The sequence below is a fragment of the Homo sapiens genome, chromosome 9 (assembly GCF_000001405.40).
Source record: "Homo sapiens chromosome 9, GRCh38.p14 Primary Assembly".
Lineage (NCBI taxonomy): Eukaryota > Metazoa > Chordata > Mammalia > Primates > Hominidae > Homo > Homo sapiens.
This window is the reverse complement of record NC_000009.12, coordinates 19,208,087-19,496,444: the sequence shown is the minus strand read 5'-3', so window position 1 is coordinate 19,496,444 and position 288,358 is coordinate 19,208,087. Positions and strand designations below refer to the sequence as shown.

Here is a 288,358-nt window from a genome sequence, read left to right as displayed (position 1 = left end):
AGCCCTCCACTCAGGAAGTGGTCCATAACCCACAGCAGTGTTGGATGGAAAAAAATATTAAGAATCCGATTTAGCCTAACACCCTGATCTCTCTGGAAATTGTAACTGGCACAAGGAGTTCATCTCGAGTTTCTCCAAGTGATCGTGCAGAATGCCCTGTGTTCATTCACGCATTCAACAACAGGGATTCAACACGTGTGATGTGCCAGATACAGGGCTTAACACTGTGGCACCAGGGAACATAAGTCTCAGTCCCTGTTCTCAACCACTTCACTGTCCACAGAGGAAGACAAAATAGTGTTAGCTTGATGCAAAAGTAATTGCTGTTTTTGCCATTGAAAGTAAGGGCAAGACCAGGCCAAGCACGGTGGCTCACACCTGTAATCTCAGCATTTTGGGAGGCTGAGGCAGGTGGATTACCTGAGGTCAGGAGTTCTAAGTGGTGGATTTTTTAAATGTGATGTTTGGGAGAACAACATTGAGCATAGCTGAAAATGTAGGGACTCCTGGGAAGTGGAGAGATGTCAGCACCAGATTGCAGAGGACCTGTTCTAATCCAGGGAGTAGCATGGACCCTATCCTGCCACCAGATGTCATTCACCAGCTTGTGGCATGGTCACATTGGGACTTAAGAGAGCCTTCTGCACATACTGAAAAGAAATGGCTTGGATTTGCTTCCAAGTAATCTAGGTGTATGGAAGAAACCAGGTGGGCTGTAAGTTAATCGTTGAGGCTGGATGATGGCTACTCAGGAGTCGATTATGCTATTCTGTTTCTACATGATTGACATTTTCTATTATAAACAATTATCTTAAAACGGTAGTACAGAGAAAGCTCTCAGGAACTGTCACTCTCAACTGTTATCAACCATTTGCACCTCAGTGTGAAAGGAGGAAAGTTCTGATGGGAAAGAAAGACTTAGGGGATGCCTGGCGTGAGAGACCAGAGAAGTAGAACCCAGGAGGGAAAAGGCAGTCAACAGAGAGGCACAGGCATTCCAACACCAGTCAGCCTCCCTCCCTCCTGCCCGCTGCCACAGCGCCCCCACCAGTTGCTCTCCCACCTGGACACTTGTGGCTGATACAGGCTGCATGATACATGCTGCGTGGAGGGTAAACACACCTGATAGCAATAACATAAGCAGACCCTGAGGATGACCCTGTATGGCAGACACATCTGAATGTGTGTTTCAAGCTAAGGAATCCGGCATGGCCAACCTGGAGATTCATACCTTATCAGTGATGAACATCCGAGCCCCCCACCCATCCCATGGAATGCGGGCCATACAAGGGATTGAGGCCCTGAGTTTTGGGCTAAACAAAGGTTGCCAGGTGGAGGTCATTAAGGGGAGGGTGTTAGGTGAAAACGCTATTTAAACTGCACACTGTTTGCAAGCAGTTACGGTTTTCCTGCCCAGCCTGCTGCCACTGGACTGTTTGTAAGGTGGCTATCTTGTCCAGCACACCACCACTGGACTCTCTCCCCTGTATGTGAGCCCCTAATAAAACCCCCACATTGGCCGGGCATGGTGGCTCATGCCTGTAATCTCAGTACTTTGAGAGGCCAAGGCAGGAGGGATCACCGGAGGTCAGGAGTTCAAGACCAGCCTGGCCAGCATGGTAAAACCCTGTCTCTACTAAAAATACAAAAATTAGCTGGGTGTGGTGGCACGTGCCTGTAATCCCAGCTACTTGGGAGACTGAGGCAGGAGAATCGCTTGAACCCAGGAGGCGGAGGTTGCAGTGAGCCAAGACCACACCACTGCACTCCAGCCTGGGTGACAGAGAAAGACTCCATCTCCAAAAAAAACACCATGTCTCCTTTGCTGGCTCTGAGTCTCTTCTTCAGCCTCCTGAACCTAGTGCCTTCCCTATTGAGGTTAATAGGGGTTTGGCACAACACAAGGCCAGGCCACTTCTGCCCTGACCCCCTGGATTTGATCTAGTTTTTTTTCCTGGGGCCACTGCTGACTTCTTCCCCACAAAGGATGCCCAGGTGGCTGCAGGACTTCCTGAGCCCACTTTACCATCCTGATGACTTGAGTCTTTTCTGAACTGAGCCATTTTGTCTGGGGTCTTGGATCTAAGATGTGTCTAAGATCTTGTGCCATCTCCTTAAGGAGAAAGGGTTCACTCCGGGACAAGAGTAGGGTTACACTAGGAGGGTTCCAAACCAAATGAACTCCTGAGACCACTGCAGAGTGGCTCCTCAACCAGGAGGTTCAGAGAACTTCCTTCCCTGTGAGCCTCAGGAGAAGAAATTGTCAGGAGTTATCGCTCACTTGTGACAGAACAGGTGCTGTCTGACAGGAAGAAGATAAATTGAAACCCGTGTGTGCAACTGAGAGAGTATGAGTGAGTTCATGCAGGAAAGACAGCACTAGACCAGGAAAAATACTCCTCAGAAAATCCATTACATCCACAAGCATGTGGGCCAAGTCAAGGGGTGTCTATTGAAAGAAAGGAAACTGTTCTTGTTTTAAGGCAACATTAAATCCAAAGATCCTGGGCTGTTCAGACAGGGAGTTAAGGGGGACTCCTTCCTGCATCTCCATGTTGAATGGGGCAGAGGGAATGGGAATATGGTTACTGAGCTGCCAAAATAGAACCATCTTCCCTCCTCATCGGAACTTTGCCTGACAACCTTCTCCGCTCGGGTTCTTTACTCCGCTTTTTCTGTTGGGGTTGCGAAAGGGAGAATCATAATCTTCCTATCAGCTGCTTTGACATCTGCCGTAGTTTGGCAGGAACTAATCTAATGACGAGAGACTGACTCAGATTCTTTCTGGGAAGAGGCATTTTGGGGACAAGAAAGCAAAAGAGGATATGTGCGAGCAAAGCCCCAGAAGTCGGCAGCGAGAACAGGCTTCCCAGACAGCCACCTCCCACAGTCACTGGGCATTGCCAGGTGGCCAGGCTGTGGGGTGGGGGCAGTCCCCTCAGCCACGCTGAAAGCAGGTGGGCGTCCAGCCAACACCGCTGCTACACCCCAGGCCGCCTTCCTGAGCACCAGTTGCCGAGGCAACCGGGGTACTTTGCAAATATCTTTTTTAGATGTGACTTCCAGAAAAAAAGGGCAAGGTGACAAGAGGGATGGAAGGAACAGAGAGATACCAGGCTGACGCTTGACACTGAAAATGCAGCCAGAAGTTCTTGGTGCTGCTGCCCTCTACAGGCAAAATCGTAGATTACGACGCTCACCCACCAAAAATGCCCTGAAAATGAAATGTCTCACTTTCCCACCAAGTAGCCTGGGAGTAACAAAACAGGAGCAGGGATAGGGAAGGCCCAGGGGTCCAGCTACAGCCATGGTATCACCAGAAAGGGAAGAGACAATTTGAGAAACACTAGGTCAAAAGTCAAATGTTGCCAGTTCTGGAAATTGCTTGGTAATAATGTGATTGTACATACAAATGCAAAAGCAGGCACTGAAATCTACATGCTGCAGTTGGCTTGGAGACCGTCATCTATGCCATTCATGCACTGCCAGTTTTGTGGGGAACCTGGTGGTAAACCACTGGTAGACCACCTGCTTCTGGCTGGGAATTTTGTATGTAGCAGAGCAGCTCCCTCGCCGTCCTCTATTGTAAGTCAGCACTTCTTGATACAAGGGTTTGTAAAAAGAAAAAAAAAAATGAAGGAAACAAAGATAATCTATAATCCACAATCGGGGTGAATCTTTTCTATTTTGACAATGAAATCACAATTATAACAATGTTATAAGGAATTCTCATGCCCTCAAGAACGTGCTGGGTATCCTCTGTGTAAAGCAAGGATACAATTTAATCTTTGCTTATAAAAATGCTCCAGCTTCCATGACTCAGGTACACTGCAGACCGCCACCAGGAGTAGCAGCACCTGGGAATGCATACACAAATTCCCAGGCCCCACATCAGACCTGCAGACCCTGAAACTCTGGGGGTGGAGCCCAGAAATCCGTGCTTTGACAAGCCCTCCAGGTGATTCTGATGTCCACTAAAATTTGAGAACTAATGATTTATGTAACAATTATTCATTTGAAACTCCAAATATTACTCATTTCAACACACTCATTCATTTCAGGCAGTGACTGAGAGAAGAAATGAGTTGAGATAAAGGCAAGGTGTGCAGAAGAAGCAAAGCCTATCCCCTCCCTGCCTGGGCAGGTATCACAATCTTAGAATCTCAGGATATCACAAATTCCCCTCTCTACCATTGAGGGAAAGGTGATTCCCTCTGCTCCTGGCCAGACCTTCAAGCTCAAAATGAGCTTCTAGTAATACAGGTGATCTAGGGATTAAGAGAAATAGGTTGTTTGGCAGGAGGTGCAGGACAAAGGAGGTTATTGCCAATTGAGCACTGATGCCAGAACTCTCAGAAGGACCCTGTTATGCAAGTAGAAGTACCCCATTAACAGACGCAGGAACTGAGCCCTTAGGGAAGTCAAATGACTTGCCCAAAGTCATCTCACTACTTAGAAGAAATGAGATTAGGACTAAGGCCCATGTGACAAAGAAGACCATGTCTTTCTTCTAAATTCTACTGGGCCACTCTTAGCACTGTCTAAAAGAACTGTGATAGAAATGTCCTTTGTCTGTAGCCACTAGCCACTCGTGACTATTGAACACTTGAAATGTTGCAGGTGACCAGGTGCTGTGGCTCACACCTGTAATTCCAACAGTTTGGGAGACTGAGGTGAGAGAATTGCTTGAGGCCAGGGATTTGAGACCAGCCTGGGCAACACTGTGAAAACTTGAAACAAAAAAAAAAAAAAAAAATTGGCCAGGTGTGGTGTCTCATGCTTATAATCCCAGCACTTTGGGAGGCCAAGATGGGCGGATCTCTTGAGCTCAGTTGTTCAAGACCAGCCTGGGCAACATGGTGAAAACCTATCTCTACAAGATACCAAAAAAAAAAAAAATTACATTAGCTGGGCATGGTGGTGCATGCCCATAGTCCAACTACTGGAGAGGCTGAGGTGGGAGGATCGCTTGAGCCTGGGAGACGGAGGTTATAGTGAGCCGAAATCACAACACTGCACTCCAGACTGGTTGACAGAGTGACAGTGAGACCCTATCTAAAAAAAAAAAAAAAAAAAAAAAAAAAAATTTAAATTCACCAGGTATGGTGGTGCCTACCTGTAGTCCCGATTACTCAGGAGGCTGAGGCAGGAGGATCACCTGAGCATAGGAGTTTGAAGCTGCACTGAGCTATGATACCACTGTACTCCAGCCTGAGTGACAGAGCAAGATCCTGTCTCAAAAAAAAAACAAAAAACAAAAAAACCACACACACACAAAGGAGAAGAAAGGAATAAAGGAAGGTTGCAGATGTGGTGTAACTGAGAAACTAAATCTTTCATTTATTTTAAATTACTTTAAAGTAGTCACATGGGGTTAGTGACTATTCTATTGCAGAGTGGAGGATCATATAGTTTTGTGTAACAATGCCTCAAGAGTGGAAATCTTCACCCAAAATAATCCTCAGGGGGAAAAAAACACAAAAGAGCATTGACAGAGCTAGCAATTTGTCATCTTATTAATCTTTTCTTAATGGAAATGCTGACAGATTCTTAACAGTGTCTAAGAAAATGCAATTAATCCACAGACTCAGATTTAAAGAAGCCTGCCTTCCTGAATGTTGGCAGTTGGCAGAAGCCAGGGATGGCAGTGTGAGGTGCCCCATACCACAAGCTAATGGCCTGAAAGAGGACAGAGAAGGCAAATGGAACCCACTTCAGCAGCCATCTTTTACCCACTTGACAGACTTTAGAGACACCCTGTCTTGCTTCTCCTAATCGCTGTTCTGTATGTTGAGAGGACATATCAGACAGTTACACCATTGAAACTGACCCATAGCAATGAACGTAGTAGGAATAACTGATCTTGCATTACTTGGTGCTGGGCAGTGCAGTGCAGTCTCCCGAGATGGTAGTCTAGAGTGGCAAACCTGCCGAAGATGGAGAAGACAGATAATAGTGTATGTCATCTAGTGAATGTAGTTGGCATCTGTGCCTTGGCCATTCAGCACGCTCATAGACGGGAAACCCAGCCCAAGGAGCTGTTTAATAGATCTCAGAACAGGTGAAGGACCCCCGCCCCGCCAATTAAGGATCTATTGAATAAGACTGTCTCTTCTTATCAGTAAGCAGGTTCCACTCTGCAATTCCACTCCAAGCCTTATGAATTGCCTAAGATTCTGAGCCGTTTTCAATAGAATAAGCAAATCAGCAATAGCTGAGGTGGAAAAATGCCCTATCAGTGTGCTCTGCAAAAGCAAGGCCTTGGTCCAAACCTGGGGCCCGCAGAAAGGTGGTGGAGAAACAGATGGTGAGGATGAGGAGTGAAAGGACTGAGACAAGCCTCCAAAGCCACCAAGAGAATTGAGAGAAATTCTGAAAGTTGGGTATTAGGGCCTATGCAATGCAGGGCAACATAAGAGTTAAAGGAATTTTTTTGTCATCACTATAAGGATAAAATAATTAACAGCAGAGGAAAAAGGAAAATAAAAAGCAGCACAAAAACAGGGTTCTCTTTCCAGTCTGTGCTCTGCATGGTGCCTTTACACTCACCAAGCTACTTTCAGAGACAGAGCCTGTCACATACTTCACTGGTATCTACCAAAGTCCAGCACATTTCTGGGCACATAGTAGACCCTTAAAATTCTAATCAGTTTGAAGTTACTGTGCTACATGGTGACTTTTCTAAGCCAGTACTTCTCAAACTTTCATGTGCATATTAATCACCTGCATGGTTTGTTAAAATGATTTCAATTTTGAATCTCTTTTTTAAGAGACAGGATCTCGCTCCGTCACCCAGGTTGGAGTACAGCAGTGCAATCAGAGCTCACTGCAGCCTCAATCTCTTAGGCTCAAGCGATCCTCCCACCTCAGCTTCCCCAGCAGCTAAGACTACAGACATGCACCGCTGTATTAGTCCGTTTTCATACCGCTATGAAGAACTGCCCAAGACTGAGTAATTTATAAAGGAAAGAGGTTTAATTGACTCACTGTTCAGCGTGGCTGGGAAGGCCTCAGGAAACTTACAATCGTGGTGGAAGGCAAAGAGGAAAGCAAAGCACCCACCTTCACAAGGTGGCAGGAAGGAGAAACGCCAAGCAAAGGGGGAAGAGCCCCTTATAAAACCATCAGATCTTGTGAGCACTCACTCACTAGCACGAGAACAGCATGGGGGAAACTGCCTTCATGATTCAATTACCTCCACCTGCTCTCTCCCTTGACATGTGGGGATTATGGGGATTATAATTCAAGATGAGATTTAGGTGGGGACATAAAGCCTAACCATATCAACCACCATGCCTGGCTATTTTTTTTTAAGAGATGGGATCTTGAAATGTTGCCCAGGCTGGTCTCATTTTCCTGCCCTCAAGCAATCCTCCTACCTCAGCCTCCCAAAGTGCTGGAATTACAGGTGTGAGCCACCGCACCTGGCCTCTAAATCACTGTTTCAGTAGCTCTGGAATGAGGCTTGAAATTCTGCATTTCTAACACATTCCCAAGGGAGGCCAACAAGCTGGCCACGGACCACACTTTGAACAATGAGCCCTTATTTTTCTCTGCTGGTCACAAGCTAGCTTAGCTGGTTGAAAACCACACTAGGGCAATCAAGGACATCAGTTTGATCTCCATCAGGGGGATCCCTCTTGCTCCATGGTTGCAGGCTGAACCCACAGCTCCAGCCAGTTATCTTGGGTCTTGGATACACAGTCACACACACACACACACACACACACACACACACACAGTGGGGAAATACAATGGGAAGAGATCACCAGGCCTATCTGAAGGCTGGCATATTATACCTGGGCTGCCATGGGGCAGCCCCACCTAAGTAATAGCTATGTTCTCCAGTAGCCCTGACTCTGCCCTTCCCCTCCCCAATGTCCTCTTAACCCTATTCTCTGGACATTGATTTTAGAATTGCTTTTAGACAAATTCACTCAGAAGCAGGACTGCAAACAAGTCTCCTCTCTCATGCTGACTGGATGATCCAAAGTGGCTGCCTACAGAGCTATCTTGAAAAAGACTCTGAAACCAGATTCTGGCTCTGCTGGAATAGCTATCATCATGGATTAATGTTGTCTAGTGTGGGGGAAAGATGGGCAAAGTGGCAGCATAGCCAGCATGGGGCAGACTCTAAGCAGGTGTGAGGATTTTACAGGGAGGCTTATCTTGCCTCCTCTCAGATCCCAGAACAAGGGGAAGCTGGTGGGCAATCACAGGGTAATTCCTCTAGCACTCCTCGGAGCTCATTCAGCATGAAACTCTTCTGATGAGGGCACAAGTGCTTCTCTGTGTCCTGCTCACTGGCTCGGGCTGAAGAATCAGGCCCCAGGTCTCTTAACTTTCATCCAAGGCACTTCTGTCTGAAAGGGGCACTAAGAAGAAATGAACACTTTAATGTGACTAGTCAATGATTAGCCTTTGAGTTCATCCTTCTTCAGTGTACCATAGGAAAATACATTTTTCCTTGAGCTATAACAGTGGGAATATTCCAGAACTCTGCCTTTTTCACAACAGCAGTATCTGCGTTATTAAGAAACAGATGGGAGACTGGGTACTTCCTGCTTTGAAGTCTGAGGCACATGCCTATACTTCTATAAAGAACTCAAACCATTAAGTAATTACTTTTATGAAACTGCATTATCTGGAACTCTACCCTTGTAACCTATCCGCTGAACAGCCCTAAGTGCAGGATCCTCATATCACAGAAATGGGCCTCCTGCTGTTTGTTCCCTTCTGCAGAATTATTGGCTTCATCTACTCAGGGACATAAGTGAGGGCTGTGAGAAACAGAGTGAGGTATCTGGGTGTGCTTGCATGCCACCTCCAGATTCTGATGTCACCAACCTGCTGTTCATAATAGAGCTAAGTCCATACATAACCTGGTATGTAAAATTCAGAGCTCCAGTGGCACCCAGGCAGATAGCATGTAGGCATCAGATCCATGAAGAACTGCAAAAATAATATTAAAGATTTAAAAATATGTTTTTGTTGTTGTTTCTGAGACAGGGTCTGTCACCTAGGCTGGAGTGCAGTGGCATGATCATGGCTCATCGCAGCTGACGTCTCAGACTCAACCGATTCTCCCACCTCAGCCCACCAAGTAGCTGGAACCACAGGCATGCACGACCAAGCCTGGCTAATTCTTTTTTTATAGAGATGGGGTCTCCCTATGTCGCCCAGGCTGGTCTGAAACTCCTGGGCTCAAGGAATCCTTCCGCCTAGGCCTCCCAAAATGCTGGGATTACAGGCATGAGCTACCATGCCTGGACAAAAAAAATAATAATAATACAGTTGTAAGAAATTTCTTCACTGCATATTTGCTACTGTACTTAATGTTCATGAACTGTTAAAGTTGCTGTGTACAAAGATGGAATTCATGTAATAGAATTCCTCAATGTGACAATAGGCCTATACTATTATTTGCTGTGTGATGATTCATTTAATTCTCCTATGCTTATCTCTATTTGCACAGCTTATGAAATCCTTGCTCATTTATACATTAGGGCTTCACTTGGATGCAACCCATCGTCTGTATGTTAATATTTGTTACTAGGATTCTTTTCTCATTGGCCCGTAATAAAGTAGTACGTATCTCAAAAAAATATTCATAAAGCAAGAAGTAGAAAAGACAACTAATCTGGATCTTCTTGGAAGGGTTTAATAATGCATGGCTCTAGACTCCCAAACCTGCCCAAGAAGGAAGAGGTCTGGAGAGATCATACGCATGTGTCACATGTGTGCATATAGGCACAGTGGTCCATGGCTATGTTGAATTTTCTAACGTAGCTTCCAGGAGCCAGGCACAGTGGCTTGCATCTGTAATATCAGCTACTTGGGAGGCTGAGGCAGGAGGATTGCTTGATCTTGGAAGTTCAAGACTAGCCTGGGAAACATAGCCATCTCGAAAAAAAAAATTTTTTTGGCCGGGCACGGTGGCTCACACCTGTAATCCCAGCGCTTTGGGAGGCCGAGGCGGGTGGATCACCTGAGGTCAGGAGTTCAAGATCAGCCTGGCCAACATGGTGAAACCCCGTCTCTACTAAAAATTAAAAAATTAGCCAGGTGTGGTGGCGGATACCTGTAATCCCAGCTACTTGGGGTGCTGAGGCAGTAGAATCGCTTGAACCCAGGAGGCGGAGGTTGCAGTGAGCTGAGATCGTGCCACTGCACTCCAGCCTGGGTGACAAGAGCAAGACTCTGTCTGAAAAAAAATAAATAAATAAGAAGAAAAAGCTAGACAAACACTTGTTAACCAGAGACCCCTCTTGGAAAGAGCATACGCTCTGAGAACGGATCAGATCAAGGATTGAATATGATGTTGGACCTAGAAATTCCACTTCTAGTAATCTAATCTACAAGTATACAGAGAACATTAGAGGTTGTTCACTCTGGCATTGTTTGTCACAACAAAAACTGGAAACAACCTATGTGTCCACCAGTAGGGAAAGTAGTTGCATAAAACATGGTACCTTTATTCAGTCGACTGCTATATAGATATTTAAAGGAATGGAGTAATTCTGTTTGTGCTGCTATGGAAAGAGCTCTTAGCTATATTGTTAAGTGAAAATAGTGAGCTATAGCATCGTGGATATATTGGACCCCCATTTATGTATATGTACAAAATAATTGTATCAAAATACACACAAAACCCTTAATGGTGTTTACATGTGGAGAGTAGGACTTAGAATGTGTTTTCCTATCCCAAGAGTAAAAATGAGACTTTCTCATCCTCATTTTCCCTTTTGTGTACCATTTGAATTTTTCTCATGTGTATATGCTATTTTCATCATTGAAAAATAAAATCCTACTTCTGCCACTTAACAACTGTGGTTGATTGCAAAAGTAGACCCAATTCTCACCCCTATCTCTCCGTGCTCCCCTTTGCAATATGACTTTGCAGGTCTTTCCATCTAGTGGTGGAGTCTATTTCACCTACCCTTGCATCTGGGCAGGCCTCATGACTTGCTTTGGCCAACAGATTATGGTAGACGTGGTGCAGTGCCAGTTCCAAGCCTAGGCATCAGGAGGCCTTGCACCTGTCCACTCTTCCTCTTGGAATCCTACCAATCTGCCATGTGAACAAGCCCAGGCTAGCCTGTAGGAGCATGAGAGCAATCATGTGGCCAGTTGTGCCCTACTCCTAACAATCCAGCTGACAGCCAGACAATCTCTAAAACTGTGAGCTAAATAACTGGTTGTTGTTTTAAGCCACTAATTTGGGGACTGTTTGCAACACAGCAAGATCTAACTGGTCTTCCAACCATGTCATCTTGGGAAGCATCTCTTTCCTTTTTTGAAAGACGGGGCTAATTATCCACTACATTTTTTTTCAAAAGTTTAAGTGAGATAACATGTAACAATTCAAATAGTAGTTCCTTTCCCCTTCCCCAATGCCAATGATAGAATATGAATCTTGAAGGATGGATGCCCTCACCAAGCCAGAAGGAAGGCATCACCCTGTGCCTGCCTGAAAAGTTGATGACTTCACCCAGTGGCACAGGCCTGGGGTTGGAAGTGCCAGAATTACGGGTGGGTGGAATTGTGGGTGTGTACTGGGAACATTGAGTAAGATCTTCCTAGCCAGCCCCTACAGAAAGAGCTCTGAAGGTTCAGTAAGAGGACATGCAAATCTATACACTGGGGGCACCTCCTGACAGAGCTGGAGATGGAGAGAAAGGACTAGAACTTTCTCAGCAGGGCCACTCTGGAGGTCAGCTCAAAGCCAGGAAGGGGTGAGAAGATTCCTAATGGAAGTCTTTACTTCAGCAGAATTTGCCACAGCTGTGGCAGCCATCACAGCCCCTCACCCATTAGGTGGCTGCAGTGCAGAGCTGTTGGAGGTCTTTCTCCTCTGGAGATAGCAGAACAGTCTTCAGGGATTATCCATGGTCATAAAGTCATGTTATTCCCCCAAGGCTGCCAACCTCATGGGATTTCATGTGGTGGCCACAGGAGATCCAGCCTCCAGCTTCTCCGGCTGTTCCAAGTAATGGCTCTGAGCTGCCCTGCTCCTGTGAATGGTTCAAGAGGAAGGGTTCTCTCCCTTTGAGGGGCCCTGGGGAATAGCTCCACAGGATCCTGGAACACTAGAGCCTGGTAAGCAAGATAAAGGAAAGGAAGCCTGCCTGAGCATGAGCAGTCTTCCACCAGAGTGAGGCCTGACAGAAAACAGAAAGAGAGAGTTGCCCAGCCCTTCTACAGAAAGAAGACCCTGAGAACTAATCATGCACCCACTGCAGGATGCTCAAAGAATCTTGAGACTGATAGGACAGTGGCCAGCTCATTCATCTGAGAGGATGGGTGGAGACTGCCAGGCAGTGCTGGGCATCTGTCTTAGTTCATTTTCTGTTGCTAGAACAAAATACCACAGACTGGGTAATTTATAAAGAAAAGAAATGTATTTCTTACAGTTCTGGAGGCTGGGAAGTCCAAGGTCAAGGGGCTGCATCTGGTGAAGGTCTTCTTACTGCATTATAATGTGGCAGAGGCCATCACATGGCGAGAGGGCAAGAAGGTGCCAGCTCAGGTCTCTCTTCATCTTCTTATAAAGCCAACAGTCCCATCATGGGAGTCCCACCCTGATGACCTTCTCTAACCCTAATTACCCCCCAAACGCCCCATCTCCAAATGCCATTGACATATGACTTTGGAAATTAAGTTTCCAACACATGAAACTTGGGGGATACATTCAAATCATAGTGGCACCCATCTTTTCTTCAGGTTCCATATCAGGAATTCTATCCTATGAGAGAGGCCAGGTGGAAAGGCAGGGGAGATGTGTTGGAAGGACATCTTACACACAGGGAAGAGCATGAGGACAGGCACAGGGACAGGAGGGCCTGAAATGACCCTGTAGTTTAGAGCGGCTGGAACTTACCAGCATGTGGGCCATAGCACTGACAGCCAATAGGGTGTGAAGGGATGGGGAGGACAGGTCATCCTAAAGAACCTGAGTTTCATCTTGAAGGCAATATGATATTTTTACTATCAACTGGAGAGGGGGAGTCTGGCACAGATCCTAGCACATAGTAAATGCTCAGTCATTGTTGGATAGATGAATTTAAGAAAAAATGAATCTGGGTCCCTGTAAGCCCTCAATTTCAGCAGTCTATTAAATTTGGGAAACTCTCACTCAATTTTTAATTATATTAATAAAAGCTGCAATTACTCATTGAGTGCTTATTATTAGTATCATCTCACTGTCTCTCATATATAGCTGAACATTGGAACTATCTACAGAGATTTCAAAAATATTAATGGCTGGCTCCCACACCCAGAAATTTTGCTTTAACTGGTCTGGGTGCTCCCTGGCAGTTGGACTTTCGAGACTCCTATGGTGATTCTAATGTACAGCCAAGTTTGAGACCCATTGTCCTATCTCATTTAATCTTCACAACATTCCCATGAGATAGACATTATCTTTATCCCAGTTTGCAAGTGAAGAAAGGGAATCTTAAAAAACATTAAATAACTTGCCCAAGATCACATACTTCAGGCTGGGTGTGGTGGCTCATGCCTATAATCCCAGCACTTTGGGAGGCTGAGGCAGGAGGATCACTTAAGCTTGAGATGTTGAGGCTGCCGTGAGCCACGATCGTACCATTGCACTCCAGCCTGGGTGACAAAGCAAGACCCTGTCTCAAAAAAAAAAATCACACAATTTAGTAACTAGCAAATTCAGCATACAAAGCTGCCATGGATTTTCCCAGAGATACAGGAAAATAACCAGAAACTTTCATACTCACCTTTCTTCTTTTCTCCGGAAGTTCTCAGTGATTAAAACAAAAGACTTCTTTTTACATGAATCTTGGAACATTGAGTGATCTGTATGTTTGTTAAAGAGAGAGATTGACAGGATGATTATGAGTCAAGGTGAAGTTTATCAACTGTCAGACTTGCTTAAAGTATTAGAGTTGAGACTTATGCAGGTTTAACCAGAGAAAGAGAGATTAGACTGTTCTGTTTTCCCAGAGTTGGAGGCAAAAGGGTAGGGTGATGGCCTCTATGCTCCTGGACCAGGCAAAGAGAGAGCAAAATGAGGTAAAGAGGAAGACGGTGGTGATTCAGCTGAGGAAGGGTAGAAGAGTGAGTGCTGACAAGCTCTTCTCATTCTCTTGCCAGTACAAGCAGCTGTCTGCTCTTTTAATAATTCTTTGTCTTCTCCAAAAGGGCAAAACACATTCTACATAAAGACGCTTCTGTTAGCAGCTGTGGTGGTGATTTCAAAGGCGGGGGTTCGGGGGAGTGGAAAAGACAAAATTTTCATGATTCTTTTTCCTCAAATGTGTTGGGCTACTGTGGTAAGGAAAGGAAATGCATTACTAAATCGAGTGGTAGCTGGGTCCCTCTGCTGATGGGCACAGCATTAAACGGCGTGGCCACTCAGCACAGTGGATGCAGCCTCCAGGGGAGAAAGGGGGTGTGCTGGGGAAGCCGCTGTGCAGTTCCAGCGCTTCATAAGATCTAACTCTACCCAACAGTTTTTCTTAGAGATTACTCCTGTGTGCATTAGGCCTCTTTTGGTTTTAAGTAACAGAATACAGTTTGATCTAGCATCTTCAGAAATGTATTCAAATGGTGCAGGAGTATCTCTCCACACAGGACCCAAAATATAATTATAGAGCTGGACTTCAGGAAGGAACTGGAAAGTTGTCAAGACTCCCTGCTCCTCCGACAGCTGTTCGTTTTTTCTCACTCTACAGATCCCACATACCCTCCACTGCTCCAGTCCACAGGACAAGAAACACGGCCACTGACGCAGGCTGCCACGCTGACCCAGGCCAGCTGTCTCAGTCCAGACTCCTGGGGCAGGGTTGCCGAGAGGCCTAACTTGGGTCAGGGTAAATTCCTGGTCCAACTAGTTGGAGACATGGGGGAGGTACACGAAAGGCTGCTGAGGTTGAGAGCTGCTGTGTGTGCAGGAAACAGTTAAGAGAAAGGGGTCATTTTAAGTTTCAAAAGAGACTCCAGAAAGTGCTGAGAATAGGTGTCAAAGCAGTTCCTGACTTTCACATCTCCATAAGCACCACTCAATCCCTCCACCCCACCTCCATGTGCACAGATGAGGAAGACCTCCTCATCAGCCAGCATGCTTGAAGTCACTTTCCTGCAAATCCAAGGAGTTTCTCAGCTTGGCAGCCAGACAGACTCATGTAGCTGTATTAGAAGTGATGCTAACCAGGCACAATCAAGACTCTTTAAAATACAGTGTGGGCTGGGCGCAGTGGCTCATACCTGTAATCCCAGAATTTTGGGAGGGTAAAGCAGGAGGATCACTTGAGCGCAGGAGTTCAAGACCAGCCTGGGCAACATAGCGAGATGCTCGTCTCTAAAAAAAAAAAAAAAAAAAAATAGCCAGGCATGGTGCTATGTAACTGTAGTCCCAGCCAGTTGGGAGGCGGAGGTGGGAGGATGTCTTGAGCCCAAGAGTTTGAAGCTGCAGTGAGGTTTGATTATGCCACTGCACTCCAGCCTGGGTGACAGAGTGAGACCCTGTCTCTACCAAAAAATGTAAAAACATAAAAGTAATTGGCCTGGTGTGGTGGCACACTCCTATAGTCCCAGCTACTGGGGAGGCTAAGGCAGGAGGATTGCTTGAGCCCAGGAGTTCAAGGCCACGTGAACCATGATCAAACCACTGCACTCTAGCCTGAGTGACAGAGCAAGATCTTGTCTCAAAAAAATAATAATAAAACAAAATAAAGATTGTGGCTGACTCTGCCCCTCAGTGAGCCATGAGAGTCACCTGAGATGCAGCTATCCTGGGTGGTTTCAAAGAGAAGGAATCCAGAGAAGGGCAACCTAAGTGCTGAAGACACAGGCCCTGGAGCAAATAGCAGACTTCTGGTCACTGCTCATTACTGGCACCGGCTCAGTGGTGCCTGACTGGGGAACAGCCTCAGAGGAAGCTGCCCCAGCCTCGCCAGAGTGGGAGAGGACAAGGAACGCTCTCCTGGACCAAAAGCAGAGAAATTATCTCAACCCACACACCCGAAGAAAACAACATGGACATCATCCCTGAAAACATCTCCCCACGCAGGCAGGACGTCCCATCTTTTTGCCTTTTTCTTTTTAATGCCTCCTTCGGGCAGAGAGAATGGTCTGGTTAGGTCCAAGTTTTGACATTAGAGTGTTGACAGGATAAGTAGTCCATAAACTGAATACCCTGCAATCTGAGCTGGGCCACCAAAAATCCCATTCTTGGGGCCCCAAATATCTGTCCTTTTCTTAAAAAACACTTTCTAATGTCTATTTGTAGGTGGAAGGATGATGATGACCTGTAGAATGGTAGGTCATGGTCAGTTCTCCATCCACCAGGTGGGACAAGGAGACAATGTAGAACAGTGGCTCCCAAACTTGGCATGCATCCAAATCACTGCAGGGATGTTGAAGCAGATTGCAGGGTCTTCTTTTCAGAGTTCCCAATTCAGTAGGCTGTTGGTGGGGCCAAGTAATTTTCATTTTAATGAGTCTACAGATGATGTGGATGCTGCTGAGAACCACTGGAGCAGAAGATAATGTTAGTTGGTTTTATTTCTTAAAGCATAAAATATTAGCCATCTGCAGATAAAGAAGACTGAAGGGACTGTGTAACAAGCATTTTCATTCTGTCTTTTGATATGTCCATCCCTTAAATAGGTGTAGTCCTTTGGATTTTCATCCCTTCAGACTGATTCTGAAAGCCAATTTAACCTGATTTTACCTTGATAAAAACAAAAAATAGTGGGCCCACAAATCTGTAAGAAAAAGACAACTGGCCCAATAGAAAAATGAGCAAACAATGCAGGCAGGCCTTTCACAGAAGAGGAAACAGAAATTGCCAATCGACCTCTGAAAAGAGGTTCAATCTCACTGGTAATCAGTAAGATGTAAATTAAACCCACAATGAAATACCATTTCATAGCAACCACAATGGCTAAAGTTTCAAAGTCAGACACTGCTTCATGAGGGTGTGGAAAACAGCTATTTTCATGCATTGCTAGTGGATGGAAATAGGCACAACTTCTTTAGAAAACAATTTGGCACTTCTGATGAGGTTATGTAAGTCCTCTAGCAATTTAACACTTAGGAAAATAACCTAGAGAAACTCTTGGACCTTTGCTCCAGGAGACAGATAAGACTGTTCAGAGCTGTGCAGCTCACAGCAACAAAAGCTGCAATGTTTATTGACAGAAGATGGAGAAACGGTGATGTATTCATCAAATGGATGGCAGTCAGCAGAAAAACTATATGAACTGCGGCTATAGATATCAATAGGATGAAGCTCAAAAACAATGCTGGCTGGAAGCAACTCACAAAAGGAACATATCATGTGATTCCATTTATGTAGTAAAAACCTCAGAGTACATTATTTAGAAGTCCATACAGGATACCCTTGGAGGAGGGAGGAGGTAGATTTGGAGAGAAGCACATAGGGGTACGGTGATCAGCTGTCCAGGCTGAGACTAAATGGTTAACTAGGACCTGCGACGTTCAGTGCTAAAACCAGGACAGTTCTGGACAAACCAGAAGGAGGCAGTCACCCCTTGGACAGGTTCAAAGATATTGGTAATGTTTTAGTTCATTACAGCTGAGATATGAGAACACAGTGGTTTTTTATTTTTGTTTAGTCTTTTAAAATGTATGTATATGTCACATAAACTTTTGTATGTGTGATATATTTTACAATTTGTAAAAATGTGCAAAATGTTGAAAAAATACACAAAGAAAGATATACCATGACAGAGGATAAAACTGTAAATCAGTACAACTTTTCTGGAGGGCAATTTGGCAACAATATATTTCAAAAGCCGTAACAATACACATAATCTTTAATCCAGAAAGTTAACTTCCACGATTCAACACACTGGAAAAAAATCAGATATGTGAGTACAAATGTGTACATAGAGGTGTTCATTATTACAGTAATTATAATATCAAAAAATTAGAAATGTTAAATGTTCAGCAAAAGGAAATTTTAAAATTAAGGTACATTCATATGGTTTATAATTCTGCACCCATTTATTTATTTATTTATTTATTTATTTTATCCTTTTTTTCTATACTTTAGGAATACCAGGGTACTAATGTTTTTTTGTTACATGATGAATTGTGTAGAATTCATCTACATGTTGGGTACAACGTACACTCCTCAAGTGACTGGTGCACTGAAACCTGAGACTTCAGCACTCCTCACCCGAGTAGTGTACGTTGTACCCAGTATGTACTTTTTAACCCACAGCCCTCTCCCGGTTCCTTCCCCTGAGTCTCCAGTGTCCAATATAACACTCTGTTTGCCCTTGTGTCCACATAGCTTAGCTCCCCCTTGTAAGTGAGAACATATGGTATTTGGTTTTTCCATTCCTGAGTTATTTCACTTAGAGTAATGGCTTCCAGCTCCATTCATGTTGCTGCAAAAGACATTATATTGTTCTTTTAATGGCTGAGTAGTATTCCATGGTGTATATATACCACATTTTCTTTACCCACTCCTCAGTTGATGGGCACTTAGGTTGGTTTGATATCTTTGTAATTGTGAATTGTCTGCACCTATATAAATTACGTTAATTTCTAAAATTAAAAGCATACAAAAAAAGGACTGTGGTTATTGTCATAAAACATCTTCAGAGGCCGGGCACGGTGGCTGACGCTTGTAATCCCAGCACTGTGGGAGGCCGAGGCGGGCGGATCACCTGAGGTCAGGAGTTTGAGACCAGCCTGACCATCATGGAGAAACCCCATCTCTACTAAAAATACAAAATTAGCCTGGCGTGGTGGCACATGCCTGTAATCCCAGCTACTCAGGAGGCTGAGGCAGGAGAATCGCTTGCACCCAGGAGGCAGAGCTTATGGTGAGCCAAGATCCTGCCATTGCACTCCAGCCTGGGCAACAAGAGTGAGACTCCATCTCAAAAAAAAAAAAAAAAAAATCATCAGAGACAAGAAGAAGACTTCTCTTTAGTTTAGGAAAATACTTCGATGGGCCATTTTCTGTATGAAAGGTGGAGATGCCCTGGAAATGGTGGGGAAGGAAAACACTGCAAGCAAATAAACTATCTCTGAATGAGAACGTGATAGTAATTTGTCTGCCAACTGAGAGTGGCCAACAGAACTTGGAACAAGAACAAAGGAAAGCGCGGAGAAGGGTCTCACCTAAGGGGAAAGATGGACTGTGAGGAATTCCCGTAGTGGGGAAAAGAGATGTCTAATATTCTGGGGTAAACCCTAACCACCCTTCACCACTCCCAAACATTGAGGGGAGTGCTCACGCTCACGACCGCCTTGCACCACTGTCACTTAGGAATGAAGGAAGAAGTGCCCAGCCAATTCAGTCAGAATCTCCTAGGGTAGGGACTAAGCATCACTATTTTCTTTGAAAACCTCCCCAGGTATTTCTAATATGCAGCTAGAATGGAGCACTATTGGGCTAGAGTAAAAATAAAAACTCAGGCCAGGCGCGGTGGCTCACGCATGTAATTACAAGCGCGGCGGCTCATGCCTGTAATCCCAGCACTTCGGGAGGCTGAAGCAGGTGGATCACCTGAGGTCGGGAGATCGAGACCAGCCTAGCCAACACGGTAAAACCCCATCTCTACTAATAATAAAAAATTACCTGGACGTGGTGGCACACACCTACAGTTCCAGCTACTTGGGAGGCTGAGGCAGGAGAATCGCTGGAACCCGGGAGGCAGAAGTTGCAGTGAGCTGAGATCACGCCACTGCACTCCAGCCTGGGTGACAGAGCAAGACTCTACCTCAAAAAAAAATAAAATAAAATAAAAAATAAAAGCTAAAATTGATGAGGCCTGTCTGGGCTAAGCCTTATACTAGGTAGTTACTCATTTAAGTTTCCAGCTTGATGAGGTGGGTACGATTCCTTCCATTTCACAGATTTGGGAACTGAGACACATGAAGGCCTAAGTAATCCAAGAAGACTGAGATGGACTGTGGCTCTTGCAGGCTGTGGGAACTGGAGAGGAGCTGGGGGAGCACTGAAGGGGAGGGGGAACAGCGTGGCAGGGCCAGAGTAGGCAGCACACAGTGGGCCAGGGGTACATGAACAGGTGATAAACAGACTCGGGGGCATTCGAGCTGTCACCAGGGACAACTTCACCCCCTGAAAATGGGAGACAGCCTCTACTTGAGCCCTGTGTGGCAGCCATGTGGCCACGGGGAGCAGAGGTGAAGAAATTGTGCTATTTGTAACGAAAGCTTCAATGGGAGGATTTAGGTCAGTAGAACATTGTCAACTCAACCAGAGTTTGGCTCAGACAGCAAAGCTGACACCCTTTCCTGTGGAGAACAATTCTGGGAAACTATTTTTTATTTTTTATTTTTTACTTTTTAGACAGGGTCTCGCTCTGTCACTCAGGCTGGAGTACAGTGGTGCAATCTCAGCTCACTGCAACCTCCCCCTCCCAGATTCAAGTGATCCTCCTGCCTCAGCCTCCTAAATAGCTGGGATTACAGGCACCCACCACCATACCCGGCTAATTTTTGGGATTTTTAGTAGAGAGGGTGTTTCGCCATATTGGCCAGCCTGGTCTCGACCTCCTGACCTCAGGTGATCCACTCATCTCAGCCTCCCAAAGTGCTGGGATTACAGGCATCAGCCATCATGCCCCGCCAATTCTGGGAAATTTTTAAGGTCAGCAAGGGCTAACGAACTTTGTGTATTAAGAACCATTTACAGAGAGAAACTCTTAGCCCCTCACATGACTTTCAAACCTGTCCACTGAAAAGAGCTAGAAACAAGAGCCAACCTGGTAGCAGTGAGCAACCCTAGAGCCCAGATTATGGTCTTGAAATACAATTTCTCACCAAACTATAAAAATAAACACAAACAGGGCTTCTTGGAGGAATGGCTGAGTCCAGGTCTGGGCAAGAAGAGCCTGGAACAGAAATGTGCAAGATGAGCCTGGAACCCATTGTTTTACCTAATAACAATAAAGCTACTGAAGATAACTAGGATTATGTCAGAAAGATTCAAGAACTAACCACTTGAAGAGAATTCTAAAATAGCACCTGTTAGGGGTTGCATTGGGTTCCTTACAACTTATATGCTACGTCCTAACCCCCTGTACTTCAGAATGTGACTTTATTTGGAAATAGGATCATTACAGATGTAATTAGTTAACCTGTGGTCATACCACAATAGGATGAACCCCTAATCCAATATGACTGGTGTCCTTTCAAAAGGGGGAAATTTGGATACAGATACGCACCCAAGAAGAACACCATATGAAAATAAAGGCAGAGATCAGGGTAATGTTTCTATGGCCCAAGGAACACCAATGATTGCCAGGAAACCACCTGCTGTCAGGAAGGAGGCATAGAACAGATTCTTCCTCACAGCCCTCAGAAGGAACCAAGCCTGCTGACACCTTGATCTTGAACTTCTGTCCTCCAGAACTTCAAGACAATGCATTTCTGTTAAAAAAAAAAAAAGTGTACTAGGAGAAAGAAAGGTTTCAGATATGCTAAAAATAATTCTACTGATTGCCATCAATTGGTAAGAAGCACTCAGTTGAAAAGAGGTCTTATGTGTCTGAAGAAGCATAATGAACCCACCCTCTCACCTTTCAGATACCACATCTATGTGTGGCTTAATGGAGACTATTGATAAGGAGGAGGAGGAGGGAATTATCTTCTTCTTCCCACTCTTACCCACCCAGAAGCAATTAGTGAACAGGGAACAAAGAAAGGCACATGCCTTCTTGTTCTGAGACCTAGGAGACTAGAGCCAGGTGAGGGAGAGAGGCACCCTGGGAAATGTTTGCATCACAAAATGGGACAGAGCCCGGCGGTCCACTGAAAGTGACAAACATTGGCAGACTAGCCGACGGATTTCCAGGTCTAGGGGAAGTATTCTTCCTGTCCTGAGGAATCTATTTAATAATTGACCAAGAAAACTGGGAAGCTGGGTTGCAAAGTAGCTCTTATTGGGCATCTACTAGATACTTTGGTACTGGTTGGATACTGTACCAGATGCTTTTACACTATAATTTTAGTTAATCCCCATAGCCATCGGCATTAGGGTTTTCCAGAGAAACAGAACCAACAGAACGTGAGACTATATAGAAAGAGATTTACTGGCCGGGCACAGTGGCTCATGCCTGTCATCGCAGCTCTTTGGGAGGCCAAGGCAGGTGGATCACCTGAGGTCAGGAGTTCAAGACCAGCCTGGCAAACATGGTGAAGCCCTGTCTCTACCAAAAATACAAAAAAAAATTGGCTGGGCATGGTGGTGAGCACCCGTAATCCCAGCTACTCAGGAGGCTGAGGCAGGAGAATCACTTGAACCCAGGAGGCAGAGGTTGCAGTGAGATGAGATCATGCCATTGCACTCCAGCCTGGGCAACAAGAGCAAAACAGACAGGAAGGGAAGGGAGGAAGGGAGAAAGGGAGGAAGGAAGGGAGGGAGGAAAGAAAGAAAAGAAAAGAAAAGAAAAGAAAAGAAAAGAAAAGAAAAGAAAAGAAAAGAAAAGAAAAGAAAAGAAAAGAAAAGAAAAGAAAAGAAAAGAAAAGAATAGATGAGATTCATTAGAAGGAATTGGCTCACACAATTATGGAGAATGGGCAAGTCCAAAATCTGTGGAGTGGGCTGGCAGCCTAGAGACCCAGAAGAGTCTATGCTGCAGTTCCAGTCAAGGCCAGTAGACTGGAGACCCAGCCAGTCACTGATATTCCAGTTTGAGCCTGAAGGCCATCTGCTGTAGAACCAGGAAGAGGTGATGTTGCAGATGTAGTCTGAAGCCATCTGCTAGAGAAGTAGGAGAAAGTTTCTTTTGTTCTATTTTGGCCTTCCACTGATTGGATGAGACCTACCCACATTATGGAGGGAGCCTACTTTACTTAAAGTCTACCAATTTGGGCATGGTAGCCCACACCTGTAATCCCAGCACTTTGGGAGGTCAAGGCAGGAGGATCACTTGGGGTCAGGAGCTCAAGACCAGCCTGGGAAACATAGCAAGACCCCAACTCTAAAAAAAAAACAAAATAAAAAAGTTAGCCAGGCACGGTGGCATGCACCTGTAATCTCCACTACTTGGGAGGCCGAGGTGGGAGGATTGCTTGAGCCCAGGAGTTCAAGGCTGCAGCAAGCTATGATCACCATATTGCACTCCAGCCTGGGCAATAGATTGAGACCCTGTCTCAAAAAAAAAAAAAAATCCATGGCCAGGTACAGTGGCTAACCCCTATATCCCCAGCACTTTCGGAGGCTGAGGCAGGTGGATCACCTGAGGTCAGGAGTTCAAGACCAGCCTGGCCAACATGGTGAAACCCTGTCTCTACTAAAAATACAAAAATTGGCTGGGCATGATGGCAGGCGCCTATAATCCCAGCTACTCAGGGGGATGAGAATGGCTGGAACCTGGGAGGCAGAGATTGCAGTGAGCCGAGATCATGCCATTGCACTCCAGCCTGGGCAAAAACAGTGAAACTCCATCTCAAAAAATATATATATTAACTAATTTAAACCTTAATCTCATCCAGAAATGCTCTTACCTCACAGAAACATCAGAATAATGTTTGACCAAATATCTGGAAACCCCATCATCCAGCCAATTTGACACATAAAACTAACCATCACCCCATCTGAAAGTTAGATTTCGCCCTAATTTTGTATATGAGGAGACTGAGGCTCAGAAGGATTAAGTGACATACCCAATTACACAGCTGATTGGAGGCCAGGCTATAATGAAACCATACTCTTTCCGACTCCAGGAAGTTGGGGGCAAGATACGTATTATTGAATCTCACTTGGAAAGAAAGTGCAGTTCTCCCCTACCTACATTAATAACCCTCTAACTAGTATTCAGTCAGCTAGCAAGTATTTAAGCCCCTACTATACTCTGAGCTGTCAGGAAAGTAAAATCTTATTTTACTGTCAAGAGCAAAAAGTTACCAAAATGTGTAGCAGGTCTTATTTTCTCTCTGGTACAGGTGCTGGGCGGGAGTTGGGGGTGGGAATGGAAGGTTGAGTCACACCAGAAGTGGTCAGCAGTGTGGGGACCAGGAGCCAGGTCTGTCACCACTCCTGCTTTGAAGCCACTTTCCCTCAAAAGTGGGTGACCACGGGGAATATTAAGCACTCAGGCTCTGGGATGAGCACTGACATCAAACAATTCCCTTTCATAAGGGGGCTGCCTGCTGGGGTCCATTGAGAAAGAGGGCAGGCATTCCAAAAGCCACTTCTTTCAGCAGGATGTAGGCAGAAACTATTCCCTTAGACGACCAAAACGGGTCACACGGGTCACAGTCACACGGCAAATGTCCCAGAACCCTATCGCCCACGTTCCCCCACACCACGACACTTGATCTGGTGCATCTAGTACGGTTGTGAGTGTCAGTTTCACCCCCTCAGGAAGCCAACTTCTCCCTCCACCGCAGCCTCCAGGTTTGTCCCCAGACCTGCCAACTGGTGTGGCCGCCTTCCTTTTGGTGGGCTGCAGGACCACTGGTGACACCTAGTGACCAAGGCGGCAGTAGCAGCCGAGAACGAGAATTCCTGATTTTCTCTCCTGGTGATGAGAGTAATGACACTGCCCGCCCCAGGACCAAGGAAGTCCCCAGGGAGGGAGTGTGTGAGATTTTTCCAGGAGGGAGATCCCCCTCGGTGAGAGAAGAAAGTGAGGCATGATCAGGGCTCATGACGCCCTTATCATAAGTCATGTGGTTTGAACATTAAAAGGAATGTGACCTCATTTCTTATTCTAAGCTGATCAAGGGGCACCTATGTTAAAAAGCACTGAGAGGCTCTTGGCCTTTTCTTGATTCCAGTCCCCCAGAAAGGGCCAAGAGAAGACTTCCAGGGTCAGACCCCTATCTGAGACCCCCTTTGCAGCCCTCTCCGCTCAGCCACACATCACTGTCCCGTCCACCCAGCTCCGTAGCCGTTAATCATATGTGGCTATCTAAATTAAATTAATTAAAATTACATTGAAAACTCAGCTCTTCAGGCACACCAGCCTGAAGTGCTCAACAGCCACAAGTAACTAGTGGCAGCACACATTACAGAGCATTTTCGTCATCACAGAAAGTTATCATAGACAATGCTGGTCTGTAGGCTAGAAATTTCTTTCCAGGCATCTTAAGATTCTTTTTAATCAAAGTTCTCTTTGGAAAGAAGAAAAAGCAGAAAGCTGGGTGGAACTGTCATCTTGGTATACCGTGCTTGGAAGCACAGGCTGACAGAGAAGGGATTGACACAAATTTGGCTTGAACTGGGTTTTTTTTCCAGATGCCACTTTACCGTGCCTCTCTCCCAAGAACAGGAGCTGTGTGGGCGTGTGTGTTTCAGGCTGCGTTTGGCACTGGAGGTTAAAACAGGGCGTTCTCTTCCTTCTTGCTTTCTCTTCAAGAGAAATAACTTTTTCCTCAAACTTATGATAAAGAAGACAGTTGGTAAAAATGTTTGGGAACCTCTGGTTTGGGCTAAATGAAGGCTCTTTGGAGACACACACTAGCCAGATTATAAGGCATAAAAGAAGTCTTGGACGCCAGGGGACACTGGACTGGCCATCAAGATTAATCATCCCATGGGGTCTCTTGGTACCTCATTCATTCACTCATTCAACCAGCATTTACCAACTGCCCGTTATGTTCCAGGCACTATTCTAAGCTACAGAGATACAGCTGTAAGCTGAACAAAGACCTTCCCTCATGGAACTTACCCACAAGAATGGAGGAATCTGACCCACAATATAAATAATGGTGTCACATCAGTATCATGGATCCAGGCCAGCCATACACTGATGACAACAACAGCTGCCTCGTTTTGAATTCCATAATCCTACCACTATTCTGTACCAAGCACGGTTCACTCCGCTCTCAGTGGATTCTCATAGTCCTCACAGCTACCATATTAAGTCTCAGTTATCATTAGTCTCATCTTCCATTTATGCAAACACAGAGAGGCCAAGCAAGTAGCTTAAATCATACCACTGTACAGGCACGCACCATTGTTCCAACCCTGGTCTCACTCATGCCATATGGTAGAGGGAAAGCATACGTTGTCAAATATTCAGGGATTCTAGAACGTTGCAAATAGAAGAATAAACAAGACGTATCCAGTGGTAAAGACAGATACAGTGTGATGTGCCTCATGGTAAGTAGAAAATAGAAGTCACTATGGAAACAGAGGAAGGGCATATAAACCAGCCTCCAGGGATGTGGCCAGGGTGTTATCAGGGAATGCTTCCTGGAGGAGGTGATACACGAATGAAGTCCTAAGGGAAAAATAGAAGTACAAGTGTTGAAAATGTGGGGAGGGACAAAGGTATGCTGGGCAAAGGGAACAGAAGTGCCCAGGCCTAGAGGGAAGCAGGTATTCAGTGTGGGTTGTGTACAGTTTGGAAGAAGAAAAGTGGCCCAATGATGGATTTTACAGCCTGCTCAGAAGTATTCACTTGACTTGGAGGGTTTGGGGCAGTCATCAAACAATGCTGCAGATGAAAGCATGGTAAAAAAGAAAAAAAAATGCTCCTCAGTATCTACATCAGGAAGGTGGTCACTTGTCACCAGTCTGATATTCATGGCACCTTAGGCTTTTACACACAGCCCTTTGTAGTTTACAAAGCAATTTCATGTGCCCAAACTCACAAAGCTGTTACATGGCAGGACCAGTCCTCTGCAAGCTCAAATCAGGGCTCCAGCCTCTATTCCACAGCACAACCTGCCAGACCCAGTGGTTGGTTGGCTGACTGTCCTGGGAAAAACTAAAAGCAAGAGAGTTTCCATTGCAGGTGACTTTGAAAGGACTTGGGGGTGCCATCCTGGTCTCCAGGCTGAGGCAGTGAGAATCTGGAATCAAGAAATGCTCTGGTTAATACTTCTTTCCTATTTTTCTTCCAGACTAGGTAGGCCTCAGAACTTATCTGTTTTTTCTGGCCATGGGGTATAAGAAAGTAAAAGAACTTATCTGTGGTTCTCAGAATGTCACACCCTGTTTGGCTTACCAGAAGTCCCTGCAAGGCTGTTTCAAACTTTACAGAGGCTAGCACTGAGATTCTGTGTCCCCACCTCGCCCCAAGGCCTGTCCCCGTTTGCATGTTCATTTGCTGCCTCTCCTTAAAGGATATTGGTATCTTTCAGCCTCTGTGACCAATGGGCATGTGGCATCGGGGGATGTGCTAGGTGGGGAATGTACCCAGGGCCACTGCCTTGATCATAAAATGGGCACAGTGGTAGTACCTACCTCGGCTTGTTATGAGGACTCAATAAGCCAATGCTTGAAAAGGACTTCAGAGGCATTCATGCCTGGATGGCTGGCACACACCTGGATAATTGCTGTTCTTAAGGAAAAGGTCAACAGTTTTGACTACTTAAAACTTTCAACATCTGTGTGTTAAATACCAATAATAATAACAACCAGAATTTAAAAACAAGAAACTGGGAAAATTTTGCAGTAAATACTGTATTCAAAAGGCTCACTTCCTTACCAAAAGTTCTTGCAACTTAGTAAGAAAAATACTAAAACCCAACTCTTGGTCTTTAAAGAAGAAACAGTCAATAACCTGTCACTGAATGTTCATGTATTACCTCATCCCGTCCTCACATAACCCAGTGATTACACTATTATTGACCTCAACGATGAACAGTGACCATGACAATGGGACAGAGATGTTTGCATTTTACAGCAATGCTTATATTTCACAGCAAAGTCTGTAATGCACAATTTTCAAATGATGAGCTAAGGTTTTCATCCCCATCTCTTGAGCCATGGCATAATTCCTTCACCAGGTAGCCAGAGAGAGCTGACATTTTCAATCCTGCAGCACCAGCAAAATGAAATTTCCCATGTTCCTGTTGTTTTTGATGATGTCTACTGACCTCTGGCTAATGCAATGTGATATATAGCCTAGATCTACAAAAAAGAAGACTCCTGAGGCCACCTGACTATGAATTAATGTGCTTTTCTTCACTGTGCGATGAAGCCACAGGTTTGTCAGCACACTTAGAGCCAGAGGCCTCATGGGAACCCAGGACCTCGAAGCAGCTTGACACCACCCTTACCCCAGATTATGGCCATTCTAGAAAACCTGACCATGTTTTCCGGCTCAGCTCAGCCCCTTAAAGTCATAGACTGTTGCTCCTGGAAAGAATTTGGAGAATCAGTCTGTTCTGTGTTTTTCAAATTATGCTCCTTTTAAAGCCTTGAGGATCACCCCAAGGCAGTCTGGGGGATGGAACCAAAAGGATTAGATAGATCCAAAGTTCTACTTAAATCTTTTTTATATATTGGTTTCCATTTGAAGAACAATTCCTACTGCCATAAAAAGTTGGAAAACTCCTGAGCTATTCTAGCCCCTTTCAATTAAAGAAAATAAAATGGAGGCTGGACATGGTGGCTTACATCTGTAATCCCAGCACTTTGGGAAGCCGAGGCAGGAGGATGGCTTGAACCCAGGAGTTTGAGATCAACCTGGACAACACGATGAGACCCTGTTTTTACAAAAAAATTTTAAAAATTGCTGGGTGTGGTAGCCTATGCCTACAGTCCCAGCTATTCAGGAGGCTGAGGCTGGAATATCACCTGAGTCTGGGAGGTTAAGGCTATAGTGAGTCATAATTGCACCACTGCACTCCAACCTGGGTGACAGAGTGTGACTCTATCTCAAAAATAAATAAATAAATAAAATTAAAATTAAATTGAGGTGGAGAGAGGAGAGCTGCAACTGTGACCCAGGTCTCCTGACCCCAGAGCTCTTTCTCCACTGTCCTGGCTGTCCCCTTTACTCTCCCCACATCCAGGTTATGAGATTTGGTTGGCTGGTTTGACCCCAGCTTTGAAATCAAAATGTTTACCAGGGTACTGAGCACCTCCTGACTACCAGGCATTTGCTAACAGTGTAAGCATATAGGATGTTCAGTTCAGTTGCATGAACCAGAAAGCACAAAATACCTGTTTGGCCAAGATAAAAGTTTATTTCTCTTGGATAGCAGAATGTTTGAGGGCGATTTTTTAAAACACAAGAGGGGAATTTTTTTTTTTTTTTTTTTTTGAGATGGTGGCTTGCTCTGTCTCCCAGGCTGGAGTGCAGCTCACTGCAGCCTCCACCTCCTGGGTTCAAGTGATTCTCCCGCCTCAGCCTCCGAAGTAGCTGGGATTAAAGGCGTGTGTTACTACACCCGGCTAATATTTCTGTATTTTTAGTAGAGATGGGGTTTTGCCATGTTAGCCAGGCTGGCCTCCAACTCCTGACCTCCAGTGATCCACCCACCTCGGCCTCCCAAAGTGCTGGGATTACAGGCACGAGACACTGCGCCCGGCCGAAAAAAACAAGTTTAATTTTATTTCTCTATCACCTAGGCAGTGCAAGATTGGTATGACAATTGCACAGAACTTTCTGGAACCCAAACTCCTTCCTGTCCATCACTCCATCATCCCAGGGGTATGATGCTCATCCTTGTGTCCCAAGTTGGCAACCAGAGCTCCAGCCATCACATCCACGTTCCAGGAAGCAGAGTAGAGGAGGGCAACAAATAAAAGGAGCAAATGGAGATACTGTTTTTTAAAGAAAGTTCCCTGAAAGGTGCCATATACCACTTCTATACATGTCTTCAGACAGAACTGGTTGGAAAAACAAAAAAAGATGAAAAATGGAGACTTTTATTCCAGGCAGCCAACTTTCCAGCTAAATATTGGAGCTTCTATTACAAAGGAAGAAAGAGGAAGTGATATTAGAGTAAGAAATTGAAAATCTCTGCCACAAAAGAATTATTTTTTTAATCCTCATAACAGCCTATGAAATAACTTCTGTTATTATCTCCATTTTACAGATGAGAAAATTGAGGCTTAGAGAAGATTTTTGTGGAAGATTTTTGTGGGTTTTTGTTTTGTTTTGAGACAGGGTCTCACTCTGTCACCCAAGCTGAAGTTGCAGTGGTGCCATCATGGCTCACTACAGCCTTGGCCTCCTGGGCTCAAGCAATCCTCCCACCCAAGTCTTCCAAGTACCTGGGACCACAGGCACATGCCACCCCACTCGGCTTATTTTTGTACTTTTTGTAGAGACAGGGTCTCACCAAGTTGCCCAGGCTAGCCTCAAATTCCTGGCCTCAAGTGATCCTCCTACCATGGCCTCCCAAAGTGCTGGGATTACAGGTGTGAACCATAGTGCCCGGCCAAGAGAAGATTCTTGACCAAAGTCTATACTCAAAAGCCCTGACCAACATCTCACTGAAAGTTATGAGAGACTCTGAGGCAGAACTGCCCAGCCAAGCTGCTCCCAAATTCCTGACCCAGAGAAACTGAGAGACTATTTATTTTTGTTTCAAGCCACTAAGTTTCAGGGTCATTTATTAGGCAGCCACTCATCTAGTTTATGGTGTGTGCCCTCCAGGGGGACTGCATTTTAATAGGGGACTCAGAGAGGCTGCCCATGGAGCAGTAAAAGCTCTAGGCTGGAAGTCAGGACACCTGGGCCTGGTCTTCTACCTCATAAAAGCTACGCAGCCCTGGAAGACACGCTTCAGGGCTCTGAATGTCAGTGTTCTCATCGTAAACACTTCTTTAAGGGAAGGGGCAGGTGTTGAACTAGACACCCTCTAGGATCGCTTCCAGCTTTCATGTTCTAACTGTTGGAAGAGAGAAACTGGGAGCAGAGCGCAGCACCCCCGGCCAGGCCAGCAGCTACTTTCTCCCCAGCTCGCAGGCTGCAGCCGAGGCCACAGGAGGAAAGGAGGCCCCTGGCCCTTTCCTCGGTTGAACCCAGGCTCTTCACCCCCGGAGTCGGCCTGTGACCCTTTCAATTTGGTGGGTAGAAATCTCCGGGAAGAGGCTGTACAAGTCACAATACAACCCCTCTGGAAAAGACGTGAGGCTTAACCCATAAGCAGCAATGGAAAAGGAAAGCTACAATCTCTAAATCAGTGGTTCTCAACCAGGAACAACTCCCGGCTCTCCTCGCCAGATATATGACATTTGACAATGTTTGGGACACTTTAGGTTGTCACAACTGGAAGGGTAGGTGCTACTGGCATCTATACTGCTGAACTCCTTCGCTCGCTCACTCTCTCATCCACACCCATATACCCACACATACCCCAAGTCGCTTGTCTCTGTGGAGGCTTGCCCCAGTTTCTCAGTAGCTCTGGTGGATCTGGGGGTTAGGGATCTAGACCGTCAAGGGGCCAACCAAACTGAAACCTGGAGTGGAGTCACCAAGAGGCAGAGCCCAGTGGGCCTGAAACATACACACTTTCAGGGAATCTCGTATAGATATATGCATGAACACGGCCTTGGGGTGGCAGAAGCGTTAGCGTTATCAGCTTTGGGGTAAATCCATTCTCTGGAACCTTGGCTTTAAAGAGCTCCCGCAAAGCGCAGAGCTTTCCTCTGGGGGCGCATTTCTGCAGCCCAGAGTCAGCACGGTCCGCTCACCTGGAAACATGCCCGGCGGCGAGTATAGGCAGGCACGCAAGAACTCTCTCCTGCCTGCGTGGGAGGCAAAAGCCGCCCTGGCCGCCCCCGCCGCAGCCCTGCGCCCCGCGCCCCGCGCCCGCCAGCCCCTAGTCCCACAGCCACGCGCCTTCTAGTCCCACACCCCCGAGCCCCGCAGCCCCGCGCCCTTCAGCCCACCGCGCTCTCGCCCGGCAGCACTGCCCCCTGGTGGGCGCCCGGAGCAGCGCCCGCCCGCTCCTCGGACACCCAGGCCGAGCTGCTCCCAGTCCGCTCCAGACACTACACTCATCGGGCTCCGCTCCCCACGCCCGCATCTCCCAACTGCCAGCCGTAGGACCAAGCAGAAGTGCATCCCTGACCTTCCTGTGGTCCCAGCGGACAATGGCCAAGACACCACACTCACAATGTGTCTTGCAGGTCATAGCTCCCCTTTCTGATATTTTCAACTCATGGGTATGGCTCCTGTTGGCTTCTTTCACGCTTGCTCTGCACAAAAATACGCACACACTCACACTCACACGCACACACACACACTCCTCAGTACTCCTGACATCCAACCAGGTGCCGTGGACAGAAGAGCCATCATCTGCCCAGCGGTCTGGCAGCCTGGAGACCTTTCCCCTGGCCTAGTGCTCGCTGCCCGTCAGGTATCAGTTTGGACGCCGCATTCCAATCCAGGAAGCCTTCCTCACCCGGGCAAGGTATTCTCACCACACCCCAAAACTCTTTTGCTCTAAGGCAGGGGTCTCCACACCCCAGGCCGCAGACCAGTACCCCTTTGTGGCCTGTTAGGAACCGGGCTGCACAGACGGAGGTGAGCCCCGGGGCGAAGGCAAGCATGACCGCCTGAGCTCCACCTCCTGTCAGATCAGCAGTGGCATTCGATTCTCATAGGAGTGTGAACCCTGTTGTAAACTGCGTATGGGAGGGATCTAGGTTGCATGTTCCTTATGAGAATCTAATGCCTGATGATCTGTCACTGTCTCCCATCATCCCCAGATGAGACCACCTAGTTGCAGGAAAACAAGCTAAGGGCTCCCACTGATTCTACATTATGGTGAGTTGTAATTATTTCATTACATATTACAATGTAATAATAATTATTATTCTTATATTACAATAATTATTTCATTATACGTTACAATGTAATAATAATAGAAATAAAGTGCACAATAAATGTAATGAGCTTGAACCATCTGAAACCATTCTCCACCTCACACTCCCAGCCCTTTCCAGTCTGTGGAAAAAAGTGTCTTCCATGAAACCGGTCCCTGGTGTCAAAAAGGTTGGAGACCGCTGCTCTACGGATTGATTGGTTGGTAAATTGATGTTTGGATTCAGTCTCCCAGGCCCTGGGTTTGTCTCTGGGAATACAAAGATGAGGAGGCCAGGCGGTGCGGGTAGGGAGAGGCCAGACTGGATGGCTTTATCCCACCAGACATCCTAAGATTTGGGAAGAGAACAGGTTTTCTTCCAAGTGAACCCCCAGGCCAGCTTCCTAAAACCTCCTCTTTCCTAGCTCAGCCCACACCCCTCTCCTCCTTAGTGCTGCCTCCCTTCACTGCTTCTCGGGGTATTTTCCACAGCTGGTTGTAGATAGCGGTACCCCTCCCCGCCTCGGAGGGAGGGCATGAAAAGGTATTACAGGAAATTTCACCAGGGACCATGGGAGAGAAAGAGGAAGCCCTGGGCATGTGTGTGCCAGCACTTGTCAGTGTGCACCTATGTGTGCATACAAGGTGCGTGCACACACGGGAGGAGTCTAGAGGTTCCACAACGCTAAATCCATTCTGGCGGTTTTAGCTAAAAGTGGGGAGGGGATTCCACATTCCTGGCACATGACAGTGTAGTGAGTGGTTCAAATAACGTTTGCCCAAAATTCACCTTCACCCAGAATCTCAGTATGTGACCTTATTTGGCAATGGGGTCTTTGCAGATGTCATTAGTTAAGATGAGGTCATACTGGATTAGGGTGGGCCCTAAGTTCAATGACTGATGTCTTTGTAAGATAAAGGAGAAACTTAGACACAAGGCCACAGGGACACAAGGAAGAAGCCCCATGACAGTGGAAGGAGAGACATGGAGCAGATTCTTGCTCAGAGCCTCCAAAAGGAGCCAACCCTGCCCACACCTTGATTTTGGACTTCTGGCCTCCTGAACTGTGACAGAATAAATTTCTGATGTTTCAAGCCACTAAGTTTTGAGGTGATCTGTTACACAGCCATGGAGACAGGCCCAAAGGCCATGTGAAAGACCAGGAAGAACACACAAAGCTCTGAGAGACTCGAGTGAAGGGGACAAGGGGGAGATGCTCAAAACCAGAAAGACTGGAAAGGAAGGCAGGGACCAGATCGTGGAGGAGACTTCAGATCACACTCAGGGTCTCCAATCAGGTTTGTTTTGTTCTAAGAGCAATGGGGAGGAACTGGTGGGGCCTGAGCAGGAAGGACACTGTCAGATTTCTCTCTAGAAAGACAGCTGTGGCTCCAGCAGGACAGATGGGCAATAGAAGGTGGCACCTTCTCCAGGATACGGAAAAATGGATGGATTTGAGACATTGGAGAAGTGGAATTAAAAGGATTTATTTACTATTAGATTGGATATGGGTTGGACACAGTGGCTACCACCTATAATTCCAGCACTTTGGGAGGCCAAGGCAGGAGGATCACTTGAGCCAAGGAGTTTGAGACCAGCTTGGGCAACATAAAGAGACAAAATTTAAAAATTAGCCAGGCATGGTGACACATGACTGTGGTCTCAGTGACTCAGGAGGCTGAGGCAGGAGGGATCCCCTGAGCCCAGGAGAGTGAGGCTGCCTTGAACTATGATTACACCACTGCACCCAGCCTGAGTGACAGAGCAAGACCCTGTCTCAAAATAGATTGGATATAGACAACTGAGGGAGGTGGGGACTGCCTCTGCCAACTGAATGGAAAGTGACACCACTCACTGAGAAAGTGGACAAGGCCCAGATTTAAGAGAGGTATAAGTAAAGGCAAATGTGAGTTGTCTATGGGCATCCAATAGAGATGGCCAGGAAATAATGAGACTTGCAGACCTGTCACTGAGCAAAGAGAGATAGCTTGTGACTCCTCACTATGGCCACAGGCAGTACCAGCATCCAGGACTGTTAAGCAGCAGATGGTTTTGATTACTAGCTGCCGTTTACAAAAACCTGAGGATGCTCAAGTCCAGGACATAAAATCATGCAGTATTTGTATATAACCTATACACATTCTCCCCCCGCCCCCTTTTTTTTTTTTTTTTTTTTTTTTTTTTTTTTTTTTTTCCTGAGACAGAGCCTTGCTCTGTCACCCAGGCTGGAGTGCAGTGGCACGATCTCGGTTCATTGCAACCTCCACCTTCTGAGTTCAAGCGATTATCCTGCCTCAGCCTCCCGAGTAGCTGGAACTACAGGCATGCACCACCACGCCAGGCTAATTTTTGTGTTTTTAGTAGAGACGGGGTTTCACCATGTTGGCCAAGCTGGTCTCCAACTCTTGACCTCAAGTGATCCGCCCACCTCAGCCTTCCAAAGTGCTGAGATTACAGGCGCCAGCCACCGCTCCCAGCCCTCCCCTATACTTTAAATCATCTCTACATTAGTTATACGTAAAAGCTATGTAAATAGTTGTTACATTGTACTGCTTCCAGAATGACAAGAAAAAATACTTTCTACCGCCCGCGCCGCCCCCAGGAGCCGCGGGGACCCTCGCGCCGTCGCCGCCGCCGCCTGGATCCCCGCACCAGGCCAGCGGAGAAGACCTTCAAGCAGCGCCGCACCTTCCAACAAAGAGTAGATGTCCGACTTATTCAAGAGCAGCATCCAGCCAAAAGCCCGGTGATAACAGAACGATACCAAGGTGAGAAGCAGCTTCCTGTCCTGGATAAAACGAAGTTCCTTGTACCTGACGTTCGAGACGTCAACATGAGTGAGCTCATCAAGATAATTAGAAGGCGCTTACAGCTCAATGCTAATCAAGCCTTCCTCCTGGTGGTGAACGGACATAGCATGGTGAGCGTCTCCACACCAGTCTCAGAGGTGTATGAGAGTGAGAAGGATGAAGATGGATTCCTATACATGGTCTATGCCTCCCAGGAGACGTATGGGATGAAATTGTCAGTGTAAAACTAGAAAAATGCATCTATTCTAGAATTTTTTAAACCCTTACCAAGGGAAAAAAGGGGTGTTGCCAACTGAGATCGATCAGTTCATCTAATCATAGATCATCAAACAGTAGTGTTCCCACCTAGGAGCGTTAGAAGTTGTGTTTGTATTTCAAGCGGCAGAACTGAGCTCCAAGTGAGAACGTTCAGCTTTGGAAACTATATGATTTAATGTAGGCTAGTTTGTTTTCAAATTTTAAAAGTTTAAAAATAAAATACTTTGCATTCTAAGTTGCCAATAAAATAGACCTTCAAGTTATTTTAATGCTCTTTTCTCACTAATAGGAACTTCCAATTCCAGCAGTAATTTAAAGGCTTTCAGAGAGACCCTGAGTCTTCTCTTCAGGTTCACAGAACCCAGCGCCTTTTCGGATAGAAGTTTTCTACTCAGCTAGAGAAATCTCCCTAAGAGGATCTGTAGGCCTCAGCTGTGAAGCATAATCCCTGCAAAACGCATTTGCCGTAATAGTTGGCACAAACGCAGGGTAAATGGGGTGTGTGTAAGAAAACAGCCCTGACTGTAAACTGCTGCTCGAGGTTCCTGACTCCTAACAGAACTACACCCAAAGTCCACACTCTTGCAGGGGTAGACATTTCTTATTTGGTTTGTTCTCTAGTTACACACATAAAGATACCACTGAAAAGGAAACTTGAGTAATTTATAATTTTGATCCAGTTTCTCAAAAGACCCTGGAGAAAGAGTGGCACTTCTTCTGTTTCAGCTTTTGTCTGAGTTCAAACTAGTGCCTGTGTTGGTATGGAAAGAAGCAGTGTACCAGTGTCATTCTTTAGGACAGCGGTAGAAACCACAGAATAGTATAACTAAAAGCATTAAAATTCAGACACACTCCCTTCTACCTTCTGGCTTAAAGCCATGGATGATCCATGTTTTTGTTTTTGTTTTTTTTAATGTTAAATGTGTAATTCAATATTATTGAAAAGGTTCCCACATTTTTAATAGTAGTTCAGTTATCACTGATAGGTCAAATAGCCATCAGAATTCCCCCACACTGAATGCATGTCAGTTGTGGAGAAAACATAGAAAAAGGAGTCATACACTCTTTACAAATACTAATGTCAGGAGTTAAACCTCCTCAGGTTCAACCTGTGATAAAAGACCAGTGCTTCCCACTACCTGCATGGGGTCCACTATTTAGTTTTCTTGGGAGTATCACAGGAAGATCACAGTTACACCACTTTAGACTGTACATGTAGCAAGTCACAACTTACCCTCGTGTGTTTAGATGTGTATGGAATTCCTGTATACATTAGTGAAAGCTATTTACTATAATAGGGGAAACCCAGATTCCTTGCATCTGGGCCCTGTACTGATCATTAAAGCAGTTCCTGTCACCTGCTCTCCCCACTGCATGCATCTGTCCACTTGGCTAACTTTTAATATGTATATTTTTACATTATGTAAATTCTTAACCAGCCTGTCTCATTTAGAATGTATACATCACATCTGACATTATTGTAACTACTGTGTGATCAGTAAGATTCCTATAAGACATACTGCTTTTTAAAAAAAAATAAATAACATGCTGAGGGGTGACCTATAGCCCACATTAGTGAGTGGTCACTTTATTTGCAGGATCTTTAAAACAAGTACATTTTTAATGAACTAAGTTGAATAAAGGTACAATTAAAAGCTGTAAAAAAAATACTTTCTACATATTCAACACTGAATTTTTTAAGTATTTTTAATCTAAGGCTGGTTGAATTCACAGATACACAACCCATGCATATGAAAGGCCAACTGTATTTTACCCAATTATTTGTACTAATAGGACAGTTTTGAAACTGACAATTCCAATTTGGTGCCCACCTATATGAAAACCTTTAACTCATTTGCCATAAATCCTCTGTGGAAAGAGAATTAAACCTAAGAGTCAAAAGTCCTGGGTTCACATCCTTGCAATAGCAGTGGTCAAAATACATTTCCAGTCGTACCCAAAACAGGAATAATGGTAATGCCAGCCTCGCAAAATAGCTGAGAGGAGTAAATGAGACCATTTATGTGAAAGATAACTTATGTGATGGGCTGTCAAATAAGGTTTGCTTGTAAGAAAATTCCTAGGGAGTCTACCAATAATATTCCTAGGGAGTCGACCAATTATTTCACTGGACTGAAATTCCGTATTATATGTGGCTCATGGTTTATCAGTTAAAGCTTAGAATTCTCGCTCCTCCCTGGTGAAAACTCACCACTCTCTCCTTCCTGCCTCCCTAGCACTGTTGATTCCTCTCCACTACGGGGATTTGGCAGAGTCAGTGGCCTTCTCCCCTCCCCAGATCTGAGCTGCTCCATCCGTCCCCATAACCCTCTGCAGGCAGCATAATAGGTAATACCACACAGACACTTGCTGAGTGTTGATTTAAATTAGATTCATCTTTAAAAAGATCTGAGTTATAATGACATTTGACTTGTGTAAATTGAGCTATTAATCCCAAAAGTTAAATTTCACTCCAGTGGATTAAAAACTTCCTCCAGACTGGTCGGTGGCTAGTGCCTTTTGGCCCAGCTACTAAGGAGGCTGAGGCAGGAGGATCGCTTGAGGCCAGGAGGTCAATGCTGTAGTGTGCCATTATGGAGCCTGTAAATAGCCCCTACCTTCCAGCCTGGGCAACACAGCAAGACCCCATATCTAATAAACAAACAAAAACACAAAACTTCCTTTAAATCACATCTACCTTAAATTGGTTTTAAATACAGCCCCTTTGTAACCTCAGGTTCCACATCCACCTATTCAACATGGATCGAAAATATTCAGGGAAAAAGAAACAGTAAAAAATCATAACACAACAATAAATAATAATACAAATAAAAAGCAACGCAGTTTAACAACTGTTTACACAGCATATACATTGTATTAGGTATTATAAGTAATCCAGAGATGATTTAAAGCACACAAGACGTGCATAGGTAATATGTAAATACAATGCTATTTTATGTATGAGACTGGAGCCTCTGGGATTTTGGTATGGGGGTTGGGGGGTCCTGGAACCACGAATACCGAGAGCCAACAACAGTATTTGCTTTCACATTGGGCAACCTCTAAAACACCCGGGGTGGGGGGTGAAAACTGAATTTCTAAGGGAAGAGAGGAGAGGAAAAGGAAGGGAGAGAGATGCTTGGAAAAATGCAGGGAAACATACCTGGGCCCAGAAAGAGATTACATAACTTGGCGTTTTGAGACAATTGGTGATCTCTGGGATGATTAGGAACTGGGAAGGGCTTCGCTTGCGCCACATAGCAATGCCTCAAAAACCCACAAGATGGCAGTATTACTCCAGGAGCGTCTCCGTCCCTCCCACCCAGTAGCTAATGGCTTTCTTTGTTCACAGGAAACCCTCTCTCCCAAATATCATCAGCGCCACTGTATGTTTTCCATTACTTCATGCTCCTGGCCTTACCTTCAGCCAGTTTCCTATCACTAGCCCGAATATAAAAATAAACTACTGTTATTTGTTACATCTTAAAAATAGCACTTTGGTCTCTGCTCTCAATTGCCAAAGCAGCTGAATCAAATGTTTTGTTTTAATGAGAAGCATAAAATAAATAAAAACCCAGGTGAGGGTGATCTCTTCCTTTTTGTGAGTTAACACCCAAAGAGAAGACTTCCCAGGTAAACTAGGTGTCGCCAGGCTGGAGACAGTTAGAGACAGAAGTGCCACTTGAGACAAGATAAGTTCTGGGAGAGAGGGGCTGCCAGCCCTCTTAAAACGGGGCCGGAAAGGAGGCTGAGAACCGGCTCTGGAGACAGTGGAGAACAAAATCTCAAATACCGTATCTTTTAAGTTCTTATTATGAAAAAATCCAACTATACAAAAGTAGACAGAACGGTATGACAAACCCAAACACCATCTTAAGAACTGTGAAACTGTAAACCAGGAAAGAGGCTGCAAGGAAAAAATCTAAGTTCCCAGTTTGTTGAGGAGCCCTAAGATGTCACTTGCCAGAACCCTGGGTCTGCCCACTCCAGCCCTTTGTAGTATAGTTCTTTAACACAGTCTTTCAATGTAATGTCTTTTAATGAAAAGTCCTTTAAAGAAAAGAGTGGGAGAGGCTAGCCCCTGAGCTCTGGTCTTCAAAGGGCAATCTGGAAAAGGGAGCAGGTGTGGCTGCATCAACTCCCAGCCAGACTCAGAAAAAGAGGTCACCCAAGAGGAGAAACAAATAATCCAGACTGTCGGGGAGAGAGGCACACACACCCGTGCCAGTGCCCCAAAAGCAGAGCTCTCAACTTCCTCAGCCACTGTCCCTGACCACAGCCTCAAAAAAGTTCAGTCCCGAAGACTGAGTAACCAATTTCAGCACCAAAAGGATTTGAGTGCTTGCTTAGTCTCCTGTTGGGCAGAGGCTGTTTACCTGGATGGGCTACTAGAGATGTCTGAACCCCCAGAAAATTATATACTGATTGAATGTCCCTTATCCAAAGTGCCTGGAACCAGAAATGCTTGGATTTCAGATATCAGACTTTGGAATATTTGCATTATACAGCATCCCTATTCCAAAAATCAGAAGTCTAAAATGCTCCAAGGAATATTCCCTTTGATTTTTATATAGGTGCTCAAAAAGTTTCAGGTTTTGGAGAATTTCTGATTTTTTATTTTTGGATTAGAGATACTCAACCTCTACATGGACGTTTTCCTACAGCTTTTATATTGCCAAACAACTATGGGGCCACTCCTTGTCCCCTCACCTCTGCCAGAAAAAAAAAAAAAAGTCTAAAAACCCACTGTAATGATACAGATAATGCTTATCCAGTCTTTCTTCTCTTACGATTTTTCTTTTTTTTTTTTCTTTTTGATAAATGGTCTCACTGTTTGGCCCAGGCTGGAGCACAGTGGCACGATCTCTGCTCACTGCAACCTCTGCCTCCTAGGCTCAAGCAATCCTCCCACCTCAGCCTCCTGCGTAGCTGGGACTACAGGTGTGTATCACCACACCTGGCTAATTTTTGTAATTTTGGTAGAGACAGGGTTTTACCATGTTGCCCAGGCTGGTTTTGAACTCCTGAGCTCAAGCGATACACCCACTTCAGCATCCCAAAGTGCCAGGATTACAGGCATGAGCCACTGTGCCCAGACTATTCTTCTAAATCTGATGATCTGTGAGTCCTTTCAGTTTAAAAAACTGCCACAGAAAATTAAAAGAAGTAGGTAAAAATTTTCCTGCTAAATTTATGATTTTAAAATGTCACGATCTTCCTTCTAGTGATTTGATGAAATCCAGCATAAATGAACTGTATTCTATATTTGAGATTTTTGGGTTTTTTTTTTTTTTTTGAGACAGAGTCTCGCTCTGTCACCCAGGCTGGAGGGCATTGGTGCAACCTTGACTCACTGCAACCATCGCCTCCCAGGTGAAAGTGATTCTCCTGCCTCAGCCTCCTGACTAGCTGGGACTGCAGGTGCGAGTTACCATGCCCAGCTGATTTTTGTATTTTTTTTAGTAGAGACGGGGTTTCGCCATGTTGGCCAGGTTGGTCTCGAACTCCTGACCTCAGGTGATCCACCCACCTTCCCCTCCCAAAGTGCTGGGATTACAGGCACGAGCCACCGCACCAGGCCTATATTTGAGATTTATATCTATATGACATGACTATAGAAGTTTTAGTAAAAATAAACTGTTCTTAGGTATTTTATGCTGGAAATATTTTCATGTGTTAATTTCACAGCTCTGAGAAGAAACCAACAAGGAACAACAATTACTTTACGCATTTTTAATAACAATGGTACCCAATTCATTAACAAATGAATTTAGGCAATGTGCTTTGCTCTACAATCCATCAGATACATTTTCACTGCAGATAGTTCAGAAATCATTTTGGAAATAGACACAAACATGTACATATTCATTTGCTGAAAATGCCACTTACAGCTTTAATATCAAATATAGTTATCATAGTTCACAGAAAAAGTATAAAGTGCAAAAGCTCCACTTCAAAAGGCCTTAAGTCACTCCCAAAGCAATGAGGATTAAATTTTACCACAGCCAGTGGGCATGCCACCCTTATGTAGGACACCTACATAAGGTATAAAACAAGGTATATATCTGAAAACACTATATTGCTCTGATTACATATTGTGGTTATAAAATAGTTTTAAATCTGGTTTAACATACAGAGAAAGATACAATTCAAACAATTAGTCCTATAAAGTAGGGGTTATTTATTTTTTTAAGTTTGCAGGGGAATTATGTCTATAAAATCCATTGAGAATCCCAATCTGGCCCAAGACTTCTCTTTGGCCAGCTGGAATAATAGCACCTAGGCAAAGCCTTGGCTATGAAAGCTTTCAGATTAATTTCAGTGTAAAAGGAGCTAGGAGAGGGGCCCTGACTGGGTGAGCTTCAGCATCCACCTGGTCCCTCAGAGATGGTTCCATGTCTGCCCCAAGGGATAAAGAGCCAGGAAGGCTCAAATCCCAGTCCTGAGGGCTCATGGAAGCATGATGAACTGGCGAGAGAAGTTTTACACACCTGACAGATCCAGTAAGTGGAATAGGTGGTCGTATTTTTACAAAGCCTTGTGTTTGATGACCATCAAGCTTTGTCCCTCAACAGAACATCTTTGATCTATAATTAATGTTTTAGGCACTCTTCACTGGACAGGCATAGAGTTCCCCAAAAATGCAGCCCATCCCCAAATGGATTCAGAGATCTCATCTCCACACACCTTAAATGTGTTCATGGAAGGACTTGATTTATAATGATGTAATCATAAAGGGAAGAAAATATTACTTTTTCTAATAATCAACAACTAAACACTGTAAAACATGAATCGCTGACTGAAATGATCACTCGGAAACATGAATGGTTTTTTATAGCCTAACTCCAGTTTCTGCTGGGTATTGATCTTGGGCAAATTCTGACCAGAACAAAATCTGATTAGCCATGCCAAGTAACCACAACCATGACCTAACTCCTAAGTGTCAGCCCTACTGAAGGGAGGGAGATTCTTGACTGCCCATCAATTAATGAAATAAACTATTCATTTTTTACAATCTGAACATATCAAAATCTGTAAAGTCACATATTTAACAGCTATTTATGATGACTCACCAAGCCAAGTGCAGAGGCACATCAAAAAGTACAATTACATTCATTACTTTTTGGAGCCCATTCATGTTAGGCTTGATTAAAAAGGTAGACTCAGTAGTCAGTCTCAGAATCCAGTGATCAGCATTCAAGCATATAGCTAACTCTAGTGTATTCCAAACCTACACTTCATGAAAAAATATACAACTGGCATTTACATGCCATTCAAGCTACAGGATAAATGTCAACTCTGAAAGACATCATTTATTTACAACTATATTGGGGGAAAAAAGAGGAGACCAAACCAAAATATTAACAAGGATTATACCTGGGCAATAGAAATATGGGTTACTTTTTTTTTTCTTTGACTTCTCTGTAGTTTCCCAATTTTCTTTAAAGAGTTTGTAGTGCTTTTACATATATGAGCGATGCCATAAACCCAACTTAAAATAAGATGGGTATATTTCTACTCTCTTGGTTTACATCCCATGCTGGCAAGCTAGAGTGATTTCTGTTCAAAAGTGAAGTTATGTTTTGTCCTCCTCAAATATACTCCATTCCACATTTCTTTCTCAGCTCATCTCTTTAAAACCAGTTTCTAGAAGCACATTCTGCTTCTCACATTAAAAAAAAAAAAAAAAAAAAAAAAAAAAAAGCCGGGCTTAAAATATATACCAAACCCCCTACCTTGGAGCATTTATACCATAAAGTAGATGAGACCAGAATCCATGCCTGATAAGGTCAATCTAAAATAAGAATGAGCTGATATTTGCCTTTAAAAAATTCTAGACTTGAAACCCAAAGGACTTAACAGCAGTTCTGTTCCATCAACCTCCTAGGTCTCAAAGAGATACATTAGAAATTCTACGAATATTTAATTCAAAGATCATTTTAAAAATATTTTTTAGGCCAGGCGTGACGGCTCATGCCTATTCCCAGCACTTTGGGAGGCCGAGGCGGGCGAATCTCTTGAGCCCAGAAGTTTGAGACCAGCCTGGGCAAAATGGTGAAACCCCATCTCTATGAAAAAATACAAAAATTAGCTGGGAGTGGAGGCACGCACCAGTACTCCCAGCTCCTGGGGAGGCTGAGGTGAGAGGATCACTTGAGCCTGGGAGACAGAGGCTACAGTGAGTCATGACTGCACCACTGCACTCCAGCCTGGGTAATAGAGCAAGACCCTGACTCAAAAACAAAACACTCTCTCTATATATATATAAAACTATAATAAACCAACATATACATTCATTCAACACCTAATTTTTCTACCTTGGAAATTACCAATTTGTTAATTTGCATTTTCACCACCTCATATATTATTAAGTAAATGCCATAAATTTAACCTTAAATAAATTTAATAACATACAATTTACTTCACACACTGGGGTTCCACAAAGATTTCTTACTACAAACAGCGTTCTGCTTCTCAACAACCTATATAATTTGATAACCACAGATGTAGCATAAAGTCATTCATTTTTAAACTCTAAATTCAGTTGCTTATTGGGGTTTTCACCTTGGATCTGGTACAAATTCTAACTAGAGTAAGAGTTCCTGGATGTGTCAAAAATCGTCACCTTCCCAACTCTTACATATGTAGGACAGTGACATGACTCCTGCCCACAGAAGAACACACCTGTCCTGCCCTCTCCCAACAATGGAATGTTACAAAGCAGGACACGCCTGAGTTAAAATGAGTATCCCTGAGGTTGATAATTCCCACCATGCACCTTGAAGATGGTTCTTGAATCTTTCATTCAGCCCGATGAAGAGAAGATTCATTGTAGCCAGTGTCACATTAGGTGAGAAAAATTCAGAAGGCAACAGATTTGCGCTGCTGCACCAGCGACCCAAACCAGCCCGTGAGTGCATAGCTACTGCCAGCACTTGAGAAAGGTGAGCCGTTGGATACTCTGGGAAACCGAGAAAGCACCTTCTACTGCAAGCGTGAAGAACATGATGCCCACAGAAAACACAACAGAAACAAGAAGTGAGACTCTTGAAGGTAATTTCCAGAATAGTACAGCATACTGGAGGCTTCAAATGAGAAAACGTTTCCAAAAACTTCATGTTTGCTCCAAATTTTGAACCAGAACCCCCACCACAATTGTGAGGAGCCCTTTGGTAAACTTACAGAGGTCAAGTCTTAAAGATGGTGGGTCTGTGGGAATGTTCATGCCATAATTCTTCTTCTCTGTAGATTTGAGGCTGCTGAGCTGGGGTGGGAGGGGGAAGAGGAAGTGATGTCAGTATTTAAAAATTGTGCTCAGTATTTAAAAATTGTGCTCATCTTCAAGAAGGGCCTAAAGTGGAGTGTAGGTTTTGGCAGAGAGGGTTTTACTCATTAGCTTCACGTTTATCTGAAGTCTCTCCATCTCTCCACAGAGGTAGTAGTAAAAGGATTCACAGATGCATGTAAAACCTGGGTTAGTTGAGAAATGCAAGTGAAAAACTAGCCTTTTTAGCCACAAGTCCTGTGTGTGTTTCATCTGTTTGGTTTTGTTTAAGGACAATTACCCCAAAGGAAAATCTCTGGCATCTTCCATCACAGAGTCAGAGGGTCTTGTCTCTCAGAGGGTCTGTCTGTCATCAGTAGAGTCCACTCCAAGGGCGCCTGGGAATGGTGGGGTCTGGAGCAGGCCAGCTTTCTCCAGGAAGAGATGCATTGTACAGGGCTGGATCCCCCAAGGGACTGCTCTGCCATGGCCATTAAGGACGCAGCCCAACAAGTCACTGCATCTGGAAGTGATGCTGAGAAAGATGCATCTAGTGTCCCTAAGCCCTCCATTTTCCATCTTTGGGAAAGGAATAGACACTTTTCCCCTTGTACAGTGGAATCCAGGTGGTCCACAGACACATTAGGGAGGAGGAGGGGACCTTTTTAAAAATTACACAAAATCCAGAAATCCTAAAGAAAAGATTAACAGATGTGACAACATGAAAGTTTAAAACCAGTATGGCACAAAAATATTAACATACTGAAAGACAAATGGGAAACTGCAGGGGGGCAGGGAATATTTGTACCATATGACAAAGTTTAAATCCCTACATACAAAGAACACTAAAGAAATTAAGAGCCCCAGCAAATAGATTTTTGAAAAGATAGCCCACACCCCAACTATTCGAACTCCCTTGGCTGTCTTCCTAGCAAAGGAAGCCCACTGCATGAGGGGCGATAAGCAGAGAAGCCAGCCACCATCTTGCCATCACGTGATCTTGACTGATGATTTCTTGTTGGCACACAGGAGGGACACATAGGGGACACCAATGAAGGCCCATTTCTCATTGGGCCAGAACTTGATGACAGGGCCTTGCTCAGGAATCTCTGAGGCAGCATCAAAGTAGGCAAAGCATACACAGCCCAGGTAGGCAGCAAGGCAGATGAGGATGTGCCTGCAGAGGGAGACAAGAGGTGAGAACCTGATGAGCATGAAGACTCCGCTGCCCTGAGTTTAGCCTGCTCCTTCTTCCGGTCTAACCCACGCACCTTGCTGACTGTAGTTGCAGCCCAGGGGCCTCTTCTAATTAGGAAAGGATGAAGATTACCAACAATCCCTGGAATAGCAGGATGATAAATCTTCAGCAATTTGGGACCCGTTTTAGAATGTTCTTAAATAGTCCTGCTGGATAATAGGAACAAATGTGCAAATAAATGCCTTTGGGCCTCAAACAAGAAGACTGAGGCCCAAGGATTTACAACAGAGATGCTAAGATGGAAGTAACTGAGCACATCTGATTAGAACCCACCTTCTCACTTTAACAACTGGTTACAGATATTTTATGTCCTTCATCAGGAATAATTTTATGTTGGTTAAACCACTTTTGCAGTTTAGTGGAAATTTTAAAAAATTTATCCTCACTGTACCTGTACAAAGTTTTAAATTTATATTAAACTTTATCGAACAATAGACCATTTAAAAGCATGTAATCCTTTTTTTTTTTTTTTTTTTTTAAATGAAGTCTCACCCTGTCATCCAGGCTGGAGTGCAATGGTGCAATCTCGGCTCACTGCAACCTCTGCCTCCTGGGTTCAAGCAATTCTCCTGCCTCAGCCTCCCAAGTAGCTGGGATTACAGGCACCCACCACCAGGCCCACCTAGCTAATTTTTGTATTTTTAGTAGAGAGGGAGGGGGTTTCACCATGTTGGCCAGGCTGGTCTTGAACTCCTGACCTCAGGTAATCCACCTGCCTCGGCCTCCCAAAGTGCTGGGATTACAGTCGTAAGCCACTGCGCCCAGCCCAAAGACAATATTTTTATAAACTTTGATGTTGGGGAGGAGGGGATCTTTTTAAAAATTACACAAAATCCAGAAATCCTATAGAAAAGATTAACAGATGTGACAATATGAAAGTTTAAAACCAGTATGGCACAAAAATATTAATATACTGAAAGACAAATGAGAAACTGCAGGGGGGCAGGGAATATTTGTACCATATGACAAAGTTTAAATCCCTACATACAAAGAACACTAAAGAAATTAATCAGGGTCAGGGTGGGAAGTAGGTGAGAATGGTATGAACCAGATTGGCCTCGTGTTGATAGTTATGGAATCTGGGTGTTGCCTATATGGGGGTTCAATGTATTATTCTCTGTACTTGTGAAAATGTTGCAAATATGCATAAGTGGCACATAGTTACGTAGCTAGTAATGACTGTCTACTATGTGCCAAGCCTAGATGCTGAATATAAACTGTTTTATTTTTTATTTTTTGGAGACGGGGTCTCACTCTGTTGCTCAGGCTAGAGTACAGTGGCACAATCTCAGCTCACTTCAATCTCCGCCTCCCAGGTTCAAACGATTCTCCTGCCTCAACCTCCCAAATAGCTGGGACTACATGCACATCCGGCTAATTTTTTGCATTTTTAGTAGAGACGGGGTTTCACCGTGTTAGCCAGGATGGTCTCGATCTCCTGACCTGGTGATCCACCTGCCTCGGCCTCCCAAAGTGCTGAGATTACGGGCGTGAGCCACCACGCCCGGCTGATATGAACTTTTAAAAATAGAAACACTCAATAGACCAGACAAAGAAAATTAAAAGGGGAAATACACATCACAAATTGACATTTGAAAAGATGCCCAACAAAAATACTAATTTTTTAAAAAGACATAATAATAAAAACAAAATATAATTTTTCTCAAACAGGTTAATGGAGATTTAAGAGTTTCCAGTATATGTGAAAGTGTGGGTAAAAAATGCTCTCTTACAGACTTCAGTAAACAGTGTTAATGGTACAGTTTCTCTGGATTTAGCAATATATAATATTAATTTAACATATGAAAATATTCAGAAACTCAAATCAATCTAGATGTTCATTATAAAGTGTTTGCAAAAGTGGAAAATTAGAAATAACCTCAAAGTCCGTTATCAGAGAGAGGTTGGTTAAATAAATTATAAAGTGTCCATATTATGAAGCATTTATTAGACACAAAAATGAAGATTATATATATGTATTGGTATGGAATGATGTCTGTATAGCATTAGATCTATGTAGTATAGATTTAAGTATTTGGTTAAAAAAAAAGTTTGGGCCAGGCTCAATGGCTCATGCCTGTAATCCCAGCACTTTGGGAGCCCAAGGCAGGTGGACCTGCTCGAGCCCAGGAGTTTCTGACTAGCCTGGGCAACATGGCAAAAATCCATCTCTACAAAAAAATTCAAAATAAATTAGCCTGGCACAGTGGCATGCACCTGTAGTCCCAGCTCCCTGCAGGGGGTGAGGTGGGAGAATCACTTTCAGTCCGGGAGGCAGAGATTGCAGTGAGCCAAGATCACCCCACTGCACTCCAGCCTGGGCAACAGAGTGAGACTTTGTCTCAAAAAAAAAAAAAAAAAAAAGTTTGCATCGTGTATAGAATGATGCTATTTTTTTTAAAAGTAGACATATATATGTGTGCGTGTGTGTGTACATATAAAATCTCAATGGATATACATCAGACTGTTAATAATTATGTTTCTTTGGGGGATAGAATTATGAGAGCCATTCTTTCTATACTTCTATGTTGTTTAAATTTGTTATAAAAAATATGTCATTTTATAACTGGAAAGAAAATATGGTTCAACTTTGAAAAACAAAGCAGAAATATACCAAATTCAGAAACACATTAAGTTTGAGTCAAAATTATTACATAGTTTAAATTTCGAATTTGACTTAAATCATGTGTGACAGGGGACTTAGATAAAAATGACCATCTTGAATGAGGTCATATTTACCTAGTGTATACATTTCTCAAAATTCACAATATACACTTAAAATCTGTACATTTTGTTATCTGGAAATTATAACCCAACAAATATATAAACTATATAAATTCACTAGTATTAGTTGAGTTGAATCTAAAAAATATCGAGCAATGGATCCTAAGACGGTAAACTCCAACTTGTGCTGTTTGAATTTTGTCTTTTACAAACACTCCTTGAAGTCCCCAAGTCTTAAATTTAGAGTAGGGTGGGTCTCATAGCAAATATATCAAAGTTCACATGAGCAAGGGAACTTAAGTGAATTCTATCAAATTGTATATTTTTAGCCTATCTCTGGATAGAAGTCAACCTTTTCCTGAATCTAGATCTAACAAAGTTTTTCCATTTCTTCACCACTAGAATTCCTCTCTGGGTTCCTCCTACCTATAGGGGATAACCTACAGCAGATTTCTCCTCCTTGTGATCTTTTGCAATCAGAAGTCCTGGAGGACAGAAAGGAAAGATCACTCTGGGTTTGAGGCTGAAGCAGTTCCTAGGAAGAAAGCCACTCCAATTTCCCCCAGCTTTCTCAGAATCGGATTCTGCATGTATTTTGTAACCCGCTTTTTTTTTTTTAACTTAGTGTATCCTGAGCATTCCAAAGTATAGACGCTCCAATGTGCTATTACTGAACTCCAAGGTTGTTTTCTACAGAAACAGGTGGGTGACATTAAACAATTCACTTTAGCTCTCTGGTCTTCTGTCCCCACTTATAGAAATAATGGAAGAGAATGTCTCTAAATGGCCAGTGCGGCCCCTCCTTGCACTTGGTCTCTCAGGCCCTAAAGGTGGGGTTCCCACTGAGGACCCTCCCAGCCCTCACATCACCTCTTTCCCCAGCTTTCCCCTACCTCTCCCCTCCCCCAACACCTAGCTAGAGCTCAGGTTACAGGTTCAGTTCTCAAGCTCCTTTAGGCTTTAATAATGGAGTTAGAGGTAAAAGACTGCAGACCTAAGCATGACAATCAGGCCTTTCGTTCCGGCTAAGCCTGCTCCCTGGAGTCAATTCAGCTTTTTACAAAGTGTGCTTTCAGTGGCTTCTGAACCATCTGACCGTCCACCTGAGGAGAGAAGCAAGCCAGCAACCCACAGGACACCTGTGCACCACTTGCAGGGTGAACAGAGCCCAACAGCAAGTGCAAACACACCTGTCCCCGGCCACCTCCCCATTAGCAGGGGCTTACCACATGCAGTGCAGGTAGGGGAAGTTGAAGGATGACAGCAGCTCGCAGAAAGCTCGGTCACTGATCCAGCAGAACAGGGCCAGGGTCCACCAGAGGCCCGAGAAGAGGCCCAGCTTAAACACACGCATGTTGTCACACCTGCACGGGGGTCCAGAGAGTCACTCATCGTCAGACCTTGTCTCCACCTCCTTGCTGGCCACCTTTCCTGTGTCTCCTTCGCTGGTTCCTCTCATGCCTACAACCCCAAGACACTGAAGTTCTTACCCAACACACAGTCACTCCACAGTCTCATGGATGTAAATACCATATGTACACAGATGGCTCACAGACACCCTTCCCACCCAGGCTTCTCTCCTGACTCCAGACTCATACACCCAACTACATTTTTGACACGAGCACCCTAATATGGATCTAAATTTAACAAGTCCATAACCTATTCTTCTCCCAATCTTTCTCCTTCTCACATAGCCCACATCTAGTCCATCAGCTCTCCCTTCAAAATATCTCAAACCTGACCTCTTTCCACCACCTCCATCTAGATCCATGCTACCGCCATCTCATCAGAGTCTCCTTCCACCCTTGCCCCTACAGCCAATTTAACAGCCTCCAGCATCTTCCTGTTTAACCAGAGGGAAAGCCAAAGTATTCACAGTGGCCACAAGGCCCCGGATGCATGATCTTCCCTTTTCCCCTTCACCTCCTCTCGTGTGTACTCTTCCCTCTCACTGCCCATACTCAAGCCACTGCAGGATTTGTGCTGTTCCACAAATATCCCAAGCATGCTCCTGCAAGACCATAGCACTCACTGTGCCCTCTTGCCTGGAATGCTCTTCCCTCACATGTAAATCTTTGCTCAAATGTCACTCAGTAAGCCTTTTCCTGATGCTATTTTTAACAATTTCAACACCTGTCTCCACCTCCCAGGTGACTCTCCCTAAGGCCTCCTTCCCTCCTTTAATTTTCTAGGTAGTGATTATAACCTCCCTGACACCCTCTGTGTTTCACTTATGTGTTTCCAGTGTGTGTTTATCCACTGACATGGAATCTGTTTACTGCTGTATCCCAGCACCTGGAAATGTGCCAGACACAGAAGGCACTCAACATGTGTTGAATGAAGGAATAACTTCTTACACACACTGGGACAAAATGGTTTTCTGAAAAAAATGCTAACAGCTCAATGAAAATTTCAATTGCCGTCTTCTTTCCTTGACAAAGACTTGCTCATAAAGTGGGTGAGTTCTACCCCTGGGGACGAACACCTGGGGGCAGCTGGTGGCTGAGCGTCCTTCTTCCCGGAGGGGACCACTCCTGGGTCAGTCAAGATCTCCTATGGGACCCAGAATACAACACGACATCTGCAATTGAGAAGAAGCTTAATTCCTCTTTGTTGAACCCACAGACAGGTGTTAAAAGCCTGACTGGCTAGTGCCCTTCCCAGATGCCTTTCACAAACATCAGCGAAAGCATCAATAAAAGTGGGACAGGTTCAGAAAGACCTGTTCAAAAACAAATCAAAATACTCTTGTAGGAAGGCTAAATACATCCCTTGAAAAGTTTTTAGAAAGAATAGAGGCCGATGACATGGGGAGACTTACATTCCCAGTTACTAAAACAAAGAGATAACAATTTCCATTTCTCGCTTTCGATTACCACTCTCTACCTTGAATGCCTCGCCTTTGGGCTGGTTCCCTCTCAAAAAGAGCTCATCTCTCACCTTGACCCACCCTCTCCTTCTCTCCAGGGCTCAGTCTCCAGGCTTCTTCCCACACACAATGCCAGATACTATAGGTCTCCCCTCAGTGCAAGCTCGTCCACAACCGTGGCCCACAGGCTGCATGCCGACCAGGATGGTTTCGAATGAGGCCCAACACAAATTTGTAAACTTTCTTAAAACATTATGAGATTTTATGCCGGGCGCGGTGGCTCAAGCCTGTAATTCCAGCACTTTGGGAGGCCGAGGCGGGCGGACCAGAGGTCAGGAGATCGAGACCATCCTGGCTAATCCGGTGAAACCTCGTCTCTACTAAAAATACAAAAAAATTAGTCGGGCGTGGTGGCGGGCGCCTGTAGTCCCAGCTACTCGGGAGGCTGAGGCAGGAGAATGGCGTGAACCCGGGAGGCGGAGCTTGCAGTGAGCCGAGATCGCGCCACTGCACTCCAGCCCAGGGGACAGAGCAAGACTCCGTCTCAAAAAAAAAAAACCATTATGAGATTTTTTTTTTTTGCGACTTTCTTTTTTTTTTTCTTTTCTTTTTTTTTTTTTTAGCTCATCAGCTATCATTAGTGTATTTTTTGTGTGGCCTAAGACAATTTTTCTTCCAATATGGCCCAGGGAAACCAAAAGAGCGGACACCCCTGCCTTAGCGCATTCTCTCAGGGCACCCTGCCATGTTCCTTCATAACTCTCATCACAAGTTGAAACTATGAATTTATTATCTGTGTAACATCTGGTATTAAACTAGCCTAGAGGCCGGGAGCTCACCCCTGTAATCCCAGCACTTTGGGAGGCCAAGGTGGGAGGATCACTTGAGATCAGGAGTTGGAGATCAGCCTGGCCAATGTGGTGATATCCCGTCTCTACCAAAAATACAAAAATTAGCCGGGGGTGGTGGCACATGCCTGTAATCCCAGCTACTTGGGAGGCTGAGGCAGGAGAATCACTTGAACCCAGATTGTGGAGGTTGCAGAGAGCTGAGATCGCACCACTGCTCCAGCCTGAGCTTCAAGAGCAAGACTCCATCTCAATAAACAAACAAACAAACAAACAAACTAGCCTAGAATCCCAGAGGAACTACCCCTGTTTTATTCACTAATGTATACTCCATGCCTGGCAACTGTGCCAGGCACTGTTAAATGCTTCCTGAATTAATGGATAAAATTATGCATAAATGGACCCTAATTTGGTAATTTGTAATTTGGGCAGAACATTATTTTTAGATTATTTAAGATTATTGGCCAGGCACGGTGGCTCATGCCTGTAATCCCAACACTCTTGGAGGCCAAGGCCGGGGGATCACGAGGTCAGGAGATCAAGACCATCCTGGCTGACAGGGTGAAACCCCGTATCTACTAAAAACACAATAAATGTGCCGGGCGTGGTGGCTCACACCTGTAATCCCAGCACTTTGGGAGGCTGAAGCAGGTGGATCACGAGTTCAGGAGATCAAGACCATCCTGGCTAACGTGGTGAAACCCTGTCTCTACTAAAAATACAAAAAAAATTAGCTGGGCATGGTGGCAGGCACCTGAAGTCCCAGCTACTCCGGAGACTGAAGCAGGAGAATGGCGCGAACCCGGGAGGCGGAGCTTGCAGTGAGCCGAGATCGCGCCACTGCACTCCAGCCTGGGCGACTGAGCAAGACTCCGTCTCAAAAAATAAATAAATAAAATTAAAAATTAAAAAATAAAAATACAATAAATTAGCCGGGCATGATGGCATGCATCTGTAGTCCCAGCTACTCGGGAGGCTGAGGTAAGAGAATCGCTTGAACCCAGGAGGCGGAGGTTGCAGTGAGCCGAGATAGTGCCACCGCACTCCAGCCTGGGCGACAGAGCGAGACCCCATCTCAAAAAAAAAAAAAGTATTTATTGGGCACCAAATTCCATGCTAGGCACTATAAAATACAAAATAAATAGGCCTCTTGCCTTGAATTTAAAAAATAAAATGAAAATAGGCAAGAACAAATATCAACAAATACATAGACAATTAGTCTGGGACACGAGGATCTATGAACATCCAGTGAAATTAAACCTAGAAAGTTTGGCTTAAGGAACACACCAGAACGGAGAGCAATGTGTTGGAGATGTCCTGCATGGAGGGCATCAACCGAGAGGGAGGTGCCCGGCCGTTAGTCACTGTAAGTGCCAGGACAGGGCCGGCTTGGCATGTACGAGGCAGGAGGGAGGCTCTGTAGAGCCTGGTCTCAGGGCAGCCTGTTACCTTTCTCTGCTTCTAGAAGAAGCAGATCCTGCTAGAAGCTGCTGACCAGCCTTATTTGCACTCGGGGCTTGTCCAAAGCTGCGGTCCATTAGGTTTCACTCCCATTTCTCAGGGCTTTTATCAAAATATCAATGTGAAGTGAAAAAGGGCGGACAAAAATCACATGTACAGCAGGACCTTATTCTACAAGAGAAAAGTCTGAATCTCTCCCATTTCTTCTCTTCTAGACCCTTGATTATATTCTCAATTTTTTCTTAACAATAAAATCACTCCTATAATCAGAAAAAGTATTTTTTTAAATATCAATGTATCTGAGTTACTCGGCAATGTACTTAACACCACCAATTTCAGTGTCAGGTCATGACCCAAAATCAGCATAAACTTTTGTTTTCTCATGGTCTAAGGGAGAGTTCAGAAAAGACAATGGAAATACTTCTCAGGAAGCTGGTTAAAAGAAATGACTAGAAACAAGCTTTAGGAATAAAGGCTAAAGAGAAAGAGAAAGTGAGAAAACAGTTCCTCCTCTATTACCTCTGAGCAAACTAGCGTGCAGTGAGAAACATTCAACTCAGACATAACATCATTGCAGGTGACAACCAGGGAAGATTCGGGAAAGAGGTCTAAGAGCAATAAGGGCATCCTTTTGTCTGGGTATTTTATCAAAGCAGGGAAACAACCGTCTTTTCTTTTCCTGGCTGGGAACTGGTGTGGTAAGTGACAAAGCAGTGAAAAAAGAGACCCCGTCCCTGCCTATGTGAAGTCGATGTTCAGCAGAGGGGACAGACAACAAACAAAACAATATAAATAATATAATTACAATCAGGATGGGTGCCATAAAGGAGAAGTTCAGGGTCCTGGAACAGCATATAAATAGCTCAGCCCAAACTGAAGGATGAGTATAAGTTAGCCAAGCAAGAGGGCCAGAAAAAGGGATGGCATAAATAAGGAAGGGGCTGGGGCTGGCAGGTGCAGGGTCCCCAGAAGAAACAGAAGGTCAGAGTGGCTGAGGATGGAAGGCAGAGGAGCTTCTTGTGGGAGTGATCAGCTCACAGGGGAAGGCTGGAGCATGTCAAGGATTTGGAACTTTATCTTCATTGCAACATCGACTGGTAGAAAAATGACTGTGCTCAGGGCTGGGCATGTGGCTCATGCCTGTAATCTCAGCAATTTGGGAGGCCAAGGAGGGCAGATCATGAGGTCAGCAGATTGAGACCATCCTGGCTAACATGGTGAAACCCCATCTCTACTAAAAATACGAAAAAGTAGCCAGGCATGGTGGCACATGCCTGTGGTCCCAGCTACTTGGGAGGCTGAGGCAGAAAAATCGCTTGAACCCGGGAGGCGGAGGTTGCAGTGAGCTGTGAGATCATGCCACTGCACTCCAGCCTGGGTGACACAGTAGGACTCTGTCTCAAAAAAAAAAAAAAAAAGAAAAAGAAAAAGAAAAATGTGCTGAAATGGCATGTTTGGGGAAGGAAGAGGATGCCAGGTTTCAGGCTTCAGTAACTGGGTAAATGGTGCTCCCCTTTTCTGCAACTTGAAATATGATGAAGAGAATCAGAGCTAGAAAAGGCAGATCAGGAATCTGGGTTTGGTCAAGTTGAATTTGAGATGCCTGTGATACATGGAATTAGACAGGTTAGGCAGGCAGCTAGACACATAATAGTAGAGTTAAGAGGAAGGACTGGGTTGGAGACGTAAGTTTAGGAGTCATCCACATATGTAGAGGAATTAAAGCCACAGAAGTAGAGGAGATCTTTCAGGGGGACGTAAAAAGGGAGAAAAACAGTGTCTTAATCCATGCAGGCTGTTATAACAAAACATTGTATACTGGGTGGCTGATAAAAACAGAAATTTGTTTCTCATAGTTCTAGAGGCTGGGAAGTCTGAGATCAAGGTGCCAGCAGAATCAGTGTCTAGTGAGGGCCATTCCTCACAGATGACACCTACTAGAGCTGTGTCCTCACATGGTAGAAGGGCCAAGGCAGCTCTCTGGGACCTCTTTTAGAAAAGCACTAATCCCATGTAGGAGGGCTCTACCCCCACTGACTTAAACACCTTCCAAAAGGGCCCACCTCCTAATATCATCACCTTATTAATTAGTATTTCAACATATGAATTCAGGGGAGATACAAACATTCAGACCATAGCAAGCAGGGAGTTGAGGGTGCACCTTAAGGGATTCCTACATGCAAAGCTGTGTAGAAAAGTAGGAGTCTACGCAAGAGACTGAAAAGGAGCTGCCGAGAGGTAGTGGGAAAGCCAGGAGGATGTGTTATCACAGGAGCCATGGCAAAGAACATTTCAAGCATGGTGAGGAGAACTAATTGGGCGAGCAGCCGAGAGAATAATACATAAGATACAGGGGGGTCTGAAAACTGATCACTGGGTGTATAGCCTATAGAGAGGGATTTGGGTAACAAAGTAGGGGCAGAAACCAGATTGGCAAGAGTTGAAGAGTAAATGAGAGGTAAGGGATAAAGGGAGCTTTCTTTGGGGGCGGGGGGATGGAGTCTTGCTCTGTTGCCCAGGCTGTAGTGCAATGGCGTGATCTCCACATCTCCACGCACCACAACCTCCGCCTCCTGGATTCAAGTGATTCTCCTGCCTCAGCCTCCCGAATAGCTGGGATTACAAGCATCTGCCACCACACTCAGCTAATTTTTTGTGTTTTTAGTAGAGATGAGGTTTCATCCTGTTGGCCAGGCTAGTCTTGAACTCCTGACCTCGTGATCCACCCTCCTCGGCCTCCCAAAGTGATGGGATTACAGGCATGAGCCACCAAGCCCAGCCGATGGAGCTTTTAAAGAAGTTTGGCTATGACAGCAAGGGTGAAAGGGTAGTAGCTAGAGATGTGGATGTGGATTAGTCCAGGCTGGGTGTTTGAGAAGGCAGTAGAGACTCAGATGTGTTTACAGGCTGATAAGAAAGCCCCTTTAGGCTGGGTCTCTACTAAAACTACAAAAATTAGCCAGGCATGGTGGCACACACCTGTAATCCCAACTACTCTACTGGGGAGGCTGAAGCAGGAGAATTGCTTGAACCTGGAGGTGAAGGTTACAGTGAGCCGAGATCTTGCCACTGCACTCCAGCCTGGGTGACAGAGCGAGACTACGTCTCCAAAAAAAAAAAAAGCAAGCCCCTTTAGAGAGGGAGCAGCAATATAGAGGACAATGTACAGGAGTGAAATGGACATAGGAGAGTGGAGGGAATAATCAATTCGTAGAAGACCAACCCTAATGGAAGAAAGTTTACCTGCCATGAAACTACCACTTGTTAATGTGATGATGAAGACCAATTAGCTTTAGTGATGGCTAGCTTTTCCAGGGCAGAACATTTTAAGCATGAAACAAATTATTTCTTATGTAATTATTTACAAAGATTAGAATATTAAAGGAAAATATATTTCCTTATGTAAAGATCACAATTGTGAAGTAGAATTTATTTAAACTGCATAATAATCTGCCCTAACCACTTGTGTCCTCCATTTGCTCTTCTTTAGGTCTTATGAACTTAAAATATTTTCTCAGCTGGGTGCAGTGGCTCACACCTGTAATCTCAGCACTTTGGGAGGCTGAGGTGGGAAGATTACCTAAGTGCAGGAGTTCGAAGATGCAATGAGCTATGATCATGCTACTGCACTCCAGCCTGGGCAACAGAGCAAGATCCCATCTCAAAAACAAAACAAACAAACAAACAAAAAACCTTTCCCTTTCCCTTTTCTTATAACAAAATTATAAGCTAAAACATATTATTACACTCAAGAGTTACAATGAAACTAGACTGCAGTGAATTCTCAAGAAACAGAGCTAAATCCAGAACATTCTATTCACTTCAAGCCTAATATAAGCTAGCATCACTGGACTGCATGCTACAAATGGAAATCATTTCAGATGTTGTCACCAGCAATTTAATTATGTGTTTGCCAAAGAGCTTTAAGATGTGTTAACATCCAGAGTTGGCTAGAGGAGGATGCAAATGGAGCCAAAGGCCCAGGAGCCAGTCCCTCCAGGTCCACAAACACGGCAGAGAAGTCACTTCAACTAACATCTTCACCCAAGGCACATTAGGGAGAGTTCCTGGATAATAAAGGTAAGATCCCTAAAAAACAGATACAATAGGAAGAAGCAGATGATTTAGCTATACTTGCTGAAACATAGTGGCAAGGAAAAGGAAAGGCAACAAGTATTTGCTGAGATCTACCATGTGACAGATACTAGACTAAATATCTTATTTAATCCTTACTGCAAGACTATGAGATCTAAGTATTATTATTCAATTTCAAATAAGGACAGTAAGACCTAAGTAAGTGAAGTAAATGCCCAAAGTTTCCAGGCTAGTAAAAGCCTGAACTGAGACCCAAACTCAGGACTTTCTAGCCCCATAACCCATGCTCCACTAAACTGAGGGAGTCTCAAGAAATTTCATAACTCTGTATCTTGCCCAGTCATTAGCAAGATACAGACCTTTGACTTTTCAGAGGTAATGGGCACCATGGAAAATTCAGAGTTCCACAAAATAAAATTACTGCCTTTGAGAACACAACATCAGAGAGGAAGATGAGAAGAAAAGGAGATAAGTATCTATATTTAAGAGAGAATGCGCTAAGTACAATGTAAAAGCACAAAGAGTTTAGGAAGAGGGCAATTACATCTGGTTGAGGGGATAAGAAGGGGTTAAGAAAGGCCTCGTGAAGGAGCAGGTGTCTAGGATGCACATTGCAGAAGGGGTAGGATTTTGGAAAGTAGTAGTAGGAAAGGGCATTTCAGGGGGAGAAGAAAGTATGAGCAAAGATCTGAAGACCAGAAAACAAGGAGGTGGTCCAAATTGGTTGGTCATAGGACATGCAGAAGGAAACAGAGGAAGAAAAAGCTCTAAGGGAAGCTTAGACAACGAGGCGCCACTGAAGGTTTTTGTAAAGGATAAGGGAGTAACAGTCTGAAAGAAGAGATTGGAGGAAGAAGAGACTGGTTAGAAAGCAAATGCAATGGTCCTCTGGAGGGGTGTGAGGGTGGAGCAATGGATATGGGAGGAGGTGACAGATGAAACATTGCAGAGGGCGATTCCATGAAATCCAGCAATCACCTGAGGTGGCAGGAGATGAGGGACCCAATGATTGTAGGATTTCAAGTGTAATGGAGTCAGAAAATAGTGACACCATTAAAATCATTTGGGGACTCTAAGACAGAATTTGGGAAAGGCACTGAGGGAAATCGTAGGCAAACAGGGCATGCAGCCAAGACAGTAATCTTGCCTATTACAGTTTAGGAAGGCTCTGACTGGGATACCCAGCAGATAGCTGGGAATATGAAACTGGACTTCAGGAAAGAGACGAGGATGGACTGCAGAAAACCATGCAGAGTGATGACAGCTGAACACAAGAGGGTGAATGAGATTTTCAAGAACAGAAAAGGTTGAATACACAATCTTGGAGAATGCCTACCTTAGGAAGCAAAGGAGCAGAGTAGGAACAGTCAGGTATGAAAGCCTGTATTACACAGGATCAGAGAAGCCAAAAGAAGAAAATTCAGAGAGGGAGGAGGCTGACAGTGTCAGATTCTTCAGACAGCCAAGGATAGGGAGCACTGAAAACAAGCTATTCTATTTGGAAGTAGAAGGCCATTAGCACAGCCTAAGGAAATAATGTAATAAGTGCACAAAGATACACAAAGATGTTCATCACAGAGATATTTCTAATAATGAAAAACTGGAAACAACCTAAATGGTCAAAAACAGGAAATGTGTTGACTAATTAAAATAAATTAAAAGTAAATTACAATCCTACATGGCCATTTAAAACGAGGACCTAGATCTGTATTGATTTACAGAGAAGGAGGACTACAATACATTCCTAAGTGAGAAAGTCAAATTTCAGATTAACTCATACGAGAATGAGCTAATTTTTATTTAAAAAAAATACAGCTAGATTTTTTTTTAAAGATGGCAAAGAATAAAAAAGGCTGTAAGAAGATACAAGATACACCAAAAAGCTAACAGTCATTATCAAATGGCAGGTTTGGTTATTTTATTTTTATTTAGTACATAAAAACTATGAGCCAAGTACTATCAAATATTAATTTTCCTGAATAAGTGACAGATTTCTTTTTTGCTTGTCTATATTCTCCAATTTATCTACAAAAAAATATGAGCTACTTGATAAAATTAGTTTTTTAAAAAACGTCATTAGTGACTCTTGAATGAACATTTCAGACTAAAGATGGGGAGGGGAGCCAGACTGCAAGGGATTCAAGAAGGAAGGGCAGGCTGGCTGCAGTGGCTCACACCTGCAATCCCAATACTTTGGGACGCTGAGGCAAGAGGACTGCTTGAGGCCAGGAGTTTGAGAACCCCTGAGCACAGTGGGACTTTGTCTCTATTAAGAAAAAAAAAAAAAAGAAGGGCTTTCTTCTTTCTTCTTTTTCTGTTTTTTGAGATAGAGTCTCGCTCTGTCACCCAGGCTGGAATGCAGTGGCACAATCGCGGCTCACTGCAAGCTCCGCCTCCCGGGTTCACACCATTCTCCTGCCTCAGCCTCCCAAGTAGCTGGGACTACAGGCGCCCGCCACCATGCCCAGCTAATTTTTTGTATTTTTAGTAGAGACGGGGTTTCACTGTGTTAGCCAGGATGGTCTCCATCTCCTGACCTCGTGATCCGCCCTCCTCGGCCTCCCAAAGTACTGGGATTACAGGCATGAGCCACTGCGCCCGGCTTTTTTTTTCCTTTTTTTGAGACAAGTCTCACTCTGTCACCCAGGCTGGAGTACAGCAGTGTGATCTCAGCTCACTGCAACTTCTGCCTCCTAGGTTCAGGCGATTCTCCTGCCTCAGCCTCCTGAGTAGCTGGGATTACAGGTGCCCACCACCATGCCCAGCTGATTTTTGCATTTGAGTACACAAGTTCCCAAAAGAAAATGCTAATGCAAAGAGCAAAACCTTTACCTAATAGATTGTAAATGAGACATTAAGCCTCAGAGAAAGTATCATAGTCAACTGCAGTCCACCTGAAGTGCATATTTCCTTATAGATACAAACTCACTTTCCCTGCCCCCTTCCTCTTTTTCCTTCTGTGTGTGAATGCGATAACCTTTCTAGGACTTTTCTTTTCTACAGAATTAAGTCTAGACAGCTTGATCTAGGTACTGAGATGGTCCTGGTAAGCTAGCTTGTGATCAGTGGGATGCACTGCATCTGCTCAACAGCTGCTCCCCTCCTACTGAAAATGAGATTACCAGTATTTTGAACCAAACCATCAAATTGCTTCCATCCAACAGTCAGCAACTAACTCTTCACAAGGAATAAAACTCCTCTTCTGCTACAGGACAGCAAAGAAGCCCCGAACTGGTGTGTTCCCAGCACGGGGACAGCTAAGGGTAGGCAGGAATGATGGCACCTACCTCTTTAGCTCTGCGATGAGCAGTGCAGTGCAAGGAACTCCCAGGGTCATCAGAGAGATGTTGTTGATGGCAGGCTTGACAAATGCCAGGCACGTCGTAACCGCAGACAGGACACTGACCACCACCTTGAACCTACCCCTGAATCCATGAAAGCAAAACCAAATCCATTAGAAAAGGAGTTCTTGTTTGTTTGTTTGTTTAATGTTAGCAAGGTACAGGCATTGCCAGAAATACAAGCTGAAAAGAAATTCTGCGCTAAGTACCAAGGTTCAAAAAGCCACTCACGGCGACAGAGCGAGACTTCGTCTTAAAAAAAAAAAGAGAGGGTCTCCCTCTCATGCCGAGCCGAAGCTGGACTATACTGCTGCCATCTCGGCTCACTGCAACCTCCCTGCCTGATTCTCCTGCCTCAGCCTGCGGAGTGCCTGCAATTGCAGGCGCGCACCGCCACACCTGACTGGTTTTCGTATTTTTTTGGTGGAGACGGGGTTTCGCTGTGTTGGCCAGGCTGGTCTCCAGCTCCTAACCGCGAGTGATCCGCCAGCCTCGGCCTCCTGAGGTGCCGGGATTGCAGACGGAGTCTGGTTCACTCAGTGCTCAATGGCGCCCAGGCTGGAGTGCAGTGGCGTGATCTCGGCTCGCTACAACCTCCACCTCCCAGCTGCCTGCCTTGGCCTCCCAAAGTGCCGAGATTGCAGCCTCTGCCCGGCCGCCACCCCGTCTGGGAAGTGAGGAGCGTCTCTGCCTGGCCGGCCATCGTCTGGGATGTGAGGAGCCCCTCTGCCTGGCTGCCCAGTCTGGAAAGTGAGGAGCATCTCTGCCCGGCTGCCATTCCATCTGGGAAGTGAGGAGCGCCTCTTCCCGGCCGCCATCACATCTAGGAAGTGAGGAGCGTCTCTGCCCGGCCGCCCATCATCTGGGATGTGGGGAGCGCCTCTGCCCCGCCGCCCTGTCTGGGATGTGAGGAGCGCCTCTGCCCGGCCGCCACCCCGTCTGGGAGGTGAGGAGCGTCTCTGCCCGGCCGCCCCGTCTGAGAAGTGAGGAGACCCTCCGCCCGGCAGCCGCCCCGTCTGAGAAGTGAGGAGCGTCTCCGCCCGGCAGCCACCCCGTCCGGGAGGGAGGTGGGGGGGTCAGCCCCCTGCCCGGCCAGCCGCCCCGTCCTGGAGGAGGTCAGCCCCCTACCCGGCCAGCCGCCCCGTCCGGGAGGTGAGGGGCACCTCTGCCCGACCGCCCCTACTGGGAAGTGAGGAGCCCCTCTGCCCGGCCAGCCGCCCCGTCCGGGAAGGAGGTGGGGGGGTCAGCCCCCCGCCCGGCCAGCCGCCCCATCCGGGAGGTGAGGGGTGCCTCTGCCCGGCCGCCCCTACTGGGAAGTGAGGAGCCCCTCTGCCCGGCCACCACCCCATCTGGGAGGTGTGCCCAACAGCTCATTGAGAACGGGCCAGGATGACAATGGTGGCTTTGTGGAATAGAAAGGGAGGAAAGGTGGGGAAAAGATTGAGAAATCGGATGGTTGCCGTGTCTGTGTAGAAAGAGGTAGACATGGGAGACTTTTCATTTTGTTCTGTACTAAGAAAAATTCTTCTGCCTTGGGATCCTGTTGATCTGTGACCTTACCCCCAACCCTGTGCTCTCTGAAACATGTGCTGTGTCCACTCAGAGTTAAATGGATTAAGGGCGGTGCAAGATGTGCTTTGTTAAACAGATGCTTGAAGGCAGCATGCTCATTAAGAGTCATCACCACTCCCTAATCTCAAGTACCCAGGGACCCAAACGCTGCGGAAGGCCGCAGGGTCCTCTGCCTAGGAAAACCAGAGACCTTTGTTCACTTGTTTATCTGCTGACCTTCCCTCCACTATTGTCCTATGACCCTGCCAAATCCCCCTCTGTGAGAAACACCCAAGAATGATCAATAAAAAAAAAAAAAAAAAAAAAAAAGCCACTCACACTCACTGGCCTAGGAATTCCACTTCGAGAAACTTAGCCTTAGGAAATAATCAGATATTTTCAAAATTATTTGGCCATGAGAATGGTAAAATTACAGTCAACCTACTTCACTGAAGGTGAGATATGGATAGCTGTTTTCTTCGTGCGATTTTTCCGTATGTTTTCAGATGTTCGATTTCTCTGTATTTTTTCAGACGTTCTACAGCAGGGTTTAACAATTTTTTTCTATGAAGGGTTTTTGGGTTTGGGCTGGGTATGGTGGCTCACACCTGTAATCCTAGCACTTTGGGAGGCCAAAGTAGGAGGATGGCCTGAGCCCAGGAGTTTGAGTTTACAGTAAGCTATAACCTAAAAATAAAATAAATTTTATATATGTATATTTTTAATTAAATATATTTATATATATGTGTAAAGAATATATATTATATATTTTATATATAACTATATTATACATATCTATATATAGCATAACTATATGGTTATAAGTATAATTAAATATGTGCATTAATAAATATGTGTAATTATATTAAATAAAAATTATATTTAATAAATCATATATATACACACACATACACCCACACACACACACATATATATATAGGTTTTGCAGGTCCTAAGGTCTCAACTACTCAACTCTGTCATTACAGAGAATAAGTAAATGAAGGAGCATGGCTGGGTGCCAATAAAACCTGATTTGCAAAACAGAACCCTTTTGGCCCACAGGACATAGTTTGTCACCCCCCGTTCTACAAAGTGAACATGTATAACTTTCATAAGTAAAACAGAGACCATTCACAAACCATAAAGCAACCTAGTTTAAAAGAAAATTTGTCCTACATGTCTAGCACACCCAAAAAAAGTTTTAAGAAAAAATTCCAATAGACTAAGAAAAAATAGTCTATATTTACTGACAACCTACAAGTCTAGTATGCACTAGAATTTACATCGACAAGTTTTTGAAATGACAAGTCTTAGACAAATAATTGATACTATCTTCACACCCCTCAGTGGAGGTCATTTCAGTAGAAAGAGCCGGAAGTGGCGACGTGATCCTAGACACGCTCTTTCTTCTCTCCCTGGGACCCATTTCCTTATCTGTAAAACGAAAAGGCTGGACTAGATGATTTCCAAGGCCTCATTCATGACTTCAATTTAGGAGTACATGATTTTCCTGAAGTTTCTGTTATTCCTCATTAGCACAATTTACTTTGGCCAAGAGCCCCTGGAACAGGTCACAGTTAAGAAGCCAATTTGAATGAAATTCCATTATAAAGAAATCAAAGGGCATTGAACCCTCAAAATACAAATTTATCTTTTAAATACGAAAGCCATTCATCATCAAGGCACAGGAAATCATTGATCAAACTGCCAACTTTCAGACTGGAATGAACAGGAATTATAGCTCTGAACCTCTACCAGAGGAAAAAATATATGTGGGAAAGGCTCCAGGCAGCTAATCCTCAGGAGAGGCATGTTTTTCTCCTGGCCTCGGCTGCTGTTCTTCGTCTACTGGAGGAAAGGCCGCCTGCTCCAGCCTCAGGGTGAGGGCCCACAGCCATCACGTGCAGGGCCCTTGGGGACCCACAATAACTCTTCCACTGGGTTTGACGCATGCCAAGGCAATTGGGCCTTTTTCATTAGGATAAACACATAATCAGAAATGTCCAGAGTGCGTCACCTCTCTGTACCCAAAGTGCATCACCTCTCTGTACCCAGCGGTTTAAGAATTACGCACAGGTCAGAGAGGGTAACAGAGTGATTCAAGGCATAGGTGTTCCAGTGAGACCGATATGCATTCAAATCCTGCCTCCATTGCTTAGTAGCTGTGAGACCTTTGGCAAGTAACTCAACTCTTTGAGCCTTTCCCACATAAAAATTAAGACACTCTGCCTCACAGTGTTTTTGTAAGCATTAACACAGTGCCCAGTACATATTATGTACTAATAAAATTCATTATTACTGTTATCCTTACCATCATTTTAAATATAAATACCACTTTAAATAATATTATTGTTGTTGATATCATACTCTCAGGGAAAACGTAACTGAGCTGCTGTTGCAATCACCAAAGGCTCCACAGAGTACTGCCAAATGGTTTAAAGGCAGTAAGCTTGAAAAAAACATGGGTTTTTGTTGTTGTTGTTGTTTGGTTTTGTTGGGTTTTTTGTTTTTTTGTTTTTTTTGAGACAGAGTCTCACTCTGTCACCCAGGCTGGAGAGCAGTGGTGCGATCTCAGCTCACTGAAACCTCTGCCTCCTGGGTTCAAGCGATTCTCCTGCCTCAGCCTCCGGAGTAGCTGGGATTACAGGCACCTGCCACCACCCTAAGCTAATTTATGTATTTTTAGTAGAGATGGGGTTTCACCATGCTGGCCAGGCTAGTCTCAAACTCCTGACCTCAGGTGATCCACCTGCCTCAGCCTCCCAAAGTGCTGAGATTACAGGCATGAGCTACTGCACCCAGCTGCAAAACATGCTTTCTTTAGGGAGGCCATCTGCAGATGCCTCCCCACGTCAAGTCCAGAAGGTGTACAGGAATGTGCTGGCCAACAAGGACATCCTGTGAACACAAGCAGCCGGGAGAAGTAAACAGAGGCTATGTGGCCAGCAGAAAACCAGTCAGCCAGCCCAGCAGACCCCAGAGTCAACAGAGGCCCTGGGTACAAGAGAGCTAGAAATATCCAGGAGTAAGAGGCCCCAACAGGGTGTTTTTCTAAACTGTGATTGATGACAGCCTCTGGTCCTGTTTTCAACTTTCCAGCCCATTAGGGTCTCACACTGAAACACAAGGTCAGGAAACCCTTAGCATCACTGCTTCCTGTATTCTCTAATCCAAAATCTAACAACCCAGTACCATCATCAAAATATTTTTATAGTAAAGCTGTTACTGTTATCATTTACTACCCTTTAAAGTAGTGGTTTTCAAGCCTATAGCCTGTGTCCCTTTTAACCAAAGTAAAGCTTTGTTTTCAGACTTGAAAACCACTATCATTGGCTTTTTTACACAGTAAAAAGGGACACAGGGTATAGGCTTGAAAACCACTATCATTGGCTACTCTTTAAAGCAGTGATAATTTCATTTCATTTCTGAAATGAAATGAAATTTATAGATGATAAAACCTCCCATCGTAATGACCACCAAAAACATGTCCACAAGCTTTATAAATGTCTCATAAGAACTGGAAATGTCCCTGGTTAAGATCCACTGCTATAAGCTACCAAAACATAATCTATTTAGAACAGCCAGCCCTTGATAGTTACAGCAATATAGCATTTGGTCATGAAACGGACCTCAGAGAGCTACTTCAACCCTGTTATTTTATAACTAAAGCACTAAGGCCCAGAGAGTTTAAGATTCCAGCCTCAACTCATCCAGGAAGAATGCTAGCAGGGCGGGCAGATCCCAGACTGCTCCCTTGCTATTCAAGATTCAAAAAATAAAGTGGATTTTATCTAAAGATAAAATCATAAAAACTATAGCAGAATAAATTATTTAAGAAGTGGATACAAGGTTGGGCACAGTGGCTCATGCCTGTTATCCCAGAACTTTGGGAGGCCAAGGTGGGAGTATCTCTTGAGCCCAGGAGTTTGAGACCAGCCTGGGCAACATGGTAAAACCTTGTCTCTACAAAAAATACAAAAATTAGCCAGGTGCAGTGACAGGCAGCTGTGGTCCCAGCCACTTGGAAGGCTGAGGTAGGAGGATCACTTGAGCGCAGGAAGCAGAGGTTGCAGTGAGCCATGACTGTGCCACTGCACTCCAGCCTGGGCAACAGAGTGAGATCCTGTCTCCAAAAAACAAAACAAAAAAAGTAGATACAATTAGCCTATAATAGTTCCTTGTTCTCATTTTTTTCTTAAAATAAAAACTCTAAAAATTATTAATAACCATCAGCAATTCAGTATATGTCCTAAAGAGTCTCAGGACATTTTAGGCAAGATGAAAGAAAGTTTTTTTCTATAAACCCAACATTTATATCCTATTGACATAATGAACATTAATAATTTCCCTACATAAAATATGTACAACTATTACATATCAATAAAAAATTCAGGCCAGGCACAGTGGCTCATGCCTGTAATCCCAGCACTTTGGGAGGCCGAGGCGAGCGGATCATGAGGTCAGGAGTTCGAGACCAGCCTGGCCAACCTGGTGAAACCCTGTCTCTACTAAAAATACAAAAATTAGCTGGGCATGGTGGCAAGTGCCTGTAATTCTAGCTACTTGGGAGGCTGAGGCAGGAGAATCATTTGAACCCAGGAGGCAGAGGTTGTAGTCAGCCAAGATCGCACCACCGCTCTCTAGCCTGGGTGACAGAGCAAGACTTCATCTCAAAAAAAAAAAAAAAAAAAAAAAAAAAAAAACCCACTTGTCCATAAGCCATTCATAATAACCACCAGAACTTACTGAGTCTTTACTCTGTGTGAGCCATTGTACTATAGGCCTTACGTAATTTTCCCATGTATTTCTGATCCCATCAGGAAGATACTTTTGTCATCTCCAATTTATAGACAAGCAAAACAGGGTCCCAGAGCCTTTTTTTTTTAGGTTAATTGTTATTCAAAGCCATGTTGTCTGATCCAAACTTACTTAGCCACCACACTCTCCTGTCTCTTCTCCAAAAATCTCACATTAAAACTGTTTTTAATGTGTGTTTAGAATATTCCAGCAAAGGCCAGATATGGTGGCTCATACCTGTAATCCCAGTACTTTGGGAGGCCAAGGCAGGCAGATCACCTGAGGTGAGGAGTTCGAGACCAGCCTGGCCAACATGGCAAAACCCCGTCTCTACTAAAAATACAAAAATTAGCCACATGTGGTGACATGCACCTGGAATCCCAGCGACTCGGGAGGCTGAGGCAGGAGAATCACTTGAACCTGGGAGGCAGAGGTTGCAGTGAGCCGAGATCGTACTATTGCACTCCAGCCCGGGCAATAAGAGTGAAACTCTGTCTCAAAAAAAGAAAAAACAAAATGAAACAAAAAAGAATATTCCAGCAAAGTCTAGATCAAGAAAAAAAGAAAAGAAAAGAAAGAGAAAGAAAGAGAGAGAGAGAGAGAAGGAAAGGAAAGGAAAGGAAAGGAAAGGAAAGGAAAGGAAAGGAAAGGAAAGGAAAGGAAAGGAAAGGAAAAAGGAAAAAGGAAAGGAAAGGAAAAAGGAAAAAGGAAAGGAAAGGAAGGGCATGATGGCTCACACCTGTAATCCCAGCACTTTGGGAGGCCAATGTGGGCAGATCACAAGGGCAGGAGATCGAGACCATCCTGGCTAACATGGTGAAACCCCATCTCTACTAAAAATACAAAAAATTAGCCAGGCGTGGTGGCGGGCGCCTGTAGTCCCAGCTACTCGGGAGGCTGAGGCAGGAGAATGGCGTGAACATAGGAAGTGGAGCTTGCAGTGAGACCAGATTGTGCCACAGCACTCCAGCCTGGGCAACAGAGAGACAGTCCGTCTCAGAGAAAAGAAAGAAAAGAGAAGAGAAGAGAAGAGAAGAGAAAAGAAAGGAGGGGGGGAGGGAGGGAAGGGAGAAAGAAAGAAAAGGAGATAAACGTTTACTATTTGGTAAGTTCAGGCAGAAAAACCGGAAATCCCTGATCTACAGAAATCCTGGTTTTGACATGAATTTTTTGGTCTGGTCTGCCACTTCCACTGCAGAGCTGCCACCTGTCCCGTGTCATGGGGAGTGAAGTACAAGCAAAGGGGCTTGGCCTTCTTGCCCTCCCTGGTCACTGGAAAATTGAAGATGTGCAAATAGACTTGAAATCCTTTTTTACTTTTCCCTTAACATGTACCTTTTATTTCTTTGCTCATTAAAATTGTCAATGTACATTATCTCCATCGATTTGTATGCATATCTCAGAAATGCTAGGCAGAACTCTCCTCTCCATGCCCCAGGCAGTCAGGAGAGCTAACTTTGACTGAGCCCTCTCCATGTTGCTTAGTATTATGCTAAGTGCCCTACAGGATCGTCTCAAAGATGAACACTATTGTTTACCTAATTTTACAGATAGGGAAATAGAAAGAGTCAAGACAAGTCATACAGTCTGCAAGTTGTAAAGCTAGGATTCAAACCCAGATTGCTTCCAAAGCCAGGGATATATACACATATGGTACCCAGTGCCTCCAAAGGAGGACAGAGTGGCTATATCTTCACATCTTCCCCAGAGAAATGCTGCAGGCTGCTGGTGATGAAAAAGTCCCAATAGTCACAGACAACTCTGCCTCACAATATGCTTTCATTATTTTTTTTCTATTTTTTTAATGGGGTTTCACTGTGTTGCCCACGCTGGGCTCAAGAGATCTTCCTGCCTCAGCTTTTTGAGTGGCTGGGACTACAGGCGTGCACCACCCCAACTGGCTCTGTTTTCATTATTAAAGTTGGTAAGCTTTAACTACCAATGTCATCACCCCATTTTCTTCTTTCCTGCTCAAACAACTTTCCCCCTACCTCCAAGAATCAAGAAAAGAAAAGAAAAAAAAGGTTTTCTATAAGGAATACATTAAAAACTGTCCCTTGGAATTTCAACCCAGGCCTCAAGAATGTCACAAACAAATACACAAAACGTTTATTCCCATTTCTTCAATTTCTTACTCAGACTTGAAAAATAAGATATCTGAGAAAAGCGATTCCTCAGCTCTCAATCTAACGTACACCAGGTTTAGAGAAAGCATCATGGTGACTGGTGGGTATCTTTCAAGACAGGAGGGGAAGGGGAAGGGAGGGGAAAGGAGGGGAAGGGAAAGGAGGAGAGAGAGAGAGAGAGAGAGAGAGAGAGAGAGAAAGAGAGGGAGAAAGACAAAGACAGAAAGAAAGAAAAAGAAAGAAAGAAAGAGAAAGAAAGACAGAAAAAGAAAGAAAGAAAGAGAAAGAAAGAAAGAGATTAATGTGTTAATTTTGTTTTTTTTTTTTTAAAAAAAAAGTCAACCAGTTCAGATGAAAGGTAAAAGCGGCTGTTCCTCTCTGCTGGCAATGCCCAAGAACAGCCAATGGCTGTAGTTAGGTGTCCTCACCTCCCAGGCATTTTTGTGCTAATACAAAAACATACTCAGAAAGAGTTTAGTTCATTCATTCTAAAATTAGGATATCACACATAGAATTATATAATGTGCCCCTTGCAGCCAGCATTTTTCATAGACGCTTCTCCATTTGAGTCCACAGATAGCAGCAGCCTTAGTCCTCAGCAGCTTCACAGCTCCTGTTCCTTTTCAGAGTGCCAGTAAAACTGTAATGAATTATTTTCTTTTCCTGGTATAACTCTTCCATGGGCACATACCGTTTGCTTCACTGAATCCATAGTTTCAGACTATTTAGCCATATATGTATATTTTGACAAAACAGTGTCCTACAGAAAATGTGGGTAATGTGTTCCAGGAGCGTTTCTCATCTTCATTGGGCTGAATCTCCTCTGTGCCTCTAGATAGTAACAAACCTCACACAGCTCCTCAGAAAGACTTTCTCTGACCAAACTCTAAATCAGCACCCTAAGTCACCACTATACCCTTATCAGCTTCACTTTTCATCACAGTACCTAACATATCCTAATATTATATTATTTACTTGTTTGTTGATTTGTAATCTCCCCAACTTCAGTGTAAGCTCATTAGAGGAAGACTGCTGTTTTGTTTACTGTGATATTCCAGTGCCTAGCAAAATGCACAGTAAAATATAAGTGTTCAAAAATATTTGCTGGATGAATACCTGTATAACCCTAACACAATGGCTATTAAAATGCATCCCTTCCTGAAATTCTGGGTTTCCAGTTTGAACATATATACAGTATATGAGTGTGTATGTGTGTGTGTGCACGCGCACGCACGCAGGTGCACAGCTCTCATCTGAAGCAAAAAAAAAGGCAACTTGAAAACTACAGTATCTGTAGCTCCAAGAACCAGTTCATCAGTCTGGATTCTACTTCATATGTATAAAACTGGTGGAGTTGGATTAGTCTCAAGGAAATGTTGTAGCAGAAAATCAAAGAGTATTGAATAAGCATTCAGTAATGTCACCCCCACTGAAGGTCTTTCCACTCTTGCTAATTCTTAAACCACTGGGTACAGAGAGGTGATGTACTTTGGGTACAGAGAGGTGATGCACTCTGCATTATTAAAATTCTCTCTTTAATCTGTCAGTTTACTTATATTGTCAGATCATAAAAACAATCAGTAGATATTGAACAAGTATATGATAAGCTCATCACTAGGCTGAGTTCAATCATGTGCTATTTTTCTTCATATATACATTGTTATATTGGGTACTGCACCTAGTGGTAAATGCAATAATGTTTAGTGCAAGCTTACCGGTCATTCCGAAAGATCTTTGGTAGATACCTTCTGGGGAACCACATGGCCAAAGCACACATCAGAACCCAAAGGACTGCAAGTTCATCAAGCATCTGACCCAAGAAACTAAGGGTTGCATGGAAGTAGACGGATCCAATTCCTAGAATCAATTACAACCAATAAAAAAAGGTCACCACAGAAGAGACACAAATTCAATACACTGCTTAAGGATAGTCCTTTCACCAATGGTTAACACAGTCACCAGATCACTCTCTCTCTGAAAAAAGAAACTGAAGAAAGAAACTCACACCACCCAAGCATGCATGCCTCCAGTCTAGAAAGAAGATTTCAACTAGGGCCCAAATATCAGCACATCAGAACTTTAACAATTCCACAGTTAAACGCATTCTGTCTTCATCCACTGAGCCTTTCTGGGAAGAGGCAGTAAATAAAAGTCAACATTCCTTCACTGTTAAGAATTCCCAGGCTGCCTGTGGGAGGAAATGGAAATGACACAAGTATTTCACAAAACAATGAGGGATCAAACATCTACATTTTTTTCTTTAATTTTAGTCCATTAGAAACCAGCCTCCCCAGAGTTCAGTTGTTTCACCTGACTTTCTTCAGACGTTCAGAAAATTGCACTGGCATAGCCCTAATAGCTACTACACAAATGAAGTCTCAAATGCACGCAAGTGACAGTAATGCCAACTTTGTTATCAAGCCTGCATTCAAGCAAGTGGGAAAAAAAAGTTTGCTAAGACCTCAGAGTGACTTCAGTTTACAAAACATTATGTTCAAAGGGGAGAGGAAGTGTGTGGAATTCCTTCTACCCCCATCCCACCACCCCATTAAGTCCGTGTTCCCAAATGACTCCACTTACCCACTACAACCAAAAGAGTCCAGATTAAGTAGATGCCACTGTTGAAGCATGTTGCATACTGACGAAACAAGCACATGCAGATGGGCGGTAAAATGAAAAATAAGACATTGCTGATCTGCAGGAAAAAAATGTAAAACAGAAAGATGAGTATTAAGTAAAAAGGGCAAAAAATAAAGTGGCCTCTTCCAAGTATGTCCTTGCAAACTGGGATAAATGTGGTCACACATCTCGTTTAAGCTCTTGCACTTTTTCTTTTTCTTTTCTCTTTGAGATGGAGTCTCACTCTGTCACCCAGGCTGGAAGGCTGAAATGCAGTGGTACGATCTTGGCTCACTGCAACCTCTACCTCCCGAGTTCAAGCAATTCCCCTGCCTCAGCCTCCTGAGTAGCTGGGATTACAGGCACCCACCACCATACCTGGCTCATCTTTGTATTTTTAGTAAGATGAGGTTTCACCATGTTGGCCGGGCTGGTCTCGGAACTCCCAACCTCAGGTGATCTGCCTGCTTCAGCCTCCCAACGTGCTGGGATTGCAGGCATAAGCCACCACACCCAGCCTCTGACACTTCTTTTGACTACAGATATACAATCAGGAGAACTTAAAGCTTTTTAAATGACCATTTAAGAGGCTCCCTGCTGCTTCTTTGATCATAGGAGTAGCTATAAAAACACTGCAGTCTATGGATGCTGCCCAAGCTCCTCTCTTATTCTTATTAACTAAGAATTAAATAAGAATTAACCAGTAATTCTTATTGCAAGGTTAATTATGAATCATTCTAATTTACTTGCACTTATTTTTTTCACAATCCTTTTTTAAGAGACATGGTCTAGCTATGTTTTCCAGGCTGGACTGAAGTGATCCTCCCACCACAGCCTCCCAAGTAGCTGGGACTAGGTACATGCCACCATGCCTGGCTCCATTTACTTTTTTTTTTTTTTTTTTTGAGACAGAGTTTCTTTCTTACAGCCCAGGCTGGAGTTCTTTGGTGCAGTCTCAGCTCACTGCAACTTCTGCCTCCCAGGTTCAAGCGATTCTCCTGCCTCAGCCTCCCGAGTAGTTGGGATTACAGGCGCTCACCACCACACCCAGCTAATTTTTGTATTTTTAGTAGAGACGGGGTTTCACCATGTTGGCCAGGCTGGTCTCAAACTCCTGACCTCAGGTGATCCACTCGTCTCAGGCCTCCCAAAGTTCTGGGATTATAGGCATGAGCCACTGCGCCCGCCTGCTTTTGTGTTTTTAAAGATAAGGTCTGTATTAAATAATGGTTAAAAAAAAAAAAAAGTTTAATGAAGGCGTAAAAAAGACTGGACATTGTCCAGCTCCCAATAATCCTCCCCAGCCAAGCCAGCCTTTTCCCCTGTGCCTACACAAAGCGAGGACTCTTTCTAGTTTCCCCCTTCGTTGCCCTTTGTCAGCTTTCCCATCCTAACCAAAACCTATTTTTAAGTAAAGATTATATTTGAAAGTTTCTTCCCAGCTTTAAAATGATATTATTTTATCTTGCAGATTTTGGTATGGATTTAAGCCTCTCTGTTATGTCTCCATGGGCATTCAACTTTTTAAAAATTTTAATAATCTATCTTATTTAATGCAATGTATTCAAAATATTGTCATTTGAACATGTAATCACTATTAAATATCATTAATGAGATAGTTTACTTTTTTTTTTTCTTAGAGACAGGGTATTACTCTGTCAACCAGGCTAGAGTGTAGTGGTGGGACCAGCTTGCTGCAGCCTCCTACTTCCAGGCTTAAGGGAGCCTCCTGCCTCAGCCTCTTGAATAGCTAGGATTACAGGCATGCACCACCATGCCTGGCTTTATTTATTATTATAATTTTTTTTTTTTTTTGGTAGAGATGGTGGTCTCACTATGTTGCCCAGGCTGATCTCACACTGCTGGCCTCAAGCAATCCTCCTGCCTCAGCCTCCCAAAATGCTGGGATTATAGGCATGAGTCACCGCGTCCAGCCTAGTTTACATTATTTTGTTCATACCAAAGCCTTGAAGATCAGTGTAAATTTCACACTCACAACAAGCCTCAGTTTGGGCTAGGCACATTTCCTGTGCTCAACAGCCAACTAAATGTGGCCAGTGACTGTCATATTGGAAACTCATCCCTAATTTTTTTAACTTACTTTTTGTTTGGTTGATTTTGGGGTTTGTTTGTTTCACAGACTCAAAGCTTTTTTTTTCTGAACTTTAAAAAATTGAGGTAAAATTCACATACCATAAAACTAACCATTTTAAAGTGTACAATTCAGTGGCATTTAGTACATTTCATAATGGGCAACCATCACCTCTATCTAGTTCCAAAATGTTTTCATCACCCCAAAAAGAAACACTATTCTCATTAAGCAGTCACTCCTCATTTCTCCCTCCCTCAGCCCCTGGCATTCACCAATCTGCCTTTTGTCTTTATGATTTTATCTATTCTAAATATTTCACATAACATAAATGGAATCATACAATATATGTCCTTTTGTATCTAGCTTATTTTTTCATTTAGCATAATGTTTTTAAGGTTCATCCATATTACAGCATATACCAGTAACTTATTCTTTTTTATGGTTGGATAACATTCCATTGAAAGGATATACTACATTTATTTTGTCTATTCATACATTAATTGTTGCTGGGTACTATGGTCTGAATGTGTCACCCCCACACACAAAATTCATATGTTAAAACTTAATCATCAATGTGATAGTATCATTATTTGCAACAAAATGACATTTCAGTCAACAATGAGCCACACATATGACAGTGGACCCATATTATAATGGAGCTTTTATGCCACATTTTTCCTGATACTTTTCCAGGTTTAGATATGCTTAAATACACAAATATTTACTGTTGTGTTACAGTTGCCTACAGTGTCCAGTACAGTAACAGGTTGTACAGGTTTATAGCCTATGAGCAATAGGCCATACCATATGGCCTGGGTGTGTACAAAGCTATACCATCTAGATTTGTGTAAGTATGGTCTATAATGTTATAGAATGACAAAATCTCCTGACAATACATTTCTCAGAACGTATCCCCATCACACAACTGTACTAAGAGGTGAGGCCTTTGGAGGTGTTAAATTGGATTAGCGCTCTTCTAACAGAGGTCTGAGGGAGGTATTCACCCTTCCCACCATGTGAGGGTGTAGCATATACTCCGTCTTTGAAGCAGGGAGCCCTTGCCAGACCCCCAACCTGCTGCCACCTTGATCTTGGACCTTCCAGCCTCTAGAACTGTAAGAAATGAATTTCTGTTATTATAAATTACCCAGTCTAAGATCTTTTGTTATAGCAGCATGAACGGACTAAGGCACTAGCTGGTGTACTAATTCCATTTTTAACTTTTTAAGGAACCACCAAACATTTTCCCACAGCAGCATTTTTATATTCCCATCAGCAATGTACAGTGTTCCAATTTCTCACATCCTTGCCAACACTTGTTATATTCTTTTGTTTTTAAATTAAGCTATTTTAGAAGATATGAAGCGGTAGGAACATTCAGCTTTTAAGTCTCATCTCTAATTGTGGAGTGAGGGGCTCCTTGTACAGGACTGAGCACAGAGAAGAAGTATGTCGAATGTGAAGATGACAGCTAAGTCTACATGAGTAACACCCATCGGGATGGGGTGGGAGGGGTCCTGGACTAAACACAAACAAAAATCACATTCAAAAATAGGTGAATAGGGTTGATGAACTGTGCAAAGCCAAGGGCACAGGGCTTTCAGAAGAAAAGAGCGGTTACTCATGTTGGACAATACACAATGGTCACTTAGAGGACGTCTCAAAGAACCATGATGGTGGGCACCTGAACAGAACTGAAGTGAGCAGGGCCAAAGAGCTTTACCAGACCTAAGAAACCACACTGGTACACAACTAAATAGAATGCTTCAGCAAACCCCAGAACTTGAGGCATAGGGCAAGTGAGGACTGGCAGCTTCAAGGACCAATGCCTGCCTCTGCCACCATCTGGGGAGGAGAGCGGGTAAGCATGACACTTTTTAGAAACGGGAGAAAGATGGGTGGGAGAGAAATGCAAGTCAAAGGAGGAGAAAAAGATCCTTGGTCAGGGGCAGAATGGGAGCAGAGCTGTTACCTTTGGTTAAAATCCAGGTCTGAAATACCTAAGTGGGGCTGTATCATTATGGAGAAAGGGGTACCTTTTTCTAGTTGGTTCACTTTGTTTTTGTTTTGCTTTGTTTTGAGATGGAGTCTCACTCTGTCACTAGTCCAGGCTGGAGTGCAACGGCACGATCTCACCTTACTGTAATGTCCGCCTCCTGGCTTCAAGCAATTCTCCTGCCTCAGCCTCCAGAGTAGCTGGGATTACAGGCGCCTGCCACTCCTGGCTAATTTTTGTATTTTTAGTAGAGACAGAGTTTCATCACGTTGGCCAGGCTGGTCTTCAACTCCTGACCTCAAGTGATCCGCCTGCCTCAATCTTTAACAGTGCCAGGATTACAGGTGTGAGCTCCCATGCTCAGCCTTTAGTTGGTTCACTTTGTTGCGGATCTTTCTCTCCTTCCCACATAGGAGTGCTATGTGCGACTAGTGACCTTGGGTAAGAATATGGACAAGTTGTCTGAGACGTCCCAGGTGGTATACAGTCACCAGTCTGAGAAATGTGGCCAATTTTTCTTAGATCAATGAAAAGAAAAAAAGAAAAAGAAAAGAAATGTGGTCAATTTTCATTTACCAAGAAGCAGGCATGGAGGAATCAGGACAAGGATCTAAGTACTATACTGTATATGCAGTAGGTTTTGTTTTGTTTTGTTTTTGAGATGGAGTTTTGCTCTTGTTGCCCAGGCTGAAGTACAATGGTGCGATCTCGGCTCACTGCAACCTCCGCCTCCTGGGTTCAAGCAATTCTCCTGCCTCAGCCTTCCAAGTAGCTGGGATTACAGGCATGAGCCACCATGCCCAGCTAATTTTTTTCTATTTTTATAGTAGAGATGGGGTTTCACCATGTTGGTCAGGCTGGTCTGGAACTGCTGACCTCAGGTGATCCACCCTCCTCGGCCTCCCAAAGTGCTGGGATTACAGGCACAGGCCACCGCACCCGGCCAGCAGTAGGCTTTTATTCATTGTTATGATCAAAGCCCTTAACTTTCTTTCTTCTTTTTTTAATTACACTTTAAGTTCTGGGATATATGTGCAGAACGTGCAGGTTTGTTACATAGCTATACACGTGCCATGGTGGTTTACTGCACCCATCAACCCATCATCTACATTAGGTATTTCTCCTAATGCTATCCCTCCCCTAGCCCTCTACCCCTCAAAAGGCCCCGGTGTGTGATGTTTCCCTCCCTGTGTCCATGTGTTCTCGTTCCACTCCCACTTATGAGTGAGAACATACAGTGTTTGGTTTTCTGTTCCTGTGTTAGTTTGCTGAGAATAATGGTTTCCAGCTTCATCCATGTCCCTGCAAAGGACATGAACTCATCCTTTTTTGTGGCTGCATACTATTCCATGGTGTGTATGTGCCACATTTTCTTTATCCAGTCTATCACTGATGGGCATTTGGGTTGGTTCCAAGTCTTTGCTATTGTGAACAGTGCTGCAATAAACATACTTGTGCATGTGTCTTTATAGTAGAATGATTTATAATCCTTTGGGTATATACCTAGTAATGGCATTGCTGGGTCAAATGGTATTTCTAGTTCCAGATTGTTGAGGAATCGCCACACTGTCTTCCACAATGGTTGAACTAATTTACACTCCCACCAACAGTGTAAAAGTGTTCCTATTTCTCCACATCCTCTCTAGCATCTGTTGTTTCCTGACTTTTTAATGATCGCCATTCTAACTGGCATGAGATGGTATCTCATTGTGGTTTTGATTTGCATTTCTCTAATGACCAGTGATGATGAGCTTTTTTCATATGTTTGTAGGCCACATAAATGTCTTCTTTTGAGAAGTGTCTGTTCATATCCTTTGCCCACTTTTTGATGGGGTTGTTTTTTTTCTTGTAAATTTGTTTAAGTTCCTTGTAGATTTAGCCCTTTGTCAGATGGATAGATAGCAAAAATTTTCTCCTATTCTGTAGGTTAACTGTTCAACCTGATGATAGTTTCTTTTGCTGTGCAGAAGCTCTTTAGTTTAATTAGAGCTCATTTGTCAATTTTGGCTTTTGTTCCCATTGCTCTTGGTGTTTTAGTCATGAAGTCTTTGCCCATGCATATGTCCTGAATGGTATAGCCTAGGTTTCCTTCTAGGGTTTTCATGGTTTTAGGTCTTATGTTTAAGTCTTTAATTCATCTTGAGTTAATTTTTGTATAAGGTGTAAGGAAGTTTCAGTTTTCTGATTATGGCTAGCTAGTTTTCCTAACACCATTTATTAATAGGGAATCCTTTCCCCATTGCTTGTTTTTGTCAGGTTTGTCAAAGATCAGATGGTTGTAGATGTGTGACATTATTTCTGAGGCCTCTGTTCTGTTCCATTGGTCTATATATCTATTTTGGTACAAGTACCATGCTGTTTTGGTTACCATAGCCTTGTAGTATGAAGTCAGGTAGCGTGATGCCTCCAGCTTTGTTCTTTTGGCTTAGGAATGCCTTGGCAATGTGGGCTTTTTGTTTCCATATGAAATTTAAAGTAGTTGTTTCTAATTCTGTGAAAAAAAGTTAATGGTAGCTTGATGGGGATAGCACTGAATCTATAAATTACCTTGGGCAGTATGGCCATTTTCATGATTTTGATTCTTCCTTTCCATGAGCATGGAATATTCTTCCATTTGTTTGTGTCCTCTATTATTTCCTTGAGCAGTGGTTTGTAGTTCTCCTTGAAGAGGTCCTTCATATCCTTTGTAAGTTGTATTCCTAGGTATTTTATTCTCTTTGTAGCAATTGTGAATGGGAGTTCACTTGTGATTTGCCTCTCTGTCTATTATTGGTGTATAGGAATGCTTGTGATTTTTACACAATGATTTTGTATCCTGAGACTTTGCTGGAGATGCTTATCAGCTTAAGGAGTTTTTGGGCTGAGAGGATGGGATTTTCTAAACATACAATCATGTCATCTGCAAACAGAGATAATTTGACTTAACTTTCAGTGGAATCATTTAAGAATCAAAGACCCTTAAGAGGGTCTTTTAAAAAAGGATTATTTTAAGAAGGATCTTAAAAACCATCCCTTAGGCGGGGCACGGGTGGCTCACGCCTGTAATCCCAGCATTTTGGGAGGCTGAGGCAGGTGGATCACCTGAAGTCAGGAGTTTGAGACCAGCCTGGCCAACATGGCAAAACCCTGTCTCTACTAAAAGTACAAAAAAAAAAAATTAGCTGGGCATGGTGGCGGGCGCCTGTAATCCCACCTACTCGGGAGGCTAAGGCAGGAGAATCACTTGGACCCGGGAGGCGGAGGTTGCAGTAAGCCGAGATCACACCATTGCACTCCAGCCTGGGCGACAAGAGTCTCAAAAAAATAAAATATAATAAAATAAAAAATAAAAATAAATAAAAACCATCCCTTGTTTTACAAAGGGATATAGCTGAGGGCCCTGAAAGGCTCCAGGGCTGGCTCAAGTCAGAGAGCCAATCTGCACAGAGCCCGGCTCCTTCCACTGCTCCCAGCTGATTTTCAACCCCAACTCATTCAACCACATTCTGACCTCCTTGGCTTAACTCCTCCACTAGCATCTAAAAATTGTGAATCACATCACCCACTGTGCATCACACACTGTGCACATATGACCAGTTTCTTGGCTTTGATGTAAACATGGCTTTCCTCTTGTTAAACTAGCAATAAAAGGAAGAAAAGGAGATGAATGGGGAGAAGGAGCAGATGAAGGCGGATCAAGGGAGTGAAGAAAGAGGAGAAGAAAAATGGAATTGTTATACCATAGGTAACTTAAAACCTGATCTTTCTCCCTTCATATACATGAATGTGTTCTTGTAAAAAAAAAAAAAAGGAATAAAGTTTCCTTTCTAGCCTCTTCCCCAGAGATAACCACTGTCCTCATTTTCTTCACATTTACATGAATAGGTACGTATATGTCACATATTGTTAACATTCCCATCGTGCAGCTTCCTTTTCTCCTTCAACAATATGCACTGCAAACCTTTTCATCCTAGATAATAAAGATTTAGCTCACTTGCTGTAAGTGAGGCAGATGGGAGCAGTTTAGCCATTTTCCAGTGGAAGGAGCACCAATTTACAGTCCCACTTATAATGTTGAGAAATATAATGCATTGCGATTTCTACCCCAGAAGATCTTTAGTGCCTCAAGTCCTCTCAATCTACCTTGCTTCTGCTAAGTGCAACTATCTACTCCCAAGCTGTCCCGCAATGGCTTTCTTGGGTTATATTTCCACCAGCAATGGACACACTAATCACTTTTAAATGTATTTATATATTATTTGCAAAGGCATGAAGTCATTTATCACACCTACAGCAAAATTATGATATGTAAAACTTTTTTTTAATTTTTAATTTTTATTTATTTATTTGTTTATTTATTTATTTATTTATTTATTGAGATGGAGTCTCACTCTGTCACCCAGGCTAGAGTACAGTGGCGAAATCTTGGCTAACTGCAACCTCCGCCTCCCAGGTTCAAGCGATTCTCCTGATTCAGCCTCTCCTCAAGTAGCTGGGACTACAGGTAAGTGCCATCATGCCCATCTAATTTTTTGTATTTTCAGTAGAGACGAGGTTTCACCATGTTGGCCAGGCTGGTCTTGAACTCCTGACCTCAAGTGATCAGCCCACCTCAGCCTCCCAAAGTGCTGGGATTACAGGCATAAGCCACCACACCTGGCCCAAACAGTTTCTTTAAATGTGCATATTAGAAGCACCATTTAGAAGCACTATTTTGCCATATGCTTCAAATAATACTGAAATTACATTATTCTTCTGCCTAGCCCATCTACCAAGGCTGGCTGGCCCCCACTGTACCTTTTAAAGACGTCAACATATGGAAAGGAAAAGAACAAATTAGTGGGAGACTTTCCCCAAGAGAAAAAGATGAAGGAACACCAAAAGAAATACAAAAAAGCAAATCAGTCATGGTTTAAAAATGGACTCATGGATCCATCTCTACTGAGATGTATCCCTCAAAATTGTATTGGTCGCTGAAATTGTAGAATAGTGCACTCAAGGGCTACAATTTTTTTTTTTTTTTTTGAGGCGGAGTCTCGCTCTGTCAGCCAGGTTGGAGTGCAGTGGCGCGATCTTGGCTCACTGCATGCTCCGCCTCTCAAGGAGTACATTTTAAAGCCTATTGTTAGATTATAGCATGCTCACAGCTCACTGCAGCCTTGATCTCAGCCTCCTGAGTAACTGGGACCACAGGCATGTGCCATCATGTCCAGCTAATTTTCACATTTTTTGTAGAGACAGGGTAGGGTTTTGCCATGTGGCTCAGGCTGGTCTCAAGTGATCTGCCAGCCTCAGCCTGGGCTCAAGTGATCTGCCAGCCTCAGCCTCCTAAAGTACTAGGATTAGAGGTGTGAGCCACTGCGCCTAGCCCACAATTTTTAAAATGTATTATTTCCTTAGAAAGTTCTTCATTCTATGAATTTCCACATAACATTTGCTACAAAATAATCTCATGAACATACTGCAGTCTCATCCTGATGCATCTGAATGTGCACTTTCCAGACAGAGGGTAAATAAAGACAAAACAACAGGCTGTACATATTCTGGACAGCAGGTTCATAAACAGCTGAGGACTTTTACCCTGGCTGAGTGGATTGTCTGTCCATCTTAATTGTGTGCTGATTCCTAACTACCCATTCCATTGTTTTACTTCTGCCCCTGGGATGACCAACTGTCGTGGTTTGCTTGGGACTGAGGGGGCTTCCCAAGGCATGGGACGTTCAGTTTTAAAATCAGAAAAGTCTCAGGCAAAAACCCAGGACAAGTTTGGTCACTCTATTCAGAAGCCTTCTTGCAAAACCACCACCCTATCCTCACAGTACATCAATCCCATGCACAGTACTAAAAACACCCTCAGCGGCTTGTACACACCTCTATCATAGCCCTCACCACCCATATGACTATTTACAGAGCTGGTCTCTGGAATAAGCACACAGTTGTTGCCCAGCAAATGCTCAGATTGATGGATCGACCGATAGATTCAGCCTGAAGAGAGCGGGACTTAGGACTTGGCATATAACGAGAGCTCTATTTATCTTGATGACTGGGGACAGAGCAGGAAGTGACAGATCATGAGCTGATTTTATGCATGTATTTTGCTTCAAGATTCTTTTCAGCGATCAGTTGACTTTCTTCTGTCCTCAAGTCCCTGCTGAGCAACAGAGTCCCCAAAGGCCAAGCTCAGGTAAAAGGCAGACCCGGCTTTTCTCCAAAGTGGCTAGGTCTATGTGACTGGGGCCTTAAATATTTTCTTTTTTTTTTTTTTTTCCTTAAGATGGAATCTTGCTCTGTCACCCAGGCTGGAATGCAGTGGCCTCATCTTGGCTCACTGCAACCTCCACCTCCCAGGTTCAAGCAATTCTCCTGCCTCAGCCTCCCTAGTAGCTGGGACTACAGGCACACACCACCACACTTGGCTAGTTTTTTGTATTTTTGGTAAAGATGGGGTTTCGCCGTGTTGGCCAGGCTGGTCTCAAACTCCTGACCTCAAGTGATCCTCCCACTTCAGCCTCCCAAAGTGCTGGGATTACAGGCGTGAGCCACCGCGCCCAGCCAGGGGGTCTTAAATCTTAAAACATAAAAAGGAACTCAATTAATAAAATTTGTATATAGAAGAAACAGTATAAAATGTGCACAAGTAAAAGGCTGTGAAAGGAAATTACATGTTCATGGAAGAGATATTAGGCTTGGCTGAAGCAAAGGATGATACAATTTGAGGCAACAGAAATTTGCAGAGGCCAAAGCAAAATGTTTTGTATGCCCAAACATTGTCAGTGGAAGTCAAATCAGTGCACTCTCTTTAGTGTGCCATTTCACAATAATTATCAGCATTTAAACTGAATATCCTCCTTGACACAGCAATCCCCATCTAAGATTAGTGCTTGCGAAAGTACATCCAGATGCATGAATGAGGATATTCACTGAATCACTGTTCAAAAACCAAAATGAAAACAATAAAACAGAGAGAAACTATATGAAATGTCCATCAATAAGGATTGATTAGATAAATAAATTATGATCAATCCATTAAAGGGAGTACTGTATAAACATTATAAACAGGAAGAGAGCACTATATGAGCTGATATGGAAATATCTCCAAGACATATTAAGTGAAAAACACAAGGTACATAAGAGTTTACACAGTACCATCTTGGAAAAAAACTTCAAGTATTCGTGATTACGCCATACATGCTGGTTTTTTTTTTTTTTTTTTTGAGACAGAATCTTGCTCTGTTGCCCAGGCTAGAGTGTGCAGTGGCGCGATCTCAGCTTACTGCAACCTTCACCTCCCAGGTTCAAGCTATTCTTCTGCCTCAGCCTCCTGAGTAGCGGGGACTTACAGGCACGCACCACCACAACCAGCTAAATTTTTGTATTTTTAGTAGAGATGAGGTTTCACCATGTTGGCCAGGTTGGTCTCAAACTCCTGACCTCAAATGATCTGCCTGCCTCAGCCTCCCAAAGTGCTGAGATTACAGGCATGAGCCACTGCCCCCAGCCTTATACATGCGTATTTTATATGCACACAGATACATGTGCTTTTTATATGCCTAGAAAATATCTAGAAAGATACAGAAGGTTATTTTTCACTCTACAACTTACATACTCTAAATTTTTTACCATGATCATATTACTTTTACAATAAACAGTAATTTTACAAACTACTTTAAATAAACTTTTTTCCTATCAAAAAGTATGAGTTTTATCCTAGAGATAAAATGATCCCAAGACAGGAGTTTTAAGTTATGGAATGACTAAATAATAAATATCTATTCTATGCCAAATAGATAAATCTAAGTTAGTTACAGTGGCACTTATAGCTTCAAGATAACTCTCTTGGTAGAGTCAAATGGACCAAGTTCTGACTTCAGCTGTGCTATGCTCTTGACCACAGCAAGTTACATAAACTCTCTAGGCCCCAATTTCCATCTTTATCAAATGGATATAATAAATAGCACCCATTGTCTAGAATGAGTATACAGTACCCAGCAGAGCTTCAACACATAGCAATTAAGTAATGGTAGACAGTAGTATCTGAAGGTGTAGTAGTGATGTGCTACCCCTAAGACCCATTAAGAAGGTTCTAGATCCCTCTCCCGGTCTTCTCCTGATTTAACATTGTCAATTCCTCCAACTTTTTCTCAAAACTGGTAATGATTATGAGTTTCCTATAAACTGGGTAATTAGACCTGTTGCCTTATTATGAGGATTTAAGACGATATTTATCACCACATAACAGTCTACTGTCTTTCTCAACACAGGAGTAAGATAAGCATGGGAATGTCCTGTGATAAGCATCAAAATATAAGTAGTACGTAAGAACACAGGGGAAGAAGGCCGGGCATGGTGACTCACGCCTGTAATCCCAGCACTTTGGGAGGATCGCTTGAACCTGGAGGTGGAGGTCGCAGTGAGCCAAGATCGCACCACAGCACTCAAGCCTGGAACAGAGCATGATCATCTCAAAAAAAAATTTTTTTAAATAGCAACAGAGGGGAAGAAACGTTTTTTGCTAAATTCTTTGGACCTACACTCAACAAAGTTAGGCAATGACCTTATTCTCTGACACCTTACGCTCTCTGCTTTGCCAGAGCAAATTTTGTGGTTTATGAGTATTCCAAGGAATAAAGTTTGTCAGATGGGCCAGCTGGGCTCATCAGCCAGACAATGCAGCTGAAGATCAACAGTTAGTTTCTGAAAAAGACTTTAGCACTCACTACATAGAGTAACGGCTCCAATGGGACTAGATTAAAAGTAAAGACAAACTCTCCCTTTCATCCAGCCCTATGACACTTTTCAAGACAGACTCAGAGAAGCCATACACTAGCTTTTTTGGCCAAAATAACCAAGGTTGACCCTCTCTGTAGACCCCAGGCTGCACAGAGAATAATCTTGCTAAGTGTGTGAGAACCTGTCATCAAGCTGTCTTTTCTTCTTGAACTCTGGTGAAATCCTTACTCTTTCACTATATTCTTTATTTACAAAAGGACAGCTTGTGTTACCACTGGTGTTTCTCCTTATTGAAAGTACCCAGAACTACTCCAGCCCATCCTCTGTGTGCAACTATTTACCCCTGACAGCATGCTCTGGGAGGTTATGCAATACATAAGTCATGGCCACTTCCACTGTCTTTCACAGTATCTGTGGTCAGCAGAGGGCCAGGTTTTCTTTGAGACCCTGTTGCCCAGGCTGGAGTGGAGTGGCGCGATCTCAGTTCATTGCAGCCTTCAACTCCCAGGCTCAGGTGATCCTCCCACCTCAGCTTCCCAAGTAGCTGGGACGACAAGTGTGTGCCACATGTCCAGCTAATTTTTGTATTTTTTTGTAGAGATGAGGTTTCGCCATGTTGCCCAGGTTGGTCTCGAACTCCTGGATTCAAGCGATCCACCTGCCTTGGCCTCCCAAAGTGCTAGGAATACAGGTGTGAGCCACAACGCCCAGCCTTAGGTTTTCTTAAGGAACCAACCTAATCATAAAAAAAGGAGCAGGAGTGTTTGTGTGGAAGCCAGCCATGGATTTCAGCACTGAGGGAAGGAAGGGCCCAGACTTCTGGATTGTGGCCCCAGCCATGCCAGAAATGTGAGCATGACAGCTCCCTCCTCAAGAGCCCAGTTTTCTCATCAGATGAATAAAAGGACAGGGACTAGATCATCTGAGATTCCTGCAGGCAGTAAGCACCTGACTCCTGCTGAAGACATTCTCTCTAGCAAATCCAAAAGGAAAAGTCCTAAACAACAACCTCAAATTCACAATGACCCAAACCAGGAGTTCCTGTTTCCCTTGTTTGGGCGGTGAAAAGATAAGCCACAGAAATGACCACGCAAAGTCTCACATTCTGTACCAGGATTCTGAGCCATGGACATACACAAAATAAGAGGCATTTCCTCTCCCAGCTGCAACCCTTCCCTACCACAAGAACTAAAATCACACAGGATTCTGCAATGGGGAAGTTTCTGCTCACCCTTATCTAGGGACCTAGGCAAATCCAAAACCCGCACATTATCACTCCCAAACTTTCCTTTCATCCCTCAGACTTCAGAACTGGAGAAAGCACAGTCCTGGGGGAGTTGAATTAGCGGCTTGCACAAGACAGGACACTAAAGGCAAGAAAAAAAAACAAGTAGTAATTAACTTGATTCTGACCAAAAATAACTCGACCATTATAGGCATGTTCTTGGGGGTGGGGCAAGTCTGCCTGGTGGGAGTGACCCCAGCCGCGGGGACCTGCGGGGGGCGTGCTCTTCCCAGCACTCCGAGAGCAGGTATTCAGGGCAAAAAAGCACAATGCGACCCAAGTGCGTCACGCCACAGAGATCCCAGGGGAGGAAGAGACTTGTCCCGGCAGGTTCACCGCCCCCAGCTGACCCAAACAAGGAGAATGGGCTGACACAGACCCCTGGTTCCTGGACGCGTGGGGGCCAAACAAGACAATAGGACCATCACAAAACAAATGACAGCAGGAGGAAGATGAGCCCAGCTGTCGGGAATGGGGACAGGAGAGGAGGACAGATGGAGAACTGAAAGGAGCGCGCCGAGGAGGGGGTGTGGACTGACTCAGCCCCTGGAGAGAATGCCCCCAGATGCGCGCAGAGACCCACGTCCAGCTTCCAGACGCTGCGGCGCGGGAACAGCCCCCTCCCGCTGGCCCGCCTGCCTTCCCCGCTCCCGCGCCCCGCACCGTGTTGTAGAACTCGGCGATAGCAGGCACGATGGTGTAGTTGTCCTCGCACCAGTCCACCTCCGAGCTACCAGCCTGCAGCTGGTCCCACCAGTGCGGGGCGCCCATGGCCACTCCGGGGCATTGGAGCAGCTGCTCGCGCAGCTGAGAAGAGCCCAGAGCTGCTGCGGAGGCAAAACGCGGCGACAGCCAGCGGCGAAAGCGGCTTTATGAAGCACCGGGTAACCGCCGGATGTGCGCCTCCCAACTGGCCTCCCGCGCTCCGCCCCGCCTCGCCTCGCCTGCGGGAGGTTACTCGTTCGCAGACCCTCCCCGGCCCCTCCCCCTGGAAGCCACGCCCACCGTGGGGCGGGACCCGCGTGGAGGAGGGGTCCAGGGTGGGGCGCCTGGAGGCGGAGACCGGGCTCCAGACTCTTCCAGACTACCCAGCACCCGGCAGGTGGCCAGGGCCTCGATGGTGCTACCCACGCCTGCCCACGCCCATCTCCTGGCTCAGACTCGCAGCCTCCCCCGATTGAAGGAGCGCCAGAACTCTCCCTGGAAAAAAATTTAAAATAAAAAGAAACCCGGGAGGACCTGGACCTCTCTGGACCCAGAGTTTGCAGCGATTTTGCTGCGTCCGGCGTTGGACGCCAGTGCTTACACCAGAGAAGTGCCCTCAGTCCCTCCGAGGCCGGACGCCACTCGCTGCGGTCACTGTGGCAGGAAGACCTTCCCGGCTGCTGGAGCAGGTTGGGCCGCCCAGTCCCCGGGGGAGCACTTCTATTTAGAGTACGTTCCTGCCCTCCCTCCCCTTGGCTCCAGCGTTAAGGCTTAATCTAGCCTTCGATATGGGGACTTAGGCAAAGGGTCAAACGTCAGCCATCCCAAACTGCAGAGGATGTAGTGTGGCAGTTATGACATCTCCAAGATATCGAGGTTCAAGAGGTGATAGATAACATACACATGCCAGGTGCTGTCTGAAGAGTTTCCATGTATCACTCATTTAGTGTGCCCAGCAGAGACCCTGTGAGGGGCTTCTATTAGCAAGTGACAGAGCTGGAAATTCAATTCAGGCAAGATGTCCTCAGATCCAGTCATAACTACCTTCTTTTGCTTCTGTAACTGTTCTGCGGTTTGTAAATGAAAGCCAATCTGGTTCCCAGGATCCCTAGAGGAAAGCCACCCTCTGTGTGTATGTGGTGGCTCCCGTTCTCCTTCCTTGAAAGGTTGTAGGATTCTAGGTCAGGACAGCGGCAGAAGAGGCCCTGGGCAGCAGCCCATTGGTGACTGTCATTAGGACGTCTTGCTCGGACCCGCAGGGTATCCTAAAGGCCAGCAACTCCCCAGGGTCTGCCCTCTCTCTGGGCCTGACTGCCCAGCAGGACCCTGGGTGGTGCTTCAGTGTCCTCTGCACCAAGTGTTTGTCTGCCCACCAGTACCCACACAGCCATGTGCAAGTCCCCAGAGATCTCCATCACTGACAAAAACTGCAAGCCCCGCCGCCTCTCCTAGTCTCTAGAAAATCCAGGTTTGTCCCCCAGGGGCCAAACCACACTCCTCCTTTCATCTTTGTCCCAACCTCTATCCCTTCCTCCTGCTTTACGGGCAATTCCACTGCCCTCCAGAACCCAAGTAGAAGATACACTCTTACCTTCCCCTAGGGTTGATTTACCCAGACCTACAGGATACCCGGAGTGAGCTGGCCACCTAAGAAAGGCGGTTGAGGGCCGGGCGCGGTGGCTCATGCCTGTAATCCCAGCACTTTGGGAGGCCGAGGCAGGCGGATCACGAGGTCAGGAGATGGAGACCATCCTGGCTAACATGGTGAAACCCCGTCTCTACTTAAAAAAAGAATACAAAAAATTACCCGGGCGTCGTGGCGGGCGCCTGTAGTCCCAGCTACGCAGGAGGCTGAGGCAGGAGAATTGCGTGAACCCGGGAAGCGGAGCTTGCAGTGAGCCGAGATCGCGCCACTGCACTCCAGCCTGGGTGACAGAGCGAGATTCCATCTCAAAAACGAAGGGCGGTTGGGGTGGATGTTTCCCACAGCCACAGAAGAAAGATACATCAGTTAATTTCTGTGTCTCAAAATGCTACACCAACTGTTCAGCAATAGAATTTTCCCTGTAGTCAATATTTTACTTCTTCCAACAACAGTTTACTTGGAAATATATCCATATTCATCAAAATATAATGGTATTTTTAAAAAACCATTATTTTATATGCCAGAGATTCTCAAAGTGTGGTTCCTCCCTTTCTTTTCATTTTCATTCTCTTACCAGTGTACATTGGAACTTCCCAGAGGATACATGATGTGTGATGTCATTATCTCTCCGACAGCTAATGGAATATGTGCTTGTGATTCTTTGGTATTAAAAGTCTGTTTAAATTTCTAATGCGGTAACTATTGATGTTACCATATAAACCACAAGTTCTCTGGTGTTCTCAATATTTTTTAAGAGTGTAAAGGGGTCCTCAGACTAAAAAGATTGAAAGTTGCTGTTAAAAAGATGTTCCTGGCCGGATGCAGTGGCTCATGCCTGTAATCCCAGCACTTTGGGAGGCCAAAGCAGGCAGCTCTTCTGAGGTCTGGAGTTCGGGACCAGCCTGGTGAACTTGGCAAAACCCCGTCTCTATTAAAATACAAAAATTAGCAGGGCATGATGGTGGGCACCTCCAGCTATGCGGGAGGCTGAGGCAGAAGAATCGCTTGAACCCAGGGGGCAGAGGTTGCAGTGAGCCAAGATCGCGCCGCTGCACTCCAGCTTGGGCAACAGAGCGAGACTCCATCTCAAAAAAAAAAAAAAAAAAAAGAAATATTTCCAATTAAACTATTTGTAATACTTTTTTATCATTTAGAATTTTTAGTGAACAAGCACAGACTTAGACTTACATTGTTATCATACATCTCTTGTGCATACCTAAGAAGGAAGGTATAAGCAAAAATAAATTCATTAAAGAATTCCTGTAATTTCTTTACATTCAGAATCTCTGTTCTTCTGAGTCATTTTTCAGCTTATAGTCATTGATGTCTGTGTCATTCATATAGAAATGTCCTCTGTGTCCTTAATTACTATGTGCTAATAATGCAGCATTTCTTAAAACTATTCCACTACTGTTTTCTTGCAAACTACTGACACCTGTTTTACAAATTTTGATGCTGGGACTCTCCTGATCTTACCTGAAGGTGTCAGTGGAAGGTTTCCAGACAACAGGCAGCATGTTTCTTTTCCAGATGGTCCTTATATAATCTGTTGAGAGAAACATGGAGATTACAGTTGCCAAGTCATCCCACCAGGAATAACCACCAAGTCTGTACATATGCAGGCAGTGACACCACATCACAACCATGACCTAGCCAACCATAATCATAAAATGCCATTCTTGGTAAAATGCATCAGGATTTCAGAGATTTAACAACGCAAAACAATGTGAGTTTTAGCACCAGTGAAATATTAAATTTGCTGAATGTAATTCATCCTTCTTTCCAAGTCTTGCTAAGGGAATGATGGGAGTTTTTCATCCTCCACAGTAACTCTTATTGTCAGTGACAATTGTAGTTCAAAATCAGTCAGCCACATTGGTTCCTTCTAATTACAACTGCACAGAAACCGTACTTGAGTCACACTGTCTCTAAAATTTTGTTTTCATAGCTCTCCCCATTGTTAACATTGTTAACTTTTTTTTTTTTTTTTGAGACAGGGTAACCCTCTGTTACCCTGGTTGGTGTGCAATGGTGCAATTTCAGCTCACTGCAACCTTGACCCCCCCACCCCAGACTCAAGCGACCCTCCCACCTCAGCCTCATGAGTAGCTAGGACCACAAGGGTGCACCACAATGCCCAGCTAAATGTTGTATGTTTTGTAGAGACAAGGTTTCATCATGTTGCCCAGGCTGGTCTCAAACTCCCAGGTTCAAGTGATCCCTTGAGCCTCCCAAAGTGCTAGGATTATAGGAGTGAGCCATTGCATCCAGCCAACATTTTTAAAATAAATACAACATTGGTAATTTAACAAGAGGGCCTATCAGGAGGTTATAAATTTTAAAATTGATTTATATTAATTGCATGATGCCTTAGAAACTACTGCTAGTGGTTGAATACAAAATTCTGATGTCTACTCTAAACTAAGTTTGTTGAGGGAAGGATGCAGTGACAGCAAGGAACAGAACTACTGAGTTCCAACTATTTGGCTTACGATGCTTTTGGCCTACATGACTCAGTGATACAGATCCACAAGGGAGCAAGTTTGAAGGAACAGCCCTTGCAAGGAATTCAGAATGACAGCACCTTCTATTTTTACATAGTGTATAACAATGTTTATTTGGTATAAGTAAATATCTGATAGTAAATATCCAGTTCAACTGGTTCCACAAGTGGAAATTATCAAGTCACAAAGTCTTCCCTTGGGTAAAAAATGCAGGCACCTGTGTAAATGAAGCAAGAAGTGCCTGATCAAGGATGAAGTTTTCTGTATCTTCCTGTTTGACTAGAGTTTTTCACTGTGGTCCTGCTTGTGGCCCATTGTTAAGCCAGTGGTTAAGGCCAGCCCAGCAGCAGCAGCATCCCCTGGGAATCTTTTACGAATGTGAGTTCCAGTCCCCACCCTAGAACTATTGGATCAGAAACTCTGGATAGAGCCCAGCAACCTTTGGCTTCATAAGCCCTCAGGTGATTCTGACTCATGCTCAGGCTCATGATGAGGAAACCAGGGGCTCTGAGTCTGCCCTGGACCCCTTCAACTCAGAGGAAAACAGAAGAAGCCAGCAAGACTGTGCTTGTTTTGCTAAAATCTGAGGTCGTTTTCAGGCTCAGACTTGTAGATGAGAGTTGTAGGAAGTAGGTCCTCACTAGGGAAACACTGCTGCAGCCACTGCAGAAGGTGCTTGTGTTAGCTGGGACAGGCACCGCTCCTTTACTGACAGGCCATCAGTGGTAAATTCTGCTGTTGTCAGCAGGCCTCTATTTAGAAATGCCTCTCTTGTGTGTGTGTGTGTTTGTTTGTTTTTGTTTTCCTTTTTATGGAGACGGTGTCTTGCTATGTTGCCCAGGCTAGTCTCAAGTGAGCCTCCCACCTTGGCATCCCAAAGTGCTGGGATTACAGGTGTGAGCAGCCACACCCAGCCAAGATCACAAAGCTAGCAGAGGATGGTTTCCATCCATCAACCTCTGGGTTATGGGCCCATAGGTATGCTTCCACTGCACCACTCTGCTGTTCCCTCTCTCCTTTTTCTAACCTGCACTGGAAAACCACAATGTTAACCTCTATCCTATCAGGGGAACCCACCCCCAATATTTCAACATAGGTTCTTTCTATTTTCCCTAAGTGTCGGCTGGTCTGAGAAATAAAGAGAAAGACTACAAAGAGAGGAATTTTACAGCTGGGCCACCGGGGGTGACATCACATATCAGTAGGTCCGTGATGCCCACCTGAGCCGCAAAACCAGCAACTTTTATTAAGGATTTCAAAAGGGGAGGGGGTGTACGAACAGGGAGTAGGTCACAAAGACCACATGTTTCAAAGCACAAAAAGGAGAACAAAGATCACATGCTTCTGAGGCCAATAAAGATCACAAGGCAAAGGGCAAAATCAAAAACTCCTGATAAAGGTCTCTGTTCAGCTGTGCACGTATTGTCTTGATAAACATCTTAAACAACAGAAAACAGGGCTCCAGAGCAGAGAACCAGTCTGACCTCAAATTTACCAGGGAGCAGTTTTTTCCCCACCCTAATAAGCCTGAGGGTACTGCAGGAGATCAGGGCGTATTTCAGTCCTTATCTCAACCACATAAGACAGACACTCCCAGAGCGGCCGTTTATAGGCCTCCCCAAAGGAATGCAATTCTTTTCCTAGGGTCTTAATATTCCTTGCTAGAAAAAGAATTTACTGCTATCTCTCCTACTTGCATGTCTGTTTATAGGCTCTCTGGAAGAAGAAAAATATGGCTTTTTGCCCAACCCCACAGGCAGTCAGACCTTATGGTTGTCTTCCCTTGTTCCCTAAAATCACTGTTATTCTGTTCATTTTCAAGGTGCACTGATTTCATATTGTTCAAACACACATTTTATAATCAAATTGTACAGTTAACGCAATCATCACAGGGTCCTGAGATGACGTACATCCTCAGCTTATGAAGATAACAGGATTAAGAGATTAAAGTAAGACAAGCATAAAAAATTATAAGAGTATTATTAGGGAAGTGATAAATGTCCATAAAATCTTCACAATTTATGTTTCCTCTGCCGTGGCTCCAGCCAGTCCCTCTATTCGGGGTCCCTCACTTCCCACAACACTCTCCTTTTTCTAATCTGCGCTAGAAAACCACAATGTTGGGTTTAGAATGAAACATGATAATTGCTAAAATGGAGGTGCATATGTGGAAGCAGAAGGGCAGGGGCCCAAGTCTGCACTGAGAGTCATGGGACGTTTTGCAGAGGAGGTAGCCTCGGAACTGAAGTTAAAAGATGAACAGGATTTTACCAGGCAGAGCACTGGGGGGAGGGAGGGAATCCTACAGAAGGAACAGCCCATGCAAAAGGATAGAGGTCTGAGAAAGCATACACATTCAGGAAACTTCAGCACAACCTGACCTAGAAAACCAATAGATGATATAAAGAGTAAGTCTTTTTGTTTTGTTTTGTTTTGTTTTTGAGATGGATTCTCACTGTCACCCAGGCTGGAGGGTTCAAGCGATCCTCCCCCTTAGCCTCCCAAGTAGGTAGCTGGGATTACAGGTACATACCACCACACCCAGCTAATTTTTGTACTTTTAGTAGAGATGAGGTTTCACCATGTTGGCTAGGCTGGTCTGCAACTCCCGATCTCAAATGATCTGCCCACCTCAGCCTCCCAAAGTTCTGAGATTACATGTGTGAGCCACCACGCCCAGCCAAGAGTAAGTCTTTAAGAAAGAAAATCCTGATGGCAGAAAAATAAATTAGATTTCCAAAACTACTGGTAAGGCCTTTCAGTAAACCAGGTGAAGGATGATATGGGCATGACTAAGGCAATCATTCATTCCTTTACATGCTGCTCTATGCCAGATACTTTTCTAGCTGCCAAGGGTTAAATAATGAGCAAAACAGACACTGTCTCTGCCCTCACAGAGCTTTCAGTCTAGGGGCTGTCAGAAATTAAATAAGTGCATAAATAATTGCAGTTGTCTCACGTGTGTCATGAAGGAGAAGTATAAATTCCACAACAGCCAATAGCAGTAGATGTGGCCTAGTCTGAGGGCATCAGAGAAGGCTTCCTTGAGGAAGCTGAGAGAAGTGAAGTTTAAGGCAGGGGTAAAGAGAATTGAAATAAGGGATGCAATTGAAATACAAAATGGCAATTGTGATAGATTATACTATTGATTCCAGATATTTGAACATACTTTCTCAGTCAATGAATATGAGACTTGGCTTTGTCATTTGCTATGATCATTGTATTCGTCCATTTTCACACTGCTGATAAAGACATATCTGAGACTGGGCAATTTACAGAAGAAAAAGGTTTATTGGACCCACAGTTCCACATGGCTGGTGAGGCCTCACAATCATGGCAGAAGGCAAGGAGCAGCAAGTCACATCTTACATGGATGGCAGCAGGCAAAAAGGGAGCTTGTGCAGGAAAACTCCAACTTATAATAACCATCAGATCTCGTGAGACTTACTATCACAAGAGCAGCATGGAAAAGACCTGCCCCAATGATTCAATTACCTCCCACCAGGTCCCTCCCACAACACATGGGAATTCAAGATGAGATTTGGGTGGGGAGACACCCAAACCAGATCAGCCATGGAACTGATTTACACCATGACTGAACTTTGAAAGCTATTCCTAGTTTTACCATTCCTTTTTATTCCCTCTGCTGTATCCCAAATTGGGGCTGCTCTTCAGCCTAGATCCTGGAATGAAAAAGACCAGACCTTCAGTCAACCTACAGCCAACATATAACTTTAACAAAAAATAAAACTTTGCATTGTTGGCTGGGCGTGGTGGCTCATGCCTGTAATCCCAGCACTTTGGGAGGCTGAGGCGGGTGGATCACAAGGTCAGGAGATTGAGCCCATCCTGGCTAACACAGTGAAACCCCGTCTCTACTAAAAATACAAAAAATTAGCCGGGCATGGTGGTGGGTGCCTTTAGTCCCAGCTACTCGGGAGGCTGAGGCAGGAGAATTGTGTGAACCCAGGAGGCAGAGCTTGCAGTGAGCCGAAATCCCACCACTGCCCTCCAGCCTGGGCGACAGAGTGAGACTCCGTCTCAAAAAAAAAAAACAAAAAAAAAAACAACTTTGTGCTGCAAACCACTGAGATTTGGAGGGATTTTCTCTTACCCCAGCATAATGTAATGAGGGCTGACAAATACAGGAGGATTAATAAAACTAAACTACTGATTAGAGATCAGACATGAAAGAGCGGAAAAAATAGAAGACAGCTTCAAATAGTCTAGGCTGAGTGATCAGAAAATAATTTACTAATCCAAAAGGGAAAATAGAAGGGAAAGCAGTGATTTATGTTTTGACTTGTTGAGTTAAAGGTGCAGGCTAGTGAGAATTAGTATTAGCAGCAAGAATATCTGGGAAGAGATATTCTCTTGGCAACTGAAAAGGCAAGTTAGGAGACCATGGACAGGTCAGGATTAGAGAGGAGATTTGTAAATCAGGAGGTTAGACGAGATACCTGAAAGCCATACTAGACAAAGAGAATGGAGGTCTGGGGGTAGTATGTGGAATGTATCTCCTTGGACACACTTACATTTACAGAAGCCTGAGTTATGAGGAGACACAGGTCCTGGCTGACAAGGAGCAGGAGCAGTCAGAGAGACCTAGAGAGGACCAGGTGGGAAGGGCTGAGAAATAAGGGGTGCAATGCCACCCATATAGGCTTGCCAAAAAAAACCCACAAACCAACCAACCTAAACCAGATCAACACACTAGGTCTCAGTGCCATTTTACAGGGACAGAATCAGGTGGAGATCTTTTTTTTTTTTTGAGACAGAGTCTTGTTCTGTCACCCAGGCTGGAGTGCAATGGCACAATCTTGGCTCACTGCAACCTCTGCCCCCCAGGTTCAAAGGATTCTCCTGCCTCAGCCTCCTGAGTAGCTGGGATTACAGGCATGCACCACACTCAGCTAATTTTTGTGTTTTTAGTAGAGATGGGGTTTCCCCATGTGGGCCAGGCTGGTCTCAAACTCCTGACCTCAGGTGAACCCGCCTCGGCCTCCCAAAGTGCTGGGATTCCAGGCATGAGCCACCATGCCCAGCCATAGATCTTGTTGAATGTTAAAAATGCAGATTCTGATTCAATAGGTCTTGAGTGGGGTCCAAGATTATGCATTTCTAACAAACTCTCAGGTGATGCAGATGCTGCTGGTCCATGGACCATATTTTAATAGCAAGACTATAGAGAACAGAAGAAATGACAACATGCAGATGCAGTTGATAAAAATCCAGATTATGAGAAACTGTGACAGCCCAATTTCTTAAACAAAACAAAACAAAAGATGGAGAGGAAACCTATAGATTAAAAGAGACTTGAGAGACAAAACAACCAATTGCAATGTGTAGATGTAGGTCTTAAATCAGTTTGTAAAAAAATACTTCTTAGGACAGTTGTGGAAATGTGATATCTGATATTAGAGAATTATTGATTGGGGGTGAAGTGATCACAGTATAATGGTTATGTTTTTAAAAGTGACATTTCAAAGGACTACAGACTGTAGGATGTTCTATTTTTATGACATTCTGAAAAATAGAAAACTATAGGACTAGAAAACAGTTGTGTAGTTGCATGGGGGTTGGGGGGGAATTCACTCAAAGGGATATAGGGGAATTTGGGGAGGTGACAGAACTGTTCTATATCCTGATTGTGATGGTTTTATGGCTGAATGAGTTTATAAAACCTCAAAATTAACCTAAAAAGGGCAACTTACAGCATGTAAATCATACCTCAATAATAAACTTGAGCAAAGCCAAAAAGAAACAAAAAAGGAGAGAAACAAAAAAGGAAAGTTGTTGTTTAGAGATACATACTGAAATATTTACCCATAAAGTATATGATCTAGGATTTGCTTTGAAATAAAGGAGGAGAGTGTCACTATGGGGGTATAGACAGAGCAACATTGGCCTCAAATGGATAATTGTGAAAAGTGGGTGGTAAACACATTAAACTAGTCTCTCTACTCTGTACCTGTTTTAAAATTTTCATAATAAAAGAGTTTTATTTTGGCCGGGCATGGTAGCTCACACCTGTAATCCCAGCACTTTGGGAGGCCGAGGCGGGCAGATCACCTGAGGTTGGGAGTTTGAGACCAGCCTGACCAACAGGGAGAAACCCCGTCTATTAAAAATACAAAAATTAGCTGGGTGTGGTGGCACAAGTCTGTAATCTCAGCTACTCAGGAGGCTGAGGCAGGAGAATCGCTTGAACCCGGGAGGCAGAGGTTGTGGTGAGCCGAGATCACACCATTGTACTCTAGCCTGGGCAACAAGAGCAAAACTGCATCTCAAAAAAACAAGAGATTTTTTTTTTTTTAAACCAAAGAAGCAAAGGGCTTCACGTGATTGTCCCCACAAGCACCAACATAGCCGAGAGCTGCGAGAACACAAGTTGGCGAGTGAGGGCGAGGGCTTGGCCTTTACCTATGGGTACCCTTAAGAAAGCAGTTCTGGCCGGGCATGGTGGCTTACACCTGTAATCTAAATACTTTGGGAGGCTGAGGTGGGTGGATCACTTGACGTCAGGAGTTCAAGACCAGCCTGGCCAACATGATGAAAGCCCCTCTCTACTAAAAATACAAAAATTAGCCAGGCTTGGTGGCACGTGCCTGTAGTTCCAGCTACTGGGGAGGCTGAAGCAGGAGAATTGCTTGAACCTGGGAGGCAGAGGTTGCAGCGAGCTGAGATCGCACCACTGCACTCCAGCCTGGGTGAGAGAGCAAGACTCTGTCTCAAAAAAATAAAGCAGTTCTGGCCCAGCCTGTGGTTGTTACCTTTCCTCTTCATTCCAGAGGGCACAGGACTGGCAATGGGAGGTTACCCCTGTGAGGGAGCAAATAGCAAACAACCTCTCCAAGAGGGCACCCACCCTCTCTCTTCATGAGAAGGTCCTTGTTCCCAGGGAAACTTTGGTAAATAAGCTGATTATCAGCTGTGTGGGTGTGGTGCAGGTGATACTGTGGCCACAGACTCTTTGGAACCAGGAAGCTAGAAAGGTCAGAGACTGGTCAGTGTTATGCTCTACAATCTAAGGGGCCTCTTGGGGCCGGGCTCTGAGGGAGTGGGCAGTGGCACATCAGAGACTACCTGTCACACCTGCTGGAAGGGCTGCATCACAATGGCCTGTAGACTTCATCCTTCCCTCACTCTGCCTGTGTTCAGCCTTTCAGAAACCAAAAAACACTCTGGGAAAATGGAGGTGGCATTGAAGAAGGAAATGAAGAGGGAGAAGGCCAGGTTGGGGCAAAGTGTGATATGGGGCAGATGACATTTACATGGCAGAAAAAAAAAGGTACATAGATTGGGCCGGAGCTTGAAGACAGGTTATGGGATGCTCCTTTGGTATAAGAGATTCTTGAGCAAATGTAAGCCTAAAGAAAAGGAGCTTGAGTAGAAATATTCAAAATGTAAAAAGAAAAAAGCGTAACTTATTGCAGTATAATCTAGTGTTAAAAAAAAACAAAAAATATAAAAGGGTAATTAATTAAACTAAATCCTGAAGAAGATGAGAAGAGATAGAATTGAAAGTTCAAGATCTTTCATTTTGCCTGAAGAGAAGGGATGGCATGGAGTAGCCAAGTATTGTTCTGTCTCTCCTGGCATCTCTTCCTTTTCCAAGACCTTCTGCTTCTTCTTATTCAATGAGGACAGCCCACCTCCCACCTTCCCCCAACCCCCAACTCCGTTCAGATGGCTACCATAAGAACAACCATGGTATACACTGTGACCTGACTCTGTGGCTAACGTTCATTGGTCCAGGAGTGAGTCGTGATCTAAGCTGGCTAATCAGAATGCATTTGTGGGAATTTCAAATCAGAATCGAGCTCTTCCAGTTCCACATGGTTGACTGACGAAATGGAGATATAAACCTGGGCACTATTGGTGGCCTATGCCACCAGATGGCTGGGCAAGCAGAACTAGTTAACAGTAGAGAGAATAATGATGCTGTCCCAAAGAAGGCTGTATAGAAAGAGGTGGTAAGGAGTCCCTAGCTCCAGCTATATGCCCAGGATCCAACCACATACAAAGTTTCCCAAGATACCCTGGAAACTTTATAGTAAAGTCACATTTTTGTTTAAGCTAGTTGGAGTTGGGTTTATGTGACTTAAAATCAAATGTCCTAACAGAACCCTGTGCTAAGAAAGAGGGGAATGTAGAGAGTGATAGATATGAATACCTTGACACGTTTTGAGGATGAGAGAAGATAAAGCAGTTCATATTTCTGAAAGAAGTGGGAGAAAATATTGTCTACTGAAAAGGAGGGGGTTAAGTATGTCAGGGCCTTAAAGGCAGTGGAAAAGATAAGGACCAGTGAGCTCACCCTTCATTCTCTAATCATAACACATAAAGGTAAGGATCTGAAATGTCGTATGTTCAATAGGGGCAGTCATTGCCAGGAAAGTTGCAGGCCAGCCACCAAGAAGCCATGAAAAAGATCTTTAATCTTTCTCATCGGGCGCAGTGGCTCACACCTGTAATCCCAGCACTTTGGGAGGCCGAGGCGGGCAGATCACGACAGGAGTTCGAGACCATCCTGGCTAACATGGTAAAACTCCGCCTCTACTAAAAATACAAAAAATTAGCCGGGCGCAGTGGCGGGCGCCTGTCGTCCCAGCTACTTGGGAGGCTGAGGCAGGAGAATGGTGTGAACCCAGGAGGCGGAGCTTGCAGTAAGCCGAGATTGTGCCACTGCACTCCAGCCTGGGCGACAGAGCAAGACTCCATCTCAAAAAAAAAAAAAATGCAGCTTGGGGAACAAATGATACAGTAGTTAGGAGACACTTGACCCTCCTCTGAAGTGTGAAAATTCAAAGAAATTTCATCTTAGAAATATTTGATGGTTCTCAAAATGAACACAACACAAGTACTTAGATCTCTCATCACATCAAAAAAGTTATTAATGTGTTTTAGGGCAAGCATTTCAAATGAGTCTTTCACAGGATTAGTGACATTTTTAGAAAATAATATGTGTAGTCGGGTGCGGTGGCTCACACCTGTATTCCCAGCACTTTGGGAGGCCGAGGCGGGCAGATTACCTGAGGTCAAGAGTTCGAGACCAGCTTTGTCAACATGATGAAACCCTGTCTCTACTAAAAATACAAAAATTAGCCGGGCATGGTGGTGTGCACCTGTAATCCCGGCTACTAAGGAGGCTGAAGCAGGAGAATCGCTTGAACCCGGAAGGCAGGGGGTTGCAGTGAGCTGAGATTGCGCCATTGCACTCCAGCCTGGATGAGAAGAGCAAGACTATCAGAAAGAAAGAAAGAAGAAAGAGAGAGAGAGAGGAAGGAAGGAAGGAAGGAAGGAAGGAAGGAAGGAAGGAAGGAAGGAAGGAAGGAGAAGGAGGGAGAGAGTCTAAATAATATGTTATCTCCTTCCATACTTCAACTAAGTACAAACGAGTCATGAATTTTTAGTGTCCACCTTTCCAGCCAGTCAATGAGGAACAGGAAGAGGATGGGGCCCTAGTGTCTCTGAGCCACACAGCTCCCCCTGCCATCTTGGTGGTGCTCCTGGGTTCTGTGTGGTTTCCTACCAGAAGATGAACTCAACCAGATTAAATCCCACTCTCAACTTCCACCTGTGGACCTGCTGAAACCCCAGGGTCAATTGTTGCCAGAATTGTTATCTGCTCTTGTCAGGCCCAGAAGGGTCTTCTTCCAGTCTCTAGGTAGATACGGTCTTCGTTCTCCTAAGGGAATCAGTCCATTTGCATGATCTGGGTGTCTATAATGTTGTCATTTTGAAAATTCTATATTAAGGGAATCAAATGGAATGTAACCTTGCAAATTGGCTTTTTTTTTCACTAAGCATAATTCTGTGGATATTTATTCACTGCATATATCAATAGCTCTTGCTGTTTATCGCTGAGCAGAATTCCATGGTGTGGATATACCAATTTGTTTAACCATCATCACCCATTAAACGACATCTGGGTTTTTTTTCTTTTTCTCACATTTTGCTATTACAAATAGTAGCTCATATCAACATTCATTATAGGTTTTGGTGTAAATACAACTCATCATTTCCCTAAGGTAAATGTCCAGGTGTGAAATTGCTGGGTTTCATGGTAATTCCATGTTTATTGTTTTAGGATACTGACAAACTGTTTTCCAGAGTGAATATCCCATTTTACATTCCCACCAGCAACGTATGATTTCCTAGTTTATCCACATCCCCACATTTGGTGTTGTCACTGTTTTTTATCTCAGCCATTCTGATAGTTGTGTAATAATATCTCATTGTGGTTTTAATATACGTTTCCCCAATAGGTAATGATGTTGAATATCTTTGCACGTGCTTAGTAGCCTTCTGCATAACTCCTTCAGTGAAATTCTCTGCATATCTTTTGCTCATGTTCTAATTGGATTGTTTGTTTTATTTTGGCTTCATTTATTCCTTCTGTAGCACTCTTTCTTTATTTAGATATGAGTTTCTGACCTATATAATTTTCCTTCTCTCTGAAGAACTTCTTTTAACATCTCTTGCAAGGCAAGTATACTCCATTTTTTAATGCATAGAAAGTTTTCATTTCTCCTTCACTTTTTTTTTTTTTTTTTTTTTTTTTTTTTTGAGACGGAGTCTCACTCTGTCGCCCAGGCTGGAGTGCAGTGGCGCGATCTCGGCTCACTTGCAAGCTCCGCCTCCCAGGTTCATGCCATTCTCCTGCCTCAGCCTCCTGAGTACCTGGGACTACAGGCGCCCGCCACGACGCCCGGGTAATTTTTTGTATTCTTTTTTTAAGTAGAGACGGGGTTTCACCATGTTAGCCAGGATGGTCTCCATCTCCTGACCTCGTGATCCGCCTGCCTCGGCCTCCCAAAGTGCTGGGATTACATGGTATTACAGGTGTGAGCTACTGAGCTGGCTTTTTTTTTTTTTTTTTTTTTTTTTTTGAGACAGGGTCTCACTCTGCCACCCAGGCTGGAGTGCAGTGGTGAGATCTCGGCTCACTGCAACCTCCGTCTCCCCACTTCAAGGGATTCTTCTGTCTCAACCTCCCGAGTAGCTGGGAGTACCGGCACACCATCACGCCTGGCTAATTTTTATATTTTTAGTACAGACAGGGTTTCACCATATTGACCAGGCTGGTCTCAAACTCCTGACCTCAGGTGATCCACCTGCCTCGGCCTCCCAAAGTGTTGGGATTACAGGCGTGAGCCACCTTGCCCGGCCTATTTCTCCTTCACTTTTGAATGATAATTTTGCTAGATACAGAATTTTAGGCTGGTAGGTTTTTCTTTCAACACTTTAAATATTTTAGAATATTCTTTTCTTGTTTGCATACTTTCTGAAGAAAAGTTTGATATGCTTCTTACCAAGTAAGGTTACTGTTGAGTTTTATGAGGTTTTTTTTTGTATATTCTAGATACTAGCCCTTGTCAGATATGTGCTTTGCAAATAATTTCTTCCACTCTGTAGTTTGTCTTTGCATTCTCTTAACAGGATATTTTAAGAGTAAAAGTTGGCTGGGCATGGTAGTTCACACTTGTAATTCCAGCACCCTGGGAGGTTGAGGCAGGAGGATTGTTTGCATCCAGGAGTTTGTGACCAGCCTGGGCAACGTAGTGAGACTCCATTATCTACCAAAACAAAAAAAAAAAATCAGCTGGGTGTGGTGGTGCGCATCAGTAGTCCCAGGCTACTCAGGAGGCTAAAGTGGGAGGATCACTTGAACCTGGGAGGTCAGGGCTGCAGTGAGCCATGATCCTGCCACTGTATTCAGCCTGGATGACAGAGTGAGACCCTGTATCCAAAAGCAAAAAAAAAAAAGAAAGAAAGAAATTTGTTAATTTTGATGAAGTCTGACTTACCAGTTTCTCCTTTTTTTATGACTTAAGTTTTGGCCAATATAGTGAAACCTGGTCTCTACTAAAAATACAAAAATTAGCCAGGCGTGGTGGTGAGTGCTTGTATTCCCAGCTACTTGGGAGGCTGAGGCAGGAGAATCGCTTGAACCCAGGAGGCGGAGGTTGCAGTGAGCCAAGATCGCACCATTGCATTCCAGCCTAGGAAACAAGAGTGAAACTCTGTCTCAAATAAATAAATAAATAAGAATTCTTTGCTTACCCCTAGATCTAGAAGATCTTCTCCTATTTAAAAAAAAAAGTTTTAAGGCTGGGCGTGGTCACTCACGCCTGTAATCCCAGCACTCTGGAAGGCCAAGGCAGTCAAATCACGAGGTCAGGAGATCAAGACCATCCTAACATGGTGAAACCTCGTCTCTACTAAAAATACAAAAAATTAGCCAGGTGTGGTGGCACGCACCTGTAGTCCAAGCTACTTGGGAGGTTGAGGCAGGAGAATCGCTTGAACCCAGAAGGCGGAGGTTGCAGTGAGCTGAGATCGTGCCACTGCACCCCAGCCTGGGTGACAGAGTGAAACCCTATATCAAAAAAATAAAAATAGGCCGGGCGCGGTGGCTCACGCCTGTAATCCCAGCACTTTGGGAGGCCGAGGCGGGCGGATCACGAGGTCAGGAGATCGAGACCATCCCGGCTAAAACGGTGAAACCCCGTCTCTACTAAAAATACAAAAAAAAATTAGCCGGGCGTAGTGGCGGGCGCCTGTAGTCCCAGCTACTTGGGAGGCTGAGGCAGGAGAATGGCGTGAACCCGGGAGGCGGAGCTTGCAGTGAGCCGAGATCCCGCCACTGCACTCCAGCCTGGGCGACAGAGCGAGACTCCGTCTCAAAAAAAAAAAAAAAATAAAATAAAAAAAATAAAAAAAAATAAAATAAAAAGTTTTATAGTTTTACATTTTACAGTTAAGTGTGTAATCCATTTTGGTTTAATCTTTGTATAATGTGTGAGACTTAGGTCAAGGTTCATTTTTTTCCCTATGGCTGTCCCATTGCTTCAGCATCATTTGTTGAAAGATTATCTGTCCTCCATTGAACTGTTTTTTCAAGTATGTCAAAAAATCAGGTGGACATATTTGTGAGGATCTACTTCTGGGTTCTCTGTTTTATTCATGTATCTATGTATTTGTCCCACTACCAGTAACATATAGTCTTATTATTATATATTATATATTATTATATATATAATATTATTATATATATTATTATATATAATAATATTATATATTATTATATATATAATATTATAATATATATTATTATTATATATATAATAATTATTATATATTATTATTATAGACTTATTATACTGCAGCTATAATAAGTCTTAAAATCAGGTTGACTGTTTCCTTCCACTTTCTTTTTGAACATTGTTTTTAGCTATTTTAGTTCCTTTGCCTTTCCATATACATTTTAGAATAATCTTGTCTACATCTATAAAGAATTTTCCTGAGATTTTGATGGGAATTGCATTAAACATATATATCAGTTTGAAAAGAATTTATATCTTTACTGTGTTGAAACTTCCACTCCATGAGTACAGTTTGTCTCTTCATTAATTTAGATCTTTTGATGTCTTTCATTAACATTGTGTACTTTTCATCATTTAAATAATGTACATGTTTTATTAGATTTCATTTCCTTGACTGATTGTATTGCATTTTTAATTAGTGCTCACATGTTCATAGCTAGTGCTTACAAATATGATTGATTTTTGTATTTTAGCTTGTATTTTGTGATCTTCCTGAACTCACTTATTACTTATAAGAATTTGTAGATTCCTTGGAATTTCCTTAGTAGATAACCATGAGTGGTGACAAAAGACATCTTCACCTTGTTCCTGAGCTTAGGTGGAAAGCATTCAGTCTTTTATCATTACGTATAATATCAACTGTGGGTTTTTTTGTAGATACTCCTCATCAGGTTGAGGATTTTTTTTCTTTCCCTATTTCCTGAAAGTTTTTATCATGAGTGGATATTGAATTTTGTGAAATGCTTTTTGTACATTTAGTGATATGATATGATTTTTCTTCTTTACTATGTTCATGTGGCAGATTACATTGATTGAGATTTTAATATTAAGAAAGACTTGCATCCCTGGAATAAAACCCACGTGGTCATGGTATATAATTCTTTATATACATTGCTGAATTATATATTCTAATGTTTTGTTAAAGATTTCTGTGTCTATATTTATGAAGCGTATTAGCCTATAGTTTTCTTTTTTGTACTGGTTTTATCTGGCTTTGACATCAAGATAATAATACTAGCTTCATAAAATTAGTTTTATGTGTTCATTGAGTGTTCCTTCCTCTTCTATTTTCTGAAAGAGAGTGTACGGAATTGCTCTTAATTCCTCTTCAAATATTTGGTATAACTATCCAGGAAAACCATCTGGGCCTGAAGATTTCGGACAGCTTTTAACTTATGAATTACATTTCCTTAATAGTTATAAGGCTATTCAAATTACCTATTTTATATTGGGTGAGGTTGTGGTCATTTGCAGTTTTCAAGGAATTCATCCATTTCCATGGCTATATACCCATCTACACACATCATTTATGTGTGTAGAGTTTGTAGTGTTCCTTTACAATCCCTTTGATGTCTGCAGGACCTGTAATGGTTATTTTGTTTCATTGTTGATATTGACAATTTGCATCTTTTTTTTCAGTCTTGCTAGTTGTTTGTGAAGTTTATTGATCTTTTCAGAGAATCAGCTCTTTATTTTATTGATTTTTTTCTATGATATTTTCCATTTCATTCTATTCTGCTTTTAACCTTATTATCTCCTTCCATCTTCTTGGTTTTGGTTTATTTTACTCTTCTTTTTCTAGGTTCTTGAGGTGGGAGGTTAGCTTATTGATTTGAGGTTTTTGCCTCCTCTAATATATGCATTTAGTGTTATAAGTTTCCCTTTCAGTGCTGCTTTAGCTGCGTCCCACAAATTTTGATTTTATTTTTATTTTCATTCAGTTCAACTGATTTTTAAATGTCCTTTGAAACTTCCTTTTTGATGCATAGATCATGTAGAAGTATGTGGTTTAGTTTTCAAGTGTTTGTTGATTTTTGTTTTCTTTTTTTTAACTTTTATTTTAGGTTCAAGAATACATACGCATATTTGTTACATAGGTAAACTTGTGTCATGGGAGTTTGTTGTACAGATTATTTCATCACCCAGGTATTAAGACTCATACCCATTAGTTACTTTTCCTGATCCTCTCCTTCCTCCCAACCTCCACCTCCCAACTGGTCCCAGTGTGTGTTGTTCCCCTCTTATGTGTCCATGTGTTCTCATCGTTCGGCTCCCTCTTATAAGTGGGAACATGCGGTATTTGGTTTTCTGTTTCTGTGTTTGTTTGATAAGGATATTCATATTCCAGCTCCATTCATATTCCTGCAAAGGACATGGTCTCATTCTTTTTTATGGCTGCATAGTATTCCATGGTGTATATGTACTACATTTTCTTTATCCAGTCTACCATTGATGGGCCTTTAGGTTGATTCAATGTCTTTGCTATTGTGAACAGTGCTGCAGTGAACATACGTGTGCATGTGTCTTTATGACAGATGATTTATATTCCTTTGGGTACATACCCAATAATGGGATTGCTGGGTTGAATGGTAGTTCTGTTTTTAAGTCTTTGAGGAATCGCCACACTGTTTTCTACAGTGGTTGAACTAATTTACACCCCCACCAACAGTGTATAAGCATTCCTTTTCCTGTGCAATCTTGCCAGCAACTTTTATTGTTTTTTCACTTTTTAATAATAGCCATTCTGACTGGTGTGAGATGGTATCTCGCTGTGATTTGGATTTGGATTTCTCTAATCATCAGTGATATTAAGCTTTTTTCTCATATGCTTGTTGGCCGCGTGTATGTCTTCTTTTGAAAAGTGTTAATGTCCTTTGCCCACTTTTTAATGTGGTTTTCTTGTAAAATTAAGTTCTTTATAGATGCTGGATATTAGACCTTTGTCAGATGCATTGCTTGCAAGAATTTTCTCCCATTCTGTAGGTTGTTTACTCTGTTGATAGTTTCTTATACTGTGCAAAAGCTCTTTAGTTTAATTAAATCCCATTTGTCAATATTTGCTTTTGTTGTGATTCCTTTTGGCATCTTTGTCGTGAAATCTTTGCCCATTCCTATGTCCAGAATGGTATGGCCTAGGTTGTCTTCCAGGATTTTTATAGTTTTGGGTTTTACATTTAAGCCTTTAATCCATCTTGAGTTGATTTTTATATATAGTGTAAGGAAGGGGTCCAGTTTCAGTCATCGGCATATGGCTAGCCAGTTATCTCAGCACCATTTATTGAACACGGTGTCCTTTCCCCACTGATTGTTTTTGTCAGGTTTGTCAAAGATCAGATGGTTGTATGTGTGCAGCCTTATTTTTGTGCTCTCTCCTCTGTTCCATTGGTCTATGTGTCTGTTTTTGTGCCAATAGTACCAGGTTCTTTTGGTTACTGTAGCCCTGTAGTATAGTTTGAAGTTGGGGAACGTGATGGCTCATATTGGCATCTATTGATTGTCTTTTTTCACTTAGGTTTTTTGTTTTGTTTTTGAGATGGAGTCTCACTCTGCCACCAGGCTGGAGTGCAGTGGCATGATCTCGGCTCACTGTAACATCCGACTCCCTGGTTTCACCATATTGGCCAGGCTGGTTTCAAACTCCTGACCTCAAGTGATCCGCCCACCTCGGCCTCCCAAAGTGCTGGGATTACAGGTGTGAGCCACCACGCCCGGCCGTGAATTATATTTTAATACAATTATGAAGGAAGGAAGGGACATATTGGGGAAAATGTGGAATTTTTATGCAGGGCTAATTTGTCTTACATACAGAGTGCTAACAATCCAACAGAAAAAAAATGAGTGAAAAACAGGAACAGAAAAATACATGACAAGATGCTTAATTCACAGTAACAAAACTATAAACTAAAACTACATTGAAATAACATGTATTTCCTCCGACTGACAAAATTCCAAAGTTTGGCAGCACTTAGTAAGACTTTAGGGTATCAGGCACTCTCATACATTGTTAGTAGGGGTGTACATTGGAACAATCCTATGGAGAGCAATGTAGCAGTATTTATCAAAATTACAAATGCAGGCTGGGCATGGTGGCTCATGCCTGTAATTCCAATACTTTGCGAGGCTGAGGCAGGCAGGTCACTTGAGGTCAGGAGTTTGAGACCAGCCTGGCCAGCATGGTGAAACTCCGTCTCTACTAAAAATACAAAAATCAGCAGGGTGTGGTGGCGGGTGCCTATAATCCCAGCTACTTGGGAGGCGGAGGTTGCAGTGAGCTAAGATCATGCCACTGCAGTCCAGCCTGGGCGACATACTGAGACTCCATCAAAAAAAAAAAAGAAAGAAAGAAAGAAAGAAAATAGTCCAGCATATTTTTAGGCTGATGGAGGATGATTCAGACATTTAGATTATTTCTGCCTTTTGCTGTACTACAGTGCCTTTTAAATACCTCTGTTATATCTCTTTATCTATTTATATGTTTCTTTTTCCATTAGATAAATAATTCCTTGGAAGCAAGGGCCATCACTCCTCATCTCTATCTCCTGCTGCTAGCCTGGTGCTGACATAAAGCAGTGCTCAGCATATATTTGTTCAACAATGTTGTTGAGGGCTCTCCCCATGGCTGTCCACCATTTGAATGAATCCAGAACACCTCAGCACCAAGTTCAGGCTTCCATCTTGCAGCAAGGTTCTGCAACTTGTGTTGGAATTCTCAGGAAAAACTGCCAGAAGCAGTACGACTAAAACCAGGCAGATGGAGCACAGAAAGGAAGGCACTGCTCACAGCGAAAACCACATGATCAAAGTCAGAGGTGCTGGCATAATGACGATGATGAGGATGGTGGTGGTTGTGATGATGAGGATAGTTAACATTTATTGAGAGTCTACTATGTACCAAGAACTGTTTAACTTTTATAATGTATTAGTTAATTCCTGACAAGAAGTCTATGAATAAGGTATTATCTTCATCTTACAGATGGGGAAACTAAGACAGGAATAAGTTGCCCAACATCATATAACTATGAAGAAATACAAATACATGAGACCAAAAGAATATATATAGTGCCTTGATACAGAGACTTGATCTGACAAAAAAAAAATAGGTTTACTCTTGCACTTTTTCTGACCTCCCCTCTTCTTCCTATCTACCAAGTCTTTAATAAATATATGCCAGATTTTATTTTCTGCAACTTTGCAAAAACATTCCTTCGTCCCTGACCCAAGGGGTGAGTAATCTATTGTAATTCTTGCTACTGGATATAGTTGCAGACATAATGCCAAGGAATTTTCCTAGATTCAGGTCTTTGATTTAACTTCCTTTCCCAAACACAGCTTGGCATGTTTCAAAATTAGTTTCTTCCTTACAAGTAGGAATTGTTGTTGAAATTTAGTTTTTTGTGTCTAAAATGACCTTTTTTATTCTTCCTGTTTCCTTGATTTGGGCCAGAAAGGAGACAGCTTACTAAAATGCACGAACTTACTTCCTCCCATACTACTCTTAGTTTCTGTATTTCTACCTCCCTTTGGAAAACATTCCTGTTCCCCAAAACACTTGAAAAACTCATATAATGAGTTAGGGGTAAATTTACCTATACTGATTGCTCTTAGGATTACTCTATTTTTATTTTGTGAGACAGGGTCTCATTGTGTGGCCCAGGCTGGAGTGTAGTGGTGTGATCATGGCTCACTGCAGTCTCAACCTCCTGGGCTCACACGATCCTCCCACCTCAGCCTTTCAAGAAGCTGGGACCCAAGCAGCTGAGATGATAAGTGAGCACCACCACGCCCGGCTAATTTGTTTAAAAAATTTTTTGCAGAGATGAGGTCTTGCTTTGTTGCCTAGGCTGGTCTTGAACCCCTGGCCTCAAGCAATCATCTCACCTCAGCATCCCAAAGGGATTACAGGCATGAGCCATGGTGCCCGGCCTGGGATCACTAATTTAATACTATTGAATACAGAGATGTAATTCTGTTTAGTCAGTATCTTCGTGGCTGAAAGACTCCGCCTTCAGGCCCTGTTATGGGCTGAACTGTGTCCCCCTAAAAATGCATATGATGAAGTCCTAACCCTCAGTACCTCAGAATGTGACTGTATTTGGAGATAGGGTTTTAAAAGAAGTAATTAAGTTAAAAGGAGGTCATCAGGTTGGGCACTAATCCAATGACTGGTGTCCTTATAAGAAGAGATTAGGACAGACACAGAGGAAAGACACAGAGAGCAGATGGCAGCCTATAAACCAAGGAGAGAACCTCAGAAGAAAGCAATCCTGCTGACATCTTGACCTCAGACTTCTGGCCTCCAGAATTTTAAGAAAATTAATTTCTGGCCGGGCGAGGGGGCTCACGTCTGTAATCCCAGCACTTTGGGAGGCTGAGGGGGGCAGATCACTTGAGGTCAGGAGTTCAAGAGCAGCCTGGCCAACATGGTGAAGGTGAAACTCCGTCTCTACTAAAAAATACAAAAATTAGATGGGCATGGTGGTACATGCCTGTAGTCCCAGCTACTTGGGAAGCTGAACCAGGAGAATTGCTTGAACCCAAGAGGCGGAGGTTGCAGTGAGCCGAGATTGCGCCAATGCATTCCAGCCTGGGTGACAGAGTGAGACGCCATCTCAAAAATAAATAAATAAATAAATTTCTGTTGGTTAACCCACCCAATCTGTGGTTGCCAGTTGTTATGGTTCTGTCGGTTGCCAGTTGTTATGGCAACCCTTGCAAACTAACACAGGCCCTTACTCAGAGCCCACCTTTTTCACTGTGCCAACACTGAGCTTTCAAATCTATATACCCGGCCCGGCGCGGTGGCTCACGCCTGTAATCCCGGCACTTTGGGAGGCCGAGGTGAGCGGATCACCTGAGGTCAGGAGTTTGAAACCAACCTGACGAACATGGCCAAAACCCGTCTCTACTAAAAATACAAAAAATTAGCCGGGCGCAGTGGCAGGCGCCTGTAGTCCCAGCTACTCAGGAGGCTGAGGAAGGAGAATCATTTGAACCCGGAAGGTGGAGGTTGCAGTGAGCCAAGATCGTGCCACTGCACTCCAGCCTGGGTGACAGAGTGAAACTCCGTCTCAAAAAAAAAAAACAAAAAAACAAAAAAAAAACATTTTTGTCAAAAACTAAGACACACAAACATTAATCTAGGCCTAGATGGGGTCAGGATCATCAAGGTGTCACTAGGTGATGGGAATTTTCCAGTTCCCTATCATATGGGACCAATGCTGTATGTGTGGTCTGTAATTGACCAAAATTTGTTATGCAGCACATAACTAAATGAGAAGACATCTTGTGTTGATAAGTTGGAAGACTTAATATTATAAAGATGGTAGTACTCCATAAATTGAGCTACAGATTAAATGCAATCCCCATCAAAATTCCAATGGCATGTTTTGCATAAATGAACAAGCTGATGCTAAAATTCATGTGCAATTGAAAAGGATCCTTAAGAACTAAACCCATCTTGAAAAAAAACAAAGTTGGAGTACTCTTACTTCCTTATTTTGATGCTTGCTACAAAGCTATAGCACTGGCATAAGGATAGGCACATGGACCATGGAAATAGAAGTGACAGTCCAGAAATAAACCTATAAATTTATGGCAATTAATTTTCAACAAGAGTGTCAAGACCATTCGATGAGGGATGAATAGTCTCTTCAACAAATAGTGCTGGAACAACTGGACATCTATCTGCAAAATAATTAAGCTGGAGTCCCAACCTCACACAATTATTTAAGAATAAACTCAAAACGGATCAATAACCTAAATATAAAAACTAAGACCATAACATAGGGTAAGTCTTTAAGATTAGATTTTAAAACATAGGGGTAAACTTTATGACACTGGATTTGGCAACGTATTTTTAAATGAAACCAAAAGCATGATCTACAACAATTTTTAAATTATATAAATTGGGCTTTAAAATTAAAAACTGTAACATTATTAAGAAAGCGAAAAGTCTACAGAATGGGAGAAAATATTTGCACATCACGTATCTAATAAGAGTTTAGTCTCCTGAATATATATTAAAAAACCCGATTTTAAAATGGACAAATGCTTTGGGAGGCTGAGGCAGGAGGATCACTCAAGGCCAGGAATTCAAGACCAGCCTGGGCAACATATGGAGCCCTTATCTCTACACACACACGCGCACGCACACACACACACACACACACACACACACACACACACACAAATCTTTTTTTTTTTTTCTCAATTAGCCAGAGTCATGACGGGTGTGCTGAAGAGAGACCACTGGCCTTGTGGGATTGGCTGTATGCGAGAGTCCACAGGAGAGGCTAAGAATATTGTATACAAAGATTTTTTTATGTTCTTGAGCAAATCCCTAAAAATGTAGCATATAGAAAGTATACAGAACAGATTACAAATGAGACACTGGCTATGGTTAAAGCAGAACCAGATGTTAAAAAATTAGAAGACCAGCCGGGCGCAGTGGCTCACTCCTGTAATCCCAGCACATTGGGAGGCCAAGGCAGGCGGATCACCTGAGGTCAGGAGTTTGAGACCAGCCTGGCCAACATGCCGAAACCCTGTCTCTACTAAAAATACAAAAATTAGCCGGGCATGGTGGTGCATGCCTGTAGTCCTGGCTACTTGGGAGGCTGAGGCAGGAGAATCGCTTGAACCCAGGAGGTGGAGGTTGCAGTGAGCCGAGATCATGCTACTGCACTTCAGCCTGGGCAACAGAGTGAGACTCTGTCTCAAAAATTAATTAATTAATTAATTAAATAAAAATAAAAAATCAGAAGACCAACTTCAAGGTGGTCAAATAGAAGAGGCGATTCTGCAGGCTAAAAATGAACTAAGTCTGGCAAGAAAAATGATGCAGTGGAAACCATGGGAGAGACTCCTGCCAATCAGTGGAAATGGCCAATATAATTATTAAATGACTTTGGTAGGTTGATGGGAAACTGATGTAATTAAATATTCTGTTATATTAAGAGTGTGGGCCAGGTGCAGTGGCTCACACCTGTAATCCCAGCACTTTGGGAGGCAAGGCAGAAGGATCATTTGAGGTCAGGAGTTTGAGACCATCCTGGCCAACATGGTGAAACCCCATCTCTACTAAAAATACAAAAATTAGCCAGGCATGGTGGCACGCACCTGTAATCCCAGCTACTCAGGAGGCTGTGGCGGGAGAATCGCTTGAACCCGGGAGGCAGAGGTTGCAGCGAGCCGAGATCGTGCCATTGCACTCCAGCCTGGGCGACAGAGCAAGACTCCATCTCAAAAAAAAAAAAAAAAAAAAAAGGCAAAGAACCCTTGTGTACTGTTGGTGGGACTGTAAATTGGTACAGCCATATGTAAAACAGTATAGAGGTTCCTCAAAAAATTCAAAATAGAACTAACGTGATCCAGCAGTCCCACTTCTGGATAGATAGCCAAAAGAATTGAAAACAGGGTCTGTCTCTAAGAGATATTTGCACACCCATGTTCATATCAGCATTATTTACAACAGCCAAGAGGTGGAAACAACCAAAATGTCCATTGACAGACGAATGGTTAAACAAAATGTAGTATATACATGCAACAGAGTATTATTCAGCCTTAAAAGAGAAGGAAATCCTGTCACATGCTATAACATGGATGAACCTTGAGAACATTATGTTAAATGACATAAGCCAGTCACAAAAAGACAACTACTACTGTTTGATTCCATTTATATGAGATGCTTAGTGAAAATCATAGAGACAGAAAGTAGAATGGTTACCAAAAGCCGTGGGTAGGGGGAAAGGAGTTGTTTAATGAGTATGAAGTTCCCATTTCGCAAGATGAAAAAGTTCTGGAGATCTATTTTACAACAATGTTAATATATTTAACATTACAGAAGTGTACACTTCAAAATGGTTAAGATGATACATTTTGTGTTATATGTTTTTTACCCACAATTAAAAACGCATTAAAATTTTTTTTTAAATGAGACAGGGTGACACTATGTTTGCCCAGGCTGATCTCAAACTCCTGGCCTCAAGAGATCCTCCCATCTCAGCGTCCTAAAGCGTCTGGATTACTGGTGTGAGCCACTGCATTTGGCCACCCTAAAATATTTTTAAAAGGAAAAACAAACAAAAAAAACTAGCCCATAGTTCTAGACTTTCTCTTTGCCTCACATTAATTTACTCCCACTACTTCAATAAAAATAACAGGGGGAGCTAAGAGCTTGTACAGACTTTTCTCTAAAGAAGATATACAAATGGCCAACAAACACATTAAAACATGCTCAACATCATTAGTCATTAGGGAAATGCAAATCAAAACCACAATGAGTCTCAGCTACTCCAGAGGCTGAGACAGGAGGATGCTGGAGGCCAAGAGTTCCAGACCAACAGGATCTCACTTTGAGCAACAAAGCGAGACCCTGTCCCTACAATAAATTTTTAAAAAATTAAAAAAATAACAAGTGTTGGCCATGATTTTGATAAAGTGCGGTCCTCATACATTGCCGGTGGGAATGTAAAATGGTTCAGCTGCTTTGGAATACAGTTTCAGTTTCTCCCTGAGTTGAGAATAGAACTACTATATGACCCAGCAATTTCACTCTTAGGTATATACCTAAAATAATTTAAAACAAGTACTCAAACATAGAAGAACTATTTACAGTAGTTAAAAGGCAGAAACAACCCAAATGTCTATTTATGGAGGAATGGATAAACAAACTGCAGTCTATATCTACACTAGAATATTGAGCCATAAAAGCAGTGAAGTACTGATACATGCTACGACTCAAAAGATTAGAAGACAGATACAAAAGGTCAATATTGTATGATTCCATTTTTATGAAGTAGGTACATCCACTGAGACAGAACACAGATTGGTGGTTGCCAGGCCTGGTCGAAATGGGGAAGGGGCAGCAACTGCTTTAACAGGGTACAGGGTTTTCTTTTAGGATGATGAAAATGTTTTGGAACTGTATCGATAGAGATGGTGGTTGTACAGCATTGTGAATGTACTAAATGCCACTGAATTGTTCACTTTAAAATGACTAGTTATGTCAATTTCACCTCAACAAAAAAATGACACACAGTACTCAGATTTTAAAAAGCATCATTTCACCAAGATTCCATGAATTAATGTGAGATGATCAAAGAGGATTCAGTAGAATCGTTCAACTTCGAATGTAAAACAGTCCTAAACTCAAACCTTTGTGACACTAAAGTGGGGAGATGGTATGTGATAGTTTTAGATAGTAAAAATTATTCTTGTTTACTTGGTCTCGAACTCGAACTTTTTTGAGGCGGAGTCTCTCTCTGTCGCCTGGGCTGCAGTGCAGTGGTGCGATCTGGACTCATTGCAACCTCCGCCTCTTGGGCTCAAGCGATTGTCGTGCCTCAGCCTCCCTAGTAACTGGGACTACAGTCGCCCCCCACCACGCCTGGCTATTTTACCTATTTTTGGCTATTTTACCTATTTTTATTAGAGACGGAGTTTCGCCATGTTGGCCAGGCTGGTCTCGAACTCCTGACCTAAGATGATCCGCCCGCCTCGGCCTCCCAAAGTGCTGGGATTACAGGCGTGAGCCACCGCGCCCGGCCTTGCCCTCCTATTTTGGTACCGTCAGATGCAAAGTGCCTGGGACAGAAGTGGGGCTCCGCTGGCGCCCAGCTCCAAAACCCAGGCAGCGTGGAAAAGACTAGACAGGGAAGGGGTTAGCCCTCAGAATTACACGCGGGTTTGCCTTACCAGACTACCACCACTGGCACAACCTCAGACCCACACCCAACCGACTTTACCTCCCAGGCCCTGATTAATCTCGCCCGGAAGTACCGCCCACCCATGCTCACTTCCGCTATCCCGTACTTCTGCTCATCTCGCGAGAACTGAAAGCGCCTATGTGACCTGCGCTAAGCGGAAGTTGGCCCTCTTTTCCGTGGCGCCTCGGAGGCGTTCAGCTGCTTCAAGATGAAGGTAGGTGATGGTGGCGAGTGTTAGACTGGGTTTGGGGAACGTGAATCGAGTCCCAGAACGCGGCATTGCCTCAGTTCCAGCACTCCAGGATCCTGGCTTTAGGTGGAGAAGGGTCTCAAGTAGGAGAAGGCTCGCCTTTCTGGGGCATGGAGCTTTTTGGCCGAACGGATGGCAGGCGATTGCGGCTGGAGCCGCGGCGGGCCGGGAGCGCCATGGTGGCGTCCCCGCGCCCAGCCGGGACGGATGCGGCGTGTTGCCCAGTTTGCGGCAGGCCTGTGGTGCGGCTCTTGACCCCGGCTTTCTTGCTTCGGGAGGGTGAACGGCTGCGGAGTGCCCTCGCCCCCAGAGTCATTCCGCGGGGCTTGAGGGGAAAACGTCCTGCTGAGTGCGGCGCTTCTTGACTGCTACTCTGCTTTCACGTGCTTTTAGTGAGTACAGTCGGCATCTTATATTTCCTGCTTGTGTGGAGGCAACATGAAAGGCTTTTTGCAGTGGAATTAACTTTGTAGATGGCTCTACAATTACCTGTATAGATAGTTTCGTAAACTATTTCCCCCCTTTTAATCCTTAGCTGAACATCTCCTTCCCAGCCACTGGCTGCCAGAAACTCATTGAAGTGGACGATGAACGCAAACTTCGTACTTTCTATGAGAAGCGTATGGCCACAGAAGTTGCTGCTGACGCTCTGGGTGAAGAATGGAAGGTAAAAGTTGACAAATTGTTGCAGGTATTTAAGTCAGAGACGGTAAACGCCATTGGTAACTGGTATTTGGAATGGGGTTCAGACTCCGGGTTCTGGCTTCTGACCTTTGGTAAGTTGCTTCCGAATGCCACTTTATAAAGTTAGAGGTATTACCTTGGAGGGGGGGACGTAGAGTAAGCCATAAAATATACGTAAAGTTTACATCAACATAATTCTTGCCCTGCATCATGCATTTGGCAATATGTCACATAGCTGTCCTCATAATCCCCAAAGTGCCAAAAAGGGTTGTATCTGATTTGTTTGTTGCTGTTTGATATTTTATCTTCTTAGTGCTGTTATCTCTAATAAAACATCGGTTAGAAATGCGACTTGAAAGACATTTGATAATTGAACTTGACAAGTTGGGAATATAGACAAAACTCACTGAACAGAGAAAACGTGCTTAAGTTCAAATTGGTTTTCATAATTATACTTTCTCATATAGGTGTGTTCACAGAGGTCACAATCCTGTACTGTATAATTTTGGAATAGAAATAGTAAATGTGTCATTCATTGTATGCTCTTGCAGGGTTATGTGGTCCGAATCAGTGGTGGGAACGACAAACAAGGTTTCCCCATGAAGCAGGGTGTCTTGACCCATGGCCGTGTCCGCCTGCTACTGAGTAAGGGGCATTCCTGTTACAGACCAAGGAGAACTGGAGAAAGAAAGAGAAAATCAGTTCGTGGTTGCATTGTGGATGCAAATCTGAGCGTTCTCAACTTGGTTATTGTAAAAAAAGGTGAGGGTTACTTGTGTTCAATTTTCGTTGAAATTGATTTAAAGCCAGTTGTCCAAATGCTTATTCATTTGCAGTATCCAGACTTACAGACCAATGGATTTGTTTCTCTACCATCAATTCAACATTAAACATTCTGATTTAGGATTCTTAAGGAAGTTGTTGAATTAAAATCTCTTCAACTGTTTCTTCTAAGGAGAGAAGGATATTCCTGGACTGACTGATACTACAGTGCCTCGCCGCCTGGGCCCCAAAAGAGCTAGCAGAATCCGCAAACTTTTCAATCTCTCTAAAGAAGATGATGTCCGCCAGTATGTTGTAAGAAAGCCCTTAAATAAAGAAGGTAGGAGGGATTATGCAATTAGGGCTTGCTTAATTTTGGTAATTTGTCTATCATTTTGTGTGCATATCAGAAGATAAATATGTGCCTTTGGAAGGCCTTAGCACTATTCACTTGGAGTTTTTACAGAAAATATTTGGGGGTGGCCAGCATACCCAGTTGGTGTTAATCCTTGCTTATTATATCCAGTGCCTTGTAGAGTGCAGTAATTTCGTTGAAAATCTGCTTGTGAATCTTTGATGTATACATTATCCAAAAATAACCTGACTTTAAGGTCATTGCTATCTGGTTTAGGAGTCACATGTTTGAGAATTCTGGGACTATTAGCACCACACACTTTGTAATTTTATATCAGATGTTCTAAATTATTAATATTTTTTAAGAGATGAGGTCACACTGTTGCCCAGGCTGGTCTTGAACCCTTGAGCTCAAGTGATGCTCCCACTTTGGCTTCCCAAAGTGCTGGGATTATGGGCGTGAGCCACCACACCCAGCCCAAAATTATTTTTTGGCTTACAAAAGAAGTTGCTTTAAACTTCTGTTTCATCTGTAGGATATGGATAACAATAGTTAAGAGTTGTGAGAATTAGAAGTTAGAGACCTTACTCAGAATACTAGGGAGCAGGTGTTAGGGATTTTGGAGCTTTACCTTTTAAGAACTTTTGTCCATATAGTAGACAACATACTCACCAGTGAGGACCTCAAATAGCAATATTTCTGTGGTGAAATTTGGGGATATTTATGTTAAATAAACAGCATGTCAGTCAAGGTTGGGTTTTCCTGACAAAATTTGAAAGAATTTCTCTGGATTTTGGTTTTCAGGACTGGTGTGACTTAACATACATGGCATAGATAGTATACGTCTGTTAAGTCAGTAATTACACTTACTTGAGCACAGGTACTGTTCAAGGTGCTGAGAATACAGTATAGACAAATTCCTACCCTTATGAAGCTGATGTTGCAAAAAAAAAAAAAAAAGCAATTGACAAATAGGTGGCAGTTGCCCATAATCATAGCCCTGGAAATAATCCGTATAATACAAGCGTGGTCTGGTTGATGGGTATTTTTAGATGGTTCTTATGTCTATAGTAGGAGGCTTAACATTTTAGCAGAATCTGAACATCTGAGCATTTAGCCTAAGGCAGTTAACTCCTACAAAGTGTCCATGAAACAAATACATCTGAAAAGGCCTATGCTCCAATGCAGATCTGTAATCCATGAGCAGTTTTGGAGTACAGATCAGATTAATGAAGATACTTTAACAACATGCCACCTAATCTGATGTTAATAGTTAACGTTACCCCTGAATTGGCAGGAATTGTCAAAGGAAATAGAGATGCAAGCTTACATCAAATTTAAAAGTATGGCAGGATGATTATGTAGATAATGTGTTAAGTGGTTTTCACAGACAAATTAACTATGCACAGTTATATATTAACATAATGCCACTGTATTTTAGTAAAACTGGAAGGTAGTAAAAGTTAGCCTGGTTATTTTTCAGGACTTGGTTTCCCTTATATTTTTATAATATTTAACCAATCTTCTAGATTTCTGTGGAGGGGCAAAAAGCATTTTAGAATAGTTCTGATTTGATTTTAAAGGCCTCATTATAGGTTTTCATAGATGCTGTTAAGCTTACGTTTATTTCTGATGTTTTTAAAGTAGATGTGGATTCTAACAAAACAAATATTGAAATGATTGAGTCCTTTGAATTTTTAGGTAAGAAACCTAGGACCAAAGCACCCAAGATTCAGCGTCTTGTTACTCCACGTGTCCTGCAGCACAAACGGCGGCGTATTGCTCTGAAGAAGCAGCGTACCAAGAAAAATAAAGAAGAGGCTGCAGAATATGCTAAACTTTTGGCCAAGAGAATGAAGGTTAGTCTAAGATGATTTGAGGGGGTGGGAGGAGTTCGACCTGGCTTTGGATTTGCGTCTTTAACCCAGAAAGGCCTTAACTGTTTGCTGTTTTGTTTTGTTTAGGAGGCTAAGGAGAAGCGCCAGGAACAAATTGCGAAGAGACGCAGACTTTCCTCTCTGCGAGCTTCTACTTCTAAGTCTGAATCCAGTCAGAAATAAGATTTTTTGAGTAACAAATAAATAAGATCAGACTCTGATCTCTGTTGACTTTTCATTGCTGATAGAAAACTACATAAATGAAGAGAGGGAAAGTTAGGTCATAGAAAATGGGGATATGTATATATGGTATTCCAATGGTGGATAAAGTCAGACCTATTGTGTGTGGTAGTGGAAGACAAGGTCAGTGTACAGGGGTTCCTTTCAGGGGATGGGTGGCACAGGAAGGGATTCTGAGCATAAGACACCTGCCTCTTCAGAATGGCATGGAACTTAGGGGAAATGATGAGGACTATTAATCTTTTTTATATAGTTTATTTTTGAGGAATATAGCTCTTTAAAGCACTATACACAATTTAATACATGAAAATTGACCTTGTGAAGATGAACATGTCTTTTTTAAAAGGTAACTTTTAAGGCATAGTTTTAGTGGATACCTAGTTTTAGTGGATACCATCCACTAAATGGTTTTTAAGCCATTTCAAATTTGTTTTAACAAAGCTTTTCAACTCCAGTGAATTGTTAGGCTGTTCACACACTGAAAAGGAAATGACTAAAAACATTCTTGGATCAGTGAAAAATGCACAAAGTATGTACTTTTTTCTAACAGTTCTATGCTGACTAGCCTATTGTGACAATATCAGGATCTTTAGAAGGTGGCACATTAGGCTTTAAGGTTGAAGTAATGCAAGCTCTTTGTTGGCATTACTGTAATAATAGCTTTACAAAGCAGAGTTCTAAATGTTAAATGTACATGTGAATCACCTAGGGGTCTGGTTAAGGCGCAGATAGTGATTGATAGAGGAGTGGGGACCCACATTTTTACATTACTAAAAAGCTCCCAGGTGTTAGGCCGGTAGTGCCAGTCCCTCGATGCCTACTAAGATTCTTAACTATTCCTCTTACTACATGGTGTTAAAAAGCTACATAACATGAAAAGAATCTTAGTTGGCAATCAATAATAATATGCAGAACTTAAAAGGCAAAGGGGATGGCCAGGTGGGGAGGCCAAGGCAGGTGGATCACCTGAGGTCAGGAGTTCAAGACCAGCCTGGCCAACATGGTGAAACCCCGTTCCTACTAAAAATACGAAAATTAGCGCATGCCTGTAGTCCCAGCTACTCGGGAGGCTGAGGCAGGAGAATCGCTTGAACCAGGGAGGTTGAGGTTTCAGTGAGCCAAGATTACACTGTTGTACTCCAGCCTGGGCGACAGAGCAAGACTCCCATCTCAAAAAAAAAAAAAAAAAAAAATTTAGCACAAGCAGAGAGAGGAACTTAAAAGCCACAAGGTGAGTCCAGTGTTATGGTCCAAAGTTTTATATTAACCAGTTCTTGTTTATGATGCACAAAACATGAGAACCGCCCTGCTTTCTGAAAATTGAGTGCAGCCACAAAATAAGGACAGTCTGTTTTTCCTTAGATTTTTTTTTTTCTTTGACACAGGGTTTCACTCCTACGCCCCGGATGGCGAGCAGTGGTATGGCTCACTGCAGCCTTGACCGCCTGGGAACTACAGGTGTGCACTGCGGCTAGTTTTTGTGCTTTTTGTAGAGTTTTGCTATGTTACCCAGGCTACTCTTGAACTCCTGGGCTCAAGTGATCCGCCTGCCTTGGCATCCCAAAGTGTTGAGATTACTACAGGCGTGAGCCACCATACCCAGTTCTCCACACACACGCAAGTCATTCTGACATGTCGTTAACTATGCAGGTTGTGATCAACCTGTACAATTCGTTCGTTGGAAGAAAAAAAAATCGCTATCGAACCCCAAACCAATATAAGGTACTGCTGAGTAATCTGGACTAATTTGAAAGATTGCTTTTAGAAGTTATCAGGATTAAAGTTGCATACAGTGCTACAAGTCATTCCAGGTACTTCTAAATCTTTCCATAATAATGTTTTTGTCTTGTAAATTTTTAGTGGTACCCTCTCTGTGGTGGGTATTGGAAAAAGCCTTTAAAAATTTATAACAAGAAATCAGTCCCAATATCTAAATGGCAGCAGCAGACTAAAGTTTTCAAGGTAGAGATCTTTACAGATTTTTTTTAATGGGAAGCGCGTCAGTAAGTGAAAACTTGAGTTCAAGTTACGAGTGAAGGAATGGAAAAAACAAAATATTGGGATTCTAAAGATTACAGATTTCAAGAGGCTTAATGTAACAGAAAACAACAATTTTTCATTTTATTCAACCTCAATTTTTATATGCAAGGTAATTCCAAACTTCTGTTGGGTCAGTAAGTGTTAAGTATTAAAACTAGTACCAAGTCTTGAGTTGCAAAAATATATACTCTCAGACAGTGCAAAAGATCCATTTTGAAGGTAATGAAAATTGTACATAATTTCTGACAAATTGTTTCATTTAGCATTTTCACAATAAATTCACACTAGAATTCTGCATAGGTCAGATTAACCCTGAAATGTTGAAAGACTGGTACAATAACTATAATTTGTAAATGGTTACATCAGGTAGAAGGGAGTTAGGTTGTTACTGTACCATATGGAAGTAATTTTACTGTGTCAACTCATTTAGTCATCTGCATAATTACTGTAAACACACACAAAACCAATGGCTTTTTAAACCATGCAGAGAGTTAAGGCAAACTTACTGTTCCTAAGGGATATTTTTAATAAAAGGCATGATAAATGTCAAAGTGAGGCATGTGAGATCATGATTTTCTTAAACCTACTGGCAACAAGCTTAATAAATTTACAGTTTTAAGACTTAATTGATTCAACCTAAAAACACAGTATTTACAAATGCACATTTTTACTCACAAGCATACAAATCTAAATATACAAGAATAAAACTTCCGTGTGCAGTGCAAGTTTATCCCACAGGTTTTAAAAAGTCATCAATACCAACAATGTATGTGCCTGAAAAAAGATTTCATGTTCAATGACATACACTTTAGCATTTTAAGCACATTCCAATGAATTCCATAAATTATTAGGCAGCTGATTTAATTTCATTTTAACTATCTGATGATTGATTCATTTGTTCCCATTTTAAAACTATTGCAAATTAACATTGGGAAGAGGATGGAAGTAACTGGATAATCAAGATAAAACCCATTAAGCAAGATAATACATAATATGAAAGGTGTATTATGTTGGTACAAAAATAATTGCGGTTTTTGCCATTAATAGTGGCAAAAACTACAATTAATTTTGTGCCAACCTAATACATTAAAGTTAGGGAAGGCAGCTGTCATCAGATTTTCAGGTAATTTTAAGATTAATGACTACAGACAAGTTTAGTAGTAGTCATTTATTTAATAGTCAATGAGACCCCTTTCAGAAAACCGTATTGCAACATGCAATCTATTTTAATAAATATACACTTAGAATATGGCTGTATATACACATACCTACACAGCCCTACACATATACAAACTTACACAAATATGTTGCTCTCTTTTTTTTTTTTTTTTTTTTTTGAGACGGTCTCACTCTGTCACCCAAGCTGGAGTTGCAGTGGCGTGATCTCCACTCACTGTAGCCTCTGCCTCAGTTCAAGCGATTCTCCTGCCTCAGCCTGAGTAGCTGGGACTACAGTGGTGCGCCTGGCTAATTTTTGTATTTTTAGTAAAGACAGGGTCTCACCGTGTTGGCCAGGCTGGTCTCGAACTCCTGGCCTCAAGTGATCCACCCACCTTGCTCAGCCTCCCAAAGTGCTGGGATTACAGGCCTGAGCCACCGTGCCCGGCCATGTTGCTTTTATAATTGAGATATTTCATTTGTTTTGGGGGTTAGGCAAATTTAATTTGCCATTCCTCAAACTCAGTAACTTCAAATATAAACAATGCCTAGAATGAATATGGTTCCTCATTATTTCTATCAAACTACTACAAATACTGAAGAATCCCAAAGTAGTTTTCCACAGAGGCAGAAAAGCAGTTCAGGGGTTGAAAATCTTCAATATTAATAAGCCCTGGGACATTCAAATGGCACTTCATATTTCAAGGTAATGCAATATGAATCATAATTCATTATATATTGTCCCCAAGAGTTACTTCAATTCCGTATTCACCAGTTCTTACGATTTGGAAAAAAAAACTTGAATGTTTCCAGATGAAATCTAATCCCCAAGCCTTGTGTGTCAACATTCTAGTGAATCTCTATTTAAATGAGAGGCGCTCCAAAACACTTCCTGCACCACTCGACACTGGCACTTGGTGGAGCATCAATTTTCTGCAACCTTTCAAGAATCTCTGAAGACAGACTATTGTATGCAATTCCATATTCATTGTCAAATGCCTCTGAAAGAAATTTTCAAAAATGAAGTTGTAATTTGTTAAGAAAGACAACAGCCGTTCATTTCAAATTGGTATTGAGTCAAATTATATGTATTTGAACTATATATTTAGAAGTAGAAATCTTTTAAATCTTTTATACATACCAGCTACATTTTTAAAAATTACTTTTGAAAATAAAATGTAAAACTTCCTTTCATAATCTTTTATTAACCAACTTACCAATATCAATATTCTCTCTTCCTAGAGACACTAATGATAAGAAGAGGATTTCTCTGTATAAACTCCTATAAAACAAATATGTTTTAAAAGTCAATGGGCAAATAGCATAAAAACACAGATGCATTTTTTTTAATGGTGAAGACATTAAGTTCTGTCATCTAGTTAATAGTAATATAACTATGTCAATGTCCTGGTTTTAATATTACATTACAGTTAGTTATATGAGGTGTCACATTTGGAGGAAGCTGTGTGAAGGCTACATTGAATTCTGTACTATTTTTGTAACTTCCTGCAGGTTTCTATTCCAAATTAAAGTTAAAACATAGTTAATGGGCATAAAGCTTCACACTAGTAACAAAAATGGCTTAACTTTATTACATTTCAACAATACATAACTGTTTTAACTCTAATTTCTAAATAAAATTTACAAAAGCAGAGTCTTCTCTCATCTTTTGTCACTTGACAAAGTAACAGATTAATTTCTAAGTAAGTTAGGGGTCTAAAACCCTTGACACAAACAATGTAAAAGGTGGTGTGGTCTCTTTACTATTTAACCCAATAGCAAAGGACAGTTCACCTTTATTTGGTTTGTGAGCATTAAAATGTTACAAATGAAACACTAAAAGTGAGCTTCATGACTCAGTTGTTAAAGATGACAGGAAAACTTAAGAAATGCACTGATGTACAGAGAAAAAAAAGACGTAAGGCTGATTCTAGTGACACTTGGTATCACTTTCTTTAGAAGCTTCAGAAGCCATAATATGACATTTCTAATATTACATTCCTGTCCTTAAACTACAGATGCTTGAAGCAAGCTACTCATATTACAGACTGTGAAGAAGGTCATCTCTACCTCAACTACTGATAGTAAAAATGGATCCATCCATTTTCATTATCAATTCTTGCCCTGTCACTTCTGAGATTATCTTCAAAGATGCCATGACCTAAAAAACTTGAAGGGGACCATGGAAACATTAGGAATGTTTGATATACGCGATTACGCACACTATTCTGAAGCTTCTACTGCAAAATTCACTTATGTTGAGGAGGGGATGAGTACTAATCTGAGCATATTAGCAGACAATAGTGACAGGAGCACAATAACTCCATATCCTTTGTAGTTCACTGCGTCTATCTCTTTGCTACATTGTTTCTGCTCCTATTCCCATATTCTCTTATGTCCAACAAAAGAAAAGATGTGTGGGTATCACAGGCCCTGAATAAGTGGTACGTAAGTTTATCAATGTTAATAAATATAATTATAGGTTTCCAGCAAACAGCAGTAATGTTTCCAAAAGACAGTACACTTTAGATCAATGAATGATCTTCTTAAAATGGAATCTATTTCCACTCTTTTTTTTTTTTTGAGACAGGGTTTTGCTGTTGTCACCCAGGTGGCAGTGCAGCGGTGTGATCACAGCTGACTGTAACCTGGACCTCCTGGGCTCAAGAAATCCTCCTGTCTTACCCTCTCAAGTAGCTGAGGTCACAGGCACATACCACCCCTGACAAATTATTTTTTGTAGAGATGGGGTCTTGCTATGTTGCTCAGTCCAGTCTCAAACTCCTGAGCTCAAGCAAGCAATCCTCCTGCTTTGGCCACCCAAAGTGCTGGGATTACAGGTGTGAGCCACCGTGCCAAGCCCCCAGACACTTTTATTATGTGTTTGTGTTCAAGTAGGAATGTATATATCTGTGTAGCACTTAAAACAATAGATGTTTTGCAATGAGTATGTGTTTCTTCGACAACTAGAGATATTTTTAAAAGTAAGATATTTTTTTAAAAACATGAAATGACTGAGTGGTGGCAAGCAAAAAATACTGGATTATTACCTTTGTCTTTTCATGCCTGGCTTCATTTGCTGTGAAAGTAGGTTGATGGGTTTAAGAACATTATTGTGCTGAATACTCTGCCTGATGGTTTCTACTAAAGTGCTTGTTTCTTGTTGTTCCTCTGACAGGAGAGATGATTTCTTTTCAGAATCTAACAATAAGAACACAGTAAGTTTTTTTTCAATTATTACTATTATTATTATTATTATTTTTTTTTTTTTGAGACAACATCTCACTCTGTTACCCAGGCTGGAGTGCAGTGATGTGATCATGGCTCACTGCAACCTTCGTCTCCCAGGCTCAAGTGATCCTCCCACCTCAATCTCCCAAATAGCTGGGACTACAGATGTATGCCACCATGCCCAGCTAATTTTTGTATTTTTTGTAGAGATAGGGTCTCACCAGGTTGCCCAGGTTGGTCTCAAACTCCTGGGCTCAAGCAATCTGCCTCCCAAAGTGCTGGGGTTACAGGCATGAGCCACTGTGCCCAGTCCCAGTCCCAATTATTTAAAAAGTTTTTTCTCCAGAGTTGTCGCATTTTCTCCTTGCTTAACCAATAGCACTTCCCCACTACTAGTAAAATTATGTGGCAGTGTGCCCAACTAAAAAATATTTTTCCTGCTTGCTCCCTTCAAACAGGCAGACCTGTCACTCTGCCTTTCTCTTCTAATATATGGTGGCTTACTGCCTGAGGCTGGAATGTGATAGCTTGTACTCCAGCAGCCATAAAAGCAGGTACAACAGAAGGAACCTGGATCCCTGATGACAGAGGAGTTGTCTAGCAGTACTAGACTGTCTAGTACATAACTTTTTTTCTTTTTTAAAAATGTATTTACTTAATTTTTGGAGACAGGATCGCATTCTGTTGCCAAGGCTGGAGTGCAGTGGCTGATCATTGTAACCTTCAACTCCTGGGCTCAAGCAGTCCTCCCTGCTCAGCCTCCCAAATAGCTAGGACTACAGGCATGCACCATCACAGTTGGCTAATTTATTTTATTTTTGTAGAGATAGGGTCTTGCTATGTTGCCCAGACTAGTCTTGAACTCAGCCTCAAGCAGTCCTCCTGCCTCAGCCTCCCAAATCACTGGAATTACAAGCATGAGCCAACCATGTCTAGCCTTATTTTTAATCAATAAGTAAAAATTGTATTTACTTATGGTGTACAACATGATGTAATTCATAACTTTTTAGACAGTTTTTCACTCCGTCACCCAGGCTGGAGTGAAGTCGTGCAATCACAGCTCACTGCAGCCTTGACCTCCTGGGCTCAAGCAATCCTCCTGCTTCAGCCTCGAGTAGCTGAGGCTACAGGGGCATGCCACCACATCTAGCTAATTTTTTATTTTTATTTTTTGTAGAGATGGGCTCCCACTATGTTGCCCAGCCTAGTCTCAAACTCCTGGTCCCAAGTGATCCTCCCACCTTGGCCTCCAAAAGTGCTAGCCTGATTTGCCTAGCCTAATAACTTCATATGAGAGAATAATCTTTACCTGTTTCAGCCTCTGTTATTTTCTGTTAAATATAGCAGAGTCTAGTGCTAATTAGAAGGAACGTAATTCGGCCGGGTGTAGTGGCTCATGGCTGTAATCCCAGCACGTTGGGAGGCTGAGGCAGGCGGATTGTCTTTTTCATTATACATTTAATTATATTGTATTGTGTAACACCGCCCCTAAATAAAGACAACTGGTAATAGTTCATTTGTGTTAAACCGAAAAAAAAAAAAAAAAAAATAGCAAAGTCCTCTGTTATGATAACAGGAAATACTGGCTGCTATGAGTTTTCATCCTAGGTCTTCCACCTGCTAAATGATAGACTTTGAATAGTGTTAATCTTCACACTATGCTATAATTTCACAATTATTGAGATAAGTCTCAAACCAAACATTACACCAATTTAAATACACAATTCAATGGTTTTTAGTATATTCATGAAGTTGTGCAACCATCATCACTATCAATTTTAGAACATGTTCATATCCCAAAAAGAAACCCCATCTCAACCCCTTAGCCCTAGGCAACCACTAATCTACTTTCTGTCTCTATACATTTTCTTATTCTGGATATTTCATATAAATGGAATAATACAATCTATGCTCCTTCACAACTGGTTTCTCTTCTAGAGTGGTTTCAAGATTCAACTGTGTTGTACATATATCAGTACTTCATTGTTTTCTGTTGCCAAATGAAATTCCATTGTATGGATATACCATACTTTATTTATCAATTCATAATTTTTTTTTCTTGTTTTTGAGATGGAGTCTCGCTCTGTTGCCCAGGCTGGAGTGCAGCAGCAGAATCTCAGCTCACTGCAACCTCTGCCTCCCTGGGTTCAAGTGATTCTCCTGCCTCATCCTCCCAAGTAGCTGGGACTACAGGCATGTGCCACCACGCCCAGCTAATTTTTGTATTTCTTTTAGTAGAGACGGGGTTTCCCCATGTTGGCCAGGTTGGTCTCGAACTCCTGACCTCAAGTGATCTGCCGGCCTCAGCCTCCCAAAGTGCTGGGATTACAGGCGTGCGCCACTGCGCTCAGCCCTCAATTCATAGACTGATAGACATTTGTTTCCGTATTTTTGGCTATTATGCAAATGCTATTATGAACATTCATGTGCAAGTTTTCATGTGGACATCATTTCTCTTAGGTATATACGTGAGTGCAACTGCTGTATCATATGGTAACTCATATGGTTTGCCATTTTGAGGAGCTGTGAAACTGTTTTCCAAAGGAGCTGCACAATTTTATATTCTAACTGACAGTGTCTGAGGGTTCCACTTTCTCCACATCTTCACTAACTCGTTATTATTTTTTTTTATTATAGCCATCCTAGTAAGTATGAAGTGTTATTTCCTTGTGGTTTTGATTTGCATATCCTTGACAGCTAGTGCTGTTGAGCATTTTTCATGAGCTTTTGGCCATTTGAACATTTTATTTGAAGAACTACTGATTTACAGCCTTTGCTCATTTTAAAAATGGGTTGCCTTTTTATTACTGAGTTGTAAGAGTACTTTACATAGTCTGGGTACAAATCCTTTTTAAGATATGATTTGCAAATATCTCCTCCCAATCTGTCGATTGACCTTTCACTTTTTTGATGGTTTAAATTTCAGAAGTTCTTTCTTTTGACTAAATCCAACTTATCTACTTTTTCTTTTGTTGATTGTGCTTTTGTTGCTTTTTTTGAAGGCCTTGCCTAACTAACACGGAGTCATGAAGATTTACTCCTATGTTTTCTTCTAAGTGCTTTATAGTTTTAGCTCTTACATTTAGGTTTATGACCCATTTTTAGTTCATTTCTATGTATGATTTGAGGAAGTATCCAATTTCATTCTTTTTATTATTGCTAGCCTGTTGTCCCAGCACGTGTTGAAAAGACTATTCTTTTTTTTGAGACAGAGTCACTCTGTTGCCCAGGCTGGAGTGCAGTGGCGCAATCTTGGCTCACTGCAAGCTCCGCCTCCTGGGTTCACGCCATTCTCCTGCCTCAGCCTCCCGACTAGCTGGGACTACAGGTACCCGCCACCACGCCTGGCTAATTTTTTTGTATTTTTTTAGTAGAGATGGGGTTTCACCGTGTTAGCCAGGATGGTCTCGATCTCCTGACCTCGTGATCCGCCCGCCTCGGCCTCCCAAAGTGCTGGGATTACAGGCGTGAGCCACTGCACCCGGCCGAAAAGACTATCTTAAATGGTCTTCACACTGAAAGGCAACTGACCATACATACATGTGAGGGTTTATTTCTGGAACTTCAGCTATATTCCATCAACCTATGTCTCTTTTTACACCAGTATTTTACTTTCTTGATTACTGTAGCTTTGCAGTAAGTTTTCAAATTGAAGAACTGTGAGTCCTATAACACTGTTCTTTTTCAAGATTGTTTTCGTGATTCTAAGTCCCTTGAACATCCATATGAATTTCAAGATTCACTTGTCAATTTACGTAAAGAAGCTACCTGAAATTCTGATAGGGACTGCATTCAATCTGTAAATCAATTTAGGACTACTTCCATCTTAATAATATTAACTTTTCCAGACCATAAACATTGGATTCTTTCCATTTACTTATTCTTTAATTTCTTTCAACAATTATTTAAGTTTTTGGAGTGTAAGTTTTGCATTTCTTTGGTTCAATTTATCCATAAGTATTTTGTTCTAATGCTATTATAAATAAATAAAATTGTTTTCTTAGTTTCATTTTGAATTATTTGTTCAAAGATATAGAAATAGTTGATTTCTCTATACTGATCTTATAGCCTGGAACCTTGCTGAACTTATGCAGTTCTAATATGGTGTGTGTGTATAATAATATGTTAGGTGTGTGTCTATTCCTTAGAATTTTCTATATATTATATATATAGAAAAAATAAATATCATTTATCATATAATCTGCAAATATAGATACACTTACTTTTTTCCTTTCCAGTTTGGATGCCTTTTCTTTTCTTGACTAATTACTCTAGCTAGAACCTCTGGTAGAATGGTAAATAAAAATGGCAAAAGTGGGCATCCTTGTCTTACACTTGTACTTAGTGAGAAAGTATGTTAAGAGTATGGTATCAACTGTAGATTTTCATAGATGCCCATTACCAGGCGGAGGAAGATCTTCTCTATTCCCAGCTTGATGAGTGTTTTAAACAAAGGGTGATGGATTTTGCCAAATGATTTGGCTGTGCCTCCTGAGATGATCACGTGAATTTTGTCCTTTACTCTATTGATAGTATATTACACAATTGATTTTCAAATGTTAAACCACAATTGCATGCTTGAGATAAATCCCACTTTGTCATGGTGTAAAATCATTTTTATATATTGCTGGATTTGATCTGCTAGTATTTTATTCACGATTTTTATGTCTATATTACTAAATGATACTGATTTTTAATTTTCTTATGATGTCATTGGTCTTTGTATCAGGGTAATAATGGCCTTCTGACCAAAATCTCCACTGTTTTTGAGAGTGCTCTCAGGCTTAAACTTCTCCACACTCTGTTCCAAATAAAATAATTTCCTTTAGGGAAAATTTCAGAGCTCTCTATTCTTATGACCTGCCTCTCCCCCTGGGCAAAATTTCTTTTTTTTTCGTTTTCTTTTTGTTTTTTGAGACAGTCTCACTCTGTCGCCCAGGCTGGAGTGCAGTGGCACGATCTCGGCTCACTGCAACTTCCGCCTCCCAGGCCTCCCTGATTCTCCTGTCTCAGCCTCCCAACTAGCTGGGATTACAAGTGCCCACCACCACACCTGGCAAATTTTTTTGTATTTTTAGTAGAGGCGGGGTTTTATCATGTTGGCCAGGCTGGTTTCAAACTCCTGACCTCAGGTGATCCACCCGCCTTGGCCTCCCAGAATGCTGGGATTACAGGCGTGAGCCATCGTGCCCAGCCCCTGGGCAAAATTTCTAAGCCACTGCTCTGGAGCTGGGGCTGGGAACAGTGGCCCTTCTTTTAGAGTGACATTCCTGCTTTATGAGCAGGGTGCTAGATAGAGACATGACCCTGTCTCAAAAGAAAAAAAAATCTTACAGTAAGTATCCTTGTGTAAACAGTTAGCTGTGTACTGTATTTCTATAGAACAGAGTTCTCGAACTGCAATTCCTGAGTTTAAAGGGTATCCACATATGAAATCTACATGTCTGCCATATTGTTCTCCAGAAATGTATCATTTTACACATCTAAAAGTATATGAAAGTGTTCCCCAAACATCTTCAACAATCTTTAAATTTTTTTAAACAATCTTCATCTTTAACGTTTTTTGCCAACCTGACAGTTACAAGTTTATGTTTTCCTTTTTTTTTTTCTTAACAGACAGGAAGGCGGGGAGGTCTCACTTTGTCACCCAGGCTGGAGTACACTGGTGCAATCATAGCTAACTGCTGCCTAGAACTCCTGGGCTCAAGGGATTCTCCTGCCTTGGACTCCCAAAGTGTTGTGGTTACGGGCGTAAGCCACCACGCCAGCCACATTATCCTTTTTTTCTTTTATGAGATGGAGTCTTGCTGCGATGCCCAGGCTGGAGTGCAACGGCGCAATCTCGGCTCATTGCAACCTCTGCTTCCCGGGTCCAAGCAATTCTCCTGCCTCAGCCTCCTGAGTAGCTGGGATTACAGGCGTGCATCACCAAGCCTGGCTAATTTTTTTTATATTTTTAGTAGAGACAGAGTTTCACCATATTGGCTAGGCTGGTCTTGAACTCCTGACCTCAAGTGATCCACCTGCCTCGATCTCCCAAAGTGCTGGGATTACAGGCATGAGCCACCGTGCCAGGCCTACATTTTCCTTTTTTAAAATATAAAGTTATATTTCACTTAATACTAGTATGATTGAGCTTTTAAAATATGTTTATATTACAGACTGAATTGTGTCACCCCCAAATTCATATGTTGAGGCCCTAATTGCCAATGTGACTCTATTTGGAGATAAGGCCTTTAAATAAATAATTAAGGTTACATGAGGACATAAGAGTGGGGCACTAATGTTTTTTTAATTTTTTTTTTGAGATGGAGTCTCACTCTGTCGCCCAGGCTGGAGTGATCTTGGCTCACTGCAACCTCCGCCTCCCGGGTTCAAGCAATTGTCTGCCTTAGCCTCCCGAGCAGCTGGAACTACAGGTGCCCACCACCACGCCCAGCTGAATTTTGTATTTTTAGTAGAGATGACCAAGACCATCTTGGCCATGCTGGTCTTGAACTCCTGACCTCGTGATCCACCCGCCCTCGGCCTCCCAAAGTGCTGGGATTACAGGCATGAGCCACTGCGCCTGGCCAAGTGGGGCCCTAACCTAATACAGCTGATGTCTTTATAAGAAAAGGAGACACCAGGAATGTGTGCATGTGCATGCACACACACAGAGAAAAGGTTATGTGAGGGTACAGCAAGAGGGCAGCCATCTACAGGCCAAAGAGAGGCCTCAGAAGAAACCAAACCTGCTGATCCCTTTCTAGATTTTAGACTTCCAGCCTCCAGAACTGTGAGAAAATAAATTTCTGTTGTTAAAGCCACCCAGTCTGTGGTATTTTATTATGGCAGCCCTAGCAAACTAATACAGTTTGAAAGCTGCTTAATGTTTTTAATATGAATTACCTATTAATATCATTTGGTCATTTCTCTACTGAATTGTATTTTTCTTACTGATTCACAAGGCTTTTGAATACATGAATAATAACTCTTTAAACACCTTGTAAAAATATACTCTAAAAGATTAAAAATGAAGCCAGAACCCTTAAGACCAGTCAGTAACCATTAATACAGCTGAACTTATGATCCTATACCAACACATCTAAATTACTCTTCTGCTATATAGAATTTACTCTCAAAATAGCCAACCAAATTTTTACTTGATAGAAAAATCACCAAAAAAATTACTCAACTCAGTTGAGACCCGTCACAATTAAAAAACAGGTCAGTAAAACAGCAAACCACTTTTTCATTTGTGTGTGTGTGTGTGTACTTTTTTTTTTAACAGCAAATCACTTTGAATTAATTAAAAATTTAAAAATAAAGCAAAATAATTTGCTTTTCTATATTTAACTCTAGGGGAATTTAGTTTAATTCTGTTTCTTTTTTTTCTTCCCAGCAGTCCATTCTTTATTGCAGAACAATATCCTACAGTATGGATGGAATGTGCCACAATTTGCTTATCCAGTCACCTATGGATGCGTATTTGAGTTGTTCCCATTTTGAGTCTTTTATGTCTTTAACTCTTTGTTTTGTTTTGTTTTGTTTGAGATACAATCTTGCTCTGACACCCAGGCTGGAGTGCAGTGGCATGATCTCAGCTCATTGCAACCTTTGCTGCCCAGGTTCAAGCGATTTTCAAGCCTCAGCCTCCTGAGTAGCTGGGACTACAGGCACCTGCTACCACACCTGGCTAAGTTTTGTATTTTTAATAGAGACAGGATTTCACCATGTTGGCCAGCCTGGTCTCCAACTCCTGACCTCAAGTGGTCCGCCAGCCTAGGCCTCCCAAAGTGCTGGCATTACAGGTGCGAGCCACTGCACCTGGCTGTTATGTCTTTAATTCTATTTTACTTACTAAAATTCCTCCATGAGACATACAGAGGTTCTCTTGGTTCCTGATGAAGGTTGATATTATCCCATAACAGCTGAATATACACAAGTTTGCTATCCTGGGACAGAGATGACAGAGGAAGCTAAAAGAAATCAAAAGAAAGTATTAGTATCCCGAGAATAACAATTACCAGTAGATCTAGTGAAGCTTGATTATATAAAACAGATGAGTCCTTTTAAAATTCTGGACCTAAAATTCAGAATCAAAATTTTAATTTTTATTAATGTCTGATGACAAATGTTATTATTATTTTCTGAGGTCAAGGTTTCTCAGTGTGACTTTTAAGAAATGGGATGACAATTAGCTAACTGGCATGATGGTTGTAGAAAGATTAATTACCATTACAGCAAATTTTAAGGTCAAAGTGCAAGAGGTTCTACTACCTTACCAAATAATTTTGTTTCACCTACCTAATCAAACTAGAGTTTATAGTACTTTAAGGAAAGATTTTATTTTGCCCCATGTATATGTTTAGGGCCTGAGTGTCTATCAATATTAATCCTATAAAATAAAGCACTCTAGGAGCTCACTGTCTCTAATGGAATCAGGATCCCAGTATAAGTAGAGTTGGGGCTTTTAAGTCAGACAGCCAGAATGTGACCTTGGGTCTCCATCACTTATTAGGTATGTCACCTTACAGAAATTACTAAATTTCTCTAACTTTTAATTATAACATCTGAAAAATATGGATAATATGGGTCCTTTCAAATAAGGTGGTTGTGAGAATTGCAGCTGGGAACAGAACAGTTAAGAATAATAGCTACCAGCCGGGCACAGTCGCTCACGCCTGTAATCCCAGCAGTTGGGAGGCCGAGGCAGGTGGATTGCCTTAGGTCAGGAATTCAAACCAGCCTGGTAAAATCCCATCTCTACCAAAAATACAAAAATTAACTGGATGTGGTGGTGGGTGCCTGTAATCCCAGCTACTCGGGAGGCTGAGGCAGGAGAATCACTTGAACCCAGAAAAAGGAGGCTGCAATGAGCCGAGATCACGCCATTGCACTCCAGCCTGGGCAACATTTTCTAGCTACCCTTGCAGACAGATATGACCTAATAACTGAGTTCAGGCCAAGAAAATATATGTAGAAATATTATCTACAACTCCAGGAGCTATCCCTTAAGAAAAAAGACATACTCTCCTCTCCATCCATTTTTCTCCTAACTGCTGGATAGAAAGTAGATGTGACAGCTTGGAGGTAATCAGCCATCCTGGACCAAAAGCAGAACTTGGAAATGGAGGATATGCATAGCTAAACAAAAATATAAAAGGATCTTAGGTTCCTAACACTTTACCATTCCAGGACTGCTTATCCAAACTTTTAAGTGAGAGAGAAATAAATCTGTCTTGTTAAGCTGCTACTGTTGTATACTTTCAGGACCTTGAAGTTAAGCCTCATCCTACTGAATACTAATGTAAGTATAAAAGTTGGCACCCTACCTGTACACCTTCATTACAATGTTCAGATGTGAGGATAAGTCCTGGCAAGTTACTAGGAAGGTCCAAACGTCTGAAATACCAAACGAGGTTCCAGAAAATGATTGGATGTTGATTGATGAAAGAAGATGTATGAATCACCTGATCACCTTCATTTTCTAGCAAAGATTCAAGTTCTTTACGGAGTACTAGAGGACTCAAGTAGGGCACAGAAACAGGGGGAGGATTGGGTCTTTTTCCTAAAGGATCCTTAAAAAAAATACAAAAAGAAATTAATATTATCTGTTTAAATCTGTATGCTCAAGAGCACTTCTCAATGAGATAATGCCTCTCTATCCTTTTTAAATCAGTTATTTTAGGACCATTGCTACATGCAAGAGAATATGCTAATGAATGAAAACCTAAAAAAGAAAATACTTAAATACTGTTAAGTTAAATCATTACAAAAGAAAATTAATCAACAGACTCTTTAAAACATGTTCTCTATCACACTGAGAGCAATGGCCTGAATGTATTAGGTTTTTTTCAATTTTTATAAGAAATATTTGCATTTCAGATGCTTTATAGTAATGTATGTGTGTAAAAACTGTGTGACATTATCTTCCTCCTACAACTCTAAACTGATGGGGCAATCTTTTGCATTAATATTCTTTGTTGACTTAACTCACTTTTACAACTGATTGCAACAAAAACTGAAGGAATTAAAGAAATAGCATTTTTATAATTCAAATAAAATAAGAAATGAAAAAAGACCCAACCTAGACTTTGTGAGTTATGCATATTATAATCAGGATAAAATGTTTAAGACTCTCTCATCAACAGTGAGTCCCCCTGGTGCCTAGACTGTGGTCTCCAAAACCATTTCCCTCTAAAGGGACCCACAGTTTCTTAGAGAAACAGCTGATTCTAGGTCTGGGTAAGAAAGTATATAACATAAGCATAAAACATCTTGTCATATAAGAAAGCAAGAAAGCTTTTTAAAAATTACAAAAATGCTACTAGAGTTGTGTCAAAAGGACTAATGAGCTAACTTCTAGAGGCTTCTAGCTGACCAAAGAGAATAATATAAGCATGAACAACGATAAAAACAGCAATAGATATAAAGATAAATGTTTAAGGCATGGTAGTGTGTGCCTGTGGTTCCAGTTATTAGGGAGGCTGAAGCAGGAGGATCACTTGAGCTCAGGAGTTTAGGAATAGCCTGGGCAACAAAGCAAGATCCCCATCTCTAAAAATTAATTACTTAATTAAACATAAATGTTGAAATCAATGAGCTCATAATGATACCCTATTCCTCCAAATTAATTGATGACCTTGGAGAATGACAGGGACTCAACTCGCTATTTTGAAAACTCTAAATAAAAGGAAAAAATCAAGCATTTAACCTGCCTTTCCACTATAAATTTTATCTTTTGAAAATCTAACAGAGACATAGGGAAATTTCTGTTTATGTATTCCTTATTATAAGGAAGAAATGACAGAATGAGACCATTATCATTTTATAGCTCCTAATGAATTACTTTATCTAGGCATTAAGGCATTAATAGCTACTAATGTTTATGTCTCCTGCTGGGAGGAACATACCACCACTGATGAAATCGTCTTACAAAAATAAACAAGCAAATGAACACTAACACAAAAACCCCAAATCTGATCAAGGTTCCGGACACAAATTCCAACTTTTATCGTTGCAATCAGCAAAATCTGGATTATGGAAAACTGTACTCTAACCAGTTTTATCAACAAATAAATTGCAAGAGGAAAAGAGTCTACAGATTCAAAAAGACTAAAAACTATATCAACCAAGTGCAATACACTGACTTTATTTGATCCTGATTCCTCAAACTACAACCCACACATACACAAGCACACATATGCATTTGACATTTTTGAGACAATCAGAAATTTGAACAGACTAAATAACTTGATACTATTATTTGGGGTTTTTTTTGTATGATAAAAGCAGTGTGATTATATTTTTCTAAAGTCCTCATCATTCAGGGATACATACTGAAATATTTACTAACAGAATATGTGATGTTTGAAATTTGCTTCAAAATAATCTCAAAAAAAGAGAGAACTGAATGAGAATATACATAAAAGAAGAATGCCATAAACTGAAAATAACTGAAGCTAGATGATGGGGGACTCATTATACTGTTTCTTTTTGTACATATTTGAAATTCTCCACAATAAAAAGTTATTTGTTTATGGAAAAACTCTATCACTTTTCATGTAATTAAAATAAGTCCACTACAGAAGAATTTATAATGTTCTACTATATACTTAGGTGTGTATGCAGTATAATTACAATGTTGTTGTTGTTACATACCACAACTTCCTGCAGACTATTTGGAAGACTAACTGTTGAGATGCCATGAAACGGTCGCTGGGTAAAGTCAATATTCTGCAATGGGCCTCCAACACTGTGACTTCGAGTCAAAGACACATTTCGCTTTGATAAACTATTAGGCACAGATGAAATTTTCATAGTTTGGACATCTCCACTGGCTCTCTTTATTTCATCACTTAAAAATAAATATAGAAGAAATGCTATGTTCATGTTGAAAAACAGTCTAAATCTGTAGAGCTAGAGTATTTTCTACAATGGACCTTGAGTCTACTAAATATATCTAAGAAGAATCAGCACCACCTTGTAAGAATTGCATTTCCTTCAACCATTTTTGTAAAACTGGTCAGAAAAACAGGATGGAGTAGATGGTTCTGGTGAGGGGTGGGAAGATGACATATTGTAGATATACAGGTATTATTTTAAAAAGACAAAGTACCCATTCAGTTGCTTTACTCAAATATTATTTCATCTTTATTAAACAAAATTACCTAGAAGTATGCTATATGCAAATAAGTACAATAAAGACACTGACAAGTATTTAATCTCTACTAGGCCACGATCCACCTAAGGAGAGAGACCCAGTCATATTTACTTTTTTATTTTTAGAGCTTAGCATAATATTTAGCATACAATAGAGTCTCAATAAATGTTTGATTCAATTAGTATTTAAGGGCCAAGTGTACATTTCACAGAAAGAGAACATTTCGCCTCTGGAAACTGGCAATGACTATATTAAAAGGGAAATATTTTACTGTTGAGAAGTTCATTTTGTAAAAGACAACTGTAAAATATTAAACTTAGTTCAAAAATGGTTTATCATCAGATTCATTCATTAGCTCGTTAAACACTATGTGGTAATAAGTTAAGATGTACTCTTAAATGCCAGAACTTATGCCTATATGAGTCAGGTTGTCTTTAGAGACAGAATTTTTACAAGGGTACCCCATTTATTACTACATAAAGAGGTCTCTGTACCCTTTGATACCTTGGTTCAACTGCAGAGCCTGTTTCTTCAGTTATGATCTGGTTATGTTTTGGGAAGTCCATAAAGTTGATCAAGTCAGGTTCTGCTAAACTGGATACAGGTTTGTGCTCCAAGGATTCATTTGCCAATGGAATGCTTCCACTTTGTAAACTGTCACCAGAGGTACTTGGTTTCAGGAAAAAGCTACATAAGGAAAAGGGGGGAAAAAGAGCCTTTAAAAATCCTCAAGTTTTCTAAAATTCTATCATATTTAGAATCATTTTATTGCTAAAGCAGTCATTAATAAAATTATATATAATCCAGAAGGAAAACACGGCCTATTTCCAATACACTCTCACTCTCTCTCTCTCTCTCTCTCTCTCTCTCACACACACACACACATTCCTGCTCTCATTTTCTCTTCCCCTCCTATCCTAAACTTTTCAAATACAAGGTTGGAAATGGTCCAATAAATGATATTCCAATTTTTGAGAACCACTAAAGAAAACTGTGAGGGAAGAGGGAAAGCAAAATATTTTATTAATTTCCTGAGTTAAAAAAAAAAATAAAGAGCTGCAGTAGCAGCACTTTAAGATATATTAACCTATAATTACTTATAATGTCTTTTATCACTTATAAATCTCCATCTTGTTTCTAATCATTTCTTCTCTGTTCATTGTTTTATTTACATCTTATCTCTCTCCTTCTCTCTTTGGGTGGGACTTGAGGAGGGAAGGGCCTTGCAAGGAACATTTAGAGAATTTTCTGAGGTAATGGTAATGTTTTCTAAGGGTTTAATTTGCACAAATACATGCATTTATTCTTCAAATGGTATGTTTAAGATTTGTACATTTTGCTGTATATCAATTTATCTCAAAATAAAAAAATTGTCAATAAATACTGAACTCTAATGATATGCATATCAAAGTCTTTGGGGGAGAAATGTATTAATATCTCTATCTCACCTTCAAATGAATAAAAATTTAAGATAGATTGGTGGAGAGACAGATAGGTGATAGACTAAGTATAGTAAAGTGTAAATTGAAGGACGCAGGGGTAGATATTTGCGTGCTCATTGAAAAAAAACCTTTAAAATTTGTTGTAAGCTTGAAATTTTCTATAACAACATATTCAGGGGACAGACTTAATAATGCTCCTTTATACCCAATTTGAAAAATATAAAATAAAATGCTTGTCACGATAGCTTAAAAACACAATTAACTCAAAAAGTATAGGACTTATGGAGAATAATTTAAACCTGTGTTAAAGGACATAAAAGAAGATCTGAAAAAAAATACAGAGATATACCAGGCTCACAGATAAGATAATAATAATAGAAAAGTCAATTTTCCTCACATTAATCTATAAATCTCAAAGAAAACTCTAGTTGGATTTTTTTTGAGGACCTCAAACTTATTCTAAGAATTCACAGGAAAGAGCAAGCATACAAAAAATAATAACAATACAATCCAAGAGTGGGAACTCACCCTACTAACCAGAGATACAACACAAGGACCAAGTGATGAAAACAACATGGCATTAAGAAAAACAGCAAGAAAATGCAGAACCAAGTGAGGTATACATGGGAACTGAAATATGATAAAGGTGACACCATATAGCAGTAAGCAAAGGATAGGTTATTTAGTGGATAATATTGGGATAACTGGATTGTTACATGGAGGAAAAATGAAAGCTGGATCTCTACCATCATATATAAAAAGTAGAATAAAGATATATTAAAGACCTAAACATCAAAAGTAAAATATAAGCAAAAACGTTCAAGGATAAAAATTTCAGGTCCTAGGGATAGGGAACAACTTTAAAAACAAGATTCCAAAAGCACAAATTGCAAGGTAAAAAATTAATGGATGACATCAAAATTAATGCTTTCAAGTAATTAATATCAATAATATTCAAGTCAGATCAACAAGAAAAAGAAAGATCAATAGAAAAATAGGCAATGAATGGCCAGGCATGGTGGCTGACGCCTGTAATCCCGGCACTTTGGGAGACCAAGGTGGGCGGATCACAAGGTCATGAGATCGAGACCATCCTGGCTAACATGGTGAAACCCTGTCTCTACCAAAAATACAAAAAAATTAGCCGGGCGTGGTGGTGGGTGCCTGTAGTCCCAGCTACTTGGGAGGCTGAGGCAGGAGGATGGCATGAACCTGGGAGGTGGGGCTTGCAGTGAGCCAAGATTGCGCCACTGTACTCCAGCCTGGGTGACAGAGCAAGACTCCATCTCAAAAAAAAAAACAAACAGCCAAAAAAGAAAAAAAAAATAGGCAATGAACATAAGCAACCAATTCATAGAAAATGCTAGAGCAGGCCAGGTGCAGTGGCTCACGCCTGTAATCCCAGCACTTTGGGAGGCCAAGGTGGGTGGATCATCTGAGATCAGGAGTTCGAGACCAGCCTGGCTAACATGGCGAAACCCCATCTCTACAAAAATTACAAAAATTAGCTGGGCATGGTGGTGGGCACTCCCAGCTACTCGGGAGGCTAAGGCAGGAGAATCGCTTCAACCTGGGAGGCAGACGTTGTAGGCCAAGATTGTGCCATTGGACTCCAGCCTGGGCGACAAGAGTGAAACTCTGTCTCCAAAAAAAAAAAAAAAAAAAAAGGCTAGAATAACAAGTAATGAAGAGACACTCAAATTTGTCAGTATCAAGAGAAATTCAAACAATGCCAAAATTTAAAAAGTGATAATACCAAATGCTGGTAAGGCTATATAGAAATGAGAATTCTTGGGTACTACTTGTGGGAGTGCAGCCGTCTAGGAAGCAATATTTTGTGTTTACTAAAATCATGTATGAAAATGATCTTACTCCAAGGATTATCGTTTTCTTAGAGAAACTACTTCACAAGTCCAAAAGGGGACATGTATTTTGCAGTGCACTGCATTACTACCGTGGTGTTTGTAGTAACAGAGAACTGAAAGTAACTGAAGTACCCAACACTAGAATAATGGATAAGTAGAAAGGTATATTAACTTCCTGTAGAAGAAAAGGAATAAACTAGATGTACATATAGTAACCCAGATTTAAAATAGAGCAATAAAAAGAAGTAAATTTAGATATATATCACACTTAGCAGAGTCAGTGTCTTCGTAGAATAGGGGAATGAGGGTGGGAATGAGGAAAGGAGGATAAACACGAGAGGGCCCTTGCACAGTCCAAAGATGATAGTGTGTCAGGAATTAAAGAGTATGATTTGACTTAGCTCCACCCTTGAAGCTAAAAGAAAAAACAGAGAAGAAACACCTCTACAATTAAATGGTGTGATTTCAGCTCACTGCAACCTTCGCCTCCTGGGTTCAAACCATTTTCCTGCCTCAGCCTCCTGGTTGCTGGGACTACAGGCATGTGCCATGGTGTCGGGCTAACCTTTTTTGTATTTTTTTGTAGAGATGGGGTTTTGCCATGTTGCCCAGGCTGGTCTCGAACTCCTGACCTCAAGTGATCTGCCTGCCTCGGCCTCCCAAAGTACTGGGATTACAGGCATGAGCCATCATGCCCAGCCTAAATGTTTTTGTTGTTTTTTCAGAGACAGAGTCTCTCTCTGTCACCCAGACTGGAGTGCAGTGGTGCAATCTCAGCTCACTGCAACCTCCACCTCCCAGGTTCAAGCAATTCTCCTGCCTCAGCCTCCCGGGTGCCTGGGACTACAGGCGCACGCCGCCACACCTGGCTAATCTTTTGTATTTTAGTAGAGACAGGGTTTCACTGTGTTGCCCAGGCTGGTCTCGAACTCCTGAGCTCAGGCAATCCACCTGTCTGGGCCTCCCAAAGTGCTAGGATTAAGGTGTGAGCCACCACACCTGGCAGTGTATTTTTTTTAAAGCAGCTAAAGGCAGGAAATAAAAAGTTCAATTTGTTCCATAAAATGAATGGAATATTAAGTATAATTCCCTAGGTCAGCACAGAGTCACCAAACTCTCAATTATTTTATGTATAATTATAGATCAGCTAGTCTTATATCTATTGCCTAGAATTTGGTCATTTCACTGCACAGAATACTACTAGGACGTGCAAGTGACAAGAGAAGAGTTGAAGCCTTTTTTTCCCCTTTGTTTCTTCTAAAATATATACTCACTGCAGCTTCAAACTCCTGGGCTCACGCGATCCTCCTATGTCAGCCTTCCTAGTAACTGCTACCACAGGTGCACACTACCATGCCCAGCTAATTTTAAAAAATCTTTTGTAGAGACAGGGTCTTGCCATGTTGCCCAGGCTGGTCTTGAACTCCTGACCTCAAGCAATCCTCCCACCTGGGCCTCGCAAAGTGTTGAGATTACAGCATGAGCCACGGAGCCCGGCTGATAATCTTACTTTAAATAAAATGGAAAAGTAGACTCCCACATTACTAGTATTTGCTACTCAAATACTGAAGGTGAAGGACAGACAGGAAGGCAGACCTGGAGCATACCAGGAATATTTCACTCTTCTCCCAGAAGTCGTGTTTTTTGAGGGTACTTACTTCTTGAGAGAGCTTTTATAAGACTAACCTTGCAGAACCTCTCAAATCTTTGAATTCTATATTGAGAAGAGGCAAGAAGTTGCTTTTACAGAATGGACAAGCTGTATTCAAATTTGAGTCATCTGCTGTCCATCCAGCCATAATTTCTTCATCATAAACTAAAGCTCCACAAGCTCTACACTGTGAACAACTGGACATCAAAACCTAAAAACAGAAAAATGCAGACACTGAGAACGTTTAATAAAAATTAATCTTAACAGGAATTCTCTTGAGATAATGGGATTTTTTTTATTCTACTGATCAAATTTGGAATTATTAATAACAGTTCTTTTATTTCACAGGTAAACTACCAGTTCAATGTCTTACTTACATAAGACATCAAGCAAATTCAACAAAATGACTTATTTTATTATACTGTCCACAAGGGTATCTTAGAATCCTGTTAAATGCCATTCTGAAATAAAAATATGCTTACAGCTACTTTATCATGAACTGAATATAGAACTTTTACCTCCATTGCACAATTCTGATAGATGCTAGACATGCTGGTATTTTGAGAAGAACCATGATCTGATTTTTCAAAGTCTTGCCCTTTCATGCCTCTTGGAAATGGAACTTCACCTACAAAGGAATATACATCGTAATACCTTAAGTAAGGAATGTCCTTGTTTTTTGAAAATGCATGCCAAAGTATTTAGGGGGGACACAGAATAAAGTCTGCAACTGTTTTTCAAGTGGCTCAGTATAAAAATGTATGCATACATAGAAAGAGATAAAGTTAACAATAGTTAATTAAATCTAGGTGGAAAATACATGATTGTTCATTATACGATTCTTTCAACTTTCAGGACATTTGAAATTTTTTTTTCTTTTCTTTTTTTTTTTTTTAGATGGAGTCTCGCTCTGTTGCCCAGGCTAGAGTGCAGTGGTACAATCTCGGCTCACTGCAACCTCTGCCTCCCAGGTTCAAGTGATTCTCCTGCCTCCGCCTCCCAGGTAGCTGGGATTACAGGCGCACGCTGCCACGCCTGGCTAATTTTTTTTGTATTTTAGTAGAGACGGTTTCACTGTGTTGCCCAGGCTGGTCTTGAACTCCTGAGCTCAGGCAATCCACCCGCCTTGCCTCCCGAAGTGCTAGGATTACAGGCATGAGCCACTGTGTCCGGTTTGGACATTTTAAATTTTTACAGTAAAAAGTCAGAGAAAAAGAACCGAATTATAATTTTAAAAAGTAACATGGAGTAAGAAACTTCAATGACACATCCTAGTGATTCTCCAACTCTGGTATACATCGGATTCACCCAGAGAACTGCTTAAAAATACACATTCCCAAGGCCCCATCTCACAAATTCAGTCTCAGAAGTTTTAGCGTTAGGCTTGGACATTTGCATTTATTTTGAAACAAATTTCCCAGATTATTCTGATGCATGCCAAAGTTTGAGAACTAATGATATAATCCGTGAATATATACAACTAAAAACAAAGGCAGTAGGTGACCACAGTAGTTATAAATCATACAAGATCAGAATAGATCATAAGGCGGCTAGTATTAAAAATCTCTCAATCATTTCAACAAATGGGGCTTATTGAGCGGGGAGTTACAGGCATCTAAATTAAAATAAGCAAAGACAGGCCAGGCGCTGTGGCTCACGCTTGTAATCCCAGCACTTTGGGAGGCCGAGGCAGGCAGATTGCTTGAGCCCAGGAGTTCGAGACCAGCCTGGGCAACAAGACAAAACCCCGTCTCTTAAATTAAAAAAAAAAAGCAAAAACTATTATAAAGCAAATGAAGAAAGGATAATCCTTCCCCATACCTGTTGGATAATGCAGTTTTCCTACATCTCCACTACTGCTGCTACTGCCAAGACTTGTGTTGCTCTGGGTAAGTTCACTGGGGACCAACCCTGAGATACTTGTGTTAGGCGATATATTCTCCCCCAAAATATGGTCTTCTAGGCCAGCTGGGAAGCTGTAGTCTCTATTAGTTTCTTCCTTTAATTGAAAAAAAAAAATTCCACATACATAAATAATACCTTCTCCAGTGGGATTATACCCACTCTACCCTTTTCAAAATTAAACTCTATAATCCTTAAACAAATCATCATCCCCACATTTTTCAAAACCATGAAATCTCCTCACTATTATTTCACTTCCACACTCTAAGACATTCAAGCCATAAGCAACAATACTTTAAGAAAGATCGTGGTGTGCCTCAGGTGTATGTGGGAGGTCTGGGTGTCTCTCAATATTGAATCTTATAAAATAACAGAATTCTAGGGAGCCCACTGTCTCCAATGGAATCAGGAATCCCAGTACAAGTAGAGTAGGGGTTTTTGAATCAGACAGCCAGATTGTGACCTTGTTCTCCACCATTTATTAGATATGTAAACTTACAGAAATTACTAAACTTCTTTAACTTTTAATTATGTAATCTGAAAATATGGATAATATGAGTTGTTTCAAATAAAGCTGCTGTGATAATTTCGGCTGGGAATCTGAATGTTCAGAATAACAAATATCAATATTAGAGCCAAGAAACATGAATAAAGTTTCAAACACTGTAGTTCTTAACTACATAGGTGATTGTTGAAGCTTTAGGTAGAAAACATTTCAACAATCAGGTTTTTTTGCTTTAAAAATGAAAGATTTGTGTCTTCCTTGTTATAAAACCATGTTACATGATTTTAAAAAATTAAATACAGATAAGCAAAACAAGGAATGAAAAATGCTTATGATATCAACAGTCAGAGAATATAATCAAAATCTTGATATACATCTTTCTAGTCATTTAAAACATACATATAAAATCATATAAATCTTTACAAATTAGAATATTGTTTTTCACCTGTACTTCTTATGTAATTATTTTAATGTCATTAAATTTTCTTCTAATTATTTAAACACCTGTGAACTAATCTGTTTTACTGATATACTATTATGTATTTACTAACTCCCCTGTTGCTTAAACATTCAAAATGCTTCAATCTTATATAAATTACATTGGTAAATTCCTCTATTTTTACATATACCTCTAATTAATTCCTTAAACTCGGGATGAAAGTTAAAAACATTTTATAGACTTTTCATTCATTCCTTCATGTGTAAATATTTATTAGGTATCTCCTATTTGCCTTTTGCCAGGTACTGCTTACTGGTGCCAGGGATGTAACAATGAAAAGACAAGACAAGATCCACAGTGACTTGGAATTTACAGTGTCACATATTCCAAGTCCACATATCCCTGTGTAATGTACTTCTGTTTTTAACAGATAATTTTTGGGGAGGCAAGGGAGAAAGGGTCTCTATCACCCAGGCTGGAGTGCAGTGGTGTGATCTCGGCTCACTGCGACCTCTGCCTCCTGGGCTCAAGCTATCCTCCCACCTCACCTTCTGGAGTAGCTGAGACTACAGGTACATGACATCACGCCCAGCTAATTTTTGTATTTTTTTGTATAGATGGGGTTTCACCATGTTGCCCATGCTAGGCTCAAACTCCTGGGCTCAAGCAAATGCCCACTTCAACCTCTGAAAGTGCTGGGATTACAGGCATGAGTCCTCATAACCAACCTCAATAAAATTTCAAAAATAAAACAAAGGCCGGGTGCAGTGGCTCATGGCTGTAATCCCAGCACTTTGGGAGACCTAGGAACACTTGAGCCCAGGAGTCCAAGACCAGCTTGGGCAACATAGCAAGACCCTATCTCTACAAAAAATAAAATATTAGCAGTCATGGTGGGGCACGCCTGGAGTCCTAGCAATCAGGAGGCTGAGGCAGGAGGATTGCTTGAGCCCAGGGGGTCAAGGCTACAGTGAGCCATCCCTGTGCCACTGTATTCCAGCTTGGGTAACAGAGCAAGTGCCTGTCTCAAAAAATAAAATAAAATGATACACTTTTTTTTTTCTTTTTTATCATAATGCCAGATTAAGACAGTTTGGAAGCTATTTTATTTCGCCTTCCCTTGACTGACCTCGTAAGCTCTTTAAATACAAAATAGTTAATTTATAATGTTCAATACTATACTTTTAATTCAATTATTATTTTGTCTATAAAGTATTCCTTCAAATGGTATAAAAGTCTTATACGTCTAATTTTTTTTCCCACGTCTCTAATTCCAATTTAGACCTTTTACGATCTGAAATTGATTATATTACCTTGAAAGTACATGATGCTTTAAGCTTCCAAGCCATTTCACATTATTCTTTCAGATATACTCTTCTGACACTCTTCTTACAGCTTTAACCCCAAATGTCAAATTTATCCTTCAAATCCTAAATTAGATATCACCTGCTTTGCTTTTTTTCTGGATAGCCCCCAACCTGAACCTCTTTTCATATATTGCTCTTTGGTATCTTCTCCTGAGATATCGCTTCTAAGGTAAGAGCATGGACTCTAGAGCCAATCTCTCTGACTTCAAATCATAGTTCTACTATTCCCTAGTTGTATCATCTTGAGAAGCTAATTAGCCTCTCTGAGTTTCAAATATCATCTACAAAATCAGGATAACAACAGTACCACCCTCATGGGGTTGCTGTGAAAATTAAACAAATACCTATGTTTGTATATATTCATATATAAAACCAGACATATAGCTTATAACAGTACCTAGGACATACTGTTAAATAACGAGAGCAAACATTATACATATCTGCCTTATCTACTAAAGTACTCAAATACTATACAATTTCATACAAGGTGAAATTTCAATTTTTTTCTGTAAAACAAGCAAAACTTACCCACTTTTGTTTTTACCAAAAGATCTAATGATTAACTCTATGTATAACGTTTTTTTAAAGACAATTATTTTTGCCATGTGGTATGAAATCCATGGATTAAGCTGCAGCTTGACTTCATATGTATTAAGGAGATTACATAGGTAAAAATTATTTTAAAAGTGAATGCTACACAAATATAACATGGCATTTTTATTAACTTCAAACACTAATCATTAGAGCTTTCAAAGAAATAAATAATGTTTTAGTTTAGACTAGTGTATGGAATTATAAAATGGTCCCAATATTCTATTTCTACATTATTAACTTCCTTACATATACGGTTCAAGTTACTTCAAGAAAGAAACCAAATATGCATAGTTTTTAAATATGAAAACCAAAGTTACCAGAACTGTCTTAATAATCCTTCACATATTTTTAAAAAGATATACAAACATTCCATATCAGATAGACTACACAAAATAGACTACAGATAGACTATTCTATATTAGATAGACTATGCAAAATATAAAAACCAAAGTTACCAGAAATCAGCCAGGCATGGTGGCTCATGCCTGTAATCCCAGCACTTTGGGAGGCTGATGCAGTTGGATCACCTGAGGTGAGGAGTTCAAGACCAGCCTGGCCAACATGGTGAAACCTCATCTCTACTAAAAATACAAAAATTAGCTGGGCATGGTGGCACACCCCTATAGACCCAACTACTCAGGCAAGAGAATCGCTCAAAGCCGGGAGGCAGAGGTTGCAGACAGCCAAAATCATGCCACTGTACTCCAGCCTGGGCACAGAAATCTCTGAACAAGAATACATATATTTCTAGAAAGATACTATAAACACTCCAATAGCAGACAGACTACACACATAAAGCTTTCTTACCTCATCATCTGAGTAGCTGTAGGCAGACGCAACAGCTACCCACATCTTACTGGCTACTGTCGCTGCTTGTTTCATACCAGATTTCAGGACATCTATCTTGGGCCCTGAGAGTATATTATCCAGCTTTAGCCCTGACAAAGAATTTACTACAGAACCCAACGAGCCATGTGGCGAAGAACGCACCAGTGCTGACAAAGAAGTTGAACGTTCTTTATGAGTTCGAGAGGGGGTTTGCTGCTTGAAACGCCCAGTAAAAGTTTTAGACCTGGACACTGCAGGTGAGCTCTTTTCACTTTCAGGATTTTCCTGTGCTGGTGAACCATGATCTAAAGGTAGGCTTGATCTCCTCTCTAGAGCATGAATAAATGCAGTAGTCATGCCAGACTCTCTGTTTTCCTCTCTGTGTAATTCCATACTAGAAGATTTACTACCTAGGGGACTTTTTAGGTTCATATAGCTTTCTATTTCATCAGCCAGATTACGTGCAATAACTGGAGAAAACAACTTATCTTCAGAATCAGGAGTTTTTCCTCCTGTACATTCAGTGGCTAAAAGAGACAAAGGATCTAGTCCAGTTTCAACATCTTCCCTCTGAACCACCTTAGCAATACCATATAAACTACTTCTCTTATTCCTCAGATCTTTGGATACTGTTTTCAAGTCTCTGGACTGATTACTGTTACTATCACTTAGTAGACTCTCATATGTATCTACTGTTGCAGTAGTTTTAGGTACGTCATCAACCACAGGCTCAAGGAGTTCTTGGCTTTCCTCAAGCATCTCTGGCACCGGAGATGATCTGTGCTCAGGATTCCAAGTGCTTTCAGACATACAAGTCCTACTATCAGGTAGGTGACAGCTAACATTCTCAAAGCTATGGGTTCTTGCAATATGAAGTAGAGAAGTCTTAGGACATGTCAATGCTGCTGTGAGAATCTTGGCATCTGCTCCCATCATGATAGCCATTTCACTTGAATTCGAATCCAAACTACTCTTCTTAAGCAACATTCCTGCTCGACTTTCAGAACTAAAACTACAACTCCTCTCAGGAAAATGCTTTTGTCTTTTTTCTCCTCTATCACCATTCTTCTTGAGATTAGTAGCTTCGCCAAAGACTGCATCTTCAACTGGATCTTGAGTAGAAAACAGCACATTTGATATACTACCTAAAAGGGAAAGTAAAATATTAACAATGAACCTATTTTCCAAGTTAACTTTTATTAAAATATTTATTGTTTTCCTGATTATGAATGTGACATATACTCAGAATAAAAGATCCAGAAAATTTAGAGGCCATAAAGAAAGTATAAAAAAAAGTGCACTGGAAAAGCTATTTAAAACTTGCCTCCCAGGGACATTTTAATGTATAACCTGTCTTTCATCCTATATTTATATAAACACCCATTTAAAAAAACAAATCATGCAACATATGATAGATGGATATACCTGTGTTCTTCACTAAAATACAGAAAAAGAAAGAATCTCTTCCATCTTAGTTTTGTATCCAATTCAACAAATACTTGCCAGTAATCTACTCTGCAAAAAGCAAATTTGTAATCTTATAGGAATTGTATATTTGCTATACTCAAAGTCTTACTGCTGTAAAGTAAAATAATCCGGAATGGAATGCTTAGCACTGGCAAATTCTAAGAAGGCTGATAAAATCTGAGTGGTTAAAAAATTATTCAGATATATCCATTTCTTCAACAAATACTAAACGTCTACTAGTAGCCACTATATGAGGTGCTAGGAATATAAAGGCAAATAAAACAGACATAATCCTAGCCTTCACAGAAGTCAGTCTTATTTGATCAGGTAGAGAAAAAATATGCTAATGGCCATAGCAGCTTCCCCCAGCTTTGGAAAAAGAAAGCAGTCTTTTACTCTTGGCTACCATGCAATTTGTTTCACTCCAAGACCAAAAGCTGTTATTTCCTATTTGAATCATTATTAGAACTTAAGTCTACCTGTTATGGACTGAATGTTTGTGTCCGCCAAAATCCACATGCTAAAATCCTAACCCTCAGTGTGACAGTATTAGGAGGCAGGGCCTTTGAAAGATAATTTGATCATGAAAGTGGAACCCTGATGAATGGGATTAGAGCCCTTAAAGGAGAGCTCTCTCCTTCTCTGCTGTACGAGGATACAATAAGTTAGCACTCTGCAACCTGGAAGAGGGCCCTCTGCAGAACTCACCATGCTAACACCCTAACCCTGGACTTTCCAGCCCCTAGAACTATAAGAAATAAATTTCTTTCTTTTATTTTTTTTTAAGTTAGGGTTATGCCGGGCATGGTGGCTCACACCTGTAATCCCAGCACTTTGGGAGGCTGAGGCAGGCGGATCACCTGAGCTCAGGAGCTCGAGACCAGCCTGGGCAACATGGAGAAACCCTGTCTCCGCAAAAAAATACAAAAATTAGCCAGATGTGGTGGCATTCGCCTGTAGTCCCAGCTACTTGGGGGTCTGAGGCGGGAGAATCCTCAATTGCCTGAGCCCAGGAAGTTGAGGCTGCAGTGAGCCATGACTGTGCCACTACACTCCAGCCTAGGCGACAGAGTGAGAGTCTGTCTCAAAAACAAACAAACAAAGTTAGGGTCTTGCTCTGTCACCTAGGGTGGAGAGTACAGTGGTGCAATCATGGCTCACTACAGCCTCAATCTCCTGGCCTCAAGCGATCTTTCCCTCCAGCCTGCCAAATTGCTGGGATTACAGGCATGAGCCACTGAGCCCGGCAGAAATAAATTTCTGTTGTTTATAAGTCACCTAGTCTGTGGAACTGTATAGCAGCCTGAGTTATTCATATTTAGGATTCTCATTTGTGTTTTTCTTTTCCTTCGTTTTCTTTTTTATCCATTGCTTTTTACTGTAGTCACATCATTTGTTTTGTTAAAAAGCATAACAATATCTGGGTGCTTCAAGGAAAAAAGCTGTCTTAGATAAGATCTTTCTTTTAAACTTCAAGATTGATTTCAAGGTTCTTTTTAATCTTTCAAGTTAGTACTGATAATCATATCAATTAATCAGAATAAGCATTTAGAGATATTCTTTTAAGCCTTCACGGGAATTAAACTAACCTATTTTACAACTCAAAATATGTACCTGCTTTGAAAGCTGGTCCCAATATTTGAGAAACAAATCCTTGCAAATATTATTGGTTCTCATAGTATTTCCAAGGAATTTAACGGCACATTTTATTCAATGTTTTTTAAAAAAAATTTGCTATACTGACAAAAGCCCCATTATCCTCGCCCTTCGTTCTTAATATGAAAATAAGTTAAAAGGGAAGGAAACACAACAGTCCACAGACGATGTCCAGTTCAATATTTTGAGAGGATTCTAAGCCTCTGACGAAGAAAACTCTTCCCTCCTTTTCCCCAGTATCTCTGCTATCAAGAGGTTAGGAAAATGGAATCTGCAATGTATATATCAATTATTTTCTCAAAAAATCTTTAGCCCCACCTCTTGAGCACTACCCAAACAAGTAATGAGTGAAACTCGGAGTCACGGTAAATACAAAGAGAAAAGACTTTAAGAACAAGGAGTACTTTTACATTGGTTTAAGAAGCTGAACAAATTAATTTCTGTACAGTCATACAATAGATACATTTTCAGACAAGACAGTCAACTTCAGAAAAGTCAACTGCAGCCACCACTAATGAAGGGCAAAGGATGCAGGCCAATTTCATTGTCTTTTAAAATCATATACTTGGATATGTGCCATAAGAGTCTTGGGAGACCTATATATATAATGAAAGTAGAAAACTCAAATTCAAGGGAGTCATACACACAGAGTTATTTAGTACAAACACTTAATCACAAATAAAAAATGGCTTGGGGTACCTATAACAATGGCCAAAATCAAAGATCCACTGGCATATCTGTGTAGAGGGGAAATGACGTGAATCTTTTTCTTCCATTTCCCTTCAGTGATAGGAATTAGCCTGCCACTCATAAGCCCTCTGGAATTTGATCACATCACTGCCTGTTCATGATGCATACAGGAAGCCCTAAAAGTACACTTTCTTATTATCTATAATGAGAAAGAGTGGCCAAACGGTGGACAGGCACCACAACAGGAAAGGGTATTCCAAATAACAAACACACTAAATACTCCTTTTAAAAATCAAACACCTTTAAATAACAATATTTTCAATTTCTTTAGCCGATTTAGAGAATTCAAAAGTCCCTTCTGGCTCTTTAGCATGTTCATTACAATTAAGTCAAAAATTTAATGTCATTAAAGACACATATGAGTCTATAAAAGTATATTTTAAATATTTAATAACCAAAATGTAAAGACTCACCAGTGCTACTTTTCCTGCTGTTGACATCAAATATACCAGACGGAACTTTCACAATACTGCTGCCCCATGCAGGAGGTTCAGTAGGACTGTGAGGCTCTGGACTAGGTTGTGAATGTTTTGCCACAATAGCAGAGGCATCACACACCTCTGGAAAAAAATATTTGGATGTTATCATTCCTACTTTTGCCAATATTAAACAGAAACCATATATTGACTTTTAGATATTGTATGTATTTTTCTCCAACAGTCAGTGTGTCTATTTTACTTTAGACACAAAGTAAAATAGACTGTGTCTGGTTTACTTTATGCCATAAATGCTGCCAATATTAACTGAAATAAATGCTTTGTTTTAGCATTCAATAATCCTAACATAAATGTTCTTTAGTGAATCAATTAAGTCTCTGGCCTTCAGTTCTCCTTCTCATCACTTGGCAAATGGAGAGGGGCTTGTTTCTCCATAACTCTGGAGTATAAAATAAATAACATTAAAGAAAGTACACTTTTGTGATAGAGAACAGGAAGAGTGTCTTATTCCATAAGCCAAAATATTCCTCCATGTTTTCATAAAATGATTACAACAAATTATCTCTGCCTTAATGAGTCCTATAAAAACCGGGAAAAACCACATAGACTTTTTTTTTTTTTTTTTTTTTTTGAGATGGAGTCTTGCTCTTGTCGCCCAGGCTAGAGTGCAATGGCACAATATTGGCTGACTGCAACTTTCGCTTCCCAGGTTCAAATGACTCTCCTGCCTCAGCCTCCCCAGTACCTGGGATTACAGAGGTGCTGCCACTATGCCTGGCTAATTTTTGTATTTTTAGTAGAGACGGGGTTTCGCCACGTTGGCCAGGCTGGTCTCAAACGCCTGACCACGTGATCCGCCCACCTCAGCCTCCCAAAGTGCTGGGAATACAGGCGTGAGCCACCACGCCCAGCCCACATAGACTATTTTTAACCTACCAATGAAAACTATGCACCTAGATATTTGAAGGACTGCTAGTGAAAGAGCCTTTTAGAATTAAAAAGGGCACTAAAATAGAAGTTTTAATAACTCAAAGTTTAGTCCTGGTTCTGTCAAAAGTAGCTATGTAATTTTGGCAAATACCTCAATGGGTCACACTTCCCTGGAAAATTATGGGCTGACCTACAGAGTCTCTAAAGGTATCTTACAGCCAGGTGTGGTGGCTCACACCTGTAATCCCAGCACTTTGGGAGGCTGAGGCAGGAAGATCACTTGAGCTCAGTAGGTCAAGACTAGCCGGGGCAACATGGTGAGACCTTGTCTCTACAAAACATAAAAAAATTAGCTGGGTGTGGTGGCACGTGCCTGTGGTCCCAGCTGACAGGGGACTGAGGCAGGAGGATCATATGAGGCCAGGAGATAGGGCTGCAGTAATACATGTTCTCGCCACTGCACTCAGCCTGGGCGAGAGAGCAAGACCCTGCCTCAAAAAAAAAAAAAAAAAAAGAAAGAAAGAAAGTTCTCTTAAATTTTAAAACTTCAGAGACTACCAAAATCTACCTTATGTAACAGTACACAGCATCTTAGGAGCCAGACCTTACATTTGTGAAAATAATCATCAAAGCTATCAACTAAGATAAACTTTTAATTATTAATAATACAGGTATTATTCTAAGTAAAGTTCGTAAATATCAGTACTTAACCTTCTGTTTGCATTTTTGTTTTAGTTATCAATTCTCTTGCTGCCTGTTCTTCAGGCACATGAATTTCTGCATCATCCTTTATAAGTTCATCCTTAGACCCGTATCCTTGGTCAGACTGACCACCTGTTAAAAAGAATGCAGACTTACATATAAATGTTTTCATATACTTATAATTCATATATAAAAATCACAAGAAAATTCCACTGATCTACACAATTACGGTTAGACAAAAGGAAGACAAGAAAGCACACAAGGAACACAGAACATTTTAAAAATAATGATAAGCCGCAAAGAACAGTAGAAACAGGAACATCAAAGACTAAACACATTTGGAAGCACTACATCTTAATTTCTTCATCTGTAAATTAAAAAGATTTAGACAAGATGTTTGGAAGTCTCTTTTGGAGACCGTGTCTACAGAATGCTAACTTCTCTGTAAGAATAAAACACACATATATCTGCTTACTTTTGCAAAAAGTAATGCAGGCAAAATAAACCAGAAAACAGTAAAGATGGTTACCTACCAGGGTTGGGGGGAAATAAGATACAATGAATAAAGAGGGAGAAAACTTCTCTATGTATGGCTTATGGTATTGCTTTTATCTTTGGAGATAGAATACACTTCTGCATGTTAAAAAAAAAATAAAATCAGTAAGATAGAAGGGGTGCAACTGAATGCAAATGGAAACAAATGAAGCCAACTGTATTTCACATGAATAACATAATCACACTGAAAGGGCCAGGGGAGGACTAATCCAAGTAACTTTGAACACATTATTTTGAGTATCTACCCTAAGCCTGGGAGTAACAGACAAATCCTGAACATCTTAGTAGGTTTGTTTTTGACAGAGAAATGGGTGTGACAATTCTGAAATTATTTTTTATGTACAGTACACGTATTTTCTAGCTTAGGAAAAAAGTTTAGAAGCAGTAACACTATGTTAACACTGAGCCCAAATCTTGGCTTCTAAAATCTATTCCCCATGAAAAAGAACCTGGGATCCCCGAAGAAATGGCTGATTCCAGAGCTCAGACAGAGAAGGTACAAGATTGAGCTAGAACATTCTGTTGTGCCAAAAAGGTAGTGCTCAGAAACATAATAGGAGAATATCTAAAGGACATAAAAACTAGCTTAAAGGAGCTCCCACTGGCCAACACGGGGATAATCTGAGGACCAAATAAGGACAGTAATGAATTATATTTCAATGAATAAAACAGGAGTACATCAGTCCATACTGATAATAAATAAGAAAAAAATAGAGAATGGAGAATTATCTATATACTACAATATCATCTTCTAAATATGAAAACAGTGATAGAGTTGGCAAAATCACCACTTTGTAGCCATCATAGTAATGACTGGTTCAGGCAAGCATCATCAATGGATGCCAAATTTAAAAGAGAAAGTGTCATGAGAAAGGATATTAGCACATTGTCTCAGAGTGTTCTTTCAAAAATAGCTTATCATCTGAGAGGAAAAAAATATTATAGTAACTATCCACAGAGAAACCAGACAATAGTGAGACTAGGTGATCCAAATTAATATCACCGATGAAGGTCAGACTGTGTGTGCCTGTAGGACGTGACAACCTGAGAAGGAGTCAACATCATTTACGTAGCACACCCATGGATGCATAACCTAAACACTAGGAAATAACAGACAAACCTAAGTTAAGAAACATTCCACAAAATAATTAAAATGAATTCTTCAAAAAGGCCAAGGTCATAAAAGATTTTTTAAAGGCTAAAGAACTATGCCAGGTTAAGGAAGACTAAAGAAAGGGGGTTAAAGTACCACAAGGAACACTGGGATAACTGACAAACTTGGAATATAAATTATAAAGTGGTATATCAATGTTTTCCTGAATTTGGTAACCAAAGTGTGGTTATATACAAGAGAAAATGCCACTGAAATAATAAAGAGGTAAAAGGGCAAGATGTATGTAACCTGCTCACATGACTTAGGAAAAAGAAATGGTATGTGCATGCATGCAGAATGAAAATAATAAAGGAAATGTGGCAAACTAAAAACAAGGGAATCTAGATAAAAGATATGAGAGTTTTCTGTATTATTCTTGCAACTTTTCTGTAAGTTTGAAGTTATTTCAAATATTTTAAAAGTCTTTTTTGACTTTATACTTCTATACTTTAAAATCAAAACTAAGATCAGGTACTAGAGAAAACAGTATAAAGATGTCAATAAAAGACACATAAAATAACATATGCAGTACCTCCATTTTCCATCACTTATTACACTGCCACTCAGACTCTGGGTTTGCCATACAACAAAAGAATTAAATGTCTTTAAATACTACTACTTAGAATGACTAACTTCAGTCACTTTTTTACTAGCTCCCTCAAAAAGTCTGGTAAAGCAATGTGGTGCCATGAAATGAACACTAGGCTGGGACCTGGGTGAATTAAAACCAAACATGCCCCTAACAGCTAAGTGACTCTGTACCAGGTACCAAGTGGAAAGATTCCACGAGATAATCCTTAATGAAATGAGCAACTTAAGCACCTGGGCTGAAGACTCCAAAAGCATCAAATGGCATCGCCAGAAGTTCTACAGAGACACACCATCACTGCAAATTCAGTATGTGGCATTCGGTCATTTGAAATGCAGCTAAAATATATATAAGGGGGACCTGAAGGTTTGTGCCCAACTATTGAAGTCTTTATACCAATTACCCAGCATTACTAGGAGATTGGTATTTCCATTAAAGGAGTAAATTGCCTCTATAATGAGGTAAACTTAAAAATCTGAAGGAATAAGGGGAAAGGTGTTTATGTATTACTATTACTATTCCTGGTAAACGTTTTCATACAAAAAAATATATTTTTTTGCTTTTTATACATGAAGCCCATTTCTTCTACAAGTATCATGAAAAAAATACTAGAGGAAATAAAATATGGTGGCTTTAAAATAAAAGTTTCATAAAAATTCTTATTTGTTAATATAATATACAAACATGATGGCAAACTGAGGAAGTTAATTACAAACAGGATTGTAACCTGTAGCTTTATGTTGACTTTCAAATTTACACATGCTCCTGTAATTATGTGAAGGTTGTTTTTAGCACAAGAATTCAGCAGATAAGTTTTGGAAAGCAATGGCCACACCACCTTAACAGCTGAAACAATTAATTCTTCAATGCCTATAACACTATTTGTCACACTGATGCTACAAACCAACCTCAAAATAAGAATTTTAGCAAGGCATAATATATTTTCAAATAAGATAACAAACATGCTTTGCAAACTGACCATAAAAAGTTAGCTGGATATTTTCAAGAGTCTATATATGATTACATTTATCTGAAGGAGAAAAGGCAAGAAAATGAAAACTGTTTACCACTCAAAACAAACTTAAAATACAATGAAAGGTCTTTCCCCCACCCTTGCAGGTCAGCAAAATTTAACCTAATAAATGGGAAATTACCTGATGTGGTTAACATTCAAGGGTAGAATTAATGCACACGTGTATCCATAGCTTCACGTCATATAAGTCTGTCTGCACCCCACACCATGACAGCCAAGGACAAATGCAGCACCAAGAAACAGCACAGAGCAAAAAGCAAAGCAACAAAGAGCAGAGAAAAGGAAACTTCAGTCATTGAGACAAGTTCATCAGATGAAGCACAGGAATTAGACCCAGAATTCTTTTTAAAGGAAGGCTTGAGATATTAAAAACAACCACAACAAAAAAACAACACAAGAAGAAGGATATGTAACACACATATATCTGCACAACGTGCTACTTTAGTTACACTTATTTCTAACTTCAGAGGAGAGGGATTATTCCCATGGCTATGTACATAAAAGCAGCTTCAATAACTTCTCAGATCTTAAAAAATGTAACTTAAAGAGAATACTTTTTCTCATTGTGTGACTTCCTTCCTTCCCTCTTTAATATTCATACTCTTGAAGTTTTAAGATACATTTTCTATTTAATTTTTTAAAAAGATTTGCAAGTTGTGTCACTAATTTTCAAGTTCCTTAGCTCATGATTCCTAATTATAGCATACACTTTCACAAACTAATGATAAACAAATACAAAGAAGCATCATGCTAGAGCACTGTGCACAGCACTCCCATACTAATTTTGTACTATAGGAAATAAACAGAAGTCATCTGCAGACTCGTATTGTTTCTCTTGTAAGCATACAGTACTTTTAAAGTAGTCATATCACACAAACTCAAGAATGGAAGAAGCTTTTTGAAAAAGGAAAGATTTAACATGAGAGTAAGTGAAGGGTTAGTAAAATCTGGATTTTAGTACCTGTGCTAGAGTGATTATCAATGGACTCAAGCCTGATTAAATCTCTGACGAAGACTGTGTGCTCCCCATTGTTAGCATCATTAGAACTATCCACACTACCGTGGCTCACCGTGTCCCCATCACTTCCACCTGTGACATTTTGAAGAGCTAAAGATAAGGACAATAGCAGTTCAATAACTCATGCATTGATAATCTCTTAAACTAAACATGATTGACCCACAGTTCATTTATAGTTGCAGAACACTTTCTAAATTTCTGGAAAAAAACAAAAATAATTTTGGACTAAGACAATCTGTCTTTAAATGTATGTGAAAATGTCTACCGGAATTTAAGTTTTCTACTTCACATAGCTAAAAATTCATATGCCTATAAAGCTCATGGTTCAGTAAGGAATTATATTTCTAATCACATGTATTACCTGATATTGAGGAGACCTGTGACCTTTGCACAGTCTTTTTAAGCGGCTGCCTAAACTGTGCCAAGCCACGTACCACATTCCGTACCTTCGTCCATAAGAAAATACCACTGCGGGTACTGCTAGGCCACGGGCTCTCCAAGACTACCTAAAGGTAAAATAAGGGTAAAAATAATGTTCATTAGCAATATCTGATTTTAAAAATACATACATATATGTGTGTGTGTATGTTTATATATATATATACACAAATATAAAAAGTTATACTGGCCAAGAGGTATATTAAAAAATGCTAAACATTACTAAACATCAGAGAAATGCAAATTAAGACTACAATGAGATATCTTATCACCTCATACTTGTTAGAATATTGTCAAAAAAAACAAAAGATGTTGATTAAGGATGTGGACAAAAGAACCCCTACACAGTCTTGGTGGAAATGCAAATTAGTACAGCCATTAAAAAGATTCCTCACAAACAGTATAGAGTTTCCTCAAAAAATTAAAACTAGAGCTACCATATCATCCAGCAATCCTATTACTGGGTATAGATATGCAAAAGAAATGAAATCAGTATATTGAAGAGAGATCTGTACTCCCATGTTTATTGCAGCATTATTCACAATAACCAACATATGAAATCAACCTAAGTGTTTATCAATGTATGAATGGATGAAGAAAATGTGGTATATATACACAACGAGATACTATTCAGCCTGAAATAAAAAAGGAAACCCAGTAATTTGTGACAATATGAATGAACCCAGAGGACATTATGGTAAGTGAAATAAGCCAGGCACAGAAAGACAAATACCGCAAGATCTCACATATATATGAGATCCAGGAAAGTGAAACCCATAAAAGCAGAGACTAGAAGTATGGTTACCAGGGGCTTTGGGAGGTAAGGGGAAAGGGGACACTGGAAGATGTTGGTCAAAGGATACAAAACTTCAGTTCAGTAGGAGAAATAAATTCAAGAAATCTATTGAACAACATGGGGACTACAGTTAATAACAATGTATTGTATTTTGAAAATTTCTAAGAGATTAGAAGTGTTCTCACCACAAAACAATGAAGGCATATGTTAATTATTTAATAGCTCGATTGAGCCATTCCACAATATACATATCTCAAAACATCATATTGTACATGATAAATATATATACTTTTTGTCAATTTTTAATAATTATAAAAATTATTAAAAAATTATATCCCAAAACTTCCTTTAATAGGAGTTTCATGAATAACTAAAGGTATACAAAATAATCATTCTTAATAAACACCACATCTTGCCTAATGTCGATCCTACTTACCTTATTATAATAACCATAAGTAATAGCATTAGGCTTTATCCTAGCAGTTTTCATTTCAAATAAGACTCTCACTGCTAAAACAGGATGACCCCAAAGTCCACAAAGCTGCATCACTACTCGATAGCACACCTAACAAAAAAAAAAAATCAGTGTCAGTAATTAGTATACTAATCTATCTGTGAATTGTAGAGATTTTACTGAATTCTTTCCATGAAGTTATTAAGCAGTATTTTCTCCTTTGTTCTGCTTTGAGCATCTTAGCAAATTATTTTTAAGACCTATTCAGGCTGGGCACAGTGGCTCACGCCTCACAGCACTTAGGGAGGCTGAGACGGGTGGATCACCTGAGGTCAGGAGTTCGAGACCAACCTGGCCAACATGGTGAAACCCCATCTCTACTAACAGTACAAAAATTAGATGGGCATGGTGGTGCATACCTGTAATCCCAGCTACTTGGGAAGCTGAGGCACGAGAATCGCTTGAAGCCAGGAGGTAGAGGTTGTAATGAGCCCAGATCACGCCACTGCACTCCAGCCTGGGCAACAGAGTGAGACTCTGTCTCAAAAAAAAAAGAAAAAAAAAAAAAAACCCAAAAACAAACCTATTCATTAATGCAAGTATCATCATTATTAACCATTTCATATAAGACATATGTGTCCATGTTCCATTTGTTTGAGTAACTAAATCTATACAAAGAGAAAGACTATTACTCCTCATAATTTGAGAGGTAATTCATTTCTAAAATCAAGGATAGAGGCCGGGAGCAGTAGCTCATGCCTGTAATCCCAGAATTTTGGGAGGCCCAGGCAGGCAGATCACCTGAGGTCAGGAGTTCGAGATCAGCCTGGCCAACACAGTGAAACTCCATCTCTACAAAAAAATATATACAAAAATTAGCCAGGCGTGGTGGCACGCACTTGTAGTCCCAGCTACTTTGGGAGAGTGAGGCAGTAGAATTGCTGGAACCCGGGAGTCGGAGATTGTAGTGAGCCAAGACTGCGCCACTGCATGCTAGCCTGGAGGAAAAGAGTAAAACTGTCTCTAAATAAAAAATAAATAAATAAATATAAATAAAATCAAGTATAATTGAAGTCTCTCTCTCCCCAATCACTATGCTTTCCATTCAATGCCAAAGGAATTAAAGACAGTATCTCCAAAATGCCTACAGAACAAATAGGATTTGTCTTTAAAAGAATGAGAAGACAGTTAAATATACTGTAACATTATTAGCAAAGACTTTTCATTTTTAATTCTAATCTAGTTCAAAACATCATTTATAGTTATCTTAACACCAAAAATAATTTTTAAAGGGAAAAACAGCATTGGAAAAAGCTAAATAAGTGCCTCAGTTTCCTCAGCCATTAGCTGGATAATATCAGTATCTACTTCTTAGGATGGTTTCTAAGGCTTGAGAGAGAAAATGCATGAAAATGTCTAGTATATCATTCACTGAGTGCTTACTATGAACTAGGCACTTTAAGTATATTAACTGATTTAACTAACCTTCAAACTAACCTTATGATGAAGGTGCTAACTATTATTATCTACCTCAGTGGTTCTCCAGGAGCAATTTCGCTCTCCGGGAACATTTTTGATTGTCATGATCTGTGCAGGGAAAGAGAGGCATACAGTTGGTAGAGGCCAGGGATGCTACTAAACATCCTACACAATGTACAAGACAGGCCCCTAAAATAAACAATTGTGTGGGCCAAAATATCAATAGTGCCAAAGTTGAGAAGTTCAAAGCTACATTTTCTAATAGATAATCCAAAACACAAATAGGTTCCATAGGCCAGGTGCAGTGGCTCATATTTATAATCTTGGCACTTTGGGAGGCCAAGTAGAAGGATGGCTTGACACCATGAGTTTGAGACCAGCCCAGGTAACATATCGAGACCCCATCTCTACAAAAAATAAAACTAAAAAAATTAGACGTGGTGGTGTGCACCTGTAGTCCCAGCTACTCAGGAGGCTGAGGCAGGAAAATCACTTGAGCCCTTAAGTTCTAGGCTACAGTGAGCTGTGACAGTGCCACTGCACTCCAGCTTGGGCACGAGTATATATATATATTTAAATATAAATAAAAAATATATTTTTAAATAGATTATATAACTCACCTTAGGACACAGGTCCTAAGTGGAGAGCCACTTACTAAAAGCCTATTCCCTATCTGCTCCCCAATAAAGTTATATTAAGAATAAAATGAAGCCAGCCACAGTGGCTCATGCCTGTAATCCCTGCACTTTGGGAGGCCAAGGTGGGGGTTCAAGAGCCAGGAGTTCAAGACCAGCCTGGGAAACAAAGTGAGACTCCATCCCTTAAAAAAAAAAAAAAAAAAAATCAAAAACAGAAAAACCATATGCCAGGTGCCATGATCACACAACCGCACTCCAGCCTGGGCGAGAGAGGAGTGAGACTCCATCTCTTTAAAAATAAACAAACATGGCCGGATGTGATGGCTCATGCCTGTAATCCCAGCACTGAAAGCTGAGGCAGGCAGATCACTTGAGGCCAGGAGTTTGAGACCAGCCTGGCCAACACGGTGAGACCCCATCTCTATTAAAAATACAAAAAAAAAAAAAAAAAAATTAGCCAGGTATGGTAACATGTGCCTGTAATTCCAGCTACTCGGGAGGCACAAGAACTGTCTGAACCCGGGAGGCAGAGGTTGCAGGGAGCCAAGGACGCACTGCTGAACTCCAGCCTGGGTGACAGAGTGAGACTCTGTCACAAAAACAAATCAATAATTAAAATAAAAAATAAACAAGTAATATGCACCAGCTCCATGAAACAGTAATAGTTTTACCTTTCCTGCTTAATGAAAATGCTTGAGCACACTTTAAAGCAACTTACACCCAAATTTTATTAGAAGTACAAAAATAAAATTTACCTTAGAAACAATGTCAATTTGTTATACTTGCCTCATCTAAGGGATCCACATCTGTTTTCCTCATCTTAATAAGTACATCATATGCCTGCTGAAGTGCTCTGACTTTAGGATGAGAAACTCTAACATAGGCCGGAAGACAAATAAACCATAAACTGTAACAATGACTAAACAGACACTTGGCCCACTGTGGTGGATTTGTATAACATCTCTTCGCCAATTTATGAGCTGTTTTTATTTCCTAGAAAGAGAATAAAATATTATGATATTTACTAAAATTCATTAGGGTGAGGGGAGAAGTGAGAAGGAAAAGGGAGAGGAGAATTTAAGTAAAACTTGACCCCCTAAAATCAAGCACTTCAAAGTTGACTTTTGTGAGTGGCTTCCTGCTTATCAGTGTTAATGGTTCCCCTGAACATTCATTTACAGTAATACTTCATACTATACCAAATCTATTTGTTAGCAAGCATGTGTCTCTTAACAGAGTAGAAATTAAGAGCAAAGATCATTCATCTTTTTGTAATAGAATGGCTCATGTCTTTTACAAAGAAGGAACTCATTTTTGATGGGTGAAAAAGTGATATTCCTCTCACTCTTCTCTTCACTAAAGTTTAAGATGCTCTAGGCTATCTCCTGCCAAGATTTCCACTCTGTCTTCCCAAGCTACAGTCTATGTTAACTCCCTCACTGACAGACTCCTTAAAAAAGACCTGTTTCTGGCCAGGTGCAGTGGCTTATGCCTGTAATCCTAGCACTTTGGGAGGCCAAGGCAGATGGATCACGAGGTCAGGAGATCAAGACCAGCCTGGCCAACATGGTGAAACCCAGTCTCTACTAAAAATACAAAAATTAGCCGCGCATGGTGGCATGTGCCTGTGGTCCCAGCTACTCGGGAGTTTGAGGCAGGAGAATTGCTTGAACCAGGGAGTGGGAAGTTGCAGTGAGCTGAGATTGTGCCACTGCACTCCAGCCTGGCGACAGAGCGATACTCCATCTCAAAAAAAAAAAAAAGGACCTATTCCTTTGCAGTCAACATAAACTTTCCTAATAGTTTGATAGTCATGTTTTCTAGTTCTGGTTTTCATTCAGATTTAGGTAGAAGAGAAAATTAGGTATCAAAATCATCTGGTGAGTTTTGGTGTTTTCTTTGTTATTTTTTTTTAAGACAGAGTCTTGCTTTTGTCGCCAAGGCTGGAGTGCAATGGCGTGATCTCAGCTCACCGCAACCACTGCCTCCCGGGTTCAAGTGATTCTCCTGCCTCAGCCTCCTGAGTAGCTGGGATTACAGGCACCCACCACCATGCCCAGCTAATTTTTTTGTGCAGATTTTTAGTAGAGACAGAGTTTCACCATGTTGGCCAGACTGGTCTAGAACTCCTGACCTCAGGTGATCTGCCCACCTCAGCCTCCCAAAGTGCTGGGATTATAGACGTGAGCTGCCGTGCCCAGCCATCTGCTGAGCTTTACCAAACTATATATATTCCCAGAAACTACAGAACCTATCACATATATCAGAATGCCATTTTATGCTCTGCACTGAAGATTCCTTGCTAGTCTATGTTCTAAATAAAAAAATCTTGGGGCTGGGCATGGTAGCTCATGTATATAATCCCAGCACTTTGGGAGGCCGAGGCAGGTGGATCACAAGGTCAAGAGATCGAGATCATCCTGGCCAACATGGTAAAGCCCTGTCTCTACTAAAAATACAAAAATTAGTTGGGCGTGTTGGTGGGCGCCTGTAATCCCAGCTATTCAGGAGGCTGAGGCAGGAGAATCGCTTGAACCTGGGAGGCAGAGGTTGCAGTGAGCCGAAATCGTGCCACTGCACTCCAGCCTGGATGACAGAGTGAGACTCCATCTTAAAAAAAAAAAAAAAAAAAAAAAACCAACTTGGTATATTAATTTTACTTTTGAGCTCGATCTCCATGACACTTCAGTACATATTTAAAAATACATGCCCTTGTTTTTCTAAGATCCTATGGTTCTTTTCTTTTCCAGTTAGCCTGAAAAAAAAAATTCTGCTATAAATGAGATTTAGAGGCTGAGTTAGCAAAATTTTCTCGTTTTAGAAATTTGCCTTTTGTTAGCTGGTAACAGTAAAAAAAAATTCTTTAGTATTCTCTTCAGACAACATTGAAAGAAATATGAACTGTATGAAATTAGGAAATACCTCAGGATATCTCTAGGATTTAGGGGACTATCCCATAAATTAGTAAAACCTGAACTAAGATTTTCATTGTGAAATTTTCCACATTTTAAATATCCCCAAAATGTCAGTGTATGTATAAAGGATGTTTAATTTTAACTCATACGTAACCACAGCTTAGTTCTTTATACCTAAATCACATATAGTAGTAAAGCAAGATGTCTAGGTTGTCCTAAGTTAACTCCCTTTGGATTGTAATACTTGGAATAAAGTATATTTACATTAGCCATTAGGGAAATGCAAATTTAAAATACAACTTCTTACTCACTAGATGGTTATAACCAAAAAGACAAACAATAACAAGAATTGACAAGGATATGTTGTGAAACTGGAACCCTCATACACTACTGGTGGGAATGTAAAGTGGAGCAGCCACTTTGGAAAACAGCCTGGAAGTGCCTCAAAGGGTTGAACACAGAGTAACCATCTGACATAGCAATTTACTCCTAGATATATACCCCAAAGAAATAAAAACATACATCCATATTAACACTTATACACAAATGTTCATTTGCAATATTCATAATAGCCAAGAAGTAGGAAGTATCCACATGTCTATGAATAGACAAATAAAATATGGTATATCCACACAATGGAATATTATTCAGCAATAAAAATTATTACTGATATATGCTGCTACGTGGATGAATCCTGAAATGTTACACTAAATGAAAGATGCCAGTCACAAAAGAATACATATTATGCAGTTCTACTCTTGAAATGCTCAGAATAGACAAATTTGTAGACAGAAAACAGACTTGTGGTTGCCTAGGGCTGCTGGGGATTGAGAATTGGGGTTAATGGCTAAAGGATGCAAACTTTCTTTTGGGGTTGATGAAAATATTCTAAAATTAATTGTGGTGGTAGTTGCACAAACCTGTAAATATACTAAAAGCCACTAAATCATACACTTTAAGTGGGTATGCTGTATGGTATATGAATTATATTTTAATTAAGTTTTCTAAAACTTAATTTTGCTCTTGTTGCCCAGGCTGGAGTGCAATGGCTCAATCCTAGCTCACCACAACCTCCGCCTCCCAGGTTCAAGCAATTCTCCTGTCTCAGCCTCCCCAGTAGCTGGGATTACAGGCATGCAACCACCACACCCAGCTAATTTTGTATTTTTAGTAGAGACGGGGTTTCTCCATGTTGGTCAGGCTGGTCTCGAACTCCTGACCTCAGGTGATCCACCTGCCTCGGCCTCCCAAAGTGCTGGGATTACAGGGGTGAGCCACTGCGCCCGGCCAATTCCTACAGATTATCTTAAAGCATAAATATAAGCATTCAAAAACTTCAGCCTTGATTGATAGATAGACAGATAGATAGATAGATAGATAGATAGATAGATAGATAGACAGACAGACAGACAGACAGACAGACACATATATAGACTTTTTTTGAGATGGAGTTTCACTCTTGTCACCCAGGCTGGAGTGCAGTGGCACAATCTCAGCTCACTGCAACCTGCATCACCCAGGTTCAAGCGATTCTCCTGCCTTAGCCTCCCGAGTAGCTGGGATCACAGGCGCCTGACACCACGCCCAGCTAATTTTTGTATTTTTAATGGAGATGGGGTTTCACCATGTTGGCCAGGCTGGTCTCTAACTCCTGACCTCAAGTGATCTGCTCACCTCAGCCTCTGAAAGTGCTGGGATACAGGCGTGAGCCACCATGCTTGGCCCAGACTTGATATTTTAAGTAGGCTTGCAAGAAATCTAGTTAAATTCAATAACAACCAAAGTGAGTCTTCAAATGGTTGTTGTGGGTGATCATTCTAAACTATGAGCTGCATATCACATATACATATTTTACATCTTAAATGAACATGTATTAGATAAAGAATATCTGACCTGTTTAGTTCTCTTAGCCATGAGAGGTGGACTCTTTGTAATGCTATTCCCAGTAGGGTGTCTACTAAAACAAAGTTTCAACTCCTGCGGTCTGTCAAAAAGCTTAAGGTCCAGTCTTGGAAAGTATTTGTAACTAAAATAAAAAAAAAAATAGAACTGCTGATTTAAAACACACCAACTCTTCATATTATTCCAGCGTTTAGGCAAATATTTCTAAACTTCAAATAGTATCCAACATTATTTTAAATGCTTATATAGAAAAAATACTTTTTCAAAATTTTTAAATGATATAACATACAGAGACTACCTTCATGAAAATTTTGTCTCTTCCCCACCCTATTTGTTATTTTCAATCAATCTCTAAAACACAGAAAACTCTGATATCTTACTTAAAGGGAGAAATAACTCTTTCAAGATAATCCATGTATTCAATAATTTATGTTTAAAAAAATTTTAGTATACTTCATAATTTTATGTTTTTCTTCATAAAATTACCTTGCATAGGTATTTAAAATAAAAAAAATCCATAAAATTTTTATTTTAAGGATGTACCACAATTTAAGCAGTTTTTCACTGCTGGACATTATTAGGTTGTTGGCTGTTTCTATATTTCTCCAATTAAATATTTTCATATGTATATCTTTGTGAATACCTTTGCTTAATTTCATAGGACAAATACCCAATAATAGAATTTGCTAGGTCCATGTTTATCAAAAGAATTAAAATTATTATAATTAATATCAAATTATTTCAAAAAAGATTATACTTAAACATACATTCTAACTACTAGCATAACCTATTCTCAATCTCAAAGGTTTCTATTCATCATTTTGGTTTGCATTTCTTTGAATGCAAAAAACCATAACATATTTTTATATTATTGACTTTGGATTTCTTGGAAATTGTCTACTTATTTCTTTTGGCCAATTTTCTTCCAGAATATAGCGCCTTTCCATATTTGATTTTATCTTGTTTGTCAATATCTGGATTCCAATTTCTTGTAGTTAAGCCAAAGCAGAAAAGAATTCTATAGTTAACATGAAATCAAAATAGTATTTAATCAAGCCATTCAATCCCAGATACATTCCTCATTCTGATCCAGTCCTCTTGATATTATACATTAATTCTCTATTTTGGGATGTACTTACTTTACTTTCTATTTTAGAAATTCTTTTAGAAATGCAGCCTAAGAAAATAACAAAGATATAGATAGCAAAGAACTACAAACAAATCCATGAGGCTAGTTAAATAAATCATAATAAATGCATACAATGTGGTCATTACAAATGATAAGGCACAAAAATATTTAATGGCATGGGAAAATGTTCAGACCACTAAAGGCAAACATAGATTACAAAGAGAATCTACCTGATGAACTCATACATGCAATACATACACACACACATCCACATGATACATACATACCTACAATTGTTAAGAGACACAAGTATTGGTGCTAGAATGATGTATTAGTTTTCCATTTTGGTTTGATTTTCTAAGTTTATTAAATTTATAGCAATAAAAAAACTACAAAATCCATTCTAATTTCTTAAAAGAGTCACATCCAAATCCTATCCTTTATCTTAATAAAGAATAAATTCCTGGCCCTCTACCTTAAGTTTTCTTGGTAAATTACTAATTCATAAGAATTTCACAGTCTTTGTTTCAAAATGAAACTCCCAAAGGGAGCAGGGAGCCTCATAAAAGTATCATTTTTCTTCTTCAGAATTGAAACTTTTAAAGATTAAAATACAAACACTAAGGTAAACAATGATCAACATCTGACAATACCATCCAATTCTTAAATTATAACACCTAGTGGCATTTCCATAAAATATTTATCTACATTAGTTCACTGAACTAATACTGAAAATGAGTTTCACAAAAGACTAATATACATATCTACTAATAAAAATTAAAAGAAACTGATAGGCTGTGCCATTAAGCTCTTTTAAAACTTCCTACTACCTGTACTTTGGTGACAGGTCCTTTCCATCATCAGGAGGTGGCTCTGGCGGCATTATAAATACAGTATGCTCACTTTTCTGTGAATCATCTAGTTCTATCAATCTGGTATCTTCTGCTGAATCAAAATCAACCTGAAAATCATTATTTTTCCCCAATTAATTTGCATACAAACAAGATCTAATTCTGAAATTTCAACCCTTAAAATCTAAGAAAAACATACCTTATCTGTTTTCTCTGTGCCTTTATCAGGAAACAACTAGAAAAAAAGAAAACAGATTCTTAATGAAAATGTCCACTATGAATTTAATAGACATTTTTATCTTACATTCTGATTTAGAAAAAAACTACCCCTTTTCAGTACCAGCTGATACAAAACATGCACAGTATATTTTTAGGCTGAATACATACTCTTAGGCTAAAGCATAATTTTTTACTTGTGGCTATTAGGATAGAAAACTATTTTGATTAGTTGTTTTGTAAACCTTAAGACAAAAGATGACCAATCACAAGGTTATCTGGCTTCTCAAATAAAAAATTTCATTATTATTAAGCCCCTTTATTAGTGATTGACATTAAACTTCTCATATAACTGGAAGATACTGGAATATCAATTTTGTAAATAAACAAAAATGTTGAATAGTTTTAATTATATCCCTGGAATTTTGGATCACACTGATAGGAGAAAATTATTTAAATCTTCTAAGGCATATGAATCATGAGGGGGCCATAAAAATTAATGTCATAATATTCAACTTTTTTTGGATACAATCTCAAATGTTATATAATATACAGTTTGCATAAACAATTGGCCCCAAGATCTACTTAGCAAAAATAAGAATTATATTAAAAGTTAGGAAAAATTATAACTAAGTCAAGAATCAATTTTAACTTCCTTAGGATGGGTGGGTAAAGCTTTAAAATTTAACGTATTTCCACCCTCCATTAGAACAAAAGAAACATATTAGGCAAAAGAATCTGGAAAGACATTAAAACAAAAGAACATAGAACTTCTATTACCCATAAAACTAAACATTTTTTAATTAAAAAACCTAAATCTTAAACTAAATCTTATTCATTTAAATTAAAAAAATATAAACTCACAAGGCTCAAGAAAATGTTCTTAGTTTTACAACTCAATAGTTGTAAAACGAAAGTGAGATTTAAAGAGAAAATTTACTGGCTGGGCATGGCGGCTCATCCTGCAATCCCAAGGATTTGGGAGGCCAAGGCGGGAGGATCACTTGAGCCCAGGAGTTTGAGACCAGCCTGGGCAATACAGTGAGACCTCATCTCTACCAAAAATTAAAAAAACTAGCTGGGCGTAGCACATGCCTGTAGTCCCAGCTACTCAGAAGGCTAAGGTGGTAAAATCACTTCAGGCAAGAAGTTCAAAGTTGCAATGAGCTATGATCATGCCACTGCACCCTAGCCTGGGTAACAGAATGAGATGCTGTTTCAATCAATGGATCAATGAATAAAGAATAGAAAAATTGGCTATATGTGGTAGAAACTTGAAACCACAAAGAATTTTATTCATATATTCAGCCCAGAATCGGTAACACATACACACACATACACAACCCTACTCTGTTTTCCTTATATCACTCTAGACTAACAATAACAATGATAATTACACAGGTAAGGCAAACTTTTTTTTCTAAACACTAGTATAAGTACAAACTTTTACCTTTTCTATGCAGTCATCAAAAAATGCTAATCCAGTATCTTTATCACTTACAAAACTGCATTCTTCAATGAAACGAATAAAAATCTGTGTTTTGGATAAAAGGGTATAGAATTTTGCATAGGCACGATCTCGACTTTTTAAAAATCCTGAGGAAAACAAAATATAATTAAATTCAAATTTTAAACTGGAATTCGATATTATAGGAAACATTAAACTTGTACTTATCTATATTACATTCTCTTTATATATACATATATATATCCATATTTAAAAAGAAGCTTCTATAGGTTGAGTATCTCTTATCTGAAATGCTTGGGACCAAAAGTGTTTCAGATTTCGGATTTTTTTTTTTAAGATTTTGAAATATTTGCATGTGCACAATCACATATCTTGGGGATGAGACCCAAGTAAACAGGAAATTCATTTATGTTTCACATATACATTATACACACAGTCTGAAGGGAATGTTATACAATATTTTCAATGATCTTGTGCATGAAACAAAGTGTGTGTTAAGTACTTACGTGTAGAATTTTCCACTTGTGGCATAATGTCAGCCCTCAGAAAGTTTCAGATTCTGCAGCATCTCAGGTTTTGGATTTTTAGATTAGGGAAGCTCAACCTGTGGTAACTGCATATATAGCTCCTTCTGCCTAATTAAACCACGAAAAATACTTCTATCAAACTCTTCACTGAAATCTAAATCCCCTATAAGGAACCTCCAGCTCTACAACTTTTAAGTAGAAATTTCTCTGATACTCTGCATACTCTTGAGTCCATGGTCAATTTCCAAAGAGTCAATGTCCTTCCTCTTTAATGTTGCAAGACCATTATTTCTGTATTGTGTTTTTAAAATTTCTGCTCATTAAAGTTTCAAGCATCTGACTATTCCACAATTTCCTCTATTAATCGTAGACATCTATTGATTTCAGGGACACTCCTTCATTCACTGAAGACCAAGGCATCTGATTCAAGGTCTCCTCCTTTCTAATTCCTACCACCATCATTCTTCCACACCCAGAAGCACAAACCATGAAAACACTTTAGATTCTTCTTCATTCCTTTTTTTTTTTTTTTCCAGACAGAGTCTAGCTCTGTCGCCCAGGCTGGAGTGCAGTAATGTGATCTTGGCTCACTGCAACCTCTGCCTCCCAGGTTTAAGTGATTCTCCTGCCTCAGCCTCCTGAGTAGCTGGGATTACAGGTGCCCATCACCACGACTGGCTAATTTTTGTATTTTTAGTAGAGACGGTTTCACCATGTTGGCCAGGCTGGTCTTGAACGGACCTCAGGTGATCAGCCCGCCTTGGCCTCCCAAAGTTCTGGGATTACAGGCGTGAGCCACTGCACCTAGCCTCTTTTCTTTTAAGAGATGGGTGTCTTGCTATGTTGACAAGGCTGGTCTCGAATTCCTGGCCTCAAGTGATCCTCCCATCTCAGCCTCCCAAAGTGCTAGAATTACAGGCATGAGCCATCATGCCCAGCCTTCATTCCTTGATTTTCAGTGATCCTATGCTCCATCCTACCTCAATCACCAACTTCAACACACAGTCACAGTCCCTTGACTTTCCTTGCCAGCATTCAAAACAACATTGCCTCTCAAATCTCTTTTTCACATCACTCCCAGCCCATTAGCTCTGCCTATCTGGTCTCCTTAATTAAGTATTTCTACTAAGTGTTTTAGGGTTTTTTGGGTTTTTTGTGCAGGGAGCAGAGAGGGAAGGCTCATGGAAATCTCCAATCCACTGGCCCCCTTATTTTTTTTTTTTTTTTTTTTGAGATGAAGTCTCACTGTATTGCCCAGGCTGGAGTGCAGTCAATCTTGGCTCACTGCAAGCTCTGCCTCCCGGGTTCATGCCATTCTCCTGCCTCAGCCTCCTGAGAAGCTGGGACTACAGGCGCCCGCCACCACGCCTGGCTAATTTTTCACTGTGTTAGCCAGGATGGTCTCCATCTCCTGACCTCGTGATCCGCCCACCTCGGCCTCCGAAAGTGCGGGGATTACAGGCCTGAGCCACCGCGCCTGGCCTCCACTGGCCCTTTTACTTCTATGTACATCCTCCCATCTTCACTTCTTTCTCCGTCCAATACTGATTCCATGCTATATCCATCATTTCAATTACTGTTTTGTCAATACTCTCAACCCCTCTGCTCTTTTGTCTTTTTGGTTAAACCTACCTAGCATAACCCAGCTCTGGAGGAATGTACTACTTGCCTTCTCTGGATCTGCATTAGGGTGGCTGAGCACAAGTTAAGGGGAAAAAAAGTTCCACAACTAGGCAGATCAGAAGCACTTATACCTTCATCCCTCACCAACAACCCTACTACATTTCTGGAATCAATTTAATTTTCCTCTTCACATGTTTTCACAACTATTTCCAATTTGTATGCGCTCTCCCTTCATGTTTTTTGTGCCCCCTCCGCACCCCGAAATGAGCATACTTCAGTGCAATGAAAATGCAGATCATTAAATAGAAACTATGTACACTATCTCACTACATAATTTATGACTCTTTAACAGCTATCCTTTATTCCTTCTGCCTTTTTACAGTGGATATGTCCCTCCTCCTATCTAAGGACAAACCATCACATGACTTCAGGATTCCAGCCCCTTCCAGTGTTCTCAGGATAAATCTCCCTCTCTATTAGCTATTTCTCTTTTTTTTTTTTTTTTTTTGAGATGGAGTCTCACTCTATTACCCAGGCTGGCGTTCAGTGGCGTGATCTCGGCTCACTACAACCTCCACCTCCCAGGTTCGAGTGATTCTCCTGCCTCAGCCTCCTGAGTAGCTGGGACTACAGGCATGCGCTAATTTTTGTATTTTTAGTAGAGACAGGGTTTCGCCATGTTTGCCAGGCTGATCTCAAACTCCTGACCTCAAGTGATCCACCTGCCTCAGCCTCCCAAAATGCTGGGATTACAGGCGTGAGCCACTGCGTCTGGCCTCTATTAGCTATTTCTCATCAGCATACTCAAGTCTCTTTTTTCCATCTAAAAAACAAAAACAAAAACAAAACAAAACAAAACAAAAAAAAAAACCTTCGATCTGCTCCTTCCCTTTTTTCTGTTGTTTTACTTCTTATAAAGGGCATGGCCATTCACTTGGTTGTTAAAGGCAAAAACCTCAAAGGTGCTCTTGATATCTCCCACTCTACCTTACATTCCATATTCAATCACCAGGTTCTACTCAATCTAATTCCTAAAAAAATCACTCTTCTATTCACACTATCATCAATTAATCCAGGTCACCTCTAATAATCCCTAGAACCAATGTGACAACTTCCTAATTAGTAGATCCATGCTTCAATGTCTCCAGTGCAATCTCTGTATGGAAGCCAAGGAGATTCTTCTTTTTAACATTTCAAAGAGTGACTTTTCAAAAAATGCAAATCTGATCCTATTACCTAATGAAATATCCTTTACAGGCTTCCAATTACTCTTAGGATAAAAACTGAAACCAGCACTAATCCTAAAAGATCCTGCATAACCTGGTTAATGCCACCATTTCAAACATGGTTTTCTCTGCAGCCTTTCTTTCTTTGATGCTGTGGTCCTGACTGCCATCCCTTTTAGATACTAATTAGTAGAGAAAAGCTTAAATAAAATAGAAATAAATTATTCTCCACAAGTTATAATGAAAGGCTTTCTTTCCTTCTAGTGGATCCAGGCAATGATCAGCAAAGGCTGCTAGACCAAGTAAGTCAAAGGCTGATGGGTGAACTACAATGAATGAGTGAGGGTAACAACACTTTAAACCTATTAGGAACACTAAAAGTAGGACAGCCAGACATGTATGTGCCTCATAAGATGATGCAATAGGAAGAAGTGAGCACCACGTATTTTGGCACTTCTTGCCAAGAGAATTAAACCTGAATTTAACCAAGCCCCTAGATCTGCACTGTTTAATTCAGTAACCACTACCTTCATATGGCAATTTAGCACTTGAAATGTAACTGACCCAAATTAAGACACACTAACTAAAAAATACATGCCAGAATTCAAAGATGTGGGCCGAGCGCAGTGGCTCACGCCTGTAATCCCAGCATTTTGGAAGGCCGAGGCAGGCAGATCACCTGAGGTCAGGAGTTCGAGACCAGTCTGGCCAACATGGCTAAACCTCATCTCCACTTAAAATACAAAAATTAGCCAGGCATGGTGGTGCGCGCCTGTAATCCCAGCTATTAGGGAGGCTGAGGCGGGAGAATCACTTGAGCCTGGGAGGCAGAGGTTGCAGTGAGCCAAGACTGCACCACTACATTCCACCTGGGCAACACAGCAAAGACTCTGTCTTTAAAAAAAAAAAAAGATGTTTGTGAAAAAAGTAAAAGATTTCATCAATGATTTTAAAAATCTGACTACATGCTGAAATGCTACTATTTTCCCCCTATTTTTTACTTTTTTATTGTGGCTACTAAAATAATTTAAAATTTTATATGTGGCTTACGTTATATTTCTACCGGACACTGCAGCTCTTGAACCTACCACAAGTTTACAGGAATACAAGTGGCAGAAGAAATGGTAAATAACAACATAAGGATAAATTAAGCCAAAATCACATATACAAAATCCCTAGTTAATTCCTATTGCTTTTTTTGGGCCCAAACTTAAAAGTAGCACACTAAAGGATACCTTAGGACACTAATATTCCTTGTTATTTCTTCAAGGAATATTTCTCTGACCTAACTAGCACTCTCACTGTAACCAATACTTTCCTTCGAAACACACTTATTAAGATAGTTAGTATTACATTTTTTTCTTGTCTAATGTCTGTGTCCCCTAGTAGACCAAATGCTGGACTGTTTACAATAAAACTTTAGGGCCTAGAAACTGAGTAAGTATCTTTTCAAATTCCTTTAGTGATGTCACTTCCGTACAATCCATATTCTTCATCTGGCATTTATAATTACCCACAATCTGAGCCTAATCTTATTTTCAGCCTTATCTTCCACAGCACCTCTAAAGCTCATCACTCTGGTCAAATTGTACCATCTAATCTTTTTTCCCAAATGTGCTGTCATGAGTGAAACTGTGTCCCCCTCAAAATTTATATATATATATGTATATATATATGTGTGTATATATATATGTATATATATATGTGTGTATATATATATGTATATATATATGTATGTGTATATATATGTGTGTATATATAAGTATATATATATGTGTATATATATGTATATATATGTGTGTATATATGTGTATATATATACACACAAATGTTTATATATACTATATATGTTTATACATATGTTTATATATATACATATATAAATGTGTATATATATATATACATATATGTGTATATACGTGTATATATATACATATATTTTTTTTTTTGAGATGAAGTTTCACTCTTGTTGCCCAGGCTGGAGTACAGTGATCTTGGCTCACCGCAACTTCTGCCTCGCGGGATGAAGCGATTCTCCTGCCTCAGCCTCCTGAGTAGCTGGGATTACAGGCATGCACCACCATGCCTGGCTAATTTTTGTATTTTTAGTAGAGACAGGGTTTTGCCATGTTGGCCAGACTGGTCTCAAACTCCTGACCTCAGGTGATCAGCCTGCCTTGGCCTCCCAAAGTGCTGGGATTACAGGCATAAGCCACTGCACCTGGCCCAAAATTTATATATTAAGTTCCTAGCCCCTAGTACCTCGGAATGTAACTATTTGGAGACAGGGTCTTTAAAGAGGTAATTATGCTAAAATGAGGATTATTGGGTAGATCCTAGTTCAGTAAGACTGGTAGCCTTGTAAGAAGAGGATATTTGGACATAAAACAAACACTGAAGGAAGACCACATGGAGAAAATACCTATCTACAAGCCAAGGGAAGAGGCTTCAGAAGAAATCAAACCTGCTAACTACCTTGATCTCAGTTTAACCTCCAAAACCACGAGAAAATAATTTCTGTTGTTTAAGCCACCTAGTCTGTGGTACTTTGTTATGGCAGCCCCAGCAAACAAATCCGCAGACCTTGTGCTTTTCCTCTTGAGGCTATTTCCATTTTGTTATTACCATGAATGATAATAGCTGTTATCATGAATATTTTAAAGTACTTGTACTAGCACAATTGCTTCACATATATTTTCTCATTTAATCTTCACAACCATGAAGTAGGTATCACCCCCATTTTATTAATGAGAAAACTTTATTTATTTATTTATTTTTATTTTTTAATTTTTTTGAGATGGAGTTTCACTCTTGTCGCCCAGGCTGGAGTGCAGTGGCATGATCTTGGCTCTCTGCAACCTCCATCTCCCGAGTTCAAGTGATTCTCCTCCCTTAGCCTCCCGAATAGCTGGGATTACAGGCACACACCACCACACCTGGCTAATTTTTATATTTTTCGTAGAGACAGGGTTTCACCATGTTGGCCAGGCTGGTCTCGAACTCGTAACCTCAGGTGATCTGCCTGCCTTAGTCTCCCAAAGTGTTGGGATTACAGGCGTGAGCCACTGCGCCCATTAGAGAAAACTTTAATAAGCTCCAGGAAGACTTTATAAATAACAAAGTAGAAATTCTAACTCAGATTTGACTCTTAATGCCTATGGACTTCCAGAAAGCCTTTTCTGTTCTTCTCCATTTATCTCCATTCTACCCATTCTTCCAAGTCATGCTTCTTCCACGAAGTCTTCCAAAACACCCATTTTGAAATACTGGAATATTTGGAAGAACATCCCTTTTTTTTCTGAACTCTTAAAACTTCCAAATTAAAACTGTGTAAAATATGTTTTCTTGAGTACTTGTTCTATTTTTAAAATATCTTAATTATTTTCCATTTAAGATCCCATAGAGCTAGGTTTTATACTTCTTTATATTCCTACATAATAACTAGCCAGTAAGTAGTAACTAAATATTTAAGTGGTAAGTTACACTAAAGCAGAAAAGATAAAGGACAAAAGGATTATTGGGAAAATACAGATTTTTTTTAAAGTAATCACTAGGTAAAAAGCACAGAGAAGTAAAATAATTTCACATAAATATTGATATAGATGTAAGATTGCTACTACATATATAACAGTAGCTGAATAACAACAAAAATCTCTATAATTCCCTAAAACAAAACATACTAAAAATAACGAGTATACGTTTTTCCCTGGAACAAAGTTACATTAGTCAAAAATGGTTAAAATGTAGTGCCCTCATTGCACAAACTAATTGTAAAGCCAAAAGTGTACACATCTGGCCAAGTGCAGTGGCTCACACCTGTAATCCCAGCATTTTGGAAAGCCAGGGAGGAGGATCACTTGAGGCCAGGAGTTCAAGTCCAGCCTGGCCAACACAGCAAGACTCTGCTCTATTAAAAAAAAAAAAAAAAAAAAGTGTACAAATCCAAGGAACTATGCAAAATTGAGGAAATACCTGAAGGCAAATCTCCAGTTATGTTCTACTAAAATAACTGACTACAAGATATTGTAAATATAGGTAACATCTTTGACTTTTCATAATTAAATATCTCTAGTTTCAGATTTCTCAGGAGAAAAATGGGCTATAAAAATTACAAGAAATTCTAGTCATAAAGCTAGGTTACAAATACATGGAGGTTCATTATATTTGAATGTGAATTTGTAATAATTTATACAATAAGTATTTCTTGGCAGCAACATCAAATATAAAATATTTTTCACCTCAATAAAAGGAATTGTACTTTCAATGCTACTCACCCTGTCGGTCAAACAATGAATCAGCAGCTGTGGCTTTATTTGAAGGAGCCTCTGTGATTGGTCTGAGATATGTTCTATATCCTTTTAAAATAGACGCCATAAAGCGCAAAAATGCCTCTTGAATTTCCATCTCAAGCTGTGTCATCTTCTTTTGCCAGGAGAAATCTGCTTCAATTGGAGTCATGTCAATCGCTGAGCCTTCTTGAGTTTTTTGGTGAACTAACAAAGGAAATAAAAACAGAAAATGGTATTATGTTAAATTTAAGAAGAATTTTCTCGTATACATTCCTTCATTAATAATATTCCTTTTCCCTCACATTACCTGAAGACAGCTGGGGATACAATTTCTTTAAGGTGCTAAGTAGATTTTTGCACGGCTTTTTGGGAAGTTGCTTCCAGTTCATGTTCTTCTTTTCATCTGATCTATTAAATCAGAACAAAATTCATAAAATGTGTTATTCATAATCTGCTTTTACTAGACAAAATTCTTGCATCAACCTAAAACAAGAAAATGGAAAAGATGTTTTTACTACAGTCTTAACTGATGCAAACAATTTGAATAAGTGAATTTCAAGGAAGTTCTCTTTTCATTCAATCGACCTCTGTCAAATTTAGCCATCTCATTCTAACCTTCCAACATATATTTTCAATGTTGGAGTTAGGAATACAACACTGAAGTCTAGATTCAAAAGTTACATTTTAGAATTATAATATTCTAAGTGTCAAACCTAGTTGACATGAGACTTCAAACTACCTACTGGTAGGCTTCAAAAATGCTGTGTGCCCAAAGACAAGAACTGGAATTTAAGTAAGGATTAAAAGCACATGTAGTTCATCCAGCCCTCACAGTTAAAAATAATCATAACGCCATTATTCAATATAATCTATGATCATGAAACAATAAAAACCAAAGCCAGACCAGCCTGGCCAACATGGTGAAACCCCGTCTCTACTAAAAATACAAAAATTAGCCGGGTGTGGTGGTGTGTGCCTGTAGTCCCAGCTACTCAGGAGGCTGAGGCAGAAGAATCACTTGAACCCAGGAGGCGGAGGTTGCAGTGAGCCGAGATTGCGCTACTGCACTCAGGCTTGGGCAACAGAGCAAGACTATGTCTCAAAAAGAAAAAAAAAAACCCCAAAGCCATAGAGATGACCATTTTTAAAGGTATTACTAAAAGCTTCTTTTTCCAAAATTTTATATTCCGAAAATATAAAATATATGTGTGTGTGTATATATATACACACACATACATATATGTACACGTATATATACACACATACATATATACACGTATATATATACACATACATATATACATGTATATACATACATGTATATATATATATATTCCAAGAATATAAGAATATAAAATACAGCAGACAACTGCCTAAAAAGCCCTCTTCTTACAAAAGTTAGCATAAATATAACAAACTTTCTTTAAAATTCATGGTTAAGCTGGCAAGAAAATTGGGGACATCTTCACGGGTTGAAAACCCAGAGTAACACCAAGGCCACATCTGCCCTGAAGATTAACAGACAGCCTTGGATTTTAAAGGCTTCTCACAGAACAGGACACATAGTTTCAGTCTCACCAAGAAGTATGTTAGAACTGAAACTTCCAAATAAAACTGGTACCCTTGAAAGTCTGGCTCAGCTTTTTCTTTTCTTTTTTTTTTTTTTTTTGAGACGGAGTCTCTGTCGTCCAGGCTGGAGTGCAGTGGTACGATCTCAGCTCACTGCAACCTCCGCATTCCAGGTTCAAGCGATTCTCCTGCCTCAGCCTCCTGAGTAGCTGGGATTACAGGGGCGCGCCATCACGCCCAGCTAATTTTTTATTTTAGTAGAGACAGGGTTTCATCATGTTGTCCAGGCTGGTCTCAAACTCCTGACCTCATGTGATACGCCCACCTCGGCCTCCCAAAGTGCTGGGATTACAGGCATGAGCCACTGCACTCAGCCTGATTCTTTTTTTAACCCAAAATGCTACAGTTGTAAGCCCTTTACCTAAGTCAGTGAATTGCTTAGGTTTCTCTAAATGTAGCATGGCATAATGAAAAGGGCAGAGATTCCAGCTTTAGGATCAACCTGGAACACTGGTTGTACCTTTATTAATGAAATGATTTTTTAATCAGGTTCTATTTTGTATTATTTTTCTTTAGCACTCAGTGCAGTTCACATGCAGTTTTTTTTTCTAAGCAAGTCATTGCATTTTGGAATCTTTTTTTGCATACTTACATCTTTTATTTTAACAAAATATGTCAATGTTTTTTAAATTTCAATAGGTTTTTGGGGAACAGGTGGTGTCTGGTTACATGAATTAGTTCTTTAGTGGTGATTTCTGAGATTTAGGTGCACCCATCACCCAAGTAGTATACACTGTACCCCATGTGTAGTCTTTGAGCTGTCGCCCAGGCTGGAGTGCAGAGGTGCGATCTTGGCTCACTGCAACCTCCACCTCCCAGGTTCAAGCGATTCTCCTGCCTCAGGCTCCTGAGTAGCTGGGACTACAGGCGTGTGGCACCACACCCAGCTAATTTTTTGTATTTTTAGTAGAGACGGGGTTTCACTGTGTTAGCCAGGATGGTCTCGATCTCCTGACCTCGTGATCCGCCTGCATCAGCCTCCCAAGGTGCTGGGGCTACAGGCATGAGCCACTGCGCCTGGCCTCATGTGTAGTCTTTTGTTCCTCAACCTCCTTCCACCCTTTCCCCCAAGTCCCCAAAGTCCATTGTATCATTCTTTTTTTTCCCCTCTCTTGAGGGGAAGTCTCGTTCTGTTGCCCAGGCTGCAGTGGAGTGGCACAATCTCAGCTCACTGCAACCTCTTCCTCCCAGGTTCAAGCGATTTTCCTGCCTCGGCCCACCAGGTAGCTAGCATTAGAGGCACATGCCACCATACCTAGCTAATCACTGCATCATTCTTATGCCTTGTGTCCTCATAGCTTAGCTCCCTCAGCTTGGATTTTGATTAGGGGAGGGATCTCCCCTGAGAATTCATTACTATATGCCTGCCAACTAATGGGTTATGAGTTTGACAGCACGCTACTGGCATGGCACAAGAAACTGTAAGTCAAAATAACTAACTTCAAGTGCTCCCTGGCTTAATGCCACCAGAATGGAAGCAAACATAATATCCTCTCTGTAAGGATAAACGTCTAATAAAAGAGCTAACACTTCCCTTGTGTCTGGTACTGTTAAAAGACATATTTTAACGTCTCTTGAAACTGTGTCTTAAAAGTGATGGCATGTCAAGTTTAACTCTGATCAACTTCTCTCATTTTATGTAATCGCTGTCTAATATTTTAGTGCTATCTTTTAACCCCACCCCCAAATAAAATACTGTCATTATCGTCTGGATTAACATCCATTTGTAATCTGGCCCTGACGTTTACTATCTGTGTGAGTTTGTATACATCAGTCAACTAGTCTGTTACTCAATTTTCTGATCTGCAAAATGAGGACTGATAATGTACCTAATATACAGGGCTACTGTGGGTAGATGAACTACATTTCATCTAATCTAAGGGGCCATCAATTGTAAAATTCATTGTTTTTGTACCAATTAGAGTAAGAGGATATTGCCAATTAAAGTATTTTAAAGTCTACTTTACTGCTTAAAAAAAGAGTAAAATATTAATTTTAAGTTCTAAGTACCCATATTAAAAAATTAAGAGGAATCATTAAAGGAACATAAATATGAAATTATAGACACACATAATATAACATTTAGGTAAGTAGATGGGAAAAAAACAGAATAATTCATTCAATCTGAAAGAGAGAAAAGAATAACAGCAGAACAAAAAGGACAAAATAAGACAGAAATGTTCAAATATATAACAATATATGTAAATTAATGGACTCTTCAATAAAAAGACAAATGTTAGATTGGATTTTTAATGCCAGTTATATACTATGCACAGAATATCTGAAATTAAAGGGATGGGAAAAGATATACCAAACATAATATATCTAACATAACGTATTAATGAGAAGAAAAGCACAAACTAACAAAAAGAGCATCAGTGATTTTTTTTAAAGTGGCTACAAGACAAAAGTATTCATTTCACTGCAGAACCATTTTGAACTTGAGTGTCCCTCATAACACAGCCTTAATTAAGTACATAAAGCAAATGTCCAAATAACTATAAAATGCAATTGACAAATCCACCATCACACTGGGAGTTTTAAAACTTTAGTATGATCACACAGCTCAAAAATAACTTAAAACACATACACACACCCTTGTTCCATGTCTGCTCAGCTCCCTCACCCCCATAATACATAATCACTAGTTTCTTGTGCATATTTTAATGTGTCTTTATTCCAAAACTAGCAGATACAAGTAAATACAACTATTCCCTGCCTTTTCTTTTGCACAAGTAGCAGCACACTGCAATACACAATTACCACCTTGATTTTTTTCATTTAATAATTTGTAGCCGGGCATGGTGGCTCACACCTTTAATCCCAGCACTTTGGGAGGCTGATATAGGCATATCACTTGAGGCCAGCAATTTGAAACCAGCCTGGCCAACATGGTGAAACCCCATCTCTACAAAAAATACAAAAATTAAGTGGCCACGGTGTACACGCCTGTAATCCCAGCTACTCGGGAGGCTGAGGCATAAGAATTGCTTGAGCCTGGAAGGTGGACATTCCAGTGAGCCAAGATCGCGCCACTACACTCCAGCCTGGGCGACAGAGCAAGACTCTGTCTCAAAAACAAACAAACAAAAACAAAATATCTTTTGTGATTTTTTTCCCAATACAGAAAGCATCCTTGCTCATTTTACAGCGCTACAGTAGTATTCCACTGTAGGAGCCATTTAACAAGTCTGGGACATCTGGATTTTTCTTTTTCTATTTTGAACAAACATGATTTCATACAAAATAAAATGTTAGGATCAATTCCTAGAAGTGGAATTGCTGTAGTATATATATTTGTAATTTTGACAAATGTTGCCAGATATCCTCCATAGAAGCTGTCATCATATATATCTCACTTCTAACTGCAGTGAATGCATAAAGACTGCTTATTTCCCATCATCCTCAAATAGCATGCTATTTAAGCATTTCATTTTGAATTTTTTTTTTCTTTTTGGCCAATCTGAAAAGTGAAAAAGCAGTATCAACATGAAGAACTAATGTGGCATTTCTCCTATAATGAGTGAGGTGCTTAAGCATTAAATAAGCTTAAGCTTATTTGATTTTCCGTGAAAAGTCTTCATAGTCTTTGCCTATTTTTCTATAGAGTTATTGGTCTTTTGACAATTTCTAGGAACTCTTTCACATAGAATATTTACAAAAACTGACGATATACTTGGCTTCAAAGCAAATCTCAACAAGTAGTAACAGAGAATGTTCTGATCACAATTCAACGGAGTTAGCATTTAAGAGAAAATAAACTTTGTGGGGGCCAGGCGCAGTGGCTCATGCCTATAATTCTAGGACTTTAGGAGGCCGAGGTGGGCGGATCACCTGAGGTCAGGAGTTCCAGACCAGCTTGGCCAACATGGTGAAATCCTGTCTCTACTAAAAATACAAAAAAATTAGCCAGGCATGATGGTGCATGCCTGTGGTCCCAGCTACTCAGAAGGCTGAGGCACAAGAATTGCTTGAACCCAGGAGGTGGAGGTTGCAGTGAGCCAAGATTGGGCCACTCTACTCCATCCAGCGTGGGAGACAGAGCAAGACTCTGTCAAACAAAGGAAAAAAACTTTGGAAATTCAAAAGACAAACTTTAATGTAATACATAAGTCAAATAAATTTTTTTGATAAAAATAAAGAATATTTAAAGTCTACAAAAATAAAAGCATTATATACAAAGTATGGTCCGCAACTAAAAAGCCATACATCAGGCCAATATCATTTATGAACATCAATGCAATTATCTTAAATTCTTAGCAAATTTAATCCACTATAATGATGTTTATTTCAGGAATACAAGGACTGTCTACTACTAATTGATTTTATAATGTAATTTACCACACAGAGTAAAGGAGAAAATGCTCATCTCAACAGCTGAACAAAAAGGTTTTTTTTTTCCTTTCACATCAGACAGGTAATATGCCAACATCAAGTTGTAGGAGGCACATCTCACACATGTGCGTGAACATCCAATCATCAACGCTTATCAACTATAAGAAGATCACAAAAAGTATTTATAAAATTCAGTATCTACTTATGATTTAAAAAAAATTTTAATGACATAGAAGTAGAAGGTAAATTCCTTAATTTATAATTAAGATATCAAAACTCTAGAGGAAGGATAGGCAAATTTTTACTGAAAGAACCAGACAGTAAATATTTTAGGCTTTAAGGACCATACAGTCTCTGTCATAACTACTCAAATGTGCTGTTGCATCATGGAAGCAGGCATGGGCCATATGTAAATGAATGAGCATGGCTGTGTTCCAATAAAACTTTATTTACAAAAACAAGCTTTGGGCCAGATGTCAATCCCTGTTGTATATCAATAATCATACTTTATGACAAACTGCTCAAAGTATCCCCTTTGAAATTAGAAACAAGACAAGATACCAACTATAACTACTTCTGTTCAACATTACACTAGCGATCCTAGCTGGAGAATTAAGATAAAAAATTTTAAAATACATTAGGATAGTGTAAGTAGAGAAATGTGATGTTTATAGGCAGAAAATTGAAGATAATATACAAATTAAAAAAGGAATTCAACTAAGTTGCTAGATATAAGACCACTATATAAAAATCAACTACATTTCCTAGCAACAAGTAGAAAGTCTAATTTAAAATACCATCTACAGTAGCAATAAAAACTGAAAGATACTTAGGAATAAATAAGTCTAACAAAAGATGTGAATTATCTTTCTGGAGAAAACACAAAGTTCACCAAAAAATTCTGAAAAGACCAATGAAGTGAAATATCACATTCATGGGTCATATTTCTTGTGCATATTTTCAACGTGTGTCAAAAAGGTATCATCTGCCTCCAAACGAATCTATAAATACAATATATATTAACCACTTCAGGTAAACATTCCATGATGTATACATACACCAAAGCATCACATTGCACCCCATAAATATATACAATTACGATATCAATTAAAAAAAATTTAAAAGGTAAAAAAAAAAATTCTAACAAAAATCCCAATGTAATTTTGTGTGGAGCTTAATAAGATGGTATTAAAATTTACATGGAAAAACAAAAGACCAAATAGAGTCAAAACAATTTTTAAAAAGAACAGGAGTAAGGGGATTCACCATGGACATTGCCAAAAAAAAAGTCTCATACCATGACTTTTTAAAACAGTTTTATTAAGATATAAATTCATACACCATACAATTCACACATTTGACCTGTGCAATTCAATGGTTTTTATCATATTCACGGAATTGTGTAACCACCACTACAATCAATTTTTTTTTTTTTTTTGAGATGGAGTTTTGCTCTTATTGCCCAGGCTGGAGTGCAATGACACGATCTCAACTGACTGCAACCTCTGCCTCCTGGGTTCAAGCAATTCTCCTGCCTCAGCCTCCCGGATAGCTGGGATTACAGGCATGCACCACCATGCCCGGCTAGTTTTGTTTTGTTAGTAGAGATGGGGTTTCTCCATGTTGGTCAGGCTGGTCTCAAACTCCCGACCCCAGGAGATCCACCCGTCTCAGCCTCTCAAAGTACTGGGATTACAGGCGTGAGCCACCACTCCCGGCCTACAAGCAATTTTAGAATATTTTTATCACCTCAAAAAGAAATCCCATAGTCACTTAGCTTCCAATACTCCCATCCTCTTCATTCCAAGGCAATCACTAATCAATCTACTTTCTACCTCTAGAGATTTGTCTGCTTTGGACATTTCATTGAATTATAATATAAGGTCTTTTAACATAATGTTTTCAAGGTTCATTCATGTTGTAGACAACTTAATTTTAAAGCCATTAAGACAGTATAATACTGGCAAGAGATTGAAGCAAATCAAAGGAAAAGAATTAGCCCAGATACATATTTATACAAATGTAGAAACTGATATGTCACATCAAGTTTAGCTGAATTAAATAACTAAATGAGAGAGGCAAACCTCACAACTTAAGAAATAACCATGATAGTATTTCATGGCCTCAAGGCAAAATATCTCATATACAAGAACCAAAAACAGTACTCCATAAAGAGAAATTAATAAATTTGATAAATTAAGATGAGCCCCTGTTTATCAAAAGATACCATAAACACAATGGAATGACAGGTCACAATGTGGGAGAAGCTATCTGGAATGCATACAGCAGACAAAGAATTAATTCCAGATTATATATACAATTTCTACAAATCAAAAGAAAAAGACAAACAATCTAACAGGAAAATGTACCAACAAAAGGAACATCCAATTCACAGGAGAGGAAAACCAAGGGGCACAAAGATATGAAAATCCTCCATTTGCTACTAATAAAGGAAATGTGAATTAAAGCCACAGTGAAATACCATTACCATCAAATTGGTAAAAAATTTAAAAGTCACCACAAGTGTTGGCAAAGATATGAAACAAAGAGAACTCTCATCTGCTGAGGACGGAGTAAACTTGGGAGAGTAATCTGGTATTAGCTATTAAGTTGAAAATGCTCATTCCCTACCAAGCAACATTAGCGCTTCCAGGTATATGCTTCAGAGGAATTCCTGAGCATATACTCAAGGAAATATATACGATGATCAGAACAGCTTTGTTCCTAACATCAAAGATCTAGATACAACCTAGATGTCCATCAACATTGATCACTGTTGAAAATGAACTGAATGAACCTCACAAAGAATGGTGAGCAAAAAAGTAATTCACAGAAAACTATTCAAGTAGAAAAAAATTTATAAGTATGCAAAACAAAATTTTATTTAGATTAATATATATATAATAAATGTTTGAAAAATACATGTATGTGATAAACTCCAAATCTAAGATGATGGTTGGATTTGGAGTTTATCCAAGATGATGGTTGGATCTGGAGCTCCTCTCTGGGAGAAAGGAGCAAAATATGGTTGTGGAGGACTATCTAGGGATTTCAGATTTATTGCTAATATTTTCTTTTTTTTTTTTTTTTTGAGACAGAGTCTCGCTCTGTCGCCCAGGCTGGAGTGCAATGGCATGATCTCCGCTCACTGCAACCTCCACCTCCTCAGTTCAAGCAATTCTCTTGCCTCAGACTCCCGAGTAGTTGGGATTACAGGCGCCCACCACCATGCCTGGCTAATTTTTGTGTTTTTAGTAGAGACGGAGTTTCACCATGTTGGCCAGGGTGGTCTTGAACTCCTGACCTCAGGTGATCCATCTGCCTCGGCCTCCCAAAGTGCTGGGATTACAGGCATGAGCCACTGTGCCCGGCCTATTTCTTAATAAAGTTGTGGTGAATAGATACAAGTTATTTACATTATTCTGTATAATTTGGAGGTATTTCTTCTTTTTTTTTTTTTTTTTTTTGAGACAGAGTCTTGCTCTGTTACCCAGGCTGCAGTGCAGTGGGTCAACATGGGTCACTGCAGCCTCGACCTCCTGGACTACAGTGATCTTTCCTCCTCAGCTGCCTGTGTAGCTGGGACTACAGGCACGCACCACCACTCCTAGCTAATTTTTTATTTTATGTAGATGGAGTCTCACCAAGTTGCCCGGGCTGGCCTTAAACTCCTGGGCTCAAGTGATCCTCCTGCCTCAGCCTCCGAAAGTACTGAGATTAAAGGTGTGAGACACTACACCTGGGCACATTTTATAATTCTTTAAACACAATTGAGCATGCCGGGCACAGTGGCTCATGCCTGTAATCCCAGCACTTTGGGAGGCCAAGGTGGGTGGATCACCTGAGGTCAGCAGTTCAAGACCAGCCTGGACAACATGGTAAAACCTCATCTCTACTAAAAATACAAAAAAATTAGCCAGGTGTGGTGGCACACGCCTGTTAATTCCCGCTACTCGGAAGGCTGAGGCAGGAGAATCACTTGATCCCAGGAGGCGGAGACTGCAGAGAGTCAGGATTGCACCACTGCAACTCTGTTGCCTGGGCAACACAGTGAGACTCTGTCTCAAAATAAATAAATAAATAAATAAATAAATAAATAAATAAATAAATAAATACAATTGTGCAAACACTTCACATTTATTTTAGAAAATAATGTTTTGATTACCAGAAGTTTTATAAAAGTTACTCAAAACTGCGCAAAATTAAGAATCTCCATATTATTTTATTCAGAATAAAAATAAAATAAGGTAAAAAATCTGAGTATTAACTTCACAAATAATCATTTCTAAAAGTACCACAATGAATACATTCCTGAAATAATTGTTTTTCAGGGAGAGTAGCCTACAAACAATAAAATGTGTGCTACAAAAAACTAATTCATGCAAGTTGTTCATTACTTTCAAGCTGTAAGTAAATCTAAATATACATAAGGAGCCACTATAGCTATACAGTTTCAAAATACAATGGTAGATCCATGTCAAAATTATATTTTAAGTTATAGCAAATGTTTTCTTCCTCCCTTAGGTTATTTTTTTGGTTCACATAAAAATATTTTCCCAACGAATTCTACTGTTGGAACTATTCAGGCCTTACCCAAAATATTTCTCTCTTCATTTTCTACCAATCTCAAACAGTAAAGAATAAAAGCGTTCTACGGCCTGGAAGTTGGCACCAACATAAGAACATTTTTAATACTTACTGTCCTTTCCCACTTTTGGTGGGGAAGTGGTAACCCTTAAACATCCATCCAGAACTATTTCTTTTATTAATGTAGTTTGCTACTCTCTGAACCCTCAGCTGTACCACTGCTGTACTTAATTATCACCTTCAGCAAACACAAACTATCACTGATTTTTAATATAAATTTCTAAGCAGTAAACAACAGATCCTTATAAAATTAAAATCCCGACAACTAAGCAAATGGTATAATATCACCCTATACTGTAGCCAAACTTTATCTCCAATGGGTAAACCCATTTTACTTACATATGGATTTTGAATTAAACCCAGAAAGCATATCATCTCTTGAGCTCTGAAAGCAGTGTTTAACCATTACTTTTCCAACTCATAGTCTCTTCTGATAAACATAAATATCTCCTGCTTACATTTAATATTGTTACCCAAATATAAACTATTATAATACTGAACATTTTTTTTTCCCAAATCACACAGCATTCCCAGATTCTGATACCTGCCCTGGTTGAGAGCTGCTGTATTTAAGACGAAGATTTAACAACTACCAAAAATAGCATATTTCTAGATGCTTTCAAAGAACTGTAACTCTACATAGTGAAAAATATAAATGGGAGATAATATAAAATGAATCAACTTACACATATAACATGTTCGTATCCAAGTCAATGCAAACAACATCTTGTGGTGGGTCATGAAGATCAAAATACCTTGAGTCAACTCCAACTATAAATGGTAAAGGTGCACTAAGCACTGCAGCCAGTGAAAGAGGACAAAGGGGAATATATGGGCATTGCCACTGAAATGGAAAGATCATCTGGGGAAAAAGTTTTAAAAAATTAACCAAATTTTAAATTTGCAATAAAAAATATATAAGTAACTAGTATTACTGAAAAGGGACCACTGAAAAGCAGTTAAGTCTGTTTTGTTTACCTTAAACTTCATTCCAAAACTAAATGACTATAAAATACTACTAAGCAATGCTAAGAACAAATGTAATTAAAATTTTCAAGCCATGACGATGATCATAAGCACAATAAAAATACTAACAGCTTTTTGCATGTTAATTCTTCTAGTATCTATACAAAGCACACATTCCAATTTTATGGAAAGAATCAAAATAAAATAAAATGGCCCCAAATATCATAAAATAAACTTATTATCTTTAACTCTTACACATTTCATTCACCTATTAATTCTCAAAATTACCTCAGATCAAAATCCAACTAAAAGCATCCAGGATTTAAAAAAAAAAAAAAACTAATTATTTTCCAGGGAATGCTAACAGATAATTAAAGAGCTCAACAAAAAAAAATTCATGGCCGGGCGCGGTGGCTCACGCCTGTAATCCCAGCACTTTGGGAGGCCAAGGCGGGTGGATCACAAGGTCAGGAGATCGAGACCATCCTGGCTAACAAGGTGAAACCCCGTCTCTACTAAAAAAAAAAAAAAAAAGTACAAAAAATTAGCCAGACGTGGTGGTGGGCCCCTATAGTCCCAGCTACTCGGGAGGCTGAGGCAGGAGAATGGCGTGAATCTGGGAGGTGGAGCTTGCAGTGAGCAGAGACTGTGCCACTGCACTCCAGCCTGGGTGACAGAGTGAGACTCGGTCTCAAAAAAAAAAAAATTCGTAACTCTTCAAATAAACATCAGTGATGTTTGACATCTTAAAAATACTGTCAATTGGCTGGGCACGGTGGCTCACATCTATAATCCCAGCACTTTGGGAGGCTGAGGTGAGTGGATCACTTGTGGTCAGAAGTTTGAGACCAGCCTGGCCAAGATGTACAAACCATGTTTCTACTGAAACACAAAAATTAGCTGAGTGTGGTGGCACATGTCTGTAATCCCAGCTACTCGGGAGGCTGGGGCAGGAGAATCGCTTGAACCCGGGAGGCAGAGGTTGCAGTGAGCCGAGTTTGCACCACTGCACTCCAGCCTGGGCAACAGAGCAAGACTCTGTCTCAAAAAAAAAAAAATCAATATAAAATATTCCTCTATCTAGACATGATAAGACAGAAAAAGAAAAAAGAGAAAAAAACATTCCTCAAGAATCTTTACCCATTTTCCTTTACAAAGCTTTACTTCAATTGCATCATTTGTGGGTTTTTTTTTTTTTTAAAAAAGACAGGTTTTGATGTTTTTTAAAAAAGACTAAAACATGTTAAGGCCAAATGCAGTGATTCTCAACACTTTGGGAGGCTGAGGCAGGAGGACTGCTTGAGGCCAGTAGTTCAAGGCCAGCCTGGACAACAGAGTGAGACCCTCATCTCCACAAAAAAATTAAATAAATGAATAAATTTTACAAAAAAAAATTTAATAATTAGCTAGTACTAAAATTTTACTGATGATAATGTTTTTCTTCTACTATAAAAATCCCTGTTATCTTTTAAGGTCTAGTTCAATTATCACCCTTATCTGTCATCACTCACCCCAAAGAAATGCCTATAACGCTTACTACCCCTGCCAGCTATTACAGAGGGTTATTCAGGATTGGAATTTTGTCTTCAAACATTTATTTACTTAATATTTGGGCACTTGCTATGTACCAATCACTGTTCTACATAATGAGAGCTTAACAATAAATGAAAGAGATCACTCTCCTCATGAGGTTTATAGTTTAGGATAAAAGTCAGCAACTTTTTCTGTAAAAGACAGTAAATATTTTAGGCCTTGTGAACCATATTGTCTCTGTCACAACCATTTAACTCTGCTGTCATGCATGAAAGCAGTCATAGGCAATATATGAATAAATGGCCTGTGTTCCAATAAAACTTTATAGAAACAAGTGGCAGGCAGGATTTGGCAGGCAGGATTCGGCCACCATTTGCAAACACCTTGTCTAGCAGGAAGAGAGAAAATAAATGAAAAACATAAGGAATAAAATATTATACTACAGGTTGAGCATCCCTAACCTGAAAATCCAAAATCCAAAGTGCTGCAAAATCCAACACTTTTTGAGCACCAACATGACACAGAAAAGAAATTGCTCACAGAAGCATTTAGGACTTCAGATTTTTAGATTAGGGATGTTCAACCAGCATGTATTCTGCAAACATGCCAAAATCCAAAAAAGTCCTCAATCCAAAGCACTTCTTTCCAAGCATTTTAGATAAGGGATATTCAACCTATATGTCAGAAAGTAATAAGTGCTATGAAAAAAAAAAAAGGAAAAGTAAAGCCAAGTAAAGGACATTAGAGTTCAGAGCAGAAGAGAAGAAAAGCAGGTTCTATTAGGACAAACAGAACAGGACTCATTAATAAAGTGACAACAGAGCTGAAACCTGAAGAAGGTGAGAGATTTAGCCAAGGGGATATATAAGAGAAGAGTGCTTTAATGAGAAGGAACAGCTAGGGCAGAGGCCTTAAGGTATGGGGAATGCCTAATGCTCCCGGGATGGTAAGGCCAGAATGCTGGAGAAGAGTGAGCAAGAGGAAGAGGAGTGGAAAATAAGATCAGATTGCTGAAGGGCAGAGCCACTCACAAAGGACCCTGCAAGGACTTCAGATTTCTTTGAGTGACAATTATCTTCTATTCAACAAAAGGTATGTTACACCTGCAACTATCACTCACAAAGGATCCTGCAAGGACTTCAGATTTCTTTGAGTGACAATTATCTTCTATTCAACAAAAGGTATGTTACATCTGCAACTATCACTCACAAAGGACCCTGCAAGGACTTCAGATTTCCTTGAGTGACAACTATCTCCTTTTCAACAAAAGGTATGTTACACCTCCAACTATCTAAGAAACCTTAGAAAAAAAGCTATATGCTAGCAAAATATGATATCCTTCTCTTCACCTTTGCCTTTTTGCAACACTATAGGGTCACTTTTTATAAAGCACTTGTACATTTTATCAATCTTTGCTATGGGTCTCCCTTAATTCTTTGATATTCTTTGATATTTAAATCATTCTCCTTTTGATGCATTTGTTTTGTAACCATTCTTTTCAATGTTCTCTTCTTCAAATGGTAACTGGCATAACTACCAAATCATGACTTATAAATAATTTTGCATGCAATTCAGACAGCTCTCCAACATCAGTTGCATAAACCTCATATACTCTGGCATTTTTCATATGATTACCAATTCCATGTAGCACTTTTTTCAGCTGTTCTTGCACCATACTACTGAAATCCATCAAAAGACTTGGCCACCACGATTCTGACAAAGGGGCTTCAATAAACACTGTTTTAGTAAGGAATATTTTGGTGGGAACTTATTTTTTTTGAGACGGAGTCTTGCTGTGTCACCAGGCTGGAGTGCAGTGGCGCAATCTCAGCTCATAGCAACCTTCACCTCCTGGGTTTAGGCGATTTTCCTGCCTCAGCCTCCCGAGTAGCTGGGACTACAGGCGTGCACCACCACGCCCAGCTAATTTTTGTATTTTTAGTAGAAATGGAGTTTCACCATGTTGGCCAGGATGGTCTCGATCTCTTGACCTCGTGATCTGCCTGCCTTGGCCTCCCAAAGTGCTGGGATTACAGGTGTGTGCCACACTGTGCCTGGCCTGGGTGGGAACTTTCTAGAACTGGTCAGTTCATTAACAAATATTTTCATATTCTAACAACTTTTGCTTTCACACACAACTGTGATGACTTGGAAAAGTAATACTTAATGAGGATCCTCCTGGAAGCTTTCTCATATGGTTACTATTGTTTTCAGTCCTAACAGCACTTCTTCAACCAGATTAAGATCTTGGAGACATACCCCATTTGTTGTTTTAACAAGTATTTACTGAGGGCCTACTCTGTGCTAGGCAACTGTAACAAGTGCTGAAAATACAGGAGTAAACAAGAGATTAGGTCCTTACTCCCAGGAGACTTACATTCTTAAAATGGGGAAGGGAAGAGAAGAGAGTCAGCTATTTTAAATTAAACAACTAATGGGTGATAGGGTTGGAGAAGTGGACCATCTAAAGTTCTATACAATGGCCTATAAAGCCCTATACAATCAGACTTCATTCTTCAGTCTTTTTTTTTTTTTTGAGACGGAGTTTCACTCTAGTTGCCCAGGCTGGAGTGCAATGGTGTGATCTCAGCTCACCATAACCTCCGCCTCCTGGGTTCAAGCAATTCTCCTGCCTCAGCCTCCTGAGTAGCTGGGATTATAGGCATGTGCCACCACACCCGGCTAACTTTGTGTTTTTAGTAGAGCAGGGTTTCTCCATATTGGTCAGGCTGGTCTCGAACTCCTGACCTCAGGTGATCCGCCTACCTCAGCCTCCCAAATTGCTGGGATTACAGGTGTAAGCCACCATGCCTGTCAATCAGACTTCATTCTAAGTGCAATGGGAAGCCAAAGGGTTTTAAGCAGGGAACAACTTTAATTTCTTAACAATTTAACAATTTAATTTTATTTACGCTTTACACAAGAGCTAAGCCTCTGTATATTATCCTATTTCACAATCACTTAGAATTTCCTGTATATTACTGATTCACAATTATTAAAAGTTAAAATAGGGAGAAATTAACCATGTAATCATTTGCATAATTTTAGAACAGCTGAAATTGGCCAGAGCCTCTCAATACAACCAGCTTCATTCTCAGGTTTTATTATATAATCATATAGTTTTTACTCTGGGAAGAACTCAAAAATATGAAAAATTGGAAATTGACGTTTTTCCTAAAATAGAAATCACCTTTGTTTTCTTTATATTTCCTACTTCTCTTTGCCAGCAGATTATATTCAACTTTTACTGGGCTGGAAATTTTTCAAAGTTCCTTTTTTTAAATTTGTTGTTGTTTACAAAGTTGCTGTTTTTGAAGAAAATTTCCCTTTGGAGTAAAAATTATGTCAGTAATTTTGTACTAAAAGGAAAATTCTATACTTACAGCTACAACAGCTTCAGCTACCCCAGTCAAGACAGCTGGCCTAAGAGAATGCAGCAGAATTTTACTCTCAAGTAAAACAAAGAGCAGCAGTGTTGCACAATTCTCAGGACCCAGATTCATTAGCAAGGTGCTAAAGTTGGCTCCACTAGGGAAAAAAAAGAGAAAAGTAGATCATTGTGAACTATTTTGCTGAAATATGTTAAGATTTGCTTATTAAAGTATCAACAGATTGAGAGTCTAGTGTTAATTTCTAGTCTTTACTTATTTATCAATGAAAAGTAGCAAATTTAATAAGATAGATAACGGGGTGATTTAAACTCATCCTCTGGTAATAAAAGGCATTTATCAAGAAAGATTTTCCTGAACAGCCATTTGAGTTGAGCTCAGAAGAATGGAGACAAGGATGGGAGTGAAGGGGTGACAGACAATATATGCAAGGGCCCTGGGGCAAGAAAAAGCTGTTGTCATAGCCAAGAAATTGAAATAAATCTATTGTGACTAAAGCATAGTAAGGGAAAGGGTGAAAACAGCAACAGATTAGGCTGAAATTGAAATATACTATTATATTTGCGTTTTCAAAAGGACACACTGGCTACAGGGTGGATAAAGAACTAAAGGAAGATAAGTAAAAAGGTACCAATTAAGAGGCTAATAGTGAAATAGTCTGGTAAGACATCAAGGAAGCCTACTATGATGCAGATGAAAAGAAGTAAAAGGATTTGAGACATTTAAAAGGTTAAAATCAGCTCACCTTAAACCTTTAGTTATGAACTGGATATGGGAAGGGGAGATGAGAAGAAAAGGGAAGTATCCTCTACATCCAATCTTGCAACTCTCTTAATTGTTCCCATTTATAAAATAGCCCCACCATCCACCCAGTTACCAAAGTCAGAAACATTAAGGCTATTTTTGCCTAGTTTTAACTAATAAAGTTAATTGTAAAATAACAATCACTAATATATTAATAATATACTAATCACTAAAATATTTTAAAGCATTCTGCTCCAACTGAATAAATATATCATTTTAAATACCAGTAATTACCTTAGTGGTAAAGGTGTAGAAACTGGCTGTGATAATATTAATGCATCATGGACTGACAGCTTAAAAAAAAAAAAAAGATAAATTAACCAAAGATAAATTAACCAAACCAAGAGATAAGTTTCAAAACTACTTTTGAAATCTATATATTTAGATCAAAGGTAATATTGAAAACATTAATAATTTAATATGCAAACACACTTTTGGAAACAGGTACTAAAATATAAAATGATAGCTGTATTTACTCAGAAGTGTTACATTAGTTCTTTTTCATTAAATGGTTAATTTGACTGAATTTTGATTCACTTAATTGGTTAAAGTACAATTATTTAAAATTTATGGAACTACTGCTTCTGAAAAGCTTCAAATTCATTTACTCAACAGACTGTAGGCACTTGGCAGTTGCTTGGCACGTAAATACTTGTGGAACTGAAATAACATTCAAGATCAACAATATCTGACTTAATCCCACCATACATAATGTTAAGAATGTCTTAGAAAAACTTTTAAATGGCTTCCCTCTATAGATCAGTGCTACTGAAAGTATGTTAAGTATGTCAGTAAGTTAATTGTTATGGTCCAGAAAGATACAGTATATAAATGAAGAGCAAACCATTAAGCAACTTTTATGACAATCTGACCTCTCTCCTATATCCAAGCATGTGATCAGTAGAACTATTATTATAGAGAGGATATAGACCTGTTCATGTTGCATATGTCACAAGCTGTACACCTACCTACGTCTGCTACTTACTGAAAATAAAAAGAAACTGGTCCTTTAGCACAGTACTATTATAGACCTTGTTTAAATTAACCTCCTCCAACCATTGCTCATTTTATATTCAATATTTATTAGAGAATCTGGTATTAAAAACATGCCCAAACATAATCTGGGTTTTATGTTATTAAAACTAGCTACATAAAGGTCATGCATGGGCCAAAAATGAAAATGTTATGAACCAAGGGTTATAATTATTCCAATTCAGTACACTCAAATCCAAAACCCAGTAAGAAAGGGTGTTCAGTAAAGCTACAAAGCACAGAAAATCCAAGGACTTTATGAATGCATATTGCTCCACCTCAAACCCAAAGGTATACAGAATCCACTCTGCAATGACTCAGGTGAGCATATGCAAAGTTCTCCCCAAATATACTCTCTTTTGATTACCTGGACAAGGATTCTCGGTCTTTGTGGTGAAGGAAAAGGGATGTTTTGCATAAAATGTGAAATGTGCCTAGAAAAAAAAATTTGAAATAAATATAATAATTACTTTTCTAAATGCATCACAGTTTTTAACAAATCTTAAATATCACTATATATCATCCCAGATATGACATGGCCATTTATCTAAAATGTAGGCTAAGTAAGTAAATTTGCTCCATGTAAATGAATTTATCCATGCCCATTAAACTTCTGAAATACACAATGTATTTCCTGACTTAAAGTCTATTTATATCCCCTATCATTACCCAACAAATAAAAATAACATAAAAATAGTTTTCATGAAAGAAGTGAATTTTTATAGCCCTGGTTATCTGTGCCAGTACAGGGAGCAACTAACTGTGCTATAATGAATTTACACTAAAATTCAGTTTAATCCCAGATTTACTCCTCTAACACTGGATGAACCACCTACCCATTCTATTTTTGCACCTATAAAAATTGCTTCTTAAGTTTCTCCAAAGTTTGGAGCTCTTAGGAGCCATAAAAACGCAACATATTACTTCAACTGAAAAAAATATTGATTATATACATTGATTTTATCACAAGCTATTCATAGAATCTTAATTTTTCAAAAGGTTGCTAACTTGACACTAATGTTACATTTTACTTCAATAAACTTTAAATTAATCTGACAGCTGAAAGTTAAACCCAGAACTATAAATCATTAAACTGCCATTTCAAGAGTACAAAATGAAAGTTGCAACCATATTTCAATATCAAATTATGATGAGTTTATGCACAGTACTTCACTCTTTTTAAAGTTGATTTTTGGACAGCATTATTTTTAAACCCTCACATAATTACCCCTACCTTATCCACTAAACTAGTATGTTTCACTGATATTCTTTCTGCTATAATGTAAAAGTTCTGAAATTGTAAGAAACATCTAAGCTTACACATACTTTAATACATTACAGCTCTTGACACTTTTTAGTTTGTTAGCAGGATACATAAATTATAAACTATCATAAACAGAAGTCAATGCGCCACTAGAAATCAGAAAAGATGCTTTAAAAAAGAGTAGCTCAACATACATTTTTCTTTCTTAGGAAAGAAAGATCGCATGACAAAAAGAATTAAAAATTAAAGAGAAAGCTCAAATAATTCTGTCAATGCTAAAACCAAAACTCCACTTTTAACATCAATTAACTCATTCCGACTAATTTCTACATCACTTTAGAGAGGTATTACGGTTAGAATTTGGAATGGCCACTTGCATTGGTGGGTGTGTGTGCAGCAGTAACTATTTGTCTCTTGGTTATTAGAGAATAAATAGGAAGAAGAACACTCACAATATAATTTATAAGAGTTACTTCTTCAGCTGAATTCTCAAAGGATTATTATTTGGCCAACCTTACCACTACTATCCAATTTTAAGCTCACAGTCAATGATTCAGGCGAAGAAGGGAGTAAGTAAAAAGTTGGTGGCTCATGCCTGTAATCCCAGCACTTTGGGAGGCTGAGGCAGGTGGACCATGAGGTCAGGAGTTCAAGACCAGCCTGGCCAAGATGGTGAAACCTTGTCTCTACAAAAATTAGCCAGGCGTGGTGGCAGGTGCCTGTAATCCCAGCTACTCGGGAGGCTGACACAGAGAACTGCATGAACCCAGGAGGTGGAGGTTGCAGTGAACCAAGATCACACCACTGCACTCCAGCCTGGGTGACAGAGCAATACTCCATCTCAAAAAAAAAAAAAAAAAAGTTCAGTTAAATGCAGGCTTCCTTCCCTTCCAACTTTGCTGCTAAAAATTACACAAACAAATGTATATATTTATATACCCAGTTTTCCACCAGCCATCTTTCTAATCATTATACATACTTTTCAATGGGAAGAGGATGTGGTCCAGACACAGAAAGTTTGTAGATAAACATAAGAAATTTCCTAAAAGCTTCAAAAAAAGGCCAGTGTGAGAGTAAACAAATGCATTTGTTTGTATTGATGGATTTGGAGACCATTTTTCTCTCCACAGGCGTCAACAAGCCCAGGTGCATAAGCTGTTTCTCTGATAGAAGTTCCCGAGAGTAAGGTTCATAAAACTGAATGGCAGCTCCATATACCTAAAGAGTAACAGAATTCTGTTATAAGATTTGAGTTTGTTTGAAAAAATTAACTTCTCTTTTTTTCTTATTACACAAGAAATATTTGCTTGGAGTACACTTATACAGATAAATTATGAAAAAAAAAATCTCACCCAAATTTCTGTCCCAGAGATAACCAGATTTTGATATAAATCCCTCAAGATTTTTTCCACTGCAATTTTATACATTCAACTATGTATCTTATACAAAAATGGATGGTAACCTCTTACAACTTAAGCATTAGAGAATGAACTCTAATGATCTCACTCAACTTAAGTTTTTTGTGGATTTTTCTTTTTCTTTTTTTTTTTTTTTTTGAGATGGAGTCTCACTCAGTCGCCCAGGCTGGAGTGCAGTAGCGCAATCTCAGCTCACTGCAACCTCCGCCTCCCAGGTTCAAGTGACTGCTTCAGCCTCCCGAGTAGCTGGCATTACAGGCATGTGCCACCACACCTGGCTAATTTTTTTTTTCCTTTTTTTTTGAGATGGAGTCTTGCTCTGTCACCCAGGCTGGAGTACAGTGGCACGATCTCGGCTCACTGCAAGCTCCACCTCCTGGGTTCACGCCATTCTCCTGACTCAGCCTCCCAAGTAACTGGGACTATAGGCGCCCACCACCACACCTAGCTAATTTTTTGTATTTTTAGTAGAGACAGGGTTTCACCGTGTTAGCCAGGATGGTCTCGATCTCCTGACCTCATGATCCGCCCACCTCGGCCTTCCAAAGTGCTGGGATTACGGCGTGCGCCACTGCGCCCGGCCTAATTTTTTCTATTTTTAGTAGAGACGGGGTTTCACTGTGTTAGCCAGGATGGTCTTTATCTCCTGACCTGGTGATCCACCAGCCTCAGCCTCCCAAAGTGCTGGGATTATAGGCATGAGCCACTGCACCCGGCCTGTGATTTTTTTTTAATTGGGGTGAAATATATATAACATTAAACGTACCACTTTAACCATTTTCAAGTGTACAATTCACTGGTATTAAGTACCTTCACAATGCAGTGCACCCAGTAGCACTATTCATTTCCAGAACTTTTTTCATTACCCCAAACAAAAGCTCTGTAACCCTTAAATGGTAACTTCCCATTCTCTTGCCCTCAATCCAAGTCCCTGGTAATCTCTATTGTACTTTCTATCTCTATAAGGGTAGCTATTCTAGGTACCTCCTATAAGAGGAATCATACAAAATTTATGCTTTTGTGTCTGGCTTATTTCACTTAGAATAATGTTTTTAAGATTCACCTATATTGTAGCAAATATCTGAATTTCATTCCTTGTTAAGGAAGAAATCATAATTCCATCATATATATATACCATATTTTGTGTATCCATTCATACGTTGATGCACGTTTGGGTTGTTTCCACCTTCCGCCTATCGTGAATAACCCTGCTACAAACATTGGCGTACAAGTATCTGTTTGAGTCTCTGCTTTCAATTATTTTAGGTATATGCCTAGGCATGAAACTGCTCGATCATATGGTAATTCTAAGTTTAACTTTTGGAGGAGCTGCCAAACTGTTTTCCACAGCAGCAGCATTTGACTTTCTCATCAGCAATGTTGACAGGTTCAATTCCTCCACACCCTTTCCTTGTATGACACAAGATAAAGCTGACACTCCTCTGTCTTCAAACTCTTTATTCCTTTGCTGTCTTTGACAGTACAAATTTCTCTGCTTTCTGGCTACTTCTCTCTTTCCTATACTAGATCCAATTATGTCACCCATCATTTAAATACTAGCATTCCCTAAGGTTCTAACTTCACACTTCTATTTGGAACATTTCATTCTCTCATGGTTTTAACTATAATCATTATACTAACAAAACACAAATCTTTATCTCTAGGTCTACCTGACCTCTCCCCTGAACCTCAGACTCCTATTTTCAAAATGACTACTCACTAATCTCCACCTGGATGTCATACAGGCATCTCAAACCAATATTTTCAAAAGTGAGCTCATCATCTAAACACTTCATCCAATATTCCTAATCTTACTCAGTCATGCTACACAATTCCCAAGGTAGAAACTTCGAAGTCATGTTCAATTCCACTTCCACTTACCACATATCAAAGCAACTACTGAAGCCCTAACTGGTCTCAAGTCAGAAGAGAAAGTATTTTAGTGAAAAATACACTGAAGAAACAGTCCTTCAGAGGTAATATCTCATCCTTCAAAAGTTCCCCATTACAGGTAAAATGCCACAGTCCGTGTAAGTGGCATGATGCTCTCAATTCCTCACAGTACCTGCTGTTGCTTTTCAACAATACAGAGCTACCAGGCATATAGACTAGTTCATAATTTTGTGCTTTTATGTATTTTGTTTAGCCTTGGTACTTCCTCTGATCTGCCCATTCCTTAAAACACTGCAAAGAAATTCTATCACTATACCCATCCCCTTCTCCCAGCAATCAATCCTTACCTCTGTGTTTTATAAATCTTGCCAACTGTTTAGTCATTATATATATCACAGGAACCCTTGCCTTTACACACACATTCCCAGATACAATTATTTCAAAGTGATCTCAAAGTTTTTAACCCATCCCCTTCTCCCAACAATCAATCCTTACTTCTGTATTTTATAAATCTTGCCAACTGTTTTTTCATTATAACCCTTGCCTTTATACACACAATATTCCCAGATATAATTATTTCAAAGTGATCTCAAAGTTTTTAACAAGCAATGACAAATACCTAAATTTTACACACCTCAATGCTTACATGTTGATATCCCCTAAACAATGAAAAAGCCAAGCAGATCACCTAGTACCCACATCTCAAATGAGACTTTATTGTTCTCTACTGCCAAAGCATATTAGGTAACTAATGTTTGAAGATCTTAAAATTTTCAGTTATATTTACTACTTTCAGCAGGAGAAATTGTAAATGATTATTAAGCTAACAAGTTAGTAGTGGGCAATCAAGTTAATATAATATTGACCTTCACTCAGTATTTTCTATGTTCCAGGCACTATGCTGGATACTTTACATATATTATCTTTATCACAGTAGTTATAAAGGTGTAGCCTGTACCTGTAGAATGAGGTCACAGATGTATTTTGTTTCATCTGCATGAGTCAGTTCAGATTATATATTTTTTCAATAAAATCGCCTATTAAATTTCCTTAGAAAGTTTTCAATTTTTGCTGGGCGCATTGGCTGACACCTGTAATCCCAGCATTTTGGGAGGCTGAGGCAGGTGGATCACCTGAGGTCAGGAGTTCGAGACCAGCCTGGCCAACATGGTGAAACCCCATCTCAACTAAAAATACAAAAATTAGCCGGGCGTGGTGGCAGGTGCCTGTAATCCCAGCTACTCGGGGAGCCAAGGCAGGAGAATCGCTTGAACCCGGGAGGCGGAGGTTGCAGTGAGCCCAGATTGTGCCATTGCACTCCAGCCTGGGGGATAAGAGTGAGGTTTCGTCTCAAAAAAAAAAAAAAAAGAAAAGAAAGTTTTCAATTTTGAAATTTCTACTGCTATCAGCTTTTTATACTGAATATTGTTTATTTTTGCCTTCTCTTCTTTATAAATCAGTTTATGTCATTATTACTGTTATATACAATATATGTTTTACATAAGACAATAAATGTCTTTTCTCTCTAGTTGTTTTGTCTCCGGTGTTCCATGATAGCACCATGATATAATAAGAGGCGGGATAGGCCAGGCATGGTGCCTCATACCTGTATAATCCAGGACTTTGGGAGGCTGAGGCAGGTGGATCACTTTAGGTCAGGAGTTTGAGACCAGCCTGACCAACAGGGTGAAATCCTGTCTCTACTAAAAAAAAAAAATACAAAATTAGCTGGGCGTGGTGACGCACACCTGTAATCCCACTGCTTAAGAGGCTGAGGCAGGAGAATCACTTGAACCTGGTAGGTGGAGGTTGCAGTGAGCCGAGATCGCACCACTGCACTCCAGCCTGGGCAACAAGAGTGACATTCCGTCTCAAAAAAAAAAGAGGTGGGATTATTTATTTATTTACTTATTTGTTTATTTTTCTCTGCTGCAGATTCAGAGTACATCTTTAACCTGAAGACTCAATTTTTTCATCAACCTTGGAAAACTCTCAACCATTAGCTCTTAGGATGTAGCCTTGTCCTTTTCTAGTCTCTCCTTCAGTAACTCATTAAATATCTATTAGACCTTCTAGTTCTATCTGCTACATTTTAAAACTCCTTTTATGTTTTACATTTGTATGTACCACATTTAAGGTAACCTATCTTCCACTTCATTAATTATCCCTTCATGTATGTCTTATCTCTGCTATTTTTTTTTTTTTTTTTTTAGAAAGAGTATCGCTCTGTAGCCTAGGCTGGAGTGCAATGGTGCAGTCTCAGCTCATTGCAACCTCTGTCTCCCGGGTTCAAGCAATTCTCATGCCTCACCCTCCCGAGTAGCCAGGATTACAGGCGTGTACCACCAAGCCTGGCTAATTTTTTGTATTTTCAGTAGAGACGGAGTTGTGCTATGTTGCCCAGGCTGGCCTTGAACTCCTGGCCTGAAGTGATCCACCTGTCTCAGCCTCCCAAAGTGCTGGAATTGCAGGCGTGAGCCACCGCACCTGGCCTTATCTCTGCTGTTTAACCCATTCACTGAATTTTTAATTTTAAGGACCATATTTTTCATTTCTAAACACTTGATTCTTTTCCCAATCTATTCATTTTTCAAAATATCCTGTTCCTTCCTTGATATTTTGAGCCCCTCCATTAGTTCTTAGGTCATCTCAATGATATTTTAATTTATAACATCCTTTATATTGTCATTCTGTCATTTCAATGTCTTGAGGGTCTAACCCTGCTTTTTAATTGTGTCTGTCGATTCTTTCTATGGTACCTATGTCCTTGATCTGTCATAATCATCTCATCTTGACACCTGGGTTTTGAAGGTGTCTATCCAGAGAGACTTTATCTTTGCTTCTGTAGAAGTTCCAGAGGTATCAATATCCTGATAGCAATTTTCATGTTGATTTCTCACCTTGGGGATGACAGTGTAAATTTAAACCAAAATGTATCATGTCCAAATAATCCTAACATTCAAATAAAACTTGTATTAACCTTTTTATGAAATAAAAACATGGACAAAATGTGTTTAATCAATGAGACAAAAACATACCTTTTTGGCTGAAGAACCTGTCAAGACAAAAGTTGAAAAAACTGGAAGTGGATATTTGGTTTCAGGATCCCAGCACTCAATAGTAGCTCCCATAGGAAGGCAGAAAAGAGGTACATCTGATTCTGAGAGTGGAAATGACTCATAGTCCTCTTCTGGATATCTAAAAATTAAACCTTTTGAAGAATGAGACAACAATAAATTTTTTAAATAGTTACTTTTCCATAAATTGCATATGATAGGTATTAATGGAATATTTTAATGCCGAATTTCATGGCAATACTTGTGTGGTATTTTAAAATTGATTTCCCCCTTGCTATAACAGAAACTAAAATAAGTTTACCCCTGATATTTTACCCATGAATTTACAGTTCATTGTAACATTTAAAATGTATTAATATACTAGTTGAGATTCCATTCAACCAATCTTGATCACCAATCTTAATGTATTTTCTTCTACACATGCCAACACCTTGTGGAAAATGGTAAGAAACATACAGAAAAATTTACCAACTATTTCAGTTAGTCTTCTGTGAAAAATTCAGGGAAGAGACAAGTGTTATGAAATAATGCTGAGGCAACAGAAATTATCACAGCCCCTAAACTCATCTTAAGAGGGAAGCAGTGTAAAAGGCATGCAACATGAAAAGTAAATGAGACAGAAACACTGTGACTAAGTACAGAGTATGTGAGACCCAGAAAGTAGGAGCAAGTGACACTTTGAGAACCACAATGAAGACCCACAGAATAAATTAGCTACATGGCATCTGTTCATTAGCCTCTAAGGTCATCAATATATAGACCATCTCTAAGTGAAAAACTTCAAAATCAGTAGTAGAATTTTGAGCCCAAATTCAGTATCTAAAACTCTCTATTCTAAAATAAGTGTCTCATATCAAATAACTGAATACTTTGGTACAGTTTCTTTCTATAAGTTTTTTAAGTGATATCTTTTCTCCACCAAAAACAACAACAACAACAAAAAAAGGACATCACACATAATCAACATATTACAGCAGTATTAACAGTATCACTTTTTTTTTTTTTTTTTGAGACAGGATCTTGCTTTGTCACCCAGGCTGGAGTGCAGTGGTGTGATCTCGGCTCACTGCAACCTCCGCCTCCTGGGTTCAAGCGATTCTCGTGCCTCAGCCTCCCAAGTAGCTGGGACTACAGATGCGTGCCACCACGCCTGGCTAATTTTTGTATTTTTAGTAGAGACGGGGTTTCACCATGTTGGCCAGGCTGGTCTCAAACTCCTGGCCTCAAGCGATCTGCCCGCCTCACTCTCCCAAAGTGCTGGAATTACAGGCGTGAGCCACCATGCCCAGCCTACAGTATCAGATTTTAAAATGATACTGAATTTTATACGTTAGTCGTTGCCATTATTTTTATATTATAAATTAAATGGTTTGGTTCATTAGTATGAATGTTTTTATGAAAATCACGATTTTTTGGATATGAATTTGCCTGACTTCCCTGAAGTAAAACTTTATTTCAAGAACTGTGCATAATCAAATAGTAATTAGCACTGCTTCTTTTCACAAAGAAGTATTCCAGTATCTTTTCTATTTACAACTGGAGCATACCTGTATTTTCAGTTTTTATCCCACCATACCAGTGGAATGAAGACGTGACACTTAAATCTTTACAGCCCTTGACACTTTAATGTGCAGTAAGAATGTGGCGATAGATTTCTCAAACACTTCATGGCAGAAAAGTTTCTCAGGCCCTCCTCTCCTCCATATAGCTGATTCTTTGCAACAAAGGAGAAAGGAAGCAAGTCCACCTTTCATGGCAAGTAACATGTGGTTTCAAATCAGACACAAAGAGATAAGAGAAGGAAATATAAGAAGTAAAGACGCAGTTTGACACCTTTCTGATTGCCAAAATATAAAAGGTCAGAGAGTCAGCAACTTTCCATTATACTGTTAAGTCTATTAACGTAGACCAAAAGCTTGAATGTTTATTCCACATATGTTTGCTTTAGATAAATGTTTAAATTAAATTAACAGCATGTTTGGTGGGGGTATTAATATATCTTGTATATGTATTTAAGAAAACACATATCTTTATATGCTAAAATTATAGATAATTTTATGAATAGATCAATTCTACAAACTATGTAAGGGAGCATACTTTATCTCTTTTAGCCAAATGTTAATATGCACCAATAACTATAGCAATTGAGACAATTTTTTTTAACTCACTTACCAGCCTTATATGCTATTGCATTTGAAGCAGGTACAGACTTCTTATAACACAGAAACACGCTGGAACCCCACTGTAAAACATGAATTAGGTTTATAAAAAAGACAAAAGAGTGAAAAGAAATTGATTTTGTTGGATACCAACTAAAGATTCATTTATTTACTCAGAAGAGTCTATTTAAAACGTTTATATAATGAACTATGCAGTATAAAATACAGCAAAGCATGAAGTTCAGAACACTAAAATAAGAGAGTAAGAAAACAATGCTACAAAAATCAAACTGATATGAAGGCCATTTCAAAAGATTTAGAATTTCACAATCACTCAGAGATTGCCCCTTCTTGTAAGACACAGCACAAAACGGAGTGTGCACTGGAGCCCAAATTGGGGAAGACTTGGGTCACTGGAGGACTATGAGGTCATCACCTCCAGAGGCAACCCTGTCTTCACTAATTGTTCTGGGTGCATTTGTCATCTCCGCCTATACAACATTAAGCTAATATTAGTTTGACCTGAAGATATTTTTCAAAGTAAATCTGAACCAAAAGTAAGCTGTAGTCTTTAAAAACTATGAATCAAACATTTATGTTCATTTTCTTCTTCACTACAGTCCTTTTAAAGAGTAAGTATGCATGGATTGGGTGTGGTGGCTTGCGCCTGTAATCCCAGCACTTTGGGAAGCTGAGGCAGGTGGATCACAAGGTCAAGAGATCAAGACCATCCTGGCCAACCAACATGGTGAAACCTCATCTCTACTAAACATACAAAATTAGGTGGGCGTAGTGGCGCACGCCCGTAGCCCCAGCTACCTGGGAGGCTGAGACAGGAGAATCGCTTGAACCTGGGAGGTGGAGGTTGCAGTGAGCCAAGATCACGCCACTGCACTCCAGCCTGGGCGACAGAGCGAGACTCCGTCTGAAAAAAAAAAATAAGTATGCAAAACTGCAATATTTTCTCTTGAGCCCTAGAGTTCAGGAGCATCCTGGGCAACTTAAGGAGACCCTGTCTCAAAAACAAAAACAGGCCGGGCATGGTGGCTCACGCCTGTAATTCCAACACTTTGGGAGGCCAAGGGAGGTGGATCACTTAAGGTCAAGAGTTCAAGACCAGCCTGGCCAACATGATGAAACCCTGTCTCTACTATCCTGTAGTCCCAGCTACTCGGGAGGCTAAGGTGGGAAGATCACTTGAGCCTGGTGGGGGGTCAAGGCTGCAGTGAGCTGTGATTGCACCACTGTACTCCAGCCTGGGCGACAAAGCAAGACCCTGTCTCAAAAAAATAAAAAAAGCAAACAAATGAATGAATGAATGAATAAATGAATGTAAGGAGAGCTTCTACCCACTCTAACCCCACAGTTGTCCCTGAAGACACCACTGAAATCCAAAAGTGAATAAAACCTTTGTTAATGTAACACAGACAATATTAGGATTTACTCCCTCAAAAATATCCCTGACTTAAAGATGAAATTATTATAAATCATGGGATAGGACTTTAAAAATTATTACAAATCATAAAAATTAGGAAAAATAAAAACAAGCATCATGAAAATATAAAATGTGAGTATATACCCAACAGTAAACAGGAATCCAAAACGTATCCCTTTTTGGTTTCATATGAAACTTTGAAGATGAAAACTTTATTCTTACCATTCCACAATTTAAGTTTTTGTCAACTTTGCAGAAGGTATGAGGAGGAGTTTCTCCTTTACTGGTTACAATAACACAGATATCAGTTACAGCCAAGGAATTCTGGGGTCGAACTGGAGGAGCCCTTCGATAAGTGATAAAGATTCTTTGTGAAGTAGTTGAACTATTGTTGACATTGGCACAGCGACCATAGGGTGTGGCTAGGATCACTTCACATCCTGGAATAAGCCGTTCTTTCCCTTCATATAGAACTCTGCATGGCAGGAAGGGGAAGAAATAGATATAGATATATACATACACACATACATATGTACATATATATAGTACATGCATTTCAGGTTAATGCTGGTTTTCTTCTTGAAATCAAAGAAAATTTTTTTGGTCTCTCCTATTGTTTCCCAAATCTTCACTAGAAACCAAAATTAAAATTATTCCTTTGGGAACTACAAGTCTCTAAACTATTTTTCAAAAGCCAAAACATAATTTAAGAAGTGTAAACAGGATTGAACAACTTGATTTTGTATTGCTTATTATAAGAAACATATGAAAAAAGAAAGGGGCAACACCACAAACATCTTCAGGTCAATTCCTAGAAGTTTCACCAAGTATTCAGATGTTTTCATAAAAATTCGCTTCATAATTTGTCAATTTTTTAGCTTTAAAAATCCTCTGAAAACTATAAAACGTTATTTAAAGAAATTAAAGAGCTGAATAAATAAGACATCTCATGCTTATGGACAAAAAGACAATGATGGCAATACCCTCAAATAGATTAATGAAAATTGAATTAATCTGATTAATTCAATCTTCAATTTGATTAATGAAAACTGAAAAATGAATTAATGAAAATTGATAAGATGGCAATACCCCCAAATAGATTAATAAAGTCAATGCAATTCCTATCTAAATTCCAGCTGCCTTTGGCAATACCCTCAAATAGATCAATAAATTCAATGCAATTCCTATTTAAACCCCAGCTGCTTTTGTTTTTTCTTGTCAAAGCAATCTGGAAAAAGAAGAAAGTTGGAGGACTCACACTTCCCTACTTCAAAACTACCACACATCTACAGTAATCAGTGCAATGTATTGGCATAAGAATAAACATATAGATCAACAGAATAAAATGGAGTGTCCAAAATTAAGCCCTTATATTTGCAGTCAATTGATTTCAACAAGAGTGCCAAGACAATGCAATCAGGAAGGAATAGTCTTTTCAATATGTAGTGTTGGAATAACTGGATATCCACCTGCAAAAGCATGAAGCTGGACCCCTTCCTTATACTACTCATCAAAAAACTAAAAATGGATCAAAATCAATGTAAGAACTATAGCACTCTTTGAAAAACAGAAATAAATCTTTGTGACCTTAGGTTAGACAAAGCCTTCTTAGATATGACACCAAAAGCACAAGCAGCTAAACATGTTAAGTGAAAAAAAAAAAAAAAGTCACAAAGACCACATACAGTGATTCAGTTTTTAAGAAATGTCCAGAATAGGCAAATCCATACAGACAGAAAGTAGATTAATAGTTACCTAGGGGTAGAAGGTGGGAAAGAATACTAAATAGCAACTGCTAATGGGTATGGGGTTTCTTTTTAGGCTGATGAAAATGTTCTAAAATTAATTGTGGTGGTAGCTGCACAACACTGTAAACAATACTAAAAACCATTGAATTGTACACTTTAAGTAAGTGAACTGTATGACATGTGAATTGTATCTCCATAAAGCTGTTAAAACCCAACTAATATTAAAATGTACTATAAAGCCTCTTTATTTAAATCAGGAGAGTATTAGCAAGGAAGTGAACAGAAAGACAATGAAACAGAAGAAAAATCTAGTCTATCATGAAGGTAATTTCTCAATATACTAAGGGAAGAATGGATTTTTAAATGTAATAAGCAGGACTTAGATAACTGGATTGTTATTTGGAAAAAAATATTATTTGGAAAAAAATAAAATTCTGTCTATACTTCACACTACACACCAGAAGGGGATCCCCCGGTGGATCACAGATCTAAACATAAGGAATTAAATCATACTAGTGCTAAAAGTATATCTAGCAGTGGGAAAAGACTATGACTCAAAATCCAGTACCAATAAAATATGGGAGTAGAAAAATAAACTACATAAAATAAACGTTACATGACAACGAACACCATAAGCCAAGATAAAAGACAAGTTGACTGAAGAAAATACTTGGCAACTTATTTCACAAAAAGCTCATCTTCCTAACACATAAAAAATTTCCTTTAAAAAAATCAAGGTAAAGATTAAAAATCTGTTTATAGTATAAGCAAAAGAATAAAGAAAATCGCCCCTTAAACTTATGGAGCAATGATTAACCTCAATGAAATTACTCTGATACACCATTAATCTCTGTGAGATTGACAAAAAATATGTCAGACCACATACTTTGTTGATGGGATGTGGATTAAAAAAACACATATATGGCAGAATATAAAATGGCACAAACACTATAGAGAAAAATTTAGTAACATTTAACAAAATTATTTACACATTTATCTTTTAATCCAGCAATTTTTTCTAGGATCTACCTGAAAACACACCTCCACAAATACATAACAATAAATGCACAGTTATTCATCAAAGCATTCTTTTAATAGCACAAAACTGAGAACAATCCAAATGTCCATCAGTAGAGGTTTCATTGAATAAAGTAAATACATCCACACAAATAAGTATTATACAGTCACACACAAAAAATGAGGAAGATCTTATATTCAGATACAGAGTGATTGCCAGTATATACTCTTAGGTGAAAAAGGCAAAGTACAAAATAGGGTATAGAGTATCTACATTTTGTTTAAGAGAAAGAAATAGGCTAGGCACACTGGCTCCCACTTCCTTTCAATTAGCTTAGCAAACAAATGAAAAAAAATGTCAATTTGTAGGTGACAAGTATATTGTTCATTATTCTACAGTCTATCATCTAGGAGAAAAGGATACTTGTGTATTATAATAGTTTATCAACTTTTCACATGTTTGAAATTTCTCAAAAAACAAAAGAACTGGAGAAACAAATCAGTTGAAAGCCAATGAATCTGACAAAGGGAAGAAAATAAGAACTTCGTATGGTCTATGATTCTGTGTCTCAAGAAATGCATCTGGGCGGGCGCAGTGGCTCACGCCTATAATCCCAGCACTTTGGGAGACAGAAGTGGGCGGATCACCTGAGGTTGGGAGTTCGCAACCAGCCTGACCAACATGGAAAAACACCGTCTCTACTAAAAATAAAAAATTAGCCTGGCATGGTGGCAGGTGCCTGTAGTCCCAGCTACTGGCGGGGGTGGGGGTGAGGGGGCGCGGAGTTGCAGTGAGCCAAGATCGGGTCATTGCACTCTGGCCTGAGCAACAAGAACGAAACTCTGTCTCAAAAAAAAAAAAAAAAAAGAAAGAAAAAAGAAATGCATCTGATATATAAGATAACATACTGCCCTGTTTAAATTATACTATACAATCATGCACCACATAATGATGATGCAAGCACAGACTGCATATACTATGGTGGTGCCATAGATTATAATGGAGCTGAGAAATTCTTATCACCTAGTATTTACAATACTATACCTTTTATCATTACTTTAGAGTATATTCCTACTTACAAAAAAAGTTAACTGTAAAACAGTCTCAGGCAGGTCCTTCAGGAGGTATTCCAGAAGGCATTCTTATCATAGAAGACAGCTCTATGTGGGTTACTGCCCTGAAGACCTTCCAGTGGGACAAGATGTGGCGATGGAAGGCAGAGATAGTGATGATCCTGACTCTGTAGGGCTAGGCTAACATGTGTCTTTTTGTCTTAAATTTTAACAAAATAGTTTAAACAGTTAAAAAAAAAAATCCAGGCACAGTAGTTCATATCTATAATCCCAGCACTTTAAGGGGCCAATGCAGAATTGCTTGAGGCCAGGAGTTCAAGAACAGCCTGGGCAACATAGGAGGACCTCATCTTTGCAAAAAATTTCAAAATAAGAAAATAAAAACTGGTCAGAGGCGGTGGCTCACGCCTGTAATTCCAGCACTTTGGGAGGTCAAGATGGGTGGATCACTTGAGGTCAGGAGTTCAAAACCAGCCTGGCCAATATGGTGAAACCCTGTCTCTACTGAAAATAAAAAAAAATTAGCCAGGTGTGGTGGCAGATGCCTGTAATCGCAGCTACTCCAGAGGCTGAGGCAGGAGAATCACCTGAACCCAGGAAGCAGAGATTGTAGTGAGCCCCAATCATACCACTGCACTCCAGCCTGGAAGACAGAGTGAGACTCTGTCTCAAAAAAAAAAAAAAAAAAAGAGAGAAGAAAAAAAGAAAAAGAAAAACAAAAAATAAAGTTTAAAAACCAAGCTAGTGCCAGCTATTCAGCAGGCTGAGGCTGGATCACTTGAGCCTAGGAGTGCAATGCCAGCCTGGGCAACAAGGCAAGACCCCATTATTTTTTTTTTTTTTTTAATTTTTGCCAGGCGTGGTGGCACATGCCTGTAATCCCAGCACTTTGGGAGGCCAAGGCAAGCAGATCACTTGAGCTCAGGTGTTCCAGAGCAGCCTGGGCAACAAGGCGAAACCCCATCTCTACAAAAAGAAAATTAGCCAGGAGTGGTGGCATACACTTGTAGTTCAGCTACTCAGGAAGCTGAGGTGAAAGGATTATCGCCTGAGCCCAGGAGGTGGAGGCTGCAGTGAGCCTAGACTATACCACTACACTCCAGCCTGGGCAACAAAGTGAGACCCTGTCTCAAAAAATAAAAAATAAAAGAATAAATTTTTAAAATAAAATTTTAAAATACAAAAAAACTTAATAAAATAAGGATTTAAAGAAAGAAAAATATTTTTGTACAGCTGTATGGTAAGTGTTTTAAACTAAGTATTATTACAAAAGAATCAAAAAAATTAACAAAAACTTTAAAAGTTTATAAAGTAAAAAGGCTATAATAAAGCTAAAGTTAATTTACTAAAGTCTATAGTAGTATACAGTAATGTCCTAGGCCTTCATATTCACTCAACACTCACTCACTGACTCACCTAGAGCAACTTCCAGTCCTGCAAGGTCCATTCATGGTAAGTGCCCTATACAGGTGTGACTTATTTTTTATGCCAGATTTTTCTGTACCTTTTCTATGTTTAGATATACATATACTCACCACTGTGTAAGTTGCCTACAGTATCTATTACCCCAGTAACATGCTGTACAGGTTTGCAGCCTAAGAAAAATAGGCTATAGTTGTATATGTAGTAAGCTATGCCACCTAGGTTTGTGTATGTACACTCTATGATGTTCACACAATGACAAAATCGCCATAGAACACATTTCTCAGAATGTATTCCCATCGTTAAGTGATACATGATTGTACTTTATAGTATATACGGTATTTCTATGGGAATATCAGATTTTACATATTTTAACTTAACATCTTTTCTAGAGAAAAGTACTATTTTTATAAATACCTCATCTCAGTTTATAAAACAGTAAAAAAGACAAAAGTTTAGCAACAGTGTTTCATATTAAACTTAATGAGATGGGTGTCTGTATTTCCAGTAGCTAATAGGCTTTCCTACTATAAATACAGAAGCTAATAGGTTTTCCAAACCCCTTCACACTAGAGTGAGGAAAGAGTGGGGGGAAAGTGAGGAGAACAGGCCAAAACATTTAAGTCACCAGACATTAACAATTATTTGATCTGGAGAGAAATATTAACCATCATGATTAGCTTAAGGACAACCATACACTCTAGCAAATCTGTATCAATAAACTACCATAACAAAAATTAGAAGCCTTAGGAACTGCAAGATGTGTATGAAAAAGCCACTTGCAATCTGAAAGCACCTACATATAATTACGTAAGTCATCATTTTATTTTTAAGTTGTATCACAAGCAACAACAATTTTGCAGAGATTCACATCTTTCAGTCATGACTGTATGGGAGGGGTGGCAGGTGGGCTTGTCAAAAGATGGACTCTAAAAGACGACTGGCCCGGCACAGTGGCTCACTCCTGTAATCCCAGCACTTCGGGAGGCCGAGGTGAGCAGATTGCTTGAGTCCAGGAGCTCAAGACTAGCCTGGGCAACATGAGAAACCCCACCTCTACAAAAACTACAAAAACTTAGCCGGGTATGGTGGTGCTTGCCTGTAGTCCCAGCTACTCGGGAGGCTGAGGTGGGAGGACCACCTGAGCCCAGAAGGCGGAGGCTGCAGTAAGCTGTGATCACACCATTGCACTGCAGCCTGAGCAACCACAGTGAGACACTGTCTCAAAAAAATTCTCCTTATTTTTATATATTAAAAAAAACAATTTTTTTAATTAAAAAAAAAAGATGCCTAAAAGAGGGAACAGTGAATGCTGGAACACAAAATAAGTACCTGGCTGGTTTCCCTTCAACTAACATGGAGGTTACCACAATTTTATCCTACATCCTTAGGGATATATATTACCTATCTTCTTAAGGAAACCATAGAGAAAAAAAAACAGAACAATAAAACCATTAATGTCACTCCACTGCAACCAATACTCTGTGTTTACACCCATTTTAACTTACTTTCTTCTTCTCAAAGGAAAAGCCCCTTCCGGCGGGGCACAGGGGCTCATGCCTGTAACCTCAACACTTTGGGAGGCAGAGGCAGGTGGATCACGAGGTCAGGAGTTCAAGACCAGCCTGGCCAACATGGTGAAACCCCGTCTCTACTAAAAATACAAAAGTTAGCTGGGCGTGGTGGTGGGTGCCTGTAATCCCAGCTACTTGGGAGGCTGAGGCAGAGAATTGCTTGAACCCGAGGTGGAGGTTGCAGTGAGCCGAGATCGCACCACTGCACTCCAGCCTGGACAGAGCGAGACTCTGTCCAAAAAAAAAGGAAGGGAGGAAGGGAGGAAGGCAGGCAGGTAGGCAGGAAGGCAGGAAGGCAAGCAGGCAGGCCGGCCCCTTCAAATAAAAGCTAATCCAGTCACCTATGCTGTTAACATCATCCCTTCAATAATTTTATTCTATAAAATATCTTTTTCCTATATTTCCTACCCTTCCTTCTCCACTGATTTCTTCCTTCAATATGAAAATGTTCTAGGTTATTCCCTGAGAGGAAGGTTAAAAAACAACCCTTGAATTCATATATCTTCACCCTCTAGGTATTTTAAACCATTGTTTCTGGGAATTTTGTTAAAAATAGATTTTTTTTTCTTCTGAGGCAGGGTCTTTTGCTCTGTTGCCCACGCTGGAGTGCTACAGTGGCACAATCGGAGCCACTCCTGGGCTCCAGTGATCCTCCCACCTCAGCCTTCTGAGTAGCTAGGACTACATGTGCATGCCACCACACCTTGCTAATTTTTTTTTTTTTTTTGTCTTGAGAAGGAGTTTCACTCTGTTGCCCAGACTGGAGCCCAGTGGCACAATCTTGGCTCACTGCAACCTCCACCTCCTGGGTTCAAGTGATTCTCCTGCCTCAGCCTCCCAAGTAGCAGGAACTACAGGTGCTCGCCACCATGCCCAACTAATTTTTGTATTTTTTTAGTAAAGAGGGGGTTTCACCATGTTGGACAGGCTGGTCTTGAACTCCTGACCACAAGTGATCGGCTTGCCTCCGCCTCCCAAAGTGCTGGGATTACAGGCGTGAACCACCACACCGGGCCCTTGCTCATTTTTATTTTTATTTTTTGTGAACTCCTGGCCTCAAGCAATCCTCCTCCCACCTCAGCCTCCCAAAGCGTTGGGATTAGGGAGGCTGGAGTGCAGTGGTGTGATCTTGGTTCACTGCAACCTCCGCCTCCCGGGTTCAAGTGATTCTCCTGCCTCAGCCTCCTGAGTAGCTGGGACTACAGGCGCACACTGCCACACCCAGCTAATTTTTGTATTTTTAGTAGAGATGGGGTTTCATCATGTTGGCCAGGATGGTCTTGATCCCTTGACCTTGTGATCCGCTTGCCTCGGCCTCCCAAAGTGCTGGGATTACAGGTTAGCTGGGATTACAGTGTAAGCCACCACACTGGACCAGAATACAGATTGTGATTCAGTAGGTCTGGAATAGTGCCTAAGTTTCTGAGTTTCTAACAAGCTTCCAGGTCTTTTGGACAATACTGGTCCATGGGCTACAATTTGAATAGTTAGGCCCTTAACTATCTTCCCCTTCCCTTAAAGTCAAGCTTCTGGGGGGGCAGAGTGGAGGGGGCCTTTATTAATCCAATTCCCAGTCATTTCTGAACCCTGTCTTTCTAACCTGGCTCATATGCTCAATGACCCTATAAAGCTGAAAGATCACCATCCTAACTATACTGACTTGAAGGAAAACTACAGTAGCTAAATAGGATGGACAATACTAAAGGAGTTAAACGAATGCTGCATAAAGGTCAAGTAAGATAAAGACAAATCATCCTTTGGTTTTAAAAATTTGAAAATGAGGACTTTTTAAACTTTTTTCTCTTTTTCAGCCTGAGTTGTTACACACTCCTTCGTGGATTCCGACTTCCATGGAGTATGAGGATCTTTATAACAATTTCGCCAGAGCTCTAATGCAACAAGAGTGGGTGATGAGCGTAACAAGTGGTGGTCAAATGGCTACCCCTTAATACCTGAACAACTATAAAGAGAACAATCAGTGGCCAGGTGTGGTAACTCACGCTTGTAACCCCAGCACTTTGGGAGGCAGATCCCCTAAGGTCAGGAGTTCAAGACCAGCTTTGCCAATATGGTGAAACCCTGTCTCTGCTACTAAAAATACAAAAATTAGCCAGGCATAGTGGTGCACGCCTGTAATCCTAGCTACTCAAGAGGCTGAGGCAGGAGAATCACTTGAACCCGGGAGGCGGAGGTTGCAGTGAGCCAAGATTGCGCCACTGCACTCCAGCCTGGGCAACGAAGCCAGACTCTGTCTCAAAAACAAACAAACAAAAAACAACCACAACAACAAAAAGAGAACAACCAGCAACCAAGTGTTCAAAAAAAAAAAAAAAAGAAAAAAAAGGCTTCATGAATTAGAAAAATTTGGATATGTGATAATATTAAGGAATTAATCATTTTTTAAGGTATGGTATCATAGTTATATTAAAAGAAAGATTCAACAAAAGAAAATCAATGTAATACATGACACTAAGAGAACAAAGGAAGAAAAAATACATGATCATCTCAATTGACAAAAGGCATCTGACAAAATTTAACACACTTTCCTGATAAAATCTCTCAGAAAACTAGGAATAGAAGAACATTTCCTCAACATGATAAATGGTATTTAAGGAATATTTACAGTTAACATCATACTCAATAGTAAAAGACTGAAAGCTTTCCACCTAAAATCAGGAATGAGACAAGATGCCTGCTTTCACCACTGCTATTCAACATACTAAAAGTTCTAGCCAGAGTAATTACACACACACACACACACACAAAGCATCCAAACTGCAAAGGAAGGAGTAAAACTATTTCTATTTGCAGATGACATGATCCTATATATTTAAAAAAATCCCGAAGAACCCACAAGTTATTAGAACTAATAAATTCGGCAAAGTTGCAGAGTGCAAGATTAGCACACAAAAATCAGCTATTTCTATACACCAGCAACAAACAATCCAAAAATTAAGAAAACAACACTATTTATAATAGAATCCAAAAGAATAAAATACCTAGAAATAAAATTAATCAGATTTAAAAAATACACAATGTTGCTGAAAGAAATTAAAGAAGACCTAAACCAATGGAAAACATTCCACGTTCACAAGCTGAATCGTTTAATATTGTAAAGATGACAATACTCTGCAGATTAATCTAAAGTTAATGTAATCTCTATCAAAATTCCTACTACACATTTTGTATAAATAGATAAGCTGATCCTAAAATACTTGCCAGGATGTTCCCAAATATCTATATTTTAGTAATGGTAATGATAATAAACAAAACACCCCAATACATCACATGTATATATGGTAAAGTGTTATAGGTATTCTAAAAGCACATCCTTTTTACAGAAGAGTCAAGGTAGCCATTTGGGGAAAGGGTGGACCTTTGTAGGCATTTACAAAAAAGAATGTCCTTCACTGGTAGACTAGATACTAGATACTTCATGAAAACTGTAGCACTTATCTGTAAACACCCTCCTCCCAGCATTGAAAGCCACACGTTACAACTGTATTTAAAATAGGACTGCTCTTTAGTTAAACAAGTACAGGTCTTCACAAAAACTCATTACATAACCCAAGCAACTCCTTAAAATGATAGTGTCTTTATTATAGCTTCTCATTCTATTGTGTTTAATTAATAATCTTATTTGATAAGTACAACAGAAACAAAATGACACTTTAGGGTCAAATGTCTTCATTTCAATATTCTTTTGAAAGCAAATGATCTAACAATTCAAGGCAATGCAAAGAAATTCAGTAAGGGTGGATACTGGCATGTAATATATTACTATAATGAATCCTGAAGTAACCATAAAACTATCAATAATAATAAACTATCAGTAATAATAAAACTATCAAGGATTTCAAATTCCTACTTCCATGGCCCTTAAATAAATTTTACTCCTTCACTATAGCAAAGAAAAGAAGTCACCATACCCAATATCTGTAAGCGGTGGTTTATCTCTCCCTCTCTTATAACAGAGGAAAAGTTCTGGGCTTTTCAGACTTCCATAGTTCAAGTTTGCTTGGAGAGCTGATGGAGTGGCTTCTACACAGGTGTAACCTTCAGGTACTGTTTCTCCAGCTGATTTGATAATAATGGCAATGTCTGTAATTGGAGCTTTAGGTCCAGTTGACTTAGTATCTAAACGATTTATTTCTTGATCCAAAAGAGTAGATGTGTCAGTGAGACCAGCTACGACAAAGTAGTCTGTCACTCTTGGTCCTTTGTCTTCTATCATGGCTGCTACTGTATTTTCTAGAAGAGGGAGGGGAAAGATACCAATAAAATAAAATACTTTATCCTGACAAAAATTAATATATCCTTGAGTTAACAATCATCAACTAGCACACTTCCCAGCTAGATTTATAATCAAATTGCCATTCTGAGAAGAAGCCTGCTTTTATCATCTTGTCAGTTGGTAAAAGCAAAAGTACAAGTTAACAGCATCAATTCATCTGTAATACAACTATAATCTTCTCATATTCTATTAAGGATAATTAAACTGGGGCCGGGCGCGATGGCTCATGCCTGTAATCCTAGCACTTTGGGGGGCCAAGGCAAGTGGATCACCTGAGGTCTTAAGTTCGCGACCAGTGTGCCCAACCTGGTGAAACCCTGTCTCTACTAAAAATATAAATATTAGGCTGGGCATGGTGGCTCACACCTGTAATCTTAGCACTATGGGAGGTGGAGGTGGGTGGATCACCTGAGGTCAGGAGCTCGAGAACAGCCTAGCCACCACGGCAAAACCCCATCTCTACAAAAATACAAAAATTTAGCTGAGCCTGGTGGGGGGCGCCTATAATCCCAGCTACCCGGGAGGCTGAGGCAGGAGAATCGCTTGAACCCAGGGGGCAGAAGCTGCAGTGAGCGGAGATTGCTCCACTTCACCTCAGCCTGGGTGAAAGAGAGAAACTCCATCTCAAAAAATAAATAAAAATGAAAATAAACATTAGCCAGGCGTGGTGGTGTGCGCCTGTCAGTCCCAGCTACTCGGGAGGCTGGGGCATGAGAATCGCTCGACCCCGGAAGGCGGAGGTTTCAGTGAGCCCAAATTGCGCCACTGCACTCCAGCCTGGAAGACAGAGTGAGACTCTGTCTCAAAAAAAAAAAAGAGAAAGAAAAAAAAAAAAAAGGCCGGGCCTGGTGGCTCACACCTGTAATCCCTGCACTTTGGGAGGCCGAGGCGGGTGGATCACTTGAGGTCAGGAATTTGACACCAGCCTGGCTAACATGGTGAAACCCTGTCTCTACTAAAAATACAAAAATTAGCCAGGTGTGGTGGTGGGCACCTGTAATCCCAGCTACTCGGGAGGCTGAGGCAGGAGAATCGCTTGAACCTGGGGGGCAGAGGTTTGCAGTGAGCCAGGATCGTGCCACTGCACTCCAGCCTGGACAACAGAGCAAGACTCCATCTCAAAAAAATAATAATACTAAACTGTCAGAGGTGGACTACGGTATTTTCCTTTGAGCAAAATGTACTTAATGAACAATATTCAGATCATTCAAAATATCATTCTCTTTTAAGTTACAGGAGTCTTAGAGCTAAACTCCACATTTAAATAAATTGAGTGCATCATCAGTCAAGATCCAAGATCAGAAAAATTAAGGTAACAGTAATAAATATCATTAAAGCAGTTTCTCAACAATCCAGTTAGAACTCTTGTGCTTTATAAGAATTAAACTTTCCATAAATACCATGTAAAATAAGTAAGCTCAGGAATCATTAAATCTTTTATATCTAAAAATACCAGATAGAGCATAAGAAACAACAACCAATAAAACCATTACCACAATCAAGATAGTGAAACATATCCAGGCCGGGCACGGTGGCTCACGCCTGTAATCCCAGCACTTTGGAAGGCCGAGGAGGGTGCAACACCTGAGGTTGGGAGTTTGAGACCAGCCTGATCAACATGGAGAAATCCCATCTCTACTAAATATACAAAATTAGCTGGGTGCGGTGGCGCATGCCTGTAATCCCAGCTACTCAGGAGTCTGAGGCAGGAGAATCGCTTGAACCCGGTAGGCGGAGGTTGCGGTGAGCCGAGATCGCACCATTGCACTCCAGCCTGGGCAACAAGAGCAAAATTCCATCTCAAAAAAAAAAAGAAAGAAACATATCCATCAACATCAAAATTTTCTTGTTCCTCCCTCATTATTTCTCCTCCTCAGGCAACAAGTTATCAGCTTCCTATCATTATAGATAAGTTTCTAGAATTTATATAATAAGTAGACTCATACAGTATGTATTCTTTTTTCTCTGGCTTCTTTACTCATCATAATTATTTTGTGATAAATCCATGTTGTTGCTTGTATCAACAGTTCATTCCCTTTTATTACTGAGTGGTATTCTACTGAATGAATATACCACAATGTTTATCCATTCACCTATATTAATGGACATTTAGGTTATTTCCCGTGTGAAACTATCACAGATAAAGCTGCTGTGAATACCCATGTACAAATCTTATGGACATAATGCTTTCATTTGTCTTGGGTAAATTCCTAAAACAGGATGGCTGGATTAGGTGTATATAGTTCTAAAAAACTACCTAATAGTTTTCTAAAGGGAGTGTACCATTTTTTTCACTCTTGTCAGCTTTGAGAGTTCCAATTGTTCTACATCCTCTTCAACACGTTGTAAGATCAGTCTTTTTAATTTAGACATTCTAATCAGTATGTACTGATATCAACTTCTGGTTTTAATTTGCAATTACTATTGATGCTGAACATCTTTTCATTGATTTATTTTCCATCCATATATCTTCTTTGGGGAAATTTCTGTTCAAATCTTTTGTCCATTTTTTTTAACTGAGTTGTTTTCTCATGAGTTTTGAGTTCTTTATGTATTCTTGAGACAAGTCATCTATCAGACATATGCTTTGCAAATATTTTCTCCCAGTCTGCGGCTTGTGTTTTTATTCTCTTACAGGGTCTTATGAAAAACAGAGGTTTTTGATGAACTCCAATTTATTAACCTATTCTCTTACAGATCATGCTTGCGATGTCGTAAGAAATCATGTCAGCCAAGCGTGGTGGCTTACACCTATAATTCCTGCACTTTGGGAGGCCAAGGTGGGTGGATCACCTGAGGTCAGGAGTTCCAGACCAGCCTGGCCAACATGGTGAAACCCCATCTCTACTAAAAAATACAAAAATTGCCAGGCGCAGTGGCTCACGCCTGTAATACCAGCACTTTGGGAGGCCGAGGCAGGTGGATCACGAGGTCAGGAGATTGAGACCATCTGGCTAACCTAGTGAAACTCTGTCTCTACTAAAAATACAACAAAATTAGCCTGGCATGGTGGCGGCGGGTGCCTGTAGTCCCAGCTACTTTGGAGGCTGAGGCAGGAGAATGGCGTGAACCCGGGAGGTGGAGCTTGCAGTGAGCCAAGATCGCGCCACTGCACTCCAGCCTGGGTGACAGAGCGAGACTCCATCTCAAAAAAAAAAAAAAAAAAAAAGGATACAAAAATTAGCCAGGCGTAGTGGCATGTGCCTGAAATCCCAGCTACTCAGGAGGCTGAGACAGGAGAATCACTTGAACCCGGGAGGCAGAGGCTGCAGTGAGCCAAGATCACGCCACTGTGCTCCAACCTGGGCGAGAGAGCAAGACTCCATCTCAAAAAACAAAATAAAAATAAAAATAAAAAAACATGTCTAATCCAATGTCATAAAGAAAACATTTCCCCCACATTTTCTTCTAAATGTTTTATAATTTTAGGTTTTACATTTAGGTCTACGATACATTTTAAACTGATTTTTGCATATGGCGTGAGGTATAAATGAAGATTCATTTTTTTACATATGGATATCCCATTTTTCAAGGACCCTGCGTTGAAAAAACTATTCTGGCCAGGCACATTGGCTCATGTCTCTAATCCCAGCACTTTGGGAGGCCGAGGTGGGAGGGAGGATTGCTTAAGTCCAGTAGTTCAAGACCAGCCTGGGAAACATTTTTTTGTTTTTTGTTTTTGTTTTTGTTTTTTGAGATGGAGTTTCGTTCTTGTTGCCCAGGCGGGAGTGCAATGGCGCAATCTCGGCTCACTGCAACCTCTGCCTCCCAGGTTCAAGTGATTCTCCTGCCTCAGCCTCCTGAGTAGCTGGGATTACAGGCATGTCCCACCACGCCTGGCTAATTTTGTATTTTTTGTAGAGACCAGGCTTTCCCCATGTTGGCCAGGCTGGTCTCAAACTCTCGACCTCAGGTGATCCGCCCACCTTGGCCTCCCAAAGTGCTGGGATTATAGGCATGAGCCACCATGCCTGGGCCAGTCTCTCTTTTATTTAAAAAGAAAAAAAAAATACTATCCTTTCTCCACTGTAATGATTTCATACCTTTGTTCAAAAGTCAATTGCTCAACATGTGCATCCAATTTATTTCTGGATTCTTTATTCTGTTCCATTGATCTATGTGTCTATATGCCAGTACTACATGGTTCTGATTACTGTAGCTTTATAATTAGTCCTGAAATCAGGCAGCCTTAGCTTTGAAAGCTGTTGTTTCTCTGTTTTCTTTTCTCTTTTTTTTTTTTTTTTTGAGACAGAGTTTCACTCTTTTTGCCCAGGCTGGAGTGCAATGGCGCGATCTCAACTCAACGCAACCTTCGTTCGCCTCCCAGGTTCAAGCGATTCTCCTGCCTCAGCCTCCCGAGTAGCTGGGATTACAGGCATGCACCACCACTCCAGCTAATTTTGTATTTTTAGTAGAGACGGGGTTTCTCCATGTTGGTCAGGCTGGTCTTTAACTCAACCACCTCAGGTGATCCGCCCGCCTCAGCCTCCCAAAGTGCTGGGATTACAGGCGTGAGCCACCTCACTGGGCCTCACTGCTGTTCTTTTTCAAAACTGTTTTTTGACTATACTAGGTCCTTTGCATTTCAATAAGCAATTTAGAATCCACTTACTGGCCAGAGGCGGTAGCTCACACCTGTAATTCCAGCAATCTGGAAGGCCAGAGGTAGGCGGATCACTTGAGGCCAGGAGTTCAAGAACAGCCTGGCCAACATAGACAAACCCAGTCTTTACTAAAAATACAAAACATTAGTGGGGCATGGTGGAATACATCTGTAATCCCAGCTACTCGGGACGCTGAGGCATGAGAATCACTTGAATTAGTGAGGCAGAGATTGCAGTGAGCCAGGATTGCGCCACTGCATTCCAACCTGGGTGGCAGAGCAAGACTGTCTCAAAAAAAAAAAAAAAAAAGAATCCATATTAATTTTTACCTAAAAAAAAAGCCTACTGTGATTTTAATTAGGACTGCATTAAATAATTAGGGTTATTGAGTCTTCTAATCCATGAACAAGGTTAATCTCTGCATTTACTTAGATCTTTTAAATTTTTTTCAGCGATGTTTCTGAGTTTGCAACATACAGGTCTTCCACATCTTTGGTCAGATTTATTCCTAAGTACTTAATAATTTAGATGCTACTGTGAATGGCATCATTTTATTTTTAATTCAATTATTCATTGCTACTATATAGAAATACAATTGATTTTTACATATTGATCTCATATAATGCAATCCTGCTAAAATCACTTATTAGTTTAGAGCAATTTTGTAGATTCTATCAGACTTTCCACATAATGTATGTGTGAATAAAGACAATTTTTACTTCTTTCTTTCCATTGTAGCTGCCTTTTTTTTCTTTTTCTTGCCTTATTGCACTGGCTAGAACATCCGGTACACTGTTAAGATAAATGGTAACCAAAGATACCCAAATGACCAATAGACAAATATGTTCATCACTGGTCACAGAAGCACTATTCACAATAGCCAAAAGGTGAAAACAACCCAAGTAACCATCAAGAGATGAATGGATTTTTAAAAATGTGATATAAACCTACAATGGAGTATTATTCACCCTTCAAAAAGAATGTAATGCCAACCTATGTTACAAAATAGAAAAACCCTGCTTTGTCTTGCAACTTGGGTATGAGCTCATCCACAGTAAAATAAAGCACCAAGTAGATTCCTAAAGTTCCCAACTCCAGAGGCTAGAGGCCCTAGCTTCTGGACAGCATTTCTAGACCCATCCTAGGCCAAAAGGGAACCCTCCACCCTGAAGGGAAAAACACAAGCCTGGCTAGATTCACAACCCGCTGAATAAAGAGCCCTTGGGCCTTGAATAAACATCAGTGGTAGCCAGGCAATATTACTGTACTGATGAGACTCAGTACTGTGCTGGTTTCAGGTCTAACCCAGCACAGTCCCAGTGGTGGTGGTTGCAGGGGTGCTTGTGTCACTCCTCCCCTCAACTCCAGGTAGCTCAGCATGGAGAGCGATGCCATTTGTTTGGGGGAAAATAAGGAAAGAGAACAAGAGACTGTGCCTGGTAATCCAGGGAATACTGGCTATTACCCAAGACCACTAAGGCCATACAGCTATAAGTCTACAAGAGTCACAGCATTACTGGGCTTAAGGTGCTCCCTAATGTAGATACGGCTATAGAGACCAAGGACTTAGATCAAAACAATCAATTACCTTTGAATACTTGGAAAGCTTTTTCTAGAAGGATGGGTACAAACAAGCCCAGACTGTGAAGACTACCATAAATACCTAACTCTTCAATGCCCAGACATCAACAAACATCCACAAGCATCAAGACCATACAGGAAAACATGACCTCACCAAACAAACTAAATGAGGCACCAGTGACCAATCCTGGAATGACAGACATGTGTGACCTTTCAGACAGACAAAGTCAAAATAGCTGTTTTAAAGAAGCTCAATGAAATTCAAGATAATACAGAGAAGGAATTCAGAATCCTATCAGATGAATTTTAAAAAGAGATTGAAATAATTGTTTAAAATCCAGCAGAAATTCTGGAGCTGAAAAATTCAACTGATAAACAAGAATGAATCAGAGTCTTTCAACAGCAGAATTGATTTAGCAGAATAAAGAAATCATGAGCTTGAAGACACACTATTTGAAAACACAGTCAAGGGGCCGGACACGGTGGCTCAGGCCTGTAATCCCAGCATTTTGGGAGGCCGAGACGGGCAGATCACCCGAGGTCAGGAGTTCGAGACCAGCCTGGCCAACGTGGTGAAACCCTGTCTCTACTAAAAATACAAATTAGCCGGGCATGGTAGCGGGCACCTGTAATTCCAGCTACTCGGGAGGCGAGGCAGGGGAATTGCTTGAACCCGGAAGCAGAGGTTGCAGTGAGCTAAGATCACGCCATTGCACTCCAGCCTCAGCAACAAAAGCGAAACTCCATCTCAAAACAAAAAAGAAAGAAAGAAAGGAAATACAGTCAGAGGAGACAAAATAGTAAAGAATAAAAAAGAATGAAGCACACCTACAAAATCTAGAAAATAGCCTCAAAAGGGAAAATCTAAGAGTTATGGGCCTTAACAAAAAGGTAGAGAGAAGTATGTACCAAGTTTATTCAAAGAGATATACTACAGAGAACTTCCCAAACATAGAGAAAGATATCAATATTCAAGTACAAGAAGGTTATGGAACAGCAAGGAAATTTAACTCAAAACTACCTCCAGACATTTAATTGTCAAACTCCCAAAGGTCAAGAATGAAGAAAGGATTCTAAAAGCAGCAAAAGAAAAACACATAGCATACAAAGGAGCTCTAATGTGTCTGGCAGCACACTTCTCAGTAGAAACTTTACAGGCTAGGAGAGAGTGTATGACATATTTAAAGTACTGAAAAAAAAACAAAACTTTTATCCTGTATTTTCAGTATATCCACTGAAAATATCCTTCAAACATGAAGGAGAAATAAAGACTTTCCCAAACAAACAAAAGCTGAGGGATTTCGTCAACACCAGACCTGTCCTACAGGAAATACTAAAGGGAGTTCTTCAATCTGAAAGAAAAGAACAGTAATGAGCAATGAGAAATTACCTGAAGATACAAAACTCCCTGGTAATAGCAAATACATAGACAAACATATAGAGAATATTAACACCGTAATTCTGGTGTGTAAACTACTCATATCTCAAACAGAAAGAATAAAAGATGAACCTATCAAAAATAATAACTACAACCAGGTGCGGTGGCTCACGCCTGTATTCCCAGAACTCTGGGAGGTGGGGGTAGGCAGATGGCTTGAGCTCAGGCGTTCAATACCAGCCTGGACAACATGGCAAAACCCCGTCTCTACAAAAAATACAAAAATTCGCCAGGTATAGTGGTGCACACCTGGGGTCCCAGCTACTCAGGAGGCTGAGGTGCAGGGATGGCTTAAGCCGGAGAGGTCGAGGCTACAGTGAGCTGAGATTATGCCACTGCACTCCAGCATGGGCGACAGAATAAGACTCTGTACGGGAAAAAAAAAAAATACCCAAAAACCTACAACACATACACAAAACATAAAAGGCAAGACATTAAAACATACCACCAGAAAATAATCACTTTCCCATAAAGGAAGATGGGAAGGAAGGAAGGAAAAGAAGACCAGAAAACAAATAACAAAATGGTAGTAGAAAGTCCTTATCAATAATGACATTGAATGTAAACAGACTAAATTCTCCAATCAAAAGACATACAGAGGCTGAACGGATTTAAACAAGCACAGTCCGACCATCTGCGGCCTACAAGAAACAGGCTGGGCACAGTGGTTCATGCCTACAATCTCAGCACTTTAGGAGGCTGATGCAGGAGGATTGCTAGACCCCAGGAATTTGAGACTAGCCTGGGCAAGATGGTGAGACCCTGTCTCCATAAAAAATAAAGAAAAATTGGCCAGGTGCAGTGTCATGTGCCTGTAGTCCTAGCTACTTGGGAAGCTGAGGTGGGAAGATCCCCTGAGCTCAGGAGTTTCAGGTCACAGTAATCCGTGATCACACCACTGCACTCCAGCCTGGGGGATAAAGTGAGAACCGGTCTCTAAAAAAACAAAAAAACTTTAAGTAAAATTTTTTAAAAAAGAAACACACTTCACCTATAAAGATACACACAGACTAAAAATAAAGGGGTCAAAAAAGATATTCCAGGCAAATGGAAACTGAAAGAGCAGGAGTAGGTATACTTGTATCAGATAAAACAGATTTTAAGATAAAAACCATAAAAAGAGACAAAGAAGGTCATTATATAATAAGGGTGTCAATTCAGCAAGAGGATGTAACATTTATAAATACACATGCACCCAACACTGGAGCACCCAGATATATAAAGTAAACATTATTAGAGCTAAAGAGAGATGGACTCCAACACAGTAATTGCTGGAAACTTCAACATCCCACTTTCAGCACTGGACAGATCTTCCAGACATAAAACTAAGAAACATTTGACTGAATCTGCACTATAGACTAAATGGACCAAACAGATACTTACAGAACATTTCATCTAACGGCTGCAGAATATACACATTCTTCTCCTCAGCATATATAACATCCTCAAGAACAGAGCATCTATTAGGCCACAAAAAGTCTTAAAATTAAAAAAAACAAAACTGAAAGTACGTCAAATAGGTCTCTGACCACGATGTGATAAAAAAGAAATCAGTTTTAGTCATGAAGTCCTTGCCCATACCTATGTCCTGAATGGTACTGCCTAGGTTTTCTTCTAGGGTTTTCATGGTTTTAGGTCTAACATTTAAGTCTTTAATCCATCTTGAATTAATTTTTGTATAAGGTGTAAGGAAGGGATCCAGTTTCAGCCCTCTACATACGGCTAGCCAGTTTTCCCAGCACCATTTATTAAATAAGGAATCCTTTCCCCATTTTTTGTTTTTGTCAGGTTTGTCAAAGATCAGATGGTTGTAGATGTGTGGTATTATTTCTGAGGGCTCTGTTCTGTTCCATTGGTCTATATCTCTGTTTTGGTACCAGTACCATGCTGTTTTGGTTACTGTAGCCTTGTAGTATAGTTTGAAGTCACGTAGCATGATGCCTCCAGCTTTGTTCTTTTGGCTTAGGATTGTCTTGGCAATGCAGCCTGTTTTTTGCAACAAAAGCCAAAATTGACAAATGGGATCTAATTCAACTAAAGAGCTTCTCCATAGCAAAAGAAACTACCATCAGATTGAACAGGCAACCTATAGAACAGGAGAAAATTTTTACAATCTACCCATCTGACAAAGGGCTAATATCCAGAATCTACAAAGAACTTAAACAAATTTACAAGAAAAAATCAAACCACCCCATCAAAAAGTGGGTGAAGGATATGAACAAATACCTCTCAAAAGAAGATATATTTATGCAGCCAACAGACACATGAAAAAATGCTCATCATCACTGGCCATCAGAGAAATGCAAATCAAAACCACAATGGGATACCATCTCACACCAGTTAGAATGACGATCATTAAAAAGTCAGGAAACTACAGGTGCTGGAGAGGATGTGGAGAAATAGGAACACTTTTACACTGTTGGTGGGACTGTAAACTAGTTCAACCATTGTGGAAGACAGTGTGGCGATTCCTCAAGGATCTAGAACTAGAAATACCATTTGACCCAGCCATCCCATTACTGGGTATATACCCAAAGGATTAAAAATCATGCTGCTATAAAGACACACATGCACACATATGTTTACTGTGGCACTATTCACAATAGTAAAGACTTGGAACCAACCCAAATGTCCAACAATGATAGACTGGATTAAGAAAATGTGGCACATATACACCATGGAATACTATGCAGCCATAAAAAAGGTTGAGTTCTTGTCCTTTGTAGTGACATGGATGAAGCTGGAAACCATCATTCTGAACAAACTATCGCAAGGACAGAAAACCAAACACCGCATGTTCTCACTTATAGGTGGGAATTGAACAATAAGAACACTTGGACACAGGGTGGGGAACATCACACACCGGGGCCTGTCGTGGGGTAGGGGGAGGAGGGGTGGATAGCATTAGGAGATATACCTAATGTAAATGATGAGTTAATGGGTACAGCACACCAACATGGCACATGTATACATATGTAACAAACCTGCATGTTGTGCACATGTACCCTAGAACTTAAAGTATAATAAAAAATAAATAAATAAATAAATAAAAATAAAAAAGAAATCAGTAACAAGAGGAACTTTGGGAACTACGTAAACACATGGAAATTAAAGAATATGTTCCTAAATGACCACTGGGTCAATGAAGAGATTCAGAAGGAAAATTTAAAAAATTGGCCGAGCACAGTGGCTTACACCTGTAATCCCAGCATTTTGGGAGAGCAAGGGGGACAGACTGCTTGAGCCCCAGAGTGCGAGACCAGCCTGGACAACATGGTAGAACCTCAACTCTAAAAAAAAATACAGTAACTTAGCCAGGCCTGGTGGTGTAAACCTGTAGTTCCAGCTATTTAGGAGGCTGAGGTGGGAGAATCTCCTGAGCCCAAGAGGTCAAGGTGGCAGTGGCTGTAATTGTGCCACTGCACTCCTGCCTGGGTGACAGAGTGAGACCTTGTCTCAAAAAAAGAAAGAAAATTTTAAAATTTCTTGAAACAAATGAAAATGGAAACACAACATACTAAAACCTACAGGATACAGCAAAAACAGTACTATGAAGAAAGTTTATAGCAAAAGTGCCTACATCAAAAAAGTAGAAAAACTTCAAATAAACAACCTAAAAATGAATCTTAAAGAATTAGAAAAGCAAAAGCAAACCAAACCCAAAATTAGTAGAAGAAAAAGATCACAGCAGAAATAAATCAAATTGAAACAGAAAAAACACAAAAGATGAAAGGAAAAAAAAACTTGGTGTTTTGAAAAGATAAACAAAATGGACAAACCTTTAGCCAGACTAAGAAAAAAAGAGAGAAGGCTCAAATAAATAAGATCAGAGATGAGACATTACAAGCAATACCACAGAAATTCAAAAGATCATTAGAAACTACTGGCCAGGCATGGTGGCTAACGCCTGTAATCCCAGCACTTTGAGAGGCCAAAGCAGGCGGATCACTTGAGGTGAGGAGTTCAAGACCAGCCTGGCCAACATAGTGAAACCCCATCTCCACTAAAAATACAAAAATTAGCCAGGCATGGTGGCAGGCACCTGTAATCCCAGCTATTTAAGAGGCTGAGGCAGGAGAATCACTTGAACCTGGGAGGTGGAGGTTGTAGTGAGCCGAAATTGCGCCACTGCATTCTGCACTCTAGCCTGGATAACAGGGTGAGACTCCGTCTCAAAAAAAAAAAAGGAACTACTATGAGCAACTATATACCAATAAACTGGAAAACGTAGAAGAAACTGCTAAATTCCTAGAAACATACAACCTACCAAAACCGAACCATACTGACATCCAAAACCTGAAAAGACCAACAACAAAATGAGATTGAAGCAGTAGTAAGAAGTCTCCCAGCCAAGAAAAGCCCAGGACCTAATGGCTTCACTGCTGAATTTTACCAAAGATTTAAAGAACTAATACCATTCCTACTCAAATTATTCTGAAAAACAGTGAACAGAATACTTCCAAACTTATTCTGTAAGGCCAGTATGAACCTGTTACCAAAACCAGACAAAGACACATCAAAGAAAGAAAATTGGCCAGGCGCAGTGGCTCACACCTGTAATTCCAGCACTTTGGGAGGCCAAGGCGGGCAGATCACCTGAGGTCAGGAGTTCGAGACCAGCCTGGCCAACATGGTGAAATCCTGTCTCTACCAAAAATACAAAAAAAATTTAGCCGGGCGTGGTGGTGGGCGCCTGTAGTCCCCAGCTACTCGGGAGGCTGAGGCAAGAAAATCGCTTGAACCCGGAAGGCAGAGGTTGCAGCAAGCCCAGATCGTGCCATTGCACTTCAGCCTGGGTGACAAGAGCGAGATTCTGTCTTAAAAAAAAAAAAAATGGGAAGAAAATTACAGGCCACTATCTCCAATGAACATTGATGCAAAATTCCTCAACAAAACAATAGCAAACCTAATTCAAGACCAGCTTGGCCAACAGGGTGAAACCTTGTTTCTACTAAAAACACAAAAAAATTAGCAGGGCACGGTGGCGCACGCCTGTAATCCCAGCTCCTTGGGAGGCTGAGGCAGGAAAATTGCTTGAACCCAGGAGGCAGAGGTTGCAGTGAGCCGAGATCATGCCATTGCACTCTAGCCTGGGTGACAAGAGTGAAACTCTGTCTCAAAAAAACAAATAAACAAACAAACAAAAAACAACAAGCAAACCAAATTCAACAACGTATTAAAAAGATTATTCAACATGACCCTGTGGGATTTAAACCAGGGAGACAAGGATAGTTCCAAATAAACAAATCGATCAATGTGATACAGCCTATCAACAGAATAAAAGACAAAAACCATATGATCATTTCAATTGATGTTGAAAAAGCATTTGATAAAACTCAATATCCTTTCATGACAAAAACTCTCAAAAATTGGTTATAGAAGGAACATACCTTAACACAGTAAGAGCTATATACAACAGACCCATAACAGACTGTTTTCCCCATTTAGTATTATATTAAAAGCCTTCCTCTAAGATATGAAACACAACAAGGATGCCCACTTTCAATACTGTTATTCAACATAGTACTGAAAGTCCTAGCTAGAGCGATTACATAAGGAAGAAATAAAGACATCCAAATTGGAAAGGAACTAGTCAAATTACTCTTATTTATAAATGATATGAGGCCAGGCATGGTGGCTCACACCTGTAATCCCAGCACTTTGGGAGGCCAAGGCAGGTGGATCACTTGAGGTCAGGAGTTTGAGACCAGCCTGGCCAACATGGTGAAACCCCATCTCTACCAAAAAATACAAAAATGTAGCCAGGAGCAGTGGCTCACACCTGTAATCCCAGCACTCTGGGAGGCCGAGGCAGATGGATCACTTGAGGCCAGGAATTAAAGACCAGTCTGGCCGATATGGCAAAACCCCATCTCTACTAAAAATACAAAAATTAGCTGGGTGTGGGAGTGCACACCTGTAGTCCCAGCTACTTGGGAGGCTGAAGCATGAGAATCATGTGAACCTGGGAGGTGGGGGTTGCAGAGAGCCGAGATAGCACCACTACACTCCAGCCTGGGTGACTGTCTCAAAAAAAAAAAAAGATATGATATATTTGGAAAAATGTAAAGACTCCACCAAAAACTATGAAAACTAATACATTCAGCCAGGCACAGAGGCTCACGCCTCTAATCCCAGCACTCTGGGAGGCTGAGGTGGGTGGATCACCTGAGGTCAGGAGTTCAAGACCAGCCTGGCCAACATGGTGAAACCCCCATCTCTACTAAAAATACAAAAATTAGCCAGGCATGCTGGCACACGCCTGTAGTGCCAACTACTCTGGAGGCTGAGGTCGAAGAATCCCCTGAACTCAGGAGGTGGAGGTTGCAGTAAGCTGAGATCACACCACTGCACTCCAGCCTGGGCGACAGAACAAGACTTGTCTCAAAAAAAAAAAAAAAAAAAAAAAAAAAAAGAACTAATAAATTCACTAAAGTTTCAGGATATAAAATCAATATACAAAAATCAGTAAAAATCAGTATTTCCATATGTCAACAATGACCCATCTGAAAAAGAAATGAAAACAGTACTCCCATTTACAGTATCTACAAATAAAATAAAGTACTTAATAAGTTAACCTAAGTTAAGGTTAACCTAATAATCAAAGAAGTAAAAAATTGCTACAACTAAAACAATAAATAATTGATGCAAGAAATTAAAGAGAACACACACACAAAAAACGGAAAGAGACCAGGCATGGTGGCTCATGTCTGTATCCCAGCATGTTGGAAAGCCAAGGTGGGAAGACTGCTTGAGTGAGCCAATGGGTCCAAGCTGGGCAACATAGCAAGAAGTTGTCTCTAAGAGTAAAAAAAAAAAAATTAGCCCGGCCTGGTGGGATTCACTTGTAGTCCTCAGGTACTGAGGAGGCTGAGGCGAGAAGATCTCTTGAGCCTAGGAGGTCAAGACTGCAGTGAGCCGTGATTGTGCCACTGTACTCCAGCCTGTACAATAGTGTGAGACCCTATCTCCAAAAAAAAGGAAAAAGATATTCCATGTCCATGGATTGAAAGACTCAAAGTTGTTTAAAAAAAAAAAAAAGTCCATACTACACAATCTACAGATTAAATGCAATCCCTATCAAAATACCAATGACATTTTCCACAGAAATAGAAAAATAAATCCTAAAATTTATATGGAGCCACAAAAGACCCAGAATAGTCAAAGCTATTCTGAGCAAAAACAAAACTGGAAGAATCACATTATCTGACTTCAAATTATACTAGAGCTATAGTAGCCAAACAGCATGTCAGTGGCATTAAAATAAGACACAGAGACCAATGGAACACAATAGAGAACCCAGAAATAAATCCATACATCTACAACGAACTTATTTTTGACAAAGGTGGTAGGAACAGACATTGAGGAAAGGACAGTCTCTTTAACAAATATTGCTGGGAAAACTAGATATCAATATGCAGAAGAAGGAAACTAGATCCCTATTTCTCACCATATACAAAAATCAAATCAAGACAAATACTTAAGTCTAAAACCTCAAACCATGAAACTACTACAAGAAAATATTGGGGATACTCTCCAGGACACTGGTCTGGGGAAAGATCTCTTTCTTTTTTCTTTTTGAGACAGGGTCTCACTCTGTCATCCAGACCGGATTTCTTGATTACGACCCCAAAAGCATAGGTAACCAAAGCAAAAATAGGTAAATAGGATCACATCAAGTTAAAATGCTTCTGCACAGCAAAGGAAACAATCAACAAAGTGAAGAGACAACCTACAGATGGGAGAAAATATTTGCAAACTATCCATTTGATAAGGTATTAATAACCAGAACATAGGCCGAGCATGGTTGCTTACACCTGTAATTACAGCACTTTGGGAGACCAAGGCGGGTGGATCACCTAGGTGAGGAGTTCAAGACCAGCCTGGCCAACATAATGAAACCCCGTCTCTACTAAAAATACAAAAATTAGCCGGGTGTGATGGCACACACCTGTAGATCCAGCTACTCGGGAGGCTGAGGTGGGAGAACTGCTTGAACCCAGGAGGTGGAGGTTGCAGTAAGCCGAGATCATGCCACCCCATTCCAGCCTGGGTGACACAGCAAGATTCCATCTCAAAAATAACATAACATAACATAACATAACATAACATAACATAACCAGAACATATAAGGACATCAAACAACTCTACAGGAAAAAAATCTAATAATCCAGTTTTAAAAACAGGCAAAATATCTGAATAGGTTTTTCTCAAAAGAAGACATATGAATGTCAAACAGGTATACGAAAAGGTGCTCTACATCACTGGTCATCAGAGAAATGCATCAAAATTTCTTTGATCAAAACTAAAATGAGATATCATCTCACACCAGTTAAAATGGCTTAGGTCCAAAAGACAGGCAATAACAAATGCTGGCAAGGATATGAAGAAAAGGGAACCCTCATACACTGTTAGTGGGAACACAAACTAGTATGGTAACTATGGAGAATAGTATAGAGGTTCCTCAAAAAATTAGAAACAGAACTATCATACAATCCAGCAATCCCCTATGATAGATATATACCAAAAAGAAAGGAAATCAGTACATCAAAGAAATACTGACACTCCCATGTTTATTGCAGCACTATTCACAATAGCCAAGATTTGGAAGGAACCTAAGTTGCTTCAACTTAGCAACCCTAAGTTATTCAACAACAGACAAATGGATAAAGAAAATGTGGCATTCGAGCCAGGCGTGGTGGCTGACGCCTGTAATCCCAGCATTGTGGGAGGCCGAGGCGGGCGGATCACCTGAGGTCAGGAGTTTGAGACCAGCCTGACCAACATGGAGAAACTCCGTCTCTACTAAAAATACAAAATTAGCCAGGAGTGGTGGGACATGCCTGTAATCCCAGCTACTCGGGAGGCTAAGGCAGGAGAAATCGCTTGAACCTGGGAGGCGGAGGCTGCAGTGAGCCAAGATCGCGCCACTGCACTCCAGCCTGGGCAACAAGAGCAAAACTCCATCTCAAAAAAAAAAAAAAAAGAAAAAAGAAAAGAAAATATGGTATATATACCCAACGGAGTACTATTCAGCCATAAAAAAGAGCAAGATTGTGTCATTTAGAACAACATAGATAGAACTGGAGGTCATTATATTAAGTAAAGTAAGCCAGGCACAGAAACACAAACTTCACGTTTTCACTTCACTTACTCATTTGTGGGAGCTACAACTTAAAACAATTAAACTAATGGAAACAGAAAATAGAATAATAGCTATCAGACGCTGCAAAGGGCAGTGGGGAGGTGGCGGGGGCGGAATGGAGACGGTTAATGCATACAAAAATAGGGTTAGAATGAATAAGATCTAGTATTTGATAGCACAACAGGATGACTACAGTCAACAATAATTTATTGTATATTTTAAAATAACTAAAAGTACCATTGGAATGTTCGAACAAAGAAATGATAAACACTTGAAGTGATGGATACTCCATTTACCCTGATGTGAACACACACTGTATGCCTGTATCAAAATATCTCATGTATCCCATAAATATATACACCTACTATGTACCCATAAAAACTTAAAATTTAGGCCAGGCAGGGTGGCTCACACCTGTAATCCCAGCACTTTGGGAGGCCGAGGCAGGCAAATCACCTGAGGTCAGGAGTTCAAGACCAGCCTGGCCAACATGGTGAAACCCCGTCTCTAATAAAAATACAAAAATTAGCTGGGCCTGGTGGCGTGCACCTGTAGTCCCAGCTACTCTGGAGGCTGAGGCAGGAGAATCTCCTGAACCCAGAAGGCAGAGGCTGCAGTGAGCCGAGATCACGCCACTGCACTCCAACCTGGAAACAGAGCAAGAATCTGTCTTTAAAAAAAAAAACTTAAAATTTAAAGAAAATAGAATGGATATTAGAATTTATCAAGCACTTTTTCTGCATCTACTGAGATCATTATGGCTTTTCTTTTATTTGTTAATATGGTAAATTACATTGATTTTCAAGTTATAGATCAATCCTGAATTTCTGGCATAAACCCCACTTGGGTCATGATCTGTCATCCTTTTTATATGTTCTTGAATTCTATTTGCTACAATTTTGTGTGAAATTTTATATATGTTAACGAGGAATACTGGCATATAGTTTTCCTGTAATATCTTTGGTTCTGGTATCAAGATAATGCTAACATGACAGAACAAGTTGGGAAAAATTTCCTCCTCTTCAATTTTCTGGAAAAGGTTGTAGAGAAATGGTGTTATTTCTTCCTTAAACGTCTGATAGAATTTGCCTGTGAAATTACATGAGTCTGGATCTTTATGCGGGTAGATTTTTAAACTATGATTTCAATTCCTTTAACACATACGAGGCTATTTGGCTTGCCTATTTCTTCTTGATTGATAGATAGATAGATTGATTGATTGATTTTTTGAGACAGGGTCTTACTCTGTTGCCCAGGCTGGAGTGCAGTGACACAATGACAGCTCACTGCAGTCTCAACCTCCCAGGCTCAAGTGTTCCTCCCACCTCAGCATCTCAAGTAGCTGGTACCGTGGACATGAACCACCACATCCAGTTAATTTATTTTTCTGGAGATGAGGTCTCACCATGTTTCCCAGGCTGGTCTAAAACTCCTGGGCTCAAGCGATTCTCCCCCTCCCAAAGTGCTGGGATTACAGGAATGAGCCACCTTGCCCAGCCCCTATTTCTTCCTGAATAAACTTTTGTAGTTTGTGTCTTTCAAGGAATTTGTCATTCCATCTAAGTTGTCAAATTTATTGGCATAAAGTTGTTCATAATATTCTATTACTATCCATTTAGTGTCTTTAGAATATGTAGTGATGTCACCTCTCTAATTCTGATATCAGTAATTTGTATCTTCTCTTTTATGTCTGATCAGCCTGGTTAGAAGTTTAACCATTTTAAAAATCACATTTGGTTTCATTGATTTTTCTCTTGCTTTTCTGTTTCATATTTCTTTGAATTTTACTTTGATCTTTATTATTTTCTTTTCTCTGCTTATGTAGAGTTTAATTTGCTCTTCTTTTTCAAGTTTTTTAAGGTGGAAGCTGAAGTCAATGATTTGAGATCTTTTCTAATTTAGTTATTTAGTGCTACAAATCATTTCCTAAGCAATGTTTTAGTGGTACCCCACAAATCTAGATATGTTGTGTTTTCTTTTTTTTTTTTTTTGAGACAGAGTGTCACTCTGTCACCTAGGCTGGAGTGTAGTGATGTGATCTTGGATCACTGCAACCTCCGCCTCCTGGGTTTAAGCGATTCTCACACCTCAGCCTCCTGAGTAGCTGGGATTACAGGTGCAAGCCACCGCACCCGGCCTTCTTTTTATTCTGTTCAGAATATTTTTTTATAGCCGTTTTCTTTTTTAAACTTTAATTCTTTTTTCCTTTTTTTCCTTTTCTTCACTCTGTTTTCTGAAACCTCACCTGGATCAAAATATATTTCCTTTTTTTTTTTTGAGACGGAGTCTCACTCTGTCGCCCAGGCTGGAGTACAGTGGCGTGATCTCGGCTCACTGCAACCTCCGCCTCCCAGGTTCACACCATTCTCCTGCCTCAGCCTCCTGAGTAGCTGGGACTGCAGGCGCCTGCCACCACGCCCGGCTAATTTTTTGTATTTTTAGTAGCAACAGGGTTTCACCATGTTAGCCAGGATGGTCTCGATCTCCAGACCTCGTGATCCACCTGCCTCGGCCTCCCAAAGTGCTGGGATTTCAGGCGTGAGCCACTGCACCCGGCCTTGTTTTATTTCCTTTTTTAAAAAATATTTTCTTTGCCCAATAGATAATTTTAAAGTATTTTTTCTCGGATGAGGTTTCTTACTAAAAAACTACAAATTAAAATAAAAAATAACATAAAAAAGACACAGATTTAATTTTAAAGAGTAAAAAAATAAAATTTAAAGAAAAGCAAGTGCCAGGCGTGGTGGCTCTCGCCTGTAATCCCAGCACTTTGGAAGGCTGAGGCGGGCAGATCACCTGAGGTTGGGAGCTCGTGACCAGCCTAACCAACACAGAGAAACCTCTCTCTTCTAAAAGTACAAAATTAGCCGGGTGTGGTGGCGCATGCCTGTAATCCCAGCTACTCGGGAGGCTGCGACAGGAGAATCGCTTGAACTCAGGAGGTGGAGATGGCAGTGAGCAGTGAGCAGAGATTGCGCCCTTGCACTCCAGCCTGGGCAACAAGAGCGAAACTCCATCTCAAAAAAAAAAAAAAAAACAAAAAAAAAAACAGAAAAGAAAAAAAAGAAAAATTTTTTTAAAAATAAAGTATGTTTTTCAGTTTCCAAATTCAGTACTTGGGAATTTTCCAAGAATCTTTCTGTTACTGATTTCTAACTTAAATGCCTTATGGTCAGAGAATGTACTTTGTATAACCCAAATTCTTTCATAGTTATCAAGACTTGTTTTATGGCTAAGAATCTGGTCTTTTTTTTTTTTTCATTTATTTTTTTGCAGAGACAGGGTCTTGCTATGTTGCCCAGCCTGGTCTTGAACTCCTGGCCTCAAGCAATCCTCCCACCCTGGCCTCCCAAAGTGCTGGGATTACAGGAGTTAAGACACCATGCTCAGCCTGAATGTGGTCTGTCTTGATGAATATTCCATGTGCACTTTAGCAGAATGTCTCTCTGTTGTTGCACAGAGGGCTCTATAAATCAAGTCAAGTAAATAGTGTTGTAACAAGTCTACTACATCCTTGATGGTTTTCTGTCCACTTGTGCTATCAACTAGTACGAGAATGGCATTAAAATCTCTGACTAAAATTATGGATTTGTCTTTTTCTCCTTTCAGTCTATCAGTTTTTGCTTCATGTATTTTGAAACTGTTATTAAAGGCATAAACATTAAGAATTGTTATATCCTTTCAACTAATTCCTTTATCATTATAAAAAAAGCATTAAAAAATTACCCTTCTTCATTCCTGATAAAAACCAGTCTGTATGAAATAAAAGCTACTTTTCAATTTCAGATTTTATTAATACTTTCCTCTCACATAAAATGTATATATAGGATGCCTTTAGATTTACCTAAAATAAATGTATAAACCTGTTGATTGTAAACATTAGTGATGTGTAGATAACAGTATTTTGATGGTTTTTACATTAAAAAAAAATTTTTTTTTTTGGAGGCAGGATCTCACTCTGTTGCCCAGGCTGGAATGCAGTGGCACAATCATAGCTCACTTCAGCCTCAAACTCCCAGGCTCAAGTGATCCTTCTAGCTCAGCCTCCTGAGTAGCTGGGACTACAGGCACGCACCACCATATCCAGCTAATTTTTTCTAACTTTTGTAGAGATCAGGGTCTCTCTATGCTACCCAAGCTGGTCTTGAACTCCTGGCCTCAAGTGGCCCTCCAGCCTCCACCTCCTGAGCCACTGAGACTGAGACAGAGTTTCGCTCTTGCCACCCAGGCTGGAGTGCAACGGCACAATCTTGGCTCACTGCAACCTCCACCCCAGCGGGGTTCAAGTGACTCTCCTGCCTCAGTCTCCCGAGTCGCTGGAATTACAGGCGGCCCCCCCTCCACCACCACCACACCTGGCTAATTTTTGTATTTTTAGTACAGACAGGGTTTCACCATATTGGCCAGGCTGGTCCTGAACTCCTGACCTCAAGATGATCTACACGCCTCAGCCTCCCAAAGTGCGGGGGTTACAGGCACGAGCCCCCACACCCGGTCCCGGCCAACTTTTTAATTTTAAAACATGTAATTGAAAAAATATATATATAACATTCAAGGTATATAAAATGATGATTTGGTATATATATACACATTATGTACTGACTACCACAGTCAAATTAACACAATCAACACCACCACCCATAGTGACCATGGGTCACTTACAATTTGCTCTCTTTATCAAATTTCAAGTAAGCAATACAGTATAATCAACTATAGTAACCATGCTGTACATTACATCCCCTCCCTATTTCCCCTACCTCCTCCCCAGGCACTAGCAACCACCCTTGTATGCTCTGCTTTTATGAGTTCAACTTGTTGGATTCCACATATTAATGAGACTATACAATATTTGTCTTTCTGTATCTGGCTTATTTCACTTAGCATAATATCTCCCAGTTTCATCCATAATGTCACCAATGACAGGATTTCCTTCTTTTTATGGCTAAATAGTATTCTGCTGTGTGTGTGTATGCCACAATTTCTTTACACATTCATCCGTCGATGGACACTAACGTTACTTCCACATCTCAGCTATTGTGAATAATGCTACAATTAACATGGGGGTACAGATATCTCTTCAATCTACTGATTTCACTTCCTTTGGATATATACCTAGAAGTGGGATTGCTGAATTGTACAGTAGTTCTATTTTTAATTTTGAGAAGAACCTCCATATTGTGCTCCATAATGGCTGTTCCAATTTACATTCCCACCAATAGGGTACAAGAGTTCTCTTTCGCCATACCCATATTGATACTTTGTATTAACAAAAGCTTTTGAAGAAAAAATAAAACGACTTGTAAAAATCAACTTAGATATACAGTTTAACAATTAAAATTCATTTTCCAACTATAATTTTTGTATTTTTTGTAGACATGGTATCTCACTATGTTGCGTAGGCTGGTTCTGAACTTCTGGGCTCAAGCAATCCACCTGCCTCAGCCTCCCTAAGCACTGGGACTACAGGAATGAGCCACCTTGCTCAGCCACCTTACTGTTTAGAACAGCACACATTCTAATAAATGCCATTAATATCAACAAAACACTATTAACTTCAATTACAAGACTAAATGCACTGGGTTAGGTCGCTCAGAGTGAGACCTTGTCTCAAAAAAAAGATAAAAAAAACTAAATGCAGTTCATGTAATTCCTCTCATTGTAATAAAAGATATTTTTTAAAGGTTCAAAAACAGCTGTATGTTCCCTGGTAACCCAAACCATGCAAAATGAATGATGAACTTTGTTAAACCACAAAGAAAGTACAGTTTTATCAAAGCTATTTGCTACATTTAAGCAATTTAAAATAGGGGCTTGGTAACTACCATTAGAAAGCATTATCAAAGTCATGTTGACTGGGTCACAGAACTACAAAACTGAAATCATTTCAGATAAAATCAGTTCCTTTTTCAGAACACAAGGCAGTTAGTTTAATTCTCTACCATTGTACCTGCCACTGAAAGTTTTATACATAAGAGGGTTATAAAGAAGGGATGCAAATAACAAATGCCTAAAAGGCGTTGGGCATGATATTAAGAGTTGTGGGAACTAGAGAGAATGCAGGCTGCCACTACTACTAGGAACCATCCAATAGTTGCCAAATGAACTTGGAAAAATCAGAGCTTCCTTTCTACCTTTTTAAAGAAATCAGGATTTTTATATAAATGTCCAAGTTTTAAAATATTGGCAACTAATTAAAAACTTCTAAACATTAAGAAGTCCAAACAACACTACGTAAGAAGGCATATGCATCTAAAGGTTAAAAGTCAAGAGAGGAATCACTTTTAATTTCCATTATGAAATATACTGACTGGCTGGGTATGCTGGCTCACGCCTGTAATCCCAGCACTTTGGGAGGTCACAGGGAGCAGATCATTTGAGGTCAGGAGTTTTGAGACCAGCCTGGCCAACACGGCAAAACCCCATCTCTACTAAAAATACAAAAAATTAGCCAGGTGTGGCGGCTCGTGCCTGTGGTCCTAGATACTTGGAAGGCTGAGGCATGAGAATTACTTGAACCCCGGAGGCAGAGGTTGCAGTGAGCCAAGATAGTGCCACTGCACCCTAGCCTGAGTGACAGAGGAAGACTACGCCAAAAAAAAAAAGTATGTGTGTGTGTGTGTGTGTGTGTGTGTGTATACACACGCTGATTTGGTTAAATGCCTAGCTTTACCAATAAAGATATGTGAGCCAATGAAGCTATCAAACTGATAACACAACCACATTGAAAGGAATGAAAAATTAATCCAAATAATTATTTTATTTTAAGAGACAGGATCTCACTCTGTCACTCAGGCTAGAGTAGAGTGGTGCCATTATAGCTCACCACAGCCTTAGACTCCTGGGCTCAAACAATCCTCCCATTTCAGCCTCCTGATGAGTAGCTATGACTACAGATGTGCAGCACCACACCCAGTTAATCTTTTTTTTAATGTAGATGATACGGTTTGGCTGTGTTCCCACCCAAATCTTATCTTGAATTGTAACTCCCACAATTCCCACATGTCATGGGAGGAACCTGGTGAGAGGTAATTGAATCACAGGGGAGGGTCTTTCCCATGCTGTTCTCATGGAAGTGAATAAGTCTCACGAGATCTGATGGTTTTAAAAGAAAAGGGAGTTTCCCTGCACCAGCTCTCTATTTGCCTGCTGCCATTCACATAAGACGTGACTTGCTCCTCCTTGCCTTCTGCCATGATTGTGAGGCCTCCCCAGCCACATGGAACTGTAAGTCCAATAAACCCCTTTCCTTTGTAAATTGCCCAGTCTCAGGTATGCCTTTATTAGCAGCGTGAGAACAGACTAATACAGTAAATTGGTACCAGGAGAGTGGGGCACTGCTGAAAAGATATCCGAAAATGTGGAAGCGACTTTCGAACTGGGTAACAGGCAGAGGCTGGAACAGTTTGGAGGGCTCAGAAGGAGAGAGGAAAATGTGGGAAAGTTTGGAACTCCCTAGAGACTTGTTAAGTGGCTTTGACCAAAATGCTGATCGTGATATGGACAATAAAGTTCAGGCTGAAGTGGTCTCAGATGGAGATGAGGAACTTGTTGGAAACTGGAGCAAAGGTGACTCTTGTTACGTTTTAGCAAACAGACTGGCAGCATTTTGCTCCTGTCCTAGAGATTTGTGGAACTTTGAACTTGAGAGAGATGATTTAGGGTATCTGGCAGAAGAAATTTCTAAGCAGCAAAGCTTTCAAGAAGTGACTTGGGTGCTCTTAAAAGCATTCACTTTTACAGGGGAAGCAGAGCATAAAAGTTCAGAAAATTTGCATCCTGACAATGCAATAGAAAAGAAAATCCCATTTTCTGAGGAGAAATTCAAGCCAGCTACAGAAATTTACATAAGTAACGAAGAGTGGAATGTTAATCCCCAAGACAGAGGGGGAAAATGTCTCCAAGGTATGTCAGAGGTCTTCACAGCAGCCTCTCCCATCACAGGCCCAGAGGCCTTGAAAGAAAAAGTGGTTTTGTGGGCTGGGCCCAGCATCCCCTTGCTGTGTGCAGCCTAGGGACTTGGTGCTCTGCATCCCAGCCACTCCAGCTGTGATTAAAATGAGCCAAGGTACAGCTCAGGCCATGGTTTCAGAGGGTGCAAGCCCCAAGCCTTGGAAGCTTCCACATGATGTTAAGCCTGTGAGTGCACAGAAGTCAAGAACTAGGGTTTGCGAACCACCGCCTAGATTTCAGAGGATGTATGGAAATGCCTGGATGGGCAGGAAGAAATTTGCTGCAGGGGCGGGGCCCTCATGGAGAACCTCTGCTAGGGCAGTGTGGAAGGGAAATGTGGGGTGGGAGCCCCCACAAAGGGTCCCCACTGGGGTGCTGCCTAGCGGAGCTGTGAGAAGGTGGTCACCGTCCTCCATACCCCAGAATAGTAGATCCTCCCACAGTTTGCATCGTTCTCCTGGAAAAGCTGCAGACACTCATCACCAGCCCATGAAAGCACACCGGAGGGAGGCTAGGTACCCTGCAAAGCCACAGGGGTGGAGTTGCCCAAGACCATGGGAACCCACTTCTTGCAGCAGTGTGACCTGGACGTGAGACATGGAGTCAAAGGAGATCATTGTGGAGCTTTAAGACTTGACCACCCCGCTGGATTTCAGACTTGCATGGGGCCTGTAGCCCCTTCATTTTGGCCAATTTCTCCCATTTGAAATGGCTGTATTTACCCAATGCCTGTGCCCCCATTGAATCCAGGAAGTAACTAACTTGCTTTTGATTTTACAAGCTAATCGGCGGAGGAAACTTGCCTTGTCTCAGATGAGACTTTGGACTGTGGACTTTTGAGTTAATGTCAAAATGAGTTAAGACTTTGGGGTCGGGTGCAGCGACTCACGTTTGTAATCTAAACACTTTGGGAGGCTGAGCGGGGGCAGATCACTTGAGATTAGGAGTTCAAGACCAGCCTGGTCAACGTGGCGAAACCCCATTTCTACAAAAACTACAAAAATTACTCACTGCAACCTCCACCTCCTGGGTTCAAGCAATTCTCCTGTCTCAGCCTCCCATGTAGCTGGGATTACAGGTGCACGCCACTATGCCCAGCTAATTTTTGTATTTTTAGTAGAGATGGGGGTTTCACCATATTGGTCAGGCTGGTCCTGAACTCCTGACCTCAGGTGATCTACCCGCCTCAGCCCCCCAAAGTGCTGGGATTACAGGCGTGAGTCACTTGGGTATGTCAGCCATGTGAGAACAGACTAGTACAGTAGAGATGGAGGTCCTGCTACATTTCCCAGGCTGATCTCAAACTCCTGGCCTCATGCAATCGTCCCACCTTGACATCCTAAAGCACTGGATTACAGGTATTAGCTACAGCGCCCAGCCACATATAACTTTTGAAGACAGTATTTTGACATAAAGAGTTGAGAAAAAAATCTTGACCTGGCTAGGCACAGTGGCTCATGCCTGCAATCCCAGCAATTTGGGAGGCTGAAGTGGGAGGATCATTTGACCCCAGGAGTTTGAGACCAGCCTGGGCAACAAAGTGAGACCTAGCCCCTACAAAAAAATTTAAAATTAGCTGGGTGTTGTGGCACATGCCTGTGATCCCAGCTACACAGGAGGCTGAGGCAAGAGGATTGTTTGAGCCGTAAGTGCCACTGCATTATAGCCTGTGAAACAGCAAGGCCCCATGTCAAAAACAAACACACACACATAAAATGAATTTGTTGATTTTCTTCACTCAGGTCTTGCACACTTTTTTGCTTGGATTATTCATAACTATTTTACTGTTTTGTGGCTAAAGGGAAAGGAGTTCTTGTGTTTGTTAAAAAATTACTACTGGTGGCCAGGCGCGATGGCTTACACCTATAATCCCAGCACTTTGGGAGGCCGAGGCAGGTGGATCACTTGAGATCAGGAGCTCAAGACTAGCCTGGCCAACATGGTGAAACCCTGTCTCTACTAAAAATACAAAAAAAATTAGCCGGGCATGGTGGCAGGCACCTGTAATCCCAGCTACTCGGGAGGCTGAGGCAGGAGAATCATTTGAACCCAGGAGGTGGAGGTTGCAGTGAGCCAAGATCGTGCCATTGCACTCCAGCCTGGGGGATAAGAGCGAGACTTCATCTCAAAAAAAAAAAACAAAAATTACTACTGGTATATTAATAACTTATGACAGGGTCTCAAACATCGTTTTAAATGCTGGGAATTAAAGCAATGAAAATACCAAATACTTGTCTTTATGGAGCTTATATTACGGTTGGAAAATAATTAGTAAACTTATATTTTCAAAAACATAGATGCTGTGTGGCCGGGCATGGTGGCTCACACCTGTAATCCCAGCACTTTGGGAGACCGAGAAGGGTGGATCAACCAAGGTCAGGTGTTCGGGACCAACATGACCAACATGGTGAAACCCCATCTCTACTAAAAATACAAAAATTAGCTGGCCGTAGTGGCTCACGCCTGTAATCCCAGCTACTCTGGAGTCTGAGGCACGAGAATCACCAGGAGGCGGAGGCTGCAGTGAGCTGAGATCGTGCCACTACACTCCAGCCTAGGTGACTGAGCAAGACTTGGTCTCAAAAAAAAAAAACCATAGGTGCTATGAAGAAAAGTAAATCAAAACAGAGAGAAAGTGGAAGGGAGGGGCCTATTTTTATGGTGTCACCAGGGAATACCTCTCTGAAGAAGTAAATAAGTAAGATCTAGCCAGGCGCAGAGGCACACACCTGTAATCCCAGCATTTAGGGAAGCTGAGGCGGGCAGATCATCTGAGGTCGGGAGTTCGAGACCAGCCTGACCAATATGGAGAAACCCCATCTTTACTAAAAATACAAAAATTAGCCAGGCGAGGCGGCGCATGCCTGTAATCCCAGCTACTCAGGTGGCTGAGGCAGGAGAATCGCTTGAACCCAGGAGGCGGAGGTTGCGGTGAGCCAAGATCGTGCCATTGTACTCCAGCCTGGGCAACAAGAGTAAGACTCCATCTCAAAATAAAAAAAAAAGAAGTAAGATCTAAGCAGGGGCCTAAGTGGCATGAAGGAGCAAGCAAATCATATGACAATAAAGGAAGAACATTCCAGGCAGGAAAAAAGTCAATTAATAAAAGCCTTAAAGCAGTAAGTAACTTGGTCTTTGAGGAACAGCAAGGCCAGTGGCTCTTGAGCTTAGAGTAGTAGGAGATGAGGTCAGTGAAGGAGAAAAGAAGTAAGGCCTTTTAGGCTAAGACTAGGTCTTTGGATTTTTTTCTAAATATGATGAAAAACTATGAGGGGCCTTCAAATGAGAGTGACATGTTACCATTTATGTTTTTCATTTTAGCTGTTGTGAGAACAAACTAGAAGGAGAAAAGAATGGAAGCAAGGGAGAGCAGATAGAAGGCAATTAAAATAACCCAGAAAAGAGATAATAAAAATGGCTTATATTAGGGCAAAGGAGTGGGAGCAGCAAGAAATTATAATATTGGGGATATAGTTTGAAGGTAAAGCTGCTGCTGGTGGATTGGAAGTAAAAGGGGAAAAAAGAGAAAGCAAGTATGATTTCCAGCTTGTGGCTTAAGTGGGTAAACGATAGTACCATTTACTGAGAGAGTAAAGTCTGAGAAAAGGGTAGGTTTGAGGAAATAAACCAATAATTCTTTTTTGGACAAGTTAAAATTGACATGCCTACTAAAATATTCAAGAGATGTAGAAAAGGCAGTCCTGGCAGGGCACAGTGGCTTACACCTATAAACCTAGTCCTTTGGGAGGCCAAGGTGGGAGGATGCCTGAGGCCAGGTGTTCGAGACCAGCCTGGGCAACACAGCAAGACCCAGTCTCAATAACTACAATAAAATTAGCCAGGTGTGGTAGTATGCACCTAAAGTCCTAGCTACTCAGGAGGCTGAGGCAGGAGGATTACTTGAGACCAGGAATTCAAGGTTACAATGAGCTATAATTGCATCACTGTATTTCGGCCTGGGTGACAGAATGAGACCCTGTCTTGAAAAACGAAAAAGCAGTCCATTATAGTGTGGAGTTCAATGAAGATGTCAAGGCATGTCAAGGCCTGAGTCAAGAGCAAATTAATAATGCTTACAGCCATAGCATTAGATAAGATACTCAAAGAATTGTCAAATACTAACTGACGAATACTGATAAAGAAAAGTTACAAAGCCTAAGTCTAGGTGTGATACAACAAACTTCAGGTGAGGAAAGAGAAGCTAGAAAATAAGACCGAGAAGGAGCTGCCATAAATTAGGAAAGAATAAAGATAATATATGGCATCCAGAAAACCAAGTAAAGTTTTTATAAAACAGGAACTGATCAATCACTTGTGTCAAATGCTGATGACAGGCAGAGTAATTTACGGATTGAGAACACTGACAAGAGTGATTTCAGTTGGTGGGAGTGCAAAAGAGCCAGCCTGGAAAGAGTTGGGGAAAAAATGGAATCTTAGAGGGTAGAGATACTGAGAATGAGCAATTCTTTCTGACAAATTTTGCTATAAATGAGAAGGAAAGGTGTGTGTGAGAAATGAGCTGTTTTTGTTTTTTTCCTTTTGCCATCCCTATTGAAGTTAGAGAATTAAGAGTTATAGCATGTTCATATGCTAAGAAAAATGATTCGCCAGGAAAAATAATACAGGGGATGTGCAGGTCTAGATAAAATAAAAATAAAACAAACAAACAAAAACAAAAATATCGAAGATAACCCAGAAGCAAAATCCTTAAATACACAAGAAGTCACAACATAGATGAACATAGATGAGTTGGCTTAAAAAAAAAAAAGTGGTCTGCAAGTAGGAATCATTTTCGCTGCAGAGAATAAAAACACTATGTGCAATACTTAAATCAATAAATAAACAAACAAACATGCCCAGTGCAGTGGCTCACACCTGCAATCCCAACACTTTGGGAAGCCAAGGTGGGAGGATTGCTTGACATAGCGAGACCTCATCTCTATTATAAAAAATAATAATAATTTTCTAAAAAACAGCTAAGAGTCTAGAAGGAAAGAGATTACATAGTCTTCTTAGCAAACAAAGTAGAAGGACAAGCAGACACAGCAATGGTGTAGGCACAATAGATATGTGTGGTCATAAATTTAAAGTGAGACGAGCTAGCGTATTTGTTTTCTCCAGCCACACTCCACTGCTCAGGTTCAAGGAATTACAGAGTTGACAAAGAACTGAGTGTAATCGGGGTTGAAGTTTTGCCTTGATTACAATGAAGGAAGAGAAGAACAAGAGTTTTATCACTCAACACCACAGAATGGTACATACAGAACACTAATACTTACTGAAATTTTTATTAAATGAATCAATATAATTGGATAAGTTAAGAAGAGAATATATGAGGAGAATGATGGACAGTGAAAAAATGGCGTAGCTACTGGCCTGGAGGTCTTGATGGAATCCAAGAAATGTCCAGTGAGAGAACTGAAAAAATAAAAAAAAAATTGGATTCCAAGAAATATCAAAATAGGGTACTGGAGTATGTGAGTTAGTAGAAAAGGAAGTGGAGGTCAGAGTTAGATGCTTACAATTTTTTTTTTTTTTTTTGAGACGGAGTCTCGCTCTGTCGTCCAGGCTGGAGTGCAATGGCATGATCTCTGCTCACCGCAACCTCCACCTCCTGGGTTCAAGCGATTCTCCCGCCTCAGCCTTCTGAGTAGCTGGGATTACAAGCACATGCCACCACGCCTGGCTAGTTTTTTGTATTTTTAGTAGAGACGGGGTTTCACCACGTTGGCCAGGCTAATCTCGAACCCCTGACTTCGTGATCCACCCGCCTCGGCCTTCCAAAGTGCTGGGATTACAGGAGTGAGCCACCGCGCCCGGCCCAATGCTTACAATTTTTTAAGTTACAGATCATGGTGATAAAGTCTAGGGTAATGGTTCTCCGTCCTGACTATACATTGGAGCCACCTGGAACACATTTTTTTTTTTTTGAGACTGAGTCTTACTCTGTCGCCCAGGCAGGAGTGCAGTAGCGCCATCTTGGCTCACTGCAAGCTCCGCCTCCCGGGTTCACACCATTCTCCTGCCTCAGCCTCCCGAGTAGCTGGGACTACAGGTGCCTCCCACCATGCCCAGCTAATTTTTGTGTTTTTAGTAGAGGCGGGGTTTCACCTTGTTAGCCAGGATGGTCTCGATCTCCTGACCTCGTGATCTGCCCGCCTCGGCCTCCCAAAGTGCTGGGATTACAGGCGTGAGCCACCGCACCTGGCCCTGGAACACTTTTTTAAAAAAATCAGACCAATAAAATATGAATTTCTGAAGGTGGCCCACTACTATCAATATTTTTTAAGCTGCCCATTTAGAATATACAGCCAGAATTGAGAACTACTAGTCTAGGGTGTGATTATGCATGCAGACAGCTAAGGTAGGTTAGAAAAGAAACCTGCGATCTGCAAACTGAAGAACTTCTAATAAAGTTTTTTTCTATTATTCTTGATATGAATAAAAACATGAGCTGTGCTCAAAGTATTTCACATCTAGTAATTCATTTCATATTCATAACAACCCAGTAAGGGAGGTCTAGCATTATCCCTTTGTGAGGAAAATTAGACACAGATGGGGAGAACGAAACTGTACTGAATTAAGAGTCCCAGGTTATACATAAAGTTAAAGGTGTATATTATAAACCCTAAGGCAACTACTTTTTTTTTTTTTTTTGAGGTGGGGTCTCGCTCTGTCACCCAGGCTGGAGTGCAGTGGCACGATCTCCGCTCACTGCAACCTCCACCTCCCGGGTTCAAGCGATTCTCCTGCCTCAGCCTCCCAAGTAGCTGAGACTACAGTCACGTGCAACCACGCCCGGCTAATTTTTTGTATTTTTAGGACAGATGGGGTTTCACTGTGTTAGCCAGGATGGTCTCGATCTCTTGACCTCATGCTCCTCCCGCCTCAGCCTCCCAAAGTGCTGGGATTACAGGTGTGAGCCACCACGCCCGGCCAAGGCAACTACTTTTAAAAATCAAGACATATAGCTAATCAGCCAATGTGAAGATAAATGGAATACTAAAATATACTCAAGTAATCCAAAAAGGAACAAACAAGAGATAGGACAAATTAAAAACAAGCAGGCCAGGCGAGAAGGCTCACGCCTGTAATCCCAGCACTTTGGGAGGCCAAGGTGGGTGGATGACCTGAGGTCAGTAGTTCAAGACCAGCCTGGCTAACATGGCAAAATCCCATCTCTACTCAAAATACAAAATTTAGCCAGGTGTGATGGTGTGCACCTGTAATCCCAGCTACTCAGGAGGCTGAGGCAGGAGAATCGCTTAAACCCGGGAGGCGGAGGCGGCAGTGAGCCGAGATTGCGCCACTGCACTTCAGCCTGGGCGGCAGAGTAAGACTCCATCTCAAAAAAAGAAGAAAAAAGACCAGCCTGGACAACACAGTAAGACCCTGACTATACAAAAAAATTTTTAAAAATTACCCAGATGTGGTGGTGCAAACCCACAGTCCCAGCTACTCAGGAGGCTAAGGCAGGAAGATAATTGAGCCTGGAAGGTCGAGGCTGCAGTGAGCGACGACTGTGCCACTGTACTCCAGTCTGGGTGACAGAGCTAGACTTCGTCTCAAAAACAAACAAAAAAATCTGTATGTAAATATTCATAGCAGCACTACTCAGAATAGCCAAAAGGTAGAAGCAATGTAAATGCCTATCAAGTCATGATAAACAAAATGTGGTGTTTCTATAGAACGTAGTATTATTCAGCCATAAAAAGGAATGAAGTACTACTGGACCTAGAAAGCATTATGCTAAGTCGAAGAAGCTGGACACAAAAGGTCACACATTGCCTAAGTCCACTTGTAGGAATATCCACAATAGGCAAATCCACAGAGAGAGAAAACAGATTACTGGGCAGCAGGGACTAGGAGACTGGGAATGGGGAGAGACTGCTTAACGGGTACAGCGTTTCCTTTTAGGATGATGAAAACGTTTGGGAACATTTAGTTTGTGGTAATACTTGCATGACATTGTGAATGTGCCGAACACCACTGAATTACATATTTTAAGTGGTTAAAATGGCAAATTTCATGTTATGTTAATTTTGTCAGAATTTTTTAAAAAAGGAATGAAGGAGTGATACATACTACAACATAGGTGAACCTGAAAAACACTATCCTAAATGAAAGAAGCCAGTTACAAAAGATCACATATTGTATGACTTCATTTCTATGAAATGTCCAAAATAGGTAAATCTATAAAGTCAGAAAATAAATTAGTGGTTATCTAGGGCTAGGGGTCCAGGAGAGAGGGATTGGAGAGTGACTGCTAATGTATACAATGGTTCTTTCTGGGGTGATTAAAATCCTTTAAAATTAGATTATGCTAATGATTGCAAAACTGTAAATCTACTGGAAAACATCAAGATACCCCCCTTTAAATTGGTGAATTTTATGGTGTGTAAATTATATCTCAATAAAGCTAACTTTAAAAAGGAAAAACTTAGGCCAGGCATGGTGGCTTACACCTGTAATCCCAGCACTTTGGGAAGCTGAGGCAGGTGGATCATGAGGTCAGGAGATCGAGACTAGCCTAGCCAACATGGTGAAACCCCATCTCTACTAAAAATACAAAAAATGGCCGGGCATGGTGGCATGCGCCTATAGTCCCAGCTACTCAGAAGGCTGAGGCAGGACAATCACTTCAACCCAGGAGGCAGAGGTTGCAGTGAGCCGAGATCTCGCCATTGCACTCCAGCCTGGTTAACAAATGGAGACTCCGTCTCAAAAACAAAAAAAAAAAAAGAAAGAAATAGCAATGAGATACCAATCCACACCTATTAGAATAGCTACAATCAAAAAAACTGACAATACCAAATACGAATGAAAATGCGAACAGGAACTCTAACATTCACTGCTGATGGAAATACAAAATAAAACAGCCCTTTTGGAAGGCAGTTTGGCAGTTTCTTACAAAGCTAAATACAGGCCTACCATATGATCCAGCAATCACATTGCTGAGGTATTTGATTATCCAAATTGATTTAAAAACTTATAGTTACACAAAACCTGCACACAATGATTATAAGCAGCTTTATTCGTAATCACCAAAACCTGGAACCAAGGATGTCCTTTGACAGGTGAATGGATAAACAAACTGGAATATATCCATACAATGGATTATTTAGCAATAAAAATAAATGAGCTAGCAAACCACAAAATGATGTAAAGGACCCTTAAATGTATATTGCTAAGTGAAAGAAGCTAGTCCAGAAAGGCTACATACTATATGATTTCAATTATAAGACATCCCAGAAAAGGCAAAACTATAGAAATAGTACAAAACAGTAGTTGCCAAGGGCTTGGGGAAAGGCAGAAAGGGCTTAAGAGCTGAAATAGAATAATCTCATGGAGGTGAAACTATTTCTCACAATAATTTAACGGTGGATACATGTTGCCCAGGCTGGTCTCAAACTCCTGGGCTCAAGCAATCCGCCCATCTCAGATTCCCAAAGCAGTGGGATTACAAGCATGAGCCACCACACCCAACCTATGTCATACTTTTAAACATCATTTGAGTGCACTCCTTCTACTTACTTTTTTTTTTTAAGATGAGGTCTTACTGTGTTGCCCAGGCTGGTCCCAATCTCCTGAGCTCAAGCGATCGTCCCACCTCAGCCTCCCAATGTGCTTAGATTACAGGCGAGAGTCACCGTTCTACTTATGTTTTTTAAAAGCTACCTAAAAACAGCCTCAGGCAGTTTCCTTCAGGAGGTAGTCCAGACAGATCCACGTGAGTATTGCCCCTGAAGACCTTCCAGTAGGACAAGACGTGAAGGTAGAAGACACTGATATTGATAATCCTGACCTTGTGTGGGCCCTAGACTAATGTGTGCGCTTATGTTTTCATTTCCGACAAAAAAGTTTAAAAAGTAAAAAAAAAAAGAAAAACGAAAAAAAAAGGCCAGATGCAGTGGCACGCAACTCAGGAGGCTGAGGCCAGAGAATCACTTGAGCCCAGGAGTTGGAGGCCAGCCTAAGCAACATAGCGAGACTCTATCTCTAAAAAAAAAATTCATTTTTTAAATAGAAAAAAGCTTACAGAATAAGGATTTAAAGAATAATATTTCTGTACACCTGTAAAATGCGTTTGTATTTAAGTGTTGTTACGAGAGTCAAAAAACAACAAACATTTTAAAGCTTCTAAAGTCAAAAGGTTACAATAAGCTAATTTACTATTGATCAAAGAAAAAAATTTGATGAATTTAGTGTAGCCTAACTGTACATTGTTCATAAAGTGTACAGTAGGGCACAGTAATATCCTAGGCCTTCACATTCATTCACCACCCCTCATTCAGTGACTCGCCCAGAGCAACTTCCACTCCTGCAAGGTCCTCTCGTGGTAAGTGCCCTATTATAGGTGTACCACGTTTATCTTTCATATCTGTCCTGTTCTGTGTTCCGTTCTGTTCTGCGTTCCATTCTGTTCTGTGTTCTGTTGTGTTCTGTCACTCTGTCGCCTAGGCTGGAGTGCAGTGGCGTGATCTCGGCTCACTGCAACCTCTGCCTCCTGGGTTCAATTCTCCTACTTCAGCCTCCCAAATAGCTTGGATTACAGGCGTCCACCACCATACCAGGCTAATTTTTGAGTTTTTAGTAGAGACACAGTTTCACCATGTTGGCCAGGCAGGCCTCAAATTCCTGACCTCAAGTGATCTGCCTGCCTCAGCCTCCCAAAGTGCTGGGATTACAGGTGTGAGCAACCATGCCTGGCCTTTTTTTTTTTTGTTTTTTGAGATGAAATCTCACTCTGTTGCCCAAGCTGGAGTGAAGTGGCATGATCTCGGCTCACTGCAACCTCCGTGTCCCAGGTTCAAGTGATTCTCCTGCCTCAGCCTCGCAAGTAGCTGGGACTACAGGCACACACCACTATGCCAGGCTAATTTTTGTATTTTTAGTAGAGATGGGGTTTCACTATGTTGACCAGGCTGGTCTCGAACTCCTGACCTCGTGATCCACCCACTTCAGCCTCCCAGAGTGCTGGGATTACAAGTGTGAGCCACTGTGCCTGGTTCCCGGCCCTTTTATACCGTATTTTTATTGTATCTTTTCTATGTTTAGATACACAAATATTCACCATTATGCTATAGCTGCCTAGAGTATCAGTACAGTAATATGCTGTACAGGTTTGTAGCCTAGAAGCAATAGGCTATAGGCTATAGCCTACAAGAGTAGCATGCTACACCATCTAGGATCATGTAAGTACACTATATGATGCTTGCACAATAAAGAAATTGCCCAATGATGCATTCCTCAGAATGTATCCCCCTAGTTAAATTACTTATGACTGTGTACATCTAACAAGAGAGTATCAAAGTGCATGCAGCAAAAACTGACATACCTGAAAGGAGAAATAAACAGCTCCACAATCACAGGGAGTTCAACACTCCTCACTGATGCAATAATTCACAGAACAAGTAAACAGAAAATTATTAAAAATATGTAAGATCTGAAGAACATTATCAACCAACTTGACATAATTGTTATTTATAGAACACTGCACCCAACAACAGCAAGATAAACCATCTTTTCAAGCACACATAGAACATTCACCAAGATAAACCATATGCTGGACCGTAAAACAAGCATGGAAATATTTTAAAGAATATAAATTGGCTGGGCACGGTGGCTCACGCCTGTAATCACAGTACTTTGGGAGGCCAAGGCAGGCGTACACCTCAGGTCAAGAGTTCAAGACTAGCCTGGCCAACACGATGAAACCCCATCTCTACTAAAAACACAAAAATTAGCCGGGCATGGTGGTGTGCGCTTGTAATCCCAGCTACTCGGGAGGCTGAGACAGGAGAACTGCTTGAATCTGGGAGGTGGAGGTTGCAGTGAGTAACTTTTGTATTTTTAGTAGAGATGGGGAGTGCCACTGCACTCCAGCCTGGGTGACACAGCGAGACTCCATCTTAAAAAAAAAAAAGAATATAAATTATGCAGCATGTTCTCTGACTACAATGGAATTAAACTTGAGATCATTAACATAAAGATACTATATAAAATTCTCCAGTATTTAGAAATTAAATAATAGTCTCCTAAATAACCCCTGATCAAAAAAGAAACTGCAAAAGAAATTAAACAATATTTTGAACTGAATGAAAAGAAGAAATCAATTTATGAGATGTGGCTAAAACAGTATTTAGAAGGAAATTCATAGCTTTAAGCACCTGTATTAGAAAATAAGAGAGTTCTAAAATTAAAGACATAAATGTCCACCTCAAGACGCTCGGGGAAAAAAAGCAGACTAAATCAAGGGGAAGTAGAGGGAAAAAACATAAAATGCAGAAATCAATAAAATTTAAAATAAACAAGAAACAATAAATATCAGTATCTGTAGATTAAGAAAAAAGCAAGAGGCTGGAATTACCAATATGAGCAATGATAGAAGGCATATCGTTACAGGTCCTCTAGACATTAAAAAAAGAACAAAGGAATATTATAGGCTAGGCAAGGTGGCTCCTGCCTGCAATCCCAGCACTTTGGGAGGCCGAGGTGGGTGGATCACCTGAGGTCAAGAGTTCGAGACCAGCCTGACCAACATAGTGAAACCCCATCTCCACTAAAAATATAAAATTAGATGGACGTGGTGGCACATGCCTGTAATCCCGACTACTTAGGAGGCTGAGGCAGGAGAATCACTTGAACCCGGGGTACGGGGGTTGCAGTGAGCCGAGATCACATCATTGCACTCCAGCCTGGGCCACAAGAGCGAAATTCTGTCTCAAAAAAAAAGGGGCAGGGGAAGGGAGGGGAGGGGAGGAGAGGGGGGAGGGGAGGAGAGGAGGGGGAGGGGAGGGGAGGAGGGGGAGGGGAGGAGAGGGGGAGGGGAGGGCAGGGGAGGGGAGGGGAGGAGAGGGGGGAGGGGAGGGCAGGGGAAGGGAGAGTAGGGGAGGGGAGGGGAGGAGAAGGGGGAGGGGAGGGGAGAGGGAGGGGAGGGGAGGGGAAGGAAAGAGAAAACCTAACTAGTTCCTATATCTCTAAGGACTGCTAGCAACCACTAGAAATAGGAAGAGGCTGGGCGCAGTGGCTCACATCTGTAATCTCAGCACTTTGGGAGGCCAAGGCCGGCAGATCACCTGAGATCAGGAGTTCGAGACCAGCCTGACCAACATGGAGAAACACTGTCTCTACTAAAAATACAATATTAGCCGGGCATGGTGGTGCATGCCTGTAATCCCAGCTACTCGGCAGGCTGAGGCAGGAGAATCGCTTGAATCCAGGAGGCACAGGTTGCGGTGAGCTGAGATCACGCCATTGCACTCCAGCCTGGGCAACACGAGTGAAACTCTATCTCAAAAAAAAAAAAAAAAGAAAGAAAGAAACAGAGGAAGAGTCAAGGAGGGGTCTTCCCTAGAGCCTACAGTGGGAGCACAGCTCTCCTGACACCCTGACCTCATATTTCTACTTTCCAGAACTGTCAGAAAATAAATTTAAGCTGTTAGAAACCACCCACTTTGCAGTAATTTACTCTGGCAGCCCTAGGAAATTACTACACATATTGAATAATATTTTGGATGTAGTGAAATTAAAAATACATTAAATTTAATTTCACTTATCGCTACTTTTTTAGTGTGGGGGTATATAAAATTTAAATTACATATTTGGTTTATATTATATTTCTAGAGGATAGCATTAATCTAGCCAGCGGCAATAGGCAGGAAAAAAAGGCATACAGATTGGAAATGAGTAAGTACAACTGGATTTCTCTGCAGAAATGATTGTGTATAAAGAAAATCCTGGCTGGGTGCGATGGCTACGCCTGTAATCCCAGCACTTTGGGAGGTCGAGGCGGGCGGATCACAAAGTGAGGAGATCGTAACCATCCTGGCTAACACATTGAAACCCTGTCTCTACTAAAAACACACACACACAAAATTAGCCAGGCGTGGTGGCACAAGCCTGTGGTCCCAGCTACTCGGGAGACTGAGGCAGAAGAATCGCTTGAACTCGGGATGCGGAGGTTGCAGTGAGCCGAGATCACGCCACTACACTCCAGCCTGGGTGATAGAGCGAGACTCTGCCTCAAAAACAAAAAAACACAAACAAAAAACAAAATCCTGAATCTAAAAGCTGTCGGCCGGGCGTGGTGGCTCACGCCTGTAATCCCAGCACTCTGGAAGGCCAAGGTGGGCGGATCACCTGAGGTCAGGAGTTCAAGACCAGCCTGGCCATGGTGAAACCCCATCTCTACTAAAAATACAAAAAATTAGCCGGGCGTGGTGGTGCGCGCCTGTAATCCCAGCTACTCAGGAAGCTGAGGCAGGAGAATCGCTTGAACCGAGGAGGTGGAGGCTGCAGTGAGCCGAGATCGTGCCATTGCACTCCAGCCCGGGCAACAAGAGCAAAACTCCGTCTCCAAAAAAAAAAGTCAAATCGCCTATAATTGCCCAAATAATAAGAGGAACAAATGTGAAAAAGGAAGAAAAAGAAAGAAATTCTACATATTAAAACAGCAAGATGCTGGAATAGATAGTAACTCATCTCCCTAACTAGACAATGTGACTGGGGACCAGAAATGATCTTTTAGAAAAAGTAGCATGCAAATGGAATAGTATATATGCAAACGCTCTGAGGGAAAAAATTTGAAAGTAGACTGGTGTGGCAGGTACACAGTGGGCAAGAAGATAAGGCTAAAGCGACATGGCCTGTGGGCCACAGGAAATGTTTGTATTATGTAACAGTTCTCAAGTCTATCCATTATTTTCTACCCCTACCATGCTGTTCTCAATACATGCCTAGGTGCCTTCAAGATGTTCTGGATGATGAACCTGCGGTCTCACTCAAACTGCTCTCCCAATCCCTCCCTCTTAATGGAGCCAAAATATTTAACAGCTTAAATCTTCCAATAGCTCCCTGTTCTCTACAATATAGTCTTAATTTCTTACTTGACTGTAAGACCCTTCATGACACAGCCTCTACTTACTCTCCAGCTTCATACCCACTCCCTCTAAATTACTTGCATATTAATAAACTTCATCACATTTTTTCATTACTTCACGCCTTTTTACAGCAAGTTGTAAGTTTTTAATCAGATGTCTTATTCTATGTAAACCTTCTCTAATCCACACTACACAAGTGTTTCCCTCTGCTCCTGCAGCATATTTTGCTCCATTCTATATTTGTTGTGTTGTAGTTACGGTGCTTATTTATAGGGCTGTTTAACCTATTAGACCTTACTAGTCACCTTTTTATATTATTCTTATTATTATTCCTAGCAGATAGAAAAGGGCCTCTTTAATAGATCCTCTTTCCATAATTTAAAAAAAGATTTATAACATTTATGCTTTTAAGATCTAAGAATCCCTAAATTAAGAGATAATTGAACTGCATATACACAATAAAAAACTAGATTATCAGATGAGAATATCTCCTGGCTAATAAAATGAAAAAAAAAAGAAATAAAAACATAACAAAGAAAAAACTCAATTCGAGAACAACCTTTAAATATTACAAAAACAAATTAAAATATTACAAAGATATATAAGATGACTCTTCTGGCCAGGCGCAGTGGCTCACACCTGTAATCCCAGCACTTTGGAAGGCCAAGGCGGGCGGATCACAAGGTCAAAAGATCGAGACCACGGTGAAACCCCATCTCTACTAAAAATACGAAAAATCAGCCAGGCGTGGTGGCGGGCACCTAAAGTCCCAGCTATTTGGGAGGCTGAGGCAGGAGAATGGCATGAACCCGGGAGGAGGAGCTTGCAGTGAGCTGAGATCACGCCACTGCACTCCAGCCTGGGTGACAGAGCGAGACTCCGTCTCAAAAAAAAAAAAAAAAAAAGATGACTCTTCTGTAAACCAACAGATAATAAATCTGGATTGGTAGATAATTAGGTTTGAATGAAACAAAGAACACTTCAAAACATTTAAGCCCCACAATATTACTTAAGTATAAGAGTATAAGAATTACATTACTTCTTATATCATAAGTTAATGTACACAAACTAGTAGCAAGTTATTAACAGAATTATGAATTTATATTTTGATTTTCACTCAATGAATGCAAGTGATACATGCACATCTACAGCCTTTCACCTTGTTTCAATTCAGTTCTCAATTAAATACTATATTGTAGCAGCCCTAATGATCCACTGCAAAGAAAGTAATTCAAAGAAAGTCGACTTTCGGCTAGGCGTGGTGGCTCACGCCTGTAATCCCAGCACTTTGGGAGGCCGAGGCGGATGGATCACCTGAGGTCAGGAGTTCAAGACCAGCCTGGCCAACATGGCAAAACCCCGTCTCTACTAAAAATACAAAAATTAGCTGGGTGTGGTGGCAGGCGTCTGTAATCCCAGCTACTAGGGACCCTGAGGCAGGGAGAATTGCTTCATCTGGGAGGCCGAGGTTGCAGTGAACTGAGATCACCCCATTGCACCATTCCAGCCTCGGTGACAAGAGCAAGACTCATCTCAATAAAAAAAGAAAGAAAAAAAAAAAAAAGAAAGTTGACTTTCCCAAAATTTCAAAAAGTAATTTGGCATAGACCCATGGACCATCATATTAGCAAAATAATTTCATTATAGCATTATTTTAAGAGTAAAAAAGTATGGGTCAGACAAAGTGGCTCACGCCTGTAATCACAGCACTTTGGGAGGCTGAGATGGGTGGATCGCTTGAACTTAGAGTTCAAGACCAGCCTGGGCAATATGGCAAAACGCTGTCTCTACAAAAAATACAAAAAGTTAGTGAAGTGGGGTGATGCACGCACATGCACGCGCACCTATAGTCCCAGCTATTAGGGGGCTAAGGCAGGAGGATTACATGAACCCGGGAGGTAGAGGCTGCAGTGAGCTGAGATGCACTGCACTCTAGCCTAGGTGACAAAGTGAGACCGTGTTAAAAAAAAAAAAAAAAAAAAAACAGCCAGGTGCTGTGGCTCACACCTATAATCCCAGCATTTTGGGAGGCCAAGGTGGGTGGATAACGAGTTCAGGAGATCAAGACCATCCTGGCTAACACGGTGAAACCCCATTTCTACTAAAAATAAAAAAATTTAGCCAGGCGTGGTGGCACGCACCTGTAGTCCCAGCTACTCGGGAGGGTGAGACAGGAGAATCGCTTGAACCTGGGAGGCACAGGTTGCAGTGAGCTGAGATCGCGCCACTGCACTCCAGCTTGGGCAACAGAGCGAGACTCGGTCTCAAAAAAAAAAATTAATAAAAATAACAATCAGAGTAAGAAAGTGGAATTACTAAAATGTTAAGCTATGGAAATGGTTAAATAAACTGAGGCAGTAAATAAAACTTTGGACTATTAAAAGCCATAAAATAACAGTAATATACAGCAACAGGGAAAGCATGTTAAATTAAAAGACAATTATATTAACATTAATCACGGAATTATACACAAGCACAGACAGGATTAGAATATTATACTACTACATTATAGAAGTATAACAGCATTAGAGTACAGAAAAATATAAGTGTTAGATAGGGGAGAGTAATTTAAATTTTTTCTTTTGAATTTCTTTTAATCATGTTACATTTTTTCCAATAAAAAGTTTTCAAAGGCTGGGTGTGGTGGCTCACACCTGTAATCCCAGCACTTTCAGAGGCGTAGGCAGGTGGATCACCTGACATCAGGCCACCTGGCCAACATAGTGAAACCCCTTCTCTACTAAAAATTCAAAAATTAGCCAGGCGTGGTGGCAGGCACCTGTAATCCCAGCTATTTGGGAAGCTGAGGCAGGAGAATCGCTTGCATCTGGGAGGCAGAGGCAGGAGAATCGCTTCAATCTGGGAGGCAGAGGCTGCAGTGAGCCGAGATCACACCACTGCACTCCAGCTTGGGTGACGAAGCGAGACTACATCTCAAAAAAAAAAAAAAAAAGGTTTCAAATACCATGTTAAGCTCTATTACATCCACATACTTAACAAATGTAGAAAATGTTTTAAAGCTTTAAACTTCTTCCTGCAAAATATTAAGTTTCAAATTTCAAATAATAAAACTGCCTAATTTTGGAATATCCTACAATCTGATGCTAAAGACCTATTGTTTTACACCAGCTGTACTATGCAAAATCCTTTCCCCAAATTTTAGCTGATAAAAAGGAATTTCCCATTCCAACAAGGCATCCCTTTGCTACGTCTGTCAAACTGACAATCTATGGCACCAGTATAAAGAAAATTAACATTTTAATTCAGTTATTATGAAAGCTTATCTGCCCTTGCTATTCAGCAAACATATTACACTGGAAATTCAAATTATGACAGAAATTCCGTTTTGCAAATCAAAAAAACAAATGAAACAACCTGCCACTGACTCAGCAACTTTCTTTTTTACTTTACAACCTGTACTTAAGGTGCAAGCATATGACTGAAACCTAGCTTTCAATTTTTCTTTTTTTTTTTTTTAATCAGGCAGCCTCCAGAACCAGAGTAGGCTCTAAGAGATTCCCCTAGCTTTCAAACTGAGCAGCAAAGCCAATGCAAAACCAGTATTTGTTTTGGCAGGAAGCTCCAGTGAAAATATGAGATGTTTTGGTCTTAACTGGCAGATACACAAAGAGCAAAGAAAGGTGCCTTATTGAGTTATTATTTATAATGTAAAATCCCTTGTGTATAGCTACAAATCCACTTTTATTGCAGATACTTAATATGTTTCTTTATAGAAAGTAGCTCAACCAAATAATCTCCCAAATTTGGCACCAGGAATTGTTACAGCCTACACACCACTACAGTTCCTTGTAATTTAAAACATTTGCGTTTTAAGAATAGTCTCCACACTCCAACTATGCTGCCAATTTCTTCAGCTAAAAGCTTAAGTTTATACTACAAAATACTGTATTTACTCTCGACAATAGAATGCACTCATTTACAAAGCATACAGGACTAAATTACTCCAATATGCAACTTCAAAATTTCTCCAATATACAACGACAACATTTCTAACATCATAGCTTTTCTATTACCCAAATCAGTAAGTCTAAATAGTAGTACTGTACACTGCACGAGGTACTATTGGCCAAAGTCAAGTCGCATATGATCAGTTCACTACAACAGGTTATACAAAAGATCAGACCCCTAATCTCAATAAACTATTTTGCAAAATGGTCAACGGAGATACCAATGCGGAGGAAAGTGTGGATTGAGTGGCAGAAAACCCTTTGCCACTACTGAAAAAAAAAACAAGTCAAAGCAAGCCTATATGACAGGCAGATCATGTTCATGAATACAAATCTAACTTCATTGCCGACTTCCCAGTCTCACAGCAAGACGGCAGTTTACCAACTCTTTAACAGTAATACAAAGAACAGGACAGAAAATATAGTTTCTTTTTTGCATGCTATAGTGATCAAGAATAAAGGATACCTTTAATGTTCAAAGATGAAAACTTCCTTTTGCAACTAATATTGCTCTTATCGCGTGTACACAGAAAAATCATACAACGCTCTGCATTTCTGATAGAGTAATACACACTATCACATCAAATCAAGTATTTATCCAGAACTTAGCGCCTTAGCACTAACGTTCTCCCCTCTCATTATACACAGACCGGAAGGGAAAACCTATTCCTACGTAAATTAGGGCCTAGGAAGAACGCCTCAACACGGGTTTGCACACAATTAAGCAGGCTCAGTGGGTCAATTTCTCAGGCTACAACGCTTGACAGTATCTCGGAGGCACAAAGAGACAGCTGAGGGTTCACTACTGGAAATGACACTTTCCCTCAAATTTGCACAAGTACCCGCGGTAACTACCCTAAATTTTCCCGTGTGACAAACATACATAAGGGGAGAAGGAGGCGGTACTATTTAAAAACTGGGTAATTCCTTATTAGTGCAGATAAAAGACGGTCTTCGAGAGGGAAAAGGTCTATCAAGCAGAAAAGGGGAGGAAAAAAAAAAAGACGTGACAGCATTCTTAAAACAGAAAAAGTTACAGCTCTTTACAGGAGTCAGCCTTAGGACTTCATTCCTTGGTTTTGTGTTTAGTCACTCCAGAGTTAAAAGGATACTGCCCTCCTAGAAAGTCATCCCCGACAAAGAAGCCCTGAGGATCGGCCACCGTAAGACAGAGAAGGAAATGTCTTCAATTCACCAGAGACACCTGCCCAGGTCCCCCTCCTCCCCGTTGTCCCCGACACTTCTCAGTCCCCCGACTCCTCTCGAGACTGCCCGCCACCCCTGGCTCTAGCTCTCCGCTCTCTCAGCCTCGACCCCCTCTGGGAAGCCCCGATCCTGCTCCCTCCGCACCCCGGCCCCCACCAAAGCGGCCGTCGCCCCGGCGGTCCCCCGGGCCCAGACCCCTCGCGCTTGTACGCAAACGATTCTCATGGGCCCGGCGGGCGACGCGGGGAGGCTCTTCAGGGGCAGCCTTTCCCCGACTGCATCCCGCAGGATCCGGGGACTCCCCGCCCCCGGAAACCGCGGAGAAACTAGGCCACGAACGCCAGCCGCGGCCACTCTCCGCCTCCTCGGCGACCCCCCGCGGGCCAGCCACTCGGAACTCAGCCCTCCGGGCTCTACCTGTCCCGCGCCCTCCCAGCCTTGCAGCGCAGGCCCCGCGAGGGCACGGCGCAGGCTTCCTCCGCCAAAGGCCCCGCGCCGCAGCCTCACCTGCTGCCTGCTCCTCTGTCAGCGCAGCCCCGACACGGCTTCTTCCTGGGGCAAGAAAGCACCGGATTCGCGGACTGGGCGCGCTCGGCAGGGCAGGGCGGGGGACTAGCTCCAGCGGCCGCCGCCGCCTCAGTCCGGTCTGCGCCTGCGCCGCCTCGCGGGCAGGGTCTCCGAGGGGCGCCGCCTACAGCCAGGGGCGATGGCCGGAGCGCTGGCCCGCGCGGGTGCCTCCGCGCTGTGAGCCGTCGGACAGTGCGGGCGGCGCGTCGCCTAGGAGCTGCCCGCGGCGCAGCCGTCCCAAGACCTGACCGCCATGTTTCTGTTCCCTTTTTCTCCCCCGCCTTCCGCCCCTTTCCACAAAACAGCACTTTCTTTTCCCCCTCCCTCTCCCTTTCCTCCTGCGGGGGCGGGTGGAAAAGGGCGGGGGGTGGGAGGGAGAAGACGCAGGGAGGAGGGGGGCGGTGCGGTGCTCAGGCCCCTCCCCCGGGGAGGGCCGAGGCCCTGCAGCCACCGCTCCCCTCCCCCGCCCGACCCCTGTGCGACCCCCGCGGGGCGCGGGGTCTGAGCCTTGCGGGCCTCCGATCCCCTCCTCAGCGTTCGCGCGGCCGAGCCTGCAGAAACAGAGCTGGGGAGAAAGCGCTCTGGAGGCCGCTGTGCACCCCTTCCTGCAGGGCTCAGACTGGCGGTGTGATGTGGGTTTATTGCCTTGGCCTGAGGCAGGTGGCGGCTGCTTCTCTCGGAGTTTTCAAAGACAGGGAAAGTGATGCCGAGTGGCTGAAGGTCACTGAGGACAGTGCCGGGAGATACGTGAAGATTCCTTCCCAGGGAAGGAATCTGGAATTCCCACGCATGAGTAGAGGGCTCTAGAGAGACCCGCGCGCTGGCCCTTCCCGAAACCCCTTGGCTCCAGTGCACCATGTGAGTCCCTGGCCGCGCTCGGTGTCTCTCCTTCGGCCCAGATTTGGGGATGGGAATTCCTAATGGAGAAATCGCTCATTTGCATAGTCAGTACCCTCACGCCTCCTAAGTGTAGCCTCATTATCGACACAGACGCCTGCAGAGTCGTTTCTCTATAATGCAAATTTTGCAGGATATTTTTGAACAACGTTTTTGAGTTATCATAGTAAATGAAAAAGCAATTACTAGTTATTTAGGAAGAAGGAAATGGTTTGAAGTAGAGATAACTTTTTTACCTCTGGGGGGAAAAAAAGGCGAATGACTTCAGATTCCATGGCAGGTCAAAATCAGAACTGGTAAGATTTCTGCATATCTGGTGAGTATCCACATAAATAATCATTTTCCTGAAAATTACACTCTCCTTATTTAATCTGTATTTTTGCATAAAAATGTGAGATTATACCTGGGTCATAAATGCACTGCTGTCCATTTATTTCTGAAGTTTATTGCATAGCCATGGATAATTTGAGTTTTATATTCAATAGCAGAAACTATTTTTCTAACCACGTAAGCAGTCAGAATTGATTTCAGAAGAAATGCGCAGCAATAAAAGTTAAGGCTTATTTAATAACAGTTTGGGGCCAATTTGGTCCCCCTGGAAACTATCTTTGACATTGACAATCCGAAGAGCAAAAGTTTAAGAAAGGATCTAATACTTCAAAATTTAGCTTGTGGGCCGGACGCGGTGGTTCACGTCTGTAATCCCAGCACTTTGGGAGGCTGAGGCGGGCGGATCACCTGAGGTCGAGAGTTCCAGACCAGCCTGACCAACATGGAGAAACACTGTCTCTACTAAAAATACAAAATTAGCCGGGCGTGGTGGTGCATGCCTGTAATCCCAGCTACTCGGGAGGCTAAGGCAGGAGAATGGCTTGAACCTGGGAGGCGGAGGTTGCAGAGAGCCGAGATTGCGCCATTGCACTCCAGCCTGGGCAACAAGAGCAAAACTCTGCCTCAGAAAAAAAAAAAAAAAGAAAAAAAAGAAAAGAAACAGTGAAACAAAATTTAGCTTGTGGGCTTCTTTTCCTTCTTTCCCAAAGTCTAAATTAATTAGCAGTTTTAAAGCAATATAAACGAGATTTCTTTCTTTATTTACATATATATTTTTTAATTTTTCCTCATCCCAACTAGAAAAGGAAAGACAAGATTTCTTCGCCCCCTCCTTTTTTTTGGACACAGGATCCCCCCCTCTGTCACCCAGGCTGGAGTGCAGTGGCACAAACAGGGTTCACTGCAGCCTTAACTTCCTGCCACCTCAGCCTCCCGAATAGCTGAGATGGTAGGCCTGTGCCAACCACCCACCCACACCCCACTAATTTTTTGGGGGGGTTAGGGGAAGATATAAAGTCTCACTATATTGCCCAGGCTAGTCTTGAACACCTGAACTCAAGCAATCCTATTACCTCAGCCTCCCAAAACTCTGGGATTACAGATATGAGGCACCGTGCCCAACCAAGACAAGATTTCTTAATGGGTACATTCATTTAATTAGCTCTCAGGGATTCAGAGTTTTTTTTTTTCTCTCTCTCTCTCTTTTTTTATGGCACCCACAGAAATGAAAAATGGATGAGGCCAGTATCTCTCTTCCACTTGACTTGATTTTTCTCACTTTGCAATGGAAGGCTTAGGATTTTCTTTAATTTTTCTCACTATCTTAATCGTCCTATAGATTTACCATAGATTTTTCACTGCCATTTTCCACCAAAAATTTCATAGAATGAACTTGAATGTTTTGGGACTAATTTTTCATGTGAGTTAACTGTTCTCAGATCTGGAAGTTCTTGATTCAGCAACCTTCCCAACTGCATGCTTAGGGGCCCAGAACTGAAATAAGTTCATTTGAAATTTTATATATATATATTTATATATATATATATTTTTTGAGACAGAGGCTTGCTCTATTGCACAGGCTGGAGTGCAATGGCATCGTCTTGGCTCACTGCAACCTCCACCTCCCAGGCTCAAGCGCTTCTCCTGCTTCAGCCTTCTAAGTAGCTGGGACTACAGGCGTGCGCAACCAACCACACCCGGCTAATTTTTTGTTTTTTTTGTTTTTGTTTTTGTTTTTTTTTGGGTAGATAACAGTGTTTTGCCACGTTGCCCAGGCTGGTCTCAAACTCCTGAGTTCAAGCAATCCGCCTGCTTCCCGGCCACCCAAAGTGCTAGGATTCTAGGTGTGAGCCACCACACCCGGCCTCATTTTAAATTTTAATATAAAGGCTGGGCACCATGGTTCATGCCTGTAATCCCAGCACTTTGGGAGGCTGAAGTGGGTGGATCACCGGAGGTCGGGAATTTGAGACCAGCCTGACCAATGTGATAAAACCCCGTCTCTATTTAAAAATACAAAAATTAGCCAGATATGGTGGTGGGTGCCTGTAATCTCAGCTACTAGGGAGGCTGAGACAGGAGAATCTCTTGAACCCAGAAGGCAGAGATTGCAGTGAGCCGAGATCTCACCGCTGCACTCCAGCCTGATGGACAGAGCAAGACCCTGTTTCAAAAAAATAATAATAATATTTGACTGTATAAAAAGTAGGAGAGTCGGAGAGCCCGATATCAACATAATTGTTATAATGATTATAGTGTCACAGTTTTAGTTGGGCCTATGTAGATAGAAGAATGCATAGGAAAAAATCAGCCCATCGAAGAGGGGAACACAGACATTCTAGCAGAAAGCTCCTTCTTGCTGCCTTCTGACTGGGCGTGGTCACTGCAGATTTCCGTGGAACTGTGACACAAAGGAGTGGAATGAAAATGTTGAAAATTTCCTTAAGATATTTTTGGGGCCGGGCGCGGTGGCTCACACCTGTGATCCCAGCACTTCGGGAGGCCGAGGCGGGCAGATCACCTGAGGTCAGGAGTTTGAGACCATCCTGGACAACATGACGAAACACCATCTCTACTAAAAATACAAAAATTAGCCGGGCGTGGTGGTGTGCGCTTGTAATCCCAGCTACTCAGGAAGCTGAGGCAGGAGAATCGCTTGAACCCGGTAGGCAGAGGTTGCAGTGAGCCGAGATTGCACCACTGTACTCCGGCCTGGGCGACAGAGCAGGACTCTGTCTCAAAAAAAAAAAAAAACATGATTTTTTTTTTTTTTTTTTTTGAGATGGAGTCTTGCTCTGTCGCCCAGGCCAGAGTGCAATGGTGTGATCTTCGTTCACTGCAACCTCTGCCTTCCAAGTTCAAGCGATTCTCCTTCCTCAGCCTCCTGAATAGCTGGGATTACAGGCACGCGCCACAACACCCGGCTAATTTTTGTAATTTTTAGTAGAGACGGAGTTTCACCATGTTGTTCAGGCTGGTCTTGAACTCCTGACCTCGTGATCTGCCCGCCTCAGCCTCCCAAAGTGCTGGGATTACAGGCATGAGCCACCATGCCCAGCCCCGCTTCAAAAACTTCTAATCATTGCCCTGTGAGGGCAGGAGTAATATATATCACAGATGTGTATTTATATGTTTTTATTCTGGATGCCTAGGATCTAGCAGAGTAACTCATATATATTATAGTCTCTCAGAAACTAATTGATGGGCCAGGTGTGGTGTCTCAAGCTTGTAATCCCAGCACTTTGGGAAGCCAAGGTGGGCAAATCGCTTGAGCTCAGGAGTTCAGGACCAGCCTGAGCAACATGGCGAATCCCCATTTCTACCAAAAATACAAAAAATTAGCTGGGTGTGGTAGTGCATGCCGGTAGTCCCAGCTACTCGGAAGGCTGAGGTGTGAGGATCACTTGAGCCTGGAAGGCGGAGGTTGCAATGAGCCAAGATCGTGCCACTGCACTCCAGTCTGGGTGACACCTAGACCCTGTCTCAAAAAAAAAAAAAAGTTAAAAATAATAATAATAATAATTGATGAATGCCTGGCATAAATCAGTCTGTGCTTCTCTCACTTTCTTTCTCTCTGTTCTTGGGTAAGTTACTTAACTTTTCCTCATCTGTAAAGTAAGTAGAATGATATTCACAAAGAAGATCATTTATTAATTTACAATAGGCTATAAATATTAAACACATCAGTTCAGGAATCAATAATCAGCACATGTGATAGGCAGCCTCTCAGTATGGTTTACAACAATTCCTGCCTCCTGCCATTTATATCCTTGTGTAATCCCCTCATATTGAGTGTGGGGTGAACTTACTGACTGGTTTCTAATACACTGAGTACTTCAAAACTGATAGGATAACTCTAACAGGATGAAATGATAAAAGACTGTGGCTTCAGTCTTAAATTCTTTGTCTCATCCTCTTGGATTGCTTGCTCTTGGGGAAACTAGGTACCATGCCATCAGGTTTCCTTGTGATTTTGATTAGAAGTGGATCCTCCCCAAACTGAGCCTTGAGATGAGCATGGCCTCAGCCAACATCTTGATTGCAGCGTCCTGAGAGACCGTGATCCAGATCACCCAGCTAAGCCACTCCCGGATTCTTTAGTCATAGAAACTGTGAGGTAATAAATGCTTCTTCTTTCCAGCTGCAAAATTTGGGGATAATTTGTTACACGACAACACATAACTAATACAGCAGTACCTGGAAGGTAACAAGTGCTCATTAATGGTAGCTCTTCTTTTAGTGAATATGATTGGATTCATTCAGCATATGACTTGGCATCCTGTAATGCTGATCCAAGCTTATTTTAATACCATAATGATAGTGTTTACAATTGCAGTAAGAAAAAGTAGGAAAAGTAGAAAGACTGACTTTTGGTTTTTGTTTTTTGTTTTTTGAGACAGAGTCTCGCGCTGTCGCCCAGGCTGGAGTGCAGTGGCGCGATCTCCGCTCACTGCAACCCGCGCCTCCCGGGTTCACGCCATTCTCCTGCCTCAGCCTCCCGAGTAGCTGGGACTACAGGTCCCGCCACCACGCCCAGCTAATTTTTTGTATTTTTAGTAGAGACAGGTTTCACCCTGTTAGCCAGGAAGGTCTCGATCTCCTGACCTCGTGATCCACCCACCTCGGCCTCCCAAAGTGCTAGGATTACAGCGTGAGCCACTGCACCCAGCCGGAAAGACTGACTTTATCTCATCTGTTATTTATAAACCACCTTTGATAGAAGAGAAATTTGTTAAGAGTGTGTTTCATATGTTGTCTAGGATTTGCTTCAAAATAATCCGTGGGAGATGGGGAGGAGTGCGGGAAAGAGAAGGGAGTAGGTAGGGGTTAGGTAAAAAAGATTAGACACATGTGGAAGTTGGGTGATTGGTACTTAAGAGTTCCTTTCCTTTTTATGGCTTTTTGAATTTTTCTGTAATAAAAAAGTCTTCTTTTTTAAGTATTTTATGGAATCAGAAGTTTGGAGCTGAATGCCAATCTTTAGAGATCATCTATTCTAATTAACTGATTTGATAAGATGAGGAAATTAAGCCCCAGCCAAATTTACTGAGTTGTCCAGAGTCCCTCAGTCTCAGTTTTGGTGATTTCATATTTACATATTGAGGAGAAATTACTCACTTCAAAGTTCTTTTGATTGATTGATTGATTGCCAGCCTCAGAAGTCACATAGCTCACCAAACAGTAACTTGTTCGAGATTTCCTAAGAGAGCCTCCACAGCATTAAAATTCAAGCCTGGTCTCCACTTTCCAATATGTAATCTGCATGTGGTAGACTGGCGAGTTATTTGGCTCCAGTCCCCCAACTCATTAATTTTAGAAAACATAGTATTTGAAGGCCCAGTGCTTCACACCTGCAGGCACCGTTAGCCACTGTTTTAGATTTTTAAGTTAAGTAACATCAACAAACACTAAATCTGTTTTATTAAACACTAAATCTCCTATTTAAATGACCCAGAATATCCCACCCTTCGCAGGGAGTGTTAGCACACTCTTCTCTTTGTGCTCCCTCCCATATCTTATCTTGCTAGGACTCTGTCTCAGCATTATCAAAGTGGGCTAGAGTCTCTTGGTACTCAGCACATTCTTTATCTAGCTTTCTTTTCTAGGCCTACAGGCCAAACGTGGCTGGGCAAGGAGTGGGAAGGACTGTCACGAGGCTTCTCATCTTGAGTGGGAGGAGAGTAAGTGATCCTGAGAACAGTATCTTAATAGGTCATAAAGAAGAGCAGGCGTTAGCAGAGGGAGGAAGACAGAGAAAGGAGTAATGGGCAGGAAGATAGTCTATATGAGTATCTGAGACATAAGACCTGCTGCCCATAGCTGGCTTTTTTTTTTTCTTTCTTTTTTTTTTTTTTTTTGAGACGGAGTTTTGCCCTTGTTGTCCAAACTGAAGTGCAATGGTGCGATCTCGGCTCACTGCAAATTCCGCCTCCAGGTTCAAGTGATTCTTGTGCCTCAGCCTCCCAAGTAGCTGGGATTACAAGGGTGCGCCACCACGCCTAGCTAATTTTTTGTATTTTTAGCAGAAACGGGGTTTTACCATGTTAGCCAGGCTGATCTCGAACTCCTGACCTTGGGTGATCTGCCTGCCTCGGCCTCCCAAAGTGCTGGGATTACAGGCGTGAGCCACTGCGCCCGGCCCATAGCTGGCTTTTATGGGCTCCCTAAAGTATTTTATGTGAATGGAACAGTCCTCTGCCCTCAGTCTTTCCCCACTATTGGGTATTAGTGTCTGTGCTGACTTGACTACTACTTTAGCATTTACCTCCAAATATGGCCAATTTCCCTAAGTGGCACTTGTCCACATCCGTCTACAATAGTTAGCTATGTTCCTGTTTCCCACCTTAGAGGACCGTTGTCTGTACTGACTGAGCTTGATTCTTACCTGCTTCCCCGAACCACTTTTTCTGGGCCTCAGTTCTGATGTTCCTCACATCATAGCAAATTGTCCTGACCGTGGATCCAGAAATATATGTGTTATTTCAAAGATTACACCTGGTGAAGTAGCTCCCACCTGTAATCCCAACACATTGTGAGGTTGCAGCAGGAGGATTGGTTGAGCTCGGGAGTTCAAGACCAGCCTAGGCAACATAGCAAGACCTTGTTTCTACTCAAAAAAAAAAATAATCCAAAAGAAATTAGCCATTTGTAGTGATGCACGCCTGCAGTCCCAGCTACCCGGGAGGCTGAGGCAGGAGGATCACTTGAGTCTAAGAGGTCACGGCTGCAGTAAGCTGAGATCTTGCCACTGTACTCAAGCCTGGGTGACAGCGCAAGATTTTGTCTCAAAAACAACAACAAAAAAAGATTAAATTTTAAAAATACTAGCATTCGTTTTGGCCAGGCATAGTGGCTCACGCCTGTAATCCCAGCACTTTGGTAGGCCGAGGCGGGTGGATCACAAGGTCAAGAGATTGAGACCTTCCTGGCCAACATGGTGAAACCCTGCCTCTACTAAAAATATAAAAATTAGCTGGGCGTGATGGCACGCACCGGTAGTCCCAGCTACTCGGGAGGCTGAGGCAGGAGAATTGCTTGAATCTGCGAGGTGGAGGTTGCAGTGAGCCGAGATCGCACCACTGCACTCCAGCCTGGCAATAGAGCGAGACTCTGTCTCAAAAAAAAAAAAAAAAAAAATATATATATATATATATAATAGAAAACAAAGCAATAATACATAAACAAAAATAGTAGTAAACTTTTCTGTATCCATCACTCAGCTTCAACAATTATGTTAATCTTTTTTTTTTTTTTTTTTTTTCTGAGACAGAGTCTAGCTCTGTCACCCAGGCTATAGTACAGTGGGGCTGTCTTGGCTCACTGCAACCTCCACTTCCCAGACTCAAGCGATTCTGCTTCAGCCTCCTGAGTAGCTGAGATTACAGGTGCCCACCACCACACCCAGCTAATTTTTGTATTTTTAGTAGAGATGGGCTTTCACCATGTTGGCCAGGCTGGTCTCAAACTCCTGACCTCAACTGATCCGCCCGCCTCGGCCTCCCAAAGTGCTGGGATTACAGGTGTGAGCCACTGTGCCTGGCTAACTCATGTTAATCTTGTGTCGTGTATATTTCCACCGACTCCTCACCCCCCCCTAAGTATTTTGAAACAAATACATATTATTTCATTTTTAAATATTTCAGTGTATATCTCTAAAATATAAAAACATTTTATTTGTTTTTGTTTTTGTTTTTTGAGACAGTCTCACTCTGTTGCCCAGGCTGGAGTGCAGTGGCGCAATCTCGGCTCACTGCAATCTCTGCCTCCCAGGTTCAAGCGATTCTCCTGCCTCAGCCTCCAGAGTAGCTGGGTCTACAGGTGTGCACCACCACGCCCAGCCAATTTTTGTATTTTTAGTAGAGATGGGGTTTCACCACATTGGCCAGGCTGGTCTCTAACTCCTGATCTCAAAGGATCCACCCACGTCAGCCTCCCAAAATGCTGCGATTACAGGCTTGAGCCACCGCGCCTGGCCTATTTGTTTATTGATTTATTTTAGAGATAGAGTCTTGGTCTGTTGTCCAGGCTGGAACGCAGCAGAGCAGTCATAGCTCACTGCATCCTTCAACTCCTGGGCTCAAACAATCCTACCACCTCAGCCTCCCACGTAGCTGGGACTACACGTATGACGCACCACACCAGCTAAGATAAAGACCATTTTTATTATTGTTATTATAACAATAATACACTGTCACTTTGTCACCCAGGCCGAGTACAGTGGCACAATCACAGTTCACTGCAGCCTTGACCTCCCAGGCTCAAGCTACTTTCCCACCCCAGCCTCACTAGCAACTAGGACAACAGGCGTGCACCACCGCATCTGGCCAATTTTTGTATTTTTTGTAGATACAGGGTTTCACCATGTTGCCCAGGCTGGTCTGGAACCCCTGGGCTCAAGCAATCTTCCCACCTTGGCCTCCTAAAGTGCTGGGATTATAGGTGTGACCCCATGCCCAGCCTGGTTCTGCTTTTTATTGGACAAATATTTATTGAGCATTTACTGTGTGTCAGGCATAGGAACAGGAGGTGGATATACAGTGGATCCATACTATTCATGGATTCCATACTTGTGAATTTACCTACTTTCTAAAATGTATTTGTAAGCTAAAAATCAATATATATGGCCTTTTCAGTCATTCATGGGCATGTACAAAGAAGCAAAAAATTTGAGTCACTCGGCTGGGCGCGGTGACATGCCTGTAATCCTAGCACTTCGGGAGGCCAAGGCGGGCAGGGGCAGATCACGAGGTCAGGAGATTGAGACCATCCTGGCTAACACAGTGAAACCCCATCTCTACTAAAAATACAAAAAATTAGCCGGGCATGGTGGCAGGCGCCTGTAGTCCCAGCTACTTGTGAGGCTGAGGCAGGAGAATGGCGTGAACCCAGGAGGCGGAGCTTGCAGTGAGCTGAGATCGCGCCACCGCACTCCAGCCTGGGCGACAGAGGGAGACTGTCTCAAAAAAAAAAAAAAAAAATTTGAGTCACTCAACATTCACATTCCCAGCTGATGTTAAACAAGGCAAAACTCTGCCTTCTTATTTCAGCTCTCAAACTGTAAACAAGTGGTCCTTTTCACAGTCTACTTTGTGCCATATTTTTTGCATTTGTGCTTTTTGTTGGTAATTTTGCTGTTTAAAATGGCCGCAAAGGGTAGTGCCGAAGTGCTGGTTACTATTCCTAGGCACAGGAAGGTTGTGATGTGCCGTGTGGAGAGAAGATGGATTAGATAAGCTGTGCCCAGGCACGAGTTATACCGCCTTTGGCGGTGAGTCTGAAGTTAATGAATCAACAATGTGTATTAAATTAGATGTCTTTTTCTTTTCCTTTGTTTTCTTTTTTTTTTTTTTTTTTGAGATGGAGTCATGTTCTGTTGCCCAGGCTAGAGTGCAGTGGCACGATCTCGGCTCACTGCAACCTCCGCCTCCCGGGTTCAAGCAATTCTCTGCCTCAGCCTCCCGAGCAGCTGGGATTACAGGCACCCACCACCATGCCTGGCTAATTTTGGTATTTTTAGTAGAGACGGGGTTTCATCATCTTGACCGTGCTGGTCTCGAACTCCTGACCCTGTGATCCACCCGCCTCGGCCCTGCAAAGTGCTGGGATTACAGGCGTGAGCCACTGCACCCGGCCGATGTCTTTTTCTTTTGTTTTGAGACAGGGTCTCTCTCTGTCACTCAGGCTGGAGTGTAGTGGCACGATCACAGCTACTCAGGCGGCTGAGGCATGAGAATTGCTTGAACCTAGCAGGCAGAGATTGCAGTGGGCTGAGATCGCGTTACTGCACTTCAACCTGGGTGACAGAGTGAGACTCTGTCTCAAAAAAAACATGGCAGGGGAATTAAGGTTGCAAATGGATTAAAGTTGATAATCAGACGACTTTAAGAGATCATTCTGGATTATCCAGATGGCCCCAATATAAACAGAAGGGGACTTTAAAAGTGGAAGAGGGAGGCAGAAGAGTCAGCGGGATATTGACAGTGGAAGAATGGTCAGAGAGATGCAGTGTTGCTGGCTCTGAGGGTGGGAGGAGGTCATGATGCAAGGAATATAGGCATGCTGTAGAAGCTGGAAAGGGCTAAGGAAGTGGATTCTTCCCCATAGTCTCCAGAAAGGAACACAGCCCTGCTGACACCTTGATTTTAGCCCAGTGGTACCTGTGTCAGCCTTCTCTCTTACTGAACTATAAAATAATAAATTCATGTTTAAGCCATTAGGCTTTTGGTAATTTGTTACAGCAGCAAAAGGAAACTAATGCAAACCACAATGTTCTTTTTAACTAAGTAGGTTTACCTGATTTACCTTGCAGAATGCCATGGCAGATTGTGTTTACAACCATGCTGGACACACTAGGAGTAAAAATCATAAGTTATGCTCATCTCTAAAGAACTTAAATAGCAATTAGAGAAACAAAGTTTAAGGAGCATAAAACAGTTACTGATTGTGTGGTACTGACTGTGAATGCAGTAAAGGAAGTAAGAAAAAGTAAAGGCTACAGCAATGTTTCTCAGACTTCATTGCACATTAGGGTCACTTAGGGATCTTTTAAAAAGTCTGAAGCAACATCTCATACCAATTAAATCACAAATTATTGGGTTGGGACACAAACATCAGTATTTATTAAAGCTCACAAGTGATTCCAGTGGACAGATAAGTTTGAGAGCCACTGAGCTAGAGTCATCTGAGAGGGCATCAAGGAGTGGGATTTGTAGTGGTTCTTGAAGCATAGGTGGAATTTGATTAGCTGGAGAGAAGGTGGAAATTTTGATGAAAATATTCCTAATAATAATTACAGCAAATTGCCATTTCCATTTTGATCAGAACAAATGGTTTGTAAACGTTACTTGATAAAAGGAATGAAGTGTCATCATTATTCAAATAAATAAAATATTGTTCAATACAGCCAAATTTCTAAGATTTAACAAACAAATACATTAAAAAATATTCACAACTGAGCTCAGTGGCAGTGGCTCATACCCTAATCCCAGCACTTTGGGAGGCTGAGTCGGGGGGATTACTTGAGCCCAGGAGTTTGAGGTTACAGTGAGCTATGATGGCACCACCACACTCCAGCCTGGGCAACAGAGCAAGACCTGTCTCAAAAAAAAAGAAGAGACTGCCTGCATTTCCCAAAAATGGCTAGTTTTTTTGTTTTAATTTTGCCGGGCACAGTGACCCACAGCTGTAATCCCAGCAATTTGGGAGGCCGAGGCAGGCAGATTGCTTGAGCTCAGGAATTCAAGACCAGCCTGGACAACATGGCAAAACCCCATCTCTACAAAAAATACAAAAATTAGCTGGGCATGCTGGCATACTCCTATAGTCCCAACTATTCAAGAGGCTGAGCTGGGAGGATGGCTTGAGCCCTGAAGGCAGAGACTGCACCACTGCACTCCAGCCTGAGTGACAGAGCCAGACCTCATCTCAAAAAAAAAGTTTGTAACATAAACTGAAGAGCCTAGGCCAGGCACAGTGGCTCACACCTATAATCCTAACACTTTGGGAGGCCAAGGCAGGTGGATTGCCTGAGCTCAGGAGGTTGAGACCAGCCTGGGCAACATGGCAAAACCCCATCTCTACTAAAAATACAAAAAATTAGCTGGGCATGGTGGTGCACACCTGTAATCCCAGGTACTCGGGAAGCTGAGGTGGGAGGATCGCTTGAACCGGGAGGCGGAGGTTGCAGTGGGCCAAGACTGCGCCACTGCACTCCAGCCTGGGTGACACAGTGAGACTGTGTCTCAAATAAATAAATAAATAGCCTATTGATTGAGAGCCATGTGTAACCTGTATCACTGATCATTTTGAGATTTCTGTTTAAATAGTTATGTATAAAGTTGATTTGAGGAAAAATAATGTGTTAATAGTTATTTCATAGATATGCAGGAAATTCTTAGGCTTCCTAGAACTAAACTATTTCAATTCTTTGTTGGAAAGGGAGTCCTTCCTAGAATAAGTTCTTGGTTTTAAATTATTTTCCTATAACATTGTGCCTTAAGAGCATTACAAGGTTGGAAGAAGCAGGGAATAGCACTCAATAATAAAACAGAATAATCAGTTTCTCAAGGACTCTATTTGTCCTGCGCGCAGCAGCCCTCTTCAAACACATTTCTCACTAACATGGTTTCAACTGTAATGGAGATGTGCTCGCTTTGGCAGCACATATACTAACTGTAATGGAGATAAATTTGGACTTAAGATAAAAATTTTCCCTACCAAGTGCCTTATTAAAGTTTGTCACTTTCTCCTTTATATGAAAGTGCCAAGTTTTAGACTATGTGCTAAAATTCAGCCACCTTGCTTTCTGTGAGATTAATTTTCCTGCCTGGCAAGGTGGCGTTTAGCAGAACTGGCAATATACATTATTCATAAATATCTTTATTTTTCCAAATAATGGCAGTTATAATGGTTTAACCTTGTGACAGACACTTCAGACAATATGGACTAACAGATGTGAGTTCATATTCTGGCTCTGCAATTTACCAGCTTGGACTTGGGCAAGTTTGTCTAACCTCTCAGGTTAAGTACTTAGCTTGTGGTATTGTTGAAAGATTAAATGAAAACCAAACAAAATTCATTAGGCATTTTCATTATCACCTCACTGCCATTTCTCTCCATCCTAACACTGGCTTCCATCTCTTCCTGCCAGCATTGCTGCTATCTCAATTAGATATTCTACTTCACAGTTCAAACTTCCTCCAACAACCTGACCATTCCTCCTTCTCGAAAGACTCCTCTCCAATTGAGATCTTGGGATTAAGGGCTAGAATATGGTTGACATATAGAAAGGTACAGAATGCATATCAGCTGTCTCCACCACTGCCCTCAAAGCAGAATCAAAAAGGACACTGATAAGTGGCGTCTTTCAACTGACAGTAATGAATACAAGATAAGTGGAACAAACCATTTTTAGTCCAAGCTTCATTAGACAGTACTAACCTTGGAGAACAACAGGGTGACATCAGCAAGAATAAGATAGCAACTTGTAACACTCTGTGTAATGAATTAGGAGTAAAACTGCCTGTATTTAAATCCCAGCTCCACCATTTGCTGTGTAATCTCTCTAAGCTTTGGTCTTTGCATCTGTGAAATGCAAATAATAATAGTACTAATAGTAACTGATGTATTTTACTGTTATTGTAAGGCTTTTTTTTTTTTTTTTTTTGAGATGGAGTTTTACTCTTGTTGCCCTGACTGGAGTGCAATGGCGTGATCTCAGCTCGCTGCAACCTCTGTCTCCCAGGTTCAAGTGGTTCTCCTGTCTCAGCCTCCCGAGTAGCTGGGACTACAGGCATGCACCACCACACCTGGCTAATTTTTGTATTTTTAGAAGAGACGGGGTTTCACCATGTTGGCCAGGCTAGTCTGGAACTCCTGACCTCAGGTAATACGCCCGGCTTGGCCTCCCAGAGTGCTGGGATTACAGGCATGAGCCCCCACGCCTGGCCTGTAAGACTTATTAGAGGGTTTTTTTGTTTTGTTTTGTTTTGTTTTGTTTTGTTTTGTTTTGTTTCTATGAGACAGAGTCTCACTCTGTCGCCCAGGCTGGAGTGCAGTGGCGCAATCTCAGTTCACTGCAACCTCTGCCTCCTGGGTTCAAGCGATTCTCCTGCCTCAGCCTCCAGAGTAGCTGGGGTTACAGGCATGTGCCACCACGCCCAGCTAATTCTTGTGTTTTTAGTAGAGAGGGGGTTTCTCCATGTTGGCCAGGCTGGTCTCAAACTCCTGACCTCAAATGATCCACCCGGCTCGGCCTCCCAAAGTGCTGGGGTTACAGGTGTGTGCCACCACACCCAGCTAATTTTGTGTTTTTAGTAGAGATGGAGTTTCTCCATGTTAGTCAGGCTGGTCTCAAACTCCCGACCTCAGGTGATCCGCCCGCCTCGGCCTCCCAAAGTGCTGGGATTACAGGCATCAGCCACTGCACCCGGCCTTAGAGTTTTTATAAGAATTAAATTAAATAGGCTGGGTGTGGCCTATTCTATTTTCAAATGTGACCTCTCTGAGAAGATCACATTTGAAAAGAGACATGAATGAAGTAGCCACAGAAGATACCTGGGAGAAGAGATTCTAAGTAGAGGGATGGGAATGGCAAGGTAGTGATGTGACTAAAATGCACTGAGCAACTAAGAAGGGTAGGCAATGATACCTTAAGCAGTGTACTAGAGGGGGAAGGTGCTCACCTGGAGGAGAGAGAGTTCCTAGATTTTTGGCATATCATCCACACCATTCTATGCCTTAATCCAGAGAAACTGTGCCAGGTACCCTGGGAGAAAGAGATTATGGAAAAAAAGATGTAATAAATGGTAGAACCATATCAGTAGAGGAATCACTGGAGATGGAAAAAGAAGCTATGCATTCTAATCATATTACACATCTCAACACAAATGGGGAAGCTGTTTTCTTCATTTTAACATAGCAACAGGTAGAGACAGGACAACTACCACTATATGGTGGCAGGGGACTTCAACCAACTGATCCTGAGCCGAAACAGGCCAGAAACTAGAGCAGAAAAAATCCCATGTTTCAAATTGGAGGAAAAGAAGGCTGTTTTAATTTAAAAATATGTGATACAATTTTGTAAACCACATTAAATAGAAGCAGCTACCTATGGCTGAGATGCCAGTGGTTTTACTGGTACGTTATGATAAAGAGTTTCAGTAACTATTTATTGAGTGCCTATTGGCCAAACATTCCGGCGAGGTGCCAGAATAAAAAGAATTAATATAGTGTTAGGCACTGTAACTGTTTTGTTTTGTTTTTCTGAGACAAGAGTCTCGCTCTGTTGCCCAGGCTGGAGTGCAGTGGCGCGATCTCAGTTCACTGCAACCTCCGCCTCCCGGGTTCAAGCAATTCTCCTGCCTCAGCCTCCCAAGTAGGGATTCCCTTTCCACCCTGTCTAAAAGAGCATGCACATTACTCTCTATCATTCGGCCTATTTTAAATTCTTCCCATACTCTGGTCACTGACATTATTTATTTATGTGTTTATTCCCTATCTCCCCTACTAACAATGTAAGTTCCATAAGGGCAGAAACTATTTTATTCACCATTCTATCCCTGTTACCTAGAGCAGTAGTAATATTCCATAACTATTTGTTGGTGAATCAGTCACATAAGTAAAAGGAGCTAGCAACAGTGGCCTGCACCAGTGGTCCTAACTACTACAGAAGCTGAGGCAGGAAGATTGCCTGAGCCCAGGAGTTTAAGTCCAGCCTGGACAACATAGCAAAACCCCATCTCTAAATAAATAAACAAAATAATTAACAGGAGCATTTAGAAGTCTGTTGTCTCCAACAATCTTCAGCCTCCATGTTTCTGGTCATTGTTCTCTCCATGGGACTACTGAAACCCTAGTGCAGGTAGACCCCAACTGGCCCTAACTCTCCAATCCTGCAGATATGCCTGAACATGTCTGAAATCTCTGGGCCTCTTACTCTCCATATTTCTTCCCTGTGCCATATATGTAAGAAAGTTGTTTGAGTTGGGTCAGAGCTTTAAATATTAAATAGGAACACTTCTGTGACAGCAGTAACCTTTAATATGTAAAAGAGAACAGCACATTAGCAAATTCTGTCTTAACTGGCTTGAATATGTTAATTCTCAATGGTTTATTTACTGCTGCCTTCATTAAGGATTATTAAAGTATGTTTTTTTAGCTCGTCAAAGCGAAATTGTGTTTAGTCGCCAAGTTTAATTGCCACTTTTCATACTCTTTTGATGTACTAATAGCTCCTAATGGGGATCATTAGTTAAGAAATGAAAAAAAGAAAACAGGTTTCTTCAGAAATTCTAAGTCTGTTCCCACTACTTCCCTAACTCTTGGGGACTACAAGACACTTAATTAAAAGCATAAAGCCGGGCGCGGTGGCTCATGCCTGTAATCCCAGCACTTTGGGAGGCCAAGGAGGGTGAATCACCTGAAGTCGGGAGTTTGAGACCAGCCTGACCAACGTGGAGAAACACCGTTTCTACTAAAAATACAAAATTAGCGGGGTGTGATGGTGCGCGCCTATAATCCCAGCTACTTGGGAGGCTGAGACAGGAGAATTGCTTGAACCCAGGAGGCGGGGGTTGTGATGAGCCACGATCACGCCACTGCACTCCAGCCTGGGCAACAAGAGCGAAACACCATCTCAAAAAAAAAAAAAAAAAACTATAATAAAATAAAGAGGGTTCCTGGAGACAGGAATTGGGATTGGTGGTAGCTTCCCAATTATCTGATTACTTAAGACTTTATTCATAGCCAGAATTTTTCTTTTCCTTACTATTACGTATATACCCATCCAGAACATTATTTCATACCCAGCCTTCCCTGTTGTCTCCCTCCACTACCAAGTCTCCCCTGCCAGTTGCTCTCCCTTTATTCAATTAAAGTGAAAAACAAAAGTGTTAGAATGATTTTTGCTTATATGTTGAACTTGATGCATGTTTTAAAAATATTAATTCCAGTGAGTTTTAGAAATTGAAATTATATGAAAGCAAAGTCCCAGGCTGGGCGGTGGCTCACACCTGTAAACTCAGCACTTTGGGAGGCCGAGGTGGACGGATTATGAGGTCAGGAGTTCGAGACCAGCCTGGCCAACATGGTGAAACCCCATCTTGACTAAAAATACAAAAAAATTAACCAGGTATGTAGGCGCGCACCTGTAGTCCCAGCTACTTAGGAGGCTGAGGCAACAGAATTGCTTGAACCCGGGAGGCAGAGGTTGCAATGAGCCGAGATCACACCACTGCACTCCAGCTTGGGTGACAGAGCAAGACTCCATCTCAAAACAAAAAACAAACAAACAAAAGGGGCCAAGAGCAGTGGCTCACACCTGTTACCCCAGCACTTTGGGAGGCTGAGACAGGCAGATCACCTGAGGTCAGCAGTTCGAGACCAACCTGGCCAACATGGTAAAACCCCATCTCTACTAAAAAAAAAAAAAAAAAAAATACAAAAATTAACTGGGCTGTGCACCTGTAATCCCAGCTACTCGGGAGGCTGAGACAGAAGAATGGCTTCAACCTGGGAGGGGAGGTTGCCGTGAGCCGAGATCACACCATTGCATTCCAGCCTGGGCAACAAGAGCGTAACTCCATCTCAAAAAAACAAAACAAAACAAAACAGATTAAAATTTGAATTACTTTAATATCTCAGTTCATTGCAAACTCCGCCTCCCAGGTTCAAGCAATTCTCTGCCTCACCCTCCTGAGTAGCTGGGATTATAAGTGCCCACCACCACGCCTGGCTAATTTTTTGTATTTTTAGTAGGGACGGGGTTTCACCATCTTGGCCAAGCTGGTCTTCAACTCCTGACCTCGTGATCCACCCGCCTCGGCCTCCCAAAGTGCTGGGATTACAAGCGTGAGCCACCGCGCCCGGCCCAGAATATTTTCATTGAGGGCAACTTTTTTTGGATTTTGGCACTGTGTTGCTTTATACATGAATGAAAATTTGATAAACAATAATAATTATAATAGCTGCCAGGATTATAGCTATTGATTCAGTTAAGACTCACAAGAACCCTGTGAGATAGGTATTATTATTTTCTCTATAGATAAGGAATTTGGAATTCAGAGAATAAGTAATTTGCTCAAGTCCACAGCAACCTTCAGCCTAAATGTGATCCCAGGTCTGACTCTAGAGCCCTGGCACATTATCAATATTGCTCTTCTAAGAAGGAACATTCTTATATGAAGTGACTAAATACTGGCAGAAGAAACTGCCAGGGAGCCGGGGGTGGTTGCTAATGCCTGTAATCCCAGCACTTTGGGAAACCGAGGCAGATAGATCACTTGAGGCCAGGAGTTCTGTCTCACAGAGTTCCATCTCAAAAATAAAATTTTTTAAAAAGCAGGGATTCTAGCAGCTGACCTCTAGTGACCTCATCTACCCCAAAGTTAGTACACCTAGAATTGTTACCCCTTATTTTAATTAGAAATATTATTAGTTGTAATTTATATTTAAAAATGAATAGGGCTGGGTGCAGTGGCTCACACCTGTTATCCCAGCACTTGGGGAGGCCAAGGCTGGAGGATCACTTGGGCTTAGGAGTTGGAGACCAGCCCATAGTGAGACACCATCTCTACAAAATATTTATTTATTTATTTATTTAGAGACGGAGTTTCACTCTTATTGCCCAGGCTGGAGTAGCAGTGGCGCAGCCTCGGCTCACTGCAACCTCCGCCTCCCGGGTTCAAGTGATTCTCCTGCCTCAGCCTCCCAAGTAGCTGGGATTACAGACACCCGCCACCACGCCCGGCTAATTTTTTGTATTTTTAGTAGAGATGGGGTTTCACCATGTTGGCCAGGCTGGTCTCGAACTCCTAACCTCAGGTGATCCACCCGCCTCAGCCTTCCAAAGTGCTAGGATTACAGGCATAAGCCACCATGCCTGGCCAAAAAATTTAAAAATTATCTAGGCATGGTGGCACACAGCTGTAGTCCCAGCTACTCGGATGGCTGAATGGGGAGGATTGCTTGAGCCCAGGAGGTTGAGGCTGCAGTGAGCCATAATTGCACCACTGCACTTAAACTTGGGTGACACATGTACTCTGAGTTCCGGGAAAACCCACACATCTACTTAACTTTGGGACTTTAATGTTCCTGTTAATGCCACCTGAATCAACCCTTTGGCCGTGACCTATGTCAGCCAATCAAAACTCAGCAACCAGGCTGGGCATAGTGACTCGCACCTGTAATCCCAATATTTTGTGAGGCTGAGGTAGACAGATCATTTGAGCTCAGGAGTTCCAGACCAACCTGGGCAACGCGGTGAAACCCTGTCTCTACCCCCAAAAAATACAAAAATTAGCCGGACATAATGGTGCCTGCCTGCAGTCCCAGCTATTTGGGAAGCTGAGGCGAGAGAATGGCTTGAGCCTGGGAGGTGGAGGTTGTGGTGAGCCAAGATTGTGCCACTGCACTCCAGCCTGGGCAACCTCTTCTAAAAAATTATACACCCACACACACATATATATATACGTACATATACACACAAATATATGTGTACACATACACACACACACATATATATGCACCAGAAGGTCACTTTTTAAATTTGTGTGAATATTCATATGCATACACGTGTGTAGAAAAAACACCACAAAGGCTGATGAGGTCTTCAGTTTGCTTAACTGTGTACACGTATTCAGTGTACACATATTACAGTTATCTAGTGAAAGCTATAAAATGTTTAAATGAAGACTATGTTTTGGAATAAATTAAAAAATAAGATAGTCTATCAGAAATAGATTCTGAAGGAAACAAAAGCAAATAAAGAACAGCTGGATTTCTACTGGTAAGGGAGTTTGCTCTTTTTAAAAGAAGAATAGCAAATGATTCCCTGTGGATCTGGAACTTACTCTGTCAACCTAAGGATGTGTTTTTGTGACTATCATCTCTTTATTCTAAAGCCAAGTGGAAAGAGAACAAAGCAATGAGAGGAAACTGATTTAAAAACCCTTTAGCTGATCAAGGTGGGAAATTAGGAAAACTAAATCTAAATAAACTCTTGAAGTCACTTTGTGTAGCAAGAGAATAGTCTGAACTTGATTATGATGAAGAAAATCCTTATAGAGTTCATGCTACCAGAAGAATTTTGAGACTACATTGGCATGAAGTGTGGGGACTATTAAGAATTATATGTCAGGGCACAGTGGCTCATGTCTGTAATCCCAGCACTTTGGGAGGCTAAGGCGGGCAGATCACAAGGTCAGGAGATCAAGACCATCCTGGCTGACACGGTGAAACCCCCTCTCTACTAAAAATACAAAAAATTAGCCAGGCGTGGTGGCACGTGTCTGTAGTCCCAGCTACTTGGGAGGCTGAGGCAGGAGAATCGCTTGAACCCGGGAGGCAGAGGTTGCAGTGAGACAAGATCATGCCACTGCACTCCAGCCTGGGCGACAGAGCAAGACTCTGTCTCACTTCTTCCAAGTGAGCACACAATCATTTCTACCTACAAATGTTATAACTAAAAATTAATTATCAGGAACTCCTTCTCAATATAACGATTTAAACAAATGTAAGGTGTACTAATTTATTTGCTTAACATTGTTTATTAAATACCTGTACTGGCTGATTTAATCCATAACATACTATGTAGTCAGGTATCAGGGTTGGCTGCCAGATATGAACCTTTGGCCAAATGAGGGATGAAGTTACTTCATCTCTCATCCAGCTTTGCCAGATCCACTCACAAAGGTGACTGTCTACATTTTTAACCCTCTTTAGAAAAATATACAGAAGCTTCGCTATTTGAAACCAGTCTTCCTGTACTCCGTTTGTATTCTGAATCTTACTATTTATCTTTTCCGTCTTGACAATGTGATTTGTGAACTTAGCTTTGGATTCTGATTTTAGTTTATTTGGTTCTACATATTTTGGATCCTATCTTTGGCATGTTTTTTTAAATTCTTGTTCCATCCTGGGCTTGTATCTAATTCAAAATTCCTGAACTTGACACCCCCAAGCTCCACCCACAAACCTTGTAAACAGATGTTATTTCTTAAGCCCTAGAGACTAAAACTACAGGGGAAATATTACCTCAGGTAGAAAAGCATCTTTCTTAGTCTCTTGATATGATCTCTTCTTAGGTGAAGGGTCCTCACACAAAAACATAAATTTGTTAATCCAAAAGACATTATGCAAGAGTTATCTGTTTGTACAGGCTTTTCCCCCAACAAGGCAGGAAGAACCTGCTAGACTAGTTGTCATTGCTGAACTAAGAAAAGACATTCCTGTGATACACACTTGAAATCTGCCTTTCGTTGAATGCTCATCTCCTCATTTGCTCCCCAGGTACAGACAATTGCCTGCACAGTTTTGTCTGGTTCACCACTAGTTTAGCAGGAGGCACTAAGGTTTTTCTGTATCCTAGTTCTGTTCTGGTGTCTCACTGTTCACCTTTCCTGATTGTGTCACCACCCATTAGTCCAGGTACATGTTCATCTGCAGACATATGAATGCACAAGGCACCAGGCATATGCTTACTTAACATGAAGTTGCCTAAATGCTCTTATAAAACCTTATTGTGAGTATATGAATTTGATGCCAACTTGTTTGAATTACAATGTCAATTTTCTTTTCTTTTTTTTTTTTTTTTGAGATGGAGTTTCACTCTTGTTGCCGAGGCTGGAGTGCAATGGTGTGGTCTCAGCTCACTGCAACCTCCACCTCCCAGGTTCAAGCATTTCTCCTGCCTCAGCCTCCTGGGTAGCTGGTATTACAAGCATGCGCCACCACCTCCGGCTAATTTTTGTATTTTATTGGAGACGGGGTTTCACCATGTTGGCCAGGCTGATCTCGAACTCCTGACCTCAGGTGATCCACCCACCTCAGCCTCCCAAAGTGCTGGGATTACAGGCATGAGCCACCGCGCCCACCTAATGTCAAATTATTAACACTGATATCATGGGCCCAGAGCTGTTTGAGTTACTTAATATCTGACTATTTGGGAATATCAATATAATGC

At 41.2% G+C, this 288,358-nt stretch overlaps 4 protein-coding genes, 1 long non-coding RNA gene and 2 pseudogenes across 52 annotated transcripts in view, besides 24 other annotated features; 3 read left to right on the top strand and 4 right to left on the bottom strand.

The window, feature by feature from the left end:
* The window catches only part of LOC105375988 (uncharacterized), a 93,057-nt gene extending 66,714 nt beyond the window's left edge, over positions 1–26,343 (bottom strand). Inside the window, exons 1-4 of one of the 3 annotated variants that reach the window (XR_007061431.1) lie at positions 25,945–26,343; positions 13,749–13,827; positions 13,494–13,637; positions 8,883–8,952 (exon numbers count right to left, since the gene is read on the bottom strand). This is a non-coding gene — a long non-coding RNA (uncharacterized LOC105375988). Of the gene's footprint in view, positions 1–8,882; positions 8,953–13,493; positions 13,638–13,748; positions 14,091–25,944 lie in introns of those variants that run through there. The other 2 variants (XR_007061430.1, XR_929510.4) reach the window with 2 other exon arrangements.
* Positions 2,939–3,462: an enhancer, noted in NCBI's record as "H3K4me1 hESC enhancer chr9:19492981-19493504 (GRCh37/hg19 assembly coordinates)". NCBI's record gives its function as "activates a minimal SCP1, AML or CMV promoter by ChIP-STARR-seq in primed H9 embryonic stem cells {active_cell/tissue: H9 hESC(primed)}" and the evidence as "EXISTENCE:reporter gene assay evidence [ECO:0000049][PMID:30033119]".
* Positions 31,241–31,700: a silencer, noted in NCBI's record as "silent region_19795". NCBI's record gives its function as "represses an Ori minimal core promoter by ATAC-STARR-seq in GM12878 lymphoblastoid cells {active_cell/tissue: GM12878}" and the evidence as "EXISTENCE:reporter gene assay evidence [ECO:0000049][PMID:35858748]".
* On the top strand, positions 33,056–35,519 carry MAP1LC3BP1 (microtubule associated protein 1 light chain 3 beta pseudogene 1). The gene is made up of 2 exons (XM_047424278.1): positions 33,056–33,129; positions 35,141–35,519. The coding sequence occupies exons 1-2, from the start codon at positions 33,056–33,058 to the stop codon at positions 35,517–35,519; spliced, it is 453 nt and encodes a 150-aa protein (XP_047280234.1).
* Positions 35,065–35,566: an enhancer, noted in NCBI's record as "H3K4me1 hESC enhancer chr9:19460877-19461378 (GRCh37/hg19 assembly coordinates)". NCBI's record gives its function as "activates a minimal SCP1, AML or CMV promoter by ChIP-STARR-seq in primed H9 embryonic stem cells {active_cell/tissue: H9 hESC(primed)}" and the evidence as "EXISTENCE:reporter gene assay evidence [ECO:0000049][PMID:30033119]".
* Positions 38,566–38,705: an enhancer, noted in NCBI's record as "active region_28223". NCBI's record gives its function as "activates an Ori minimal core promoter by ATAC-STARR-seq in GM12878 lymphoblastoid cells {active_cell/tissue: GM12878}" and the evidence as "EXISTENCE:reporter gene assay evidence [ECO:0000049][PMID:35858748]".
* Positions 38,566–39,204: a biological region, named in NCBI's record as "OCT4-NANOG hESC enhancer GRCh37_chr9:19457239-19457834".
* Positions 38,609–39,204: an enhancer, noted in NCBI's record as "OCT4-NANOG hESC enhancer chr9:19457239-19457834 (GRCh37/hg19 assembly coordinates)". NCBI's record gives its function as "activates a minimal SCP1, AML or CMV promoter by ChIP-STARR-seq in primed H9 embryonic stem cells {active_cell/tissue: H9 hESC(primed)}" and the evidence as "EXISTENCE:reporter gene assay evidence [ECO:0000049][PMID:30033119]".
* Positions 38,720–39,014: an enhancer, noted in NCBI's record as "tiled region #13319; HepG2 Activating DNase unmatched - State 4:PromP, and K562 Activating DNase matched - State 12:CtcfO". NCBI's record gives its function as "activates a minimal TATA promoter and a strong SV40 promoter by Sharpr-MPRA in HepG2 and K562 cells {active_cell/tissue: HepG2 | K562}" and the evidence as "EXISTENCE:reporter gene assay evidence [ECO:0000049][PMID:27701403]".
* On the bottom strand, positions 43,940–87,436 carry ACER2 (alkaline ceramidase 2). 8 transcript variants are annotated; one of them, XR_002956780.2, is made up of 7 exons: positions 87,253–87,436; positions 72,469–72,583; positions 71,604–71,745; positions 61,361–61,498; positions 50,027–50,164; positions 49,795–49,903; positions 46,090–46,225 (listed from the first exon to the last, which is right to left on the bottom strand). XR_002956780.2 is itself a non-coding variant. In NM_001010887.3 (6 exons), exons 1-6 carry the CDS (start codon positions 87,358–87,360, stop codon positions 45,809–45,811), a joined length of 828 nt encoding a protein of 275 aa, NP_001010887.2. In that variant the 5' UTR covers positions 87,361–87,436; the 3' UTR covers positions 43,940–45,808. The 8 variants fall into 8 exon arrangements, 6 of the variants coding, with proteins under 6 accessions (NP_001010887.2, XP_047279291.1, XP_016870183.1 ...); XR_002956781.2 differs by having other exon boundaries at positions 46,090–46,222; NM_001010887.3 differs by lacking the exons at positions 46,090–46,225; positions 49,795–49,903 and adding an exon at positions 43,940–45,995.
* Positions 44,460–44,679: an enhancer, noted in NCBI's record as "active region_28222". NCBI's record gives its function as "activates an Ori minimal core promoter by ATAC-STARR-seq in GM12878 lymphoblastoid cells {active_cell/tissue: GM12878}" and the evidence as "EXISTENCE:reporter gene assay evidence [ECO:0000049][PMID:35858748]".
* Positions 49,187–50,386: an enhancer, noted in NCBI's record as "BRD4-independent group 4 enhancer chr9:19446057-19447256 (GRCh37/hg19 assembly coordinates)". NCBI's record gives its function as "activates an origin of replication core promoter dependent on BRD2, P300/CBP, MED14 and CDK7 cofactors, and independent of BRD4, by STARR-seq in HCT116 cells {active_cell/tissue: HCT116}" and the evidence as "EXISTENCE:reporter gene assay evidence [ECO:0000049][PMID:35650434]".
* Positions 49,502–50,248: an enhancer, noted in NCBI's record as "NANOG-H3K27ac-H3K4me1 hESC enhancer chr9:19446195-19446941 (GRCh37/hg19 assembly coordinates)". NCBI's record gives its function as "activates a minimal SCP1, AML or CMV promoter by ChIP-STARR-seq in primed H9 embryonic stem cells {active_cell/tissue: H9 hESC(primed)}" and the evidence as "EXISTENCE:reporter gene assay evidence [ECO:0000049][PMID:30033119]".
* Positions 86,753–87,608: an enhancer, noted in NCBI's record as "H3K27ac-H3K4me1 hESC enhancer chr9:19408835-19409690 (GRCh37/hg19 assembly coordinates)". NCBI's record gives its function as "activates a minimal SCP1, AML or CMV promoter by ChIP-STARR-seq in naive H9 embryonic stem cells {active_cell/tissue: H9 hESC(naive)}" and the evidence as "EXISTENCE:reporter gene assay evidence [ECO:0000049][PMID:30033119]".
* Positions 86,753–88,466: a biological region, named in NCBI's record as "H3K27ac-H3K4me1 hESC enhancers GRCh37_chr9:19407977-19408834 and GRCh37_chr9:19408835-19409690".
* Positions 87,191–87,340: an enhancer, noted in NCBI's record as "active region_28221". NCBI's record gives its function as "activates an Ori minimal core promoter by ATAC-STARR-seq in GM12878 lymphoblastoid cells {active_cell/tissue: GM12878}" and the evidence as "EXISTENCE:reporter gene assay evidence [ECO:0000049][PMID:35858748]".
* Positions 87,441–87,730: a silencer, noted in NCBI's record as "silent region_19794". NCBI's record gives its function as "represses an Ori minimal core promoter by ATAC-STARR-seq in GM12878 lymphoblastoid cells {active_cell/tissue: GM12878}" and the evidence as "EXISTENCE:reporter gene assay evidence [ECO:0000049][PMID:35858748]".
* Positions 87,609–88,466: an enhancer, noted in NCBI's record as "H3K27ac-H3K4me1 hESC enhancer chr9:19407977-19408834 (GRCh37/hg19 assembly coordinates)". NCBI's record gives its function as "activates a minimal SCP1, AML or CMV promoter by ChIP-STARR-seq in naive H9 embryonic stem cells {active_cell/tissue: H9 hESC(naive)}" and the evidence as "EXISTENCE:reporter gene assay evidence [ECO:0000049][PMID:30033119]".
* NDUFA5P3 (NADH:ubiquinone oxidoreductase subunit A5 pseudogene 3) lies at positions 112,555–113,297 on the top strand (annotated as a pseudogene).
* Positions 115,695–116,894: an enhancer, noted in NCBI's record as "BRD4-independent group 4 enhancer chr9:19379549-19380748 (GRCh37/hg19 assembly coordinates)". NCBI's record gives its function as "activates an origin of replication core promoter dependent on BRD2, P300/CBP, MED14 and CDK7 cofactors, and independent of BRD4, by STARR-seq in HCT116 cells {active_cell/tissue: HCT116}" and the evidence as "EXISTENCE:reporter gene assay evidence [ECO:0000049][PMID:35650434]".
* Positions 116,209–120,730, top strand: RPS6 (ribosomal protein S6). The gene is made up of 6 exons (NM_001010.3): positions 116,209–116,255; positions 116,827–116,958; positions 117,527–117,737; positions 117,931–118,077; positions 119,794–119,951; positions 120,057–120,730. The coding sequence occupies exons 1-6, from the start codon at positions 116,250–116,252 to the stop codon at positions 120,150–120,152; spliced, it is 750 nt and encodes a 249-aa protein (NP_001001.2). The 5' UTR covers positions 116,209–116,249; the 3' UTR covers positions 120,153–120,730.
* Positions 120,731–122,163: 1,433 nt separating this feature from the next.
* On the bottom strand, positions 122,164–265,932 carry DENND4C (DENN domain containing 4C). Of its 39 annotated transcripts, none has more exons than NR_169852.1 (34): positions 265,612–265,752; positions 219,966–220,287; positions 209,424–209,676; positions 207,780–207,849; positions 207,155–207,354; positions 205,569–205,741; positions 200,199–200,437; positions 198,323–198,389; positions 197,158–197,216; positions 196,114–196,258; positions 190,918–191,093; positions 179,928–180,028; positions 179,606–179,824; positions 171,938–172,083; positions 170,471–170,506; positions 170,251–170,381; positions 168,283–168,415; positions 164,261–164,467; positions 161,340–161,468; positions 160,031–160,175; positions 159,613–159,759; positions 158,773–158,844; positions 155,331–155,453; positions 153,666–153,812; positions 149,359–150,524; positions 145,566–145,743; positions 144,263–144,372; positions 139,291–139,473; positions 138,285–138,480; positions 135,956–136,201; positions 134,482–134,599; positions 126,458–126,608; positions 124,625–124,689; positions 122,164–124,408 (listed from the first exon to the last, which is right to left on the bottom strand). NR_169852.1 is itself a non-coding variant. In NM_001386044.1 (34 exons), the coding sequence occupies exons 6-34, from the start codon at positions 205,659–205,661 to the stop codon at positions 124,272–124,274; spliced, it is 5,169 nt and encodes a 1,722-aa protein (NP_001372973.1). In that variant the 5' UTR covers positions 205,662–205,741; positions 207,155–207,354; positions 207,780–207,849; positions 209,424–209,676; positions 219,966–220,287; positions 265,612–265,752; the 3' UTR covers positions 122,164–124,271. The 39 variants fall into 39 exon arrangements, 25 of the variants coding, with proteins under 25 accessions (NP_001372973.1, NP_001372976.1, NP_001317569.1 ...); NR_169854.1 differs by lacking the exon at positions 158,773–158,844 and adding an exon at positions 143,752–143,955; NR_169850.1 differs by lacking the exon at positions 190,918–191,093 and adding an exon at positions 143,780–143,955.
* Positions 185,657–185,754, bottom strand: LOC124902350 (uncharacterized; annotated as a pseudogene).
* Positions 244,826–245,690: an enhancer, noted in NCBI's record as "H3K27ac-H3K4me1 hESC enhancer chr9:19250753-19251617 (GRCh37/hg19 assembly coordinates)". NCBI's record gives its function as "activates a minimal SCP1, AML or CMV promoter by ChIP-STARR-seq in naive H9 embryonic stem cells {active_cell/tissue: H9 hESC(naive)}" and the evidence as "EXISTENCE:reporter gene assay evidence [ECO:0000049][PMID:30033119]".
* Positions 262,573–262,746: a silencer, noted in NCBI's record as "fragment chr9:19233697-19233870 (GRCh37/hg19 assembly coordinates)". NCBI's record gives its function as "represses an EF-1alpha promoter that drives an FKBP-Casp9 reporter gene in an ReSE screen in K562 erythroleukemia cells {active_cell/tissue: K562}" and the evidence as "EXISTENCE:reporter gene assay evidence [ECO:0000049][PMID:32094911]".
* Positions 264,948–265,453: an enhancer, noted in NCBI's record as "NANOG-H3K27ac-H3K4me1 hESC enhancer chr9:19230990-19231495 (GRCh37/hg19 assembly coordinates)". NCBI's record gives its function as "activates a minimal SCP1, AML or CMV promoter by ChIP-STARR-seq in primed H9 embryonic stem cells {active_cell/tissue: H9 hESC(primed)}" and the evidence as "EXISTENCE:reporter gene assay evidence [ECO:0000049][PMID:30033119]".
* Positions 265,205–265,344: a silencer, noted in NCBI's record as "silent region_19793". NCBI's record gives its function as "represses an Ori minimal core promoter by ATAC-STARR-seq in GM12878 lymphoblastoid cells {active_cell/tissue: GM12878}" and the evidence as "EXISTENCE:reporter gene assay evidence [ECO:0000049][PMID:35858748]".
* Positions 265,454–265,960: an enhancer, noted in NCBI's record as "NANOG-H3K27ac-H3K4me1 hESC enhancer chr9:19230483-19230989 (GRCh37/hg19 assembly coordinates)". NCBI's record gives its function as "activates a minimal SCP1, AML or CMV promoter by ChIP-STARR-seq in primed H9 embryonic stem cells {active_cell/tissue: H9 hESC(primed)}" and the evidence as "EXISTENCE:reporter gene assay evidence [ECO:0000049][PMID:30033119]".
* Positions 265,565–265,934: a silencer, noted in NCBI's record as "silent region_19792". NCBI's record gives its function as "represses an Ori minimal core promoter by ATAC-STARR-seq in GM12878 lymphoblastoid cells {active_cell/tissue: GM12878}" and the evidence as "EXISTENCE:reporter gene assay evidence [ECO:0000049][PMID:35858748]".
* Positions 266,015–266,314: a silencer, noted in NCBI's record as "silent region_19791". NCBI's record gives its function as "represses an Ori minimal core promoter by ATAC-STARR-seq in GM12878 lymphoblastoid cells {active_cell/tissue: GM12878}" and the evidence as "EXISTENCE:reporter gene assay evidence [ECO:0000049][PMID:35858748]".
* Positions 266,345–266,594: an enhancer, noted in NCBI's record as "active region_28220". NCBI's record gives its function as "activates an Ori minimal core promoter by ATAC-STARR-seq in GM12878 lymphoblastoid cells {active_cell/tissue: GM12878}" and the evidence as "EXISTENCE:reporter gene assay evidence [ECO:0000049][PMID:35858748]".

Bases quoted from the DNA above. Each gene is read 5' to 3' on its own strand.
- ACER2 (NM_001010887.3), bottom strand. From the start codon at position 87,360: ATGGGCGCCCCGCACTGGTGGGACCAGCTGCAGGCTGGTAGCTCGGAG. The intron at 71,746-72,468 runs GTAAGTGGAGTC...AATTGATTCTAG, and splicing joins GACTCTTTTGGTTGTAGTGG to GAATTGGATCCGTCTACTTC. The intron at 45,996-50,026 runs GTAAGCCCCTGC...CTCCCTCTGCAG, and splicing joins CCCTACCTGCACTGCATGTG to GCACATCCTCATCTGCCTTG.
- RPS6 (NM_001010.3), top strand. The intron at 117,738-117,930 runs GTGAGGGTTACT...GTTTCTTCTAAG, and splicing joins CTTGGTTATTGTAAAAAAAG to GAGAGAAGGATATTCCTGGA. The intron at 118,078-119,793 runs GTAGGAGGGATT...TTGAATTTTTAG, and splicing joins AAAGCCCTTAAATAAAGAAG to GTAAGAAACCTAGGACCAAA.
- MAP1LC3BP1 (XM_047424278.1), top strand. From the start codon at position 33,056: ATGGGAGAGAAAGAGGAAGCCCTGGGCATGTGTGTGCCAGCACTTGTC. The intron at 33,130-35,140 runs GTGCGTGCACAC...TCCCCGCACCAG, and splicing joins CACCTATGTGTGCATACAAG to GCCAGCGGAGAAGACCTTCA.
- DENND4C (NM_001386047.1), bottom strand. From the start codon at position 220,270: ATGATAGAAGACAAAGGACCAAGAGTGACAGACTACTTTGTCGTAGCT. The intron at 179,825-179,927 runs GTAATGTGAGGG...TTCCTTTGTTAG, and splicing joins GTATCCCCAGCTGTCTTCAG to TTCACCAAAAAACTCAAGAA. The intron at 143,956-144,262 runs GTAAAAGTTCTA...TTCTGTTTTTAG, and splicing joins ATCAGAATTGTGCAATGGAG to GTTTTGATGTCCAGTTGTTC.